The 285,762-nt window shown below is 40.1% G+C and overlaps 16 protein-coding genes and 3 long non-coding RNA genes across 61 annotated transcripts in view; 6 read left to right on the top strand and 13 right to left on the bottom strand.

Annotated features, from left to right (window-relative positions):
* Positions 1–12,477: 12,477 nt before the first annotated feature.
* On the bottom strand, positions 12,478–77,205 carry tmem104 (transmembrane protein 104). Of its 2 annotated transcripts, none has more exons than XM_051388597.1 (10): positions 76,921–77,205; positions 76,160–76,223; positions 75,343–75,464; positions 73,711–73,792; positions 69,082–69,175; positions 68,328–68,411; positions 60,442–60,541; positions 58,293–58,389; positions 28,969–29,062; positions 12,478–17,145 (listed from the first exon to the last, which is right to left on the bottom strand). In XM_051388597.1, the coding sequence occupies exons 2-10, from the start codon at positions 76,202–76,204 to the stop codon at positions 16,382–16,384; spliced, it is 1,482 nt and encodes a 493-aa protein (XP_051244557.1). In that variant the 5' UTR covers positions 76,205–76,223; positions 76,921–77,205; the 3' UTR covers positions 12,478–16,381. The 2 variants fall into 2 exon arrangements, with proteins under 2 accessions (XP_051244557.1, XP_051244558.1); XM_051388598.1 differs by lacking the exon at positions 76,921–77,205 and adding an exon at positions 76,823–76,846.
* A 739-nt stretch (positions 77,206–77,944) lies between these two features.
* On the bottom strand, positions 77,945–111,170 carry LOC127356633 (nuclear factor 7, brain-like). 16 transcript variants are annotated; one of them, XM_051388574.1, is made up of 4 exons: positions 97,877–97,998; positions 97,449–97,666; positions 89,109–89,878; positions 77,945–79,616 (listed from the first exon to the last, which is right to left on the bottom strand). In XM_051388574.1, the coding sequence occupies exons 1-4, from the start codon at positions 97,980–97,982 to the stop codon at positions 79,193–79,195; spliced, it is 1,518 nt and encodes a 505-aa protein (XP_051244534.1). In that variant the 5' UTR covers positions 97,983–97,998; the 3' UTR covers positions 77,945–79,192. The 16 variants fall into 16 exon arrangements, 13 of the variants coding, with proteins under 13 accessions (XP_051244534.1, XP_051244533.1, XP_051244535.1 ...); XM_051388573.1 differs by having other exon boundaries at positions 77,945–79,446; positions 88,939–89,878; XM_051388575.1 differs by lacking the exon at positions 89,109–89,878 and adding an exon at positions 88,715–89,108 and having other exon boundaries at positions 77,945–79,222; positions 96,679–97,666; positions 97,877–97,997.
* On the top strand, positions 79,633–89,454 carry LOC127356704 (uncharacterized). Its single transcript, XR_007882040.1, has 2 exons — positions 79,633–79,766; positions 89,259–89,454. It is a non-coding gene; the product is annotated as an uncharacterized LOC127356704 (long non-coding RNA).
* Positions 85,543–117,709, bottom strand: LOC127356639 (nuclear factor 7, brain-like). Of its 4 annotated transcripts, none has more exons than XR_007882024.1 (3): positions 117,590–117,709; positions 115,834–117,389; positions 85,543–88,540 (listed from the first exon to the last, which is right to left on the bottom strand). XR_007882024.1 is itself a non-coding variant. In XM_051388593.1 (2 exons), the coding sequence occupies exons 1-2, from the start codon at positions 117,672–117,674 to the stop codon at positions 115,978–115,980; spliced, it is 1,497 nt and encodes a 498-aa protein (XP_051244553.1). In that variant the 5' UTR covers positions 117,675–117,709; the 3' UTR covers positions 114,907–115,977. The 4 variants fall into 4 exon arrangements, 1 of the variants encoding a protein (XP_051244553.1); XR_007882025.1 differs by having other exon boundaries at positions 85,543–86,113; positions 115,051–117,389; XR_007882026.1 differs by lacking the exon at positions 85,543–88,540 and adding an exon at positions 109,018–109,694.
* A 909-nt stretch (positions 117,710–118,618) lies between these two features.
* LOC127356657 (5-hydroxytryptamine receptor 3A) lies at positions 118,619–124,458 on the bottom strand. Of its 2 annotated transcripts, none has more exons than XM_051388621.1 (9): positions 124,427–124,458; positions 124,168–124,331; positions 123,574–123,618; positions 123,350–123,459; positions 121,320–121,489; positions 121,079–121,239; positions 120,786–120,996; positions 120,539–120,697; positions 118,619–119,942 (listed from the first exon to the last, which is right to left on the bottom strand). In XM_051388621.1, exons 2-9 carry the CDS (start codon positions 124,240–124,242, stop codon positions 119,644–119,646), a joined length of 1,230 nt encoding a protein of 409 aa, XP_051244581.1. In that variant the 5' UTR covers positions 124,243–124,331; positions 124,427–124,458; the 3' UTR covers positions 118,619–119,643. The 2 variants fall into 2 exon arrangements, with proteins under 2 accessions (XP_051244581.1, XP_051244582.1); XM_051388622.1 differs by having other exon boundaries at positions 124,168–124,334; positions 124,427–124,456.
* Positions 124,459–125,479: 1,021 nt separating this feature from the next.
* On the bottom strand, positions 125,480–133,713 carry tsen54 (TSEN54 tRNA splicing endonuclease subunit). The gene is made up of 12 exons (XM_051388587.1): positions 133,628–133,713; positions 132,373–132,531; positions 131,364–131,427; positions 130,385–130,468; positions 130,194–130,292; positions 130,054–130,106; positions 129,838–129,948; positions 128,820–129,231; positions 128,604–128,739; positions 128,379–128,439; positions 127,517–127,630; positions 125,480–126,571 (listed from the first exon to the last, which is right to left on the bottom strand). The coding sequence occupies exons 1-12, from the start codon at positions 133,681–133,683 to the stop codon at positions 126,421–126,423; spliced, it is 1,500 nt and encodes a 499-aa protein (XP_051244547.1). The 5' UTR covers positions 133,684–133,713; the 3' UTR covers positions 125,480–126,420.
* Positions 133,714–134,500: 787 nt separating this feature from the next.
* LOC127356680 (pentraxin fusion protein-like) lies at positions 134,501–136,425 on the top strand. Its single transcript, XM_051388672.1, has 4 exons — positions 134,501–134,650; positions 134,752–134,817; positions 135,247–135,442; positions 135,873–136,425. Exons 2-4 carry the CDS (start codon positions 134,766–134,768, stop codon positions 136,276–136,278), a joined length of 654 nt encoding a protein of 217 aa, XP_051244632.1. The 5' UTR covers positions 134,501–134,650; positions 134,752–134,765; the 3' UTR covers positions 136,279–136,425.
* A 3,356-nt stretch (positions 136,426–139,781) lies between these two features.
* Positions 139,782–141,674, top strand: LOC127356681 (pentraxin fusion protein-like). The gene is made up of 4 exons (XM_051388673.1): positions 139,782–139,909; positions 140,008–140,074; positions 140,399–140,594; positions 141,027–141,674. Exons 2-4 carry the CDS (start codon positions 140,023–140,025, stop codon positions 141,430–141,432), a joined length of 654 nt encoding a protein of 217 aa, XP_051244633.1. The 5' UTR covers positions 139,782–139,909; positions 140,008–140,022; the 3' UTR covers positions 141,433–141,674.
* Positions 141,675–148,060: 6,386 nt separating this feature from the next.
* On the bottom strand, positions 148,061–165,230 carry LOC127356615 (calpain-15-like). Of its 2 annotated transcripts, XM_051388528.1 has the most exons (14): positions 165,142–165,230; positions 163,764–163,893; positions 162,053–162,237; positions 156,850–157,936; positions 155,697–155,905; positions 155,426–155,609; positions 154,025–154,248; positions 153,808–153,933; positions 153,309–153,461; positions 153,001–153,162; positions 152,336–152,556; positions 151,384–151,529; positions 151,123–151,301; positions 148,061–150,313 (listed from the first exon to the last, which is right to left on the bottom strand). In XM_051388528.1, the coding sequence occupies exons 3-14, from the start codon at positions 162,208–162,210 to the stop codon at positions 150,136–150,138; spliced, it is 3,027 nt and encodes a 1,008-aa protein (XP_051244488.1). In that variant the 5' UTR covers positions 162,211–162,237; positions 163,764–163,893; positions 165,142–165,230; the 3' UTR covers positions 148,061–150,135. The 2 variants fall into 2 exon arrangements, 1 of the variants encoding a protein (XP_051244488.1); XR_007882010.1 differs by lacking the exons at positions 148,061–150,313; positions 151,123–151,301 and having other exon boundaries at positions 151,406–151,529; positions 153,001–153,124.
* Positions 165,231–166,772: 1,542 nt separating this feature from the next.
* Positions 166,773–176,592, bottom strand: amdhd2 (amidohydrolase domain containing 2). Of its 2 annotated transcripts, none has more exons than XM_051388624.1 (13): positions 176,406–176,592; positions 175,553–176,187; positions 174,026–174,158; positions 173,782–173,918; positions 173,153–173,292; positions 171,661–171,715; positions 171,295–171,507; positions 170,124–170,212; positions 169,781–169,925; positions 168,147–168,254; positions 167,953–168,021; positions 167,300–167,401; positions 166,773–167,217 (listed from the first exon to the last, which is right to left on the bottom strand). In XM_051388624.1, the coding sequence occupies exons 3-13, from the start codon at positions 174,106–174,108 to the stop codon at positions 167,138–167,140; spliced, it is 1,221 nt and encodes a 406-aa protein (XP_051244584.1). In that variant the 5' UTR covers positions 174,109–174,158; positions 175,553–176,187; positions 176,406–176,592; the 3' UTR covers positions 166,773–167,137. The 2 variants fall into 2 exon arrangements, with proteins under 2 accessions (XP_051244584.1, XP_051244583.1); XM_051388623.1 differs by having other exon boundaries at positions 175,254–176,187.
* Positions 176,593–176,745: 153 nt separating this feature from the next.
* si:ch211-214b16.3 (NACHT, LRR and PYD domains-containing protein 3) lies at positions 176,746–189,311 on the bottom strand. 15 transcript variants are annotated; one of them, XM_051388510.1, is made up of 15 exons: positions 189,199–189,311; positions 188,587–188,741; positions 187,097–187,216; positions 186,289–186,408; positions 185,218–185,337; positions 184,407–184,526; positions 184,012–184,109; positions 181,807–183,595; positions 180,519–180,695; positions 180,054–180,230; positions 179,286–179,456; positions 178,890–179,063; positions 178,208–178,381; positions 177,941–178,114; positions 176,746–177,341 (listed from the first exon to the last, which is right to left on the bottom strand). In XM_051388510.1, exons 1-15 carry the CDS (start codon positions 189,274–189,276, stop codon positions 177,326–177,328), a joined length of 3,663 nt encoding a protein of 1,220 aa, XP_051244470.1. In that variant the 5' UTR covers positions 189,277–189,311; the 3' UTR covers positions 176,746–177,325. The 15 variants fall into 15 exon arrangements, with proteins under 15 accessions (XP_051244470.1, XP_051244471.1, XP_051244472.1 ...); XM_051388511.1 differs by lacking the exon at positions 189,199–189,311 and adding an exon at positions 189,005–189,123; XM_051388512.1 differs by lacking the exon at positions 187,097–187,216.
* Positions 189,312–189,987: 676 nt separating this feature from the next.
* Positions 189,988–200,260, bottom strand: LOC127356712 (uncharacterized). Of its 2 annotated transcripts, none has more exons than XR_007882050.1 (2): positions 199,992–200,260; positions 189,988–192,337 (listed from the first exon to the last, which is right to left on the bottom strand). It is a non-coding gene; the product is annotated as an uncharacterized LOC127356712 (long non-coding RNA). The 2 variants fall into 2 exon arrangements; XR_007882049.1 differs by lacking the exon at positions 199,992–200,260 and adding an exon at positions 193,395–195,139.
* Positions 195,412–197,592, bottom strand: LOC127356705 (uncharacterized). Its single transcript, XR_007882041.1, has 2 exons — positions 197,000–197,592; positions 195,412–196,885 (listed from the first exon to the last, which is right to left on the bottom strand). It is a non-coding gene; the product is annotated as an uncharacterized LOC127356705 (long non-coding RNA).
* Positions 200,261–205,317: 5,057 nt separating the features above from the next.
* foxj1a (forkhead box J1a) lies at positions 205,318–212,093 on the bottom strand. Its single transcript, XM_051388601.1, has 3 exons — positions 211,870–212,093; positions 210,576–211,188; positions 205,318–207,980 (listed from the first exon to the last, which is right to left on the bottom strand). The coding sequence occupies exons 2-3, from the start codon at positions 211,128–211,130 to the stop codon at positions 207,129–207,131; spliced, it is 1,407 nt and encodes a 468-aa protein (XP_051244561.1). The 5' UTR covers positions 211,131–211,188; positions 211,870–212,093; the 3' UTR covers positions 205,318–207,128.
* Positions 212,094–217,928: 5,835 nt separating this feature from the next.
* ubald2 (UBA-like domain containing 2) lies at positions 217,929–227,630 on the top strand. Its single transcript, XM_051388683.1, has 3 exons — positions 217,929–218,225; positions 224,212–224,268; positions 227,115–227,630. The coding sequence occupies exons 1-3, from the start codon at positions 218,106–218,108 to the stop codon at positions 227,469–227,471; spliced, it is 534 nt and encodes a 177-aa protein (XP_051244643.1). The 5' UTR covers positions 217,929–218,105; the 3' UTR covers positions 227,472–227,630.
* A 5,610-nt stretch (positions 227,631–233,240) lies between these two features.
* Positions 233,241–246,248, bottom strand: LOC127356620 (glutamine-rich protein 2). 3 transcript variants are annotated; one of them, XM_051388536.1, is made up of 16 exons: positions 245,959–246,248; positions 241,707–241,787; positions 241,451–241,528; positions 240,791–241,358; positions 240,396–240,481; positions 238,421–238,678; positions 237,888–238,010; positions 237,555–237,623; positions 237,088–237,252; positions 236,901–237,019; positions 236,392–236,457; positions 236,092–236,193; positions 235,227–235,380; positions 234,519–234,630; positions 233,759–233,875; positions 233,241–233,611 (listed from the first exon to the last, which is right to left on the bottom strand). In XM_051388536.1, the coding sequence occupies exons 1-16, from the start codon at positions 246,163–246,165 to the stop codon at positions 233,481–233,483; spliced, it is 2,436 nt and encodes an 811-aa protein (XP_051244496.1). In that variant the 5' UTR covers positions 246,166–246,248; the 3' UTR covers positions 233,241–233,480. The 3 variants fall into 3 exon arrangements, with proteins under 3 accessions (XP_051244496.1, XP_051244494.1, XP_051244497.1); XM_051388534.1 differs by having other exon boundaries at positions 236,092–236,199; XM_051388537.1 differs by lacking the exon at positions 238,421–238,678 and having other exon boundaries at positions 236,092–236,199.
* Positions 246,249–247,569: 1,321 nt separating this feature from the next.
* mfsd11 (major facilitator superfamily domain containing 11) lies at positions 247,570–257,155 on the bottom strand. Its single transcript, XM_051388615.1, has 14 exons — positions 256,876–257,155; positions 256,152–256,313; positions 255,991–256,046; positions 255,556–255,663; positions 255,393–255,472; positions 255,212–255,308; positions 255,073–255,131; positions 254,825–254,978; positions 253,379–253,422; positions 253,216–253,281; positions 252,831–252,956; positions 252,561–252,735; positions 251,626–251,761; positions 247,570–250,697 (listed from the first exon to the last, which is right to left on the bottom strand). The coding sequence occupies exons 2-14, from the start codon at positions 256,245–256,247 to the stop codon at positions 250,536–250,538; spliced, it is 1,359 nt and encodes a 452-aa protein (XP_051244575.1). The 5' UTR covers positions 256,248–256,313; positions 256,876–257,155; the 3' UTR covers positions 247,570–250,535.
* Positions 257,156–259,542: 2,387 nt separating this feature from the next.
* Positions 259,543–265,082, top strand: srsf2b (serine and arginine rich splicing factor 2b). Of its 4 annotated transcripts, none has more exons than XR_007882034.1 (4): positions 259,543–260,197; positions 260,836–261,148; positions 261,365–262,121; positions 262,166–262,462. XR_007882034.1 is itself a non-coding variant. In XM_051388668.1 (3 exons), exons 1-2 carry the CDS (start codon positions 259,803–259,805, stop codon positions 261,125–261,127), a joined length of 687 nt encoding a protein of 228 aa, XP_051244628.1. In that variant the 5' UTR covers positions 259,544–259,802; the 3' UTR covers positions 261,128–261,148; positions 263,140–265,082. The 4 variants fall into 4 exon arrangements, 2 of the variants coding, with proteins under 2 accessions (XP_051244628.1, XP_051244629.1); XR_007882033.1 differs by lacking the exons at positions 261,365–262,121; positions 262,166–262,462 and adding exons at positions 263,140–263,210; positions 264,839–265,082 and having other exon boundaries at positions 259,544–260,197; XM_051388668.1 differs by lacking the exons at positions 261,365–262,121; positions 262,166–262,462 and adding an exon at positions 263,140–265,082 and having other exon boundaries at positions 259,544–260,197.
* Positions 265,083–272,507: 7,425 nt separating this feature from the next.
* The window catches only part of LOC127356782 (transmembrane protease serine 9-like), a 30,539-nt gene continuing 17,284 nt past the window's right edge, over positions 272,508–285,762 (top strand). The window contains exons 1-14 of the mRNA XM_051388805.1: positions 272,508–272,642; positions 273,797–273,817; positions 274,597–274,756; positions 275,349–275,617; positions 275,889–276,037; positions 276,116–276,362; positions 276,871–277,042; positions 277,269–277,522; positions 277,616–277,713; positions 277,848–278,153; positions 281,723–281,876; positions 284,304–284,324; positions 285,085–285,244; positions 285,588–285,762. The exon at positions 285,588–285,762 is cut by the window's right edge and continues 94 nt beyond it. Coding sequence (XP_051244765.1) covers positions 272,552–272,642; positions 273,797–273,817; positions 274,597–274,756; positions 275,349–275,617; positions 275,889–276,037; positions 276,116–276,362; positions 276,871–277,042; positions 277,269–277,522; positions 277,616–277,713; positions 277,848–278,153; positions 281,723–281,876; positions 284,304–284,324; positions 285,085–285,244; positions 285,588–285,762 — 2,277 coding nt within the window. The 5' untranslated portion in view covers positions 272,508–272,551. The remainder of the gene's footprint in view (positions 272,643–273,796; positions 273,818–274,596; positions 274,757–275,348; positions 275,618–275,888; positions 276,038–276,115; positions 276,363–276,870; positions 277,043–277,268; positions 277,523–277,615; positions 277,714–277,847; positions 278,154–281,722; positions 281,877–284,303; positions 284,325–285,084; positions 285,245–285,587) is intronic.

Consider the following 285,762-nt stretch of genomic DNA (forward strand, 5'->3'; position numbering starts at 1 on the left):
TATTATTATTATTGAAATCTGCCAAATATCCCTTAAATAGATGTTCTTGGGGTGGATAAAGTTTGTCATAGAAGGAAAAACACACCTGAAAGTAACACTGTTAGTGGTCCATAATTAATGTGATGAGTTACACCTGAGGGTGAGAAGTCAACACATCCACTTTGAGAGAGAGATCTATTTATATATTTCAACTCTTAATAATTTAGGTCTTTTATGGATTAGATGTAGTTATGTTAAAGTTACTTTCCTCAGCTTAATATAATAGTTTAAGGAGGTTTAATTTGGGGATTTTCTTATTTCACACACATCATCACATTTTGTTTTTGATATAAAATTACGAAGAAATTGAGTTTTTGTACATTGTTTTTGCATACATTGTTAAATAGAGGTACAATATAACTGAGGATGTGATCTTAAAGGGTTAAAATGACATTTTGCTGCAGACTTGCTGCTGTTTAAAATTCTAAGATATTTATCTTTATGTTGAGACAGCAGCTGTGGAGTTCTACCAAGTAATAGTCAGAATACACAAAGATTAAGTCAAAATCGTTACGTGTGTTTCTGACTTCCTGGAGATATACAGTATATACAGCGAGCAGTGTGTGTGTGTGTGTGTGTGTGTGTGTGTGTGTGTGTGTGTGTGTGTGTGTGTGTGTGTGTGTGTGTGTGTGTGTGTGTGTGTGTGTGTGTGTGAGTGATTGGGGAGTCTGGCGTGTGACACACATCCCAGCATCTGCTGATGGATTAGAAGGCTTCAGACAGCTTCGAGGGAGGAAAGAGAGTCTTATCCCTCAGATCAGATCCACAGCCTCTCTGATACCAACAACCAACCTCCCTCAGCTCACACAGACAGCTGGATCATGTTTTTGATTTTGATTTCTGTCATACAAAGTGGTTCAGTGTGCAAGGAGGATCCTCTGACAATGAGTCCCAACCAGAAACACACAGAGTATCTGAAGGGATAAGTCCTTCAGGCGTTTATACTGACCATTAGGATGAAGCAGACTTTAATCATTTGCTTTCAAGGTTGTTCAGGTTTATTGTTGTTGTGAATATTGAAGGTTATGTAAGGATTGTGTGTCACTGTATTATTTATTGTCTTATTGTCCTGAGATCTTATGTCCTGGTTTTCATCATATCAAACCCCATTATTGATTTGGTTTGTTACCATTTTCTAAATTACAATTCAATGTATTTCCTATTTTTTTCCTAGGTTTTAAACTCCAAGGAAAACAACAGAAAGTTTATACATTACCAGACACGAAGACAAAAGCCAGTGCATGCAAGTGTTTCATCATTGGTCATCATAATGTCATGAGAGGTCACCAGGGCAGGTCAGGGCGGGACAGTGCAACAAAATAAAGGAAAAAACAGGCAAAATAGAAGATTCAAAAGAAGATTAAGTTTCATTCTTCCCTCAGCAAGTTAATCTCTTCAACCACAAACAAAAGTGTTCTTTTAACTTAAAAATAGTCTAATAAAATGTCCTTTACTTTAAACGGGTGCATTAATATACTTTCTGCCCCTGTCCTTCTGCCTTCAGCCCAAACAAAACATACCAAAACATTTATTTAAAATGGTGGTGCATTGAGCGCAATTGCACTCAAAGTTTTTATATAAACGTTACTGCTGACAACCCCTCAGACACACCCACCAAAGGAAGGAAAACATACCTCAAAGCCTGTTGCAAACCACTGCACACTGTTCCAAGGAAACATGTTGTTCGTGCCCCAGTTTCTCTTCTTCTTTTGTATTTCTTTTGTAGCTCAAGATTAGGTATTTACTGCCCCCAGTGGTCTATACATGTCATTTCAAATGCAACTCTGGGATCTTTATTATTATAAAAGACCCTTGCTGTTGCCACCATTAAATGTCACCCACTCAACCATCCTAAAGATTATAACTTTAAATCTCACTCGGGTCCAAGTCTCAGGTCTACAGTCCTGGATTGTGGTTTTATATACAGTATTTGAGGATTTCCATTGGATGTAAATAAGTCTTTATATATATAAACACTTGCACAACCATATATCAGGTATCTGTGGCAGCTATGACAGATATTTCTTCAGCAGGTGATTCTGGCATTCAAAACTCACTTTCTGGTTAATTCTCCACAACCCCCCCCTTAAATCTTTCAAACACATGAATAGGTTTGTGAAGGTAGAAAATAATTCACTTTGTTCTTTAATCTGACCTTCTTCAATCCAAAGATTTCCATAAAATTACTGCTGTTTGCTGTTTCCCCCCCAGGGATGTTATTTTAGCCACAGTGGGAGAAAACCTGGCCCTGGCATTGAGACCGCAGCACACTTAAACTCCACAGAGAAACCAGGAGGAGAAAATAAAAATAAATTGTAACAGCCAACGGCGACCTTCAGTGAGGGCCGGGACTGTGAACGATTCGGCAGCAGGAATAAGAATCATTTCCACAAGAGTTTGGGGATTATGACTCACTTTCAATTCATTTTTATTCATGGAAACATCCTGTCAGATATCCCTGGATGAGATATTCATACAGAGGTATCACAACCTTTAGATGTTACTATATTTGGCTTTTTATTGACAAATCCCATGAAAAGACCCAAACCGACAATGTGTTAGTCCGTCTGTGGCTCTCAGCTCCGAGCCCATTGGTTCCAAGATGTAAATCTTTAAAAAGGGCTCACAAAATGTCCTAATACAGCTGCTCAATGTACTTTTTAGCAACTTTAACCGGAGGTATTTGTAGGGGACTATTTTCACTGACGGATAAATCTACATTTAGTGCTCTACTGAGTATTTGGGGCAGCAGGACGGTGTCTGTGGGACTGAGTCAAAATAAACTACAGTTTGTGTGTTCATTGTAATGAAGGAACATCACAGATGTGTTTTTAATTGATTTTGGACAACAATGGAGCTCGACGGCACAGAGGAAGGAGATATATCAGGCTCACACACACACAACACTTACACACAGTTTATTGTTGGTTTTGGATTTTTACTGTTAACTAACCAGAGGTGGTAGAAGTACAGATACTATAGGAAGTGTCCTGAGTTAACTTATGTTTTGATTTGGTGCTATACAAATAAAACTGAAATTAATTTAACTGAATTACAAAAAGACTCCGGTAAAAGTAGAAATACTAATTGTTTACTCAAGTAAAAAGTGAATAACTACTCTCTTTGTTTCCCTGATGAAAATTTTGACTGGCTGTTTCTGTGCAAAACTAATTGGTCGAGTCTCCCTCTTGTCTGTTTTTTTTTTTTTCATGTCTGTCATCTGTGATATGCACTGGCAATGATGCCAACAATAATAATAATAACCGGAGTAAAAACCAATAATTCCCCTCAAATGCATTAAAAAAAAAGTAAAAAGCTGGTTTTGAAAATGTACAAGAATTTGTTACAAAAATATAAAGAAAAGAAAAGAAATACTCAAGTATAGCACAAATACCTAAAAAAAACTACTTATAAGTCCAGTGTGTAGGATTTAGTGGCATTTAGTGGTGCAGATCGTAGCTTCAACCTCCCACTCCAAGCACAAAGGGGAAACTACAGTGGACGTGAAATGCTAAAAAAATCGCCCCTATCCAGAGTCAGTGTTTGGTATGTTCCTTTTGGGTAACTGTAGGAACTATGGATGTTGAACATGGTGGACTCTGTGGAAGGCGACCCGTGGCATGTGTGGAAAAAACAGTTCATTCAACATACCTATGAATATTATACTCCATTCCTGCCAATAGATTCCTCCTAAATGTTACACACTGGGCCTTTAATTTGAACACTGATTTAGTAACAATTGTTTTCTTCAACCCGCTCTGTCTCAGTGTCTGCATTTGGGTCCTTTGTTTGTTACTTCCATCCTCTGCCATTAACATGTTAACCCAATGGGAGTTGCTGTGTATGAACACTGTACTGCCAAACCAAAATACTTGCTGAAACCTTTAAAATGAAGTACAGCTGGCAGCAGAACAACTCTTAAAGGTTAAAAATCATTAAAAAAAGCAGCAGACTCTGTCACATTGTCGGGAGGATCATCCTCCAGACAAACGCAAACAGAGAGAGAATACCAGCAGCGGGTCCGATGACGGCCGCTCTGTCTCGGAGTGTTTGCTCTTCCTGATCTTGTTACCGCAGACGCTCCTTTGATTTCTGGGGACATCCGGGCAGACGGACAGAGACACTGTTCACATGGAGCTCTGCAAACAGTCAAATGCTGAGGAGATGAAGGCTGCCAGCACCTCAGAGGGAAAGCACTGGGTTCCCCACCCAATTCATGTGTTTGTACTGGAGTTACCTGAAGAACTGAGACAAATGGTTCATTTTGTTTTCTGTTAAACGTACTACAAGGAGTTATGTAACTGTCTCAATTTAACGCGGATGCCTCTATTTGACCTACATTAACAAAGAAGACCATCATCAGAAGATTGGCTATTTCTATGTAGTTATTCTTAACTGCTGCCACTATGTCAGATTCTCCTTGAAATCAATGAAACAAGGTGATAGAAACACTACCGCTTTGTCCACAGTGGCTGCCAGAATCAACAAAAAAATTCCTTGTTGTGGCTTTAATTATTAAAGTACACAAAAAAAAAATTCAGCAATACTCGTAATAAACTGAATGCAAACAAATTGAAACTTTACTAAATCCAATAAGGAGGCTATGCGCATCACACTCCAACATTGTGGGTGGCTGACCCTTTACATTGCACAGAATGTACATTTAATTGAAACAGTCACCATTTTAGGGGTCAATGTTATGAACACTGTGTATCGCTTTGATGCAGATGGAGATTTTTGGATAACACGTGACCAAATTACACTATACTGGTGAGTCTTAACAAATAGGTAAATCACCATTATGTTGCCTGTAACGTAAATTCTACAAGGCAATAGGAGGGCTTTAGACTTTTAATCAGATTTTGGAAAAAGTTGATTATCAGAACATATATTTAAAAAGTAGAGGCAGTTGATTTAGTCAGTTATAGAACATACCGGTATGTACTTTAAAGCTGCAGTCATCAATTCTTTAATATAAACAATTAGTTAAATGACTTTGCCTATATGTAATGTGACAGGGTTTTCTCTGGTTTCTCTGATAGTGACGAACCCACAGAGAATAATCTCTCCACTCTGCAGTTCCTTTCAGCTGTATGACGCATTTAAGCACCTATGACCTCTTTGTTGTGAAAAATAAAAAAAAAATTGGAAGAAAAAAAAGCTAAAATAAAATTAACAATTGGGGTAATTGAGTTTTCTTTCCTTAACTGTTAGACTCCTTTGTCTTTGTCCGTAATCGCTTCAGAGGTGTAGTGACCTATTATTGATTATTTATTGGCAGAACACCCAGCCAAAGTTCATTTGGAGAGATGCATTTGTTTTTCTTTAATGATTATTCATTAAGAATTAAGTTAACTTCTTAGTCCACTTTTATTCTGACTCAAATAAGATCATCGATATTAAATCAGACTTCTTTTGTTGTCTAGAGCGCCCATGATTCTTTCCCCAACGGTCTTGTTGTGCACCACAAACAGTTTGGGAATGAAATCAGAGTTTGGCTGCAGCTATCGATTGCTCAAGTAATCGAGTATTCTATTGATTATACTATCATCCTCCAGCCACAGCCTAACTGCACCTCTGTGTTACCAATTGAGCCTTCCCCTTTCTCGGTGTGTGAGGGTGAGGGCTACTAACTAGCAGAAAACTACAAAACTACGTCAAGAATATAAAGAAAACCCAAACAGAATTTTCCTGTTGGTGCTCCTTGCTTCCTTCACCCCCCAATTCCTAATATCTCTTTTTAAAAAGAAATGCCTTCTTTTTTTAAAAAGAAATGCCTTCTTTTTACTTGGGATATTTTTTAAAGTACTGTTTAAATATGGCTTCAGTGTCTGTGTTGGCTCTGAAAACACAATCTAAGACTCCAGCCATCTGCTTCAAGAGTAAATCTACATGCAGGAGATCCACCCTCTGGACTGGAGGTCCTACTGTACAAGAAGTGTGAGCAGAGAGTGTTATGAATGGCAGGGAGCCTCGAGTCCTCGCTGTACGTTGTGTGTCATGGACGGAGTCTGTTAACCAGACAGGTGTCAGAGGCTCCAGTTCCAGTAAAAGGTTTCTCAGTGAAGCAGTGAGCCGGCAGCAGACAGCAGTCAGACGCTTGTTGACCCAGCAGCTGTAATCGAGAGCTGAGCTGCACCAGACGCCGTCCTGCAGACTGTCAGTGCGCCGGAGATTGAGAGTCGCAGAATGACAATCTCTCTTTCTATCTGCTGAAAACTCAAAACTCCTATCGGCCCAAAGAGAAATATCTCACTTAAAGAACAGGAGGAAAAGAAAGGAGCTGTATACGTTTCTCTAAGGCAGGTTTCCCAGCATTATTATATATTGTTGGACATTTCTTGTGCTCATTTAGTATCTGAGCTCAAATGACTCCTAAAGTCAGACCGAGTGGATTAGGATTAAACTAATATGGGTTTTTGGAAGCTGATACTGATGCTAAAGTTAAAGTATTTACCATTAACATGCCTCCCCATCCAACAATCCTTCCCAAATGTACAAGGATCCAGAGATTAGTGTTTCCCTCAGGATGGAAAAGCCTCTAAAGCAGCATTTAGACCATCACATGACAGTGAAACTCTCAGACACAAAAGAGGTTTTTGTTTATTTTGGGGGAATGGGTGTCTCCATAAGGGATAAAACTAACTCCTAATAAGTAGAAAAAAAAAAAAATTAAATAAATGACAAAATAATAAAAAGCCAGTATCTGCAGACATGGAAAGTGATGAACGACTGCTGGGTTGAGCGGGTCAAAGACGGACGTGTACGCCTCCTGAATGTAAACAACATGTTAGGGGCTGCTTGTGTTCATCTGCATGTTTAGTGTAATGGTTATAAATCATGCACTGACACTCTCACCAGACACGACACTGGCAGAATATTCAACTACAGCCTCTGTCAATACATAAGAGAGGAAGAAGGGAGAATAACAGAACGAGGAAAAAGCACAAGTAGAATGTGAGAGATGGTGGAAGAGAACAAGACAACTATTTCTAAGGTCAAAATAAAAACAATAGTTGTAGAAAGGTGAAACAGCAAAGTTATACAGATCATTCAAGTATGAGTTGACCTCAGCATTTACTATATTAATCCCAACATTCAATTACAGCCCAGTATCCCCAGGTTTTACATCCATATTGGATGATTCTGCACCTCAAGTTTTGCGTCTAATGCCAACTGCCAAGTATGTGTGTACTAGGTGATAGGAGAGAGGACCCAAATGCAGATGCTGAGCCAGAACAAGACGAAGAAACAGGAACCGCATCCTGCAGTCAGGGGTGTTTCCAGACTTTTTTGACTAGGGAAGTACAAGTGGGGCATTGACTTATGCAGGGGTGGCACAAAGTATGTCTCAGCTTTCCAGTTATTCCCAATTTATACAATTCCAACATTGTTTAGGGACCACAATATACAGAGATATTCATATACACTAGGCAAAAATACCAAATGCATAAAACTGCATGGGTTTCTGTAAAGGGAAGACTTGTGGGTGCCCATAGAACCCATTTTATTCAGATATCTTTAGGTCAGAGATCCCTTATATAAATAGCCATTCCAGCTTTTTCATCGGCAAGATTTTGCCTGAGTTTGTAGCGTTATTTGTTCTTATTTCAGATATGCAATGACAGGGTTGGTACCAATGCATCAGGTCATCTAGTTTCATTTGATACCAGTGTTTTCACATCAGCTTTATTATGGAGCCCACTACAGCCTCTGAAAGACAGTGTGGGGTGGAAGAGGTAAGGATAACGGAAATACCCCTGCATGCATGCCTCAGCAAAAATTATGACGAATGCATAAAAATAATAACTAACAAACAAAAGTTGTACTAAAACAAAACATCAATCTCTTTTCCCTTTTTCCCCCAGAGGACCCAAATTCAGACACTGAGACAGAAAAGGTTTTAAAGAAGGATGTTATTTAAATCAGTGTTTAAATTAAAGCTCCAGTGTGTAACATTTTGGAGGACTTATTGGCAGAAATGGAGTATAATATTCATAGTTGTGTTTTCATTAGTGTATAATCACCTGATATGGAGTCCACCATGTTGAACCACCATGTTTCTACAGTAGCCCAATATTCCCAAATTCCTCCACAGTAGACATGGATGGAGTTAATAAATAGATAAATTCTAAGTGCTGGGACAGTTATGGAAATGTTCTTTTGGAGTTTTTCTCCAATGAACAGGGACAGACCACCACCTCTGTCCTGCATGATGATCATGCTGTCAGAGCGGCTCAGTCAGGGCTTGGCTACCATCCCTAAAATACTGTGACCCTAATCTCTCCCCAAGACTTCTACTAAGCCCTGTTTGTGCTAATGAACCTCACAGCGGCGAGACATGAGGGAGAAAAAAAAAAGAGGTCATTAAAAAAAGGGAAGCATCTGTCTGGAATTAAAAGAAAGCCATCTGTCAGTACAAGATGAGACCACACCTGGCTGCTAATGAGATCCAAATGTGCTACAAACCTCAGGCAGGAAAATATTAAATGTGAATGATGTCGGAAACGAACAAAGGGAGCTGGCAGATGAGGAAGATTACTACTTTTAATGCCTCTTTTCGATCCCGCTCTTTCTTTCGAGTACTCAGTTATAGTGCCTGTAAACAAGCCCCTGGCTTTGCTTTAATGCATTCATGTCTTATCTTGTAGCCACTGTGTTTACTGTCACTGCCTGAAATGACTCCCATTAGTGAGGCAGAGCCAAGGTGAACACAACCTTTCAGCCATGATGGTTGTACAGCACGACAGCGGACAGAGGGAACATGCGACCTGCTAACGAGCGGTGAGCGGCCTGAAACGGGACGCTCTGTCCGATTTCCCTCCATGCCGCCTGTGACTCAGGACTGCAGCGGGCCACAGTGTCCTGCTGCTGCTGACACTTAATAAGGCCAGTTGATAGAGTCATAATCGCCTCCACGGCCAGGGCTCACCTGGGGGGGCGAGCAGGTCTCACAGAAGCACCTGAAGCAGCCAGAGTAAATAAATCGAGTAATAAAGCTGTGGACTAGAATGGATTCGACTGCAGATGGTACAGTGTGTGTGTGTCTCCTCCCAAGGACAAACTTGGGAGTAGTTCTCTGACCATCCAACCGCCTCTACCGACTTTCTGTAAACGGACGGCAGCTGGAATTAAACTTTTATTATTAACTTATTTTGGGGCTAATCAATTATTTGGTTTTGGATCGGTGCACATACTCGCTGACACCTTGTCGACCTTTTAGGCAGTAAGTATTTTAGTCCTACCTGAAAACCACACTTTTGAAATGCTCGTTATAGTTTGAGAAAGAGCTTCAGATTTGAGGGTCGAGGGATGGAAGTGGTGTTGAATGTAGGAAATAATGAACAGCAGGAATTAAATAAATAAATATAAATGCATTAAATATATGGAGATTAATAGAGAGTACAGGTGGAGGCAGTAACAGTTGGCAAACTCAACATATCCTTAGTTTGCAGATATTTTAGTCTCAAAACACTTTACAACTCCAATTCACTTAAGCAGCATCAGTATCAGGGTCGCCTTATGCCTCACCTGTCCTGGCCTGGAGTCAGAGTCTTGGTCGGAGCCACTGTAAATATCCTTGTTACTGTATTCTGTTGTCAAACTGATCAAAATAAACTCTTAATTTACAGTTAGATGTGAAAATATTCTGGCTTAACTGCAGTTTTTTGTCTCATTCTTTTTTCGGACTTTGACTCTGCTTTTTATTTAGAGGCAGACGATTAAAATGACAAAAAATTCCCTAAAAAAGAAACAACTGGCAATAGACTCGGCTAATCACCAACAGTATATTAGCCCAACCCTGAAGTGGCCCAAATCAGAACAGAGAGTCCATGTGATCTGTGCTGTTCACACTCAAAAAAACGACGAGTCACATTTGAGCCAAAACAAAATCTGATTTGGTGCCTGCAGTGTGAACGTAGCCGACACACAACACAACACACTGCACAAACTCATCAATATCAGCTTAATGAGAGAGTTTAATTCTGCAGATAATCTGATCTAGTTACTGCTTCACTGGCTGCATTTTTATTATAAAAAAAAAAAAATCCTAAATTTCACCTCCGGAGAAGAAATATCTGCAAACAAGCAGCAGCCAGTACCTGCTCTCTCTCCCAGCCTGCATAAACCATGCAGCAATTAAACACACTGTGAATTAATTAAACCGTGCCAAGTTTGCATTTCCAATTATAGCTCTGCCCCCAAACATGCAGACACACCCCACATACATAAAAGGGCAGAGGGTAAATTAAATTACAGCGGAGCGGCCGTGCTGAGATTGAAATTCAGAGGGGGAGGTTTGGTTTGATAATAAAAACAGGAATCTCGTCTGTCAATAAAAAACTACTGAGGTGCTTCAGGGAAGATTGAGGTGAATGGAGGTGTAGAAAAAAAAAAGATGCCAATTACCTGGAGAGCAGATACAAATACTGCCAACCATGAGTCTGTGAAATTGTGTAGGAGTACGACTGAATACAAGAATGTGATATGACTAAAGTAACAGCAAAAGCCGCACTGATTCATGCATTCAATTCCCTGGAGAGAGTCTTAGTTTTATTGGCACCTGGAAAAGAACTGGATTTGTTTCTCAAAAACAAGCAGTTTGGAAACAGGCCAGATTGTGATTTGTCATTTAAGAGGTGAAACCATTCAAACACTCTTGTTGTTCTGCTGTGATTACAGAACGCCGCTCAACAAGGACTCTTTGACACATTTCATTCGATTTATTGAATCTTAAAGAAAGATGAGGTTTTTTTTGCGACCTGGGTCATATTTCTGTAGTTATTGCCGTCCATCCTGCTGGTTATGGAACTGTTATTCAGCAGCTTTACTGGGTTTCGCATATGGATTACAGTTGCTCAGCCAAACAGGTGAATGCTTTCAGACCTTGTTGTCCGTTTGTTTGTCTCTAAGTTTGCAGGATATTTCAAAAACTAGTCAAATGTTTAATAAAATGCGGATAATGAAACCACAGGAAGGGCAACCAATCACCAGCTTCTGATGGTCTGAAGGTTTTTTAACATTTCATATACTACTATACCTTACTTGCATGAAAAGAAACAAATAAATCAAGTGCTAAAAAAGCTCTTAACAATAATAACCATATTCTTTCTATTTTGGAAGTAAAATCAATGAAACTTATAACTTATTAAACAATACTGCATTTATATAATAATGCTCAGTTGCATTGCAAAACTACACTGCCTTTCACCAGGGCTGTGTATTGGCAAGAATCTGGCGATACGATACGTATTACAATACAGGCTTTACAATTCAATATATTGTGATATATTCCGATTTTAAAAAAAAACTAATTTTAGGAAACACAGAATGAATAAAATACAACAGAGCAGTGGGATCTGTTTTTGGATTTATCACAGTTTAAGCATAAAATAGTGTTTTTGAGAATTAATACGATATCACAAAACTAATAATCGGGATCCGATATATTTTTTACAAGCGCCACACATGGATTAGTTCTCAGCACATTTTTATTATGTGGCTCCACTTTACATAATGATGTCTACTAAAATCCAGTTATGTAAGCTCTTATTATTCACTGCATTATAATGCTCGTAGTCTAAAAAGTGACACATTAACTGGACCACTATATACGCAAAAATACGATGAGTTTTCATTCCTGCAGGTTGAACCATAAAGTACTCTATATGGCCAAAAGTATGTGGACATCTGCACATTTGGACATTACAGCCACCATGAAAAAAACCCTACTTCTATAACACCCTCCACTCTCAGGTCTGGATCACAGTCGGCGTTCAAGTTCATCCAATAACTGTTGGATGAGGTTGCACTGAACAAAAAAGATATATACAAGTTATACAAGTTTATGGATCTGCATTGAGATCTGTAAATCATATCATATATAAAAATAAAATCTGTTAAAGTTTGCAATCTAGTCCGTAAATAAACATACCACATTTATTCCTGTCGAGGTCCTGAACAGACAATAAACTACCAAACTTTGGGGACTTGGATTTGTGCATGTTAAAACAGGAAAGGAGCCTTCCCCAAACTGCTGCTACATATTAGAAAACACTATTGTCTAAAATATTGTTGTGTTCCCTTCATTGGATTTAAGGGGCCCTAATCCAAAGCAGGAAAAATAGACCCACACCCTGTAGTACACTACAGTACATGAGCAGGGGCATCCAGATACATTTGGCTTTATAGTATGATTATGTAATGTAATTAGATATTATAAAGGAAATATTAAGTTTATAAATAACTAAAGCTGAGATATATTTTTAGCTTTCACTTCCACAGAAGTACTTCTGATAGCAGCTGGACTTGTTTAGTTGATTTTAAACGTCTTTTCAGTAATTGTAATAAATGACAGGCACGAGGGCACAAACTAGAAAAGAAGACCCAGGTTGTAAGAAACCCCAATCTCCCTTTAAGTAATCGAGGTTCATGAAGTTCATGATGAACACAAAGCTTTTATTTTCTTTATGAATCATAAAAATCCAACAGAACATCAATTAAAGCAGTAAACATCTGTATAAATGATTGAATCAGAGGGTGGCCAAATCATTGTAAACAAATACCAGAAACACGGAGGAAAGAAATACAGTCAACTTAGGAGAAACTGAAAACAAGAACAGAAATGAAAAGACAAGAAAAAAGGATTATAAAGCATTTCTGGGGGACATGCTGATTGTCAGTTAAATGAAATGGCTTACATGCAGATGTTGTCAGGCTAGCTGCTTTTCAAAGGACGAGGAAAAACAGCAGAGTCGATAAGTTCGGGTAAGAAAATGACCCCATAAAAAAAGGCACATTTCATAACTCCAAACAAGAGTCAGAACCACATTAACATATTTAATATCTAATCATTCTCACACACACACACACACACACACACCACACACACACACACACACACACACACACACACACACACACACACACACACACACACACACACACAGTTACATCGTCTCCAGATTGAATTATAAATATCTATCCAAGGTTAAAGTGTTTGTTCTTCATTCAAATGTTACACTTCAGGTGACGAAGAAGACGACCTGTAGCTGGACGAAAACCAACCGGCACAAAAGCGGGAAAGTAAACATTTAAAGCTGCAGTAGGTAACGTTTTGTCATATTTGCTTGGTTCCTGTTCCTGTTACAAGAGCCAATCAGAGGCGAGAAAGATCAAAAGATGCTTTGGTTTGGAGGACTGAAGATAGTTGATTGACGAGTCTCATTCCCAAACGTCTGTATTTCCAGCCCTGGGAATGAGACTCAACTATCTTTCTCGTCTCTGATTGGTTGTTTTCATTCGGGCCCTGGTGGATTCTTGCAGATGCCAATAGGAGCACAAGGAGGAGCCACAGGAACCTGATTATTTCACAGATTATCAGTCTCATGTTCTACTGTCAGGATAAAGAGAAAATTTCAGCAAACAGGATACATTTATTTGAATGAAAATGACCTACTGCAGCTTTAAATGACATATAGTAATTATGTTTTTATGTGTTTGTGCATGCAAGGACTGATTCCCTTTCCACTCGAATTAGACAAAAACTAGACAGAAAGACAGAGTGCAGGACTGATATGATACTGTGTCCTGTGAGAACCCATCTAGTCCATATTTGGTCCAGTTAAACACTCAGATGCAAATTCTCGCTGCAGTTTATTGAAGCCCGAGAACGACAATAAAGCCGACCAGGCTACAAATCAGAGGCACCCTCTTCCACCTTCAACGGTACAACAACGCTACGACGACGCACAAGAAGAAATCTCACAGTTGCAGTTCCTTAAAAACACTCGAGTCACAGCACATTACCTTTCAATTTAAACTGCATTACAGCAGTTGATGAAAGAGCTGCACAGCGTCTCTAACCGCTCCACAACCCACTGAACTACAGTACACCCTGATACTGGGCTTGCATTTTAATTGACCACAGCTGTAGTGGCACTTGAATACGTAACGTGTGAACATATCATGACACCGCTATTGTGTGTGGACACAAAGTGGAGGTCAAAAAGCTTTGCAGAGTCAATTATTTTCTGTATCCAGACAGCCTGTGTTATAGTGCAATTTAAAACCCATACACACTTTAAAGTGTGTTTTTAGTGAGTTTACCTCAGTCTGAGTTAACTGGTAACACAACATAAAGCAGAAGTACTGTTTCTATGGTTACCTGCTGTTTAATGTACATTAACTTAACTTGACCTGCCAGTCACTCATCCACCTTTCCCTGCATAATAAACCCTCTACAGTCTACCTTGCAGGTACAGTTGTGAAGGTGCACGGTTACCGCAGCAGACAGGAAGTTATAGTGGACACAACATTTGATGAAACTAAGTTATCTGCCAGTCAGAAATGAGTATTTTCTGTGGCCATGGTATGGAATCGATCAGCTCTGGTCTCCGGTCTACACCGCTGAAGTCCTTCAACAACCTACAACACGAAAGCCTCATTTCATCCACAAAAAATAAACAAAACCAAATTCTCGTGGTCTAGTTAGCATTAGCAATGAGATGATGTACGGGGTTATTGTGATAAAATTATATTTATTATCATGGTCAATTTCCATTATGGTGATAATCATGATTATCCTCAAATGACTTAAAAAAGCTGTCTAGCTCGCCACATACAGTCCTTTATTGATTTCCTGTTTTATTTTGAAGGGGGAACCTGCATCTTTCCTGTTATTCTAACGCCGTCACCATAGCTAAAAGAAAAAAGATAAACCAGATGTATGGAAATAGTGTAGATAACAAAGTAAAGAACTGTAAGAAAGACTGTCCAATGTCCAGGTGATGAGTCGTCTATATGTGATACAATAAATGTGTTTCTTAACAGAATATAGTCATGACATTAAATTTGTCCCATAGCCTAATCCACATACCACAAAATGAATAGTTTCTGGGTTATTGTAAGAGTTGTTGCTACTGAATTTTAGACACACAATTCGTCAAGGTTATACACGTCACAAAAAAAGTTCCACTCACCATTAAGGACCCAACCCTTTAAAAATGACACAGTTAAAAGATTAAGGAGTCAGGGCAACAACGGAGTCCATCAACGGAGGCACAACTCACAGAAGAAGCTGCCAAGTGTCAGTGAAATCAGCATTACTACAGTACAGTGTGCAGATAGTGTATGAACTCTGTAGTCACAGCTTTGGCTCTCTACTCTTCACTTTTGGCCACTGATGCCTTCTCCATATCCAGAGCTGAAGCCCTGTAGATCACCATTATGCTGTCAGGTGTTGGGCTGTGTGATAGATACAGTATGAGGCTGACAGAGTCATGAATGGGTGCTGAGCAGTAAAAAGACGGGGAGACATGCCCTGTGTCTGAACTACAGGCGCGAGTGCCTGGTGATAAACAGAGACGGAGCTCTTCCTGGAGGCCTATCTGTCAGTGGCTCTGTCACGGAGGGAGCTTCATTGTTCATGAGGGGAATGGATACACGTCAGCCATGAAAGACTGATCGTCCCTGATTCGTTCCTGTTGGTTTCTGTTCCAATTTAATTATTAAGCCAAGCAGTTTAGCAACAGAGCAAGTCTGGATGTGACAGGCTCTTCTTCTTGTTGCTACTCTGCTCCTTCAAACGTGCTTTAATGTATTTTTATTGGAATATTCTGCCCTGAAGGTCCCATGGATCTCTCAGCATCTGAACACCCTACCTTTTCCATAGTTTGGGATTTGATTGAGACACACTAAAACAAAGAACTACAGGATGGACGACCTGCAGAACTCTTAAGTTAGTCTGCTTCAAACAAACTGTCGGATCATCGAACAGCATCTGACAACCCCACCCCCGTTCCAACGCTGGAATTGGGGGTCGAGTTACACAATTTTAGGGCCAATTCAACAAATTCCAGTGAATTCTGCGCGACCTTGCAATTTTGTCCAATCACATCAATCAAAGCAGTCCCCTGCACCAAAAGTTGAGTCATCCGTCACCAAACTGCTAGTGACAAAAAGTTGCCTTCTATTATTTTCTGAATTACACTAAAAAATCTATGTCTCATCGCAATTTTTTAGACAAACAAATCCTTGTGAAAACCTCACACTATGTTTGTTGACAAAACATCCGTTTAATAAATGACCCTTTTCAGTTCCCTTTCATTGTTGTCATGCACTGTTCCAGCTTTTTGATGGAACAAAAACATATGACATTTGGTCCCTTTTAACAAATTTGATAAATTACTCTTAGTTACATTTAATAGATGCAACAAATGTCCCATAAAAAGGCACACTGTCCAACCAGCAGCAAGTAAGGCCTCGTGTACAGGAACAAAGAGACTGGCCAAACAGATTATTATTTTTTTTTTTTAAAGAAAGTTCTTACAGCAGTGAGTTCTCATTTCTTGGTGTCCGTCAGGATGATGTTGGCTGTGACAAATATGAGGCAGGAGGCGGCCCACAACCAAACAAACCACACCCAGAAGGCGTGGCGGAAGGGAGACTGGTGCTTGTTGATGGCATCCCTGCCCATCACGGGCTCCAGATGGCGTCTAGAGTAAAACACAAGACAGGCTGGGATAATGTACTGGATCCCTGTGCCAGCATAGGATCCTGTAATGCCCACCAAGGACTCCAAGTTGTGGGTGCAGAAGGCCACCACGATCGGGGGCACCAGGGTAATGAGGGGAAACACGACACGGTCCACCACCCATGGGTAGGTGCCTCCGTCCCGGTGGAACAGGGTCTTCCAGTTGTTGCGCAGTGTGACAGCGATGATGGGGAAGTTGGTGCTGATGGTGAAAACTGGGAACAGGCCGAGGAAGTAGCGCAGGAACGGAATATCTAACACGTTGCAGTTGTCTGTGAAGTTCAGGGTGTACATGTCGTGCAGCAGCGAGCTGTCGAAGCAGAAGATGGCGGTGAATGAGAGAAGGAGGTAGAAGCCCAGGATCAGGACGTAGTCTGCCAACACCAGGGTGCCGACACGCTTCTTGTCAGAGATGGGCGTCACCAGGGAGGGCAGGGAGTGTTGACACATGAAGGAGTAGACGCACACCCCGAACAGGTTGGGCACTCCAGAGAAGGAGGCGACCGGTGGGCGGCCCTCGCCAGTGCCTTTACCGATGCGGATAAGAGCCAAGATGATCATCATGGTGAACGCTGTGAAAAGACAACAGAGGAATTAGGAACAAACTGTGACAGTAAATTATCCACTAAGATGACAACAGGACATAAACTTACAACATAAAAAGACAAATTTAGTACATATAAGGTGTGCCTCTGTGTAAATCTGCCACACCGTATTTATACTAACTTCTACTGCTTTAAAATGGAAGGTTATACACCACATGTATAAAGTTCATTCTCTTAGTGTTCAACTGCCTTCCAGCTGTTTGTCCCAGAAACATCAGGTGTGGAAAAAAACAACAACTAGGCAAGATTTCATGGCCCGACATAAAGTCAGTGGAGTCAGGTGAAGATAGAGTCTCCACCTCCTGCTGTTCACATCGCATCTCCAATCGATTTCTGGAGGTGCCTCTCTGTGCGCGTCTAAAGGAGACCTCTGAGCGTGGCATGAAGTCCTGTTATGGGCTGACAGTCATGTGGGCCCAGTAAGCCGTCTCACCTCCACACACACTCAATCAGCCCGTGACACCAGGAGTTAGTCATAGCCCCGCGATGGCCAGCAGCCAGCTCCTCAACTTTCATCATCAAGCTGTCCTTTAAACCCAGGGTGACATCTAGGAAGTACCAGGAGGGTCACAATTTGCCACACATATGCAGAAAGTGATTTTATGTCGTATGCTTCCATTCACTCTGTGAGACTGGCTCCCCTGCTGCCTCTAATGGAAATACCTAAGAGGTTAAGTACAGCAGAATAGTTTCTGTTTCCAGCACAGGTTGTAGTGCTTGAACAGGGTGCAGGGGAGGTGTGAAGTTTCAAACAAGCTCTATTAATCAGCCACTGTGTGCTCCTGCAGTGGCACTTTAATGTATGTCAGGAGGATAAAATTAATTCAGATTATCAGGGACGCACCGTACGAAGGGAAGGAAAAACCATCAGCAACAAAGGCGTTCAGGACAGAGGTGAGTGTCTGGAAAAATTAACAATGAGAATAGTGCTACTACTTTTATTTTATAATATTATTAGGAGAAGTACATAGATACAGTATCTAGATTGAAAGATATTGAGTCCAAAACAAAGAAGCAGCATCAAGTTGAATAAGAATAGGCATGAATAAGAAATACAACAAGGAAAACGAGGACTAAACCCAACAAAATAGCTAAAACAACCAGCACGTCATAGCTGCAAACCACTGCAAATTCACAGTAAACCATAGTATGGTAACTGTAAGAGCCCTTTACTGGTGTGGCTACAGGTTTCCACAAATATTAGCATGTTTCAATTAGTCAAAGAGGACAAAAACGAAGATTTTTTGTTGTTTTACCGTTATTGTGGTGTTTCAGTGTCGTCGGAGAAAACAAACTGAAAATGCTGACTTGTCCAAAATGAAAAAGAAAGATGGGATGTAGAATGAAAGGAAATATACAGTATGTAAGTTGCCTACTTCCATCATAGGTTGTCTACGGGACATAAATCTAGGAGAGGAGATCTTGGGGGCACTAAAAAAGGAAGCATGAGCGACTGATTTTAAGCACACAGCTACATTTCTCACCCTTGTTTCACACTTTCCTACACTTTTATCAGAGGAGATGTAAGCACGCACACACACACACACACACACACACACACACACACACACACACACACACACACACACACACACACACATCAGTGGTGAGAGTATGTAAACCTGTTGCACAAGTGTCCAATATTGAATGCATCTTTGGCTTTCATCCAATGTAATCTCTGACTCCGGGGAAAGCTCTGCGAGCTGCAATCCTTCCCACTCCACCTCAACCCTCCTTTGCAGAGGTCAGATGGCTGGGCATCAGACCAACCTTCAAGGACACGGTGACATGCATGTAGGGCTGCAAATAACTATTATTTCCATTATCTGTTATTCAGCCATTTACTTCCCAGATTAATTGATGCATTTAAGTGGCCATAAAATGTCAAAAATCTGTTTAAATTATGTTGTTTGCTTGTTTTTTGGGGGGAAAACAGAGCAAAATCTAAAAATATTAAACTTACTATCATATATGACAAAGAAAAACAGCAAATTTGAGAGGCTGAAACCAGAGAAAATGTTGCATTACTTTCATGAAAATGACTAATACATTATAAAAAATGCTGTTAATTTCTTGTTGATAGCTCTATAAAAGAGAAAAGTCCCACAAGATATCATTATTTCATTATATCTGTCTCCAACTGTCTGCCCTGTCAGAGAAACAAACCTTTCTGTTTTACTGTCTCCCAAAAAACATCTTTAATATGTGACAGAGCCATCACTACAACCCATCTGTCTCCTCCCTTTGCTCCTTCTGTCTTCTTTCTCCTTCAAACTCTCATCTTCTTCCCACCTTCCTGTCTGTTATGTGTGCTGTACGTGTGAACCAGCGAGCAGCCACCTGTCTGCCCACTGAACACGAGGGAGGAAGAGATGCAGGACAGGAGAGTGGGAGCTTTTCTCCTTGCTGACATCAACACGTGCAGGAAGGAAACAAGCATGGGGCTTTTAATTAAGAGTGCCTCAGGGTGTTTGGGCACTAATACACTACTTAAAACACCTTTTACACAAGTCCGGCCAAGATTAAGATGATGCAAGAAAGCCTGTGAGAAAGGACAGTATGGCTGGTTTTACTGGTATGCTCCCAGTTAAATGAAAATGAGGGTTAATAACTAAATAATATTCCAAATTGCAAAATCTAAAGCATAACACCTCCTTTTTGTCTGCCCCCAATTCACAAAAGGTTTATGCTAATTTGAGGCAGAGAACTCATTTATCTTACTTAAGACGCAGGAACTAACCCCTTATTTTTCAAAGAAATTGAAAGTCAATCAGATGGTAGAGAGGAGATGAACACCAGGAACAAAGCCACCAGAATGAAGCTTTTCATAATGTGCTCATTTGTCACCGACTCTCAGCTGCATCATGCTACACGAGGTGGGCAAATCACGCCTGCCCGTGACAATTTTATCGCACTCCGTGCACCTATAGCGATGAATCTCAATGCTGAAGCACTATGCAGCCATGAAATAAGGGCACATTAGCTTTGATCACCTTGACAGCTTTGAAGGACCAAGGAAACAAGTCTAGTGCTTTATTTACGTAGTAAATTCACTACGGCCTCACAGGTCACTGGAGTGATGTAAAAGAGGGGTGTAAGTCACATTCAAACACATTATTCAATGACTATCACAAAGTATACTGAAATCAGTAACACATACTGTGTATCTGCAATACGAGATTGTGTGTGATCAGACGAGCTGCTGTTGTTTCCTTATATGGACGAGACGAAACCTTGCAGCCAATGAGAGCAGCTCAACTCGCAGTACGTCACCTCCTCTGGCTCTGACAAACTGTCATGGCGACGACCATAACGCCAAACTTGAGGCTACTCCACAAACTAATTGGTGACATCACGATAGGTTTACACTTGGTATTGATGGGATGATAAAGCCCCCTTTAAAAGACGCCACTGACTCCCTGATGAAGACTCATCTCTTAAATTTCTATGTCACCCACTAGAATCCAGTATCAACACCCGTCTTTCCAAAGACCCCCCACAAAACTCATTCCTATGGGATGAGCCATTTACCTCTGCAGATATCTGTCAGGAAATGTTGATTACACGCACTTTCAAACTGACACACCGGGCCCCACCAGTACTCTCCAGTACATGTGACACGCAACAACAGGAACCGAGTAAATTGAGCAGGTGTCACACAGCCACATATCACGTCCACATAACTAATGCCCATCCATCTTGTAGCCTGTGATTTATATTACCTAGATGGGGATGGCAATGACCTTGTGAGGAATGCTTCAACTTAACAACCCCCCATAGGAGGCTCTTACAGCTGTATTCTCACTGGAAGCAAACAAAGCTGTTGCTGTTAAGCCAAGGCTGGCACACACTCTCAAAGCTCCAAGGAGCCATTGACTCTCGTACGGAGGAGAATTCTTCGGCGGCTATCTCAGAAGAGATGGGATTCCTGGACTCAATTAACGAGTAGAAAATGGTAGAAGGTGAGGGGTGATCAATCTTGTGTGTGATGAAGCACGAGAAAGCTGCAAGCTGGGGGGTCCCGCTCCTGGGAGAGAATGACTTGGACACTTAAACGTGAGCGATTCATTGATGATAGTGAGAAGGTCAAGGACTTCTGAGCTGTGCTTTAATGTTCGAGAGTGGCACTGGTGTAACAGCATTTCAAGCACTGAGGAAACTCTAATGCAACGTACGGTTCTGGTGCTGCTGCACTACTGTTTTCTCATCTCGTTTGCCAATTTAAACATCTCCCCCTCTAGTGGGTTTAGAGCACTGCAATCATCCCATCATTAATTAAGAGAGACACTCCTTGAGCGCTCTTGGATAATCTCTTAGGCAATTAGTAGCCCTGGCCCTTTGCCCAGCTCCCACCAAGGTCTCAGGATTTCTTGCTGCGGTAGAGCTTGATCTCTTCAAACCCACCAGGACCGGAGCTAGCGGGTTGCTGCTGCAGCGTTCGGTGGGCGACTGGGTGATAAGTGGTTGCCTTGCCTTTTAACAAGTTATGTGTTCTGAGATAGGGCTATCAGTACACACAACACAGAGTAGCACAGCAGTTGGCCCACTGTTTAGCACCCCATACTGCAGCTCGGATTCACAGGGATGAGCCAGCCAAACTCCATGACACTGTCTAACAGCTTCATGAACACATCAATTAGTCCACTCACTCAGCCACAGCTCAAAATATTTGTATACAGATAAGAAGTTAATGCGCCCGTCTCAACAACCTGCAAGACAATCCGATCACATCTTTAAAAAAGGGTTATAACCAATTATCTGCTTGTGCTTGCTGATATGTTACATCACACACCCTGTACTCTATTGAGATGTCCTGAATCAGTGTGGTTGGTAGGAAAATGTCAAAATAAGTTTAACTTTAAAGCAATGTCTTCTATTCTAGGGAGGGGGTAGGAAACCTGCGGCTGTTTAGACCCATCCCTGTAGCTCTCTTTGGCTTTGACCAAAGAGTATTGTTTTTTAACATTTTCATTTATCACTGTTGGTTGCCTAAAGTGATTCTTACATTCTCCAATTGTAAAGATATTTGGCCAATACACCAAATAAAAAAACACAAAAATATGCATCATACGTTACGTCCTGACGTCTTTTTCTCAATATTTTTGCTGACCTTCAATAGTCGTGGCTACTAATCTTGAGTCTCCCTAGCTAAGCTAGTTTTGGATTCAAAATCCAAGAAAAGAAAAGTCTGTTCAAATAGAGAATTTAATAAAGCGTGGACGGATTTGTTTGCTCTTAACACCAACGCCGCTGGTTTACTGGTATACTTGATCTGCATCTAGCATTATTATAGAGTCTATCAAAGAAAATACACCTGGAGAGAGCAAATATACATGGAACTTTTAGCTGAGAAAGAGTTTGATCTACATTTGTACAGGATTAAAACCAAGTCAGAGGTTCAGGATTTTAAGCAATAGATGACGACTATGAATCAGCTTATTTTTAAAATAAATTATTAAAAGGGAGAGCTTTAATTCCTCCCATCAAATCTTTCTTGCCATTGAATGAAGGCCGCTCTGAGGTAAACAAGACCCAGAGGTCATTGACCATAATTAAAAGCTTAGTTACTGGGTATAGATCCAATTGATCATGTTGTCCAACCAAAGCAGACATTCACCAAACATTCCCCTAATCACCCTGGGACTCATCTCAGCAGGAAGTCAAACCTCTCATTACGCAAAGAAACATCAATACCAAGCAGGGATGGAGGACAGGGGCAGAAAGTGGCTGTGATCATGTCCCTATTTAGTTACACTCAACCTAAGTCTAATGGTTTAGACCTTGGTTGACAACAGGAGCGTCACAGAAAGACTGAACAGGAATGAATGTAATTTTTCAGGACCTCTGAATTGTGCTTCTGCCGTACAGTTAATTACGACCTGCTCATATTTCACTGTTCCCCTGTGAGCTGCCTGCTCTGGACAAACTGAACTTTCCACTCAACCAGCCACCAGAGTCCACCTGACCTTCAAAAACAATATCCCCCCACCTCTCACCCATTTAAAATGGCACTGGGCAGCTGTGAACACCCCTGAGGGCACTTTCTTAGCTCCACATACTATGTTGTAGTAAACTAAGAGCATTAGATGGATGTGGAGGCCCATGGATCACTGAAGATATAATCCTTCAACTTACACTTGTTTTTTTCTTGGTGCAGAGGAGGAAAATGGAGCCGTTTACTATATTTCACATAAACATTCAGTTTATCACTTGATAAAAAAAAAAACATTTGACCACTACATTTTTGTGTGTTCTCAAATATAATCTTTAAGAGTTTATATTATGGGAAAACAACCCTTTTTGTTTTTTTATAAACTACACATGAAAATACAAGCACAACGTTAGTAAGTTAAGTGCCTATAAAAACGATTCACCTACCTTGGAAGTTTCTATGTTTTATAAAATGCATTTAATGGAAGAAAAAAAAGACCTAAGAGGAAGTGTCAAAAACTCACATTAAATTGTAAGATGATAAAAAAAAGGGGGATGAGTACTTTTTATGTCTACTCTATTTTATATAGTAAATGGACTGTACTTGTATATCACCTTTCTAGTCTTTGACCACTCAAAGCACTTTAACACTACATCCCAGCCTTCTGATAAGTGGACGACCCGCTATACTGTCGGTATATGTACTGTATTTACATTAAAGTTCTGTGAAACACTCAGTCAGTTTGGGCCTATTTGTTTTACAGACCAGGCTCATGTCGGACCCGGGATCATTTAACTTTCATTGTGTCATTGTTTTCAAGTTGTCAAAGTGTCTCTGGAAGGTCAGTCATATTCACTTTTTCAGCACAGCAGGGAGGATGTTGGAGGAGGGGAGGACGTCTCTAAAACCTTCAATGACATTCCTTTTCTTTAACACTCGCCAATAAACAGTGAATGATGACCAGCTTAACATCAAAGAAAGGCAGGCCGTAAAACTTGATTTACTTATTTGCTGCTGGATATATTTTATACATATTCTCTACTGAATGCTTAATCTTTTCTGTAATGGACAGTAGTTATTAATATTTGTGGGCATGATTGTCGGCACCAGTAGTTCTGTTTAGTGTGTGTTTTTGAGAGAGCGCTTGTGTCATGAAAGTCAAATTGCCGACTAGTTGGGGCCAAGCTAGGGTTTGAGCGTTTGGCCTGTGCTGGGCTCTAATTTACAGACATACTATGTAAAACTGTAAGCTGTTAGCTCTTGTAAATAAACTCAGAAGGAAAATGAAGAAACACGTCAACAAACCTGTGGTAGGATGACAGTTTCATCAAGAAACACCAGATTAAAATCTTTTGCTTTCCTCTGAAATAAATGTGACAGCACAGGATCCATATGTCACACATTCAACAGTTCATATAGACAGTAACCCCACTGAGGCTCCAAACAGCCATCCATCCACCCCAGGAGAGATGGACAGAAGTGATTAATACTCGTTTACTGAGCAAAGAGGCTGTTAACTTATTCCCTTCCTCTCATACCACTCAATATCAATTAGAGGAGCTCTCTACTCCTCTCAGCGTTAAGGAGGTGGCCTTCTGGAGAGCTGTTAATGATCGTCCTGCTTTCAGTGGGCAGGAAATGAAGTGACTGACTGCAACAGGTTGCAACAGTATTTACCTTTCTTTACACATCGACCTATGTGCATGGAAATTGTATGGTGACGACACTATGCTATACTCAATAACTCTATTCCACATCTCATTTGTCTGTTTTAGTGTCGATGTGGTTTAACTTTTCACATATGTGGCTTGTTTTTCAGTGCATAAAAGATACTAGTTACAGGCTGTGACAAGTATAATGTATTTGAAATATACTATAAATGACCAATTAACTGCTCATATACTACTATCAATACTAATTTTGTCTGGCTGTAAATTTAAGGAGAAACAGAGTGGTTACGACGTCCTAAAGCGGTGTTACATGGGGTTTGTTTAAAATCACAAATGCCAATTGGTAATAATGCTTTATCCAAAAGGTTAACATTAATGTGCTACAGTGAGTAATGATGTATGTTATATGCAGCTCCATTCACATCTCCGGTGTACAAGATTTTGGCTCGTTATTACTCGACGCTGAAAAGATAAACGCAAAGGTTAACAAGCTCCTGAAATTTCAAAAGGAGATGAATAATGACTGGTTGGAGTGGACAGTGTTTGAGTCTTTCAGTATCTGTGGCCCACATTTATAGTGGGGAGAAGAAGGAAGAACCAGTGGTGGAGGGCTTATTAAAGGTACTTGTTCTAGAGAGATGATAGGAAACGAGTAGGGGATAGATGCAACAAAAGGTTATTATGAGTCACATAAAGACTTCACATGCTGTTAAATTCTTATTGTATTGTTTTCTGTGTTTTTTCATTTTTAAATTAAATAAAACTTAACATAAAAATATGAACACATGGCACATCTCTTTGTAGGCCAGTCAGTAACAACTCTGTCAATATGACTCATACCCAGGAGATTTTCATTGCCCTCTCCTGATTTCCTCCCGAGGTCACAATTCTCCTGTATCTCTCCCGATTTATGACAAATTTTCACACCTTTAATTCCTTTTTGCTTCTGGCACTGGACAGCCCTATGACTCTAAAAGTGTACTGTTTTCACCTGAACAACAATACAGCTTAGCTTTTTTTATTTAACCTATATTTAAAAGTAGGCAAAATGTTAAATTTAAAATCTAAATTTAATCTAAATGGGAAATGTTGGGAGATACAGTCTGTAAATGTGAAAAGAAAGGTCATATTTTGGAAAAAAAATCATCAAATTGTGTTATTTTAGCCTAGATACACAGAATATAGCAATTGATTGATTTTCCAAAACATTTATATGTGTGTGCCCATTTAAGGGTTGCATATATAAATTTAGTCCAACCAAATTGCATGCAGATGGCCTGAGCCAAAACGCTGCCCTTTGCACCACTTTCCATCTTACTTTAGTGGCACAAAGACTTGACTAAATTACTGCAGTCAGGAGTCTCTAGGTTGTAAAAACAGTGTCACACCGACCCAAGCTAATGGCTACTCCACTGAAAATCACAGCATGCTACAGGCAGCACAGCAGCAGGCGGTCACATCATCACTCATGTTTGGGGTAAAAAAAACTGGGCTCACTGGACGAGAAGGTGACTACAGTTGAGTGGCAACGATCGTGACAAGGCCAGAGCCGAGGGCAGGAGGCAGAGCCCCAACACACCAGCCAGCTGCTAACCCTGACATCCAACACACCACGTTCCCTCACAGGGCAGCACAGGTGACCTCAGGTGTGTCCAGGGAGTGGTGAGTAATGGTCAGGAGGGGTGGTGGGGTCCTACTTCCACAGAGTGTTCAGTGTCAAATAAAATAGAGAGTGAGAGACACAGGGACTCAAAAATAACCAAACTAAAGTAAAGTAGTGTGGTACATTTTAAGTGATACTCCATCCAGAGTTAGCATTTAGAGAACAGCGACTGTGATCAGCTTGAATTCATCAATCGTGTCAAAACTGGCTCTTTTAGTCAAACTATAAATCTTTTACAGCCACATCTCAAGCCTGCAGGGGAGTGTTTGACTTAAAGCTATATCTAGAGCGGAGTTGGTATTTCTGAAATGGATCAGATGTTTCCATGCTTGAGGCCGCAATAAAACACCTGTGAACACACCTATGACTTTCACATTTGATTTAAAGGCACAGTTTGGGAGCAGCATATAAATGGGGGAGTACTGTAGGATACTGCAGCCACTTGCTGCAGTGCGTTACAGTGCTTTTGATCACACCAAACACCTTGTAGTTGTCCAAAACAAACCACACTGACATATATCTGAAAATAGAGAATGTCTTGACAGCGTAATATTTTCTTAGCAGCTCCAACAAATAATCTATAACTCAAACTCTCTTTATACACTAGGAAATGTACAGTACTCGGTTCTCTGCACTCAAAATAAAGATGCAAAGCTAGGCAGAAAACATTAAGGGAACACAGCCCATGGTCAAGATTAATGACCTAACAGAAAACCTTATGTACAAAGTTGGACCAGACATCTAAGGATTGATTCCTAATGCTACACAAGGTTATTACCCCTGTTCTTGAAGGTTAATTCTGGTCTTATTTTCTTAATAATTTCTATCCCCCATGATTACATTATACGAATGCATCGCCACAACAGAGCCTGACAGGTCAAGGAACACGAGCAGTCACATTAATCTAATCAACTAATCGGAACAACTTTAAATGGAGATTAACCACAAAGTGACATATTGGTAATAATCCCACTTTGCACAAGAGAACTACGTGCACACAACTGCAGTGAGTACAGTAGGTTAAAGTCTGTCTGTAAACCTCATAAATTTATATTTTGCCTTTGGTTGCCTGACAAACTTCATGATGTGACCTCTTTTTACCTGATCATCAATTACCTTGGTGAACACAATATCATCGTCGTCATTATTATTAACAGGAATCATGGCAAGTTGTAATAAAAAGAAATAATGCTTTAACTAATGATATACAGTACCAATATAAACCTCGTCCTGTGTTCACAGCACGTTTCACACAGTATAATGACAAAAGGAAAGTGTTGATGTCGACTAAATTTCTTTTGGGATCTCTTGCTAAATAAAGTGTCACAGGGGTGTGTGTGGTGCATGTCTTTTTATTTTACTAACGTCTAGCAATGAGCGAGTACACCATTAACAGTATCTGTTCAACAATAAATTATCTGTATTCGTACTCGAACTGGACGGAAGCTGAAACGTGATATGAGTGGTGCTTAGACCAGAAGTGGGTGGACTAACCAGACGTTGTTAATTTACTGAAATGAAATTTAATATGGGTTGATCAGAAGTTGCTACATTTATAGAAAACTATTTACAGAACTGAACTTCAGTGCTCACAAGAGTATTTACAGAACAAGTATTTTAATTTTTATAAAAGTTGAGTACGGATATTGACACAATTAACTGGTATGATACTCGTATCTGTATCGATACTTGCTTCAGCCGAGCCTTTGCTAAATCCTACAAACTTTTTCCATCATTAGCATGTCACGTCTAAGATCAACCAAACATGATTTTCTTTGGCTTTAGTCAAATTTATTGACAGTGATTTTGTGATTTTTCTAGATGATTCTAAAATTAAAATAAAATTTTACTGGATCTGTTGGATCTCTGGGTGTCCTTTCCCTCGTGTTATTGCTCCAATACACGGTGCAAACACACAGCTTGGACTTGAGCCATTTTGAATCATTAGCCACTGTTGTAAAAAGCCCTACCGAAGCGACAACACCAATCAAATACACAAGCTGCCAGTGGAGGGTGAAGACAGATGAAGAACCGCCCGTGTTATTTAGCCAGACAGACAGTGGACAGTGTGTGGATGCTGCTGTGTCTGTGTGTTGTTTATGCGAGCTAGCACCGGCGGCTGTGCGGGGGTGGCGGGAGCGCCATGATTCAGTGGTGTTGTGATTTTAACAGCGGACCCAGGACGGGCGGTTTATTTTCGCCCGTCGCCCTGTGAGTGACGGTCCAATCAAGCTTGGGACGGGCTGTCAAGCCTGTCAGGCTGAGGAATGAGAGGAGATGGGAATCAAAGACACGGAGCAGGACCGAACCATGATGGACGGACCTGAGCACGGCAGCCACACAGGCGAGGGTAGGAGGAGGGGGAGGGATGAAAGAAATGGGGGGAGACGCAGAGAAAATGGAAATATATGTTAGTAGAAAAAGAGAGGGCTGGAAGAAACCAAACGGGAAAAACTGAGAAAGGTGAAAAAGTCAAAATCTTCATTATACCAAAACACTGAATCTTAGAAATAGTTTATTCTTACCAATCCAGCGCATGAGCGAGGTGAGAATCTGAAGATATTTGGTCTTCTGGGCACTGAAGAAGGTGAAAGGACCCAACAGAAGAGTGAACATGCTCTGCAAGGAAGGGACAGAAAGGAAGAGTTGATTACTCCAACTGCCGTATAAAAAATAAGTATTCCTACCTGCTCAAGGTCAGGCAAACAAACAAACCTCTTAAAATAATCAATGTTTAATTAACGGGGTGACAGGAACCAAACTCATGGTCACAATCCAGAGCAGGCGAATACTGAGAAACAAACATCCACCAAAAACTGTCAGAGCTTGTTAGTGAGTAGGTTTGATTCACAGGAGATACACATGATGATGAACATCTCTGAGATACTTAGTACTGTAATTTGTAATCAACTGTTTCTGTGTACAACATGTATTTATTCAAGGTTACAGTAATTCTTAAGGCTGTATTTTGGTTTATTACATGACTTTAATCAGTGCAGAAACGACTCGTTGGGCTCGTTTATTGACAGAAAATGACACGACAAAAACTTTATTGATCACTAATTAATCATGTATGTTGTCAAAAACATTTGTTGGTTTCAGCTTATTAAATGTTGCTGCTTTTCTCTGTTTTAAATTAATATGAACTGAGAATCTTTAGATTTTAGACTGTTGATCGCAAAAAAACAATATATTTAAAGACTTCACCTCAGGCTCTGGCAAATTGTGATGGACATTTTCTACTATTTTTTAATCCTTTAAAGGATGTGTAGGATTTAGTGGCATCAAGTGGCAACTAAATGAACACAACTCACATCTGTGTTTGACAACCTGGAAATGAGAACGGGCTGTGAAGTGTGTAGGAGAAACCACGTTTGGCAACCTCCATGGAAGGCAACCCGATTACTATTTTCAGATGATTATACACTAATAAAACCATACCTATGAATATCATATTACAGGACCTTCAAAAGGTTAAACAATGATTGATTAACTGGAGCGACTCTCTTTGCCTTCAACATTGTGGCATTCTCCCATGCGTGCGTTTGCTTTACTCCTGTTAATTTTAGCTTGCAGCTCTGTTTTAGACTGTGATATTACACATCCTGACGTGTTATTATGAAACGCCAGTGGAGACGTATCATTCTCCTCAGTGCTGTCAAAATCCCATCAGCCCCTCTCAAAGATAGGCGAGCAGATAAACAGGTGGACCAATCCATAGCCCACCAAAAATTTCAAATCCTCTCAGGCCACAACTCTGATTGCCTATCTGATACTTTTCTTTATCAAGAGCTGCAATCAGAGGCAGTGGCTCACCTACTGTAGCTGCAATTCCATCAGTTCCCCTCACTCCTCCTCCTCCTCCTCAGTCCTCCTCGCCTGCAAACTTATTCCCTTCATCCATTTCTTCCCTCTCTCCCCATTCCCTGACTGCACAGTTTGACTGGCATGTGATCTCAGAGGCAGTCACTTGTGTGCCGTTTCATGTGAAGAGCAGCGTGCAGGGTTTCAAACAGGGATCTCACCCTCACATCCAGACACACACACCTCTGAGGAAGCAGAGTAAGACTTCAGTTCACTGTTGGACATGTACAAAACAAAAAAAACAAGACTGGGCGTAAACACTTTTGGGTTTTTGGGTTTCCAGAGTGAACAAGCTTAAAATGTGTAATATAAAAATAGAGCTGCACAATAAATCGAAATATTATCAAAATCCCAAGAGGCAACTTTTTAAATAAAGGTAAAATGTGTGACAAAACAGCATTATAATGAAGTATTGTAGTTCTGAATAATGTCCTGGCCTTACAAATCACCAGATAAATAAATCACAATATGCTGTTTTTACCATATTGTGCAGACCCAGATAAAAATCAGTCATATTTTTGTCATAAGCTTCAGCAACTTGACACTTAAAGAAGCCTTTTAATAATCAATCCAACCCTTAATATCAGCATCACAAGAACAGATATCACTTTAAAGACAACAGGGCTCCTTTATTATTAACCTTTATTTTGAAGTTATGGGTTTGTTTCTGCTTCTTTCCCTTTCAGCTCATCCTCTGCCATGTTTCTGCCTTGCCGCACTGACTGTATATAAAGATAGTTACCGGTGAAGCAGTCACAAAGTCACTGACAATTTAAATTGTGACATTATGGCTATAAGGTTCCCATATATAATGTATTTAAGTTCCCACTCACACTTATTGGAGTATGATAAAACCATACTAATACTACAAGCACATAAACTTTGAATAAACATTAATATAATTTGTTTTTACATAAGCGAACATGATTCTGAGTTCAGGTCCAGAGAGCAGAGTATGTGGGAGCAATTTTGGACACTTACTAATTTATGCGCTAAAGTAGAGTAGTGGTGCATAACGGTGATTTAAATCTGAAAGTACCCCACTGAGTGTTTCCTGTGTTTGAACTAATGAATGAGGGAACAGGGGAGCGATTCTGGACACAGCTAGAGTCAGCTATTACTTCCACATGTACAGATGGACAGCTGGGGTATCTGTGGGTGTGAGAGGAAAAAAAATAATAGCTTTTAATTCTGCTGAATAATGATGATGCCTGCACGTCTATATATTAAAATATTACCAGCTGTCTTCTTGGCAAAGTGCAGCCTAAGCTCAAGCTGAGCCAAAGCATAAATCTGCAACACCTATTGGAGGTAATGAATGAACCATTATGAAGAGAGATGTGTCTGAAGAAGAAAGTGAAATTAATGGCAGCTGGCTGACAGACAGCAGTATTTTAGCCCTGAATGTTTCAAAGATGTTGGCTATTTCCCAGAACCTTTGGTTTCTGTCTAAAGATCACCTTGTAAGCTACAGCAGGACATAAACCTGGAATTAAGTTTAGATATATTGAAGTATGAAACATTTGTGTCATTCTGAATGAAACTGGCTTATTGTGTATCTGATATTATGACTGAATACATGATTTAACAACTTCAATTAATAACCAACTGAAGAAGTTGAAGCTCTTAATACAAACTTTTGTGCACAGTAATAGGCACTACTGTCAGCTGTGGTTGCCAGAACTTCACCATAAAAAAACACGGGGACGATGTAGAAGACATTACGGTATGCTTTTTTTGGCAGTTTGTTTACAGTAAATTATTATTAAAAAAACAGTAAATCTGTAAATCTGTTTACGGTAATTTGCTTTAACAATAACAGCTAAAATTATATATACCTGTAAACTATTTTCTAAACAGATATACTGTAAACCCAATTACAGTCTAATCCAGTGACAACAAATGTATAAAATATTACAGCATTATATTGTAAAGTTAAGCTTTATAGTAAATTACCATAAACTGAGGTCGCCAGAATTTCACTGGAAAAAATACTGAACACATAAAGCAGTCAGCAACTAGTAAACTTCCCCAGTGTGAGATCAATACTATCTTATCTTAACTGCTGCTCAATTACAAAGGAAATAAATAAAGCTCATGAGCTCCAATATTATATATTGTAAAGAACTGTGAATGTTTTTAGCAAAAGGGTACATCCTCTGTTTAATGTGTTCTGACAAAAGCGAGTTGTATTTTAGAGGCGGCAGTATCGAAATCACGTCTGCACCAGTTCAAAAAACGTTGCAGCTGAGAGAAAATTTGGTGCTTTGTGAATGTGCTTCATAAACATACAGAGACAAGAAGACAAAGAAAGGAGACTGGATGAAAAACATTACATTACATATGAGAATGAACATGTTTGCTTCATGTTTCACAGAAACCTATCCCAGAATGCATTTTCTCCACTACAACACGCACTACAGTACATATTCAGTGGATCTGTTTCTAGCTAGTTTACAGCTACAGTCTGTGAATTGACTGTTTGGGACAAACCAACCACCCAGTGGTCAAATTTGCAAGACGAAAATTTGCTTCCCTCTTTTGTTTGAATAGAGAATATGATACATTTTTTCAGAGTAAAATATCTTGTGCAGTCAATCAGTCAGAGGCAGATAAGGGGAGATTTTAAGTGGATAAACACACCATTTGTATCCTTTATAAGGGCAAAATAAGTTAACAACGCCGGGCAGGCAACACACTCTGAAGACACCAGTTCTGAAACGCTCTCGGCGGGATTTTAAGATGCACGGATCCCAGAGCCAAACAGAGTAGTGACCCAGTGGAACCTCAGGGTGAGTGTCAAACACAGACGGATCTTACTACCAGGTCAAAATCCTCCTCTTCCTCCTCTGTGTGGCAGAGATAGTATCAACCCTGGGGGCTAATAGCACTGAGCCTGTTTGTATGTGGGCACATGCCTGATGAATTTCTCTACAGGTTCTGGACCACTCATGAATCAAGACTGAACCTCCAAGAGCTGACAACCTTCCATAAAACCCCATAGCACCCAGTGTCCTGAGGATACTGGACTGCTCAACTGTATCTCAACAACAAGAGCAACACACCTTGAAAATAAATAACTGCTACACCTTCTTTATAGAGATAGCTACACAAACACCAATTAGATCACCAACAAAGACAATAATGTGGCTACTGGGCATGTGCTTTGTATTTCTAGTCACATTTTTGGTGATGTATTTCTATTATTTTGGTAGATAAGCAGCCAAATACTTCACATCATGCCCAGCTCTTTTTAACATCACCAGGAAGGGTCTCTCACAATCAAAGAGCAAGTGCTGCTTTGCACAGACAACAACACAGGAAGGAAATCAATCACAGAAAAGCTAACGGAGAGAGATTTATTTCTCTGCAGCAGCCTCAATAGATTAATCTGCATGGCGCCACAAGTCAAGGTGTGTTTGAAGAAACAGCAACCCAAATAGGAGTAGATGTAACAGGTTTTATCACACAAAAAGTCTTAAAAACCCACAGATGATTGCTGGTTAATGATGGATGAAACACCAACTATCCAGGATTCCACAACTGTTTGACCACCATTCTTAAAGCATATCTTCATTTTCATGTTGCTTTCTAAAACCTTGGTGTACTTGGGACAATTGCTGGCACTAATGCAATGTGTAAAAGACTTGAAGTTAATGGGCTAAAAACATGTAAAACCACCAAGACAGTCCATTAACTAGACATTGAGAACAATAACTAAATGCAGGAAGAAAGTGTGTACTCTCACATCAGAGGCCGGAAAGGCTTGGTGCTCTGAAAAAGGGTCCTTGAGTTTGGTAGAAATTAGACCACAAAGACATTAGAGCTTCGCAGGAAAGAGCACAGGAAATGGCTTTTAGAGCGGGATCATGGGGAAGAAGTAGAGGAAATGTGAGTGGGCGAGTGTAAAGGCATTAGATGCCATGTGCTGTAGGGTGACTCAGACCCAGAGAGTTGGCATGACCATACCAGAGAAGAGAAACAGACTGGTAGGGTCACAAGAGGGATGCCCAGCAGGAGATCACACTTCATCATTCCACCAAAACAGTGTTACTGTGCACTTTCAGTATAATCTGCCAGTGAGGGACGGAGCAGGAAACATGCAAGAGGTCCTGTCCAGATCTGACCAGTTTTAGAAGTAAGATTTTTCTTGTTTTAAGATCTGCTCCTGTTTAGGTGATAAAACCATCGACACTACAACAGTCAGTTCTCTCACTGCAGTTTTTTTAGCTTGCACATCAAGGTACTCCCCCATCTCCTTTTGCAAAGCATCGTTTGAGCTAACGTTACCGGTAAGGAAAGTGGATCATTTGGAAAAGAGGTAAAAAGAAATAGAAATGGAACCGAAGGGCACGAAGGCAACTGTTGCCTCTCTGCCTCTGCTGTCTGTGTCGCTGCCTGCACTGACATTCTCAGTCGGTAGGGACTTGGCTTGGGAAACAGAGGGTTGCCGGTTCAAGTCCAGCACGGACTACAGTATGGAGTATGGACCGGTAGCTGGAGAGGTGCCAGTTCAACCTCCTGGGCACTGTCAAGGTGCCCTTGAGCAAGGCAGCTAAGGCATAACTGCTCCCATAGTGCTGCTACGTGGCAGCCCATCACTCCACCATCTCTCCACATTTGCATGTCTATAAGCCGTGTGTATGCATGGTTGTATTTTGTATGTGTGTAAAACACTGAATATTAAAAAAAAATCCCCATTGGGGGTAATAAAGTAAATCTTCTTCTACGTCTGTAATTTCAGCGCAGAGCTCACAGCGGAGGGAGTGAAACAGAGTTTTACTGGAGTCAACGATGACAGAGCTCATTATCCAAAAGTGCAAAAAAGGACAGAGAACAATCAATTTATCATAAACCTGCTGAAGACGTAGAACACAAACCCAGAAACGTGATGTCTTCGGTCACTCTGCCCGCAGTAACTGGCTGCCTCGTCTTAATCCACATTCAGTTTGTTTTACACAACCATAAAGAGATTGTTATGTTAAAGTGCTGACAGTGAACTCAGTTGAGCAAACTGTTGACAAAAAAGGTAACAGGACGTCAATTAGATAGAGGTAGTTTGGATAGCTCAAAAGCGACGAAGACGACGGACGGCAAAATAGTGCAGAAGTGTACACTTTCAGTCTTGATCATTATGTGAAAACCAGGTTTTTATCGGAGAACGTTTATCACCAAAAACTGGTGTAGTTTGCTGTTGAAGATAGATATTAAGCATAAGCACCCAGTCAGCTATAAATATCTAGTGTTTTCTGGTCTTTTCTTGCTACCATAATAGATGAGAAAGTGACCCTCGCTTCAGCAACTGAGGGCTCAAACAGTGAGCAACACTAACACGATTTCTTCTTCTGAACAGAATATGGGTGACTACAATGTGCCCATTTCGTCTGTCCCAGACTGTGTGCTTCTGTTGACGTGCAGCAAAGTGGCACATAATGTGGGTGCTGAGAGCTTTACATGATTGCTGTTACACATGCTGCTGGGATACAGACGCAATGTGTTTTCCACTTCAGACTTCCTGATGGGTGAAATGATTGAACACATTCACAGATCTTCATATGCTAAATAAAAATGAAGCTGAAGACAGATATATGCAAACCCACAGAAAGAAACGCTTTTGCTAGTGAAAAACAATAACTATCATTGACGTTAACGACAGCTAACTTCTATGATCGATGGTGCCATATTTAACAGTTGTAATTAAATTAACATGACACGGTATGAGGCTACAAGCAGTATCCATGGTCTTCCTCAGCTGGGAATGTGCAGCAGTGTCAGCCAGAGAAATAAAAGTGCCAGACAACAGGAGAACAAGCGATGAATATAACTAGGATTTCATAACGTAGACAGATTGAATGACACTTGGTTCCAATGCATTTATTCATTTAATACTTTGTTCAGGCTGTTCTAGCAATTTCATCTTACTCTTGCTCGCAAGGCCGACATACAGATTTTTGTCTGCATTTTTTCTTCCTCGCCACAGAAACTGCTTACGTTTCATGCTCAGTTTAATAAATGTCTCAATAAACAAAAACAAATTCTGTCAGGAGAAAAGTGGCATGAATCAATTTTGGCTAGACCCCTCCTCCACTCCCTCCACTTCGGCAAGCTGATGGGATTTGCAGCACACTCATCAACTTTGAGCATTTCACTTTTGACAACAAAGACATTCTTAAAAATCGTCCATTTCTCCTCCTCAGTGTGAGACAACACTTTCAGCAACAGCCACCTGGCCGGCTGCAATCACACACTTCAGTGAAACACAATGAACGGTGAGTCTGAGATGAGAAACGGCAAAGGTGACCAAGGCAGTGATGGATACAAACAGTGAGATTTGTCCTATTACCAATCTTTAGAGGGCACAGACTAAAAAAATAACCCATAACCTGCTCAGCATGTAAGGTCATAGTCAATCAGTACTTTGCAGAAAGTATGAGAGGTTTATCATATTAAGGCAGCAACAAACAATTATTTTCTTCATGAATCAATTGGTCCATAAAATGTCAGAAAGTATCATTGTTTCCTAAAGCCCAAGGTGACGTCCTCAAATGTCTTGTTTTGTCCACAACCTAACAATATTCAGTTTACTGTCATAGATGACTTAAGAGACTAGAAAATATTCAAATTTGAGACGCTGAAATCAGCGAATTCTCACTTTTTTTTCTTAAAAATGACTCAAAATTAAAAATAAAATAAAAAGTTGACTATAATAATAATAATAATCTTTTAATTGACAAACTGTTACAACTCTATATCATATTAACAATAAATTATCCATGTACTTTAATAAGGGTGGAGCACTCCAATTAGTAATTTTTGGGTGTATTTAACTGCAATTTCAGGACCTCCATTTTATTCCATTTAATTTTTTTAAGGATTCCTGCATTGGTCTTTAAAACTGTGAGCCAGGTTGTGAGCCAGAGAAAACATGCCACAAATCATTAATTAAACTAAAATTAAACTGTAATAAGTGTAAAATCTATCCACCAATACTAAAGTAATAAATACAAAGGTTGTAGGTGATCTGGAAGATTGTCCTTTATTGTATTTTTCATGATTGTTTGCTAAAATGAGCAGTTCAGGTAGCAAATCTTTTCAGTTATCACAACATGTGTTATTTCTTCATTCAAACACAACTTTGATTCTTCTTCTGCTCATTGCTGTACCGAGGTCTCATTACAGACTATGACCCAAATCATGACGAGGCTCACAGGACAATATCATTTTATCATTATGTCAGAGCCAGAGGGCCTCATAACCTGCTGCCTCCTGTTCTCTAAACCTAATTTTCCATTTTCCATCTCTCCAAACGGCAGCAAACATCTTTAAGCAGGCAGGATTCCTGCACATGGTCAGTTTAGGACCCAGACCTACTACTGAGTGTGGAAGACAGATTGAACTAGTGATAGACCAATAGGCCAATTATCTGGCATTTTGGGACAGTTAGTATTGGCTGATGTCTGTGCTCACAAGGCCGATAAAAAATGGCTTTAAACACATCTACAGGCAGCCTTGTTAGTGCGGCTGTTGTGGAACGATGTTAGCCCTACTTGTGAGTTTTGGAAAGGTGGTGAAAAAGCTGGATTCGAGCAAGTCTTTTCTTTGTAATATCAGCATTATATATCGGCCATCTGCAAATCTAATCTCTGAATGTTGGCACTGGCATCGACTGATGTTGAATTCAGCAGCTTCCAGGTGTCAATAAGTGTGTTTAGAGAAAGAGTATCCCTTTTTAGCCAAAGTACAAAAAGACAATAATTCACAGGTGCCTTGGTGACCACGTAATCACAACAACTATAGTTTGAGTCCGGCTGTGGACCTTTATTGCTGGTCATCCTTAAAATCTCCTCTTAATTCCTGTCAGTTCTCTACTATCTAAAAAAAAAAAAACAAACCAGAAAAAGTACTTTATGAAAAGTATCAAAACAACATAACTTTTCAGCAACTTTTCAAGCGCTCTATGTGACGCCGCAAAGTCATAATTTGGGAGTAAGAGATTAACGGGGCTTAGATATGGTGAATGATCTCAATAATGGTGAAAACCGCCACCAACAGGCAACCCTGGCTGTCAATCACTTTCAAAGTCTATAAAGACCAGCGTTTTGGATGTGTGCGGATCAGAGAGTATGGAAAGACATTTAATTGCGTCACTCACAAGCCAATCCACTGGTCTTATTAATCACTACATATGTGAGCACTTCTCCTGAGCCACGTGTTCTGTAGGCTCTTCATCCCATCACAGTTGGGCCACATAAGTCAACCACTGACCACCCACGCCATTTAAGTAATTAATCAACATATTTTCTGTTCTTTTCTGCAGGGTCAGCCAAATACTGGTGGCACAGATGTCCTCAAGCTCTTGGACGTCACAGTGGTGGAATTTATATCCAAGAGAGCCATATGAGCCGCTTTGTTCGCGACTGCCAAGCTGTCAGGCATTGCACTGTTGAGAAATCACTGTTAAGTTAAATGATTTTGGCTGGATGCAAAGAGGGTTAACGTTAAAAGACCCAGAGGACGAGCGGAGATCACGCAAGGGAGAAGGTCCAGCAATGAAAATCATAAGTGCCCCGGTGGCTCCATGCGGTGGTCCAGCCGGGACACTGATAATCCCCACCACAATCAAATGGAGAAAGAAGGATTATGATTCCCAATCCCCACAGTCCCAAGATCCCAAGCCATTTGTTTCTGATGTTAATCTTTATTCCAAACAGATTTCAAACAAAAACTAGTGGTACTGCATCATTCGTTCACATCTTCTTTATTATTGGAGATTAATGAATTTACATCATTACCACTGTCACAGCTTTGAAAAAATATATATATAAATATAAAACTTTTAGGTGATTATTCTGCTGATTAAGGCAAGCAAAGGGAAGTCGGATGTGATTAACAGGGTAAAGTTTATATTGATACATCAGCGTTTCTCCCAAGTCAAATTAACTGGATGCAGATCATGCTGGATTGGGACCGTGTGTCCAGCTGCTGTTTATCAAACTAACTTCAACCTGCAGCACTGCTGTCAGTTTTTTCTCAAACATCCCGTGTGTGACTTATTGAGTTGTTTCCTATGTATTTCCAAGCTGCAGTGATGAATCTATTAATTGATTAGTCGATCGAAAGAAGATAATTTTTCATTTCAGTTATTTTCAAGCAAAAATGTCAAACATTTGTTGATTCCAGCTTCTTAAATGGAAGAATTTGATGCCTTGCCATTTATGATAGTACATGAAGAATCTTTGGATTTCTGACTGTGGAAAGAAGAATAAGTTGAAGGTTACTTTGGGCTTACTTTGGATTTTTTTTGACATTTTATAGACTAAACGATTTAATCAATTAATTGTGAAAATAATTGGCAGATTAATTGACAATACAAAAAATTGTTATTTGCAGCCCTAATCCCAACTGAACTCAGATGGTTTTCTTTCTTCTCACATATTTCTAATGAATGCAAAATGAATAAATGCAGTGTTATCCATCAGTTATTGGTCCCTGTTGAGCTAAATCAGACAGATGCATCTCATCTTATTATCATGGAAAGATGGCGATTACGATCATAAATAGTAGGAGTGTAAGAAAATATAGAACAATGCAGGTCGTTTTACTAGATTTTATCCATATGGTAGTATGGTAGTATGTTCTTTATACTATGACAGTTTTCCTACAATATATCAGCTTGCTTACAGTATTGTGTATACGATATATATGTATGATATGTATAGTAATATATTGCTATATTGAATCGTAACCCCTAATTGCCAGATGTTTGCCAATACACAGCCCTAATAAATACATGTCTTTTTCTCAACTAATTTTCCCTGAAGCTTAATACTATATTTAATATACTCTGTTGTTAGTGGAGGTGCTCTTTATTTCTTTATTTCAGGTGAGGCAGCACGCCTCCACTACGATACACTGGAGGAAATCCTGTATGTTTCCATTTTAGTCAACTTCACGACTGTAATAAATAAGATACCTCAAATACAGAAAGAGACCTCATGACAATGATTTCAGTTACATGAACATTTAGCATGATATACTGTAACACTGCCTCTTTTCGGTAAGCTATAAAACCTACATAAATACCGGCTGTAATTATTTACAAGATGCATTTCACAATGCAGAAAACCAACAGAATTACAAGACTGAATTGTTTCTTCATCAGCAGAGCAGCTGCAAAAACGACAATAATTCAAGACCTCTAAAACTGCATGCATCATTTAATTTTAATTAACACTTTGAGTTGAGACCTTGAATCCATAAAGTCAAGCAATCTGATACTTTTTCCAACCTACAGACAGTTTGACAGGAATTAAGAAACATCCCCAGTGCGAATGATGCACAATTAGCTTTTCTTTTCATTAGGACTGATTGAAATTAATCCCCAGTAAGAAATGAAATGAGTATTCAATACACGTTTAAATGGCTCACAGCCCTACAATAGTGTCTGTATGTGTGTGTTCATGACAAAGCAGGAAATCAAAGCCTAAAAAAGACAGATTATTTCGATTTCCAGACAATATTTCATCTTAATGATGCAAAATGCTCTGTGACTGCATGATGCTGAGAAAAACACTTCAACTAGATCATATACACAATGCAATTGAAAATATTGGATATAATGGGGCAATTCATTGCCTTGGTTGTGACATGTATGATGAAAGACTTGAGGGTAGCCTGACCATGGTGGTATGGAATAGAAATGGCATAAAATAGGCCATAAAAGCCCAGGAGATACGTACAAACCCTTATGATAGCAATAACAAGTCAACTGATTCACTGAACGCACAGACAGCAGGGAAGAAAGGGAAGTAAGACATATATGAACATGATTATGGGGGGAGGAAGGGGTTGAGTAGTGGCAAATAATACAGGAGGGAGCAGAGACAGTGCCTGGGAGCAACACTACGCAGTTGAAACCATATAGGAACTATATGTTTGTCGGGATGAAAGAGAGTCTACCCCCCAGAGTCATTAATCACCAGCAAACATCTCCATCGAGCAGACATAATTAACATAAATAAATAATTAAAGACAAGAATGGATGAATAAAATGATTTGACTGGTCATATTTCAAGAACGAATTAATGACACCAATTAAGATATATGGTTGCATCTTGCTTTAGATTTCGTTTATCAGGACAAAATGAACTGTGGGTAGTTCACCTTGTGTACGAATGCCAACATTAATAAGTTATTATGTTTGCAAAGTGACAGTACACCATAATTAATAACAATTAATAACAAGATGAGCGCAATTTGAAATAGAGCATAGAGAAAAAATGATTCCTTAATGAAGCGGTAAGTCAACTGATAATACATTTTAAATTATTTAACATTTTAATTATAATCAAATAACTCATTATGAAAAATAAGGGACGCACCAATACTTATATCAGTACTCAATACTAGTATCAGGAATAAGGTTCGATACTGTGCTCGCTTTCTCGTAATTGTTATCATAAAAATATTCCAATACTGCATCCTATACTACTTTATGGCAGTGTGACGTTAAATCACTGCTCATTATCTGACATGGTTTCAAAGTTATTGTTACTGTTAACAGTTTTTTTTTTCTATTTTCTGACATTCATAGTCAAACATGTCCAAAAACAAACAGGACTTGACAGTAATTAAAGGTCCAGTGTGAAGGATTTAGTGGCATCTAGTGGTGAAAATTGTGACTGCAGCACGCCTTGAAGTGTGCAAAGTGCACGGGCCCATTTATCGCTTCTTGCAGCTTTAATTGTAAATGTTTTGGAATGATATTTAATTTGAATATGGCTTGATTCTGGGTTATTACAAGCCACAGTGCAAAAAAGTCAAAGTCAACAGCAAAACTGGAGAGCAGAGAGCAGAAGAAAAGGGCAGTTAACCTAATTTATTTGCAAGCATCTTAAAAAAAAACAGCCTCCGTCTAGGTGCCATTTCAGATCGTTGACAGTGCATCAAAATGAATGACAAGTGTCGGCTGGACTACACTTTATGCTGACTCAGAATGTAGAACAAAAACTGTAGATCTAAATCAGTTCAACCTCTGCAGCACACCGTACATCCCTAAAGCTGACAAACAGAAGACACTTGTTTTTAAAAGAATTTAGTACCAATTATTATTAAAAACTGACAGAGAAATTAACATAATATTGACCCTAAACCTGAGTGTGTGTGCATATTTTTGTGTTTTATGAGACAGGCATAAAGACTATAACTGAGGGCTTATCTGCTGCCAGCAGAAGCCTCTCCATCCGTCTCTTATGTGACCGTCTCTGTCAGCTCTGGACGCTGCTCCCGCCCCTCTGGGTCTTTGGGTCGCAATTGAGCTATAGAAATTCAACTTACAGACACACACATATAGAGAATAAATAATGCAGTCTGTCCCTGAATATGCCTTGAATCCAAAAGACAACTGAAGCAGACTTCAGGAAACTAGTGAACCAGGCTGTGGACGCACTGTCAAGCCGAGAGGAAGACAATTCAATTCACTGGAGGTCCTTCAGTTTGTTCAAGTCTCAGTCTGACAATATGTTGTACAATTACAAAAGACATGAAATATAAAGTTCTTATATGATAATTGATCAAATAAGCGGTACAGTGATGGATGCTACTGTTAAATTAAATGAAGCCTTGATTCTTGTAAAATGAGACACTTATATGACAATTTATAATTTGTTTAGAAGCATAGAAACACACAGGTTTTACAGATCATTTCACGTGTCGCACATGTAGAGGTCGGTATCAAATCTCAGTTCTTCTTTATTACTGAACGAATTCCAACATTTAAAAGTGAATTCAAAAAGTATTTTTCTCAAAGTGAAATACAAAAGGGACACAAAACCTTGTAAGTTATTATTGGAAACTATTTGGAACAGGGCAGGTACTTTCAAAAAATACTATATTGGATATATTGGAGAACGAACCAAAGAGCGAAGCAAAACTCTTACCGAAGCCAGTCGGGAAAAGACAGAAAATATCTTCTCCATTGACAAAAGACTGAGCCGTTCTTTGCTCTTCATTCAGTAAAAAAATACTCTCCAGTTCTGATATAACTGATACTAACAGCATTTACACTAACCTTTTTAGCAGACTGGAAGCCTGGAAAAATGGATTCTTGAATAATCTTGCGATCTTGAAAGTTAAGCTCCCTACCGAGGATATAGTCTTGGAATTAGAATTTAAATTCCAGTATTGTATCGGCACTAGTATTCAACAAATGCAATCAATACCCAGCCTCGGGCATATAATAACATAATTAAACACACAACATTTAATTCACAGTAAATTTAATTCAGACTTTATTTCTGATTCACAACACATAAGACACCACCTCAACCGGACTCAACAGCATAATATGAAGTTAGAGTTTTTGTGGTTATGTTACATGACTCAACACCTCAAGAGCAAATATCTCCTGCTTCTCCTCCTCAGGAAATGTCTTTTTAATGTTATGTTTACCCTGCTGAGACTCACAGAGGTCTAGATACTGTTATATAATAATAAGTGCTGCTTTTTCAGGTTGTGTCGATGATGGAAAACAGCAGAACTGCTGTTGCAGAACGCCTCGTCCATCCATGCTGCTGCATGTCTCGCTGGCACTGCTGCGTGGGCTTACATAGATAATAATAGTCTGTTTAGACATACACTGCCAGTGTGTTTTGGCCTTGAGTGTGAGTAAATATAAGGAAATGTAAGTGAGCCAGTGAGGGAGTTACACATTCACTTACTCACAGTTGGTGTTTCTCCTCACAGAAGCCAGTAAGAGGCCAGACAATGTCTCATTTATTTAGGGTTCAGTATCATTCACTCACTTTGTCAGTAATACAGCTGTTAAACTCTCTGCATTCAGCACGGCACTGTGTGTCGCTGTTAGATAACCTGATCACACCTGGACTTGTTACGAGCTGCTAAGTGTAGATTCAATAAATTACATCACTATGATTATTATTATTAGAACCTGACTGATATAGGATTTATGAGACCTCAGATACCAATTTTAGTGAGGGAAAATTCATCGATTACCAATACTTTTTAAGCTGGCATGAAAATAGACCTTTTATATGTGGATCGTGCACTGATGTGACTGAACAAAGGTGCTCAGAAAGCTGCTCTTTTAAACAAATGACTTTATTAATGAATATTTAAGTTAAATATTCTTTATCATGTTTTTTTTAACGTATACATTGTCAACCAACCAATTCTGGTTGACATTACTGAGAGCTGCTGCTTCTCTCTTACTCTGTGCTGCTTGCCACTGTATTATACCGCAACCATTTTTGTCTGTATTATAATTATAGTTTTATATTGGTTGGGCTCTAAATATTGTCAAGATCTGTGTCAAACTTTTCATTGTGCATACTGATTGTTATTGCCATTTTTCCTGTTTTCCAACAAAACAAGTAGAGCTATACAACAGGACATGTTTGAACACCAACAATGCTCCTCACATGAAAACATTTGACTGCAAGTCTACAAACCCAAGACGCGATCCATCCACATTTAATCTAATACTCAAAGTGCAGATGAAAAATAAGTAATGGAAACTGACTATAGCAAATGGAAAGGGTAGACACGGTATGGGAATAAACTCTTATCTCAAGAAATACTAATATCTACGTGACCAGATTTGAAAAATCAAACAAGAACATCTATAAACAAACCCTCAAAGCACCTTTCATCTCATTTGCAGTTGGTGAAAGCGAAACACATCCAGCCAACGCAGTAGTCTATACTGTTAATTAGGTATGTGGCCCTGGAGACCGCCGTGTCTCCACACGATTAAAGATAGGACTCTAATGAGGGGAAGGAAGACAACTCAGACAAAAGGAGAGGTGGAAGAGGGATAAAGTGAGGGCGGAGATGCAAGGAGAATGTATCATCGTGTTTCCTGAGACCAAGTCCAGGTCAGTATATTTTAAACTGTGAAAAAAGATGCATCACTGACTAAAGTTGAGACTAAAACAAAGGCTGCCAGGTGTTCAATTCTGACTGGGGCCTCTATTCTAAAAATGTACGCAAACCAGGGGCTAAAATGAACTTTATGACATTCAACTTTAGACTGACGGAGAAAATATAGTGCATATACACCTTTATTTCACTGCAGAGTCCCACCAATCTCTTAACTGTCAACCATAGACTGTTGCAATATGCAGAATTAATGACTGGAGTGTTTGTGGCAGTGTGTGTTAAAGTTAATCACACATTGGTCATTGGTGTGATTTAGCAGGCGATTAGGATGTTCCACTTCCATGACTTTAATAACAACAGAGTGCTCTCACCTTTCAGCAACAAGGACACATTTGTCTTTGATCTTGTTTACAAACTCAAAGAAAATTCGGAAGATCATACAGAAAAACTAAGAAAAAGAAAAGAAGACCCATGTTCTATTAACATGGAGCATCTTTACGGGACTTAGAGGACCAGTATGTAGGATTTAGTGGCATCTAGTGGTGATTTTGCTGATTGTAATTAACTTGCCTCTCCCTCCCCTTCCAAGTGTGTAGGAGAAGTAGTTCCACATAGCTCCCTCTGTAGAGAATAACGGATCATTTTTAAGGTAACAATAACAAAAATTCTTATTTTCAAGTCATTCTACACAAATCAAAACATACCTATGAATATTATATTCCATTTCTGCCAATAAATCTTCCTAAATGTTACACACTGGACCTTTAAATTCAAGTTAAAAAACGAATTTGTACGATGTGTCGTCGAACCATGTCAGAAGGTATGAACAGTCTCAAGATAGTCAAGCAATATGTGGTAGTAAGTATAGTAACTTCCTATCACATGCATGGCTGCCAAAACACATCTCATTGACAATGGCAGAAGCACTGTTTTTCTTCTGTATAGGTCTTTCTCATTTGGACTCAGTCATGACTTGGGCACAAAACTCTTTAGACTCGAGTCTTAACTAAAGCATTTGGTAATTGACAAATGGTTCATTCTAACACCTGCCCTTTTCTAAACTGTTTCCAACGTCCCAGATGGTTCTGTATTTGGTACTGCGAATGCAAGGGCTTTCATTAGGGGCCATAGGCTCAATCACCATTTGGTTACCTCATTTGACCTGCAAAAACCTGTTGCAGCTGTATTTAAAACCTGTATTCAAAGGCATTCATTCCTTCTGAAAGGGAAGAACAGTCACTTGTCAAAGTAAACACTGATGAGCATCCATTTGCTGCAGACGTTATGACTTTGAACAAGCTGCTGTTTCCAAGACATTCACCTAATTAAAGCTCCTAATGCGCAGTTCTGCTCCTCAAAGAAGAAACCATTACACACCTACCTGGGTAAAAATAACGAGCAACAGCACACGGTGAAGATTTATGACGGGCTTGGGACATATCTGGGGAGGAAATGAGAAACGATAATTTGCCTGTGGTTTAATAGGACGATGGTTATTTCACTCCGCCCATCATCCCAAGTATTGTAGAAGGGAGACAGAGAAGGAGGAAGAGGAGGTAGAAGAATTATAGTACAGGACACCTTCCTCCCAAATTAAATTGATGATGGATTCTCTGAAAAAATAAATCAACAAAGAGGACGTTTTGTGAATATACAGTACGTCAAGGCGTAATTGAAAAAGACAATGATAGGATATTTTATTTTCCACTTTGGGGAAGGGCACAACGGGTCAGTGGACAGCACTTAAGCAGCTGCTCCCTAAGGAGTGACTACCGAGCACCATGACCTAACTACCACATCAATTCAGAAAGACACTTGAGGTGGACCGCTGTGGCAACCCACGACATAGAAATCCACAAACACGTAGTCCGACACGTAACGAGCTAAAGGTTACACTGAGTCCGCTATTGTTCACCTGTCTGCATTTTAAACGTGACCATCAACTGCTGTGCATTTCATGGAAATTACTTTCATTTGCTTTCAGCGAGTGAGACAATTACATCACTCTGAAACGTCCTTGTACCAGAGAACCAGCGTCACACTTCTTGCATTCGGCATGTAGATTTGTCTCCCCCCTGTGCTCTCACCCATTCAAAAAAAAAAAGGAAAAATAACACCGCAATGAAAAGACCTTGTTAAAGCACTACAGGGACAAATGAAGTGCATTAACTTCATTTTAGCCTTGGGGAGAGGAGTTCATACACAACATGTTACATGAAAAAATAGTCAACAAATACATGTGTTTAACCGGTGGAAACAGAAAGCACAATTATTATCACACAGAGAGGTGTTTCCATTATTTAGCCTACTCCCATTCATGATAAAATAACACCTGTCCAAATCGGACAAATAAACTATTATATACTGTTTATAATCACAGAAGCCTCAGATAAACTTTTGAATACATTTGTGGATCACTTATGTTGAAAGTGCATTAGTAATCTCTTAACAGCCTGAGGAGGAGGAATGATTACAGCAAGCCAAACCTCTTTCAATGTTCAAATGAGCAGCTGACTATTGTTTTCAGGCAGACTTGAACCTTTCATTTAAATGACAAAATATGTCCTTTGTTAACTGCCCTCCAGAAAGACACATAAAACAATATGACGTCTCCATTGGCAGGGCAACATCATTTGTCTGTGTCTTTCAAAACTACAAATTGCCACTGCAAAAGCAAAATAATTTTCGCCGTGGTTAAGGTTTGGTTATGGTTTAGGCTCAATACAATATCATATAACTTTCATTTCCCAAAATGGAACTCTAGAGCACTTTTCCTGGTAAATTCCCATTTCTTTCAAACTTTTGTTTCTGTCCACTTTGAATGAAGTTCTAGCAGCAGTGAATTTCAGATATGTAGCCTTTATGGATAGGAAACAATCATGGTTAAGCTTAATAGATTATTTCTAGAGGTTTTTTTCACTTGAGCGTAAACACTTGTCAGTTTTGGGCATTTGCTGAAACAACTGATGCTGTTCCTCTTGGGAGAACAGTCTCATCAGGGCCACACACACACACACACACACACACACACACACACACAGACACACAGACACACAGACACACAGACACACACACACACACACACACACACACACACACACACACACACACACACACACACACACACACACACACACACACACAATGCCCTTGAACATGCCGCAGCAAAAGACGTATCAGATAAGACTTTAGTGTGAAAAGGGCTACTACTGTTAAATAAAAGCATGATGCATGGGTACATATGTTATCTAGTACAAACAAGCCCATATAATGAATCATTCAGTTTATCCGGCTGTGGCAAAATGAGCTGAATAACTAAATGTAAAGAAGAGAAAACCACAGGGTCCATCAGTTATTGCTATGTGACCTCTGCGTCTCCTTGACAACTGCTCCCTCATCACCAGTCCCCACCAGTCATTCCAGTGCCAGCAGAATCGTGTGTCTCCTCCCTGTCCTGATCCGCTGCTCTGATGCAGCTTCCTGCTGTTGTGTGGAGTGGACTCCCCTCGTGTGGATCGCAGCTCAAACACTTCTTCCTGCTGCGATAATCTCTATTAAACCATCTGCACTGTCATCTCCCCACAGCTCCGGCCCTGACTGGGGGAAGTCGCTGCCACTCGACTACAGTATATACCTCCTTACTGTACACATCTAACATGAGCCCTTCGTCCATGTGTAGATCAGTAGGATGGAAACTGAGGCTGATTCTGTACCTCTGCTCAGACCACTTAAGTTATTCCAAGATTGGTACTTTAATGGTCTGAGAAACCAGTTGACAAACGTCTGACATATGTACTGTTAAGGTCAACTTGGACCTTGCATCATTCTTATCAGTAATAATAATAATACTGTTTTCAGCAAGGTAATCACAGTGTTCTGAAAACGCAATCAAAATCACAAAAAATAGAACAGATAGAAACAGGCAGACAATCAGACAGGTTTTAAACTTATTTAGAAGAGAAATACAAAGCCAAAAGGTAAAATTATTACCCAAACTCTCCGTTGTACAGAATTTACCGTACTTGCTGTAGTTGTTCTCAGTTGTTCTGTGAAATGAGGGATTATTGCCACCATTTCAGGTGCATTATTACAAATAAAGTGGTCATGTAGAGCCATGTATTGGATTTGTGTAATGTTTCCGGGGGTGTATTGTATTGTTAAAGATGCGGCTGGCATTCATGTTACAGTTGGTGCTAATTCGGAAAAGGGAGCAAACTGTTTTTAACTGTGCTCGGATTATGTGGCTGTATCATATATTTTATTATTCTTGTGTTAAAACTCATTGAAAACGCATTCTGGAGGATACATGTAAGAAGATTAAAGTCCTATTTTGCAAACGTATTGGTAAAGACTGAATATCATTTTTCTGAGTACAAGTTTAAACAATTAGCCCAATAAACAGCCAGTAGCAGATTAGGTATAGAATTTAGTCACTACAAGTGGGTTAAATAATCTGGATAAACCTTCTGCCTGTTTACAACTGACTGTCTGGCAAATCGTCTTTCTTACCCGGTCAGCCATTTCGCCATGTACCCAGATCTCTGCAATTAATTTAACACTTAGATATTCTATTCAATTCTGGTTTTGCTTTGCTACCCAGGTCTTACGTTAACTAACTATATATAAAAACTACAATGCTACCTCTCCAGTAGCTCCCATTGGTGACTTTATTCAATGTCTGACAAGTAAACTGGCGAAAATGGTCCATGTCACCAATATAAAGCAGTGCAATTTACTCATTTTAACACTTTTTATAGAGCTTACAATATGTAATCATGTAGGAGCATTATCTACATGACGACAAACCTTACTAATACAAGTTTGCTGGCACAAATTACTTCTTTTACACTGATACCCCCAGAGTTGCCCCAGAAAACTGTAAGAAATGGTGGATGTCAACATAACATAAAGCAGTGCACTTTACTCATTTTAATACTTTTTATAGAGCTTACAATATATAATTAGCCTTATTCACGTGTGATGACAAACTTTTTACAACTATAATAGAATAGAGTTTCCTGGCATGAATTTGCTCTTTTCCTGTGTTAAATTGGGGAAACTACACTTGAAGTGAAGAGAGATCTTCTATAAATGAAAGTTTGCTGAGTTTTGTGTGTGTTATTATTAACCCAAAACAAGCCTTGCAGGTAACTCAAATTACTCACCCAACCTGCTACTAGTTTTCATTAACTTACTTTAATACCCTATATACTAAAGTCAGACAATGCTTTTGATTCTTCAATCACAAAGGATGAAAGAACTCCCATGAAGTCGGCATAGCCCTTTAATGCATTAAAACTGAGTTTATACCAGCCTTTTGTCATTATTGTTTGACTTGTGGTTTTCCTCCGTTACAAAAAAACTAGTAGGCATATGTGTGCTATCAACAGGCTAAAACACTGCAGTAAAAAGATAGCAAGCGGCCTCCAGAGGGGACGGGCATCAAGGTCACTATAATTCCTCTTGGAATAAATCTTTATTAGTCAGTTAATTAATCAATAAGCTCAGTATTGAGGAAAGTGGCAGGGTGGGTCATTTCTGAACTCTTAGGGGACGGGCAACAACTTTGCCTGCACTTCAAATTAACTTTATTTCAATACATGAGACAGTGTATGACTTAATAGAAACACAGTATAATTGAAACATCTGCATGAAGATAAGGAGTGAACAATGCAGCGTAAGCATAAACTGTCTTTGAGCTTATATACTGCATTGATTTTCCATCACTTCCCACATAGTGGGAGAACAATAAATCAGCCATTTAAATTGTACTGGCTGTCCAGCAGGGTGGAGTACACCAACCACTGCTTGGCTAGCCACTGTGACAAAGCCCCTGCAGTGCAATTCAAAAAGAAAACTTAGCGGGGGACAATCAAGGACAGAGAAGTTTAATTGAGGTCTCAGGAATCTCTGCTGGAGCTGAACAAAAGCCCAGTAAGACCCCACTGTTGCACGGCCGCTTAATCTTTTCAATCAAAGCTGCATAGAGGCCCAGGATCAACACTGAGTGGTCGGTTATGCAATGGCAACCATCATCTCCCTTTCACACCCCCAAAGCCAACAAATATTGTAGATATGGGAAGAAAAGCCCTCAGTCGTCCACTCGGGCAACAAACAAGAATCAATCAGCAGCAGAGCAAATCACGGTCAATTGATCTTCTTAAGAGCTTTCTGAAGCTACGATGGCTGTTGTGACATGTCCACAGCTGATAGTGCTCAAGTGTGAAGTCAATACTGATTAAGTCAAAGTTGTGACCTGATGAAATATCAACCGGGCTGCTTCAGGCCTTATTATTGTGAAGTAATTAGTCTATCTCTTTGTGAACTCACTGAGGTCTTTATAATGAGTGTGATGCATTACAACCACTGACAGTATATTATGAGTGGACAACGCTTCTGGGTCTGTGACGTCAACACCAAAGTGTCTTAAAACTGCATTAGTTCTAATGGCCAGCAAGGGGCAGCTCCATGGACTGCAAAAAAGCCCGATAAGTAGTCTTATGGAGAAATTAGTCGACTTCTCAGTTGATTTATGAGCTCTGGAAACAGTTTGCTAACGAGTTTATGGTCTCAATCTCTAGTTTCAGTCTTCTTCCATACAGCATGATGTTCATTTAGTAACTGATGATCCCATTTAGAGTAAAATAGACCATAAAGCAGGGTATGCTTTAGGGCGGGGCTACCTTGTATTCACAAGTTATTCTCAGTGAGTCCATCCAGCTCAAGGCTCAATGCCTACTTCTCGCCTAAAATCTTTTCAGAAACATATTTTGGTGTACTGACCGCAGTCAATGATACCTTTCTGTGGTGGCTTGTGGCTAGGGATGGGAATCGAAAAACTGGTTCCAGCTGAGAACCATATGCCTCACAGATTATCCATTCCTTTTATCAATGCCGGCATGTTTGTCTGACAGTTGCACATTGCAAAACAACATCAAACTCATGCGTCTACGCTGCTGGAAACTTGCAACCAATAGTGATAACACCAGCAGTATGCTGAAACATCTTTCTACGCAACATGGGCTCAAATTCCAGGAATGCCATATATTTTAAATTCTATGTGCCGCTTCCCAACCAAGCAGCACAGCTCTCTGGTAGTTTCTACTCTGTTTTCCTACACAGTGTTCAGACAATAAAGCAGTTGCGATGAAGCTGAAAACCTGTATAGTCCTACTGTCCACAAAGAAATCAATCAGGAATCTATTGGTGATAATAATCTAATAGTATTAGTATCAATAAAATCTTCAGAGTAAAACTGACATAATAATAATGCGTGGTTCATGCAGAATTCAGCTAATTTAACTCTGTGGAAACCCCACATATACCCTCAGTTTCCCTATAGGCTGAGTGTCAGTGTCAAGACTGACACTCAGTTGATGTGACTGACACATGATGAAGGAAGGGGCCGGAGGTGTGGAGCTAAAAAGAAAATGCGATGGCTGAAAACACACCAAATTCAAACATGCCCTCCAAGTGCTAAAGTGAGAACACGGGTCAGGCAATCTGTAGAAAACAACACACAATTCAAAAAACTTCCAGCAACAGGTTGAATAAAAACACTGGCCTGTTGAACAGAGGATAACAAATAGTATCTGCACTGAAAAGAGGAACCAAACCAGGTTTCATCCCTCCTCATTTCCTTATTATCTATCAGGAGTGCTGTTGGTAAAGGTCTAGTCATCTGTACGGGGACAGCTGTTCTCAAACCTAAAAATAACCCACAATCTGTTGTCCACTGCGAACAAAGCACCCCAATTGCTGCAGAGCGGCCATCTGTGGGAAACCTGCCAAAACTGTTGAATATATTCACACATAAGATCTAAGAACCTCAACTGCAGACAGAAGGTACGGCAACGAATAAGGTCAATGACAAAAAAGCTATTTTAGCTACCTTTAGTGCTGCAATCATCTTATTAACAGACATACATATGCTGCTTTCTCTGTTTTAAATCTGTAAACTGGATCTGCAATTGACATTTTTCACTTTTTTTGTTTTCTAGACAAAAGATTTATCACTTATTTAGAAAAATAATCAACACATTAACTGATAACTGTGAAATAATCCACGGTTGAAGCCTGTATTTTTACCATTGGGATTTGTTTGGCTGATGAGGCAGACCGACTGATACCTAAAAACATCCACAGGTTGTCAGGAGTCAGTGAAAGCTTCTCAACTCGTGTGGACAACAATTGATCCTGCAGGACTCCGTTCATCAATACAGCAACTCGTTCTGTCCAAATCCCCTCTGACATCAACGTCCCTTACTGTCTCTCTCTGCACCAATCACCCACACAGGGATTAAAGCTCTTTAGAGCAACACCATAATCAGGCTGCTCTTTAATCTCCCGTCATTTTCTAAACTCTAAAAATGTTATGTTTGCAGTAAAGTCTGTAGCATCGCCCCGATGATTCCCCTGGACACAACCAAGCAGCTCCTTTATCACACTCTAGGAAAAAAAGACAACACTGGTGAAAGCCACCGCTGGTCCAATAATCCACTCTAAATATACGACCCTGTAACTACAGTACAATTAGAAAACAGGAGTTGAATAAAGGATTTTGAAATTCAGACTCAGTGCCTGTGAAATATTTTTCACAGGGACGAATTGCTAAAAACAAAGTCATGTAATGTCAAAGTCTGTTCAGCTCTCACTGTATATATTTTGTACAAGATATACATTTACATCATATATAATACAAAATATCAAGTATAATTATTATGTGAGAAAGAATATGAAGGAAAAACAAAAACAAATACAACAAACGGAACTCTAACATCAGAACATAAAAATGACTACGAGGTGTAAAAGAGAAACTTCTCCAGTAGCGGCACACAGTATGAAAACTTTTTTACTACTCTGGAGTACTGCAGGGGGTGATAGATGTTTTTATAAAATCACAATATACATACAATACAATACATTATTGCAATGTATCACAATATATTGAATAGTAACCCCTGTGACGTGATATGTATTGTCATATTCTTGCCAATACATAGCCCTACTATCTGATATCTTGTAATGAAAAATGGAGATTCTGGAAAAATATAAATGGTAAATTGACTGCACTTGTATAGCACCCCCTTAAGAGCGTTTTACACAACATGTCACATTTACCCATTCTCACACTGATGGCAGAGGCTGCCATGCAAGGTGCCAACTGCTCATCAGAAATGAACTAATCCCATTCACACGCTCACACACTGATGGCACAGCAACGGGAGCAATTTGGGGTTCAGTGTCTTGCCCAAGGACACTTAAACATGCGAATGGTCCATCTTCTGATTACCTCTAAGCCACAGCTGTTGTTTGTTGGCTTGTTTATGTTGGGTTTCTCATCATTGTGTAACACGCTGATTGCTGTCATATATCACCTCTCCAAATATATACTCATGCGTTATGCACATTTATATGTTCTTTATTAAGTCAGGGATAGTTTGGTGTGATACCCTGCTTTGAAATTATGGTCTATTCCAGTGGTTCCCAACCTTTTTTCTTAAGGGACCCCATTTCCATCATCGAGTGCCCCTGACTAATCATGACAATGAACCCAAATAGTGAACTCAATAAGTGCAGGAAGTTACAATAACAGTGTTTATGATATAAATTTGACCTTTGACTTTATATCTTAAATAATAACCAAAACTTAAAAATTACAATTTCATTTAATTTAATTTTCAACGAAATGCTGTGTATATGTTTCTTTTCTTATCCTATTTTCTTACACCCCTTAAAATCAAGAAGGCCCTGCGACCCCCATGAAGCTTTGGCGACCCCTAGTGGGGGTCCTGAACCCCAGATTGGGGTTGTTCCTTCATGTCTATCTTTCGGCAAGCAATTTTGAGCATGGCTTCACTGATTGACCCCTCTCAAACTTTGTAGGCGTGGAAGACCTGAGTGAAAATGGTCCATTACAAAAACACTCAGTTCAGCACTGTGGAAGAAGGGCACTTTGTCCTTCCAGCTCAGCTCACAATATAACACTGAGCATACAAAAGGAGCCCAGGTGGGTCCAGGGTGGGCCAGGTTCTTATAGCTCTATCCACAGGGTAGAGCCCAGCTGATGAGAAATAGTCAATTATTTAGACTTATCATTCAGAGTCTGTGCAGTGTCTTCAGGCCAGAGCCTCTGACCCGGCGAAGGCACAGACAGAGTGGAGAGACAGTCCACCCGCTGTACGGTATCCTAACAGGGGCTGCTGAATGTTTCATCACAGCTCAATGATTTTTGATTTATTTAAGGAAAGGTCGACCAGGACAAAAAAGACGTTTTTCAGGATGAAAATATGCCGGAAAAAACGTCTATGAGCAGATCATTCTTTAGTCAAACGACTAAACCAAATCATCCAAGGATTAAAGGTATTCCTCTGCTGCAGCTCAGCATTTAAATCACCACGCAGTTTACACAGTGTTTCTGACTTATAACTTCAGCTTTTTTGTTTAACTGCTACATCATCACTGTAAAATACTGGCTATAAACAGACACTACTGCAATGCATACACACGTACAGAATGAGCTCAGATTAAGATTTACTAATTAGAAAACAAGTTAAACCTAAAAAGCTACCTTGTTGGTTTTACTGGCTTCTGATTTGCTGAGACAAAGACTGGTTACTGGTTAATTAAAATAAAGAGCTGTCAAAACTCTGATGTCATAATAAGGAGTTATCATTTCTGTAGAAAATATTACTGTGACATTAAAAGCTCATCTGTGGGGATGCATCAGATCCGATCCGTCGATACTGACCTTATTAAGTTGATTGGAGATAAGCCAGAAGCGACTGATCCACGTTAAACGGTTCTCTGTTCAGGTCCATTCATTTTCTCCTGCTGACACTTTACAATAAACGCATTTCAGTGTGAAGGTGGTAAGGCTTCACTGTGACCAGGACATTTTTGATTTGCTAACATTAACATATAGTTTTTCTAAAAGTAGATTAATGCAGTTTCTGCACTTTTTACATTTTATGTATGAAATAGCTTTCATTACATTGCGTATTGACTCTCATGGATGCATAGCAGTGTTGAAAGATTAGTCTGTTTGCACAATTAAAGGCCACTCCAGTCCTTTTTTGACTGACGTTAAATCTTTCAGCATGAAAGCTTTGTGAGTAATAACAGCCACGTGACAGCTGACATAAAACAAAAGATTGGATCTGGTCAATAAGGCTCGATACAGCCCAATAAAGCAAATACTGATCAGTTAAACAATGAGATCGGATCCTTAAGTGCATGTATTAGACAAGCTAATGTAATGATGTAGGCCTTTCAAAATAACTACTTTTTCTGGACATTATATTGTCCCAGAAATAACTGCGATAAACACGGCAAGTAGATTCCGGATCGAATTTCATGCTACATCAACACCGTGGCACCAGACCAGAAGTCAAACAGCCAGAGGCAGGTTAGAGGAGATTTGAAGTGAGGGAAACACATTAGAAACCTTCGAAACAATTCAAATACAATTTGAACTAAGAGTCTAAGAGGGATGTTCGTGTCCGCAGTTAAAAACCTGTATGGCCAAATTCCCCAGAGTAGCAGCATAGTTGGATAAAAAGGTCAGATCAGTGCATTCCTACTTGTCAGTTTTCAGTGGTAAAAACATTCTTAGTGTTAACATATTTATTTCCCTGAGCGGTCATGATGAAACTGGGAAATGAGTCTGCAAAACTGCAAGTCTAAACAAATTGACTACAGATTACAAATCAGCATTATTTGAGTTTGCTTACATACAGTAAGAGGCTTATCCCGGAGGAGATAAAGAGGAAAAAGCTAATTTATTGGCAAATTATTTGGGGTCTGCTCATTTTATTAAAATATAAGCGAGGGTAGGAAACAGAGAGGGAGCGGGAAGGAGGGAGGCTGAGAAATTATACAGGAGGAGATCAGCACATCTATCACTGTCGCTGTGCAAAGTTAAAGCTCGAGTGGAAATCACAGAGTTTGGCTCGCTTAAGACTTCAAGGACACGCGCGCACACTTCCTGTGGGCTGCAGAGGTGGGGTGTCTGAGGATGTTAAAGTGGGGGAAGGATTCAGGGGACAGAAAATGTTGTCAGAGCTACATCTGAACGAAACGCAGGCACATTACACCTTGTTCACGCAGGAGATAAAAACTTTTACAAAAGGATGTGTGCAGACAAGACAGTTTAGGCCGAAAGCATACTTTCACGTACTGTCAAGAAGCTTCATCGTGTGTAGGATAAGACCAGAAATCCACTGAGAGTTCAACCATGTCTTTGTAGAAAACAGTTCAGTGTAGGGCTGCAGCTATCAAGTATTCTCCTAATTAATCCATTAATGCATTTGTGTTATTTAAGAGCAATAGTAAATCAAATAAGAAATCAAAAAACAATGACTAGTAGCTGCTAACTAGCTAGCATTGACGTCGTGCTATGCACACTGTGCAGTGTTTTTGTTTTTATTCAGCTTGAAATGATCCCAAACTTTGGACACTGTGTAGGTCACTAAGAAGCTTCCCTATCATCCCGTAACTCTGTATTTTTAACATTATTTCCACAACAAATGTTATTTTTTATTCAGTGGATCTGTAAATGAAATGTCAGAGATCTTAGAGATATCCATGCAGAACCGAGATACATAGCACACGGTTCTGCATCAGGGCATCAGACTGATGTGCTGCCAGAACACGTGCAATATTTATTTACAGCCACTGATTATGTGCAATATTTCTACACCACACACACACACACACACACACATCATTCAACACCCCAATACACCATCACTTCATATCTGTCACACAGGTTGCAGATGATGCACCACTGTTGGTTGTATTTCATTGTTAATTTGATACTTCTTTATATTCTACTTACATGTGTTCTTTTTATCTTTGTATATATGTGTGAATGTAAATGCATCATTTGAGGCTGACACAGCTGTTTCGTTGTGCTTGAATCTTGAACTGACCGAGGTCTTTGACTACAGTCCGGGACTAAGTTCCAGTTCCCAGGACTAAAAAGGAGGAAGCTGATCATTTACAGTCTTTTACAAACTACTTGGCAAGAAACACATAGGTCAGCAGAGGTACGCGCGTGCTGTTACAAGGAGGAATTGACACTTACCAGAAACACTCGGTAAGCATCTTTCCTGGTGACAGAGCCCCAGCATGGGTCTGTATCGTTGTACTTCACACTTCCAGCGCTGCAGGAGTGGTTTCCACTGCACAGGACAGAACACAAACAAACCGAGCTTAATGTGTAACCCCAACCTGGTGAGATGAAACTGAACGCACACTACAGACCGAAGCGTGTCCCAAATGCCGTCAAAGTGATAATGAAAGTAGGATCTAGTAGACAAGGATACAGAGTGCTGCTACTCACTCTGCTGCCGTTTTCATTGCTGAGTTGTATATTTATGAATGTTTTTATGTTTTTTTATGACGTGTCTTATGGTGACACCGAAGACAAATTTCCACATTGTTGACAATAAAGTTTTCATTAGGCGAATTTGTGGCGGGCGATGCGAGTGGCGCAAAATTCAGCCCAGTGATGATTTCATGGGAGTTGAAAATATTGAACACCCAAGAACAAAATCTTGGGTGTTTGCAGTGTTGTGTGTAAAGGAGGGGAGAGACAGAGCTGCTGCTGGCCCACAGACAGCTGCAGGAGCCCGGGGAGCTCTGCAGAAGAGAGACGGAGCTTCTGGAGGAATAACCACCGGATTCTGGAGACGTTTACCGGCAAGAGGAGAGCTCAGAGTTTATTTTTAAACTTTTGGGATTAAAAGTGGATTTATCTCCACTCTCTCCTCTCAAACTGTCTGCTGCAAGCCATGTAGGTGCCACCCCCACTTGTATCCATGTGTGTGCACCCAGAGCTCTATGATACTACTTCATATTTATACAGAGACCGGACAGAAAAGAAGATTGCTCTGAGAAAAGTAAGAGACGAAAGAGGACTACCTGGCGAGCGTTGAAAATATGTGTCTGTTACTTGATTCCAGCTATCGGATTTACTTTACTACGAACTAAATTTAGCGTAGCCCAACCAAACTCTGTTCACAAAACAAGCATTTTGAAAGTTGCTCGCTCGTCATCTTGCTCACAAATCGGACAAAGTATAAATTCAGACTTTTTACAAATCGCCATCATGATGCAGCTATTTGATCTGTTTATTGACATTAAATCACAGCAAAATCTGTTTATTTTAGGCTCAAACCACCGCTGTAAACCAGATAAAAGGGCACACATTTGCTTTGCTTTTGGTGGGAACACACCATTAAAAGTAATCACAAACCCCTGTCATTGTTGCGTGACAGACCGAGCTCTAGTATAATCATCTGACTCTGCCCCATGCTAGTAAGAAGTCTGCAGTTCGTGCCTTCGGGCAAAGCAAACTGCTTTTTGAAGTCTCAGTTACATCTCACATTTATTCTGGCTGGAAGGTTGGTGAGGTTTGGACCACAGTGGAGGAGAATTTAATACGATAAGACAGCATCAGTGTGCTGTGCCTGAGGACAGAAGGAGAGAGGGCTGCTTTGTCACAACAACAATTAAAACAGACTTTTTCAACTTCAACTGTTGTGATTGTATTATTGTTAATTTATTAATTTGATACTGGTGTTCACACACAGGTAAACTGTGTTTTCAAAGTCACCTGGCTCAGCATGAATACATTTATTCTGGTTATCTCAAAGCACTAAAGTCAGACAAATCAGCTGAGATAAAATAGTGGCATTTTGTAAAAGATCATGTATTAAACTTCCTTTAAAACTTTTAGAAAACTGCCTGAAACTATCTTAAACATAACTGTCAGAAACTTTAACTGTCACCATCCTGAAATCATCACTACACTGAAGAGGGTACGGCTATTTCTGTGGTCCAGGATCTGAGAGGGCAGAGTCCCTAACTATATTAAATACCTTATTCTCACCCAGTCTGGCCAACAGAGCTGCAATAAAAGTCTGTCTGGAAGCGGGTCAACATGACTCAGACGCCAGCAGCACCGGTAAGAGGTCGCCAGGCCTAAAGGCTTATGTCAGCAAAGCTTTATTGTCTTATTCTCGAGTTCAGAAGGTGACAATAGGACCAACGTGTGGGGGCAGAGGAGCCAATGAGATGAAGTCTGGAGGTGCTCCGTCTTGCCAAAACGGAAAGTAGCAAATGTTCCAAAGGTTCTTCAAGGAGAACATCCATAAAATCGATCTATATTTAAGTTTTATTCCACAATAAACCTGAGAATGAATGTGATAAAGTAAGTATATTGGTCTTACCAGGCAACTTCCATTAGCGATATAGGCACAGCTGCTGCGTAGATGGCCAAGTCTCCGTACAGGTAGACTATGATGCAGATGTAGAACATATTGACGCCAACTGAAAGACAAAAATTTAAGTATTAAAATATGAATGACTCAAGAGATGTGAGCAAAGTTTGCCTGGCAGCAAACATTACCATCAAAGAAATTATACACATACATATATATGTAAGGGCCATGGAGAGAGCTGCGGTGGTGCTGCTTTCTTTTTCATTTTCACAACTGAATATTTGTTTTGTTTTGCAATACGATTATAAAATCAAAGTTAGAATATCCGTTGTCAGCCCCGCAAGATGCACATATTAGTTGACAAGAAAATAAGGGCCACAGGTTGCCTACCCCTGGTCTATGTGAAGAAAAACATCCGATTCTTAAAGTAGCACGAGGTCAGGAGGTGACAAGTAAACACATTTTTCATCTTTATCAGCTGTCTGAACACTTCATAATGAAATATAGTTGATGGATGTGTGTCAAACGTGACCACTATGGTGCCATCTCTATTAAAATGCACTCTCAACCAGACCTCCGCTCATTTCATCCCTCCATCCCTTTTCTGGGACAGCAGAGCCACATCTTATTGGTCCAATAAAAAAAATATTAATAGCATTAATTAAAAAAACTAATCACACCATGAAGGAAATTCTCCCCCTCAGCCTTTACTCTCCACAGCGACCACCTCTTAACCATCTGCCCTTTTCTTTTCATCCACACAACCGACTGGCAGGCCCGACCCCGCTGCCTTTGCCAACACAAGATCGAGAGCTTTAACCAGCAGACAGACCCTCTCAGCGTGCCCCACATCCATCACGCTCTTGAATTCTCAGAAGGGGGTTCAACCGTCCAACTGGACCCCTTAGCTAATTCGTTACTGACAAGGAAATTAGAGCACAGAGTCCATTAAAAAGAAATAAAAAGTGACAGATTTACAGCATCACGGGCTACACTGATTCTTTTATGAATTAAAGGCTGAGGGCACCGATCAATGCTGTGATAGAAGTTGAAAACAGACGGAACTGACAGCCTGATAAACAACCATTTATCCAGTTGTAAAAAGCAGTTAAATGATTCAGAACACTGTCAGAAACTAAGAGATTAGAGACTGGACAGAGTCATATCAAAAATGCATTGTATTCATTTGGTCTAAAAATATGAGACATTAATACATTTTTAAAAACCTGCCCTTTATAGAGCCTAATGTTATGTCTTCAGACCGACTAACAGTCCAAAAACCAAAGAAGGTTCACGTTACAAAAGCAGGAAATGCTCATGTTTAAGTAGTTGGAATTGGAGAGTTTTAGGTTTTAAAATGACTTAAAGGATCAAGATCTGGGATTTAGTGGCATCTGTGTAGTTGCAGACTGCAACCATTGCAGACTCTTTCTCCCACAAATATATCTGTAACCAGAGAGGTTCAGAAAGTTAACGTTGTTAGCATCGTCGGTGTAACGTAAACAGACGGGTAGTTTGGTTCCTTCACTCAGCCATAAGGTGTGTAGATAAGCTCCGGTTGCAGTATAATGGTCAGTGTTTTACTATTACACATGTTTTTGGATTAATATTATTGCTGCATTAATATTGCATTTTACCGCTATATTAAGGTTGAGATATTTTTATATACTATATATATATAGCTTCGGTAATTTTGCTTTTGGTGCCCTACATTTTGGTCACGATGCCCCAATAAATGACTTAATTCCAGGCCACGCCTACTGTAGAAACATGGCGGGTCAACATAGTGGCCTCCGTAGAAGAGTTCCCTCTCCCTCCGTAGATTCTCATTCTAAGGTAACGAAACACAACAATCCTTATTTTCAGGTGATTATACACTAATGAAAACATACCTGTGAATATTATATCCCATTTCTGCCAATAGATCCACCTAAATGTTACACACTGGATCTTTAGTCTGTCCTTTAGTTATCAAAAGTATGGTTTTGGTACATTATAAGCAGCTCTGTAGTGAAGCAACGGATGAAATACAGGTCAGACTCAAGCCGCCAGAAATATTAAAATATAGTCCAGGTTCAAATTGGACATGCAAATGTTTTAGGGTTAATTAATTCTTTCTCAGTCTTATTTCTCATATTATCCGCTGAAGAAACAAGTCCTTCTCTGCGCTGCGTAATGTCTCCTGTGGCACCACGTCGGACGAGGCATATTAGTGTCCCGGCGGCAGATAGCAGAAACAGGACGTACTGTACTCTGCTGCCGCTGTCAGTAAGCGATAGCAAGGCGAGAGCGCTGCATGACCAGGGGGATGCAGGCCTTCACGGCACTGTAACTAATATTTCCCAATTACCCAGAGCCACAGGAAAAAAAATGCTGCAAAATGGGTCTTCACGTAGGAGCCCGGTCTTTCATGTAGCTGTAAAACGCATCACTATCCATCATCACTGTGCTTCTGATTGACAGCAGAGCCTGACAACCTCTGTGAGCAGCAACACAACAAAAAAAGCAGCCGCTATTTAGTTATGTGCATAATATGGGAAGGCACTTTTAATACCTTATACAGGTTTAACAGTGGGGATTTTAATACTGTACCTTGCGTAACAGGAATGGGAAATATGTTATTTTAATATCCTATTATAAAAAGTCTGTTTCGACCTCTCCTGTAAAGTGAGTTTTATGGTCAAAAATAAGTCATCAGAACACGCCGCTGTCACACTGAAGAACACGAAAAGTGAACTTTAACTTTGAATTTTACCTCATTAATCGTTCTCTCCTTATATTCAAATTTAACTTCTTGTGTGTGAAACTGAGATGACAGACTTTCACAAATCAAATCTAAATTGAGCCGGCCCCCGGAGGCAACACCACACCATTAACAAACTGTCTCTAAAAATAAGTAAATAGGACAGCACAGAGTAATAAAAGGACCAATTTAGGTCTACTTTGTCAACACAACTTCTATGTCAGAACAGAATTTCTCTGTCAGTACACAGTAACAATAAAACTAATAATCTGTCTGAATGACAATTTATCAAACGGGCAGCAATCTTATCGTGAATGCTCACAACATTACTTCGAGAGTGGGAAATTCAAATCATACAAGTGCACATCTGTCAGTAGAAAAAGGGAAAATACGCAGCAATAACTCTGATGACAGATTATGGCATAAATCTTGTGTTTTCCATTTTTTTATTTCATGTAGCAAAGGATTTAAGCAGTCATGATTTAGCAATACCTTATCACTGTGCTTCTTCTAGCTAGAGTTGTTCAAATATCAATACCAGTATCGGAAATTCCTCCTATACTGCCTGAAATGTGGTATCAGGTATCAGCGAGGGTAGCAAAGTCATGACCCGTCCCACTTTGAAGAAGGGTTTCGGTCAGTGCTTCAACTGGAACAAGAAAGGTGTCAGTAACCTTTTTTAATCCTTTAAAACAGGGACATTTTTAGTGCTGTTTTCTTAGCAGTAAGCTAGCTTTTAGTTTACACAGAAACGCAGTTACGCAGGCGTTTAGGAGTACCTCACCAGTATTACTGTATGCAGGGTTTTAGATATGCCAAAGTCCAAAAACTGAACTTGTTAGGGCGGGTTTGGGGCATCAACGCACCAAAGTAGTGTTTTTTAAGACAATTATTTCCATTATTTTCCCAAAATCTGAGCTACTTCTATTACTGTCTCCCCCAGAGCGCCACATATGCCTTTAACCAACAGTAAACAGAGTCGAGGTCTGAACAGACTCTAAGTTACAATATTACAGGCCTCACTTGGTCTCATTTTGAAAAACAAATCAAGCTTTCGTGGAGTGAGCTTTGTTCCCGGGACTCAACTTGCAATATCTATCTGTTGGGTTGATCACACTTAGCCATTATAACAAACTCCCTGAAATTAAAGTGCATCTCTTACCGAGCTGACACAGGAAACTACTGTAGCGGTGCCTTATGGAAAATTATTGGTCTGCAAGCTGAAGCAAACACGTTCATTTATCTTCCCACTGGCTCGGGCACTTTTCATTTTGCCGGTGCTCTCAATGCTCAAGTATGACATTTAAGTAAAAGTCACTGAAGTATTAAAAATCGAGGTGCCCATGTTTGGCTCTCATTAAAGACAGAAGCCCGGGTTACAGCGGAGTAAATTAGTATTCGCCGCCATGGTCCTCCGTATGTCAGGGGAAGGGCGGCTCGCGTTGAAGAAACAATCCTGCTGTTTGCACAGCCACCATGTAAACCTCCACATCACATCACAGAGGTAAGAAAGGCTGAGACGAGATGCTGATGCAAGGACAGCCCTCCGTTAGTCTCTCTCTCTCTCTTTGTGACTTTAGCCAAAGTCGTCTTCTAATCAACTTTCAAATCATCAATGTGAAGGTTATAGTAACACCTTTCCACAGTGGAGCAGATAAACCAGCCGCCCATCAACATTCCTGTCAGTGGCTGCAGGTCAGGCTGATACGATACCCGTGGCCTTATTCCAAGCCTGCCTTACTGCTGCTGCCACGTCAATTTCAGTCCAGGAGGAAGTCAATGCCCTCCAAGAGTGCCTCTACGACAGCAAGAGAGATGCTTTTTAATTGCCTGCAAAAGGTGCAGGACAGACAGACAGTGTGCAATCACACCAACAATTTATTATCTGTGAAGAGAGGGGCAGTGGTTTTAAAACTATCGTCCTGTAACGTGATGGACTCGTTTACACTCTTTTTTTTGTTGCTATTTAGCTCCTTGAATGTATGAAGAAAGAGCCATTAGTTCAAACTGTTTGCCCTCGGTTGATTTTGTTTTTTGCTCCGCTTTCCAAGGAAGAGTAACTACTGGTTATCAGACGTCAACATCTGTCCCCTCACACCCATAATCCCCTACAATTTAGGGTTTGTTTTCTGCAGTTGGTTTGAATTAAGTTGTCACTTCTAACAAACTACATAGCCATTTGCTTGGAAGAGGACTGAGATATACAATTTCAGGCATTTTGGGATAATTGCAAACACTCTAAATGCAAATAAATAGTTCCTAATAGCCTGATTGTGTTTAGACTTATTTAATATAATCTGAACACACACTGACCAAAAAGCAGTGCTAGAATCAAGAATATGGCTAGGGCTCCAACTAACCGTTATTTTCATTAATCTGCTGATTATTATCTTAATTAATCCATTAAAAGGTCCAATGTGTAACATTTAGCAGGATCTATTAGGCAGGAATGGAATATAATATACATGACTATGTTTTCATGAGTGTATAATGACCTGAGAATAAGAATCAATAATCCTTAATAATAATCAATCCTTAAAGGCAGGCATGTTGAACTTCTAGATAGGGTTGTTCATGTTTTTTGTGTGTTTCACGGCCACTGTAGAAGGGGAGGGTGAAGCGAGGGAGTATTAATTTGCAACTACACCACTAGATGCCACTAAATCCTACACACTGAGCCCAGGTTGATGTACTGAAGTTACTTGCTTTGTCTGATAAACAACCCAAAACCCAGAGATATTCAATTTATAAACATAGAAAACGAAGAAAACTTAAATAAAATACTCAATTGTCAACAAATGTATCTATTTATTACCCCAAATAAATCGTACCAAACAAGCCTAATGTAATGGTGCCATTAGATAAAACATCCACGTCCATTCTTAGTATTGACAAAGGGCGCAACATAAACTCACGCAGGCACAATAAGGAGTTCAGATGTTTAGCATGGCACCTACATTCAGGCCTCCAGTGACCTGTAAGTTTCGGTTGTACCAGTCATCAGCATGTTTTTACATAAATTATCATTAGTCTGAGCATGCAGAGGTCATCCAGAGTTAAGTGGCCAGCTACAGAACATAGTCTGTCCTTTCTTTTACTGCTGTCACCTGCCACAGAGTTTTTCTAACATTAATTAAGTCCAACGACAAAATTATCAGTGAAGAACATCTCTAGAAGAGTGGAATCATTCTGGACTTAGACTTAAATAGATTTGAGATTTGATTAACTGATTGTTTGATCTATTCAGAGACCGACAGTCCAAAAATATTGAATTTAATATTGCAAAGAAAAACTGCAAATGAGCCATCTAATTGCTTCAGCTTTGAGCTCTCAGTATCAGCTGCAGCATCAGATGTTCAAATAGCATCTTTTAGGATTAGGAGTAGCTGTGCCCGACCATTTCTGTAACTTTCTGAAACTGAAGTCCGACAATAAGACCGACTTTATACAGATTCATCAGCTACGCGGAGGTGAGACAAGGACCTTCATTTTCATTTGATCTGTTACTTTTAACATGAACAACTGAGTGAAAGTCTATGAATGCATTCCAGGAGAGACAATATATAATATAGATATCTTCATATCTATCTTTAAATGATATTAGGGCAGCTTTGATGCTTTGACCGATGGAATCAGCATTAAGATGCTTTGTTCTTTGTTTTTTTTTAAAGGACATGACACAATCTTTATCCTCAGCGTTTCTCCACATAGACTTTATTTGGGTGGGTATATTAACAGTCATCGACCCATTTCAGCATTTTACAGAGAAACTTTTTGTGTCTTTTTTTCCCTGTCTGCAGACTTCGGACAGTCAACAGTATTTCTGCCCTAAAAAAGTCACGATTTCAGCCACAACTCTTTTTTCACAACAGCCTTCGAGTGTGGCCGTCCGATCAGGCATGATCTGAAAAATGACCCAATCCATGACTAAAAACCTTGATCCAATCCGAACCACAACTTTTGTGATCCGTTGCCCCCCTAATTAGTACAAAACTCCTATCACACTGGTACCAATATCTAAAAATTGTACATGACACCTTGCTTGGTCTGCTACATTTATTGATTTATACACAAAAAGTAAGCTCACACACATACACAGGTATGAAAACTCTGGGAAGCCGGTATAAAGTGAGCAGGTCGGTGCTGTCAGGATAGACAAAAGAGCTGCGTTTCCTCTTCCCTCGTTCAGCATGTGCTGGGACTCGTGCCTATCTAATTCATTTCTGATTAGAGTCACTGGGCAGCTTTCCCACAGCGTGCGGAGGGAGAGAGAAGAGGAGAGAAAACTAATTTCCTTATAACCAATCGATACCGCCACGTGCCACACCTGCACACGGTCTGCTTCATGGTGGGAAAGGTCATCAGCAAAGACTTGTATTTTCAGTTCCTCACCTTTAACAGACAGGACAGTCGAGCTGAGTGACAACAGGCTGAATGGATGGAAGCACACTGCAGCTTTAACAGCATGAGCTGCACGACGGCACGCATGAGTGCATTCACACGTGTGGGTGTGAACATGAGCCGAGCGGGTGTGTGTCAGACTGTGTGTGCGCACCGAGTGCTCCACCTAGTGTCGAAACACTGAAGGACAGCACATGTCAGCACAGATGATGTTGTCAGAGCTTTGACCTTTTGTTGTTCCTTTATTCCTGCGACAACAGGGACGCCGCAGACTGTTGAGTCACTTGCAGCTGCTTAAGAACAGCCGGTCGGCGTAATGCGGGCAGGCGAGGGAGGAGGAAGAGGAGGAGGAGACGCCGGGCCAGGACAATGTACTGATGTGTTTGAGGAATGTAAAGCCGCAAGGTTGTTCTGTGAGGTTCAAGGTGAACGTGATTAAGGCCTTGGTGTCTTTGCCATAAGTACAGGTTGTACCGCCTCCCACACACATGCACAGTAGAGAGATTAACAGCCTTGATGGAGTCTCAAACAGGTAATTACAACCAAAGGCAATTTATCCATATATAATTACATCCAATTAAAGAGCTCCTTTGCAAATGTGAAGATTGGACAGAAAAGGTGTAAAATCATCCCACACAACCTTCACCACACCTCCATAAATGTTACACGTGGCTAATGATGGCGGTGTCTGCGGTTAATTGAATAACGGGGGCAGTGATATTAGAAGCTTGAGGCTTGAGAAGAATATTACCTTTGTTGAAGAACATGGAGGCCATTTGACCCATCTCAACCCGCTCCACAATGTCGAAATGATCGACGGGCCCTCCTGATCTCTCTGTGAAAACAGAAGACGACTACAGTCAATAACGCGCACAGTGGAGGTAGATAAATGTCAAAGAAAGTGCACACCTTGCATCAGCGGGTGTACTTTCACAACATTCAGCCGGACAGCAAAACAAACACAACAGATATATATATCACGTCAGACAATAAGAGTGTAAACACTTTTATTGCTTCTCTCATATCTTGCAGAGACTACACCAGACTGCACAGGATCCAGTGTCTACTGAGACCACATTGTGAATGCTCCACTGTTAGTAGTAAGCAGTTTCTGTGCCTAACCAAAACGTAAAGTGATGGCAGATCAAAAAAAGGGTCCAGTCCAGTTTAAAATGATCAAATCTAAGCATATATATTACACAAACACCATCTCATTTAAAATCCTACAACATAAAAATCAACCAAAACTATTCATTTAGACAATCTGTTTAATTTCATAGCTTATTCAGTAAACCTCTTATGTCTGTATTTTGTTTCTCGTTATGTATATTTGTCACGGAGCTATCGTTTCTAACTTGCTGTCTATTATAAAGTGACGACCTGGACCCAACGTAGTGTCCAAAAAATATTCTTTAAAAGCACAAAAGCATAAAATATATGGTTCAACCTCGTGTTTGTTGTCGACGACAGTGATAAAAACCTCTGTGAGCACTCATTATACTCACGAACAGACAGGATGGGCTTCGTCTCCGGCTCCGATCGGCCTCGGCCCATAACATCATCATCCGAATACTCAGAGGTGGAGTCGCTGTCGTCGACCTGCGGAGATAATACGAGTGTGTAAAGCTCTGTTTTGGTTGCCTGTTTTCTTAATTTTGCAACATAAACAACAGTCAGTTTACAAGCGATTAACACAGCGTTTATTTGCTCTATATGTGACGCAGGGGGGAAGGCAACATCTGGAAATTACAAGCAACAGCTGGGAAGCACTTTGGAGAGTGGAGGACTTCACAGCGCACCCACACATTGCTTTTCATCATTTCACAGATTCTCTGCAGATTAATGTCAATTAGCCGTCAATGATAGCCAACTTTGTGAGCGTCATCAGCTGAATGAATAAGTGACACGTTGGCTGGGACTGAGGGAGGAGGAGGAGATGAGGAGTGACAGGAGCTAATGGCTCAGTGACAAACAACAAACAAGCAACAGCAAACATAAGCAACCCGACAAAATAACAGATTAACAGCAGCTACGGATGAGAGTCAGATGACTGTTAATGCCTGGAGGCAGCGATAAAGAAACAAAGTCAAACTAACTTTCTCAAACACCAGGCTGCATGTAAATCTGTGAATCCTTGTTGTGGCTGTGACTGCAGGAAGGTTGTCAGATGGGTTTAAAACGATAGGATATCCATTCACTTCACATTTGATAGTGTCAAAGGTACAGAAAAGAACAGATCTACAGTCAGGTAGTCGACCTAAAGCTGCACAGATGAAACAACAGGGAAGGAAATCAGCTGATCCTCAACCTTAATATTTAACATGATTATAAATTATATGTTGTCTTTTTTTGTCCTTTTGCCATGATAACAAAAGAGATAGAGTTTTTTTTATACTAGTATTGTAGTTTATAATTCTGGTATTGTGACAACCTTAAAACAATGTAACATCTACATGCACAGCTGCAGGTGATTTTCCCTTTTTATTTTATCTGAACAACTCTTTTAGGGTGAAAAGGTAAAACTTTAAAATAAAATAAGATAAGATTAGAGAAAAGTCAGACCAGTATAGTTTTGTCCCAGGTTGGGAGCCACTGGCCTAAAGAGAGTCTTTATGTTGCTGCACAGCAAGCCTGGTTAAAATGCAAAATGTGAAATTTGCCTACAGGCGAGTAAACGATTAAGCAGCCTGCAAGAAGCCTATTAAGGATGTATGATGGTTACAATCAATAATACAGAGAACTGTTTCAAAATTCATCAAAAAAGTTTCAGTTCAGTGTTCAGCTGTTCTCTGCTGTTATTGTTATACATTGAATATAATATGAAATATCCATAAAAAATGATGGGAAACACTCACATAGGAGGATACAGGTTCTAATTATAAATGAATAATAAACTATTATGAATTAAGATCATCTACTAAACTGAACACAACTAACTCAACTTTTACATCGGTGTCTCTGGTTTCTCTGGAATCAACAGTTCTTTACTGGAATATTATGAGGAAACTAACTAAAGGGCTGCCATTGTTTCTTTGTGGTCTTTTTAACATTTGCAGAGAGAATCTCTCTGACCGCGTTGGAGCTTTATGAAGAGAGAGGACATTAAAACAATGTGGTCGCACTCCATTTAATATTCCAGCAGAGGGCAGCCACGTCTCCCCGTTCAATGAACCTTAAATGCAACACAACAAGTGCTGTGATATGTTAGGCCAATTATAGTGAGTCGCACAGTCGGAGGGTGGTTCTGGTCCAGAACCTTTTTCATTAGGGTAAACTGATGACCCCCGACTGATGAGCTGCACAATGAACCCAAACAGTGGAGACAATAACTGCAGGAGGTTTGTGTGAAATGATTTTATTATTTTTGTACAATTTTCTGTCTTTATTATGTATTTTCTTTCATCATACATAGTTAACAGGCTTCTTTTTTGGGGGCAAATTCAGTGTTTCCTTCTCCCTGACACTGTTGTATTAACAAGGCTGTTTATCAGAGAGTGGGAGCTCTGTGGATACAGCTTGTGTTCAGGTCTTCACAGTTCAGATCTTAAATAACAATCTAAAAATCTTCACAGAAATTAACTAAATGCTGAGATACAGGCCTACTGTGTATGTTTGTTACATTTTTGTTTCACCCCTTAAAGTCAAGAAGGCCTTGTGACCCCCTCTGAAGCTTTGTCGACCCCTAGCAGGGGTCCTGACCCCCTAGGTTGGACACCACTGCTCTAAAAAGCTCACACAAGGTCAGTATTTGACACTGTGCTTTTTCTTTCCCTTCAAATTTCTCTACGGATCGGCTTAAAATGATTTCTACAGCAAGCAGTGCAGAAAGACCATTCTCAGAGTCACAGTCTGGAGTTCCCGACTAATGAACTTATACGAGAAAACATATATGATGCATCGCTGTAAAAAAAATATATTTTCGTTAATATGCTTCACTCATGCAGAGAAAAATAAAAAGCCTTCCGCAGCAAACATTTCCAGTTCTCTCCTCTCTCTTGTTTTCCATTACGTGGGAGTAAAAGGCAGAGCCATGAATCAAGGCAGAGTGTTTGGAGCTCAGTTAGAGTCGGGCTATTGTCCTCAGGCTCGTAATTCCTCGACTGGAAACCCACAGGCATTAAGCAAGATGACTTCTGTACCAGGGGAGGAACAAAAAGCAAAAGGCCGAGCCATTTAAAGTCTTTTTCTTAGTCAAAGTAAAAATGATTGAGGACCGGGTTGTTTCCCTTGGTAATGGAGTACAGTCCTACACTGACGGCTTCATCCAAATTGGGTTTCTTATAGACGGGCGGCAAGAGACACATTTCACTTGTGCTGGGATTGGACAATAAAACAACAACAGCCGTCTAAATAAAAAAAATACAGCCGCCTATTATTCTCCTCAGGCTTTAAACGTGAAGTATTCCACAGTCTAGTTATTTTACTGGGCTGCACTCATCGTTCCTCTCATCAGAAGTTCCAGTGTGAAAGAGGAGACGTCCGTATGGTCGTAAACTTCAGCTCTAATAAGATAATCATTGATAAGAGAGGTACACTTTAAAGCTTTAAAATGCCTAGAGATAAACCCAAAGTGTCTTTAATGTCTAATGTGTTTCATATCTGAACGATCTCAGAGCAGTGACCCTCACTTCAGTTATAATGAAGCCGTTGGAATGTTTTTAAGTCTCACTAAGCCGTGCAGTCGGGGGGACATCAACTGAACACCAACCTCTTGTACCCTCATGCTGCCTTTAAATACCACTGTGGGGTTCCCAGTCTTTTTAGGAAGTCATACACAACAGCATGTGTTCACAAATGGTCATTTAATTTACCTGTAGGTCTATGTATTGACACATTTAACTCCAGTTTTATTCCTCCTTTTCTTACTGATGCAGGGTTCATAATGAAGTGTCATTGCAGGTAGGTGGTCAGCGTTTATCGGACACGCGCCTCAGCTCACCTTCGTGGCGCGCTTTGATTCTTCTCACCACAGGCGATTTTTCTGCTGCGGACTCAGCAAATCTGTTTTAAATCCATAGCTATCCGATCGGCCTTACTTTTATTTTGTTCGCAGTTATAATAATCTTATTCATAAGAATCAGCAGCACTCAGGTTCTTATTACAGCAATGTGCTCTGACTGCAAGGGATGAAAATGTGTCTAGATCTGTTTTAAAAGATGTAGAAAGTGTTTGCAGGTACAAATAACATCACTGTGCATGTTATTTATCAACCACAACATCAAATATAAATGTGATCATTCGTAGGCTGTATGACTCTAACACTGGGTTTCTCTGAGAATGAGTTATTTCCAGGAGTTTCCATGACTGGAAAACTAGTCTCTATATATACCTTTCAGGACGTGTGAGAACCCAGCAACACTCACACACAAAAATAATGAGAGAAGTCAATGTGAGGGATGTGGTTGAATAACGCTGAGCTACACTGTAGGTATCTATTATCAGCCATTAACTCTTTGTTTTAAGTATGAATCCGCCATACACAGACTGCTACGGACAGAAAGTAACAGAAGTTATTAGAAATCCACAACAGCTAAATTCTGTTATAAAAACACAAACCCATTGTAAGAAAGTATTACCCTGTGCTGAGTGCACTACTGAACGCTCCCATATTAGCCAGTATTTGCGTTTCAGCTGGATTTGCATAAGTCTGTTTTTGAGAATCAATGAAACAAACGAGATCCGGCGTGCTCCGGAGGAAGAGAGGATGGCTCTCATTAATCTGTCCTGCAGTGAGGTTTCCACAGGAGCACCACCATCACTCCCGCTGACAGAAATCACTCTGCATTTGTGTTTATTCTGACGCGGATCATTTCACTGCTTTATCTCTGCAAAAGAAGACGGACTTCCTTCTGTTATTAGCTGCGTAAGCGTGCTTCAACGTGTCAGAACGAGGACCTGAAAGCACATTAACCGCAGCTAAGCACTGGAAATGTCCCTGCACAGCATTTATACTGAAATTAGTTCCACTTTTTTGCCTTTGGGGTGTAAAGAGTGTTTGGCTTAATGTCTTATTAGACCTCTTTAATATTTGGTTTATCTGACACATCCTTACAGCAAAGAGAGAACCAACATCCTATTAAAGACATTTACATACAGAGTAAGACTCTGCTCCCGCACACGGTTTCAGATCTCACCTCTTCCTGCTCTCTCCTCTTCCAGCGCAGCTGAGCATTGGCCGCCGCCATCGCCTCGATCACGAACGTGGTGGTCATGTAGCTGGTGAGAGAAGAGCGAGGAATGAAAGATAGGACGACCAAAAGGGTCGCTATTAATATATTAATGTGTTCTTACATTATCCCAAATGTTTCCAACAATGTTCAAACTCAGAGAAATCTGTCATTTTATTCAGGTAACGGTGCGTTTCACCGGTCGCCTGTCGATGGCGTCATATCCCCTTTGTGCCTGCGTCAGCGTTGTGGTTGTCTGCCAGAAGCTGTCATACATTGACTGTTTATCCAGTCTGAAGCCACATTGTTACCATCCACTGTTTAGATCTTGGTGCTTTTTAACTCTAGATTTGAACCAGATGAAGGATTTTAGTCATCGGACGTCTGGATCTTAAGTTATCAGAGAAACAAGCTGAGCTAACGTTAGCAGCAGCTCGGCTCGCAGCCCCTCCGGGACGTCCTCTGTCTGTCCAACAGCGTGGGAGAAGCAGTGATTGTTAAGGTGGAACTGCTTTATTCAGTGTTTTTAGTGGTTTTAATCAGCGGGTCTGTTTGTTTTGGAGAGGAGGAGACCTCTGTGGACAACTGTCATACAACAACAGAGAGACATCATGTGCAGCTTTCTGTTTGAGCCCAGCACAACATGGAGGAGGAGGAATGTTGGGAATGTGAACTCACCACATTGTGCACAATCTTCTTAGCAAATGTTATCGTAAAGGACCCTGCTTTAATCAGAGATACTGCAAATATAGCTCACAGCCACCAATTCACATGGTTTGTATTGACTTTATAGAAGAGAGCTCTCTGTTAGAGTAAATTATGTTTACTTTGTATCTGTATCTGTAGTCCACAACCCAAAGATATTCAGTTTACGGCCACAGAGGACTTAAGAACTCAGGAAATATTCTCATTAAAGAAGCTGAAATCCGAGGATCTTAGCTCTTAAAATCAAGAAGAGATGTTGTGCAGTTTTACTACTGAAACAGAAAATAAACTGTGAACAGAGAGCAGATATCGGTCGAGATTGGGTCTCATGCAGGAACCACTCGTACGAACAGAGTCGTTATTAAGCGGCTCGTACGACTGATTCAGGAGAACTTGCGGCATTCACCAATTTTTATTTTATTTTGAACTTTCTTTGAACCCAACTGACGAGGTCCAGAGCACCCGCAGGAGTCTACTGATGAGGTTCTCTCCACATTAAGGTTTAAAAGCAGGTCGCTGTTCAGGGGAACAATGACAGTTCTTTCCTCTCTCTCTGTGAAGACTTCCACTCAACCCTCCCCTGTTGCGGTTATCAACCACTTCTTCTTGATTTCTTTAGAAGTACGACCCTCAGGTGACACTGCGTTAACAGCGCTCTCCGCTTTAGCGGGTCCTTTAACTCCACTGCTGACGCCGTTAAAATGATCTGGGAGAGCAGGACTTTAATCTCTGAGCTCGTAAAGTTCTTCTTTTTCATGAATGAACTTCCTCACACAGAAACCTTAAGTCAGGGTTTGAATCTGACATGGCACACTTCTCTACTCGTACAAGAGAAGATATCAGGTCCAATGTCTCTCTGTTGTTGTGTTCTGCTGTGGGAAGAACAAGACTCACCTCATGAACCCTAAGAAGGTGAGGAGTGACAAGCTGACCACCCAACCGGCTGTAGCGAAGGCTTTGGGCATCGTCAGAGCTCCTGTTCCCACGATCAGATTGAACATGTACACCAGCCCCACCTGGAGAAGACACGAGCAACATTATTTCAACATTTATTTTATCCTTAAACACCATTTTCCCCACACGATCAATCCAGTTTCACCCAATATTAATGGTTTCTCGGGCACTACAGTATCAGGTGTTCCTTTAAGATCAGACTACTAGGTGGAGGATTCAAGCATTGTGAAGGAACTGGGCTAACTGGGAAGCCCTAACCCAGATCAGATAGCAGAGTGCTTTAATGATTCAAAGCTTTAGCTTCCTGGAAAAACAGTTGACCAGCAGAATTTAATCTTTGTGGCAAAGTCATGCCGATGTAAGCAAAGTGTGGACTGAAAAGAGTTGTCAAAAGTGAGTGCAGACCATAAAGAGCCCTGGTGTGTGAAAAAAAGAAGAAGACGTGTAAGCATTTCAGCTTCCTCTTTATTTCTGACTGCACTTTCATATACACCAGCCCCACTCACAAAGACATTTGAGAGAACGGCATGTAGTTCAATACAACCCACTACATAAAAGTTAAATCAGCTGCAGGTCAGCAGAGCAGAATACAACCTCTCAACCTGAGCAGCGTTTAAAGATTTATCTGCCCCATTCAGGTGGACTTTGCATTCAGAGCTGCAGCCTAATGGCAACCTGTAGCTTTTAAAAAGGAGGCTGAACATGTGCCTGGCGTTAAATGATCAATAAGTGATCAGGAATCAACCACGTTACTCACAAATGCGGAGTAGGGTTCCCCGGTCTCGTTGATTCCCCCCGCCATGGTTGCTGCAGACGCTCACCTGAAGGAAAAACAAACAAAACAGCTATAACCTTTCCTATTATATAAACTCATGAATATGATCAGAATTAATCAGATTATTGCCAAAACCGGTTGTACAAAGTCTGTACTGTAAGAATAAGAATTCATAATATAAGTAAAGAAGGAAATAAGTGGTTGACAGTTTCCATCTTGTACAGAAAAGGAACTCCAGTTGCATATCTTACAATTATTACTTACTTTAACGTAACAAAATAAAGCCCAGAAGTTAATAACCCGGTTGAGGACATTTCTTTAATCTACTTTTTAATTCGGCACACACATAATTCACTTATCAGGACACATTTCAATACAGATGTGTCTAATTATTACAGATAAGTATAGTGTTATAATATAATGAGAGGGATTAGGGAAGTAACAGCTACTCCTCTTATTTCATTCACAGCCAGTTGTGCAAAGTCTATAATGTGAGAATAAGAATTCATAATATAAGAAAATAAGGAAATAAGTTCCATCTTGCACAGAAAACGAACTCCACTTACATAACCTGCAATTATTACTTATTTCACCAAAACCAAAAAAGACTTACAAATTAAACATTTAATTCAAACCCTTTCTTACACTTTAAGGTGTACTCTTTAATTCGGCACACACAGGATTCACTCATATGCCTGTGTGAGTGTCTGTCACCGGTGAACACAAACGGAAACACCTCTCACCTCTTCCCGGAGCTCCGTGCTAATGTAGCTGCTAGGCTAGCAGGACGCTCCGAGCTGTCAGCGGGACGGCTAACGCTAGCTAGCTGGATGACCGCGGTCTCTCGCTAACATGGGCCGTTCCTCCGTTAGATAGCTGGAGGAGAGTCCGTCTAAAGCCCGGAGGAACACACGTTCCCATGGGCTGTTACACTCATCAGCTAACTGAAGCTGTAAACTGAAGCAAACAGCTGATCTGCTCCCGCATGAACGGACGGCAAGCGAGCTAATGCTAACACTCACTTCCGGTAATGGCCTTCAAAGTAAAACCTCAGATTTGTTTCAAGATATTCTCAGATATTTTAAGATGTTTTATTTATCAGTTCTATGTTGCCCATATTGTATGACATTATGCAGATAATGTGATAATTATATAGTATACAAGACAACAAAGTTATAATAATAATAATAATAATAATAATAATAATAACCTTGGGACTCTAACATCCTCTGTACCTGTAAACCATATATAGATATATATATATATTCCCTACCTCATGTACTTAAAGAAACCTGCATGTAAATATTTATTTCAGCATCCATCCATCAATATTCACATGAAATAATCTGCTCAAAATTCATCCGCTCGTTTGACACAAGCTTCCTGTAATTACTGCGTTCATTATTTGTTATCGTCGTACAGTTTATCAGTGGTTCTGTACTGTTATTGTTATGCTTTGAATATAAAATGAAATAAACTCATAAAATATGTCTTTTAGGGTCAGTTTTTCGTCAGTTTACTCAATAATAGAAGAAAGTTCTTTAAAATGTAATTTAAAATTGAGTTAATTGAAATGAAATGCTATTTTAAGTATGCTGTAAAAGTAAGAAATGCACCTTAGTTGTTGATTGTTTGTATTTTGTTTGATTTTATTCAGGTTTTTTACACTTTTAAAATCAATACAAAACATACAAAGAAAAAAAAGAAAGGAAATAAAACAATAAAACATCACAACCAGTAATAACAACAACAAAAACAATAAATACATGATTTTAATTAAGATGTAAGAGATAAGCTCTTCCTTTATTGGTCAAATTGGCACAGAGAGTAAAGAAAGAGAACAAAATATAATTAAATTATTAGTAGAATATAGTAAATGATGTAAAAAGGCACAAACATTTCTGTCTCTGGTGTTTCCATCAGTGGTTGTCGTATGTGTGAAGCTTTTATTGTGAAGGCAGGGTGCAGCCCTCTTCCTGGTTATTTCCTTCGGGTTGATTCTCATCAGCTGTTTACTCTGTTGGTTGTTGATGAGGGAAACGAGTCACGAGCTCCAATCAAATTAAAGCATGAGAGGGTGTTTTTGTCCTCGTGCAGCACTGCCGCCATTACAGCCTCAGAGCCACGCGACGTGTGTGTGTGTGTGTGTGTGTGTGTGTGTGTGTGTGTATGTGTGTGTGTGTGTGTGTGTGTGTGTGTGTGTGTGTGATTACACTTTGATTAAAATATTTAAATCACGCTGTTCTGATTCAGTTTGTACCCTCAACCTCCAACCAGTCCTTTAACCAGCGCATGTGCAGTCATATGACACCTGGACACGTCATATGACTGCACACCTGTGTGTCTGCTTTCACTGTCACACTCACTTACAGCAGCTTATATTATATAAATATAGTTTTACTTAATATAACTAATAATAAACATTTTTTTTATCAAGTAAACATTTTCACTAAAAGTTGATTTTAAAAAAGGATGTAAATTCAATATATCAGATACTGAGAGGAGGAGGAGGATGTGCAGGTCAATCTGCTGAGGAAGATTAAACAGAAAGAACCAGAACAACCAACTGATGGACTTTATGATGAGATTGTTTCACCAACTGCAGAATTAACTTGTTACAAATGTTTTATTTTCACTTTATTTTTACAAATACTTTACACATTGTGAAAAATAAAAACCTAATTCTATTTTCTTTTCTTTATATCTTGTATTTTTCTATTTTATTTTGTTATTTAATTAGTTCCTTCATTTAAGACAAAGTCACTATTTTTATTGTGTTTGAAGGAATTGTGTCTTATTGTAAGATTTGTTTTGCTAATTAGGGCACAAATTCTTGAATTCAGCTCAATTGGCTAAATATTTCCTCAATACCAGAACATTTGATTATATTTAATAATATGTGTCTGTTCCTGCAGTGTTGGAATAATGAGGAGCAGGTTTCAGTTTAACAGGATCAATTCAGAGACTTTTCTCTTTAAGAAATAAACATCATGAATATAATCATCCTCTTTATCTCTAACTGCTCTGTTCCACTGTCACACTGACCTTCACTGGTAATATCTTCAGTGGGACTTCATCCACAGTGTTAATGTATGGAAACATCCTCTCAGTGAAAGTGTGTGTGAAGGTGTGTATGTGTGTCTTAGTATCAGGATCAGAGAACGACAGCTTTCCTCTGTTCCAGTCCAGATTCACTCTGATCCTCTGGACCTTCTTCTGAACTACAAGATCAGTTGATGGAGCTGGTAGTGACCGTGCTGAGTATTTACCTTCATAGAACCCTATTCTCCATAATCCAGACTGTATGAGTCCCTTCCTCTGGACAGACTCTACTGATACACCCAGTAACCACAATGTACTGTCTCCAACCTCAACCTCCCAGCTGTGAGTCCCTGAGTTAAAGCCCTCAGAGCCCAGAACAGAGCAGAACCGATCAAACCTCTCTGGATTATAAGGAAGCTGCTGTTTCTCTCCTACTCTCACACTGGTCAGATCTTCAGACAGGATGAGTTTTGGATGAGCAGTGTTTGGATCCAGAATCACAGGACTGTAGGAGACCATGTCCTTCATCTTGTTCCAGATGTTGAAGGTCAGGTTGCCCAGGTGTTTGGCCTTGTCTATCAGAGCTCCTGAGGGCAGCTGTGGATCCTCCAGCAGGGGGCGCTGCTGGACTCTTTCCACTGCAGCCTTGTAGTTGTTCAGGAATGAGACGTCTTCAGCTCTCAGCTCCTCCTCTGTGGCTCTGACTGTGTCTGAAAGAGCTGCTATCTCTCTGCTCAGAGTCTCCATCTTCTCCTTCATCATCTGACTCTTCTGCTCCTCTTCCTCCCTCAGTGCAGCCAGCCTGGCCTCCTCTTCCTCTTCTAGAAACTGGTGAAGCTTCTTAAACTGCTCCTTAATCTTCCTCTCTGTGCGTCGGGCCTGGACCTTCATGTGTTCTGCTGTTTGATCAAACTTTACTTTAACTCCTTCACAAACCTTTAACTTCTCCTTTAAGGGCTCCAGAGTTTCCTCAAGTTCCTTCTTGTGTTGTCGAGCAGCTTCATCAATGGGTCTGAATCTGTGGTTGGAGTGTTTTTGTGAATCTCTGCAGACAACACACACTGGCTGCTGATGGTCCAGACAGAAGAGTTTGAGTTTCTCAGAGTGCAGACTGCAGAGAGCCTCTGAAGATCTCTGATCTCTCTCCTGTAAGAACCTCTCACACAGGTTCTTTAAAGCCAGACTTATAGGTGGATTGTCCATTGAAGATCTTCTCTTACAAACTGGACACTCACGTGTTTGTTTCTCTGTCCACCAGCTCTTCAGACAGTCTTTACAGAAGCTGTGGCTGCATAACAGAAGAACAGGATCTCTAAAGACATCATGACAGACCGGACAGCAGAAATCCTCCTCTAATCTGGAAGCCATTTTGTCTCTGAGTGCAGCTGGAAACAGGAAACAGCACGTTAAACAGGAAGTCAGTTGTGTTTCCTCACCCTGCTGTAAAATGTTGCATCAGTTACTTTCACTTTGAGTCTTTGAGTGTTTATTTCAGTCAGCAGCAGGTTGAACTACTTCAGTTTACTTCAGTACTTCGTCCTGTAGCTGTTCTCCCTCAGTTAAAGTCACAGATTTGTAATGAAGGTAAATCTTACCGTCTGTCTCTCCGTCTGTGTGTCTCTCCTCAGTGAGAACTGAACAGGAACAATCTGTTTCCTGGTTGGTCTCAGGTGATGTCATTAAGCGGCGGAGCTTTGTCGTCACACTGCTCTGAGATCAGTCACAAAGAAAAAACGACCACAACAAATTCATTCTCACTGATATTTCTGTTTTACTTTGTTTTAATTATTTGTATTAACATCAAATATATTTTGGAAGTTCTTCTCATACATACCTGGACACAATAATTTAACTTAACTGCTAATTTCTGCTAATGTCATTTATCCACTGTATAATAACACAATGCCATATACTGTCCTATATATTTATCTTTATTTATCTATATTCATCCTCTATATAGTTCTTTACATTTATCTTATTTGATTTTATTTTCCGTGAATTTTATTTTACTTTTATTCTTATCTCTACTTCATAAATTTAGCTAAGAGTTTATTGTTTACTGTTTATTGTTTACTTTCTATATTTAGCTAAGAGTTTATTGTTTATCTTATACTGTATTTTTTATACGTCTTTATTTTCTATTCAAGTGTTTTGTAAGCTGCTGGAAATCCAATTTCCTCGCGGGAGTCATGCCAAAGGGATCAATAAAGAGAAGTCTAAGTCTAACTCTAGTAAGATCATTTACTGGTTTAATAATAATTAAATTCATTATATTTCAGTTATTTTAAAAATATTTAAAAACAGTTTCATATTTTGGGGTATTTTTAAAAAAGAAATCCTCATTTCCTATTGATATTAAAGTATAAAACACAGAAACACAGAGTCCACTGGAGCTTTAACAGTCAGTAGAAGAACATTTTCAGCTTTCTGTAAAAGTATCTTGTGTTATAAAGTCAGCTTAGCTAGCAACACGCTAACAGAGCTAACCAGCCATGAGCAACTCTTGTCAGACTCTAAGTTGGTCTGATATAATCAGGAGTTGGTTCACTCTAAAAAAAATCCTAAATTACATTTTTTTATAAAAAGTGTAAAAAAAGACAAAATTACAGACATTATCTGTAAATTAACAACCCGCCTGTTATTTTATCTGTTATGCCAACAATGACAAACTACAGTTATTTCCCATTTTTTTTTACAGAAAATTACTATAATTACGATATTTGATCATTATTAAATGTTTTGTTCGTTATATAAAGGTTTATTTCCATACTGACAACTAAGATTTTTTTCTGCTATTTTAAGGTTAATCTCATTAGTTATGGTTTAACATTCAAGAGAGAAAGAGGGAGAGACAGAGAGACAGACAGAAAGAGAGGGAGAGACAGCGAGAGACATCAAAGCTCTGTGCGCAGTTTTACAATGAATTAAGATTTTACCCACTGTAATTTGTAAATTAAAAAAAAAAAAGTCCAACATCAAGAAAGCAGTGCAGCAGAAACTTTTTGCTCTATGTGATTTAGTGTGGACTTAACTGTTAAGTGATGCTGCTATTATTTTTTTTTTTATTATTATGAATAATACAAAGGTATTTCCCAATTTTGGGGTCACTAAAATATTTGATTTATGATTTTGATTCTGAAGTCATATTTCTGTGAGTTATCCCGTTGAAATAATTGCTATTGGCTGTCTCACCATGTTGCTTTGAATATGATTGGTCAATGTGGCTGTCATCCAGGAAACCAATGAGCACTGAGCGCGCCTTCATTTGAAAGTACGTCTGTTTGAATGCTGCAGGACTTCAGCGCTACTCTGTCGCTCCACTATAATGAATTACGTGGATCATTATCTGGATTATTTTACATCTGCACGCCAAATTATTATTTGAGTGAATCTGAGTTGTGGGATTTCAACGGAGAACAAAATAACAAAACAAAAACGGGAATATGGACTTCACGTTATAACTGTTAACCTGGGATATCAGGTAAGAAAACATTTCCCTGTTATTTTTCTAAGTTAATAACCTGAGGTAATGTTTGTGTTCAAATCCATAATTTAGACTGGAACGTTGTCATACTGTTGGGTTTGCTAACTGCTGAGTAATTAACTGATGTAACAGTACTAGACAATACTAGAAAAGCATTATATATGCAAGAATAATCCATTTACCATATTCTTCCCTGTGTCCATCTGTACTTCACACAGAACCTATACCTATAGGTGTGCATCACCTGTATAATCATGCGACGGCTGAAGAGCCAGGAGTGACAAGATATCACCGGCTGCTGGGGTGCAGCATTAAACCCAGGGACAGAAGAAGAAGGAGATATACTTTATTGATCCCCTAGGGGAAATTGTTCTTTTCACTCTTTTTTTTTAATACACACACAAACAGGCTGAAATGCACACTTCATGCACTTGTGGTCATGCAAGGGGGAGAGAGATGGTGGAGTGATGGGGCTTCAAACATTACTGGCGCCCCATGAGCAGGTTTTTGGGCTTGCTCAAAGGCACCTCGGCAGTGCACAGGAGGTGAAGCTGACACCTCTCTGGCTACCAGTCCACACTCCATATTTGTGGTCTGTGGGACTTGAACTGGTGACCCTCCAAGCCAGGTCCCTACACACTGAGCTACTGCCGCCCCCCCTAAGTAGGCAAGCAGAGGCAAAACATACAGAGAATGAAACCAAGTTCACATCAGTCATAATAAGAATATTATGTTAGAATGATTGTATGTGTGAGACTGTTGACTCATATTTTGCATGTCTATGTCTCCAACAGTAAACTGGCTAATATTGTTTGTTTGTCTGTGTGTTTTCCCCTCATGATCCAGACATTTTGGAAATGAAAAGTCTCCTGCCACAAGATCTTCAGAGCCAGTGAGTATTCATGTTATCCTGATAAGGACTGTGAATGGATAATGTGCATACTAGTGGCCATATTACTGCCAGTTTGTCAGCACAAAGACAAACAATATTGTACTCATCTATGCTGTGTATGAATCCAGTGGTGCCGAATGGTTAACAATGCTTAAACAACTTCTTTCAAATATGAAAATGTACATAGTGGCTCAAACATGAATCCCATTCCACACATAAACATGAATCCCTGTTTTCTATGACTTTTCCATCATGCTGGCCAGTAGGATTTGTAACACAGTAATGTAAGTTGGCTAGTCATTCCCCAAAGTTATCCAGGAAATAGCTCTGCAGTCCAATGGCCCCTTTAACATCCTTTCTGAGTAAAAGCCTTTAACTATAACGTCTCATCAATTTAAATGAAGTTTGTTTAAAAGAGTAGTTCACTTTAAATTAAAAATCAGTCATTACCTAACCCTTATGCTGAAAGAAGGTCAGGTTATTTTTTTCAATTCACAAAACACTCCTGGAGTTTTATAAAAAGGCCTTCATACTGCTTGTCTATCGTAATCCAAGTGTTCAAAAGTCCAGACATGCCAAATTGACCTGAAAAGTCGTCATTTACACCATGTGTTTAGCAGAAATCTTCACTGTAGCTTCTTAGCTGGGAGCTGTGTTGTTGTACACACTGTTTGATCTGTGGGTGTGGGTTTGCTTCACCACCGTGCAGAGCTCAGAACCTGAGGATTGTTCCCTTGTTTTTTGCATTTAAAACGTAGTCACTATTTTCTGAAGTTGTTTGGGAAAATGTGCTACAACACTGATTTCCTGTGAAACTCCAGCAGTGTTTATTTAAAATGCACTATAAATAAAATCCTACTTTTTACAGTAAAGACCTTTCAGTAATAGTTTCTCTCTCTCTGTGTGTCCCCTCCAGGAGCATCAAAGATCCAGACGATTTCTGGCAATTTGGAGGAGGATTCTGATTTTTCTGCTTTTTCTGCTGTGTTGCACCTCTGTTACAGATTCATTGACCTTTTGTGGTATGTTTTAGTTTTACTTAATAATACACTGTATAGTTAGGATTCTTAATTAAAAGACTGTAATGCTTCTCCACAAATGTTATCAGAACTACCTTATACAGAGCCCCCAAGGGTTAGGAGAATGAAGAGGAAGAAGACCACAACTCCCTCAGCTCAACAGCACAATTTGTTGCTTCCTCCATCCATTTCAAAGGTGAAATCTTGACCTCATTTTGATAGAAATGCTAACAGACACACATGTTACACACATTTAGTTTTTCAGTTCCTCCTGGGGGGCTCTAAAGAACTGTTTGTGAATAATTGGTTGATATTGTAAACTTACATCTGAATACAATAAATAAAAGGACTTTAGAATCAATAGTGGTGATTACTTTATTTGTTGTTAATTTCCCACAACATTTTAATTGAAACAGTGAAAATCTTTAGCTGTATCTATTATGTATTGCTTAAGTATGTTTTCAGTTGAGGATATTTCACAGTAATTTTGAAGATCATATTTTGGTGTCTGATCGTAATAATTTAGCAAAAATCTGTAAAATAATCATATTTTCCTGCAGAACTTTTAGCATTGTCCCTTTATTGAGGTATTTGATCATAATTATTTGGGAAACATCTGTAAAATAACGGTATTTTTCTGTAAACATTTTAATGTAATTTTTGTAAATTTTGCACATTATTTGAATTAGGATATTTTACTGTAATTAATTAGCCGTAGCTGCCAAACATTGACCGTTTTTTTACAGGTTTTTTTCTTACAGTGTTGGTGATAAAAGCTGCCACCACATATGTCACCTTCCTCCTGATCAGCCAGCAATAAAATAAACTGCAATATCCAGTTTCAACCAGTAGAGGGCGGTCACTATGCAGAGAGTCAAATCTGGACCTGAATCAATCAACAACACTAGTAAATACCCAAATACAGAGGTTTTCAGCAGGAAGCGGTTTAATTACACTTTCATATTTTCCAATATTTGCCTCGATATGGAGCCATCAGGATCAATGAATGACATCTCTTAGTCTGTAAGGAACCACCTTCATGAGTTGCACAACCACGTAGCAGAGCTTCAGCCAATCACAGTCCAGTTTGTGGCACAGATATTTAATATATTGTCAGCAGTGTAGGTGGATTATGAAGGGCCTCCATACCCTCCTACACCGGAGCAAGACCCCCCTGAAAGAGGCCCAACTCGACTACAAACAACACGATCATTTTGAACCAGAGCTCTCAGGTGTTGGAGCACGACAACAGTTCATGGGATTATAACAAAGTTTACAAGCATCATGCTGTATTCTGGGATTAGGGGTGGACAACAAAATCTGGCATTTTACCAATTTTTTATGTTTGCTTTGTTCAAGTCTCTTTGTAGGTAACATTACTGTTTAATATGATAGGAAAAGAATAACGTGACTGTTATGTACATTCAGCATTAATGTTAATTAATATTCTGAAATCAGCTACATTACATACAGTCTGAACCCAAACTGAGACGTTCCACCTTAAACATGAGACGTCCACCTTAAATAGAAGAACTTGTCCTCTGACTGACTAAATAACCAAAAGAAAACAAAAACAATCAGAATAATAAACCAGATAGAAAATATCAGATGAGAAAAAAGAAATAAGATTAAATGACACAATAAAATAGAAATATACAAGATATAAAGAAAATAAAATAGAATTAGGTTTTTATTGTTGTCCCAGTGTTGGAAATGAAGCAGCTGTTTAGTTTTTCATTGTTTTAATAAAACACATTATATATTATATATCGGCCGATATATATTTAAAAAAAGAAATTCCAGAAACGCGTAACAAAACATAAACAGATTTCCCTAACATTAATTATTTGTAGTTATTTATGAGTCCTCACTAAAATAATAATTAAAACAAGTGAAGATCTAGAAATTATTTTAAATTTACATACATTTTCACATCTGTGCATCAGCAAAAGTGTCTGAAGCAGCATTTTACATGAAGTAGGTTTACTCACTGTTTAGTTTGCTAAGTTTAGTCTCTTTCTTGGCAAAGTCATTTTGACTAATGAATGTTATAAGGAGGAATAGAGCGGGAGAGAGAGAGAGCGCATAAGCGAGCGCGGCGGTGAACGGCAGCAGAGCAGAGAAGTAAGTTATCAGGTCTAGCAGTAAATGTACAGTGTGAGTTACAGTTGTCGGTGGATAAAGTTAAATACAGCATTGTGCTAGGTTCAATACTCTGTCTTCTCTGTAATTGCAACTAACTAACGTACTAGCTAAATCCGTTTCACTCTCGGCTTACACATAACAGCAGCAAAACTGGACATGGTAGTCATGAATTTTGTCATGCTTATTGAGTTTAGAGAAGTGATGGGGATGTTCTTTTAATTGTTATTCAAGCAATGTATGTCTCGTGACAGTTGCCAACATACCATGAACACACTTCACCGATGATCTCAGTCATGGATAACTCGTTCGCTCTGCCCAACTCTGGCTGGATCAGCAGGTTGTAAGGTTTGTTGCGTTCTAAACACGAGTGTTGCCAACAGGGATGTTGTGCCCTCTGGTGGACAAACTATGCAACACCAACACTCATAACATGGTTGAAGGGTGTTTCGTCCGTTTTTATTTTATTTTTTAAAATATAAATTTATCGGCCATTATAAATGCAGATACCGATAGTTTGGAAAATGCCTAATATCGTCCCGCTGATAAATCGGTTGGGCTCTAATTGCTAATTATTCATCTTAAACATACAAATTCTTAAATTTTGCTCAATTGGCAGATGTTTTGCTCAATACCTGAATATTTGATTATATTATACGTTAAAATAAAACAATAAAACATCACAACCAGTAATAACAACAACAAAAACAATAAATACATGATTTTAATTAAGATGTAAGAGATAAGCTCTTCCTTTATTGGTCAAATTGGCACAGAGAGTAAAGAAAGAGAACAAAATCTAATTAAATTATTAGTAGAATATAGTAAATGATGTAAAAAGGCACAAACATTTCTGTCTCTGGTGTTTCCATCAGTGGTTGTCGTATGTGTGAAGCTTTTATTGTGAAGGCAGGGTGCAGCCCTCTTCCTGGTTATTTCCTTCGGGTTGATTCTCATCAGCTGTTTACTCTGTTGGTTGTTGATGAGGGAAACGAGTCACGAGCTCCAATCAAATTAAAGCATGAGAGGGTGTTTTTGTCCTCGTGCAGCACTGCCGCCATTACAGCCTCAGAGCCACGCGACGTGTGTGTGTGTGTGTGTGTGTGTGTGTGTGTGTGTGTTTTCACTTTGATTAAAATATTTAAATCACGCTGTTCTGATTCAGTTTGTACCCTCAACCTCCAACCAGTCCTTTAACCAGCGCATGTGCAGTTATATGACACCTGGACACGTCATATGACTGCACACCTGTGTGTCTGCTTTCACTGTCACACTCACTTACAGCAGCTTATATTATATAAATATATATATTTATTTAATATAACTTATAATAAACTCTTTATCAAATAAACATTTTCACTAAAAATCCGATAAAAAAAAGGATGTAAATTCAATATATCAGATACTGAGAGGAGGAGGAGGAGGATGTGCAGGTGAATCTGCTGAGGAAGATTAAACAGAAAGAACCAGAACAACCAACTGATGGACTTTATGATGAGATTGTTTCACCAACTGCAGAATTAACTTGTTACAAATGTTTTATTTTCACTTTATTTTTACAAATACTTTACACATTGTGAAAAATAAAAACCTAATTCTATTTTCTTTTCTTTATATCTTGTATTTTTCTATTTTATTTTGTTATTTAATTAGTTCCTTCATTTAAGACAAAGTCACTATTTTTATTGTGTTTGAAGGAATTGTGTCTTATTGTAAGATTTGTTTTGCTAATTAGGGCACAAATTCTTGAATTCAGCTCAATTGCCTAATAATTTGCTTAATACCTGAACATTTGATTATATTTAATAATATGTGTCTGTTCCTGCAGTGTTGGAATAATGAGGAGCAGGTTTCAGTTTAACAGGTTCAATTCAGAGACTTTTATCTTTAAGAAATAAACATCATGAATATAATCATCCTCTTTATCTCTAACTGCTCTGTTACACTGTCACACTGACCTTCACTGGTAATATCTTCACTGGGACTTTATCCCCAGTGTAAATGTATGGAAACATCCTCTCAGTGAAAGTGTGTGTGAAGGTGTGTATGTGTGTGTTAGTATCAGGATCAGAGAACGACAGCTTTCCTCTGTTCCAGTCCAGATTCACTCTGATCCTCTGGACCTTCTTCTGAACTACAAGATCAGTTGATGGAGCTGGTAGTGAGCGCACTGAGTATTTACCTTCATAGAACCGTATTCTCCATAATCCAGACAGTATGTTTCCCTTCCTCTGGACAGACTCTGCTAACACACCCAGAAACCAGTGTGTACTGTCTCCAACCTCGACATCCCAGCTGTGAGTCCCTGAGTTAAAGCCCTCAGAGCCCAGAACAGAGCAGTACTGATCAAACCTCTCTGGATTATCAGGAAGCTGCTGTTTCTCTCCTCCTCTCACACTGGTCAGATCTTCAGACAGGATGAGTTTTGGATGAGCAGTGTTTGGATCCAGAATCACAGGGCTGTAGGAGACCATGTCCTTCATCTTGTTCCAGATGTTGAAGGTCAGGTTGCCCAGGTGTTTGGCCTCGTCTATCAGAGCTCCTGAGGGCAGCTGTGGATCCTCCAGCAGGGGGCGCTGCTGGACTCTTTCCACTGCAGCCTTGTAGTTGTTCAGGAATGAGACGTCTTCAGCTCTCAGCTCCTCCTCTGTGGCTCTGACTGTGTCTGAAAGAGCTGCTATCTCTCTGCTCAGAGCCTCCATCTTCTCCTTCATCATCTGACTCTTCTGCTCCTCTTCCTCCCTCAGTGCAGCCAGCCTGGCCTCCTCTTCCTCTTCTAGAAACTGGTGAATCTTCTTAAACTGCTCCTTAATCTTCCTCTCTGTGCGTCGGGCCTGGACCTTCATGTGTTCTGCTGTTTGATCAAACTTCACTTTAACTCCTTCACAAACCTTTAACTTCTCCTTTAAGGGCTCCAGAGTTTCCTGAAGTTTCTTCTTGTGTTGTCGTGCAACTTCATCGATGGGTCTGAATCTGTGGTTGGAGTGTTTTTCTGAATCTCTGCAGACGAGACACACTGGCTGCTGATGGTCCAGACAGAAGAGTTTGAGTTTCTCAGAGTGCAGACTGCAGAGAGCCTCTGAAGATCTCTGATCTCTCTCCTGTAAGAACCTCTCACACAGGTTCTTTAAAGTCAGACTTATAGGTGGTTCTTCCCTCGAAGATCTTCTTTTACAAACTGGACACTCACGTGTTTGTTTCTCTGTCCACCAGCTCTTCAGACAGTCTTTACAGAAGCTGTGGCTGCATAACAGAACAACAGGATCTCTAAAGACATCATGACAGACCGGACAGTAGAGATCCTCCTCTAATCTGGAAGCCATTTTGTCTCAGAGTGCAGCTGGAAACAACAAACAGCACGTTAAACATGAACTCAGTTGTGTTTCCTCACCCTGCTGTAAAATGTTGCATCAGTTACTTTCACTTTGAGTCTTTGAGTGTTTATTTCAGTCAGCAGCAGGTTGAACTACTTCAGTTTACTTCAGTACTTCGTCCTGTAACTGTTCTCCCTCAGTTAAAGTCACAGATTTGTAATGAAGGTAAATCTTACCGTCTGTCTCTCCGTCTGTGTGTCTCTCCTCAGTGACAACTGAACAGGAACAATCTGTTTCCTGGTTGGTCTCAGGTGATGTCATTAAGGGGCGGAGCTTTGTCAACTCACTGCTCTGAGATCAGTCACAAAGAAAAAACGACCACAACAAATTCATTCTCACTGATATTTCTGTTTTACTTTGTTTTAAATTATGTTAAAGAGAAAATATTAGAAAATCAAAAACAATCAGTCCATTTATATATAGTCCAGTTATATTTCACTAATATATTTTGGAAGTTCTTCTCATACATACCTGGACACTCTACTCCTTTTTTGTGCAATAACTTAATCCACTGAGTGCAATAATTTAACTTAACTGCTAAGTTCTGCTAATGTCATTTATCCACTGTATAATAACACAATGCCATATACTGTCCTATATATTTATCTTTATTTATCTATATTCATCCTCTATATAGTTCTTTACATTTATCTTATTTGATTTTATTTTCCTTGAATTTTATTTTACTTTTATTCTTATCTCTACTTCATAAATTTAGCTAAGAGTTTATTGTTTACTGTTTATTGTTTACTTTCTATATTTAGCTAAGAGTTTATTGTTTATCTTATACTGTATTTTTTATATGTCTTTATTTTCTATACAAGTGTTTTGTAAGCTGATGGAAATCCAGTTTCCTCGCGGGAGTCATGCCAAAGGGATCAATAAAGAGAAGTCTAAGTCTAAGTCTAGTAAGATCATTTACTGGTTTAATAATAATTAAATTCATTATATTTCAGTTATTTTAAAAATATTTAAAAACAGTTTCATATTTTGGGGTATTTAAAAAAAAGAAATCCTCATTTCCTATTGATATTAAAGTATAAAACACAGAAACACAGAGTCCACTGGAGCTTTAACAGTCAGTAGAAGAACATTTTCAGCTTTCTGTAAAAGTTTCTTGTGTTATAAAGTCAGCTAAGCTAGCAACACGCTAACAGAGCTAACCAGCCATGAGCAACTCTTGTCAGACTCTAAGTTGGTCTGATATAATCAGGAGTTGGTTCACTATAAAAAAAAATTCCTAATTTTACAGTAAATTACTCTAAATGTTTACAGTAGTTTTTCCGTTTTTTTTAAAAAAAGTGTAAAAAAAACAGTAAAATTACAGACATTATCTGTAAATTAACAACCCGCCTGTTATTTTATCTGTTATGCCAACAATGACAAACTACAGTTATTTCCCATTTTTTTTTACAGAAAAGTACTATAATTACGATATTTGACCATTATTAAATGTTTTGTTCGTTATATAAAGGTTTATTTCCATACTGACAACTAAGATTTTTTTCTGCAATTTTAAGGTTAATCTCATTAGTTGTGGTTTAACATTCAAGAGAGAAAGAGGGAGAGACAGAGAGACAGACAGAAAGAGATGGAGAGACAGAGAGAGACATCAAAGCTCTGTGCGCAGTTTTACAATGAATTAAGATTTTACCCACTGTAATTTGTATATTAAAAATATATAAAAATCCAACATCAAGAAAGCAGTGCAGCAGAAACTTTTTGCTCTATGTGATTTAGTGTGGACTTAACTGTTAAGTGATGCTGCTATTATTATTTTTTTAATTTATTATTATTATTATTATGAATAATACAAAGGTATTTCCCAATTTTGGGGTCACTAAAATATTTGATTTATGATTTTGATTCTGAAGTCATATTTCTGTGAGTTATCCCGTTGAAACAATTGCTATTGGCTGTCTCACCATGTTGCTTTGAATATGATTGGTCAATGTGGCTGTCATCCAGGAAACCAATGAGCACTGAGCGCGCCTTCATTTGAAAGTACGTCTGTTTGAATGCTGCAGGACTTCAGCGCTACTCTGTCGCTCCACTATAATGAATTACGTGGATCATTATCTGGATTATTTTACATCTGCACGCCAAATTATTATTTGAGTGAATCTGAGTTGTGGGATTTCAACGGAGAACAAAACAACAAAACAAAAACGGGAATATGGACTTCACGTTATAACTGTTATCCTGGGATATCAGGTACGAAAACATTTCCCTGTTATTTTTCTAAGTTAATAACCTGAGGTAATGTTTGTGTTCAAATCCATAATTTAGACTGGAACGTTGTCATACTGTTGGGTTTGCTAACTGCTGAGTAATTAACTGATGTAACAGTACTAGACAATACTAGAAAAGCATTATATATGCAAGAATAATCCATTTACCATATTCTTCCCTGTGTCCATCTGTACTTCACACAGAACCTATACCTATAGGTGTGCATCACCTGTATGATCATGCGACGGCTGAAGAACCAGGAGTGACAAGATATCAAGATATCACCGGCTGCTGGGGTGCAGCATTAAACCCAGGGACAGAAGAAGAAGGAGATATACTTTATTGATCCCCTAGGGGAAATTGTTCTTTTCACTCTTTTTTTTATACACACACACACAGGCTGAAATGCACACTTCATGCAAGGGGGAGAGAGATGGTGGAGTGATGGGGCTTCAAACATTACTGGCACCCCATGAGCAGGTTTTTGGGCTTGCTCAAACGCACCTCGGCAGTGCACAGGAGGTGAAGCTGACACCTCTCTGGCTACCAGTCCAAACTCCATATTTGTGGTCTGTGGGACTTGAACTGGTGACCCTCCAGTTCCCAAGCCAGGTCCCTACACACTGAGCTACTGCCGCCCCCCCTAAGTAGGCAAGCAGAGGCAAAACATACAGAGAATGAAACCAAGTTCACATCAGTCATAACAAGAATATTATGTTAGAATGATTGTATGTGTGAGACTGTTGACTCATATTTTGCATGTCTATGTCTCCAACAGTAAACTGGCTAATATTGTTTGTTTGTGTGTTTTCCCCTCATGATCCAGACATTTTGGAAATGAAAAGTCTCCTGCCACAAGATCTTCAGAGCCAGTGAGTATTCATGTTATCCTGATAAGGACTGTGAATGGATAATGTGCATACTAGTGGCCATATTACTGCCAGTTTGTCAGCACAAAGACAAACAATATTGTACTCATCTATGCTGTGTATGAATCCAGTGGTGCCGAATGGTTAACAATGGTTAAACAACTTCTTTCAAATATGAAAATGTACATAGTGGCTCAAACATGAATCCCATTCCACACATAAACATGAATCCCTGTTTTCTATGACTTTTCCATCATGCTGGCCAGTAGTCTTTGTAACACAGTAATGTAAGTTGGCTAGTCATTCCCCAAAGTTATCCAGGAAATAGCTCTGCAGTCCAATGGCCACTTTAACATCCTTTCTGAGTAAAAGCCTTTAACTATAACATCTCATCAATTTAAATGAAGTTTGTTTAAAAGAGTAGTTCACTTTAAATTAAAAATCAGTCATTACCTAACCCTTATGCTGAAAGAAGGTCAGGTTATTTTTTTCAATTCACAAAACACTCCTGGAGTTTTATAAAAAGGCCTTCATACTGCTTGTCTATCATAATCCAAGTGTTCAAAAGTCCAGACATGCCAAATTGACCTGAAAAGTCGTCATTTACACCATGTGTTTAGCAGAAATCTTCACTGTAGCTTCTTAGCTGGGAGCTGCGTTGTTGTACACACTGTTTGATCTGTGGGTGTGGGTTTGCTTCACCACCGTGCAGAGCTCAGAACCTGAGGATTCTTCAGTTGTTTTTTGCATTTAAAACGTAGTCACTATTTTCTGCAGTTGTTTGGGAAAATGTGCTACAACACTGATTTCCTGTGAAACTCCAGCAGTGTTTATTTAAAATGCACTATAAATAAAATCCTACTTTTTACAGTAAAGACCTTTCAGTAATAGTTTCTCTCTCTCTCTGTGTGTCCCCTCCAGGAGCATCAAAGATCCAGACGATTTCTGGCAATTTGGAGGAGGATTCTGATTTTTCTGCTTTTTCTGCTGTGTTGCACCTCTGTTACAGATTCATTGACCTTTTGTGGTATGTTTTAGTTTTACTTAATAATACACTGTATAGTTAGGATTCTTAATTAAAAGACTGTAATGCTTCTCCACAAATGTTATCAGAACTACCTTATACAGAGCCCCCAAGGGTTAGGAGAATGAAGAGGAAGAAGACCACAACTCCCTCAGCTCAACAGCACAATTTGTTGCTTCCTCCATCCATTTCAAAGGTGAAATCTTGACCTCATTTTGATAGAAATGCATACAGACACACATGTTACACACATTCAGTTTTTCAGTTCCTCCTGGGGGGCTCTAAAGAACTGTTTGTGAATAATTGGTTGATATTGTAAACTGACATCTGAATACAATAAATAAAAGGACTTTAGAACCAATAGTGGTGATTACTTTATTTGTTGTTCATTTCCCACAACATTTTAATTGAAACAGTGAAAATCTTTAGCTGTATCTATTATGTATTGCTTAAGTATGTTTTCAGTTGAGGATATTTCACAGTAATTTTGAAGATCAAATTTTGGTGTCTGATCGTAATAATTTAGCAAAAATCTGTAAAATAATCATATTTTCCTGCAGAACTTTTAGCATTGTCCCTTTATTGAGGTATTTGATCATAATTATTTGGGAAACATCTGTAAAATAACGGTATTTTTCTGTAAACATTTTAATGTAATTTTTTGTAAATTTTGCACATTATTTGAATTAGGATATTTTACGGTAATTAATTAGCCGTAGCTGCCAAACATTGACCGTTTTTTTACAGGTTTTTTTCTTACAGTGTTGGTGATAAAAGCTGCCACCACATATGTCACCTTCCTCCTGATCAGCCAGCAATAAAATAAACTGCAATATCCAGTTTCAACCAGTAGAGGGCGGTCACTATGCAGAGAGTCAAATCTGGACCTGAATCAATCAACAACACTAGTAAATACCCAAAATACAGAGGTTTTCAGCAGGAAGCGGTTAAATTACACTTTCTTATTTTCCAATATTTGCCTCGATATGGAGCCATCAGGATCAATGAATGACATCTCTTAGTCTGTAAGGAACCACCTTCATGAGTTGCACAACCACGTAGCAGAGCTTCAGCCAATCACAGTCCAGTTTGTGGCACAGATATTTAATATATTGTCAGCAGTGTAGGTGGATTATGAAGGGCCTCCATACCCTCCTACACCGGAGCAAGACCCCCTGAAAGAGGCCCAACTCGACTACAAACAACACGATCATTTTGAACCAGAGCTCTCAGGTGTTGGAGCACGACAACAGTTCATGGGATTATAACAAAGTTTACAAGCATCATGCTGTATTCTGGGATTAGGGGTGGACAACAAAATCTGGCATTTTACCAATTTTTTATGTTTGCTTTGTTCAAGTCTCTTTGTAGGTAACATTACTGTTTAATATGATAGGAAAAGAATAACATGACTGTTATGTACATTCAGCATTAATGTTAATTAATATTCTGAAATCAGCTACATTACATACATTTTGAACCCAAACGGAGACGTTCCACCTTAAACATGAGACGTCCACCTTAAATAGAAGAACTTCTCCTCTGACTGAATGACTAACAGCAGAATTCAACTGATGGAAACTGAATGAAAACACTGTTACAGACTGAATCATCTCCACTTCATCACATCAAACAGAACATTGTTCATATATTTTAGATCATTTAAACTTATATTTTACACATTGTGAACATTTCATATGTGGAATTAAACAATCTGGAAACTTTGCTGCTCAAACATGCAGTTATTGATTCATTTGTATCAATTATTTGGATCCATTGGCTTCCACAAGCTGGTTGCTGGTCTTCAAGTCGAAATAATAAAAAAGGAATTTAAAATGACACAGTATCGATTAAAAGAAAACCAAACATAAAGATCAGAAACTAAATGAAACAATTTTACATCTGAAAATGGTTGGGCAGGTTTCAGTTTAACAGGTTCAATTCAGAGACTTTTCTCTTTAAGAAATAAACATCATGAATATAATCATCCTCTTTATCTCTAACTGCTCTGTTCCACTGTCAGACTGACCTTCACTGGTAATATCTTCAGTGGGACTTCATCCATAGTGTCAATGTATGGAAACATCCTCTCAGTGAAAGTGTGTGTGAAGGTGTGTATGTGTGTGTTAGTATCAGGATCAGAGAACGACAGCTTTCCTCTGTTCCAGTCCAGATTCACTCTGATCCTCTGGACCTTCTTCTGAACTACAAGATCAGTTGATGGAGCTGATGGTGACCATGCTGAGTATTTACCTTCATACAACCATATTCTCCATAATCCAGACAGTATGTTTCCCTTCCTCTGGACAGACTCTGCTAACACACCCAGTAACCAGTATGTACTGTCTCCAACCTCGACATCCCAGCTGTGAGTCCCTGAGTTAAAGCCCTCAGAGCCCAGAACAGACCAGTACTGATCAAACCTCTCTGGATTATCAGGAAGCTGCTGTTCCTCTCCTCGTCTCACACTGGTCAGATCTTCAGACAGGATGAGTTCTGGATGAGCAGTGTTTGGATCCAGAATCACAGGACTGTAGGAGACCATGTCCTTCATCTTGTTCCAGATGTTGAAGGTCAGGTTGCCCAGGTGTTTGGCCTCGTCTATCAGAGCTCCTGAGGGCAGCTGTGGATCCTCCAGCAGGGGGCGCTGCTGGACTCTTTCCACTGCAGCCTTGTAGTTGTTCAGGAATGAGACGTCTTCAGCTCTCAGCTCCTCCTCTGTGGCTCTGACTGTGTCTGAAAGAGCTGCTATCTCTCTGCTCAGAGCCTCCATCTTCTCCTTCATCATCTGACTCTTCTGCTCCTCTTCCTCCCTCAGTGCAGCCAGCCTGGCCTCCTCTTCCTCTTCTAGAAACTGGTGAAGCTTCTTAAACTGCTCCTTAATCTTCCTCTCTGTGCGTCGGGCCTGGACCTTCATGTGTTCTGCTGTTTGATCAAACTTCACTTTAACTCCTTCACAAACCTTTAACTTCTCCTTTAAGGGCTCCAGAGTTTCCTCAAGTTCCTTCTTGTGTTGTCGTGCAGCTTCATCGATGGGTCTGAATCTGTGGTTGGAGTGTTTTTCTGAATCTCTGCAGACGACACACACTGGCTGCTGATGGTCCAGACAGAAGAGTTTGAGTTTCTCAGAGTGCAGACTGCAGAGAGCCTCTGAAGATCTCTGATCTCTCTCCTGTAAGAAACTCTCACACAGGTTCTTTAAAGCCAGACTTAAAGGTGGTTCACCCTTTGAAGATCGTCTCTTACAAACTGGACACTCACGTGTTTGTTTCTCTGTCCACCAGCTCTTCAGACAGTCTTTACAGAAGCTGTGGCTGCATGACAGAACAACAGGATCTCTAAAGACATCATGACAGACCGGACAGCAGAGATCCTCCTCTAATCTGGAAGCCATTTTGTCTCTGAGTGCAGCTGGAAACAGGAAACAGCACGTTAAACATGAACTCAGTTGTGTTTCCTCACCCTGCTGTAAAATGTTGCATCAGTTACTTTCACTTTGAGTCTTTGAGTGTTTATTTCAGTCAGCAGCAGGTTGAACTACTTCAGTTTACTTCAGTACTTCGTCCTGTAACTGTTCTCCCTCAGTTAAAGTCACAGATTTGTAATGAAGGTAAATCTTACCGTCTGTCTCTCCGTCTGTGTGTCTCTCCTCAGTGAGAACTGAACAGGAACAACCTGTTTCATGGTTGGTCTCAGGTGATGTCATTAAGGGGCGGAGCTTTGTCATCACACTGCTCTGAGATCAGTCACAAAGAAAAAACGACCACAACAAATTCATTCTCACTGATATTTCTGTTTTACTTTTTTTTAAATTATCTTAAAGAGAAAATATTAGAAAATCAAAAACAATCAGTCCATTTATATATAGTCCAGTTATATTCCACTAATATCTATTGGAAGTTCTTCTCATACATACCTGACACTCTACTTCTTCTTTTTAAAACATAAATAACACTAATTTTTCTAATTCATTTATCCACTTATAATAAAACAAAACAAAACTATATATTTATTTTTTTTTTTTATATTATCCCTATATATTTTTTTTATTTTATTTTATTTTTTTTAATTTATTTTTTTTTTTTTTTTAAATTAAATTTTTTTTTTTTAGATAAATATATTTTTTTATTTTTTTTTATAAAATTTTTTTTTTATTTTTTTTATTTTTTTTTTTTAAAAATTTTTTTTTATACATCTAGTAAGATAATTTACTGGTTTAATAATAATTAAATTCATTATATTTCAGTTATTTTAACAATATTTAAAAACATTTTCATATTTTGGGGTATTTTTAAAAAATAAATCCTCATTTCATATTGATATTAAAGTATAAAACACAGAAACACAGAGTCCACTGGAGCTTTAACAGTCAGTAGAAGAACATTTTCAGCTTTCTGTAAAAGTTTCTTGTGTTATAAAGTCAGCTAAGCTAGCAACACGCTAACAGAGCTAACCAGCCATGAGCAACTCTTGTCAGTCTCTAAGTTGGTCTGATATAATCAGGAGTTGGTTCACTATAAAAAAAATTCCTAATTTTACAGTTAATTACTCTCATGTTTACAGTAGTTTTTTTTTTTTTAAGTTTAAAAAAAACAGTAAAATTACAGACATTATCTGTAAATTAACAACCCGCCTGTTATTTTATCTGTTATGCCAATAATGACAAACTACAGTTATTTCCCATTTTTTTTTACAGAAAATTACTATAATTACGATATTTGACCGTTATTAAATGTTTTGTTCGTTATATAAAGGTTTATTTCCATACTGACAACTAAGATTTTTTTCTGCAATTTTAAGGTTAATCTCATTAGTTATGGTTTAACATTCAAGAGAGAAAGAGGGAGAGACAGACAGACAGACAGACAGACAGACAGACAGAAAGAGAGGGAGAGACAGCGAGAGACATCAAAGCTCTGTGCGCAGTTTTACAATGAATTAAGATTTTACCCACTGTAATTTGTAAATTAAAAATAAAAAAAATCCAACATCAAGAAAGCAGTGCAGCAGAAACTTTTTGCTATATGTGATTTAGTGTGGACTTAACTGTTAAGTGATGCTGCTATTATTATTATTATTATTTTATTATTATTATTATTATGAATAATACAAAGGTATTTCCCAATTTTGGGGTCACTAAAATATTTGATTTATGATTTTGATTCTGAAGTCATATTTCTGTGAGTTATCCCGCTGAAATAATTGCTATTGGCTGTCTCACCATGTTGCTTTGAATATGATTGGTCAATGTGGCTGTCATCCAGGAAACTGGCCAATGAGCACTGAGTGCGCCTTCATTTGAAAGTACGTCTGTTTGAATGCTGCAGGACTTCAGCGCTACTCTGTCGCTCCACTATAATGAATTACGTGGATCATTATCTGGATTATTTTACATCTGCACGCCAAATTATTATTTGAGTGAATCTGAGTTGTGGGATTTCAACAGAGAACAAAACAACAAAACAAAAACGGGAATATGGACTTCACGTTATAACTGTTATCCTGGGATATCAGGTACGAAAACATTTCCCTGTTATTTTTCTAAGTTAATAACCTGAGGTAATGTTTGTGTTCAAATCCATAATTTAGACTGGAACGTTGTCATACTGTTGGGTTTGCTAACTGCTGAGTAATTAACTGATGTAACAGTACTAGACAATACTAGAAAAGCATTATATATGCAAGAATAATCCATTTACCATATTCTTCCCTGTGTCCATCTGCACTTCACACAGAACCTATACCTATAGGTGTGCATCACCTGTATAATCATGCGACGGCTGAAGAACCAGGAGTGACAAGATATCACCGGCTGCTGGGGTGCAGCATTAAACCCAGGGACAGAAGAAGAAGGAGATATACTTTATTGATCCCCTAGGGGAAATTGTTCTTTCCACTCTTTTTTTTAATACACACACACACACAGGCCGAAATGCACACTTCATGCCAGGGGGAGAGAGATGGTGGAGTGATGGGGCTTCAAACATTACTGGCGCCCCATGAGCAGGTTTTTGGGCTTGCTCAAAGGCACCTCGGCAGTGCACAGGAGGTGAAGCTGACACCTCTCTGGCTACCAGTCCAAACTCCATGTTTGTGGTCTGTGGGACTTGAACTGGTGACCCTCCAGTTCCCAAGCCAGGTCCCTACACACTGAGCTACTGCCGCCCTCCCTAAGTAGGCAAGCAGAGGCAAAACATACAGAGAATGAAACCAAGGTCACATCAGTCATAATAAGAATATTATGTTAGAATGATTGTATGTGTGAGACTGTTGACTCATATTTTGCATGTCTATGTCTCCAACAGTAAACTGGCTAATATTGTTTGTTTGTCTGTGTGTTTTCCCCTCATGATCCAGACATTTTGGAAATGAAAAGTCTCCTGCCACAAGATCTTTGGAGCCAGTGAGTATTCATGTTATCCTGATAAGGACTGTGAATGGATAATGTGCATACTAGTGGCCATATTACTGCCAGTTTGTCAGCACAAAGACAAACAATATTGTACTCATCTATGCTGTGTATGAATCCAGTGGTGCCGAATGGTTAACAATGGTTAAACAACTTCTTTCAAATATGAAAATGTACATAGTGGCTCAAACATGAATCCCATTCCACACATAAACATGAATCCCTGTTTTCTATGACTTTTCCATCATGCTGGCCAGTAGGATTTGTAACACAGTAATGTAAGTTGGCTAGTCATTCCCCAAAGTTATCCAGGAAATAGCTCTGCAGTCCAATGGCCACTTTAACATCCTTTCTAAAAACCTTTAACTATAATGTCTCATCAATTTAAATGAAGTTTGTTTAAAAGAGTAGTTCACTTTAAATTAAAAATCAGTCATTACCTAACCCTTATGCTGAAAGAAGGTCAGGTTATTTTTTTCAATTCACAAAACACTCCTGGAGTTTTATAAAAAGGCCTTCATACTGCTTGTCTATCATAATCCAAGTGTTCAAAAGTCCAGACATGCCAAATTGACCTGAAAAGTCGTCATTTACACCATGTGTTTAGCAGAAATCTTCACTGTAGCTTCTTAGCTGGGAGCTGCGTTGTTGTACACACTGTTTGATCTGTGGGTGTGGGTTTGCTTCACCACCGTGCAGAGCTCAGAACCTGAGGATTGTTCCCTTGTTTTTTGCATTTAAAACGTAGTCGCTATTTTCTGCAGTTGTTTGGGAAAATGTGCTAGTGATTTCCTGTGAAACTCCAGCAGTGTTTATTTAAAATGCACTATAAATAAAATCCTACTTTTTACAGTAAAGACCTTTCAGTAATAGTTTCTCTCTCTCTGTGTGTGTCCCCTCCAGGAGCATCAAAGATCCAGACGATTTCTGGCAATTTGGAGGAGGATTCTGATTTTTCTGCTTTTTCTGCTGTGTTGCACCTCTGTTACAGATTCATTGACATTTTGTGGTATGTTTTAGTTTTACTTAATAATACACTGTATAGTTAGGATTCTTAATTAAAAGACTGTAATGCTTCTCCACAAATGTTCATTAAAAGCCAATTTAAAAAAAAGGATGTAAATTCAATATATCAGATACTGAGAGGAGGAGGAGGATGTACAGGTCAATCTGCTGAGGAAGATAAAACAGAAAGAACCAGAACAACCAACTGATGGACTTTATGATGAGATTGTTTCACCAAGTGCAGAAATAACTTGTTAAGTAAAATGTTTTATTTTCACTTTACTTCCACAAATTCAATCTCAGCTCAAGTTCCTCTGACTGACTCGTTATTTATCAGCACAAACTCCAAAACAGGAATCTCAAGAAAGAGCAAAGTGTATTTTAATGGGTGACCTATCAGCAGTGTGCCTGAACGCATCGTGTTCAGAAAGTGACAGAGGGGTTAAATATCAGGAATTAATGGATGAAGAATTATGACAACAAAGTAAAGATAATATTTTATTATAGTGATGAAAAACAGGAGTAATTGTACATTCAGCTTTAATGTTAATTACTGTTCTGAAATCAGCAACATTACATACAGTCTGATCCCAAACTGAGATGTTCCACCTTGTAGAACTTTCCAGCAGGTGTAATTATTGCTTTATATATATATATATATATATATTAAAAGTGATAGATGTTATGATTATGTTCTGGGGTATTTGAGGAAATAAGTGTGTACATTTACCACCTTATTCCGAATGCATATTTTATGTTATATTTTATATATGTTATAATCATACCAGGTTACAGGTTTGTTTTATTATCATTCCTGGTCTCCAGACTGTGTGTCTGTGTATGCATACTTAGTCACAGTGCGCAGGTGGCCACGCCTTTAGGTTGCATTTTCATTTAATTGATGGTCAGGACTGGTACGCCTTGCCGGTGAGTGACTATAAACTAGCATTGCTAGTAATTCAAATCAAGAATTATTATCACATGAATGATTGTATAATTTCATTAGTTAATTCTGGGTTTTGTGTTTGTGTTTCCGTTGCAGGTTTACAACCTAACTAGCTAACTAACTAACTTACCAACTAACTAGCTAATTGTCAAGCTGACAGGCTAGCGTAGAGGTAGCAGTCAAGCTAGTGTGTGGATGCTTATTGTGTATGTGTGCGCAATAAAAGTTCATAAAGTGACTCGAGTTGTATCCGCCGTACTTGTCCTGAAACCCTTCCAGTGGGGAGTTTATTGAGCTATAGCAGGTAGCTTAGTAAAAGACTGGACAGTTGTCGGAGCCGTGCCAGAGAGTACACGGACCGCGAGCGGAGGATAGCCATCGTTGATGACCAGCGCCGGGAGCGGAGACCCGGAGTCTGGGAAGGAAGCGGCCGTCAATAACGCCACTACAACGGAGGAGCCGAAGCCAAGAGCTAACGGGGCCGTTAAAGGGCTGAATAACTTCCACAACCGTGAGTAAGGCTGTGTGGATAATATTAAAGCTGCAGAGCTAATAAAGTGACTTTGTAAACAACGCCGCTTCCAGCCATAGCAGCCGGCAAAAGACGTCTGTGTCGTTCGCGGACGAGTCGTTTGTTTCGAACGAATCTTTTGGGCGAGCCGTTCATTTTGAACAAATCTTTTGAACAAGTCCTTTTTGCTAAAAGGTGATTCTAGTGATTCTGTTCACCTAGAGAAGACAAAATGGCAGATGACAAGCCAGATCTAGAGAGCTTAAAGCGGAGGCGCTCAAATGCGCAACAAAACTTTACAACACGAATAAACCGCCTTGATGTTAGTGCTGGCCGTTTACGTGAAGTTGAGTTGTCAGAAGAGTTAGCGAGATTGAAGGATGATTATGACAAACTCCTCGATGTCAGTAATGAATATATCGACACACAGAGCCAGATAGACCCTACAGGTGACGACAGTGAGTCGCGGGACGCCCTGGTGAGGAAGCAAAGGTTCCTTGAAACTGAGAGCAAGATCATGGAAATGCTGTGGTCCAAGTATGCAGCGCCGGACATAGACGCTCTTGTAACACAGTTCAAGTCTGCTTTTGATCGGGCTGAGGCGCTCGGGAAAAGTAAAGTAGTGCCATGGACGCAGCAAGGGGTCGAAAGTGGTAAACTGGATAGGAAACTCCATGAACTCAGAGAGGCTGCGTACACTTGGAGAGACTATCGGCTGCATGGAAAGGACAAATGGATGCTCCTTTTATCATTAAGAGAAGACAAGGAGCAACTGATGGATGAGTGGACCTGCCGACGTGATAATGAGGTTATGAAGAGGAACAGTACAGAACAAAATGACGATGGCGACGGTGACAGAGGTGAGAAGGAAGAGGATGAAGATGTGGGAGGCGATGACGCGGTCGGTGGGCATGTCACAACAGCTAGCGACAGCCTTACAGCTGCAGATAACATCACTTTTACCCAACCAGTAACCCTTGCTATTGCTACTCCACCTGTTAACACCCAGCCTGCTGTTGTCAATCCACCCGTTGATGGGCAGGGAACTGTATAGGTTACGAGCTCTCCTACATTCATGTCCACTGACAGAGCAAGCATCACTAGTTGACCTCAGAGCAGGTATGTAGCAGCTACCACACACAGTACCCCGCAACAGATATTACAGCCCACCCTGCAGTCACGACGGTCTGATGGTGGACTTCATGTCAGTTTCACCCTACCTCCAACCCTTGCCAGCACGCCACAACTGTTGAGTGTTTGTGCCAATCCACCCGTCGATCTCAGCATGGGGCAAAGTAGTAGCATACCATATAGCAGCCCTGGTGCGTACGCCGGTGGGGATATCAGCTCTCAATGGGCCCGACCAAAAATAAGGCTCACACCCATAAGTTTGCCTAAGTTCTCTGGGGACAGGAGGGACTATTGGCGCTGGAAGGCTGAATGGGAGAGTATCCAGGCGCAAGCGGAGCCTACGGGGTCAAGGGAATGCAAGAAACTTCACTTGCTAGACAGTATAGGTGAGACTGTGAAAAGTGAACTCAGACTATTGCGTTGCAGAGATGCAAATGATACCTTCAGGGAATTAGAGAACCGTTATGGTGATAAAGCACAAACGGCAGAAGAGATCATGTTGGAGCTACAATCACGACCTGCAGTAAAGAACCACCAGCCACGAGAGACGTTAGAGTTGATCCTAGCAGTGGAGAGGGCAGCATTGGACCTCACAGACCTGGGGTGCACAGACGCTATACAGAATCAGCTGGTGATTCGGTCTTTAGAGAGCAAACTCCCTGATTTCATGAAAAGAGAGTGGCTCATGTGTGTGAGAAACCCTGTTAACAACGTCCTCCCAGGAAACCGTTTCGACAGGCTCTTGATGTTCCTGGAAGACCAAAAGTCGTTGCTCGTGAGGTTGGAACAGTTGCTGCCCAGCAAGCCATGGCCTGCTAATGCTCCTGAGAGACCAAGCTACCGGGAGAAACCAGGTGACAGATGGAGAGGAAAGAAGTCGTTCACTAAGACTACAGCAAGTGAAGTCAAAAGAGACTCCAAGCAGTTCCTATGTGCTGTGTGTGGCGATGAAGAACATGGAGGTAAACTGTTTCGCTGTAAAACTTTCAGGAAGGCCAGTCTGTCGGAGAAGAAAGCTCAGGTGAAAAAGGCAAAAGCATGTACAAAGTGCCTGGATGTTCACGGGGTCGACGGTGCCTGCACTCCAAAGTTCCTCTGCCGTAAGGAGGAGTGTAAGAAAGGTGACACTCCAGTGGACCACCACTATTTCCTCTGCCCTAAGGCACCAACAATGAAGGATGCTGCTAAGAGGGAAAACAAAGCAGAGGAAAAGAGGGGACCTGGTGGTCCGACAGAGGAGCAAGAGGCTGTGTTCGCCGAGCTGGGACTGACTCCCCACCAGTTGGAGGCCGTCAAAGTTGAAGAACACTTCGTGGGAAGGCTAGGAAGCCATTTGGAAGAAGAGAGCAGTGTGGAAGTTCGAACGACAGCAGCATGCAATAAAGAGGTCCTTGAGTGGCTAAAATAGGATAGCATCGGTGCTGCCTGTGACCCTACCTGTGGAGGGTGTCGCTGTGGAAAGTGCCCACCGGGAGGAGAGGAGATGTCCCTGGCTGACGAGAAAGAGAGAGAGAGTGACACCCACAGCGACCAGCCACACTGGGATGCGAAGTACCCCTGGAAGGAAAACCCAGCTTCTCTTCCCAACAACCAAAAGGCTGTGGAAGCAACGTTCCTGAGGGCTGAGAAGCAGCTCATGAAAGACCCCATGTGGAAAGAAGCTTACATGAGGCAAGTGCACGAGATGGTGGGGAGGGGAGCTGCTGTTAAGCTCACTAAGGACGTGATCGACAGCTGGAATGGTGCCGTGTGGTGGGTGAGCCACCTAACCGCACCAAACCCCCACTCAGTGACTACGCCGTTGCGCCTCGTCTGGAATAGCAGCCAGGAGTTCAGAGGGGTGAGCATGAATAGCATTTTGCTCAAAGGCCCAGACGTCCTAAATCCTATCAGAGCGGTGCTCCTCAGATTCCGGGAAGGAGAACATGCAGCCATCGGAGACATCACCAAGATGTATAATTCGGTATGGCTGGAGGAACAAGAGGTCCATGTGCATCCTACGTCGATGACCTCCTCATGTCCCACAATGACCCACACTGTCTAGACAAGATCCTAGAGGGAGTGGAGAAGATACTGAAAGCAGGAGGCTTCTACCTCAAGCCCTGGGTCCGGTCTGGTCAAAGTGGGAGGCGGGACGGGACAGGGTCCAAGCCAGTGACACTGATGTTGCCCAACCAGCTAAGGGAGGAAGATAACAAAGCCCTGGGGGTTGGTTACCTAGTGCAAGAGGACACACTCTTTGTGATGGTCAACTTCTCCAGAAGGAAGAAGAAGATGAGAACTGAGATTGACCTCACTGAAGAAGAAGTGAAAGTAAAGACACCAAACCCACTGACTCATCGTGTTCTACTGAGCCAGATCGCCGGGTTGTATGACCCGATCTGTCTAGCAACACCTGTGAAACAGAATGGAGTGATCCTTGTGAGAAGAGCCTTCCAGGAATCTGGCAAGCTTACTAAAGACACCTGGGATGAACCTCTGTCTGACGAGCTCAGAGGAAAGGCAATTGAACTGTTCAAGGAGTACGCTCGTCTGAGTAGCATCAAGTTCCACAGAAGCCTCACGCCCCCGACTGGAGGGGTAAACCCTGGGGAATCACATTTTCTGACGGGAGCTGTGAGTCCTGTAGGACCTTGTCCTCGTCTTCCTCTACAAGAGACGCTTTATCCGTCTCTTAATTCAACAATCATCATATTATTTTGATTATGTTCCACCAGGAGAGTTTTCAAGGCCTCCTCTTTCCCTTTGACCTTTTTGACCCAGGAGGGGAGGTGAGACTGTAGCGCCGACAGTCTCCTGCACAGAGAGCCTGGTTCTTTTCAGATTCTCAGATGGGATCTCTAAGGTGTCAATTTGTTTTATCCTCTTTAACAGAACACTGACTTCTCCACAGATCAGAACGACACCCTACACCTAAAGTGGATCGTGTGTGATAATTAAGTGCCTTTTTGATTGTAAAACAGGGTTAGATATCCCTGAAATGTGTTTACATCTCTTTTAGTCTGACAGGTCCACCTCCAGAGAGAAACTCCTCTGGAATCCACATCTGGCATTCTGACACCCCTTCCTCTAAAGTGTAAATTACGATGTTTTCTTTTGATAGTGGACATTCCAATCTAGGAAGCAGTAACAACAGTTGCACGGATAAGGATTTAGTTCTTACTTTAAAACACGATAGAAGTAAGTTAATAAAGTTACGAATATCAAAATATCGCTAAAGGAAGTGACGCGATTAGCCTTTCTGGAGACGCCTCCAGAATAAAACATATATAATATAGACTCCGGTCACTCCCTCTCTCTCTTGCTCTTCTGATCCTGTCTTCCTTCTAAGAGTGTTGGATCCACTCGTTATTTATTCTCGCTCTTACTTTAAATTTCCGTACTTTATTTTACTTCGTTTGCGACACCTGTTGAATTTTTCTTCAAGTTATAAATTGCTGTGCTGAAGTACTTTCCTAAGTACTTTTATTTTGAAAGCTCAAGACACAAACTAATTTCTTCTTTTATATTTTTGTAGTCTTATCGTCAAGTATTGTCGCCTGATTCACAGAAAGTGAATTTAATCTAATTCTTGGACTTAGTTACGACGGAGAATTCGCCAGGCCAGCGTTTCATCCTCCAGTTATTTTCAAACAAGAAGCTGAATTAGTTTACAATCAAAGCTGAAGACCAACCACTCTAAGACATTCATCATCAGCCAGAAGGACGTCGCAGTAGTTGACTGCTCAAGAAGACGTATAAACGTTTCCAGCCGGACAAAGACATTATTCTCCAGCCACGTTGCCCCCAACGCTCACTAGCGCACACGCCGCGCTGGGCCTTTTGGAGAGATTGCCACTGGTACCAGGGACGAGACGCAACTCCCTTCGGCCTGTTGGATCAGTGATGTAAAGCCGCAGTTGAGTTAAAAGCCAAGGACCGGGAATCCTTCCAAGTTCCATCTACAAACAAAGTAGGCTGACTCTCCGGAACACGGCCAGATTCACACACATGAAAAAGAGCTGGTGTCTGTCTGTAAGCTTTGAATCCCATCTTTTAAGTTTAAGAGAATTTTCGATTAGGGCCTCGTAGTTCTAAAATTTGCTCTCATAATATTTTAAACTTACTGCTGCATCGCAAAATCCACCATCGCTCCTGAATCACCTAATAGTAATAATTCATATATTATCCACCTATTCTGTTACTTGTTGTTGTTTGTTTGCCTTATCATTTCATGCTATTTACTCTGCATTAGTTTAGTTAATAAACATATATAACCGTATGTCCTTGTCGGTGCCGGTTTGATTTGATGCGGGGAAATCAATGAATCGTGTAAAAGAAATCACTACTTCAGAAATATGAGATTAAATATAGATTTTGAAATTTAATAAATTGATTTGAAATTGATTTGATTAGATCTGTGGAATAATTTCCTCCGGATTACTCCAGTAGGTAAGCAACGGAGGTGGTGCCCCATTTACGAGTGTATTATTAATCTTCAGTGATTAATTACCTTTCTAATTACATAGTAGTGTAACCCCTACAGTCCTATGGCGCTGTACTGTACTTGCGATGGGAGACGTCATATGGTGTGGTCACCCAGCTGGTAGAGTCAAAGGCCAAGTTAACCCCCCTCGACCAGAAAGGTGACGCGGTCAAGGATGAGGTTTGTGGGGCTGCCACACGTCCAAAGGGATACGTATTGAAGCATGGACGATTGGACGTGGAGAAGTGTTACCACAACTGAATGAAAACACTGTTACAGACTGAATCATCTCCACTTCAGAGACAGAACATTGTTCATATATTTTAGATCATTTAAACTTATATTTTACACATTGTGAACATTTCATATGTGGAATTAAACAATCTGGAAACTTTGCTGCTCAAACATGCAGTTATTGATTAATTTGTATCAATGATTTGGATCCATCAGCTTCCACAAACTGGTTGCTGGTCTTCAAGTCAAAATAATAAAAAAGGAATTTAGAATGAAACAGAATCGGTTAAAAGAAAACCAAACACAAAGATCAGAAAATAAATGAAACAATTTTACATCTGAAAAAGGTCGTCAATAGAAACAAAAAGTTGTTTTCGAACTAAATAAGAACAAAAATAAAATAAAAACAATCAAAATAATAAAACCAGATAGAAATATCAGATGAGAAAAAAGAAATACAATTAAATAACAAAATAAAATAGAGAAATCCAAGATATAAAGAAGAGAAAATAGAATTAGGTTTTTATTGTTGTCCCAGTGTTGGAAATGAAGCAGCTGTTTAGTTTTTCATTGTTTTAATAGAAAAAATATATAAATAAGATTATTTCTGGTTCCTTCATTTTAGACAAAGTCACTATTTTTATTATGAAGGAATTGGGTCTTATTGTAAGATTTGTTTTGCTAATTAGGGCACAAATTCTTAAATTCAGATCAATTGGCTAATAATTTGCTTAATACCTGAACATTTGATTATATTTAATAATATGTGTCTGTTCCTGCAGTGTATAATCATCCTCTTTATCTCTAACTGCTCTGTTACACTGTCATACTAACCTTCATTGGTAGTATCTTCAGTGGGACTTTACCCCCAGTGTTAATTAATGGAAACATCCTCTTAGTGAAAGTGTGTGTGAAGGTGTGTATGCGTGTGTTAGTATCAGGATCAGAGAACGACAGCTTTCCTATGTTCCAGTCCAGATTCACTCTGATCCTCTGGACCTTCTTCTGAAATACAAGATCAGTTGATGGAGCTGATGGTGACCATGCTGAGTATTTACCTTCATCCAACAATATTACCCATAATCCAGACAGTCTGTCTCCCTTCCTCTGGACAGACTCTACTGATACACCCAGTAACCACAATGTACTGTCTCCAACCTCAACCTCCCAGCTGTGAGTCCCTGAGTTAAAGCCCTCAGAGCCCAGAACAGAGCAGTACCGATCAAACCTCTCTGGATTATAAGGAAGCTGCTGTTTCTCTCCTACTCTCACACTGGTCAGATCTTCAGACAGGATGAGTTTTGGGTGAGCAGTGTTTGGATCCAGAATCACAGGACTGTAGGAGACCATGTCCTTCATCTTGTTCCAGATGTTGAAGGTCAGGTTGCCCAGGTGTTTGGCCTCGTCTATCAGAGCTCCTGAGGGCAGCTGTGGATCCTCCAGCAGGGGGCGCTGCTGGACTCTTTCCACTGCAGCCTTGTAGTTGTTCAGGAATGAGACGTCTTCAGCTCTCAGCTCCTCCTCTGTGGCTCTGACTGTGTCTGAAAGAGCTGCTATCTCTCTGCTCAGAGCCTCCATCTTCTCCTTCATCATCTGACTCTTCTGCTCCTCTTCCTCCCTCAGTGCAGCCAGCCTGGCCTCCTCTTCCTCTTCAAGAAACTGGTGAAGCTTCTTAAACTGCTCCTTAATCTTCCTCTCTGTGCATCGGGCCTGGACCTTCATGTGTTCTGCTGTTTGATCAAACTTCACTTTAACTCCTTCACAAACCTTTAACTTCTCCTTTAAGGGCTCCAGAGTTTCTTTAAGTTCCTTCTTGTGTTGTCGTGCAGCTTCATCGATGGGTCTGAATCTGTGGTTGGAGTGTTTTTCTGAATCTCTGCAGATGTGACACACTGGCTGCTGATGGTCCAGACAGAAGAGTTTGAGTTTCTCAGAGTGCAGACTGCAGAGAGCCTCTGAAGATCTCTGATCTCTCTCCTGTAAGAACCTCTCACACAGGTTCTTTAAAGCCAGACTTATAGGTGGATTGTCCATTGAAGATCTCCTCTTACAAACTGGACACTCACGTGTCAGTTTCTCTGTCCACCAGCTCTTCAGACAGTCTTTACAGAAGCTGTGGCTGCATGACAGAACAACAGGATCTCTAAAGACATCATGACAGACCGGACAGCAGAAATCCTCCTCTAATCTGGAAGCCATTTGGTCTCTGAGTGCAGCTGGAAACAGCAAACAGCACGTTAAACATTAACTCATGTGTGTTTCCTCACCCTGCTGTAAAATGTTGCATCAGTTATTTTCACTTTGAGTCTTTGAGTGTTTATTTCAGTCAGCAGCAGGTTGAACTACTTCAGTTTACTTCAGTACTCCGTCCTGTAACTGTTCTCCCTCAGTTAAAGTCACAGATTTGTAATGAAGGTAAATCTTACCGTCTGTCTCTCCGTCTGTGTGTCTCTCCTCAGTGAGAACTGAACAGGAACAACCTGTTTCCTGGTTGGTCTCAGGTGATATAATTAAGGGGCGGAGCTTCGTCATCACACTGCTCTGAGATCACCGCTGCGTTTCATTAGTAGTTCCACTTCCCCTCGTTCACTTACCCTCAGCCCTTGGTATGACGTAACAGCATACATTGCATGAAGGCCACTTGGACCGTGGAGGGAAAGTGGGCGGGGGAGGAGCGGGGGATTTAAATGAAACGCACTTGCCCTTGGAGTCAGTAGTCACAATGGACCGTTGGCCAGTTGTGACTGTGGCGCTTTATTCGGTCTCTTCTTCTGACCCTTTAATCACATAAACAATCACTATTGTGTCACCCACTAACAATGCTATAATGTGAGATTTTGTGCAAAACAGCATAATTCAGTTACATACGTAGTTCTGAATGCAAGTAATAGAGAATTACAACATTCTCATAAAGTATATTGCATAAAGCAAATTCCACAGCATGACAAAAATTTAATTTATAAAAAATAATTTCGACATTATTACTCAGAATATTAAGATATTGTTACTTACACTTGTAAATTGTTTGGTCCGACACGTTTTCTTCGTTTCTGTTTTTTTCAATCACAAACATCTGTTTCAAATAGGCCTACTCATTGGCAGCCGTCGGCGTTATAGTGGCAATGACGTAAACTGCAATGCATTGTGGGTGATATCCACCTCGGAGTGACCACTGTTGTTCACTCGCTCCCTCAGCCCTCCGAGGGTCCATCTCACCAAGTTCACTTCAGTTTTCCAGACAATTGGAAGGACACTTATTATGGCGGCGGGGATTCCCCCGAGGGCAAGTGAATGACTAATGAAACGCAGCGAAAGTCACAAAGACAAAACGACCACAACAAATTCATTCTCACTGATATTGCTGTTTTACTTGTTTTAAATTATGTTAAAGAAAAAATATTAGAAAATCAAAAACAATCAGTCCATTTATATATAGTCCAGTTATATTTCACAAATATCTTTTGGAAGTTCTAGTAAGATCATTTACTGGTTTAATAATAATTAAATTCATTATATTTCAGTTATTTTAAAATATTTAAAAACATTTTCATATTTTGGGGTATTTAGAAAAAAGAAATCCTCATTTCATATTGATATCAAAGTATAAAACACAGAAACACAGAGTCCACTGGAGCTTTAACAGTCAGTAGAAGAACATTTTCAGCTTTCTGTAAAAGTTTCTTGTGTTATAAAGTCAGCTAAGCTAGCAACACGCTAACAGAGCTAACCAGCCATGAGCAACTCTTGTCAGACTCTAAGTTGGTCTGATATAATCGGGTTGGTTGGTGATAAAAGCTGCCACCACCAGGACCGTTTCTAGCTGTTTGGGGGCCCTATGCGAGATACTATTTGGGGCCCCTTTTTTTTCAAACTCTGAGGTAGAGATAACTTTTTCATATATTCTGTGATGATGCAGCAGTCTGTTACAAGAGGAAAGCAGGCTAGAGTACATTAATAAATGCAACAGATACAGTATGTTCTTGAAAAATGTTTAATGTAAACTTTGAGGTGGCATAACATAAAAAAGCTTTAACCCACCATTCCAAAACAGTAAAAAATAAATAACTAAACTTACTTAAATAAATAAGTATAATGGACCAGCATCCATGTTATTGCACAATCAATAAAAAATAAATTTAAAAAAACAGTTATGTAGTATATATTGTAGTTGTAGTTTAAAATGAACCATATATAACTGTACAACATCACTACTTTGTGATCAGGATCTGTATGATCACAGTCTTACGTTCTCCTCCTCAAAACTTCTGCTTCCTTGCTTCAGTTGCTGATGGTCCTGCTGCTTCCTGGTCAGAAGCTGATGAAGGTCCCCCTGGCTCTCCTTGAACTGGACCTCCAAACTATTTCAAAATTGCTCCTGCAAAGACAAAGCTCCTTAGGTTACCAAGCAATCAGAAGCAAATATTCATATCATATAACTGCAGCTGTGTTGAACTATGCAAAAAATTCTGAATCTGTTTTTATATTAAACATTACAATATACAGTGTCCCTGTTTAAGCATCTACCAGTTTTTTCTGTGTTTATCTCCATATTATACTAGTTAATTAATACAAATGAAGGTAAATGAGTGATGAGCACCAAATGATATAAAGGGAATATGTTTGCATATATCTTGCAGTGCATTACAAAGTGGACAACTTGCAGTCCTATGCAGTACAGGACACTTTAAATATACAGGTTTGTTCAAATTAGTAAACTACATTGTCACAATATATATTCTAATACATTTGGCAAGGGGAATTCAACTAAGTCAGCAGATTTGTCCAGTAACCAAACCACAGTAAATAAAAATACAATAGAGCAAATAATTGGAAAATATTTCATAGCACAGTGATCATTTAAAATTCATAGTGATTTATGAATAATCTACTGCTATACTGCTACTACTACTATCTATCTATCTGTCTGTCTGTCTGTCTGTCTGTCTGTCTGACTGTCTGTCTGTCTGTCTGTCTGTCTATCTATCTATCTATCTATCTATCTATCTATCTATCTATCTATCTATCTGTCTGTCTGTCTGTCTATCTATCTATCTATCTGTCTGTCTGTCTGTCTGTCTGTCTGTCTGTCTGTCTGTCTGTCTGTCTGTCTATCTATCTATCTATCTATCTTATTTTACTGCTACTACTAAAAGTAACAATAATCAGTCTGATAATAATTGGTTTTATTTATAAAATAGTAGCACAGGTCTATGCTTGAGAAACATTTATTTGAGCCTTTTTGTAAAGCAAATTCTGGATAAAGCTGACTTTATTTACAAACAAACAAACAAACAATCATAGCCCGTTAGCTGAGGTAGCTCACATTTATCTGAGGATAGCTGAACTAGCCAGCATGACAACAGTAACAAACTAACTTGTTCAGAAGTTGGCATTATGTGTCCCCCTCCCCCCCACATCAAATGCCTTACCTTTATCCTGTGGTTGTTTCTCTGCGCCAGACGCATAAGTACGTTTCGATGACGTTGTAATCAGTGTCATCCGTTATTCTCGTCACTTCAGTGGAAGGTGGGCGGCTGTCACTTACCATGTGACAGCCCAGCCCAAAGGTGATTTTGACCTGATTACCCCACGAACACTTACATGCTTTGCAAATAAATGCATAATGAATGCATGCAATACATACAAATAAAGACAGGTACTTTTAATTCTCCAAAATATAATAAAATATGAGGCTGAACTTGCAGTTTGGGGGCCCCCTGGTGGCTGCGGGGCCCTATGCAGCCGCATAGTCCGCATATAGCAAGAAACGGCTCTGCCTCTGACTGACTCGTTCTTTATCAGCACAAACTCGAAAAAATGAATCTCAAGAAAGAGCAAAGTGTATTTTAATGGGTGACCTATCAGCAGTGTGTCTGAACGCATCGTGTTCATAAAGTGACGGAGGGGTTAATTATCAGGAATTAATGGATGAAGAAATATGACACCAAAGTAAAGATAATATTTTATTATACTGATGAAAAACAGGAGTAATTGTACATTCAGCATTAATGTTAATTAATGTTCTGAAATCAGCAACATTACATACAGTCTGAACCCAAACTGAGACGTTCCACCTTAAACATGAGACGTCCACCTTAAATAGAAGAACTTGTCCTCTGACTGAATGAGTAACAGCAGAATTCAACTGATGGAAACTGAATGAAAACACTGTTACAGACTGAATCATCTCCACTTCATCACATCAAACAGAACATTGTTCATATATTTTAGATCATTTAAACTTATATTTTACACATTGTGAACATTTCATATGTGGAATTAAACAATCTGGAATCTTTGCTGCTCAAACATGCAGTTATTGATTCATTTGTATCAATTATTTGGATCCATCAGCTTCCACAAACTGGTCGCTGGTCTTCAAGTTAAAATAATAAAAAAGGAATTTAAAATATCACAGTATCGATTAAAAGAAAACCAAACACAAAGATCAGAAAATAAATGAAACAATTTTACATCTGAAAAAGGTCGACAATAGGAACAAAAAACTGATTTCGAACTAAATAAGAACAAAAAGAAAATAAAAACAATCAGAATTATAAAACCAGATAGAAAATATCAGATGAGAAAAAAGAAATACAATTAAATAACAAAATAAAATAGAAATATACAAGATATAAAGAAGGGAAAATAGAATTAGGTTTTTATTGTTGTCCCAGTGTTGGAAATGAAGCAGCTGTTTAGTTTTTCATTGTTTTAATATAAAAAATGTATAAATAAGAATGTTTCTGGTTCCTTCATTTAAGACAAAGTCACTATTTTTATTATGAAAGAATTGTGTCTTATTGTAAGATTTGTTTTGCTAATTAGGGCACACATTCTTGAATTCAGATCAATTGCCTAATAATTTGCTTAATACCTGAACATTTGATTATATTTAATAATATGTGTCTGTTCCTGCAGTGCTGGAATAATGAGGAGCAGGTTTCAGTTTAACAGGTTCAATTCAGAGACTTTTCTCTTTAAGAAATAAACATCATGAATATAATCATCCTCTTTATCTCTAACTGCTCTGTTCCACTGTCACACTGACCTTCACTGGTAATATCTTCACTGGGACTTTATCCCCAGTGTAAATTAATGGAAACATCCTCTCAGTGAAAGTGTGTGTGAAGGTGTGTATGTGTGTGTTAGTATCAGGATCAGAGAACGACAGCTTTCCTATGTTCCAGTCCAGATTCACTCTGATCCTCTGGACCTTCTTCTGAAATACAAGATCAGTTGGTGGAGCTGATGGTGACCATGCTGAGTATTTACCTTTATTCAACCATATTATCCATAATCCAGACAGTTTGCGTCCCTTCCTCTTGACAGACTCTACTGACACACCCAGTAACCACAATGTACTGTCTCCAACCTCGACATCCCAGCTGTGAGTCCCTGAGTTAAAGCCCTCAGAGCCCAGAACAGAGCAGTACCGATCAAACCTCTCTGGATTATCAGGAAGCTGCTGTTTCTCTCCTTCTCTCACACTGGTCAGATCTTCAGACAGGATGAGTTTTGGATGAGCAGTGTTTGGATCCAGAATCACAGGACTGTAGGAGACCATGTCCTTTATCTTGTTCCAGATGTTGAAGGTCAGGTTGCCCAGGTGTTTGGCCTCGTCTATCAGAGCTCCTGAGGGCAGCTGTGAATCCTCCAGCTGGGGGCGCTGCTGGACTCTTTCCACTGCAGCCTTGTAGTTGTTCAGGAATGAGACGTCTTCATCTCTCAGCTCCTCCTCTGTGGCTCTGACTGTGTCTGAAAGAGCTGCTATCTCTCTGCTCAGAGCCTCCATCTTCTCCTTCATCATCTGACTCTTCTGCTCCTCTTCCTCCCTCAGTGCAGCCAGCCTGGCCTCCTCTTCCTCTTCTAGAAACTGGTGAATCTTCTTAAACTGCTCCTTAATCTTCCTCTCTGTGCGTTGGGCCTGGACCTTCATGTGTTCTGCTGTTTGATCAAACTTCACTTTAACTCCTTCACAAACCTTTAACTGCTCCTTTAAGGGCTCCAGAGTTTCCTGAAGTTCCTTCTTGTGTTGTCGTGCAGCTTCATCAATGGGTCTGAATCTGTGGTTGGAGTGTTTTTCTGAATCTCTGCAGATGTGACACACTGGCTGCTGATGGTCCAGACAGAAGAGTTTGAGTTTCTCAGAGTGCAGACTGCAGAGAGCCTCTGAAGATCTCTGATCTCTCTCCTGTAAGAAACTCTCACACAGGTTCTTTAAAGTCAGATTACAGGGTGGTTCTTCCCTCGAAGATCTTCTTTTACAAACTCGACACTCACGTGTTTGTTTCTCTGTCCACCAGCTCTTCAGACAGTCTTTACAGAAGCTGTGGCTGCATGACAGAAGAACAGGATCTCTAAAGACATCATGACAGACCGGACAGCAGAAATCCTCCTCTAATCTGGAAGCCATTTTGTCTCTGAGTGCAGCTGGAAACAGCAAACAGCACGTTAAACAGGAAGTCAGTTGTGTTTCCTCACCCTGCTGTAAAATGTTGCATCAGTTACTTTCACTTTGAGTTTATTTCAGTCAGCAGCAGGTTGAACTACTTCAGTTTACTTCAGTACTTCGTCCTGTAACTGTTGTCCCTCAGTTAAAGTCACAGATTTGTAATGAAGGTAAATCTTACCGTCTGTCTCTCCGTCTGTGTGTCTCTCCTCAGTGAGAACTGAACAGGAACAATCTGTTTCCTGTTTGGTCTCAGGTGCTGTCATTAAGCGGCGGAGCTTTGTCGTCACACTGCTCTGAGATCAGTCACAAAGACAAAACGACCACAACAAATTCATTCTCACTGATATTTCTGTTTTACTTTGTTTTAAATTATCTTAAAGAGAAAATATTGGAAAATCAATCAGTCCATTTATATATAGTCCAGTTATATTTCACTAATATCTTTTGGAAGTTCTTCTCATACATACCTGGACACTCTACTTCTTCTTTTTTTGTGCATTTTATTTTACTTTTATTCTTATCTCTACTTCATAAATTTAGCTAAGAGTATATTGTTTACTGTTTATTGTTTACTTTCTATATTTAGCTAAGAGTTCATTGTTTATCTTATACTGTATTTTTTATATGTCTTTATTTTCTATACAAGTGTTTTGTAAGCTGCTGGAAATCCAATTTCCTCGCGGGAGTCATGCCAAAGGGATCAATAAAGAGAAGTCTAAGTCTAACTCTAGTAAGACTATTTACTGGTTTAATAATAATTAAATTCATTATATTTCAGTTATTTTAAAAATATTTAAAAACAGTTTCATATTTTGGGGTATTTAAAAAAAGAAATCCTCATTTCATATTGATATCAAAGTATAAAACACAGAAACACAGAGTCCACTGGAGCTTTAACAGTCACTAGAAGAACATTTTCAGCTTTCTGTAAAAGTTTCTTGTGTTATAAAGTCAGCTAAGCTAGCAACACGCTAACAGAGCTAACCAGCCATGAGCAACTCTTGTCAGACTCTAAGTTGGTCTGATATAATCAGGAGTTGGTTGGTGATAAAAGCTGCCACCACATATGTCACCTTCCTCCTGATCAGCCAACAATAAAATTAAACTGCAATATCCAGTTTCAACCAGTAGAGGGCGGTCACTATGCAGAGAGTCAAATCTGGACCTGAATCAATCAACAACACTAGTAAATACCCAAATACAGAGGTTTTCAGCAGGAAGCGGTTTAATTACACTTTCATATTTTCCAATATTTGCCTCGATATGGAGCCATCAGGATCAATGAATGACATCTCTTAGTCTGTAAGGAACCACCTTCATGAGTTGCACAACCACGTAGCAGAGCTTCAGCCAATCACAGTCCAGTTTGTGGCACAGATATTTAATATATTGTCAGCAGTGTAGGTGGATTATGAAGGGCCTCCATACCCTCCTACACCGGAGCAAGACCCCCCTGAAAGAGAACCAACTCGACTATAAACAACACGATCATTTTGAACCAGAGCTCTCAGGTTCAAAAGACAAAAGAAAGTTTTCGGGATATTTTTTCCACCCGTAACATCAACGACTGGTTATATTTGTATTATGCAGATTCTCCTGGTCCTGGATACATGTTGGTACAGAGAGGTCTTAATAAAAAGTTTTATTTATATTCAGATTTTTTCAGATATAATGAAACTGTTTTTCAGGGATCGCAGGAAAAGGCTTTAAAGCTGTGAAACTTCAGCTTTATTTTATGCTGCATTTTCTTCGTACTCTATACTCATTTACTGAGACGCAGCCTCCGTCGGACTGGTCTCCAAACTACATCAGGAGTCATTAATAACAGCATTAATAAGTAGTTTTAAAGGGCATCTATTTAGTGCAATAAGATGAGAATTAGCCTGATCAGCCAGCGTCAGTAATCAATAGACACATTATTGAAGCATTAATCAAACTAACAGCAGTCAATGTCAGATAATATTATCAAACTTTAGCAGTTAGCTTGTGTTTCTGTAAGGGCAACAAAACTATACATATTAGCAGTTTGAATTCAACTAAAAGCTCCCTGCACCAAACTCCCTTTAAGAAATATCACATTTTAACAACGTGCGTAAAAACATGCAACATGAACTAAAGACGGCCATATGTATTTATATCTGTAAGGGTCACACAAACAGAAGGGGAACAGCGAGATTAGTTTCTTTGTCGTTTGTTGAGGCTCAAAATGGGAATTTGAATTTGAGTCCAGTTTTAGTCCGGTTTCATTGCTATATTTTCAGCATATCGACTAATCCACACCACATATATGTACGTCAGAAAACCGGCGACAGTTAGAAAGTAGAGGACAAAGAACACAGAGTCTATGATTTCTGCCACTCGTCTGTAGCGTCGAGACTTTCTCTGGTCTGTTTCTCGTCCTTCAGCTTCCTGCCGAGCGGCCTTCACTTCCTCCAGGATCAGTTTGAGCGCATCGCGACCGGCAGGCCCTTCCAGCGTGAGGGGGCTTTTCTCTGGTTTCACCTGGCCTTCCTCTGCAGCGCCGGGGGTCTCTGTGTGGGAAAGATAATTCAGCAGAATGAGCTGGTGTGCACACAGAGGAAGGATGAGTTCAATGTTTATATGTACGTGTAGGATTATTGACGCATGTTAAATGTTTTTATACTACCAATGTCTGGATTGACAATGTGAATGAGAATTATCATGTGAATCTGCAGCTCCCCCTTTAAATATATGGATTTAAAGCAACGTTATTTAACTTTTCTACCATAAAATAACAACTTCACTATCATTTGGATGCTACACTGAGTTACAATAGAGTGAACGCTGCCTCTGTGGGGAGTGTAAGAGCTTTGGAGCGCCAGGAGAAGGAGGTTTTTTAGGCCTGGGACGGAGGTGGGGTGATGCTGAGGAGAGTAGGGCTGAGTGGGCGTGCAACGTAACCGGGCTCAGTTTTCATCATCTACGAAGGTGAATTAGAGATTTCTTTCCACCAAATCAGAGTTGTTGATTGTTGGAAAGACCAACAAAGACGGTTTAAGTGAGTTTTATTTAGTTTCCGTCCTGTTGTTCTGCTCTGAGATGCTCGTGTATAAAACCTTTAACAAACACAGAAACATAAGAAATCTTTAGTGTGTAGAAACTTTACCTTTGTCAAAGTCTGCTTCCAGCTGAATCTCCTCTTGGACGTTAACAGAGCTTCGAGTCTTCTGACCACAATAACCATCGAGGTCGAATAGGAAGCTCACCAGCATGGCCTCCAGAAGGCTGATCCCCACCAGGGCGAAGGTCACAACACAGTAGACGGCTGGAATAAAGGTGCAGGGACATTAAACTGGTGAGTGTATCAGTACGGAGGACTCTCTGTGATCTCTGGTGTGAGGTCGGCGGCTCACCCATCATTGGCAGGTTGTCTTCAGTGGAAGGCAACATGTCCTGAAGGATCAGCAGTAAGACAGAGATGGAAAGGAGGACGGTCACTTTGAAGCTCAGCTTTTCTCCTCTGGCCTCGCTGATGAAGAAGGAGGCCAGATCCAGGATCATTAAATAGAACAGGGGCACGATTAAAATCACCACATAAAGCATCGGCTTCCTCATCATTATGATCTGAAAACAGAAAAAGAGTCAGATTAATTAGAGACTTTAAAGAACAAACTGTTGTCAGATTTCATTACAAATATTTTCTTACCGTGTAAATAAGTTTGCTTTCAGTTCTTCCGCCTTTAGTTGTATTAGAAGCAGAAATTTTCATTGTAACAAGGTCCCATTCTCCCTGTGTGACCATGAACGTCTCAGAGATTATTGTGAGAGTTGTGTCATTCTGGACTGTTCCTAGGTGGATGACTCCTGCTGTATTGGTGATTAAAAGTATTACATAATCACATATTCTGAAGACGTTCTGAACGTGAAACAAATGAGGCGCAATTTACCATCAGAGGTCATGGATGAAAATGTGATTGTACAATTCTGTGTATCAAAGGGGAAGTCTCTGAGATTCATCTGACAGGTGAAGGTCAGCCGCTGGCGCATGCTCGTGTACACCAAACCGCTGGACACTTGGCCAAGTGGACTTTTGTGAATACTCCCAGTATCAGAGGCACTGAAGACAAAGAGGGAATTATAAGGTAAAAAAAATATGAGTGGGATAAAAGAGTGGGCGGGCAACGTAACCGGGCTCAGTTTTTATCATCTACATCAGTGAATTAAGGATTTATTTCCACCAAACCAGAGTTGGTGATTGTTGGAAACACTAACAGAGACGCTTTTAATGAGTTTTATTCTGTTTCTGTCCACTTTGAATGAAGTTACGATGATCTAAAGGTAAAATGAGTGTTTCTGTCTCTGGAGTCTGGTGGAGAGTGATAGTGATATTACGGCTGTTTGTGGTTAAACTAAAGGTCTATCTCTGTAGGGATCCTTTCCATAATGCTGTCAGACACTGACAATAACAACCTGAGTCTGTCAGTGGCAGAAACAACTACTGTTAGTGGAACAAACAACAACTACTGTTAGTGGAACAAACAACAACTACTGTTAGTGGAACAAACAACTACTGTTAGTGGAATAAACAACAACTACTGTTAGTGGAACAAACAACTAATGTTAGTGGAACAAACAACAACTACTGTTAGTGGAACAAACAACTACTACTGTTAGTGGAACAAACAACTACTACTGTTAGTGGAACAAACAACAACAACTGTTAGTGGAACAAACAACAACTACTGTTAGTGGAACAAACAACTAATGTTAGTGGAACAAACAACAACTACTGTTAGTGGAACAAACAACTACTACTGTTAGTGGAACAAACAACTACTACTGTTAGTGGAACAAACAACTACTACTGTTAGTGGAACAAACAACAACTACTGTTAGTGGAACAAACAACTAATGTTAGTGGAACAAACAACTACTACTGTTAGTGGAACAAACAACTACTACTGTTAGTGGAACAAACAACAACTACTGTTAGTGGAACAAACAACAACAACTGTTAGTGGAACAAACAACAACTACTGTCAGTGGAACAAACAACAACAACTGTTAGTGGAACAAACAACAACAACTGTTAGTGGAACAAACAACTACTACTGTTAGTGGAACAAACAACTACTACTGTTAGTGGAACAAACAACAACTACTGTTAGTGGAACAAACAACAACAACAACTGTTAGTGGAACAAACAACAACAACAACTGTTAGTGGAACAAACAACAACAACAACTGTTAGTGGAACAAACAACAACAACTGTTAGTGGAATAAACAACAACAACTACTGTTAGTGGAACAAACAACAACTACTGTTAGTGGAACAAACAACTACTGTTAGTGGAACTAACAACAACAACTGTTAGAGGAACAAACAACAACAACTGTTAGTGGAAAAAACAACAACTACTGTTAGTGGAACAAACAACAACAACAACTGTTAGTGGAACAAACAACAACAACTGTTAGTGGATAGACTTTGACGGTGCATTTGTCACCAAGGATTAGCGTTGCCGCCATTGCCGCTCGTTTTTATAATATTTAAGGATTTATTTCCTCCAAACAAGAGATGGCGATGGTTGGAAGGACTAATAAAAATTAGTTTGAGTCAAGTTTGAAGTGTTTTTTACGATTATCTGCAAGATTAAATCAATGGTTTTGGTCCATGGAGTCTGGTCACATATAGCAGCCATTGTTTTGGTTGGAGGAGAGAAATGTTTTCCACATGTTTGTAAGAACTCAAGGATACAGAAACACTGATTGTACTGTCTTTATTTTTCTTACCTGGACTTTAAAAGTCACTTTGAATGGTATAAACTCTGAGTAGATCCCGTCTGCTACAGGCTCAGGTTTGTTTACATTGAGCTTTACCTTTATAAATCACCTCTGAATAAGATCAAAACCATAAACTGCAATTATGTTATTAATAATTATTATTATAACACAATAATAGTAATAATACATACTCCTCTTGGATGGATACATCTGGGGTCCACAGGCTCGACATCGGAACGGTAAACTTCTCTATCCCACAAAAGTCTGAAGAATTCCAAGTCAGGAATTCATTCATCCAACTCTGGGAAAAGAAAACGTTTTAAAACTGTTTATGACAGTAAACTTACAGCTGATGTTTTGTTTGAAAATGCACTTCAGTTCTTTGGCTCTTGAACTAAACATGATCATTTCTTACCATCTGAACCCAGATGTGACTCGTGACAGTCTGAAACATCTCATCCTGCAAAACAAAAACAGGATAAATCTGAGCGGTTTCTATCCATGCAGACAGGTTTGGGAGCATTTTCTCAGGGTTTTTAGACGGATGCTGATAAAACTATTAAGTTAAATGTACTAAAAGGAGTTTTAACTGGTTATAAAACAGTTTGAGTCTATAAAGAGATCAGAACATCATGCTGTATGGAAGACGACTGAAACTAGAGATTGAGACCATAAACTCATCAGGAAACTGTTTACTGAGCTCATAAATCAACTGAGAAGTCGGATTATTTCCCCATAAGACTGAATGGTAATGGAGCTGCCCCCTGCTGGTCATTATAGAGAATGCAGGTTTCACAGACCCCGAAGCTCTGTCTGTTATATTTACTGTGCATGGTTGTTTCTTTAAGTAAAAGTAGAAGTTCAACCGTGTATAAAATGATCTCTCAAGATATAAAAATAAATAAGTTTTTGTTTCCAGTTAAAAAGAATGTAATAAATCGTCCCTTCAACAGGGTTTTGAGGCGTTATATGATGATTTTGGGTGAGCTGACCCATAAACAACACGTACCACTTGTAAAATACCGTACAGCAACATGTCCACCTGTACGAGGGTGGATGTCATCCAGTTCTTCACGGGCCGCATGATCTGTAGAACATCATTCGTCGGCGTCAGGTTCAAATGTTTCAGAAGACCCAAATAGGAGCAGTCTGAAGTCTGACTGCTGGAAATACCTGCTAGGGGAAGAGACCAGGATCTGAACCTGCAGGAACTGATACAAACAGTTGCAACGTTTTATGTGTTAATAAAGTTAAATTTAACAACTCACAGATGAGAGCAATAAAAGCTGCAACCTTCAGAGCTGACATGGTTGTTTGCCTTCATCTCAGTCTGAACAAACCCTTTTAAACTGCCTCACAAAGAACAGGTGAACAATACAACAGGTAAGTGCGGAAGAAGGCATCAATAGATCTAATTAAAGGTGCCGTTCTGCGGTCTGTCGTTGGAGGACGTTTCTATTGTCGCCCTGCAGCTGAAGCGAAAAGTCAACACGAGGAGTTCTGTGTGACATCAGAGTGCACGCTGGAGATTTTAATTAGAGGATGTAAATTCAATATATAAGATACTCAGAGGAGGAGGATGTACAGGTCAATCTGCTGAGGAAGATAAAACAGAAAAAAAACAGAACAACCAACTGAGGGACTGTTTTATTTTAACTTCACTTCCACAAATTCAATCTCAGCTCAAGTTCCTCTGACTGACTCGTTCTTTATCAGCACACACAAAAGTCTCACCTGTTTTGGAATTTAATTTTTTTTTTAAAAAACAAAAAAGGAATCTCAAGCCCTGTTTTAATAAATATTAACTGGGTCTTAATAAGATTTATAATTCTTTTTAAATGGTTTTAATATCCCAGCAGAGGAAATAATCATGTTTTCTCTTTAACAATCATGTCATAATTCATTGTTTAAATAAAAAATTATAAAAATAAGAATGTTTCTTGTGCCTTTATTTACAACAAAATCAGTTATTGTTATTATGTTTGAACAGATTGTGTCTCATTGTAAGATTGATGATTATTAATCTTAATTAAAGATTAAAGGTACAAATTCTTAAATTCAGCTTAATAAAGTAAACAAAATACTTATTTTAAGAACCTTATGTAACTTAGTTTTCATTGTTTGTAATTAACACAATACTTACAATTTTGGCATTAAATTCCCCTTTACACATAGTTTGATGAATTCTAGCCAAGTAAAATTATAATACAAGAAAATCGATTATATTTATGAATATCTGGTTTGTTTCTAAAAGGCTGTTTTTGCAGTTTTCATCTAATCGTAACATCAATTTGGCTTCAGACCATAAATAACAATTCAAATCAAGGAGAATGTATTTTATTTTACAGAAATAATAGAAAGAGAAACATTTACACATACAAACATCATCAGTGTGTATTAATTAATCAACCAGAAACACTAAAGTAGATGTAACCGTCTGCTTTTACAAAACAGATTTGAAGCCCAAAGTTTGCTGCACGTTGAGTGAAGTGTCAGTTTATCCTACCAATAATCCAATATTTCAAATAAAATAATACCCAGGTTTAAATAATCTGAGTGAGGGGCTGAAACACACTTTGTATTTTCCAGGACAACATAGATTATTTCCTGATAACTGATAATGTCACAACTTTTTTATCTATTTAATATTAATATTCCAGAACTCTGATTTAACCAAATTATTGTTAACAACAACAAACAAACAGTTCTGACTCTCAGATTGTTTTTCCATCAACTGGTCGGCTGTAATTTAATAATCCAGATTGGTAATAATATTAATTTTTCCACCATCAGCCGATAATTTAACTAATTTCCAGGCGTTTCACTGGAAACAAGTCTAATTTGACAGTTTTCTAAGGTTTTCCAGGACGTTATGAACATTAGATTTCTTGTATCATAGGTGTTGTTGCAAACATTTATTTCCCACTGGGAATAAATAAACCTATAAATAAACATATCTTCTTGTTGTTGCTGTAGAAAATAAACAATAACCAGTCTTTAAAGTCGGTTGAATAGTTGGAATACGTCACTGTGATCGGTCTGTTTGTTAAATAGAGAAAATATCTCGTCTCTCTAAAAGCTCCGCAGCCTGAAAACCACAGATCTGAATCAGGAGTTGAATCTTTGGCACACAAAAGAACTTTTTCAGGATTTTTTATTCCATCTGTAACATCAACGACTGCTTATATATTTTATTTTTCTACGTCCCGCCAACCCAACAGATTCTTTTAAAGGTCCTGGATACGCGTTGGTACAGAGAGGTTTAGGGGAACACATCAGTGGGCAGCTGGAAGTCTTTGAAGGTGTAGAAGGAGATGTCTCCGTAGTCCACGACGGCGAAGACCACCGGGACGTCTCCGCTCTGGAAGGTCAGCAGCTTCATAGCTCGCAGGTCGGGAACAGGGCCGTCGAAACTGAGACACAACAGGGAGGAAATCAACATTTAAGGCCTTTAATTAATTATTGGTTTAGACTTTGTACTTCAGCCACAATCTGTCAGCAATTAACAATTAGTACATACATACATACATACATACATACATACATACATACATACATACATACATTAGTAAACTGACTATATTTTACGGATATCTCATATTATATTGAATGCATAACACTAACACTAGTAGAGAACAACTGATAAACTGTACAATGAACACAAACACAGTAACTGCAGGAAGTTTGGGCTAAAATAAATATTGGAACTTTCTTTACAATTATCTGTCTGTATTATGTATTTATTTATTTTTTAAGGCTTTAAAAGCTGAGATATCGGCCTACTGTGTATATTTCTTAAGTTTTCTTACACTCCTTAAAATCAAGGCCCCAGATTGGGAACCACAGAATTCATCAATCAACAGATTACTGAACAACTAATTTTGGTAATCAGTTGTTTCCAGGCTGCTTTTCTCTGTTCTACATTATTGTAAATTGAATTTTTTGAGGTGTTGGTCTGAACAAAAGACTGAAGAAGTCACATTGGGTTTAACATTTATCATAAAAGATAAAAGATGATAATCTTCATTGATCCCACACCAGGCGGAAAATCGCTCCAGATAACAACAAAAGAAAGTTATAGATTAAAAAATACAAATAAAGTAGAAACTCAAAGTGAAATACAGCTTTCATTTACACAGATATGTGTGACGGATCATTACACAGACATCTGATTGCTCAGGATTCAGCAGTGTGCACAAATATAAAATATAATGGACCAAATAATTATATTTAAATAATCAAGAGATATTAGTTAATCCATCAAACTCACTGAAAGGAAGATGAGACAGAACATTGACCTCCATCCACTGTGTGATATTATATTTCAGCCACAGGCCGCACTTTGTTTGAGCGCCTACCTGCACACACACATGCGGGCGTAAGGTTTCCCCGGGTTGCTCTTCCTGAAGTCAGCCACTGAATCCGGTTGGTAAACATTGAAACAAATCCTCCACTCGTCTGAGCCGTTTAACCTGAGCGGAGACAAAAGCACAACGTCATCCGCTGAATGACGGGTCGCTCCATCACAGTACAATGTACCGGGCTGTACGGAGCGTGGCCGGGCGGCGGCAAACGCCAGCGCCGCTGCACTTCTCTTTGTCTCTCAGTCTTTATGGGTTTGTAAATTAAACATCATGTATTGTGATAGAAGAGAGACGAGCTGGGTTCAACTCTGATTTATTTTCATTCATTCAGACTCGTTAACGTTTTCTAAAGACATTTTTACCTTTCTTACTTACTTAATCTGCAGTGTACAACTAAATAAAGACCTTTTTAAATACCACAAAGAATGCAATTTAATACCTTTCTTACTAAGAAAATGTGAATGATGAAATGTCCTGCTAACACCGACATAAAGGCCTGTTTGGGAACCGGTATGATCCCGTAACAGTTAACTGAATGTGAGGCTTTGAGGCTTTTTGAAACCTATATTCGTTATGTTTTGTCACACTGGCGCCACTGAGCATGCTGAATCTTCTACAGACAGCAATCACTGGATTCCTCTGATACTGAATAATCATTGTGAGGGAAGTTCTGAAGAGTCTTTTTGCCGATGCTGTCATAAACAAGCCATTTATTGCTATTTATATTATATGTTTCTCAGTTCCTGCTGTAAGTGGAAGCAAACAATGTCAAACAGTTACAGTCCGAGGTCTTGGACTAATAAAATCCTGTCAGACTGTAGGATCTTTAGGTTATAGGAAATAAAACGAGTGATACCTGGACGCTCCCTCCAGCAGATGTGTAGATTTAATCACACTGATTTTGTCCAACAGTTCCCCTGGAATAAAGAGCAAATGTCACTGAATCAGGTGAGTTAGATACAACTAAAGCTGAGCAAACACTCAACGATTTATCAATAAAATGATTCGCTTCAGTAGATTACGTAAGTCAACACAAAGACTCAAACAGACTTTAAATAGCATGTTAACTCTGGATCCTCACCAGTGGGGATCGGTCGTGTTGGGTCATGTAAAGGCGTGACTTCCCTTTTCCACAAGTGTGCCGGTCGGCCTTTACGCTTCTCCTGCCGCCTCGCCAGGAGCTCGTGGTACTCGGCCCAGTTTCTGCACCGACGAACCTTCAGAGGAAACAGACGGAGGGGCGGTTCGGATCTTTCTTCCTGAATTCGTGTGGAACTTTTTTCAGATGTTACGTTACCTCTCTGTCTTTGTTGACGTCCCACCGGTGCCGCCGCTCGTCCTCTTCCCTCTTCTGCTCCTTCGGGGACATCTTCACCTTCCGCAGGTTTATCCTCTGCCTCCAGGGGGCGACGTCGCAGACCCCCACAGTCAGACCCTCAGGGAGCAGAGAGGGGTCCGGAGGGAACAGGCAGCCGGAGAGGCCCTCGCTGGAGCCCAGGTCGGGGAACGAGATGGAGCTGAATTGCCAGCGCGAGCGACCGGAGGCGGGTCGGTGATCCGATCGGCCCCAGACAGGGTCCGTCATCCACCAGGTCCTGCCCCCGCCTCCGTCTGCTGAACCTGCAGCGACGGTCCCTGAAGTCCCCGGAGACGACGTCAGTTGTTTTTTATCCTCCTCCGTTCTGTCAGCCGGGGAAACGTCAGAGTGACTACAGAACAAAGAATATTCACAGTCAGATATCGACACTGATCACCAGAGGAGCTGCAATAAAACACTAAGTATTTAATAATAGTAAGATTTGATAAAGTACATTGGTGGATTCTGTAATTTACTTTGTAAATAGTTTAATCTAAAGACTGATCACAGGCAACAATTGTGATAATCAATCACTGTCACTTATTATTGTCAATTAAATATATTTATTATGCGAGTCTTCGACTCTGAAACTGAGTTATTTCACTCTTTTGTGACGCTTTATAAACAATTACTGATTTTTACACATCAAATTTGAGTTTTAAAGACGTTCTACAGCACTTAGCTGGGACAGTGCTGGGATGGAAAGATATATTCATATGATTGCTCCAACCCTAAATAACACCATTACTGTTCTAACAATAACTTTGAAAACATGTTTTATCTTCATCAGATGTTCCATATTGGTCCCGATATCAGTGCATCCCTAAAATAATCAATAATTTGTTCTATAATGAAAGTAATAGTCCTACTTTTTATTTCTTCGTGTTTCTTTAAAGGGCAGTAGTTGCATAATAAAATCAGAATTTGTGTACAGTGAAGAGGGCGGGATCCTGTTTACCTGGATGTGGCGGTGGGGCTGGCGCTGCGCTTCCTCTTCACCTGTCTCCCTGCTCTGTCTCTCTGTGACTGCGGGAGGTTGAGCTGCCTCGAGTAGGACGACGGCTCCGTACTGTAAGACACAACAACCACGTTCAGGGTCCAGAGTTAACAAACCACTGCCGTCCCCGCGGCTCCACCGATACTCTGTCTGAACGGGGCGTTAAGATTCTGTCACCTGGGATCGAACCTGTGCACCACGTAGCCGAGCCTCTTCAAATGTGCAAACACCTTTGTGATGAAAGAAAGAAAGAAAGAGTTGTTAGAGCGGTTCAGCAGTGCAGTCCTCCGTCAGCGTGTGTGGGCTTCTATCTGTACCTGATACTGCTGCAGGCTGACGCTGCTGGAGGACAGAAACCGCTCATAGCCGTCCTGGATGGACAGCGGCAGGTCCCGGTAAAACACCTGCAGGTTGCCCTGGAAACGCAGAGCATCAGTGTGTCACACAGCGAGGGTTAAATATGAAATATAATATAACAGAAAGTAAAGAGCTGTTATCTGCCACTCACACACTCCAGCAGGTACAGAGCCTCTTCAGGGAGGAGATGCTGCTTGCCGTCAGCAGAAAAGCCCATCGTCTGCCAGAACTTTCCCTACGCACACACGTTACCATGACAACAATCTGACTCACATCTTATTACCACAAAGTTTATTATTGTGTTTACAGTTTGTGTCACTTACACCTGGTGTTACAATCTGTTTCACACATCGTCCAGATAAAGAGAAACTCACGTTAATGATCATCTGCAGGTAGTGTGCACGGTGGTTCGGATCTTTCAGATACATTAAATATACTGTAGGTGGTTGTTTATATTTAGAGACGCGCCTCTGATTAGTGCTGGATCGATTTGGGCTTTTAAATGGACGATTTAGAGAGCAGAGCGACCGGTTGCCGATATATAATGCTGATAATAGAACAAAGAAAAGCCAGGTATAACTCTATTATTCAATGTACATTACAGTCTCATATACATTGTTATTTTAGCCAGTAATAAGTTGTTTTAGATGCAATTTCTATTAATGAATAAAACAGACAAATACACTGAGTTATGTTGTAGAATTCAGGTATATAAGGTCATTCACTGCATTATTATTACACTATATATATCTAACATCAGCCTGTAATGGTTTTATAATCAGATTATCTGTCAGTTAGGACGAGAGAGAAGTGTAAACATTTAGAAAAGACGATGGTGAGGACATTGATCGTTTACAGCAGGATGAATGAGAGTCCCTGCACCACGCACGCCCAAACGACGCGTCCTACGGGTGGAAATGATAAACAGTAAGAAATAACAGTGTGTTCTTACATTTGCCGAATTTACAAAAGGAGACACGTAGTTAAGAATGTGTCTCAGGCAGCGTTTCACAACCTTTCTAAAGTTTCCTTCCTGATTTGCCACTCGCAGGTTTAAACACAAAGGACAGATCAGATCATTGATCATCAGGATGTCTGGATACAGTGTAAGTCAGTGATAAAGTACTCACAGCTGGAGACTGGAGCTCCACTATCTGCTCACTGGGAACCCAAACGGCCTTCACCAAGTTTCCCCTACAGAGGAAGAAAACACAGCATCAACTGTACTGACCTCAGATCAGTGCAACACAGCATGGACACATTATCTCCTTATAAAGTAATACTGACACACACACTGCTCACACACACACTCTCCTCACACACACACACACACACACACACACACACACACACACACACACACACACACACACACACACCCCTCACACACACACACACACACACACCCCTCACACACACCCCCCACACCCCCCACACACACACCCCTCCACACACACACACACACACACACACACACACACACACACACACACACACACTCTCCCCCCACACACACACACACACACACACACACACACACACACACACACACACACACTCAGATGTTGCTGCCTGTTGAACCGAAATGTGACGGAAATCCAAACTGAAGGAGCTTTAAATATTTCCTAACTTTCAGCTACTGTCCACTTATTGTTCTGGACTATATTCGCCTGTAATCCATCACTGTTCCATTTACCTTTATCTTAATATTAGAGTGCAGCTGCTTTAAACTCTCCTCTTCCTTTATTTGACCTTTATTCAACCAGATAAGTCAACTGAGAACCAATTCTACATTAACAATGACGACCTGAACGAGAGACGGGAGGAAAGTGGATACGAGACATTAAAACATAAAACACAGAAAAACAATATTAAAGTTCAAATATGACAATAAAGACACAACAACAGAGATCTATGGACAGAAGTAATCTGATACTGGAGGAGTGGGAGGAGAGTTACTGACTGCAGAACACAGGTTACAATGATGATGCATTCAAGGACAATCAGAAACAACCAGTCTTGGGAGAAAACATCCTTGAGTGCATCAGTAAGGAGTGATGTTAGGAGCTGAGCGTGCGGATCATACATCAGTAATTATCCCTGAGGACAGACAGACAGACGGACGCTACGTCTACTCACAGCTTCTCCACTCTCTCCTCTGAGACGAGGCTCCAGTGCTCCTTCAGACTCTGCTCGAGTCGCCGTCTCTGCTCGTCCGAGTCGTCGGGGAAGAAATCCTTCTGTCCTCTGACTGGGATCTTGTGGCTCCGGGATCGGGCCGCGAACAGCTCCGACGGACTGAGATTGATAAAAGGAAGACGACAGCATTCAGCTTCAGACAGTCGATGCTTCTTATCACCAGATAAAGACTGAAACTGGAAAATAAACTGATCAATTATTGTTTTAAATTGACCTTTCTACCAATATCTTATGGATATTTCATATTATATTCAGTGTATAACAGTAACAGCTGATGAACAATGAACCCAGATTATTTCCTGTTACTGGATGAAACACAGCTGCATGTGACAGTTTATTTCCAGCTCATTATGAGTCATGAAGTTGTGACTGACTGTCACAGGACGACGCCCAGACAGGTTTTATTCCTTTAAAGATCAGTCAGCTGCATTAAATCATAAAAACATCAATACGATGAATATTACAATTATAATATTTCATTAACATTTCCAACCGCTCCAGTAACAGACCGGAGGATGATTCATGTTTATAATACTTTCTGTAATGTTTTTAACATATTAAAGTCATTAAAGTGTATCTCTGTTTATAACATATTGATTTTAGAAGTGCTATATCTAGAAATTAAAGGTTTTGAATAAGAAACCAAACCTACAATCCTATAGACTATATCTAAGATTATAACACTTTATAGTAAATCCTATAAGATTATAACTGATCACCACTGGAACTACAGCTCCTTTTAGAAGACTTTATGAGGGTTTAGAGGCAGTAGTCGTATAGAAATCCTACAGGATAAAGTGCTGTTGGACTTTATCTTATAGGACTAAAAGTAGAATTCCTTTTATTAATCATTATAATGAGAATAATGATTAAACAACTTTAATTATTGACTTATTATCTCAAAAGAATGAGAAACTTTATCAATATTTTGACTTAAAGAATCTTTTTTTGGTGGAAATGTGCTTCCATACTTTATGATTATGGTCCTTTTCACACACAGAGAGATAAAAGTAGAATATCGATCACAATAATTATTGATTAGCAGCTGAATATCTGGACTGATGTTCACTTTACTAACCGACAGTTAAATGAACTGTGAGCTGTTTAATAAACAACCACAGAGCGACTCAGTGTGAAACTGATTGATCCCTATCGATAACTGTATTGATGACTGCCAATAGAGAGAAGAAAGCACCTTAATATTTCACTGAAGAACTTCTCTGCGCTGTCTGTCTTGTTGTGGTCCGCCATGTTTCCCCGGCCCTCCCCGCTGCAGGTCTCCTCTGGGTCCTAACGCCCGCCCTGTTCAGGATGTAGTAACAAACATGGCCGCCAGAGGGAGCTAAAGCACAAACAGCTGTTTGGATTTTTGTCCTATAAGGTTGTTTTTATAGTCTAAAAGGGTTTTTATCCAGTTGTCTTAAGGTTTGAACATTCTGTGTTTTGCATAAAAACACCAAAGTTAACATTAACAAACTGCATTCGTCATTTTTTTCTGGACTATTAAATTATATTTATAACTTTAATGTCCAAAAACGTTTTATTTGACTTTTCGTTCTAGTTTGCCATTATTTGAATAAATGTAATCACTTCTCAAAACCTATTTTCCAAAAAGCCTTTTATTTACGCTGTTTTAGTTTTCATGTTAGTTATAATACACATTTTACTCCACACCCTGTTACATTTTAATATTTCACACTCAACAAAAGAAGAATTAGCATCATTTGAGTCTTTAGAAGGCCGTGGAAGACCAAAAATACTGTCTCTTGCAGTTGCAGTAATGAAGCTGAGAGTAAATAAAAGCGTCAGGAAAAGATAGAAAGGACGTAACTTTAGAGATCTTTAGCTGGAAGAAACATTTCTGACTTGTGAGCAAAAATGATCCCAAGAATACACATCAAGCTTTGAATAGACAGTACTAATCAATAACTTGTGATCATGGTTGGTCTTTACAAAGGTCTTTAAAGGCAACCCTGTCTCACATTCCTCCCCTCGGGTGTTTGCTGTCCTCAACCTTTTGTTGGGAAGTTGCCTTGTTCAATATACCTGGACTTTGTGATGTGATCCAATCTAGTCTAAACAGCCACAAACTGGTTGTCTGAATATTACATAAGTACGACTGCAGGATGCTGTATGTTAATGGGGAGGAGTTTGGGGGAATGACTTTATAAAAACCTCCAGTTCAGACTGTCTGTAACAGGACCTTCGCAGCGGTACAGTATGTATACAGCTTCATTGAACTACCTTTAAATAACCTTTCCTACATGTAAAACTACTATTGGATGATTCATATTATTAATAATAATAAATCTTCTGAAGGTTGCTGAGACAAAATGAAACTTTCAGCCGTCCTTTTTCTCAGTGCCGTCTCCACGGTGCTGGCAGGTAATTATATATCAAACCTCTCCTTTGTGTCTTTATGTGCATGTCTGAAAGTATTGTTTTGTTATTAAGTCTGTCTTTGCAGTGTAGATCCCTGTATATGACTTTCAGTAATTTAAATGTGTAAAATGCAACATGAACATAGATTAAACATCTTTACAGAAACTATAAGAGTAAAAGGGAAATAATTGTAGGTAATTATGTAGAAGCATTACATTTAGGGCAGCAGATTGACAGGTTTCCTTTCAATGTGTGCACCTTTAACTAACCACAATCTAATTATAATATATGAACATATATATAATGGGAAATTAGATGATTGGGTTGGAAACAAAATAGGTGGAAAATGTGCGCTCATCACCTATGACCCCAACAGGCTATTCTTAAATACAGATGTTTTTGTAACTAACTGTACATTTTCTTGCCTCTCAGGGCGGACCCTGGTGTTCCCCACTCAGACCAGTACCAGTTATGTTGAGATGACCCCTCTGAAACCGCTCAGTCTGAGGGCCTTCACCCTGTGCATGCGTGTGGCCACAGAGCTCAGCGGTGAGCGTGAGATCATCCTCTTTGCGTACCGGACTCAACACTATGATGAGCTCAATGTGTGGCGCGAGCTGGACGGCAGGTAGACACTTTTCTGATCTCATAACCAACTTTTTATCTTGTAATTTGTACTTTTTATGTCAGAATTTTGACATGACATTACGCTTTTGTATGATCAGGGACACGTTTTAATCATATTCTTTTGAATTTTGTTGTAATTTGACAAAAATATTCTATTGGCAGAAATTTAATATAATATTCACATATATATACAATAATAATAATAAACAACAAATAATAGCACCAGGCCTACTGCTGAATACTTCTGTTATTACAAGTGCAAAAACTAATACTAACAATACTGCTGCTGCTATTACTACGACAAACAAGTCCAATGCTCTATATTTCCTTTGTGTTAAAACCTTGATGTATTTTTATTTTGCATTGTTTAAACCTTCTGAAACTCTGTTTTAAAAGATGCATACTAATTAATTTTATATATGTGTGTTTAGGTTGTCCTTCTACTTGAGTGGAGATGGTGTTTTATTCAAAACTCCTGAGCTTGGTCCCATGGAGACCCACCTGTGTTTCACCTGGGACTCCAGTTCAGGTGCAGCTGCTGTCTTCGTGGACGGGAGGAAAAGCTTGACCAAAGTTTACAGGAAGGGTCACACTATCCGCTCCGGAGGCAAAGTTATCCTTGGACAGGATCCGGACGCTTACTTTGGTGACTTTGAGGCCAAACAGAGTTTTGTTGGGGAGATCAGTGATGTCAATATGTGGGACACTGTCCTCTCAGACAGCACGATCCGAGACATGTTCAATGGGAAGAAAGTAGAGAGAGGAAATGTTTTTGACTGGGAAAGCACAGAGCTTGAAATCAATGGGGAAGTGGAAGTTGTTAACCGTGAGCTGTAGCTGTACACGACATGCTGGAGTATAATGTTGAACAAGTTAATATAAAGCTCTGCAGCCAATGGAAATCAGTGCAGCCACATTACATGTACATTGTCATTTAAAATACATCTGTGCACCAATATCTAATAAAAACCTATGGTGACAATGTCTGTTGTGATGGAATGTATTACATATTAAAGTCAACTAAGACTGCATCATATTATTTTGTAGGGGAAAGAAACAGAAAAAGCTGTGTGTGGGTGCATGTGGAGCCTTTGCTTTATTATTTTACACTCTTACATCAGTAGGCACCCAACCTAACTCATTCTTGGTGTTTTTGTTAATCGGGTGGTGGTGGCCAAGGATGGTATCAAACTCCCGGCCTGAATTATTGTCCCAGTCCGCTCCACTGAAGAAGTACATCTCTTTTCCGGAACCCGCTGTCCGCTCTGAAGCCTCTGGCATTTTAAAAAAAGTTTTAAAGTCACCGTTCTGGCTCCATAGCATCAGTACTCACCTAACATATACAAAAGACTGGAAGATTAACCAGGGAAAGTGCAACTGCTCTGATGCTCCAGTCTAACTGAGAGTTAACCGATTTGTGCTCATTTAAAAAAAAATTAAAATTGTGCAAAACTGCTACAGACTGCAACAAAACTGCTACAGACTGGGCATAAACTATTTTAGGGGTCTTGGCATGGAAACGTTTGGGAACCCATACACTACATAACGATAACTGACCTGATTCGTCTTGAAGAACCATCAAAATATAATTTTAAGACATACTATTACATCAGCTTTGTGTTTGCATCCTCATGGACTGAAAGTTGTAACAGACAATTTACTCAGTGCAAACATCTCTAAAAGTAGCCTAATATTAAAGTAATCATTTTTAAAGCATTAGGTTAATAAATTATAAATAAATTAGTTATTTACTGTCATGTGCACAAAAATTACAGTGAAGTATTCATTAGCAATGAAAATCTTTGTTCTCTCACAAATATAAACGTATAAATTGAAATGCCTATAAAATATTGAGTATATTCTGTTCTGTTGTTTTAGTGTCCTCTTGTGGACTTTAAAGATACTTTCTCCAACAGAAGCTGAATTCAGTCACAACAGCTTATTTAATAAGATATTTTATGTGTCATATTTAAAGCTGAAAAGTGTGAATAACACATTCATTACACTTGTTTTTATGCACCTTTCATGTATAACTTTACACAAGCTTACTGGCTTAGTTGGAAAAAGTCCAAAGGGAAGTAACACAGACGATTCCACGGAAGGCAGATAGAAATCTCAAATCAAATAGGTTTCAGGGAGTAGCAGAGGCAACAGAGCAAAACATGTGACAAAGAAAGAAACTAGAGACAAAGCAACTAGGATGTCAGCCTGTGGCTTTGACAAACAATTATATGGAAAAGGATATTAGTTATTTTTAGTTATATAATTTATAAAATGGATAGCTCCAATTGAGGGATATCATTGATTTCTTAACAGTATTATAAAATAATAACTGTATATTACGGCTATGGCTAATCTAATTATCTAATTGTCAATTTGGTTTTAGTCTGCTTGAGAAAAAAAAAAAGTCTAACAAACTGCTACAAACTGTTACAAAACTGCTATAAAATTGAATTCAATTACATTTTATTTTTATAGTACCAATTCATAACAAATGTCATCTCAGGACACTTTTACTAAATGCATTAAGGGTAATACACTATATTATTATATTATATCATCTAATGGCAATTTGAAGATAAATAATGTAAAATCTTCATTAAAACTACCTAAAACTTCCACCTCATCACGCACGGAACAAACTTCAGGATGGACAACTGCACTGTTTTTAAGAATCCGGCTTCTACAACACCAGCGTCGTCGTCGTCTCCTCATCAGGAGATGGAGTAGGGTGACCATTCGTCTGGCTTTTAAATGTCCTGTCCGGCTGCAGGTGCAGCCTTTAGCCGGACACTCATTTGTCCTCCTTGAGAAAACAACGCAAAAGGTCGCCTTTTGACACATTACTAGTTTAATACTTATTGGCTAAAAAGGTGTGTCAAAATAAGTAATTTCATTGGTTATATTTTCGTGTGGTGACCTATCAACACATGGCTAATTTCAAAATTCAAATGAGCCATGTGTTGATTGCCACAATGCGCTCATGCACAGTTGCTACCACCAGGCTGTCAATCAAGCTCTCAGACAGAGAACATAATGTGAGCTAACGTCGGTTGTTGGACTGAAATTCTGAAATTGCTCATACTCATATGTAGATAGGCAAAGCCTATACATCTGAAACAGAAGGTGCTGTATTTGTTTACCCTTTATCTATCCAGATAAAAACATCAAGAACAGTTTCTGTATGATGTTTATTAGACCTATGTAACCTGAATTGGAAGGGCACGTTGTCATGAGCTGTATCTTGTATATTTATTATTAGCTATGTGGTATGTGTATGCACCTTTATGTAATCTGCTGGAAAAACATTAAAATTTAAAACTGGATCATACCAAACAAATATCTGCATGTGTGTCCCCGTGTATGCAAAGTGTCCTCCTTTTTGATGTGAAGGAAATGGCCACCCTAACAAGGAGCAACCGTCGATAACTTCAGGTAATATATTTATTATAATTCTTCGTTGTACATGTTTGTACAGTTATTAAATATTTGAGCACTTTCAAAATGTATTTGTGTAAAAATCTTTTGAATGGGGAGGAGTGGTGACATTTAAGCAACCGATTGCTTTTTTTTTTTTTTTTTGAAGTTGAAAAAAAGTATGGAATGAGGTACTCAATTGGTATCGGTATCGTGTTGCGAGAACTGGTATCGAACATTTTTAAACGATACCCAGCCCTCACCACTAACATTTCACAATGAAATGTGATTAGAATCCTTCAGAAATCTTTTGTTTTATATTATTGTGTTGCTCTCTTTAATTTAGACATAACACATTTTCTCATTAGGAATTTAGAATTTGCATAATTTGGGCCATTGGAAGACTAAAAATAACTTGTCACTCTATTGTCTCTATTTGTGATCAGATTATGACCAAGAATGTCAATCTCAAAGTGAGTCCTCTTACAGAAAGGCAAATCTTCCATTTAAGAACCTTGTAAATAGATGAAATGGTCTGAGACTGACAATCACACATGTTGAATAGTTCAACATGTGTGATAACTGTACACAAGCTTACTGGCTTAGTTATTTTCAGTTATATAACCTATGATCATTTGTAAAATTGATTTTTTTTAAAATGAGGGATCTCACTGGTTCTTAACAGTATTATAATAACTGTATATAACGGCTATGATGTCTAATTACTTTTTCAGTATCAAATAAAAAATGGTCTAACAAACTACCACAAAACTGTTACAAAACTGTTGTAGGCCTAAAGTGATTGTAAAAATGTTTAGCCGTTCACACAGAATTAAAAAAAAAAGTTGTAATGTTCCTCCCCTTCAAATGTTGTTGCCCTGTTCAATATACTTGGGCTTTGTACACTTTGTTAGTTCACTGGAAAACGACTGCCGGATTAAGGATGCTGTTGTTTGCATTTCAGTATTATTTAATGGGGAGGAGTTTTTACAATCACTTTATAAAAACCTCCAGTTCAGACTGTCTGTAACAGGACCTTCGCAGCGGTACAGTATGTATACAGCTTCATTGAACTACCTTCCAATAACCTTTCCTACATGTAAAACTACTATTGGATGATTCATGAAATTAATAATAAATCTTTTGCAGGTTTGCTGAGACAAAATGAAACTTTCAGCCGTCCTTTTTCTCAGTGCCGTCTCCACGGTGCTGGCAGGTAATTATATATCAAACCTCTCCTTTGTGTCTTTATGTGCATGTCTGAAAGTATTGTTTTGTTTTTAAGTCTGTCTTTGCAGTGTAGATCCCTGTATATGACTTTTAGTAATTTAAATGTGTAAAATGCAACATGAACATAGATTAAACATCTGTACAGAAACTATAAGAGTAAAAGGGAAATAATTGTAGGTAATTATGTAGATGCATTACATTTAGGGCAGCAGATTGACAGGTTTCCTTTCAACGTGTGCACCTTTAACTAACCACAATCTAATTATAATATATAAATAAATAACTAACTGTACATTTTCTTGCCTCTCAGGGCAGACCCTGGTGTTCCCCACTCAGACCAGTACCAGTTATGTTGAGATGACCCCTCTGAAACCGCTCAATCTGAGTGCCTTCACCCTGTGCATGCGTGTGGCCACAGAGCTCAGCGGTGAACGTGAGATCATCCTCTTTGCGTACCGGACTCAACACTATGATGAGCTCAATGTGTGGCGCGAGCTGGACGGCAGGTAGACACTTTTCTGATCTCATAACCAACTTTTTATCTTGTAATTTGTACTTTTTATGTCAAATTTTGACATGACATTACGCTTTTGTATGATCAAGGACACGTTTTAATCATATTCTTTTGAATTTTGTTGTAATTGTAATGACAAAAATATTCTATTGGCAGAAATTTAATATAATATTCACATATATATACAATAATAATAATAAACAACAAATAATAGCACCAGGCCTACTGCTGAATACTTCTGTTATTACAAGTGCAAAAACTAATACTAACAATACTGCTGCTGCTATTACTACGACAAACAAGTCCAATGCTCTATATTTCCTTTGTGTAAAAACCTTGATGTATTTTTATTTTGCATTGTTAAACCTTCTGAAACTCTGTTTTAAAAGATGCATACTAATTAATTTTATATATGTGTGTTTAGGTTGTCCTTCTACTTGAGTGGACATTGTGTTTTATTTAAAACTCCTGAGCTCGGTCCCATGGAGACCCACCTGTGTTTCACCTGGGACTCCAGTTCAGGTGCAGCTGCTGTCTTTGTGGACGGGAGGAAAAGCTTGACCAAAATTTACAGGAAGGGTCACGTTATCCGCTCCGGAGGCAAAGTTATCCTTGGACAGGATCCAGACGCTTACTTGGGTAACTTTGAGGCCAAACAGAGTTTTGTTGGGGAGATCGGTGATGTCAATATGTGGGACACTGTCCTCTCAGACAGCACGATCCGAGACATGTTCAATGGGAAGAAAGTAGAGAGAGGAAATGTTTTTGACTGGGAAAGCACACAGCTCAGAACTAATGGGGACGTGGTAGTTGTTAACCGTGAGCTGTAGCTGTACACGACATGCTGGAGTAATGTCAGTAATGTCATAATGTCAAACAAGGCAATATAAAGCTCTGCAGCCAATGGAAATCAGTGTAGCCACATTACATGTATGTATGTATACATTATGTGAAGTAGATGATTTATTGATTAAAATGCGTCTGTGCACCAATATCTAATAAAAACTTATGGTGACAATGTCTGTTGTGATGGAATGTATTACATAATAATAATCAGTACTCACCTAACATATACAAAAGACTGGACCATTAACCAGGGAAAGTGCAACTGCTCTGATGCTCCTGAAGCTCCAGTCTTACTGAGAATTAACTGATTTGTGCTCATTTAATAGAAATTGTGTTTGGGAATATGCACAATGGAAGTGTGTTTCTAAGTGGGGCCCCCAGATGAGGGGAAATGCTAAATAACAAAAATAAAACTACGAACCCCCTGACTATTGCTATTATTATGTGTATTAATTTGTAAAATGGATAGCTCAAATTGAGGGATCTCAATGGTTCTTAAAAGTATTATAATAACTGTATATAACGGCTATGACGTCTAACTACTTGTCACAATTCGGTATCACTCTGCTTGAGAAAAAATTGTCTAACAACCTGCTACAAACTATTACAAACTGTTACAAGCTGTTACGAAACTGCTACAAACTAACAAAACTGCAACAAACTGCTACAAAATGCAAACAAAATGCAAAAAAAAACTGCTACAAACTGCAACAAAATTCAATTCAATTGTATTTGTATGACACAAGTAGCCCAGCATTCAGAGAACGCAGTGTTCTGGAGGAGAAATAGGGTACTATGAGCTCTTCAAGATATGAAGGGGCCTGACCCTGAAGAGCTTTGTAGGTGAGGAGGAGGATTTTGAATCAGTCACTCGTGCTGCAGCATTCTGAATCAACTGTAGCTTCTTTATGGTGAATGATGGGAATTTTATGCAAATAGGCGTTACGTCAGGCAGTAAGGATCGGTGCACGCTGCTCATTAGACACACACAAATATACAGTTTATTATATTTGCTGATATCAACGTGTCTGTATAAATATACAGTCTATGATTTATTATTATTATTATGATTAGGGATTGTAGACAACAATATTATGATCTTTACTATCAAATTACAGCTTACTCAAACTGTACAACTCTACACAGTCAACATGATTTTATATTCAAGTGATAAAAATGTGCTTTATTTTCACATTTGTTTGAGTTTTCTTCCTATTTTCTGCATTTATTTTCACTCCAACTGTCAGCTGCAGTTCAATAAAGTCACCAGCACGTGTCAGCCTATGAGCAGTGTATGGGAGGAGTCTGAACATTGACCGTATATTAGAGTCTGATTAATAAACATTATTTATAGCGCCTGCTGTAGGTGCATTTATATTCCTTCATGTCAGCTGTTGTATTCTTTAACAATAAATCAGACATAAAACTCTGTATTAAACCTTTCTTCAGTATCACGTTTTTTCATCCTGGGACTCTTTAGTTGACAGCAGATATGTTATTATTGATCGACACTGTGGTGGCATCAGCAATCCTCTATGCAGTAGTCTGGGGGACAGAAAGAGACTGAACAAACTGGTCAGGAGGGCTAGTTCTGCCCTAGACTGCCCTCTAGACTCCATGGAGGAGGTGGGTGAAAGGAGGATGCTGGACCGCTACCACAGGTCCTTCATCCCACCATGCCACTAGTTCCTGCTGTGACCTGTGCAATATTCTATTTCAACTTAAATCACATCTTTATATAAAACTGTATATAGTGTACATACGACCCTAATGCTATTTTTTTCTTTATAACTTATTATTTTTCTACTTTATTGTGTTATTTAAGGTGTATCTTTTTCATTCTTGCTGTAACAAGTCTATCGTATCTTGTGCAAAATGTAGGAAAAGTTGTGCTGTTTCTACACAATGAAGTCTGCGATCACTTAAACTTTTGACGCTCTGAGCTCCGGAACAACACAAGTTCCAACCACCTGCTCCATAAGCTCCAATGTTAATTTACAGCACAAATCTCTGTAGAAAAGCAGACGTGCCCGTTTTTTAAATCCCTGTAATGGTCACATTTTTAACTTTATCCACATGTATATGTACGTTCAGCAAAGCCTTGGGATGCTGACGGTCACATCGTGTCAACAGTACGACCGACAGTTGTTGAATTACGGCGTATTGTTCGAGTGGTAGTTTCAGGGTTTGGTGGTTGCTGGGCTGAAATTAATGCAGCTGACTCTGATTGGCTCAATTAAAATGTGTCTAATTTTATTTTTTAACCACAGGAACTTTAGTCTCTGATACACATCTACAACCATGCAGCAAATAATAAGAAATTAGATATTTTAAAAACAGAAATATGATTAATATTTTTTTTATTTGATTTTGATGTTTTATTTGATTATATTATTATTTTTTTTAATTTAAGAATGTGGGAGGAAACCGAAGCACTCGGAGTAAACCCATGCCAACACAGTGAGCACTTTGTACTCCTCACAGTAATGGTGTTAAGGCCCAAAACTGAACCCTCACCTTATTGCTGTAAGGCTACAGTGTTTAACACTGAGGCACCTGTGTGGCCCTGTAAGACCTGGTCCTAGTTCTAGTCCAGGTTGGACACTGTGTGCTACCAGCTTGATTTTAGCCGGTAGCACACTGTGTCCAACCTGGACCTTTTTTTTTTCATTATTGTCAAATGTAGGAGAAACCGAAGCACTCGGAGTAAACCTCATGTCAACCCAGTGAGCACTCTGTACTCCTCACAGTAATGGTGTCAAGGCCCAGAATTGAACCCTCACACCTTATTGCTGCAAGGCCACAGTGATTAACACTGAGGCACCTGTGTGGCCCTGTAAAACCTGGTCCTAGTTCTAGTCCAGGTTGGACACTGTGTGCTACCAGCCTTAGTTTAGCCGGTAGCACACTGTGTCCAACCTGGAAATTTGTTTTTCATTATTATGTCAAATGTAGGAGAAACCGAAGCACTCGGAGTAAACCTCATGTCAACCCAGTGAGCACTCTGTACTCCTCACAGTAATGGTGTCAAGGCCCAGAATTGAACCCTCACACCTTATTGCTGCGAGGCCACAGTGTTTAACACTGAGGCACCTATGTGGCCCTGTAAGACCTGGTCCTAGTTCAAGTCCAGGTTGAACACTGTGCTACCAGCTGAATGGAGGCTGGTAGCACAGTGTTCTGCTGGACAATTTTTTTTCATTATAATTTAAAATGCAGGAGAAACCGAAGCACTCGGAGTAAACCTCATGTCACCTTTGATTTCTTCTTATCTAAAATATGGGAGGAAACTGATGACTTACAAACTAAATGGAAATGTTGTTTGTCTTCTATGACAAAGTGAAGCCTGTCCCTCCCATCGCGCCCCAAGACTGCAAATGATTATTATTTGCAGCCACATCTACAGCAGGCATTGAATGGTGAGGCCATGGTCTTGAAAAGACCTGTGAAGAACCTCTTAACCCCGGTCTTTTGTGGTGTCATCAGATGACTTTTTAGAGTATCAATTATAATTTCATAAAGAAATTCATCATCTAACATTAGGCTCAGTCGCACTCCGTCTGCGTCACCCATCATCTGGCACAGGTCCTTATACACCGCCTTCGCTATCTTATTAATATTTTTAATCTTTGGCTTTATAGGCACAGCAGAATCCGCAAGATCTGCCCAGAGCCTCTGTTTTAGTGAGTTGAAGGCAGTTTTGGCAACAGGCACATTAATCTGCTTGCCTTTCGTAATCTGGTTAAGCATCCCAAACACCAAAAGCCCAGAGGACGTTTCGTCCCACTGGTGGAGACCATGTGCGATTGCCTTTCCTGCAGGTTTACTGACCTTCTCACTGGAAGCCTTTCCTGCAGGTTTACTGACCTTCTCACTGGAAGCTGGCTCATCAGTGATGGAAGGAGGTGCTGCTTCAAACACTGATGTCAAAGTTTCACCAGCTTCTTTGCTGATAGCTGGCTCAGTGACAGAAACTGGTGCTGAATCTAACACAGGTGTCACCAAGGGGCCCTCGGCAAGTGTCGGCATACTAACTACTAGTCCCTTAATCTTGGTCAGAGCAATGCTCATGTGGTCCCTTTTGCTTTTGCGCAGCTGCACTTGTTGGTTAAGCCAATTCCACATTTGCTTCATAAATGTATCGACTTCAGCTTTAATCTCGACCCGAAACTTCAACTTGCGCCCTTGTCTTAAATGAAAAAATACCAACTTTGTCAGCTGCATAGTGGCCATTTCCAATTGGCCAGTGGAAATGCCCCTAGCAAGTCTTTCATAAATGCACTCTATGTACCGTTGCATATCCATTTCTTGATGTTGGATCATATCCGCCACCACCTGACCCACCCCATCAAATAGCACCTCCACTGATTCTTTTTCTGCCGGTGGGAAGCAGCTACAGTTCCTCCTTAGTTTCTCTACCAAGTCGAGGATTGACGCCTTGGCAAATCTGTTGACGAAAAAAGTCTTAAGTTTCTGTTCCATCCTTCTCCAGCAGGGCTTTCTGATTGACTTAGCCTCCGGGGCAGGCGTTGTGCAGTCTGTCTCCAGTCTCAGCTGCTCCACTATATCGCTGACGATCTCAGAGGCTGTTGTGTCTGCATCCTGGCGGGCGCTTGGCACGAGCAGGTCGTGTTTTTCCTGTGAACTTCTACTATAATAGTCAATGGGACTGACAGCATCTGCCTCGTCCTGCAGGATCTTCTTCACGGCTTCGGTTGTATAATGCATCCTTTCCAGGCAGGTTTCTGGCTCATCTTCAATGGTAAGTATGGGGGTCTGCAACGAATCCCCAGTCAGCTTAGTGTCCTGGTCAGCTGATTTTTCCAGGATTTCTGTAGTTTCATCAGCTTCCATTTCATCACTTTTCGTGTCATTATGCAGGCTTGAAGTGCACGTCATCTCAGAAAGACTGTTTTCTGGTTTGTCTTCTTCATAGGGAAGAACGGTGATTTGCAGTGACCGTACTTCCTTCAACTGAAAGTCTTGGTCCGCGGATTTATCCAGCATTTCTTTGGTTTTGTCAGATTCCAGTTTAGGAGTTTTCTGACTTTTCTTGTCACGCGAGCTACATTTCACCTTAGCTGCGCATTTCTTCAATATCTTTGCCACGTGTTTGACAATTGTCCTTAGTCTGCGGCGGAAGGATCTGGAGACTTGCGGTTCATTGCCTTCACTGCTTCCTCCGCTGCTTCCACTCCTGCAGATCTCAGAGTTAATGCGCTCTGTCACTTCTTTCGACACAATTTGTGTCACCTTCTCGGTGCTCGGGCAACTGATTCCGTCGGACACACCCGTCACCTCTGCAAATGTAAGTTCAATAATGTCACCTAAACACTCACGGACCTGGTCTTCAGTTATTAAGCTCTTCTGAGATCCCTCAGACCCAGAAGAGTCCTCCTGTGATCCATCAGCTCCAACAGTCTGGGTCAAACACAAGTCACTCTTTACTTGTCTTTGTTTAAATAGATCATAAATATGTGTAGATATAACTTTGACAATATCCACACACATGCTTGTTATGATTTCTGCTATCTCGGTATCAACAGACCCGGATTCCAGCATGGACCACTGGACTGTGGTGAGCTGGTCCAGGAAATGTCGCACGAGTGGACGAAGAGTCTCCATTTTGACCGTTTGCAGGTTCCAATCCATCTTTCCTCTGTTTGTTGAATTTGTTGTATGTTGTGAATAAAGTACACAATTTGTCTGCTTGTCTCCTTGGAATGAAGTGAGCGTCCTGATGTGGTTCCTATATATAGACTCACAGAGAGAATGTCAGCGTCGTATCAAAGGAACATCCAACTGACTTTGATCTTTGAACGATATCATCGCATGACATCATCACATTCCAGATTTCAAAGCAAAAAAAAAAAAAAAAAAAAAATACAAAAATTTAAAAAATGCAATTTCATTGTTTGCGTTTAAAAATACACAAGAACACACACCACACACACACACACACATAAATATGAGAATTATATTAGGCCTACTTCTATATAATACTTTTGAAATACAAAATAGGGAAACATAAAAACAAAAACATTTCTCTTCGTAGAATATCATTGAAAACAAATCCAAATCCAATTATTGAGAAATGATTTAGTTATTAATAATAATAATAATAATCATAATCTGAGCACAGCTGGTAGAGTGACACTTTGTGTAGGAAGTCAGTCAATTAAGGGAAGCATCATTTAGCATCTTAACAATACAACCCAACAAATTTTTTTCATTTATTTTGTTTGACTAATTTACTTAATATTCTTTTTTTTTAATTGACAAAGCATCAAAACAGCTTTAAAACATTTGCCAGTTGGCTCGCCATCAGATTCGATTTGCCCTGCAAAGAAAAAAACGGTTAAACATTTTTTTAAATATTAATACCAGTTTATGGTCTTGTAGACAGGTTCACAAGAGAGAACTTATACCCAATTTTTACCTGATGAAGGTCTAAAGACTGAAACGTTGTGACTTGGTTTCACATAAAATTTTAGCTGGAATCAGTTTCTTTAGTTAAATTAACTTATCTGGTTTTACAGTGTAAAATAAGGTATACCCTGCACTACTCCACTGATCCTAATGCCACATATATATAACAGATAGGCCAAAGATAAACAGCTTCACGTTTTAATTCACAAAGCATCATAACAGCTTTCAAACATTTGCATAGTTTATATGTTGTCTCTAACAATAAGATGGTGGTTTTCGATTAATAAGCACAAAATGTTTTTTCTCCACTGTGCAATTTTAAAACACCAGAGTCCAGCATAGTTTAAAGTTCATAAAGTGCTAATGCTTCCACACAGCGAGCCTCCACTCTAACACTACTAGACTTTATTCAAGGTCAGTGTCTACTCTGCAGCCATCAGATTTTTACTCTGAAATGAGAAAAACTACATTTAGAAAACAGCTTGTTTCCTGATTTTGTTTTTCTCATTTCAGAATAAAAATCCATTGGCTGCAAAATACACACTGACCCTTTAAACATCCTACATGTTGCACTGTACTAAGTATTAAAACTGCAGTACGACTGAATAACACTGAAGAGAATAAACACCATGTTTGTGTTGTCACTGTGAATATTCTTGGCAGCCGGTTCAGACACAACTAACTAAACTTCTATCGATTGATCAACAGTGCAATTAAGACAGTTTGGACCTGAAGACCAGCCTGTGATCTGAAATGTGTTTGTAAAATATAAAGTGCATCATGTGTTCACTCATCTAAATGTGTTTGTGGAGGTCTGTGGATCGGTTGGAGGCAGAGCTGCTCCTGAGACAGAAATAAATAATCTCACTTTTTGACTTACAGTCAGTTCACACAAGTCACAAAAATATATTTTCTCACTTACCTGAGATACAGGACGTTTTACAGACTATAAGCATCAATAAATATCATGTATCTATATTGATTAAGTCTCTTTTACCGGATCTGTGAGCCAGCACATGTTTAGTGTTTCTTACATAAAATATGAGAAGCTAAAGAAAACATCCAGGTCTGTGATGTGGAACACGACACAGATGAATAAAAAATAAGATGTTTATGGAATGTAACAGAGGCATGCTCTTTGATAACTGCAGATCAATATATTATATATATAAGCTAATAACTGGTGTTCACCTGCAGTATTGTTGAGTTCAATTTGCTGATTATACAGTACAGTGCTTGTTTCTCAAACGGGAGTATGTGTCCGCCTGGGTTTCTTTTGGAGTACTGCAGGGGGAACGTGACATTATTCTAAAATGAATAAGTCCTATAATAATTATATTACAATAAGTTCAATAAAACCCATTTTATAGTTAATATTCCTGTTTTCAAATTGTCAACTGCCTCACAGAAGAAGAATAAGAAAGCAACAAACGCAATCATGTTCACGATGTTTGATAGTGGCCAAAACTGATATTCTCAAATTGCCATTTGGGAGAAAAAAAGCATAACAGCCAAATGCAATTCATGTAATTTCTTTAAATTTCCATTTGAATGTTTGAATGGTGCTCATGAATAAAAGCTTAAATAAATAGCAGCTGCAGCATCGTCACTGAGTCACGTTATGGGTTCTGCACTTCCTCCTTCGTGGCAGTAGAGTATTTGTATCACAGTTTGAAACTCAACAGCGTAGTTGTTTATGAGAGGGAAAAAGACAGTATTGGATTGATATCGGCAGATACTGAAGATTATGGCATCGGTATCGGACATGGAAAAGTGATATCCAGCCATCCCTAAATTTTTCGCTGGTCAGGAGGTGGTGAAAAAAATATTTTATAAAGGTGGAACATTAATGAGAAAAGTTTAAGAATCGCTGCTTGAGAGGAAAACGTTGCCAAATATCCAAAATATCTATTTTAATTACTTAAACTAACTGATGCCTGAATTGCTTCCAACTATGTTGATGAAATAAAGTGGAAATATAATTTTTAATGAATTAAATATAATCCCTCTGAAAGGAGTTGGCACATTGATACACCTCTCTGTCAGTCCACTGTGTGATCAGACTCAACCAGTGAGATTATTTCTGTCTCCAGAGAGTCTGCTCAATCAATATGATCGTCTCTTTGCAAATATATTTCAGTCAAATGAGACAGACGGGTATTTCCTAAAGTGTTGGACTGTTCTTTTAGAGAAGCTGCCTCCATGATGAGGTCTCGTGTATGAATCGGGTCTGTTATCTGGTTCCTCCCGGTCTGCGGTCAGAGGGGTCGGGGCTGATGCAGACCGGCGGTCTCCGGGCACAGAGCGGGACTGTGTGTCGCCTTCGAGGGACTCCAGTTTCCCAGAGAGGCCTGGACGGCCTTCCGATGAGCCAGCCTGTGTGTGATGGAGAATCCAGCGTTTCCTTCCAGCTGAGACAAAACCACGAGTACCTGTCTGAGATAGAAATACAGCCTAATTCACGTCCATCTACCCATCGACTGTTTCTGTTTTATCTCTTCAAAGTACAAGACACTCTATGTTTTCCTTCATGTTCAGACTCAGCAGTGTGTGTATCACAGCCTGGTGTATCTTAGAGCTCCACTGTTGTCCAAAAACTGTTCAATAATCCACTGTTCCTTCACTACCATGACCACACACACTGTAGTTTTCTTTATACACCCCAAATACTCACTAAATCACCAAATGTGGATTCATCCGCCACTGAAAATAGTCCACCTGTTTGCTTGATTAAAAACTACAGTGAGCAGCTGTTTTATGGAAAGTACTGAACCTTTTTTAAACATGAAACTATTTGTGAGATACTTTTAAAGATTTGCAGTCAGAACCAGTGAGCTCAGAGGTAAGAGACGTAGATAGGGCCGTGCAGAAGAAAGTGCAGTAAAAAACGGTGCATTCAGACCAACGTTAGCATGTAGCTGCAGTACCGGAGGCTGCACTTTCATCACCGCGATCCTACAACCTACATTTATAGGTTCAACATTAAAAACTGGTCTATAGTTTACCTCACCTGTGTACAGTGTGAATGCACGCTGAAGGATGGACCTATAGTGACCTGAAACCTTTTTTTTCTGTCAGAGAATATGAATAATTTCATTTCAAACATCAAAAGAATGATCAGTCTGATAATGTCTGATCATTTTAGTTTGTAATAACCTGAAACAGACAAACATAATCTCTGCCATCAGTAGTTGTCTGTCAGTGTGAGTGATGAATGCACTGTTCAGCGGCGGCGTGTGTTGAACCTGTGCAGAGGGGGGATGCTGTCGATGGCTTTGAGGCTGCTGCGCGTCGACACCACGTTGAAGCTGTCGCTGCAGTCACACGACACGTGGAGGTGATGCCTCGGGTGTCTGTTTTCCACCATGACGATGAGCCCCGCCCAGCCGTGGGTCAGGTAGTAACACGTCATCCCCTCTCGACCCTGACGCCAGCGGAGGGAGAAGTGTTCAGATCCTTTACTGCAGTAAAAGTACAGATAACACACTGTGGAAATACTCCGTTACCTCGTGTCTCTCTCCTTTAGTTTCCGTCAGCTGGATGATGGCGTCGGCGATGGTGGTGTTTGAGGCCGTCACCTGCTCCACCATCACCAGTCTGGAGCTGTAGACCGCCAGCATGTAACCGGGCACCTCTGATCTGCTGCAGCTCGCTGAAAACACACAGCAGCGGCTTATTAATGTGCTGCAAATCCTTTTTTGGGGGGTTTTGAGAATAAATAAAAATTTTAAAATTCTGTTTGTTTGACAATTAAAAAAACACCAAACAAAACACAACATTTATTTATTTGTTCTCCTATTTATAATTGGTAGTATTTTTTTGTTTTCTCACTCATCAACCTGCTGAAATTGACTTTTTTCCTGTTGTGTCTTTATTTTTTAAGCTTTTTATGCCAGATTTTATATTAGATGTCCCGTGGTAAGAAACTTTATATGTAAAAAAAAAAAAAAAAAAAATTTAAAAAAGTAATTTCTCTTTGCTCGCTACAAAACCAGCAACTATCAAACTAAAATAAAATTTAATAATTTATTCAATTAAATATATTTGTGCATCTTGAAAGATGAAAATAGATATATAAAAACAGCAAAAAGGATTTAAAAGAGACAAATTAAAGAGAAAACTAATAAATCAAGCTAATTAAATTAATGGTAAACAAATGATGATGAAGTTTTTAGGTAAACACAAGTTTGAAAAGATGAGTTTTTAAATGTTCTTTCTATCTGAGTCTGGCCGTGGTGAACTAAATGCACAATGGTTAGAAAGAGTTAAACAGGTAAATTTATATTGATTAACTCATCTTCGATTGAATTAAATCTCACCAGAAAGAAAATCTCAGTATTTAACCAGCAAACCCACTGGTTGTAGAAGAATTCACTCTTGGAGCGATGGATGGAAAGCTTCGTTGTCAGGGAATGTGTATTTTTCAATTAAGTTCTGAATAAGAAATAAAGCTCTTACATGTCCCCTCTGCGACAGCGGTGTGCCAGTGGTTAAAGGCGCAGCAGAGCACGGCATATTCACCCGGCTCCAGCATGATGTCGCAGCCCACGAACCTCCTCACCGAGCGCCGGCTGTGAGCCAGCAGGCGACCCAGCGACAGGGTACCTGAGCTGTCGTAGGAGACCCGAAACACCAACACACACAAATCCAACAGGTGGCTCTCTGCTGTGTCCCATCGCCTGAGGACAGAGGGGGAAAAGTTTATACAAGGATCAGTCGACAATCATATCGATCTCATTCATTTACTGGGTCAAATATTTTAGAATGAAATACTCAGAGAAGACTTCTGCTTTTAGGTCTGACAGTAAAAAACTGTTTGTATTAAAACTATTAAAACGGGGGGGGGGTCTCCCATGATGATATATCAAAAGTTTAAAATAATTGTGGCAGCTTGTTCCTCAATATCTATGAATGATGTCTCTTTTATTTATTATGAATTACCATTTCAGTATATATGCATGTATAAGTACCTGTACGCAGTATATATAGCATATATATCTATTTATTTTTTCATTTTGATGTTGAAGAAATAATAATAAATACCAAAAATAATAATAATAATAATAACTTAAAATGTTGCTCAGCGTTTGTAAAATAAAGATTTATACTGAGAGTTGCCCTACCTGCTGCCCTGCTGGAATAAAGCCAGCTCCACAGCCGTTCTCTCCAGCACCGTGATGGACGCCACCGTCACCGGGATGTTGGCTCCTCGGGGGAAGACACCCGGTACTCGAACCTCCTGCCAGTCTGAATGAATCTTACAGATATCCACTGAGTCAAAGTACCTGCCAGGGTCAAACACACACTCACAGACGTGTGTGGACGCATAAACACACACACAAATGCAAAGATCTTCCTTTTCTCATGGATGAATTTATACTGACTAAGCAATCGCAAATTATAAAAGCTTATTTATTAACTCCCAATCTACCTGATGAAATCCCAGAAGTCCATCCAGAAGAGGCCGTCCTCAGCTCGCTGGGCGCAGAGCTCCCTCTTCAGGTGCGGAGGCCAGTTTGGCCAGTCGTCCGCCCAAGGTCCAGTCCAGGAGAAACGGCCCCACGGGTTCCTCAGCTGCAGCAACCTGAAACAGACGTTAGATACTGCCAGAGGTGTGGGCTCCAGTCACAAAGCAGATGACTTTCATAACTGTGATGACTTGAAAACATTTGATACCTTCGCCCAAACCCCGTTAAGGGTTAAAAAATATGTTATATAAAAAGTGTGCCACAAATCAATTAATTCCCTTCATTTCCTAAAACAACCACTAATTATATATTGTCAATAGTTATCACTCAGAGGTCCAGTTTGTAGGCTTTAGTGACATCTAGTGGTGTAGTTGTAGATCACAACTCACTTGAGTCACCCTCCCTTTCAAACCATGAGGGTGAAACTACAGTGGCCATGAAACGACCCTATAGATTCCTCACCTGTGACTGTCGACATCTTTCACATCGAGGACAGAGTAGGCGTGACGTGGACGTAAACCCAGGGACTCGTACTCCGAGTCATCCACCTTCATGTTCCCACCTCCACAAGATGCCCCCATCAGGAAACTGGCAGCACAAAAAAAAAAAAAGTTAATATTTTAAACCAGATTTAATTTAAAAACCACCCTCCCCCCTCACAGCGTGTCCTGACACTCACCCTGCTTCTTTAGAGCTCAGCATTTTGGCCCAGATGAGGTCTGTGTCGATGGGTTCTTCCTTCGGGTTAGTGGCGCTGACCTGGAGGGCCAGTGACTCGCAGGGGGCCCCGGTCAGCGTGGACAGGCCCTCGATAGCGCGGCCCGCCTGCAAAGCGAAGTAGGAACCGTGGAGCTTGGCGAGCGCTTTTTCAATCAGAGCCACCCAGAGCTGCTTCCGCTGCGCCTGGAGAGGGGAAGGGAGGAAGAAAAAGGATTAGGAAAGAATTTATAGTTAAGTAATTAAGTCCTGAAGCACAGCTTAAAAACCATATCTGGTGATGGGCAGCTGAGCTTATTAAGAGATAAGACACCTGGTACAACACAACCTCAGCACAGCAAAAATACAGTTTCTCATTACTAAGAAGAAGAACGCAGATCACATATATACGACATCAGGGACACCAAATGATTAAGACAACAAATCAATCTTATAATGATAATGTCTGTAGGTGTTTATGTTAGTTTGTCATTAATCAGAGAGGAGAGGAGGAAGACATTTTAGGTTTGTTACCAGTGAGATATTATTGAGTTTATACAGTAAATTTTGTGTTGTAAACTTTACTTTTGCTGCTCTGGAAACAATATTTTGTTATATTTAATATATAAATCAATTCTAACCCTGTTCAGGACAGTTGTTCCTAATGTCTGAGTGTAATGAGAAGATAAAAACTACAACCTGTGTGGGGTTTTTGAATAAATATTGTAATAATAATAGTCTAAAACTACCTTTTTAAGGTGTAAAGAGGGAGGAGGCGGGCACCACACTGAGAAATGAGAAAATGTTGTGGTTTTGTGCTGATAGTGTTGATAATGATACTAGGTTATGAAATACACAACCTGAAACAGGAAAATATACAACGTGGGGACAGAAATCTTGTTAGAGTTCTATTAGCGGCAACCGAGAAGGCAATCACGAGGAAAATGGTGCCAAGTGGACCCACCTACCCTCAGGCACACACACATTGTGAGTTTAATGAAAAAACGAGAGACGCTTATAAAACCCATCACGAGGACACAGCAAAAAAAACATTGTGTAAAAATGTGAAAACTGTGGGACAGATTTATTATGAAATGTGCTGTCAGTGAATTTGAGAGAAAGAGGGGCCAGATGCATCCTGAGTGCCGTACAGTGCAGTCATTGTTGAGTTTAAATTCAAGTTTAATGAACAAAAGTCCCCTCATCTCTGCTCTTTTTTACGTTGTTGCAACACAAACCTTTTCCCTCACAGGAAGTCTCTTACTGCTGCTCTGCTGCTGTACTAGCTGCTGTTAGCTAGTTAGGGGTCCTATTAGCTGACTGTACCCGGAACGGAAGGACAGGAGGAGTTTATACAGGGAGTGTTTAGAGTTGAGTCTGTCACCTGAGAGAAGAGGAGGTGACCGTTCTCGTCACACGGCAGCATGTCGTCCACGAGCACCGTGGTCCACGAGCCGTCTTTGCACAGGCGCACCTGATAGGCTCCTTCTGTGCACAGCTGGCGGGTCACCATCACTTTCTCCACCAGCTCGGGACGTTCGGCCAGAACAGCCAAGGCACTCAGGAACCTGAAAGTTACCAGTGAAATGCATTTAAAGTGTGTTGTAATTGTAAGGCGGAGCTAGTTTTACGGCGTAGGCGTCGGGTCGGCTCACCAGCAGTTACCCAGCAGTCCCTGCAGGATGTCAGAAGGGCGAGGCGTGCGGAAAATGGACCACTTTACGACGCGCTCTCTCAAGTTGCAGCAGTTGATTTCTTGAGGACGAAGCCACTTTCTGATCCGATGTTGGACGCTGTCGTCCGCCGGGAAGCCGACGGACTTCGGACCGGGAGGGAAGCTGTCGTCCACAAACGTCACTGCGTTCTGGGAGAGAGCGAATCGAGAACCTCAAGGGCGTTGTAGAAATTCAGACGCTTGTTAAAAAGGGTAGAAAATCACAATCACATTTTCATGTAGAGCTTCATGTGGCTGCTGTTGTGGCATTTTGATGTGTTAGTTTAATTATTATCACTGTGTTTGACTGTGTTTTAGACACATCTGGGGTTGTTTTATGTTGCCATTTAGGTTGTTTTCAGGATGAATAATGTTATGATTGTATTAAAAATGCTATTTATAAGTTTAATCCAAATTAAAAACCAGCTGGAAAGCAGTTGATCAGACTATATCTGAGATTGTTGGAGTGAGTATATATGTGTACTGGGTATGTATCTTTAGTGTTAGCTCCTGCAGGCCGGGAGAATAATAGCTTTATCTTGGAAATGGATGTACCCTCGATACATGTGCGGATATAGGAGATGGTGTCCTGTATTATATTGGAGAGACTGACTTACACAACCAGAGGCAAGAGAATCTGAAACCATCAATGGAGTTTCTTAGACGTCAAGGTGCTCATTCATTTAGAAATTGCTGTATGTTGCTGAGTGGTTCTATGTTGTTGTCATTTTATTGTTTGTTTTTGTTTGTTGGAGTTTTTTATGTCTTACTATTATTATATGTTGTTGAATTATTACCACTGTCTATTTGTATGTGAGCAATATAGGAAAAATTCAATAAAAATACTGTTTAAAATCCTTAAATGCAGATGAAAATATTGTTTGTTTCATAAGTTTTACAATTAGCTGGCTCCAACCTAGTTAGGATGTGATGTCTGCAGTCCAGATGAGATCAGGTGATAAGGTGAGCAATGAGACACTTTCTTCCTTTAGCAGATTAGAGTGAAAACAAAAAGAAAACGTAATGTCTGAGTGGAGGGGGGCTTTAAATTGGAGCATATTCTAGCTATCTTAAAGGTTATAACTGACACAAACCTCTCTGCAGAAGCTGACGATGTTCTCCCACAGCTCTTTGGCCTCTCCCTCGTCGCTCTGCCGCAGCGCCTCCACCAGCATGCTCTCCTTCCTCTTCGGGGACGGAGCAGGTTTGAGCTGTGTCACGTGTTGCTGAGGAGTGTGGCAGGCCAGGCAGTGTTTGGCTTTGACCCTGTTAATGAGAGTGCACGCCGGACACGACCACTCCTCTGACCCGGGAACCACCACGACGCACGCTGGGAACGACCCCGAGGCGTCTGGTGCGGGTGACAGCGGGGACATTTCCTCCTTGAGGATGCTGAGGCGTCTGCCGGGCAGTTGCTCAGGTTGGGCGGAGAGATGTGACACGGCGAGCGTTGACGGAGAGGGACTTAAGTTGTGTGTTTGGCTGAGGCAGACATCTGGAGGGGGCACCTCTCTACGACTGCAGGGAAGAGGATTATTGTGAGCCGAAGACGCTGCACCGAGTGACGAGGAGCTTGTGTGTGGATATGAAGCTTCCACCGGTAAACACTCTCCTCGTGTGGATATGGAAAGGGAAAGCGCCCCCGCTGCGGGATCTGGTTGTTGCTGTACTCCTGTTTGATCGCACACTTCAGGCACGAGCAGGGAGTCGGCAGGGATTTGGGGCAGAGACAGTTTGCGTGGTCCGCCACAAGCGGAGCAGGACATGGAGGTTGGGGTGTTCTGCAGAGTGCACCTTAAACAATCCCAGGTCAGGCTGTTTTTATCTGCGTCTTCCGGCTTTTTTTTATCTTGAGATGTCGATGGCGGCCTCAGGGGGCCGGAGCAGCTGCTGGAGCGCTGGGGCCGGGGCTGGTCTTCCGATGACCCCTGGGGTCGGTCCATCGGTCCGGTGTAGCCACACAGAGAGCAGGCAAGACTGTCGCGGGAGTTGGCCAGCGTGCAGCGTGGGCAGGACCAGCGACCGTCCTCCCTGCTGGTCCCGTGCCACATCCAGCGAGTGTCGGATCTCCGCCGGGGGGCCTCACAGATGGAGCAGCGGGGGGCACCGGCTGCATTTAGAAAGGTACAACAGCCACAGGCCCACTGGCTCCTCTGCATGGGCATCGAACCAGAAGAGAAACTGGAGATGAAACACAAGAATCAGTTTAGATTACTAGAAGCAGTGTATGTTCACTATCAGCCAATTACTGACAATCTAAATAAAGAATGATAGAAAATAAAATCAAGAGCTAAACATAAGTAATTTGTTGTATTATTGCTGAGTTTTGGATAACATATGTGCCGATACTGATACGATGTTGATAAATCTGCAATATGGCAGCTTTAATAATCCTCCACAAACATCTGCTAACAGCGAGTGTAATGTGAAACACATCCAAACTGTTTTCAGCTGAACTCAACTGCTTTTATATAACTGTAAACTCCCACAGGGAGAAAGGGGAAGAAAAAGCTGTGAAGATGAGGGGGGAAATGGGTGCATTAGCAGTTTTCTACACCCTGTGGTGGCTGGGAGGAGAACATTAAAATGCATGAATATGGAAATGACACAAGAAGCTTCAGTACAGAAAGAGCATAAAGTGTTCTTCAACTGGTGCCTCAGACACTGATAGATTATTCAATATTTATGATTTATTACAGTCCTCGCAAGAGATCAGTAAAGAGTGTGTGCAAAGTGTTCAGTCTGAATTTGGTACAAAAAACACAGTTTCACATCTGAGATTCCTGTTCCTCGCCGTGCTCCGAGGCCGTGGCTGTAAAGCAGACCCAGATTATCTGCGCTGTGGCATCCAGCGGGAAATTTTAGACCGGAGGAGCCAGTGGGACGTCTGTGTGGAGGCTGGCCCACATTTTCTAGCGCTCTAAGTAGCTTTGGCATCAGGCCGGAAGCTTCCAGCACAGGACGGGTTACTGCAGGACAAACGGAGATACAGGTGTTTCTGAGACCGAGAGCTCGGTGGTAATTAATGAAGCAGAAATATTTTGCTGCTGCACGACCTTCATCACTTCCTGAAGACATCCCTTCAAAGTCCGAGACCGTGGGCCTCCAGACAAAGCTTGGACTAGGATAGTTTTATTTTTCCATTTTAAATATGTTTCATCTGTTAATTTAAATCTTATTTTATTGTTGGGTGTTTTATTATATTTTATTCTCCGTGCTTTTTATTTGCCAGATTTTATTGTTTTATTCTTGGGTTCTGAATAAATCAAATCAAGTTATTATTATGATCATTCACTATAAAAGAAATATGTAAGTTTATAGGGTTTTCCTGTTTATTTTACAGTTTTTCTCAGTTTTTAATAAAATAATTAAAATACAGTTTTTAGCTTTAATTTTACATAAACTTTTTGTTTAATTAAAGATATTTACACTGTAAAAACAATGAAATGACCTATAAATACAGGCGAAACACTGCTATAATACAAATAATCAGGCTTAAATTTAAAGAGTTCTGTTATTATTTGATTTTTCTTATTTTAATCTGAATTTGAAAAGTTATAGAACTGTAATAAAAGTCATTATCTGTGAAATTACAGTAATTATTGCTGTTTTCACTGATAAAAACTGTATTGGGACAGTTCACCAATGCTTATACGCTGATAAACAACATTTATTCAACGTTTTTGTTCCATAATTAAACAAAATATCTGTCAATTAACAAACAAATCCACGTAAAATTACAGAAGAAATACACTTTTAACTGTTAATGTCACTAATTTGACATAATTTAAGTAATGTATAAACAGTATTAAACTTGACTTTAACAGTTTAATCTATTAAATGAATTATTTAATTAAATATTATGTGACTTTTTTTCTTTAAATGAGCAGTAATTTTATGATAATTTACATTACACATGTAAATTCATAGGCTATTAAAAATCTGTAAAATAAACAAGAAAAACCCTGTAAATGTACAGATTTTTTTTTTTTACAGTGTAAGCTTTATAAAACTTCATCGCGATCAAGGTTTTTATCACTTTTTGATCGTTATGCATCCGACAAAACCTGCAGTGATCTGTGGAGCCTGACTCCCTCTAGAAAGCTTGTGTGTGTGTTTCCAGACTACCGTCTACGGTTCAATCTTCAGGGATTTCCCCGGTAGCGTTACACTTCCTGTCAGAGAGTAACCCGACTCCTGGTAGGACCGAGTCAGACGGCGGCTGGGACAATGTGGCAGCAGAGGAGACTTACACCAAACAGAATAGACTCAGTGCATTAGACAGAGATACAGTAATTATTAATAAGTGGAGATTTGTAGAATAGGCTGGGATTTATATCGACCAATTCATGAAACATTCATGACCACACATACTTGAGCTTCGGACGTCCACACAAGTGTATATTATAAATTAAGCAGCCGTCACATTTATGGTGCAATGTGTAATAACATTAATAAATCATCTTTACAGGTAGCATTAACAAACAAACAACACTGTCTCAGAGACTGACTGAACTCAATTCAGGAGGATGGCTCTGGCTGAAATGGACGATGACCTCCAGGGTGCCGGTTTGTCCTGTGTGTAGCAGCTATGATGAGTGTTTGCAGGAAGAAAACCTCCAGAAATGGCGGGGAACGATGGCTGGGAGCAGGTTTCTGTCCCAAATGAAGGAGCTGAAGTATCTCGGGGTCTTGTTTATGAGATGCGGCGAGAGATAAACAGGCCAATTAGTGTTGGCAGTGAAGAGAGAGCTGAGCCTGAAGGGAAAAAGCTCTGAATTTAAACAGAAACTCAGCCCGAGTGCAGGAAGATGAGTCCTGATTATGTGCACACAAAGTTTTAAACCAAAAGATTTTCCAGAAACGTTTTAAAACTTATATGAAATATGACTGTGTGTGTGTTTAGAGGAATATAAAGTCAACGAAAAGACTAAATTAGATGCCAATTCGCCAGATGTAAAGTTTGTATCTGTGTTAGTCAGTTTTATGAATCTGCCTCAGAGGAAAAGGGAGAGTGACAGGGTTCCTGCTTTTTTAAGAAATCATTTTCCAGGAGTTTTTCTTGACAATACAGGACTTAAAAATGCGGTTTTGGGGAAACTGACTTCATTAATTTGTCCACAGACCATCAGCAACAGTTCAAATCAAGTAGAATTAAATTTATTTTACATGAGGGGCTAAAATATAATTAAATTTTCAAGGACAACATAGATGATTTCCAAGATATTTGGTCATTTTAATCCAGGTTTTCCAGGAATGCGTGGGAACCCTGGTGGAGCTGAACAAACACGCAGACACATTAAAACCGTCTGTTGCTAACTCGCTTACAAGTAATGACTGTACAGTTGGTATAACGGCTGTTTGAATGGACACAAACGGTGCAGAGGTCTTTATTTTAAATCATAAGACACCTTTAGATGTGAAAGCATTTTATAGTGGGAGCACCACGGCAGATATAAGGAGTAGGGGTGGGTAAAAATATCGATACGGCAATATATCGCGATACTTTGCCGCTCAATATAATATCAATTTTTCAACTCCAAAGATAGATGGCGCCGAAGAGCGACTCTGCTCAGTTCATCTCTATTTATATCACAATATCGTGATATCGTGATACGTATCGTATCGTGAGGCTCTTGCCAATACTCACCCCTAATAAGGAGTATCTTTAATAACATCAGATAATATATATATAGATGTTTTTCAAGTCAAAATCTTTCTGTGCAACCTCACAGCAAATTAGTAAATGATGTAGTTTCCAAAGTGTGACCCACCAGACCCTTCAACGTGATAGCTGCTAGTCTGGTGCCAATATCTTGTGTAACAGGGACCAAATCTTATAGAAAATATGTTTTAATTTTAATGAAATATAATATTAGGCTTATTAAGCTTCAGGAAAAACTCCATCACACTGCAAAGGTCACACACAGGAGATCGTTTAAGCTCCATCTGGTAACATCACTGATGAGATCAGATTAAACTCAGCAGGTGAGTAACTGATTGAACTGATTGATCACTTAGTAATAATTAATGAGAGCAGCACATCTGATCCTATCCATCCTCTACAGATCTTGTTCTTCACGTGTTTGTTTGCTGCAGACTCCAGCAGATGTCACATCATCATGATTTTAATAATTCTTTTATGTAAAGATGAAGATTCTGATGCAAAAATTATAATTTCCTCTCATTTTGAATCACATACAATCATAATATCTCATAAAATACCATCATGGTCTGTTAAACTGCAGTTCTTTGACTCCGCTGGTACTGCCGACTGTCGGCGAGCTCGTCTCTTACCTGCGCTCTCTGTGCCGGCCGGGTCGGGGAAGCTGCCGGGGGATGGAGGTGCTCTGGCTGCTCCTCAGACATCCCATGATGGGGGATGGAGGCAGTGCAGCCCCCCGGGGTGCGTCGCCCTCGGCCTCCTCAACAAGGGAGGAGGTGGAGCCTCCCATGATGCAGCTGGCTCAGGCAGAAGGGACCTGAAGGAGGAGGGAAATACTGAAACTGATTGACCAGTTTTTGACTCTTTTGATAACTGATTCATTTTAGTCATTTTTCCAACAAATTCAAAGTATTTTCCAATTCTAGGACACTTTTTAATAAGAGCAGGTAGACGTTACTCCTTCTAAAATCACCTCGGCCTCTGAGAAATTATTATTTTCTGACATTTTCAGCCAATGCTGATCAGATATGGATCGAGGTTCTGTTACTGCGTTGACTATTTATCTCTCACAAACATATCTTAGTGTTTATCTGGAATACAAGATCGTGTGTGAGCAGGCATTGTGTCCTGATACAGACGAGTTGAAACTGAAAAAAACAAAACAAAAGGATTTATTTCTAGGAAATTAGTCTAATTTTTAGTCAAAATAATGTTGTTAAGCATGTTCTGCTTTAGAAAAGTAATCTGGTTTTAATAAAACATATCTAACTTTGTCTTAACAAGATATTACAGCTAATATTGAGCTCAATTTAACCAGTAACAACAATGGTTGCATAATATCCCAGCAGAGGAACAAGATTATTGTCCTTATTTTCAGAGTAAGAGCACTCGAACAACTTCTCAGTTTAAGAGAAAGTCGTCTTGTTTCAGTGTTGGAAATCAAGCAGCTGTTTAGTTTTTTATTGTTTTAGTAAAATGATAAAAATAAGAACGTTTCTGGAGCCTTTATTTAAGACCAAGTCACAGATTGTTAGTATGCTGTCGCCTATATTTATAGGGAATTTCATTGTTTTTACATGTATAAATGATCTTTAATTAAACATTAAAAAGCCAAATAAAAAAAGATTTTATGTAAAGTTAAAGCTAGAAACTGTATAAGTCAGTCATTTTCTGTTGTTTTACAGTATTCTTTGACGGGCTCCAGCTGCTGGATTATTACCAGTTGGTTTTTTTTTTACAATTATTTTCTACAGTGCACTTCAGGATTCATTTAGGTAACAGTAAATAATCAGCATACAGTAAGAAGACACTGATGCACCAACTGGAAGACCCCTTAATGTGAAGACTTCTTATCACAGATGTCATATTGCTTGTTTCGGTATGTGGTTGCTTCAGCTCCCTCCCGGCTCGCTCCACTCCAGCTGTGTCCTTGAACAAGGACTTAAAGTCTGTCTGATAACATCAAGAGCTCGGATACAGACGCTGATCAGAAGACACATTACCAAAAAATCTACTACTTGTATCCTTATAAAATCTAAATTATATCTCAAAGCGTTCGTCTCCCTCGCTGTCTGGGTTGTGTGGGTGTCTCTGAATGATAAAATCACATTATAAATCCACATTTGAAGAACTAAAACTGACTCTCTGTGTGGTTTGCATGCGAGTGAATTCCTCTGTACCTCAATGCAGATGCATCCCTGCTGATGCTGAAGTTCAACATAGACTTCAGGTATCCTGGTGCACCTGCAGTACAGCCGGTGGCTGGCTGAGAGACTGCAGAGCGGCGAGAGAGAGAGAGAGGACACTAAAAGACACAGCAGCGCCGTGAACATCTGGACTCACCCGACTGCAGAGCGGACGCGTCACGCACGAAGAGGATGGACGTTCCTGCCAGCTGTCTGAGACCTCCATGCATCCTCTTTCACTGAAGCCCCGACGTGCACAGTCACCACCACCGCTCTCCTCTCACCACCTCCGACAAGCCACAGGGAAGAAATGACACTTCCTGTCACAGAATTCAAAATAAAACTCCCACTGGACATTGTCAAGTAACTTCCAAAACCCCCAAAAACCCACAAAGAATACAAGATTAAATCACAAACTGCATGACTGTGTACTGAAATAATGTCAAAATATAAAAAAAAAAAAAAAAATTTTTTTTTAAAATTTTAAAACAATTTAAATAAATTTTTTTTTTTTTATTAATTTAAAAAAAAAAAAAAATAAGAGAATGACGTTTTTAGTCATTTTTTAAGCAAAAATATCAAATATTTTCACTTTACAGCTTCTCAAGTGTGAGGATTTGCAGCTTTTCTTTGTCGTAAAGGACAGTAAATTTAATATATTTTAGTTTTGGACAGCTGGTTGGATAAAACAAGCAGACTGAAGCCATCACCGTGGCAGTTGAGAAATTCAAAATGTCATTTTTTTCCACTGTTTTTTTAAATTTCATAGACTAAACAATAAAATAATCTGGATATTAATTCAAAGCTAAATTAATCTTTAGCTGCAGCCTTAAAGCACATATAGTGTCATATTTCAAAACCTGTTTAATATGATTTTTATTAAGAAATAAATTCAATAAATAAAGTACAAACAAGGGTTTCAAAATAAAATAAAGGAAGATGTAGTTTTAGCTTGTTGGACCCAAATTTGTTGGACTTCTCAGGAGTTACAGGTTATGTAGTACAATGACTAATAGTTATTCATAGATTCATTTGTTTTTTTATTGTAAGTAAAGTAAGAGCCCAAAACGTCTTATTCCAGTTGCTTCTTTTTTTACAAACCAACAGTCCAAAAATAAATACAATAATAAATATTAACTTCTCCAACAAGAGGGGGGAAATCATTTTATTTTACTATCGTCATTATCATTATTTATTTATTTATCTTTTGTAATTGTTTTTCTATTTAGATAGTCTTTTAATTCTGTTTTTTCATTTTATTTTACCATCATCATCATTATATTTTTTATATATTTATTTGTTATCTAAAATAACAAGCAAAATTGATTTAATTTTCTCTTAACTGACCAATCAACTAATTGAGCACTAATTATCACTCCCATCAGAAAGGCAGTAACCTGTTTTATTGCTCATATTAGCTAAATAATCAATTTAATTCGACTTTAATTGATTGAAAGAAACTCTCAACCTCTTAATACTTTACCCAAACTGTTTAAAAGTAAACTGGGTTTGGTTGGCCCTGTTATAATCCTTACCTTCCCACATTGCTGTGCTTTTATTCTGAAGGTCACTTCCTCCTAATGCCGGGCTAGCTGTGGCTAACTGTTGCGAGCTTGGCGCGCTTCTCCTTCAGCTCTCCGCCGTGGAGGGTTCCCTTCCTCCGGGGACATTTTCAGGACAGGACACCGGGCATCAGCCGGGACGTATCGACCTCTTATCCGGTCAAGATGAATATCTTCTTTCCTCCATTACGGTCCGGGAGGATGAAAGATACCAAACTCCATTATAAATCGACAGTAATTCCCTGGTTTACAGCCGCGTGTGCATATTATAAAACATGAATTTAAGTTGCTCTTATGAATCATTGCTGCTTTAATACACCAAGCGCCACTTTACATACAAATCTCAGAACTTTAAAACAAATCACTGGATATTCGGCGTTAAATCAGCATAAATGATTCACAAACGTTGCTTAAAGTCTCTTACACTATTTAAGTTACTTATAAATGTATCTATAGTATCTATGAGGGTTTTTATTTGTGGATTTTTTTTTAATAGTCTTATTAAATATTTGATTCTAACAGTTTATACAGATAACTCTTAGTACTTTAAGATATTATAACCTACCTTTATCCTGTTGTGTGGCGGTTATAAACTTTAATTTCATTTTACGTTGTTTGTTTTTTTTGCCGCCGTTTTTGAAATAACGGTTTTCTGATTAAGGAGCACGAGCTTTTATACTGTCAATGAGCACGAGCCGTGGATGAGAGTTGGCACACGTCACTTTCAGAACGACCACGCCCCCTTTTGGGAGAAACCATAAACCGTTAAACCATTGTTAAACTATTAAACACAAAAAAAAAAAAGTTTATGATTTTATTTACTTCCCAAAAGAGTGAAGGGCAGTAAAAGAAGACAACTGTGGTTTTAGGTCGTCATTACACACGACAAGACATTATTTTGAGTTTCTATAATCCACATTGAGCATAAAAATGGTAAACTGTGGGACTGATTACTGTACAAAAACAACTTTATCAGTGATTTGGGTGAAACTGGATCATAATGTATAGAGAAAATATTGTCTGGTTGCCTTCCCGTCCTCAGGCTGCTCTGCCTTAACAGCTAACGTAGCTGCTGTTAGCTAACTGCTAATGTAGCTGCCGTTAGCGTGCAACCAAACGGGCCTCAGCAGCCTCCCAGTGACAACACAACCTCTGAGGTACAGAGGTGATTTACCACTTGCTAAAAGAAGGTAACTCTCACCAACAGTAATGTTAGACGTTAGAAGAAAAGCAGCAGGGATTGTCAGTGAATATCATCAAATATTGTACTTCAGCAGACGTTTGTTACTTTAGTAGGCTATTTCCATTATATGTAAGTTCATAGGGAAATAGTGCTTTTTATTCAGATTAAGATGTTGTATATATAAAAAAAAAAAAACCAAGGTATTAAACCATTTCCAACCTTCTAGTTGTTGGCTGTTGCACATGCCAGTGATTTCCCCTCATTTATGACTTATATATTACATTTAAACTGTAATAAAAACACTGGTTTGATACTTTAAATACATACAGCACAGACAGCGTAGACACAAAGCCACCGAAACAGATAATACAACAAGAGTAAATGTTATTGCTCAGAAGAGAAACAATCATGTCTCTGAAAGTTGATTTATCCAGTTTAATAGCAAAACATCAATATAAATGTGATTACAGTAAACTGTAAAGCATCTGAACGCAGCCTAATAACAACCTGTTTACAGTAATCATTCATAAATCCATTAATATGTCATCTATGAAACATCAAGACACCCAGAATAAACCTCAAATCCAACACTCAGATAAGAGTCAATAAGAGACTCAGATTGCTGATACTTGATGTAATTTAAAAAAATACTGATTTTTAAAGAGGAATCAAAGCACTGGCTGTTAACACTGTTCTGATGAATTAAAACATTCACCAGATTCGTGATTCTGTGATGAACAGCGTCCCCTGAAGGCACCGCAGGTCCCAGCTGTCTGATTTCTTCTTCTATGGTCCTCTGCGCCAAACCTCGTCTCCAGAGATATACGTGGCGCTGACGTTGAGGCCGTCATCGAGCAACACAAGGTCTGCGGCAGACACATAATTAATATAATTAATGTTAGCTGTGTGTGTGCGCTGCAGGAGTGATGATTCTGAGTAAACCCTGACCTGCGTCTGAGCCGTAGTCCAGGTTTCCCTTCTTGTGGCTGATACCCAGGAGCTGAGCTGGATGCAGCGAGGCAGCTTCCAGAGCTTCCTCCACACTGCAGCCTGTTTACAAACACATTAAAAAGGACATCGAGAATAAGTGGCGGCGCTGTTGTGGAAGCGAGATCCTGATAATTTTCGCCAAAATCTGTTACCGCTTCCTGTTAAAGAACCTGCAGGATTCTGGGATTTTAAACATGTTTTGGAAGAAAGACGGCTTCTCCAAACCCCATCTTTAATATCGAGATCCAGATTACCATACCTCTCAAACTGTGATTGAAAGTAGTCTATTTTTGACAGCAAAGATATGAAAATATGTTGCTATGGTGATGTTATTGTTCACAAAGAATACAATATATTAAATACAATTATTGCATGGATATTATTTTATTATTAGCTTTTAGTTGTCCAGATAAACCAGGTTTTCTCCCTGTGTGAAGTAACTACCTAACATTCATCGCAGAGGACTTTAACTTTGGAGGGCGAGGCTATCTACAGTCATTCTCTGCCAGCTTCATCCTAATTTTACTAAAACTCTTAACCGGTTTTACCGTGGATGGCCGGCTGTTAGAAGACCCACCATCTTTATATAAAGTGTTGGTCAAGAATCTCACCTGAAGCCTGTTTAAAGTGCCGTATACACATATCCAGTGTGGCTATGCTGCCGCAGAGGGTCGTAGTGCCTTAAAGACAGTGGAGATTAATCAATTAAAACTCAGTTAGACAGGGCAACGCATTTAAAGATCTAGATTAACTGGTTTCATTGCTAATAGATAATGTATTTATAAAGTTAAAATAAACTTGAGACCTGCTACGTAAGCGTTGAGACCCTGGATCTCGATCACCTGCTGACCCAGAGTGTGACGACCCGGAGGAAGACCCATCGCTGTGATCGCATCGGTCACCAACACCAGACCTGAAAGAACAAAGAGTAGCATCTATTCTACATATTTTACTATAAAAATACACCGGGAACGCCCCCTACTGGTTTAAACGAGCTACTGCAATTGAATTTCACTATTAGCTGATCTGGAGGCAGCTTTCATCAACAGCCAACTCCTGCTGCTATAAAACCAACGTTAGCGTTAGCCGCTACGTAGCTGTTAGCCACAGACACCGGAGAGTAACCCTCTCTGAGCTGCTAGCTTAATTAGCTAACGTTACAACACAGGTAGCACTTCCATGCAGCGTGAATGTGCTTCTAGTGACTGTAAAAGCACACGGTTGTGCAGAATTCACAAAGATTGGTTGAATTTGTGTTAATTGTTGCAAATGCAACATCATGGACTGGTATTTTAGGTGTTCATGTGCGATTGATTTCAAAAGTAGAGTCAGCTTTAATTAAATATAAATTTTTAAGGATTATTCTTCTTCATCAGTAAAGTATCACCAAAATGATCAATATTCATCCTCCAGGGAACATAAATGTCTGAACAAATCCATCTGGATGGTGGACCGACACAGAGACGTCACAACAATCAAAAAAACCTCCTAAACTAATATACGGATGATTGTAATTATCTCTAACGGGTTTCAGGTGATTTGGAAGTTGAACAAAATCACTTTAATCTTTCCAACAGCGTGTTAAATGTAAGACGACGGTGAGAAACTGGACTTACAGAGTGTTTTACATTCTGCTTCACTGTGTATTACAGTGGGGGGGGAGAGAGATGGTGATAGACATCCTGTTCTATTTTTACGGCCTCCCTAAACACCCTGAGAAAAGCCCAAAAGCCTAAACAAAGAAAATAGCAGCTGTTACAGTCTCTGAGAACGGCTCATTGGGTGTAGCGGCCTGTAAGAAGTGCTCGTCTTCAGCTGGGAACACCAACTGTACACGCAACAGACAATGCAGCCACTGCAGCTAATGATGTGTCCGTAGTGGGTAATTAATTCAACACAGCCCACTTACTGAAACAATTAACATTTTTGGGTGCTACAATGGCAGCCTAAAGGGAAACAAAACTGATGTACATTTTTAACAATTTACAGGAAATACCTCAATAAACCTGCTTCCATGTAAACATTACAGAAATAATAAGCATATTCCTAAAAACACAAGGTAGTGTTACTAAGCTTCATCAAGCTGATTCATTTCTTTTACACACTTTTAAAAAGCTTTACCTGCTGCTTTTCAATAATAACGCGTTGGTCACATACTGTTTGTTTCTTAAAGTCCCAGTGAAATTAAAAATATCCTTTTAACCCTTTAAGCTCACATCATCAGTTGTACTGTTCCCCTATTTAACCATGTGTGCAGAAAAACTCAATTTCTTTGTATTTTTGTATCAAAATCCAATAATTTTGTCTTCCTTTAAAACAAAATGTGACGCGTGCTTACGTCAGCATGAACTAATTTCAACCAATAATATCCTGACATTCACTCGTCAATCAATAATAATAATAATAACTACTAATGATAGAAAAAGCACCTTCACTGACCTGAAGGGTGAGCTCTGTGAGCGATACGCAGGGCTGCGGGGTTGGTGTGGATCCCGTCTGCTATCATGCCATAGTAGACCGTCCTGCCTGCAGGAACCTGATCACTGGTCAGCAGACCCACAATACCAGGGTCCCGATGGTGGAACTGGATCACGACACAGGAGAGGACAGAAGAAGATGCTATAAATAACGATTATGATTTAACAAGAGCTACAAAGAGCCTGGATATGGATATAGAAGAGAGCGGCCCCAAAAATGTGATGCAGCAGCTTCCAGACATTGTACCACTGGACACGTTTACAGATGTTAAGAGCCTGCAGTGGAAGGATGAGGAGGGACTCACAGGCAGCATGGCGTTGAAGAGGTGAGTGATGAAGGAGGCTCCGTGCTTAACAGCCTCCTCAGCTTGGGCCAGGTTGGCCACAGAGTGACCTACAGGAGGGAAACGGTAACAAACAGAGTGTTCAGTTAGCTTAATCCACACTCCCACGGCTGATCTGGCTGTAACGTTATTCTAAATATGATTGTCAGTTATTTTACAGCGTTCAGTCGAGTGTTTGTCACTGTTGGCCGATGCAACAGGATGCTGACTGAGGTTCATTCAACGGCCAATAGTGATGTTAACGGTTTTACATATACAGTGCATCCGGAAAGAATTCACAGCGCTTCACTGACAGTCCTTCAGGTGCCTTTTGGCAAACTCCAGGCGGGCTGTCGTGCCTTTTACTGAGGAGTGTCTTCTGTCTGTCCACTCTACCATACAGGCCTGATTGGTGTTGTGCTGCAGAGATGGTTGTCCTTCTGGAAGGTTCTCCTCTCTCCACAGAGCAACGCTGGAGCTCCGTCAGAGTGACCATCAGGATCTTGGTCACCTCCATGACTAAGGCCCTTGTTCCCCAATCGCCCAGTTTGGCCGGGCGGCTCTAGGAAGAGTCCTGGTGGTTCCAAACTTCTTCCATTTCCACACTGTGCTCATTGGGTCCTTCAACGCTGCAGACATTTTTCCGTACCCTTCACCAGATCTGTGCCTCAATACAATCCTGTCTCAGAGGTCTACAGACAATTCCTTAGACTTGGTTTGTGCTCTGACATGCACTGTCAACTGTGGGACCTTATATAAACAGGTGTGTGCCTTTCCAAATCATGTCCAATCAACTGAACTTACCACAGGTGGACCCCAATCAAGTTGTAGAAACATTTAGAGGATGATCAGTGGAAACAGGATGCACCTCAGCTCAATTTTGAGTATCGTGACAAAGGCTGTCAATACTTATGTACAATAGATTTCAGATTTCATTTTTTATTTTTTATTGATTTGCAAAACTTTATGGGATATTATGTGTAGAATTTAGAAGGGAAAACATTAATTTAACGCATTTTGGAATAAGGCTGTAACATAACAAAATGTAGAAAAGTGAAGCGCTGTGAATATGCACTGATGCACTGTAGGTCCTTTAAATTTTAGTTGCAAAACAATCAGACTCATCACCATAGAGCGAGTAAACGATGCTCACCTAAGGACACGGTGATGCCTCTCTTGGAGAGCTCCCTCACCACCGATTGGCTGCTGGCCAGCTCCGGAGCCAGCGTCACCATGGCGACGTTGTCCAGGCTGCCGTAGGCCTCCATCACGTCCTCGATGCCTCCAGACCGGAAGGTTCGGAGGAACTGCTCCGGGTGAGCTCCTTTCTTCTCCAGGCTGATGAACGGACCCTCCAGATGAAAACCTGCAGAGAGAGAAACAGCAAATAATCACATTTGTATATTTTTTTGTTTTGAATGTATCTGCTAACAGGTATTGTGTGTGTGTGTGTTAGTACCTCATACAAACCCACGTCAAAATACCCAAACAGAGCGACCTCCACTGAAAGAAACCTTACCAAGAACTCCAGCTCCATGAGCTCCTCCATTGTGAACTTTGACCTGAGGCAGAACCTGGAACGCAATCCAAAAAATACATTTTAAAAGTCAATAATTTTGTCAAAAATACTCTCAAAAGCACACGTGGAAGGTCTGTAACTGGACTGGACAAACAGTCAGTGAGTCAAGGTTATTCATGCTTTGATTTTATCCCATCTAGACTACTGCAACTCTTCCTACACCTGCCTCAGTCAAAAATCAATCTCACGTCTCCAACTTGACCTGTTCTGAACTTGCTCTTAACAAACAACCCCCACATTATAAAAAACTAAACTAAAACTAACACTGAGACAAATAAAAACTAAACTAAAATGAGAAAAGACACTCTGGAAACAAACCAAAACTAAACTAGACTGAAAACAAAAATGAAAACATAAAGGAAAATACAAAACTACAATAACTCTGGAGACACATGAGAGTAATGGACCGACTAGTTAAACGACTCTAAAAACTGATAATTTGTCTAGAAGCGTTGTTCAAAAACAATGAAAGCAATACAGGTGGAAATGATATGATATACAGTGAGAAATAACTGTGTGCGACTCATCTGACAGAGTAGCCAAACTGCAACACAGCGGGACAAACTGACACAATATTTTTTTATACAAATAAATAAATAACTTATTACGTTGGCCGAATTCACAAGAGGGGACAAGTAGTGAAGAATGTTATAGATAATGTTTCACAAAGTTTATAAAGCTTCCTTTGACTCAGCATCTCACAGAAATATGATTTTTTTTAAAGGGAGCTGATTTGCAGCCAGTTAAATTCCTCACGTGGGGGTTTCACTCAGTAACTGTTTAACTGACTTAATTCTGACATTATTGAGATCAAGAATTGTTTGAATGTTAATATTTTGAACTTCATTATGATTATTCAGTGTTATTTGTTACTCTGTGCAGCTGCTGATTTAACCTGGTTGAATAACGAGTACTTTATTTAGTCATAAGAATCCTATTTTATACCAATATTTGGTTAATTCTTATGTATTGAAATAAAAGGTTCATACAGTTTAGTTCATGGTCTCCTGCTGTTGTGTTTATATAAAAAACATCATATTCATACTCTAAACCAGTGGTTCCCAACCTGGGGGTCGAGGGGGAGTCGCAAGGTTGTTTAAAGTTTAGATTATTATTTAAGATTTAAACTCTGAAATTCTTCCTGCATTAGAAAAGTATGCAGTTAAAACAACAAAGAGCAGGGAGCAGAAAGTCTGTGTGATTGTTAAATAAATAACAAAATACATTAACACAGACAGAGAATTGTATAAAAATATCAGGAAAACTCATCTCTGATTAATATTCAGAGGAATTAATCTGCTCAAAATTCATCCAAATCTTTGTTTGTGTTCATTGTTTATCAGCTGTTCTCTGCTGTTACTGTTATTGTTGAATATGAAATATCCATCCATTATCTTTCCTCAGGATCACGAGGCTCCAGTGTCGGTGGTACCTTGTGGTAGACGGCCGGGGGAGAGGTGACCAGAGTGGGACAGAAGGACGTCACTCCGTGTTCCAGGATCTTCTTCGCCACAAAAGAAATTCCAGCGACGACGTCCTCGGAGGCCTGAGAGAAGTCGATGCCGTACCCTCCTGCAGGGAGAGGAAACACTAGCTTTCTGTCTCTGGAGTCTGGTGGAGAGTGATAGTGATATTACGGCTGTTTGTGGTTAAACTAAAGGTCTATCTCTGTAGGGATCCTTTCCATAATGCTGTCAGACACTGACAATAACGACATGAAACATAACAATTTAGCGGAAGTACTTTGATGGTGTGATTCTTGGAAAATATTCAGATTTTAGAGGCTGAAATTATTTGAAATTAATGAATTTTAAGTATTTTTCTGTTAAAAAGTCACCTAAATGATCAACTGATTAGGTAGTTAATGGATATTTGAGCTGCTGATTGAACCAAAACGAGACATTTGAAAGCTCCACTCTGAGCACTGGGAACTTTTGTTTGGGAACTTTTTCAGGGAGCAGATGAACTGAAATTAGAGTTATAGATAAAGTACTGATCAACGTGTGTGTGTGTGTGTGTGTGTGTGTGTGTGTGTGTGTGTGTGTGTGTGTGTGTGTGTACCATTGATCTGAACGTCTATGAAGCCGGGGGCGATGATGCTGCCTTCACAGTCCACACGCTTGTCGGCGTAACCCTGCTCATCGAAGAACAGCTTCTCCGGATCTAAAATCCTCCCATCACGCACCCACAGGTCCTCTCTGCACACACACACACACACACACACACACAGGTGAGGTGTGTGTGAGCAGGTGAGGTGTGTGTGTGTGTGTGTGTGTGTGTGTGTGTGTGTGTGTGTGCGTGGTACCTCTGCAGCTGGTGGTCTCTCAGTATCCTGCAGTTGATGAACTGGGTGATGGGAGCATCAGACACTGATTTGTTGGACGGCATGTTTTCCTCTCTCAGCAGACGAGTGGAGACAGTCCGCTCTTCCCGCTCGGCTTCAGATGAACGGGAGACACAGTAGAATAAATCAAACGCTCCACAGGAACGTCACAGGTGAGTGTTGGAAGATTGAGCATTCAAACTGTGACTTAAACGGACTTCAAGGAGTTTCTAACTGGGGGTTCAGTGAAGGCGGTGTTCAACCAGTCTCTTTCAGGCTATTTTTTATATAGTTATTTTTAATGGCTGCCTCTGGATTCCTCTTGAAATCAATGAAACACTACCGCTTTTGTCCAAATGGGGCACCAGAATCAACACAACATGAAAGTGTTCTTATAGCTGCTTAAAAACGAGGGTAGGTAGCATAAAAGTATAATTTCCAAATAAAAATCCTTAAAAGTAAACACCCACTAATTTAATTTATTTAGTTATTTGTTGTGTTTATTTTCTTTTGATATTTATTTATCTATTTCTAATTTCTAATCTATTAAATATGCTAATTTTGTTTAATTTCTAAAGTTTTCCAGCAACACAAGATGTCTCCTCCTTCACTGTAAAGTCCATCCTCAGTGTCTGATCTCACTGTAGAAGCATTAAGCCATAGTTAGTTTTTATTTACTGCTCTCACTGAGTATGCAGCGGGATTAAATGATATCTGATATCTTATCACTGTAGGTGCAGCCGCTGACTTTGACCTCTGATCTTCTTTATGATCTCATGGCGGCTTTATATTATGTTGCAATAAGCAAATTACTGTCAAACTGTGCACAGGTGTGTACTATTATTACCTGGCTGTCTTTGGGGAAACTCTGTGCTCTGCCTGAAAACACACAATGCCAAACTCCATCTAGAAATTAATCAATTTAAGTCTTCCTTTGCTCTGACCTTCTCTACACACCTGAAGAGAGAAAGCATACACTAAATAACTCTGTCTGCAGTTTACTGTATGAACACTGTATACAGGCCAGAGGTGGAAGAAGTGTTCAGGTATTTTACTTAATGTACAAAACCATTCATGTAAAGTTAATACAGAAGCTATGAGTAAAGACCCTGAATTTAAAATCCTACTCCAGTAAAAGTATAATCTGCCAGACTCCATTCAGAAAAGAACCCATTTAAGACTTCCTTAGCTCCTGACTTTTTCTACATACCTTAAGGGAGAAATATGTATGATGTCTGCGACTCGGTGCAATCCAGTTGTCAATTCGGTGCACACTAAATGCGCAATACAATCCCAATTCCTGTCCGATTTAAACTTGTCCAACCGTCACCACGTCGCTCTTCTTCCACAAAAACACCGGAGCGAGGCGCGGGAGGCTAACGTCAAACTACCGTATTTTGAACCGAGTTCGGCGACGGTACATTCCGCATTTCCCTTCACCTATTTTGCCAAAAAACAGGCAAAAAAAACACACAATAACCAAACTATTGTTTTACAGTGTTAGTTTACTTATCTGGTGTTGTTCAGTTCAGCTGAGTCTGACGGATAGAAACAGGGGGAAACGGATGTCATGTGACGAGCCGGAGCTGCAGGTCAGCTGATCACAACAGAAAATAACTGTCTCTGCAGTTTACTGAATAAATAATGTGTACTTTTACTCAATGTACAAATAATAATAATAATAATAATAATAATAATAATACTGCATTAGCTGTAAGTAAAATCCTTCTATTTAAGTTTCATCAGTTAAATGTAAAAACTCTCCTGTGACATTTTTAGATTGTTTAATGATGATTATTAATGATTTTGGAAGAAAAGTTTTGTTAAATTACATTAAGAGGTTGTTAGGTATTCACATAGTCTGACAGTTATCTCTATAATGAGAGCGTCTGACCAACTACGGAAGCCCTGAGAGGCAAGTGACTAAAATCAATCCGGTGATCCATTTTTCAAAGTCTGATCTAAATAGTTTTCTCTCCTGTGTTTATACAAAGAACACGTTAAATAACAGCCTTACTGTTTTGGTAAGATGGGTTGGATGAGGAGGAGGATTTTCATTTTACAGAGAGCCACTGCAGAGAAGCTAATACAGGAGAAATATGATCTATTTTCCTAGTTCCTGTCAGTGGACTTATTGGGGCAACCTGATAATGAGGAGTTGCAGTAATCCAGCCTAGAAGTAACAAATGCATGGATTAGTTTTTCTGCTTTATGTGGGAGTTAAAGGACAAACCCTGATCAAAGATTCCTGCCATGGTGCTGGAGGCCAAGGTAAAACCATCTAGAGTAACTATATCTTTGGATAAAGATGTTTCCTGTGCCACAGGATAGATCCACCGCCATGAAGAGGAGAGAGGGAAACCTGATAATGAGGAGTTGCAGTAATCCAGCCTAGAAGTAACAAATGCATGGATTAGTTTTTCTGCTTTATGTGGGAGTTAAAGGACAAACCCTGAACAAAGATTCCTGCCATGGTGCTGGAGGCCAAGGTAAAACCATCTAGAGTAACTATATCTTTGGATAAAGATGTTTCCTGTGCCACAGGATAGATCCACCGCCATGTAGATGATCTTAACATGAATTTCTGCTCCTTTTTCCCTTTGCTGATTGTGGCCAAAGAGTCCTGTTTTAACCATTTTGTTTATGTTTCTACATTCAGAATTCTTTTTTTTAATGTTAATACAATTTGCTGAGAAAACAGGTCCAATTGAATAAAAAGTGTATTGGTTTTTACATATATTGTACAATAGTAACAATAACCATAACAGTAGTTCTCAGTATCTTAAAAGTAAAATAGCGACAGGAGAGGAATGAAACAGAGGAAGAGGAGCCAGTTTGTATCCAGTTAATTAGTCAGTAAATGCTAACGTTATCTATCATCCATCGTATCGAACAGTCAGACTACTAAATAGATAGAAACATCCACCCAAATGACGCACATAGACTGACCGCGTATAAAGTATAGGGTATAGGTAACAGTATCCCACAATACAAATATCAATATGAGAATGTTAAAACCAGTGAAAATAAATGTAACCAGACTACCTGTCAACAAGTTCAGTAAGTAAACAAAGGAACTGCAACAATATTAATAATATTACAAAATCTTAAATGTTCAAAAAACGTTCAGTTCAAATAAATAGAACAAAAAATTAATAAAATGCAAATAAAGCCGCCCTCTTTTACAGTGAATGTCCAACCCAGGCGATGACTGTGATGTTGGTGGAGATGAAGGTGAGACGGCAGACAGACGACGGCTCCAGAAGATCCAACGGAGGAGCTCTATAGAAAAGTCAGCCTACACACAGGTGGAGGAAAATTACTCATCACAGGTCCATAAATGTCTATTGAGATCCTTGAGGTATTCTGTGAGGACATAGTAACTCACAGCACACCTCGAGGTACATCAATTCAACATAAAACATAACAATAAATGTGGATTGATATAATTTATAATATATATGTTATGTATATATGTTATGGAGAGAATTACATTCAAACTAAGGAACCAAACTGATATTTTTGAAGAGAACAGGTCAAAATGGCTCAGCTATGTGTCAACTGTAAGACCTGATTTCATATAGGTTGCAACGATAAGGTTGAATCTAATGACAGTCGAATTTAATAAGAAATGTTTTTTCCCTATTTTTAAGCAGCATCTTTATATTTTTATGTATGATGTGCTTATGTTGACTGCTGTTTTACTTAATGCACAGATCCTCCCCTCGTTATGTTATGTTATGTTATGTTGTATGTTTTGTGCCCAGCTGGCACATATGTGTTTGTTACTAAAAGAAAACAAATGAAAAGTAAATTAAAAAGTGATTAGCAGGATTCAGTCAGACTGATCTTAAAGCTGTGACAAAGATGACCAACCCTCCACTAACCCTCACTGACCTCACAGTCTCCAGTCGATATTTTGGACTCTCCACAAGTTCAGATAGTGGCCTCACGCCTGAATCCTCCAATTTGTTTCCCCACAGCTCCAACTCTCTCAGATGCAAGGGGTTGGACTTCAGCGCTGAGGCCAGATAATCACAGCTGGTCGGTGACAAACTGCAGATACGCAATCTGAATAAAGAATAAATATCAGCCTTATGTCTGCAGGTTAGTGCTCATCACATCAGATTGATCTCAGCACGGATGTAAAACATGGTGCCTGACCTCAGAGTCTCCAGTCCACATTGTGGATTCTCCAGAGAACCACACAGCAGCTTCACTCCTGAATCCTGCAGGTTGTTGTCACTCAGCTCCAGCTCTCTCAGATGGGAGGGGTTGGACTTGAGAGCAGAGGCCAGATAATCACAGCTGATCTCTGACAAACTGCAGTCAGTTAATCTGAATAAAGGATAAATTATGTCGATTTAGAAGACAATTTTACTGCTTGAAATCTGTGTTTTATAAGGTTTATTATGTAGAAGTTTACAAACACCTGAACCCAGCAGGAAGCAGGTTGAAAACTGTAAAATACATCCATCCAACTCATTTCCACCTGTTTCTACAGATGTTCTTAAGTCATAAACACGAGAAAAAAAACAACTAAGATCAGATTTATAAAGTGGATCACCACAATTGGATTTTTCTAACTTGTCTTTATTATCATTTATTTTTTAAGGGAACATAAGGTGAAAACCAAATGTTTAATTGGCTCAGAGTGAATTTTCCAGTGAAGAGTTTTCTTGTTATATTCAGGTTTTAAGTATATAGCTCTGCCTCAGTCAACGCACCAAACCACTGAGGAAGAAAACAGACGTTTAGCATGAAGATACTCAGATTGGATCAGTATAATATCAGCCTTATGTCTGCAGGTTACTGTGAGCACAACGTTTCAAACATGGTTTCTGACCTCAGAATCTCCAGACCACATTGTGGATTCTCCAGAAAACCACACAGCAGCTTCACTCCTGAATCCTGCAGCTTGTTGTAATCCAACTCGAGCACTCTCAGATGGGAGGGGTTGGACTTCAGAGCCAAGGCCAGAGACACAAAACTAACCTCTGACAAACTGCACTCGCTCAATCTGAATAAAGGATAAATTATGTCGATTTAGAAGACAGTGTTCCTGTTTGAAATCAGTGTTTAAATAAGGTTTATAATGTAGAAGTTTACAAACACCTGAACTCAGCAGGAAGCAGGTTGAAAACTGTAAAATACATCCTCTATAAACTATCTGTAGGCACAATATCAAAATTAAGTGTCTGCACTTAACTGTTATCACAAAGTTACAAACATGGTGTCTGACCTCAGAGTCTCCAGTCCACATTGTGGATTGTCCAGAGAACCACACAGCAGCTTCAGTCCTGAATCCAGCTTGTTTTTATTCAGATCCAGCTCTTTCAGATGGGAGGGGTTGGACTTCAGAGCTGAGGCCAGATACCCGCAGCTGACCTCTGACAAACTGCAGGTCCTCAATCTGAATAAAGAATAAACTATGTAACTTAAGATCACAATGTGTTACCTGAAATTACTCAGTGTTTAATAATTTAGGGTGTAGAGTTTAGAAAATGGAAACTGGAATAAACTGCAAAACAATTTTCAGAGACACTATAATAATGTCTAATATAGATAATGTTAGAGAACTATCTTGTTGTGATGTTTTTGTCCATAATCTGATCTCTGTCTGTCTCTTTTGTAAAATATCTTTACAATAAGTAGAATAACTAAAGCTGAACTATCTCACTAAATTAACCTGCTAACTTTTAGGTTGAAACAAATGATGAAATCCTATTTTATAGTTTTAAATCTGACACTTTCAACCATTTAAATCTTATTATAACAGATACAATATGTCCCATCTCTGCATTAAACTGTCTATAAACACTAGAGCTATGTTCTATATGTAATTGAGTTTATTCAGGTAACGCTGCGTTTCACCGGTCGCCTGTCGATGGCGTCATATCCCCTTTGTGCCTGCGTCAGCGTTGTGGTTGTCTGCCAGAAGATGTCATACATTGACTGTTTATCCAGTCTGAAGCCTCATTGTTACCATAAAAAAAAAACAGTGTCTGACCTCAGAGTCTCCAGTCTACAGTGTGGACTCTCCAGAAAATCACACAGCAGCTTCACTCCTGAATCCTGCAGCTTGTTGTTGTCGCTCAGGTCCAGCTCTCTCAGATGGGAGGGGTTGGACTTTAGAGCCGAGGCCAGATAACCACAGCTGACCTCTGACATATTGCTGTAAGTCAAGCTGAATAAAGAATAGAAAAACTGATAAAAATCAATTTATATTTGCTATGATCAAATCTAATATAGTGTTGCTTTAAATGTCACAAAAATCATAAATATCAATTCAATTCTGCAGCACGTTGAAGGATAAATCCGTTTTCTTACGAACACGAATACAATTTGAGTAGCCTACAGAGTAAATTCAGAGATTGTGTTATCAGACAAACCTAGAAAACAAATCAAACTGAGGAGATTTTAAAAATAGATTTAAATTAGGAAGATTTACACAAAACAAAACACATAAACTGACCTCAGAGTCTCCAGTCTACAGTGTTGACTCTCCAGTCCAGCAGACAGCAGCTTCACTCCTGAATCCTTCAGTTCCCTGTTCCCAGTCAGGTCCAGCTCTCTCAGATGGGAGGGGTTGGACTTCATAACAGAGACCAAAACTTCACAGTGAGCATCTGAGAGTTTACAATGAGTAAGCCTGTGGATACAGATGAAATAAAACTATTAAACTATTAAAATATAATAAATCAGACACAGTAAAAATACTAGGGATGTCCCCTTATAGTTGATCATTGAGTGAGTGAGTTAAGTAACTGTTAAGATTATACATCATCCATCGTATTGCTATGTCCGTATTTGTTTTTTGTGAAGTTATTTATTCTAGGCCACCCCCTCATAGTCGACTTAACCGTTGATGAGAAGAGAAGTATATAGTTGATGAGGAGAGTCTTGGTCGCTGCACTTTTCATTAGTCGCGTAGACGCAGAAAAACAAAACTTAAACTCTGTTCAGGAGCTGGACCTTGTCACCGGGATAAAACTATTGCAATTGTTGCAACACAGACCTTTTCTCTAGTAACACAGTTACTTGCACTGCTGCTGCTACTAGCTAGTCAGTGATGCTACCTGGACTGGAAGCTCAAAGGACAGGGGGAGTTTAAACACTATTCCTGTGGAAGCTGGGGACCTTGCGGGGAATGCTGCCTGGGATTGGGGCCGGTATGAGTGACAGAACCAGAGCAGGGCAAGCACGCAACTGAACCAGGCTCACAGCCTCGAAGACCAACTGAGGCCGGCTGATGTCCAGCTTCTCCGACCAGGACTCTGACTCTGGGGTTGAAGACACGACGGGTTCAGGCAGCAACGGGAGAGGAATGAAACGGAGGAAGAGGAGCCAGTTGTAGCAACTTAAGTAGCTTAACCTTATCCATTATCCAGGTTAATCGATAAGTCCACCAGGATTTGTGTTTCCGTTTGCTTTGTTTTGTGGGAGTTATTTTACCACAGTTATTGTTCCGCCTTGCCGTGAGGAGGGGAAGGCTGAAGGGACAAATAGCTGATAAATGTTTGTATGTTTGTATATTGATGTTAAAATGACTCATGATTAGATAGATAGATAGATAGATAGATAGATAGATAGATAGATAGATAGATAGATAGATAGATAGATAGATAGATAGATACTTTATTTATCCCGAGGGAAATTCAAGTATTAGTAATTTCAAGATTAGTAGACTATCATGTAAAGGCTTTCCTCGTGCATTTAGCTTAACGTTGCTTTATAATGTTGATAATTAAATCAGGACTTACAGAGCCTTTCTGCAGTTCCTCACAGCTGGAAGCAGCCTCAGTCGTCCCTCGTCTGTTGTTTTGTACTCCTTCAGGTTGAACTCATCCAGAACCTCCTCTGACATCTGCAGCATGTAGGCCAGAGCTGAGCAGTGGATCTCAGAGAGTTTCTTCTCCGATCTGTCCTCTGACTTCAGGAACTCTTGGATCTCCTGATGGACTGAGTGGTCGTTCATCTCCATCAGACAGTGGAAGATGTTGATGCTTCTGTCAGGAGAGATTTTTGTCTTCTTCTTTTTTAGGTTGCTGATGGCTCTCTGGATGATTTCTGGTCTGTTGTCTGTCTGACCCAGCAGGCCTCCAAAGAGTCTCTGGTTGGACTCCAGATAGAGACCATGAAGGAAGCGGACAAAGAGGTCCAGGTGGCCATTTTTACTATTCAGGGATTTTGTCATTACTCCCATCAGGAAGACATCCATAGTTGAATCCACATGTTTTTTTCCCAGGAAAGCTTCTAGTACCTCTTTGTTCCTGTTGGTGTGACAGTGGAACATGTAGACTGCAGCCAGAAACTCCTGAATGCTCAGATGAACGAAGCAGTAGACTGTTTTCTGGAAGATCACACACTCTCTTTTGAAGATCTCTGTACAAACTCCTGAGTACACCGAGGCCTCTGTGACATCAAGACCACACTGCTCCAGGTCTTCTTGGTAGAACATGATGTTTCCTTTCTCCAGCTGTTCAAACGCCAGCCTCCCCAGCTTCAGAAGAACATCCCTGTCAGCCTCCATCAGCTCCTGTGGACTCGTCTCATGTCCATCATCATACTTCTGCTTCTTCCTCTTTGTCTGAACCAGCAGGAAGTGTAAGTACATGTCAGTCAGGGTCTTGGGCAGCTCCCCTGTCTGGTTTGTAGTCAACATGTGCTCCAGAACTGTAGCAGTGATCAAGCAGAAGACTGGGATTAGACACATGATGTGGAGGCTCCTGGAGGTCTTGATGTGTGAGATGATTCTGCTGGACAGCTCTTCATCAGTGATCCTCTTTCTGAAGTACTCCTCCTTCTGGGCATCAGTGAAACCTCGTACTTCTGTTACCCTGTCAACACATTCAGGAGGGATCTGATTGGCTGCTGCAGGTCTGGAAGTTATCCAGACGAGAGCCGAGGGAAGCAGATTCCCCTTGATGAGGTTTGTCAACAGCACGTTGACTGAAGACTTCTGTGTGAAGTCAGACACAACCACTTTGTTATTGAAATCCAGGGAAAGTCTGCTTTCATCCAGGCCATCAAAGATGAACAAAGGTTTACAGACAGCGAGCTGCTCTGCTGTGACCTTCTGTAATGTTGTATGGAAGACATGGAGCAGCCTGAGAAGACTGTACTGCTCATCTTTGATCAAGTTCAGCTCCCTGAACGAAAGCAGAACCACCAGACTGACATTTTGGTTTTCCAAACCCTCTGCCCAGTCCAGAGTGAACTTCTGCACTGAGAAGGTTTTTCCAACGCCAGCAACGCCGTTCGTCAGAACCACTCTGATGTGTCTCTGTTGGTCAGGTAAGGCTTTAAAGATCTCGTGGCACTTGATTGGAGTCTCATGGAGGGTCTCCATCTTGGAAGCTGTCTCAAGCTGCATCACCTCATGTTGGGTATTGACCTCTTCACTCTGTCCCTCTGTGATGTAGAGCTCAGTGTAGATCCTGTTGAGGAGGGTTCCACTTCCTGCTTTATCAGTTCCTTCAGTCACACATTCACATCTCGTCCTCAGACTGATCTTGTGTTCATCTAAAACCTCCTGCAGACCATTGCTCTCTAAAAAAGAGAACAAGTGTGAGATAAAACAACATAACATCCGCAAATTATTTTCATTGCTGATATAAAAACAGTCAATACAGGAATAGATGAAGAAGTACAGATTATGAAGTCCACCAGAAATTAAAGTGGTCATACTTTCTTGAAGTAAAAAATAACATCAGTGATTTTTATTTTTATAATTAAGATTCTGAAGCAATTTATGTATTATTTTTTATTTATGAAACCCTTTTAACCGCCAATAAGTGAACAGGTTGTAACGTAATTTAAAAGATGAGACCTTACTTCTGACTTCCTCTGCTGTCTGTGGACTGATTTCTGTGTTTCTATGTAGGGATGAGGGTCAAAGGATGCAACGTTTATGCTCCCGAGTGGAACAAATATAGTAGTGTAGTCAGACAGATGTACGGTCTTACTTTGTAGAGTGTTGGTCTGAATGGCTGTCTGCAGTCCAGGTCTTGTGGTGGATTTCTCTCCAAGATGGGAAAAGGAGGAGTTTCCGGATGTACCAAAGCTGGTAGAAAAATAAGTGATTAATAAAGTGATTTGTTGATTGCTGAAAAGTATCAGTATTTGATCGACACAGTCTAGAAGCTCAGATGCTCACAGAGATTTAAACTCTCCTCCTTCTATGTACCCTAATTAACTGCTTGTCCTATCTGACTGTCTTATTAAACATTGCTGATCCGCCTGTAGTTTGTTGATTAATTGAAACAGCACTTTTAATTCTCATCGCATCATGACACTTTTTGTCTTGATCCTCAATGTATCATCTTCATCAGGTCGGTTTAAAGTAAAAGCTGCCTCTTACTTTGTGTCTGTGGGTCGAAGTTCATTACTGAAGAATGGAGGTTCATCTTTGGAAAAGTCACTCTTCATAGACAGACAGCTGGACACTGGAGACTCTGCTCTCTGTCTGCTGAACTGAACTCTGCAAACAACAACATGTAATTATGTGAATGTTTGATCAATTCTCTGATAACAAAGTCATTCAGGAATTTCTAAATACTCAATCATTTGGATGTTTTACAAGTTTGTAATTGTCATCTTTGATTAGATCACAGCTTTATTAGTTGATAACCAGATGGGACCAAGTCAGTGTTTTGCAAGTCACAAGTTTCAAGTAATAGCACTCAAGTCTCAGGTTCTAAACATTCAGTTTCAAGTCCTAAACAAGTCAATCTGTTTTCCACCAAATCTAATGACATTTGAACAACAGAACAAACCAAGCAAATTGATCTTTGGAATAATTATTTCCAACTTGCGCTCAGTAACGTAATGTTGGTTCTTCATGGTTCTCCCCTGCAACCTGATTGGATGCTGTCGGATCGGTTACTAAATGGATCAGAGGAATCAAGTGTCGACTTGCTGGGAATTAATAATGTTATAGTTGTTAGTAAATAAGGGGAAATAATTAGATTCTTGGCACACTTTTTAAAAGCAAACTTTTTAATATTTGGGTTTCGGGGAATGTGTCAAGTATTTCCTTAAGTCAAAAAGTCAGAGTGAAGTCATAAATCATTGGTATACTGGCCAAAATCAGTGGATGGGATCAAATCAACAAAACAAACATGGTCTCAGCACAATGAGTCATATAAATGAGTTAGTATCAAGTATCTTACTGTTTGTCTGAGGGTCGAGGTTCATTACTGAAGAATGGAGGTTCATCTTTGGAAAAGTCACTCTTCATAGACAGACAGCTGGACACTGGAGACTCTGCTCTCTGTCTGCTGAACTGAACTCTGTAAACAACAACATGTTATAACGTAAATGTTTGATCAATTCTCTGATAATAATAATAATAATAATACATTTTATTTAAAGGCGCCTCTCTGGGCACTCGAGGACACCATACAACACGTAAAAAAAATAAATAAATACAATTAAAATGAATACTCAATCATTTGGATGTTTTACAAGTCTGTAGTTGTCATCTTTGATTAGATCACAGCTTTATTAGTTGATAACCAGATGGGACCAAGTCAGTGTTTTGCAAATCACAAGTTTCAAGTAATAGCACTTAAGCTACCAGTCCTAAACGTTCAGTTTCGAGTCCTAAACAAGTCAATGCCTTCTCCACCAAATATAATGTTATTTTAACAACAGAAAAAAACAAACAAAATTATTTTGGTTATTATTTTTTCTAACTGGTGCTCAGTAACGTAATGTTGGTCCTTTATGGTTCTCTCCTGCAACCTGATTGGATGTTGTCTGATCGGTTCAAACTAAGTGGATCTGAGGAATCCAGTGTCGACTTGGTGGGAAATAATATAATTAATGTTAGTTGTTTTTGAAAATGGAAGGAAATCAACTGATTCTTGGCACACTTTTTAGATAACATATTTATAATCTTTGGGTTTCAGAGAAGGTATCAAGTATTTTGAAGTCAAAAGGCTCAAGTCAAAGTGAAGTCATGAATCATTGGTGTTAAAGTCCAAATCTTTTTTTTGATTTTCTGTCTAAAGTCATCAAATTTATGACTCGAGTCTGACTTGAGTCCACACCTCTGCTGACAGCTGTCACAGATACTGAGAGGAAGAAGAGACAAATCTCTTTGTCATGAGTAGGAATGTGCTGATCCGATACTCAGTATGGGTCCGATACTGGCCAAAATTAGTGGATGGGATCAAGTCAACAAAACAAACATGGCGTCAGCACGAGTCATATAGATGAGTTAGTATCAGTTCTCTTACTGTGTGTCAGAGGGTCGAGGCTCATTACTGAAGAATGGAGGTTCATCTTTGGAAAAGTCACTCTTCATAGACAGACAGCTGGACACTGGAGACTCTGCTCTCTGTCTGCTGAACTGAACTCTGCAAACAACAACATGTAATTATGTGAATGTTTGAGTATTTAGAAATTCCTGAATGACTTTGTTATCAGAGAATTGATCAATCATTTGGATGTTTTACAAGTTTGTACTTGTCATCTTTGATTAGATCACAGCTCTATTAGTTGATAACCAGATGGGACCAAGTCAGTGTTTTGCAAGTCACAAGTTTCAAGTAATAGCACTCAAGTCTCAGATTCTAAACATTCAGTTTCAAGTCCCAAACAAGTCAATCTGTTTTCCACCAAATCTAATGCCATTTGAACAACAGAACAAACCAAGCAAATTGATCTTTGGAATAATTATTTCCAACTGGCACTCAGTAACGTAATGTTGGTTCTTCATGGTTCTCTCCTGCAACCTGATTGGATGCTGTCGGATCGGTTACTAAATGGATCAGAGGAATCAAGTGTCGACTTGCTGGGAATTAATAATGTTATAGTTGTTAGTAAATAAGGGGAAATAATTAGATTCTTGGCACACTTTTTAAAAGCAAACTTTTTAATATTTGGGTTTCGGGGAATGTATCAAATATTTCTTTAAGTCAAAAAGTCAGAGTGAAGTCATAAATCATTGGCATACTGGCCAAAATCAGTGGATGGGATCAAATCAACAAAATAAACATGGCGTCAGCACGAGTCATATAGATGAGTTAGTATCAGTTCTCTTACTGTGTGTCAGAGTGTCGAGGCTCATTACTGAAGAATGGAGGTTCATCTTTGGAAAAGTCACTCTTCATAGACAGACAGCTGGACACTGGAGACTCTGCTCTCTGTCTGATGAACTGAACTCTGCAAACAACAACATGTTATAACGTGAATGTTTGATCAATTCTCTGATAACAAAGTCATTTAGGAAGTTCTAAATGCTCAATCATTTGGATGTTTCACAAGTTCATTGCCAGTCAAAAGGCTCAAGTCCGAGGGAAGTCACAAGTCATTGGTGTTAAAGTCCAAGTCTTTTCTTGATTTTGTCAACTTGAGTCTGAAGTCATTTAATTTGTGACTTGAGTCTGACTTGAGTCCACACCTCTGCTGACAGCTGTCACAGATACTAAGAGGAAGACTCTCTTTGTCATGAGTCATGAAAAGTTTTAAATATAGGTGGCAAATACATTTTAGTAGAGATTTGAATATGCAAAAAAAATGAAAAGAAAATCAACTCAACAAACATGGCGTCAGCAGAATGAATCATATAAATTACTTAGTATCAATTATCTTTCTTTGTGTCTGAGGGTCGAGGTTCATTACTAAAGAATGGAGGTTCATCTTTGGAAAAGTCACTCCTCATAGACAGACAGCTGGACACTGGAGACTCTGCTCTCTGACTGCTGAACTGAACTCTGCAAAGAACATGTTATGTGATTGTTTGATCAATTATCTGATAACAAAATAATTTAGGAAGTTCTAAATACTCCATCATTTTAATGTTTTACAACTTTTTATCTGTCCTCTTTGATTAGATCACAGCTTTATTAGTTGACAACCAGGTGGGACCAAGTCAATATTTTGCAAGTCACAAGTAGGTTTCAAGTCATTGCACTCAAGTCTCAGATCCTAAACTTTAAATTTTGAGTCCTAAACAAGTCCATGCGTTCTCCACCAAATATAATGCCATTTAACAACAGAACGAAAGTTGGTTCTTCATAGTTCTCACCTGCAACCTGATTGGATGCTGTTGGATCAGTTCAAACAAAGTGGATCTGGGGAATCAAGTGTTAACTTTGCTGGGAATTAGTAGAATTACTATTAGTTGTTTTCGAAAATGGAAGGAAATTAGCTGATTCTTGCCACACTTTTTAGATGACATACTTTTTAATCTTTGGGTTTCAGAGAAGGTATCAAGTATTTTTAAGTTAAAAGGCTCAAGTCAAAGTGAAGTCATGAAACATTGGTGTTAAAGTCCAAATCTTTTTTTGATATTCTGTCTAAAGTCATCAAATTTATGACTCGAGTCTGACTCTAGTCCACACCTCTGCTGACAGCTGTCACAGATACTGAGAGGAAGACGGGGCAAATCTCTTTGTCATGAGTAGGAATGTGCCGATCCGATACTCAGTATGGGTCCGATACTGGCCAAAATTAGTGGATGGGATCAAATCAACAAAACAAACATGGCGTCAGCACGAGTCATATAGATGAGTTAGTATCAGTTATCTTACTGTGTGTCTGAGGGTCGAGGCTCATTACTGAAGAATGGAGGTTCATCTTTGGAGAAGTCACTCTTCATAGACAGACAGCTGGACACTGGAGACTCTGCTCTGTCCTCGTCTTCCTCCACACAAACGCTCATCTTCTGGTCTGCAGTCAGTCTGAGCTGCAAAACAGGAACACAGACGAGTTTGTTTGAGGGGTCAAGCGCAGGACAGCAATAACAGGAATGTATTATGTAATACCCCCCACGCTCTCTGTCTCTCTCTCTCACACACTTTCTCTCTCTCACACATGCACACAGAGTCACTCAAAGTCCAAAGTCCAGATGTTTCTTTATAGCAGATTTAATGTCCACTTTGTGTCCACAGATTAATTAAACTTCAGTCCACAGAGATAAGATAATAAAAATGTTGTATTAACACACACTTGGCCGCAGCTCTCTTCCTCTTGCGGGACTCAAGATTCTGAGTCTGAACTAAGTGAATGTGTTTCAGTGTTGCTCCTCCTCTCTTCATTTACAGGAAATCCGTTTTTAATGTGTGTGTGTGTGTGTGTGTGTGTGTGTGTGTGTGTGGGCGGTGGGCGGTAGAGGGGTGTTTAAACCCATTTCAACATCTAACCTTTGATATCAGCAGAGGAGGCCCGTCAAGATTACGTCCTCTCCCCCGGACTCCTCCTCCCTCGCAACAGTTGTACATCCCGTCCCAGTTTAGTCAGTTGGCGTCTGTACATCTAAAACGGAAGTGTGCTGTAGTTGTGATAGAAACACTCCTTCTGCAGTGCATTTGTCAAACAAGAAGCCTATTAAGTGTGTATGATTGTTTAAAAACGACGTAGGCAGAGAATGGACCAAACACAACAGACCCTTCTTTTAGGAAATGTACGAAAGCACTCACACAAAAAAGAGACAGTTGATATTTCATTAATTGTATTAAAGCAATAAAAGAGCCTCCATGCAGATTAAATGAGGTTTTGCGATCACTACTTGGTGGAGAAGTTAAAGTTAGGACAGCTTATCCTAAAGTTAGGAGAGTTTATTTAAGATTGTATGAAGTTAGGATGCTTGTGTAATACACTTTTCCTATCTTGAGGTCAGGATAGGAACATTGATTGAGCAGCTGCTCATCTGTAATCGCTTTTAATGGCAGGATCTGCACGTTAGGAGGTTTCTGTAACACGTTCCCAAAGAATATGGGTTCAGGAAGTTCTTCAAAGAGATTCCAACACAAGACAGAGGACATCATTAAGGACTTCAGAGAGGTTTCCCCAGGTTTGTGTCCACCCAATGCGCCCTCATTATCAAACACCTATCATTCATCAGTAATTAATGCTTGATCCTTTGTTGAGGAATCTCTGTATTTCAAAAACTCATTCCTCGCGCGTTCGTTTAATGAAGCAATAGGAGAAGATTTAGTTTACTCAATAATCAGCTTTATTCTTAACACCAGTAGAATGTGCAAAGTTTACAAAGCTCTGGGTTCAACAACGATTAACCTGACATGCACAAGGTCTGCCAGTTCACGAAGTCTGAGCAACCTCTTGTTCCTAACATCAGTTCTTATATTATTGCAGATAACACACATAGCACCAGATGGTAGAATCTCCACCCTTCGTCCACTTGGTATCTCGACTCCAAGGATGGTGTTGTTGGGGTAGCCACAACCTGGAACTGGAAGGAGTCCGTCTGGCTCCATCATTGTTTTGTCTGATACTGACCTCGGAGTCGTGTTTATCGCTATCTCTCCAAAAGAATGTCATGTTATATCTGCAACTACCCACACTCTTCTCCCTTATACTGTGTCTGCTATTCATATTCATTAATAAGTTATAATTCTATAACACATCATACAAACATCTAATATTCCCTTAACAGCCCTTTATCAATGTAAGCATAATCAATGTAAGTACGAGTAAACATATTTCTATTCTAGTTAATAATCATACAGGTAAAAATATATAGAGTATAAATCACAGAATATCGCAACACCTTCCAGTAGTCATATTTCACCCTTATGGACACTTTTATTACTGATAATCCATCATTACTTCATTATTAGCTTCACCATCATGTTTAATTTGAACTTTAATTTCATTTTATTTGTTTGTTTTTGCTGCGACAAAGAGAGAATCCCTGGGCAGGTAGACATAAAAGTCCATCAGATAATAAATAGAATCAATATGATAATAAATACAAGTCAATCAGATTGTATTACACAGGTTATTTTATTATATTAAATTATTCATTGTTAATTTTTGACCTTTAACCTGAGTTAAAGTTAAGTTATCAGAAGAGAATGAGGAAAAATCAACTGGTGCCTGATGCTCTTAAAATTATTCTACCCCTGAAGTTAGTTAGTGTGTGTGTGTGTGTGTGTGTGTGTGTGTGTGTGTGTGTGTGTGTGTTCTGTCATTAAAGGTAAATCTCCACTAGAGGGAGCTAAAGTACAACATTTGACATTCCTCCTGCTCTGATGAGCTGTTTGGGTTTTTGTACCAGAAAACTTATCTCTGATCAATATTCAGAGAATCTTTCTTTATCAGCTGTTCTCTACTGTTATTGTTATACATCAAATATAATATTAAATATCCATAAAACAACTTCAGTCAGGGGTCGTCCCTGTGCTTATATAGCAGCTTGGTGTATGTTTATGAATCTACTGCTATAATTAATGTCTTTAGTTAACGTCTGAGAGGCTTTCTATCAGATGACCTTTCATTATTTTATGCATGTTTGTAGGTTTTTGTACTTTTACTTCAGTAAAGTATCCAAATACACCTGATTACATCTTCCACCACTGTTATATATATATACACTGGGAAAAAATCACCAGGTTTTCACAATAAAAATAAGTATTTTTACAGTGATTTTCACCTAGATTACTGTAAAATAATTTAATTTAAAATTGTATTTATTTATTATTATTATTTATTATTAGCCTTATTTATTGTAAAAGTCCAGTAATATATTTTACAGTGCAAGTGTGAGCATGCACTACCACCACGTGCAGGTTGAGGGCCTGACCTGACCTGGACGATGGAGTTAAAACCCCGCTGAGACGATATTCCCACTACCAGGAAGTGCTGCCCCCAAACTCCGTCTCCAACCCGCACCCCCGCCTTCCCGCTCCGGCACAGAGCAGCAGCCCCCCTCCCCATTCCTGAAAGTCAACAATAAACCACGTTTCCAGTAAGCCGGATACCTCTCCAAGTCCTGCTCATCCCCATGGAGACCACTACGAGAGTCCACAGCCCTGTGTCCTCTGGCCAAACCAGGCCACCCATGAGGGGAGAGAGAGGCTATATTTTACCCAATATGGATCAAAATGTGGAACTCCTCTGGGAAACGCTGCGAATGCTCCTCTGTTTTCTCTGTGTGGACACAAAGAACAGAGTTGGCAGCAGCTCCGGTGCATATTTGAGGCGAGCAGCAGTGGCGGTGTACGATATTTTACGGCCTCAGTGTCCCCTCTTTTGTGAGACGTGACGTCAGCATTCCCCTCGGTGCTGCGTGAGTGACACAGTAGCTTTGTTTTGGAGTCGCCACATCTCATTCACGGCCGCTTAACTCCTGAGTCCGGGGGCTGCGCGGTGGCCTTTCAGGATCCCTGATTCCTTAATCCGCTGGTTTTTTAAGGCACTGAATAAGCGGCCGTTTGTATGCTCAGTCCAGGGGCGGCGGGGTGCTTCTGCTTTATGTGAATTGTTGACTTGCAAAACACGCCCTTAAGGCACCGAGTGACTGATACAACGAGGGGACGACTGCCAGGAAGGTCATGGTGGAAGGTCAGTCACATGTGGATGGTGCAGAGAAACAAGATCCAAAGAAATAAAAGATGGCAAAGAGTTAAAGATTCAAGTCAATTAATTTGTTTTAATACAGCCAAATATCCAAAATTCAACATGATGGTTTTTCAGAGCATCCAAATGGCGGCTCGCCTGCTCACACAGGATCTGATATTCCAGATAAACAGTAAAATGTGTTTGTGAACAGATTTGGGGAGAGAAATAGTCAACAACAGAATGTGGATCCATATCTGATCAGCACTGTTTGACAGTTTGATCTGAGTTTGGTGTGTTGAGCTGGACGGACTCACTGAGAATGAGCTGTCAATCACAAGGTAGCCCCGCCCTAAAGCATACCCTGCTTTATGGTCTGTTTTACTCTAAATGGGACCATCAGTTACTAAATGAACATCATGCTGTATGGAAGAAGACTGAAACTAGAGACTGAGACCAGAAACTCATCAGGAAACTGTTTACTAAGCTCATAAATCAACTGAGAAATCAGATCATTTCTCCATAAGACTGAACGGTATCTGTTTATATTGCAACCAGTGTAGCTGCCCCCTGCTGGTCATTACAGACAATGCAGGTTTGAGAACCTACTCGAAAGCTTTGTCCATTTATTTTGAACTCACGCCTGTAAACATTATTTGGGGGGTTCTTGATGAAAATGTTTGCAGATAAATAACACAACATTATTCTTCTGTGGTAAAATATTTAAATTACAAATCTGAATTTAAAATACAGTTTTTAAAAATACATTATGGAACATGGAACCAATCTTCTTTCCATCTTCTGGAAAAAAATAATTACAAAATAGAAAAACAATATAAGAAATTGGAAAACATTAACTCAAGTAAAAACTATATATAGTTTTAAATATATTCAACCTGTCATATGTTCTATCACATTTCAGTACGTCACATTAATTGCTTCATTTACACTTATACTCAACTACATTTATCTTTTTATTTTCAGATTAAGATTAAGAAGAACAAGTACTTTAATTGTGATAATCCTTCTCTTCTTTTACCTGATTAAGGTTTGTTGTTTTTTACATTGTTGTATTGCTACTGAAGGATCTGAATACTCATCCTACTGCGACACCCTCGTATCCTCTGACATCTGAGAGGTCTGGATCGTTCGCAAACAGATCTCAAGCGTTGGGGAAAAGTCAAATCCATTAGCAAACAAAGCCACAGTGGGAGCACCAACACCTGACATCCTCAGCACATTATCTGCCCCCCTCATTCCTCCACTCGTCCTCACTGACGACGGCCCTCTCTCCTCCACAGCCTCTTTCACTTGTTTACATGTGGATTAAAGACCAAACTGTTGATCTGTGGATCCATAAAGGCTGATTTTATCCTTTTAAAAAAAACACGGTAATCAATGTTCAAGCAAACAAACAAAAATCAAGATTGAAAAGAAACTAAATTTATGTGTGCCGTGAACAACAGTGGTTCCTAATCTGGGGGTCGGGTCCTCCACTAACTTCACGGAGGGTCGCGAGGGCTTCTTTATTTTAAGGGGTGTAAGAAAACTTTAACAGATATACACAGTGGTCCTAATATCTCATCATTTAGTTACTTTTTGTAAAGAAATCTAACTGAAATTGTTAGTATATATTATATTATTATATACTTTAAGATCTAAACTGACTCCAGCTATATTCTCAGATCCTTCAAACAACCAAAGAGCTGAAGGAACAATGAGAAGAAAACACTGAATCTGTTAGTCTGTCTGATTGTTAAAATACATCATAGAGACAAAGAAGTGCATTAAAGTTCATACAAATATCAGGAAAACTCATCTGCTCAACATTCATCCAAATCTCTGGTTTTACACAAACTTCCTGCAGTTATTGTGTTCACTGTTTGGGTTCATTGTACAGTTGATCAGCTGTTCTCTGCTGTTATTGTTAACAGTTAGGGCTCCTTTAAAGCGGCGTCACAGAACAAACCACGCCGACTACAGCAAGCGGCCAACTAGCGCTATGTTTGGTGACTGCGTGAGAGGTTGTAACTCTCCACACCGGCAGGCGGCGGTACTCTACATTCAACACCGGAAGACCTTTGGATAGAAGCAAAAGCAGCCCTTTGGATGTTCATTTGGTTTGATTCAATTTTGGCCAGACGAGGGCCGAAAAGTGCTAAAAACTGGAGCTACAGACGCTCACCAACCGCACGACGACATTAAATCCTACCAACAGTCGAGATTCAAACAAAATGTTTCAGGACAACGTCGATAATTTCAGTTTATTTGTTCATTTGAATCCTTTTCCAGGTGTTTCCACGACTGTAAAACTAGCCTCTAAATCTCTGTGTTTTTCAGTATAAGTGCATAAAGAGAAATAAACAGGGAACTGAATCTGAACTAAATCCCAAAGTGACGTCTTCAAATGTTTGTGGATCAATAAATGCTGATCTTATCGATATAAAAAAACGAGGTAATCAATGTTTAAGCAAACAAACATAAATAAACAGACTGAAATGAAACTTTATGTGTGTCAGCGTCCGTCTGCAGCCCATCAGGTCGCCGCCTCCTCTGCTGCAGGAGCTGCATTGTTCTCCAAAACTCTCTGGGTTTACAAGGAGTAAAAAAAGGAAGAGGAGGAGGAGGAGGAGGAGGTGTCTTCTCCGTTTGCTGCTTTCCCTTTCCCCCCCACACACATCCTCCCCCTGCCTCCCACCCTGACCTCCCACCCTCCACCCTCCAAGCCTGTCCTGCGTCTCTGCAGCTCCGACCTGTTTGCATTCCTCTCAGTTAATAAGTGTTTGTCTGATCCCTGGCGGGGGGTGTAAAGATTCTCCCCCCCCCCCCCCCAACCCCCCACACACACAAACACAGTGCCCCCCCCCCCTCCGGCTCACCCAGCTGTAAAGACGACAGGAGCGATGCTGCGAGGAACAGAGGAGGAGATGTCATAAATTTCATAGACACGCTGCTCAGCTATTAACTTATAATAACCAGCAGGCTGCGACGCACTTGTTGTGGGTCCATACAGGATAAACACACACACACACACACACACACACACACACACAGGATTTAAAGGGGAAGTTTTAATTTAAAGCTGAATCCACAAACACACAGTATGGATAAATAATAACTGCCGTTTCCTGATCTGCAGGTAAAATGTTGAACATTTTGGAAGCTGGTTTCTCCTCCCTGCCGTGAAGTCAATCATTCCCCGACTAAAGAGCTTATTAGATCACATATTAAACCCAAACCTGGAGCTCCAGCGTTGCTTTCCATCCTTGTTTTTGGGAAGATTGGAAGAGAAGTGGAAAGAAACGAGACCAAGAGTCACTGTGCTCCAGTGCGACAAATGCTAACATCAGCAGGCTAACAGGCTATAAATAGCCATTTCTTTATCAGTGCCAAACAGTTGTGGAGCCTCCACTGAGACCTAAACAGGGCCGATTCCAGAGGGGGACCTGGGGTGGCACTGTAATCTGATTGGCCACCCCATTATCCTTCTCATACTGTAAGATACTGGTATCATATGAAACCAGATGTATGCCTCCATTGGTACCAATCATATTGGTATAACCACACTGGCGTCCATAAACAGTGTTGGAATTGTCTAAATTGGGAATCGCTGGAAAGATGAGACACATCCGTCATGCCAGCCCTGCATAACACCTCACGAACACAGAGTCAGTCGGCCCTATACGGGCTGCACAGGGTCGCCCCCCCTTGATGAGAGGATGAACACCAGAGTGTATATAAGGAAATCTGTGGATCCAGTTTAAATGGACCTGATGCAGATATTTTGAGACTTAAAGCTTCAGTCAGAGTCTGTAGACTTCTGTTTACATTGTATAATATATATTGTGAGGACTGGACTATTTTCTACAATATAAACTTCATTCTGTTCTGTGTAGATCTAATTCTTAGACAGCAGACTGTTTTAAAAGAGGGAGGATTGTGGCTGTGTGGTTTACGTGGCTCATGGGTCAGGTTGGCATTTTGCTTCGGGCCCCATAAAATGACGTAATGTAACATCAACCCACAACGTACAGAACAAGACAAACTGAAGTTGGGCCCGATGTGATAGGACTGACTGTGGTGATAAAACACGAGCTGCTGCATCACAAATCAGCCGGCTGCCGTTAAACGGTCCCACTGCAGCGGACTGATAAAGCGCAGTGCCAGAAACATCCCGACTGTGAGCTGTTTGGGAACCGTCCTGGAGGCTCGCTCTCCCGCTCTATCCCACGTCCACTCTCATCACGTCATTCTGTGGACGCCCTAAACGCAAACACAACAGAGGAGCTGTGCGGCTCTTTGCTGGGGGTGCAGCAGTGAATGGGGGCAGGGTTTCAGACCGGCGGAGGGCTGCTTGGGAGAAATCCCTGGCTGTGCCGAGCAGCGAGGGGGTCTGAGGCTTGGACCAGGCCTGACCGGGTGTGTGTGCGGCGGCGGAGGCCTTTGTCGCTGTCGTCGCCACGGCAGCTCACCTATTGAGGGTAGAGTCTAAGATATGTAAAGCAGCAGCGTTTCAAAGCTTTCCCTCCGCTGTGGAACAAACAAAGACATAAAGAAATCAAATTAAAGTTTGGAAAGGGGTGAGTAAAGAGCGGGAATAAGAGACGGAGAAGAGAGAAAGTATCCTCTGTGGTAAATGCTTACGCGCCGCGCCAAGCCGTGTGTTGGAATCCGATGAGTGTTGAGAAATGGAAAAAGAAAGGAATCATTAAAAAGACGGAGCGAGGTGGAGGGAGACCACTATGCCCTTGTTTGCCCGGTCTGGTATTTTCTTTTCTCATTGAGCCGGTCCAAGTCCTGCAGGCGGCTTGGTGAGTCTCCCACCCAGCATTGAGAGGCAGGCCTGGGCATGCCCGGCCAAGGTCAAACTGTGGCCGCCAAGAACGTGCACGCGGCTCAGCCTGCCCCCCCACACAGCTGCCACGGCTCTGTTTATGTTTGTTTTGTCGGCCGTTTCCCTCCCTCTGCCTCCACAAGGGATCGCCTCGGCAGCTCAGCCTCTCCAGAGGCTTCGGCGGCACACGCAGGTATCAGGTGACTCTTCCTCCAGTGCGACGTGCTGCTGCTGCAACACCTTCCCCTCACTATCAGTATCACGCTGTATGTAGGGCATCAGCACACCATCCCAAAGCTGCTGACTCACCTGCACGTTCAGCACCTTTCTGCAGAAAACTGTGACGGTTATTTCAAGTGAGATTTTTTCTTGTTTTTCGTCGTCACATGAGAAGAGAAATTTCGCAGAAAAACAATGCACATAGTTGGTGTGAAGTGTCGTAGACGGGAGCGTAAGCTGAGAATATGTTTGGTAACCGACTCTGGTATTTAGAGACCATTGTTCTGTCACTGCAGTGAGTCACTAACCTTTACGTTACCTGGACAGCATAACACTGCCGAACCCTCGAGGACAACAAAGAGGAAAAACATCTGAAAGCACAGGCTGCTGAAACTTTTAATAAATATATTTCCTCCTACTAAAGAATACACAGAATGCAGTTTTAATTAAAAACCTGTTTTAGAGGCCGTTTGCATTATATAACAGTTGAAATGTGACTATATTGTGTTTCATTGGTAATAAATGAACCTTTTCACAGAACCAAACAAGTGCGTTTTGAATTTATTTAACTGCACTGTGTGGAAATTGTTTATAAAGTCTACTTAAAATGATCAACGGCAAAGTAAAATAGTGAAGTGAAACAAAATCCAGTAGTAGACGCACTTATTTAAGTCAGTTAACTTGGAACTACAAAGTATAGTTTAGTTGGTTGTAATAAATGAAGTTGAGTAACACGTACATAAATGAGTTAAGTCAGTGAAATTATCTTTATGTTGCCATTAATCAACAGAAATTAAATAGTTTTAAATGCCATTTAAATAATATTATTAAAATATAATATAAGGTGCTGGAGGAAGAAAATGTAACAAATTATTTTTTTAAATGACTACTAATATATTTTATATCAGTTTTTTCATCAGCAAAATCAAGGAAATGTTTAATGAACACGTCTGTTAATCACATATTAGCAACTTGCTTATTGACCGCATGTTAAGGAAAGATGGCGGTCATGGTTAAAAAGTCAAAAGTGGCTTAAATATTGGACTTAAATATTCGTTTTAACCCCAGGCAACATTTTATCCCTCAAATACAAATACACACAAAATCAGTGCCTGAACTGGACCAATTCACCTCAACCATAAACACAACTTAACCCTAATTCTTTTGGAGTTTTTAATCCATTTTAACCTTATATTCACAATTGTTAAATGTTCTTACAGTCACCTTTAAAGGGATCTGCATAACATAATATACGTATGTGTTTTATATTAAACTGTGCAGAAAGACTTCAGCTATCTGCACACTGAAACACAACTTTACTCATGAGTTGTTTTGGTGCTTGAAATTGGTTCATGAAAGTCTTGTCATGTGAATAAAATAGTATATAAACGTATAATAAAGTTAGTTTCACACAAAATGTTCGCGGATACACCACCAACGAGGCTCTCTGCTCCCCCCCCCGCTGCTAGTTACGTCCCTTTCGTAAGGATTTAGAGTGCATAAAACACTCTTTGCAACCTGTTTCTGGATTAAAGATTATAAAAACATAATTTGTTCCTTTAAGGTTTGTGTGTTGAATCACAAACATCTCGCCAGGATTAAATCTAAATTAGTGGGGAAGTGGTATCGGACCAATCAGCGCCCTTTGAGGAAGTTCGAAGTTCGTTTGTGATAGACGCCGATAAATCGATGCTTCATCCAATCACCTGTCAAGTATTTTTTTAACGTACCGGCCCTTTTACAAACAGTTTCCAACAACGACTTCCTAGATGGCGCAGTCGGGTTAACTTCTCGCTACGTTTATTTGTATAGCGCCAAACTATAACAAAAGTTACCTCAAGACACTTTTCAAATAGAGCAGGTCTAGACCCAACAGTTCCCACCATGAGCACGCACTTGGTGACAGCAGCAAGGAAAAAAACTTCCTTTTAAGAGGCAGTAACCTCTTGCTGACCACGGCTCTGGGCATCGACCGGTTGGGGTTAGTTACTGACAGTAGTTCATCAATGGACGCTGATCAATGTACACTGATTGGTGGAACCACTTTGGAAAGATGGATTTCTCGTGTGATTTTGTGATCTTACGCAACCTTCCCAACATTTTTCCTTGAGGGACGTTGACAACCCCTGAATATATTTTATGTATATTATATTAAATGTATAACAATAACAGGAGAGAATTTTTTTTTATTATTTCCTGTCAAAATTGATCAGAGATGAGTTTTACTGATATTTTTAGTAACTTTTTATACAATCTGTCTGTATTATGTATATTAATATTTTTTTAACAATCATATATAATTAACAGGAGTCTCTTTTAAGGAAAATTATGAGTTTCTTCTCCTGCCGATTGTTCTACTAATGTGTGTGTAAAGGCTCTTTGCCTTCAGTTTAGGTCTTAAAAATAACAATTTAATTTAGTTTAAATTAGCTAGTCTTCACAGAAATGAACAAAATGCTGAGATAGGGGCTTATTGCACTTTATATTTTAAGGCCTTCTCACCCTCCGTGGAAGCTTTTACCAGGCTGGGAACCACTGATCTTATGAATCCAGCTGCCTCAGGTGAGTAGCATCGCTGTGTACCTGTAACTGCACAGCTTCTCTGGTGAACCCCCAGTTCGCAGTGTTTTTCCACAACAGTTTCCCAGCTCGCTGTGAAGGTTTACTGGTCACTCCAGAATTGGCTTTGTCATGCTGGTCTTCTGCTGCCTCATTCAGTCCTGTGAAACACCTACAAAAGAGCGTCCCCCAGCCTTGTGTAATGAATAAAGAGGCCCTCCCACTGTTTCCCTGGGTATTGTTTCCTTGTTGTTACACAGAGTGTGTATTGCTCACTAAGCCTCTGATGGATGTCGGATTACCCCTCCGCCTGTGTCCTCCTCACAAAGAGTCGGCACTGCAACACACACGCAGAGGCAAACATGCAAACACACACTCATGCACTCCCCAAACATACACCCACCATCATCCTTAACATCCTGCATACAATGATCTACAAATCTTTGTGTCCTGACCCCGACAACCCAAACACATCAGCATCCATATGGCTCTGACAGGACAGTTTATGTTGTAGTGCGTTTTGATGAGATATTGGTACAAAGGGACCCAATAATAGGAAGTCTACAGTCATATAGTCCTGATGCAGGAGGGGAAATTAATCAAAACTCTCCACCAAACCAGTTTATTGCTCGTATCAGAGGTTAATTCAGAGCACTGTGTTTTATGGTGATGATTTTTAATGTGCTGCTGTAACAGTAAGAAGTGTTTTCACTTCAGGAGCAACACAAACTGTTGAGGAACAACAACTTGTTACCAGCTCCTGAACACTGACCAGTACTGAGTACTTCTTATTGAGTACCGCCGCCTCCAGTGAGCGTGGCTTTACCCACCACAGAGGTCACAAAGGGGTAAACAATTAAAGTTGTGAAATAATTGCCTTAAAGTGTCTTTACTTTGATGCTTTGATCCCCAAAACCCTCCTAACAAGTTCAGTTTTTTGGACCTCAGCAGTGCATCTCTATGTAAATACAAAGCTAGCTTATATCTTATATCTCTCTCTGTTCAACTGGATTAATGGACTGCTAAAGGGTTGTGCTGAATATGGATACTAGCACCAGGTCTGTTTTCCTCTCTTTCCAGTGGACCATCACATGTACAGTATACAGATCCCGTCTGACTTGTGCCATGAATTACACATAATAATGTTCAGATATCGCAGTTTGTCCTAAAACGCCTCTGGTCGTCGCTTTATGACGTCACATAACGCGTCTTCAAACCCCACGAGAGCTACATTGTTGACTTGTGTATTTTGGGTAGGCTATGCGATTAAATGTTTTCTTTTTGGCCTGTTTGAATTGTGTTTATTGTTATTTTATAGTTTTTTGTTGTAGCATGAAATTTGTTCTGAATCTGGAGTCCGCATGGGGTATTTTATTTTGAAAACTGACCACATTCTCTATACTGTTTCTGACTTCCTGCCAGTGCGATCTGCTCTGTGCTGCTTCTGCAATCCGTTTCTGTCAAAAATACATAAATTGATGTAATCGCGTGAGAAACGTGATACGGTACTACGACAAACTGCAATTATTATAAATTATCTTTTAAACTGAAAACCACAAACATAATTTGTCTCTTGCCCATTAATTAACCACCGTTGAGTCTTCGCTTCTCTAATTCTGAAGCAATGAAGTTCATATTTTTCCAACAGATCCTCGTTCCAACTGGCAACTCATCGTCATCCTCAGCTTTGATCTTCTGTGGAGTCCCCCAGGGTTCTGTACTGGGTCCGATTGTATTCTCCTGTTAGGTCACATTACCCAAAAAGCGGTTTGTACTGTTGGTTGGACTAAACAAGCTTCCTGAAGGACTCATTTTGAACTTGTGACGGCATTTCTCACATTTTTACGAAGCAATCAATCAATGGATTAATGGAGATAATAATCATTAGTTGCAGTCTGATAGAAAATAGTTAAAAATTTGCTCCAAATCCACAAACTACACATCAGTTTAATACTTTTAACTACATTTTACTGATTATACTCACATACTTTTACTGTAGAAAGGACTTTTAGTTGTTTAAGTGCTTAAATAAAGGATCTGAATACTTCATCCACCACTGGTGTAAACTGTATAAATAAAGTTGAGTTTAGGATTAGAGATCCTGGTTTCTTCAGTCAGTGGAGCCTCACTTTGGTAAAACAGCACTGTAATAAATCTGGGGCTCCATCCAGCCTCTCTTTCTGTTACACCGTCCCTCCACAGTCCTCATCAACCCCAGAGCCTCGCTAGCACCAGTGAGAGACCCTCACCCATTCCCGCCCCCCACCCAGCCCTACATGACAATGGTACCAGCCGTTACCCAGGAAACAGGCCTTTCATTAGCTGTGTGATAAAAAAGATGTATTCCCAGTCTCTTCTCCGTCCACTTTTTCACATCTTTGTTATTTTGGGGGAACCTGTAGATAAGCTTCAGCTCGCGAAGGCCGCCGATCGCTCACCGGCCGTCGTTCTCCGGTGGAATACCAGCGGAGTCGTGGGGCAACGGACTCGTTCTGACCACCGCTCCTGAGAACTGATATTTCCATCAGTTTGAGACCTCCCAGAGTCTCTTCCTCTGAATTATCAGTCTGAACTTTAACACGTTTCCAGTAGAGTTGTAAAACTGACATTTCAGCCCCTCGGCTCTCAAATCAAGCCTTTGGTTAAATATCACACAGCAGACGTTTGTTTTTTAGTATTTTCCTTTTTATTTATTCATCTAATTCATGATTTTTCAGCAGGAGTTTCTTTAATGAAACTCTAAAGCACCTCACTGCAGATAGAAATTAGATGGGATTGGACTAAAAAATCATACGCAGCCAAACTTATCGATTCCTTTGATCGATGCTAGCGTGTTCTTCTCACAGTTGATGTCAAACTTGCGTCCAGGCAGCTGGAAACAACAACAAGGAGCTGGAATAACGCAGCAGACTGTGTTTAAACGCCTCACTGATTAACTTACTGTACAAAAGAAACTGGATCAGATTTTATGGAGAAAATGTTTTCTTTTACCTCCCTTTTCTGTGTGCTGTTAGCTAAGTTAGCCATGCAGTTAGTGCTAGTCCTATTAGCCATGCCGAGCTCCGGTAATTTGCGACCAATAGGAATTCATTTTGAAGTAAACTAAAATCATTTTGTTTTCTGAGAACAATAATAATGGTATTTGGGGAAACAGCTTATTTCCCAGTTTTGGTTTTCTCATTTCAAATTGAAAGTCAATCGACTGCATCGAACCCGGTTCTGGTGCCCATTCCGGCTAATTCGGGTCCCGGTAACGACAGAACACTTAAGGAATCCTAACCAGGAGAAGTCGACTGTAATGATGGGAAGAAAACTCCCATGATCCCACGCTGCCTCACCAAACTTCATCTTTTGTTATTGTTTAGATGTTAGAAACAGAAACTTTAAAGTGGTCAGAAAAATACATAGACTTCACGATAGACGATGTTTTGTCAGCATTTATACCACAAATTAAGTGCAACATGTGCAACGTAAGATTCCCTCAATCTTTAGATCTTTAAGTGGCAGCGAATGTAAAAAACACATCAAACAGCTGGCGTCTGTAAATGGCTGCATCACCATCCCGGCCACATCGGGTGTTGGCGTTTAGCACTTTCAGTTTGCAGCGTTCCTGGGTTGGAACAAGCAGTCGGGGGTTAACGTTTCACCTGGAGGCTCCTCTTACCTGCAGCCGTCAGCAGGGTTCAGGGAATAATACCTGCATCGGGTTACCGCGGGCCTCTCATCTAACCGGCCTGCCACATTATAATCATGAGCCCTGCAATCCAGCTGGAGAGCCAGTAGAGTCCAGCAGGTAATAGCTGTCCAGGGGGGGCTTTGCTGGGAGCTTCAGGCTTGCAGGGGGGGAGGCGGAGGAGGCGGAGGGGAAACGTCGGCTCTCCTTTCCAGGAAAAAAGCAGTCCGGCTGGGCATGAAGCTGCAGGATCCTGCCCTTCCAGAGGAGTGTTGGGTGTCCATCATACAGAGGTGTAACATTACAGCACTCTATCTTTGCCCTTCATCTCTCAGCCATCGTTACCTCATCAGTGACCACAGACGGACACGCTCGCTGACAGAGAAGCTCGTCTGTTCGCGACCCCGGGAGGGCAGTTGGGGGGGGGTGGGGGGTTGGACACAGGCTTCTTAAATTCTATGTATTTGCATTTGATTACTGCGGCTATTCATCTGACTCTCTGAACGCGAGCCACCTTGCTAATCTTGCCGCCGGGTCAGAGGGAGAGACGGTGTGGTCTACAGCGGGGGCAGACAGGCGGTGATATATGGGGCCGTGGGACACTTGTCCCCGTTAGACCCCACACCGACCCAATGAAGGACCACAGATCCAAGCGCCATGGGGAACAAGAGTCTGAGTGAGCGCAGACAAAGCCCTGAAAGAGAAACCCAGCCACCCCCTGCTACTATTACCCATCCACTGCCTGATCACAGCAAGAGTCCCCAAAGAGATGAGCAGGAAAAGACCAACGTAAATCTCACGTACAGGCGCACTAAAGCAACGGGGGGAGGGAGTGTAACAGCAAGCAGAGGAAAACAAGTCTGCAGCCAAGTTAACAGCAGAGCGTTGCTTTGAGCTAAATGCTAACATCGTATGCTAATGTTTAATTAATTCAGTCTTTAGATTTAACGATGAAAAACTGTGAAACCGTGAGAGTAAAACACTGATATCTCACAGAAAAACCTTTATTTATGCGGCAAATTACACAGAAAACCTGCGGTGTAGCATCATATGGTGTTTTAAATTGTTTCTTTTGATTGTAAAAACATTTTTACAGTATTTATACTGTAAAAATATATATATAATATATATATAACATCCTTTTACAGTAATAGCAGGAATAAAGCTACTAAAACTACAGGTGGATTGATTTTAAAGGCGCTGTATTTTATTCCAGGAATCAGGTGAACATACTTGCAATAACTAAAAGTTATTAATATAACCAATGTTCACTGAGGGAGTATTGATCGCACAGTCTGAACCTCTTCTGTCTAATGCTTATTTCGTAATGATCCTGCAGCAGAAGTTAAATAACTATTAGCAGTTACTACTGACTCAATATTTAAGAGTAGACTTTACATGTCACTGTGTTTAACAAAAGATCTGGGGCTTAAATTAAGAGTATACTAACTTCTCCAGGTACCACTACACATTTTTACCATCCACTGTTTAGATCTTGGTGCTTTTTAACTCTTTCATCACGTCATCGGATGTCTGGATCTGAACTTGTCAGAGCCACAAGCTGAGCTAACGTTGCAGCTCGGCTCAGTCCGCTAGCATTATATTGTAACCTGGGACCTGTTAGCTTTTGCATAAATAAGTGAAATAATAATAAATGTATAATTTAGACAAGCAAGATGCAGTACAACTTATTTGTCTTTATTTGTCAAAGCAGAAAATAAAATAAGAACAGTAAAGTAAAAGAATGAATACAGCGTCTCTGACTTTACAGAACCAATCATGAGGTAAGATGCCTTTATTATGTTTTGTTATGGATCAAGAAGAAGCTAATACACAAACGTTTCATGGTTGCTTTGAGTGTATTCGCACCTCGTAACACACAAACCTGTGAAAACTAAAGTAAACTGCATGAACTCCTACAGCTGAAATCTAACAAGCATCACTGTACATTGATTGCACTTTCACACATTTTAAAACAGGAGTTTATAAGGAAGTGATTTGGTTTTAGTTAGTCCAGGCTGCGTCCAGATGTTCACGTCCTCTCCGTCTGCATCGCCGCTACGAATAAAAAGACATCTAGTCTTTGTAATAAAAAACACTGCCACCCTGTCGAGTCCCAAGTGTTGTTCTTGGCACATAGAAGGTCGGGTATTCATTTACGAGACTTTAAAAACCGACCGTTTCAAGTTCGCCTCGAGCTGTTTCGTGAAGCTCAGGTGTGTCCTCGACCGCTGCAGTCAGGTTCCCTTCCTCTTGTAAAAACAAAGTTATGCTGAGTAATTATTATCATTAATCTAGTTAAACTGCTCCTAAGTATTTTTTGAAAAATGCATACAGAGAATAGTTAGTACCAAAAAAACCCAAAAACAAAAAACAACTAGTAAAGTAAAATCACTCCTAACACCAAACGTCATTTGGCAAATAATCTGATAATTCATCATCATAGTGCTGCTGTCAGTATTTACAGATTCCTGTCAGACAAAACGCATCTGAGTCGGTCAGACAACGGATCCTGTTGATAAAAGTGAAAACGAAAATCAGGATAGGAGCTGTTTCCAGACTACCGTTAATGGATAAAGGAAGAAATAAACGGAAAACGACAAAAAGTTTTCTTTTTTTTTATGTTTTGAAAGAAAAAATTCTTAGTTTTTCATTTTTGTTTTTAATTTTTTAATTTTTTTTAATAAAAAACTGAAAATAAAAGACCCATTTCCGTTGAACTAAAAAAAAAACTGGGGAAAAAAGACCGAAAAACAAAAAAGCAACTAGTTTTCAGTTTTTTGTTTTTAAAATAAAAAAAAGTGAACAAAGACCCATTTTCAGTTTTTTTGTTTTAAAAATTTGGAAATATGGGGGGAAAAAACACTAAATATTACGTGTTGTCCATTTTTTGTTTTGAAAATGGAAAAAACAAACGTCCCATTTCCATTATTTTGAAATTAAAAAGGAAATTGTTTTTCCTTTTTTGAGAAAAGAAAAATGAAAAAAATGGAAAACAAAAGGTTCTCACTCATTGTCAGGAAACAGCTCGTTTTCCAGTTTTGGTTTTCTCATATTCAAATCGAGGATCCGTTACACTGACCGCCGTCCTGTATAGTGTCAGCCGTTTCTTTCTGATGCCTCGTGTACATGAAAACACACTTTTTACGATGTAAACAGAGACCATGATGTGTCATCCGAAAGGGTCTGTTCACACCTGCATTTAAAACGTCAACATATTTTTTGTGATCTCAAGTCATTTCCTGGTTTCGCCATAAAGGGACGTTTTCTCCACCGTGACGATGTGAGCTGCTGCTGTACATTGTGGCATCTTTGCTCTGTAGGCGTTTGGGAATGTACTTCCTGTATGAATCGGCATCAAAATGTAATTCTAAAAATACTTTAAACATCTTGAAAAGGACAATAAATGTTGTAAAAAAACAAAAACAAAGAGTCTGTTATTCCTCGGTAGCCAAGAGTTTACAGCGTGAACGACGACCAGCTATTCCTCAAAGCAGGGAGTCAATCCGGGTGCTCGGGTCTCCGCCTAGCGAGTCTCCGAGGTCAAACAGCTGGTCGAGGTTGACGGTGGAGCTACAGAGGAAATCATTGCGGCCCTGCTCCTCCTCCTCCGGCCAGGGGCTCTCCAGGAAGGCCGTGGCGAGGAAGGTCTCCTCGTCAAAGTCCGACACGTCATTATTCCTTTGGGTCTCCGCCAACACGTGGATGTCTTCCGTCCCCGCGGGGGCTTCCACGGGGGAGATGTGGGTCCCCCGCACTGTCAGGTCCTCCTCCTTCATGATGGGGCTCAGAGGTTCTTCTCCTTCCAGGCTGAGCTCCCCGCTGAGGGCGGAGTCCAGCAGGGCATCCCAGTCAAAGTCCCCCTTCAGAGGTCCAATCTCCTTCTGTTCGTCCACGGTGAGCAGTGGGGAGCTGGAGCGGCGTGGATATTTGGCGCCACCAATTCTGGAGCCCAGTTTCCTCTTTTGCCCCCCTCTTCCGCTGACCACAGGCCAAGACCCCAGCATGGTACCTTCAGCCAGATGAGGGTCCCAGTTCTGGTCGGCGCCGGTCGCTTCTTCGAACTCCCGGAGGAGGCGTTGGGACTCCGGGTTGATGCACAACCCGCTCTGACCTCCCGCGGGGCCTCTGGACTGCGGCTGGAGGTTGATCCTGAGCCTGTTCTGCAGGGCCGGGTTGATCTGGACCGGCGGCATCCGCCTCTTCTTGTACGCACCGCTCAGGAGACGCTCAGCGTACTGCGGGTCGATCTTCCAGAAACCGCCCTTCCCTGGCTCGTCCTTCTGCCGCGGCACCTTGATGAAGCACTTGTTGAGCGACAGGTTGTGTCGGATGGAGTTCTGGAAACAGAGACAGAATATTTTTACATGATTGCTTCAAAAAACACTTATTTTAGACGCCACATTGAAGGAAACTGTTTTCGTGGGCTTTTTTGGCCGATTGTTGTTGCTTAAAATATCTGATTCCACAGCAGCTTTTCCAAGACATTGCAATGTTTTTGGCAACTTGTTCCAGTGAGAATAAAAGCTCAGGGCTCAACGTTTTGCTGATATGGAGACTGATATGATCGGTGAAACTCACAACGATTGATACAATTTGCGGAAAGGTTTCATTGATTGGACAAAAATGGAAATTTGCTTTCTTGCTGAGCACCAGCCAGAATTTCAACATTGATTTATAGAACAGAAACTGGGTGATATTCGGTCTTTTTGCCTCTTTTTCAACATCAACATGTCATAAAACACAACATTTTTGAACTTATTGATTAGTGCGAAGGTGTTTCTCCAGAGTGTTTGTGAGAAATCGTTTTCCAGGAGCTTTTCTTGACAATACAGGACAGCACTTGCTCACAAAAAGCTCCAACTTCGACTCCAACTTTCCTCCTAAACGTAACATTAATCAGTCCACAGCTAAACGGCTAAATTACAGTAAAACTTATTCAGGATATTTGGTCATTTGAATCAATTTCCAGGTGTTTCTATTGTAGGGATTAAACAAACAGGAAGTTTTGTGTTAATCAGTTTTAAAGGTGCTGGTAGGTGGATGTTGTTACCTTTGCACACAGCCAGGCTAGCTGTTTCCCCCTGTTTCCAGTCTTTGTGCTAAGCTAAGCTACACCAGCTGCTGGCTGTAGCATCATGTTTACCGTACAGACAAGAGAGTCGAGTAAATCTTCCAATGCTGAACTTAAAAACAGAAGTTTATAATGAAAGTCACCTTTAAACTGACTGTGCATCAGCAGGAAGTAGAGATGGGATCACTTTAATGTACTGTGCACCCTTGCATTCATCCAACTGCCCCCCCTCCTTCCACTGAAGTCTAAACAGAGCTGTGACCTGCTGACCTTTGTTAAATATTATCTGCCCCATGTACTGCCTTACAATAACAAAACGCTCTGAAATGTCTGAGCCAGACGCTGAAACACGGGAGTACAGCTAACGGCTTCATCAATCATTTATCCGGCAAAATTAAACTTTGTTTGAAACCTTTTTTTTTCGGAGGGGGAATCTGCTGCCCCCCACACACACACACACACACACACACACACACATCACTTGTTTTTGCTCAAGCAGAACAACCAGTGAACAGAATACGTAAAAATAAGTGTTTTTCCTGCAGGTTTAGTGCAGCTGAGCGAAGTGTCGTTGGCTTCTGGAGTTTATTAATTAGCCACACAGCGAAGTCACTAATACCTGAGAGTGTGGCAGCAGGCCTCGCAGTGTGCTCCTCTCAGATTCAGGTTTTCTTTACTAATCTTTAAATAGAAGCAAAGCCCAGCTGTGAGCCAAAGGACGCTGGAAGTCAGTCCGAGTTGAGGGGGAGAAAGTTTATATCAGTGGTTCCTTAAGGGAGCCATTTTCTATCATTTAGTAAACTGACTCAGTGGCACATTTTATGGATATTTAATATTATATTAAAAACTGTAAACAGTGAAGTTTGTGTAAAGCCAGTGATTTGAATTAAGTTTGAGCAGATCATTTCCTGTTTAGGGAACTTTCTATACAATTATCATTTATTATGTATATTTTATAATTTTTAACAATCAAACAGACTTAATAAGATTCATTTTGGACAAATTCAGTGTTTTCTTGTCATTCTTCGATTACTTTACATTTACTTTTTTTTTCTTTACAGTAGTGAACCAAACACTGAGATATCGGTTCTCTTAAATTCCTTAAAATCAAGAAGGTCACACAACCATACATGAAGCTTTGGTGACCTCTAGTGGGGGTCCCAGACCCTCGGATTGGGAACCACTGGTCTATAAAATTACCTCATACATCCTAAACGCATCACATTGAGGTTTTTGCTTTAATTCGAATGGCGAAGATCATTTATAGCCTATTTAATATTTACTAACAACATTTTAAAACTTTTTAGGGGATAAAATAAATTAAAATAAAACTCTTTCCTGCCTTAAATGCCAGTAAACATTGTAACTCCAAACCGTTTAAGTTTATTAACGCAAACATATTAAGGATGAAAAAATATTCGAGGATTTATTGTGAAGGTAAATTGGGTAAATTAAGTTAATTGTACCAATTCCATTAAAAGTAATAAGTATTTTACACTCAATGCAGGATTTCTCCAAACTTATTTAAAATGTGTGAACAGAATTTATCAGAATAAATTCACTTAAATCCATTTTCTTTAACCAAATGTTTCCACTAAAGCAAATTATACATTACGTGTTAAAAACAGCTGATGTAGGATAAAAACTATTAATAATTAATTGATTATCCAAATAAAGCTGCAGAGCCATTTTAAGTTTTTATGAATTAAAGGTTTTTATTATGTCCGATGTTAGAGGGTCCTGCAGACAATAAACAGTCTGTTGGAAAAGATGCATCCTTTAAAGAGTCTATTGTTTACTCTGTGGGGTCATCTGTCTGTGTGTGTGTGTGTGTGTGTGTGTGTGTGTGTGTGTCCTTTACCTGCCAGGTGGGATCAGCGTGTCTGTAGTAGCAGAAGTTGTCGGTGATCCACTTGTAGATGCAGGACAGAGTGATCTTGCTCTTCTTGCTCGCCTGCATCGCCATGCAGATGAGGGTCGCGTACGAGTACGGGGGCTTGATGTGCGCGTTGGTCTTGTAGTCCACCTCATCGGGGCAGTGACCGTGAGCCACGATGCCGGGCAGGGACTGCATCCTGCTGTAGGCCGCCGCTGTGGGCTTCCCCGGGGTCAGAGGCATGCCGATGGAGGCGGGGTCCCCGGCCAGAGGGGAGGCCGGGGCGTCGGAGCCCAGCGGCTGGTGGCCGAACAGGTGCGGCTGGTGGTGGGCCTGCTGCGGCACGTTGGCACCGAGGATGGAGAACTCCTGCAGCCACTGCAGGCTGGTCAGGCTGTCGTCCAGGTTGATGGAGCTGCAGCTGCTGCTGTTGTTACTGACGCTGTCCCGCTCCTCAGCCTGCGCGGCGGCGGTCACCACCTCCTCCTCCAGCCCCACCGAGCCTTCGGGCCAGGGGTCGGCACAGCTCAGAGACAGCATGGCTCTCTCCAACACCTCTCTGTCACCCAGCTCCTGCTCCTCCTCCCCCTGCCACCGCCTGACAGGACCGAAAATATACACCCGACTTCAACAAGTGCGAAAGGGCAAACAATGATGGCCCCATTTGAAAACAGAGCCTCTGTGTGCGTAAAGATCTCCAATCCCCATTTCAACCTGCCGTCTGTCACCTGGCTGTCTGCGCGAGGAGAACATGTGCTAAAGCTAAAGACTCTGAAATAAATAAAATAAAACCTCTGGTCCTGATGAGCAGGAGCCTTTTTCTTTAGCGCCAATGTCGCAGAACTTTCCAGAGAAACTCTGTTGCGCACTTGACGCTGAGCTGCGCGCACAAAGAGCGCACGGCGTTACTAACAACACCTGAAGGCATTTAACCCTCAGAACTGAATTAAAGTGTTAGAAACTGTGGAAACATCTCTTTAAAACTGTGTTGTTATAATTCAGATGCAATGTTTGCTGTATTTCTGAGGATATTTGCGCATTTGGGCTTTTTTACGCGTAAAATCAGGAAATGTTTTTATTTAATTAAAAGTTATTTTACAGTCAATATTATATAAAACAATATGCTTGTAAGTAATTATTTATTATGCTTTTATTTGTTAAGAGCTGATACAGTTGACCCGGATAGTTCAGGCCTTCAGATCCGTTTCCAGGTGCAGATTCAGGAGAATGGGGGGGGGGATAAATTCTGTTCTTATAAATAAATAAAGTTTAAACTCACCTTCTGTCTGCTCCTCTGCTGAGTGGAGACCTTTTAAATCCCAAAACGAGCCGCTCTTCTAGGCCTCAGCCTGCTCTCGGTGCACCTGTTGTCAGCTTGTGTGCGAAAGAAAAGAAAAAAGAGGAATTCCTGCGGACTGTTTGGCGCTTCTGCTCCTCTGCGGAGGTCTTTATTGCGGGTGTCAGCGGGCTGCGGGATCTGTCGGGGAGGCAGTTTAATACCTGGTGCAGGAGGTTTGTCCAGCAACCATAGAAACGGTACACCCCCCCCTTGTAAACAGCTTCCCGCTCCTCCATTGGCCCGCTGGTTTCTATAGCGCTTCATTTTTAATCACTCTCGAGTCAACTGTGGCCGCTGCAGCGCCGGTTCTCAAACTGAGGCCCGGGGACGCACCAGGGGACCTCTGAGGACTTTTAAATGAAACCGACGGATTACTTTAATTCTACAGTAATTAAAACTCTAAAAATGTGACTCATTTGAGAACATAAAGGAGAGATTGTGGCCTAAACAGGGGCGGATCTAGAGGAGCATGGTGGCCAGGTGGGGGGGGGGACTTTAAAAGGAGAAATATATAAATTATTATTAATATTTGTTTAGAAAAAGCCCCCAAATGGAGATATTTTAACTTAAAAACATGATTGTAGCACATTATGAAAGCATATAGAAACATATAAAGGTGGCATTGGAAATCAATACATTGTTTTTATTGCCAAAGACATTTTTCACTAAATGGAAGTGAGTCTGAACTGTAACAGATCAATACGTTGATTTTTTAACATTTTATATTACAAATTAACAAAATAGAAGTACTGTAACGCTGCTGTAAGATGAGATTTAAGTTAATTAATTAATTAATTAATTGTTAACTACTATAAACACACTTTATATTCTGTTTGTATTCTAGATTAAGGTGTCTGTGATGTTATTGATGGTTTAAATTGGCAGTGTGATACGATTAGTGAGGTAGTGAGGTGATACCTTATTGTTGTCAGCATTCAGTTGTCAGATAAAGACAAACTGGTTTAAACTTTAACAATGTGCTGCACTTTATAAGGTTATTGTATGTTTTATAGCTGTCAGATGAATGTAGTGGAAATAAAAAGTAAAATATATCCCTCTGAAATGTGTTTGAGTTGAAGTAGAAATACTCAAGTAAACTTGAGTAAAAATAAGTAATATTTATATATATATATTTAAGTCCAGGATTGGATACAGAGCTGCCAATTTAATACTTTATAATGTGTAAAATCAAAGTTTTGTAGATTTTACGGTAAAAGACCGTAAACTCTAAATAGGTTAAAGTTGTTTTAAATTTAACAGAAAACCACCGTCAGCATCATATTTTTATTCTGTAAAACTGTTTAATTTGATGGTAAAAACTTGTATTTATACAGTAAAATATGGATTAAAGCTCAACAGCACCGTAATAATAGAAAAGTTCTACCGTATTAATTACGGTAAAGTTCTGTAAAACAACAGCTGGCGGTTTCTTTACCATAAGTATGTATTGATCTGTTATGGGCACATTTTAGACTTAGAACAATGTATTGATTTCTAATGTGCCACAAAAGAGTTCCCATCAATATCTCTCTGTTGACACGTGAATCTTCAGGGTCAAGATGATTTTTTTTTACAAATTAAAGTCATAACCTTCAGAAGATCCAACTTTAAACACAATTTGTCTCATTCCTTGAGAGTTTGTAGCCAGAAAATATGTTTACACGTGTAGAAATGATAGTTAAAGCGTCGTTTAACTGCTGAATAGACAGAATGTAAATATTTTCTGCATCACTTTAATACTTCAACTCAAGTTAAAGAGGCCGCCCGTTGTTCGGTGGCGTTCTCTGCTCACCGTCCAGCTCTGAGGAGACGTCAGGACTCGAGAGATGAGGAAGCCTTTTTATTGCTTTACAGTTGCCTTTGTGAGGCGCCTCAGGAAACCACTCAGCCACACTAATAGAACGTTCAAGGGGCCAAAACCTTTTTGTTTCGCCTTTCTCTTTCTTTCTGTCGTATGAACAAAAGTACATTCCTTCACACACACACACACACACACACACACACACACACACACACACACTCCCCAAGTCCAAACGCTGGGTCCAACTTTTAGGTGGTTGCTGATTAAATATATTCAGAAACAGAATTTGGACACTTACACAGCGTCCTTTATTTAAGTTAAAGTACAAATATGACAGTACAAGAGTCCAGGTGACATCAAACATGTAATTTTAACCCTTTAAGATCACATCTTAAGTTATATTGTTCCTCTGTTTAACAATTTACGCCCCAAAAAATCATAAAAACTCAATTTATTTGTGTTAACGTAGCTGCCGTTAGCTAACTGAACAACACTTAATAATCAATTGTAAATTAATTTTACATGAAATCTTTTTTATTTTAGTCTTTTTAATGTTTAATTAAAGATATTTACACTGTAAAACCAATGAAATGATCTATAAATCCAGGTGAACTCTGCTATAATACAAATAATCAGACTTACATTTACAGCAGAGTGCTGTTATTATTGGATTGTTATTATTTTAAATCTGAATTTTAAAAGTTATAGAACTGTAATAAAAGTTATTATCTGTGAAATTACAGTAATTATTGCTGTTTACACTGATAACAACTGTATTTTGACAGTTTACTAACTCTTATACACTGATAAACAACATTTATTCAACGTTTCTGTTGTGAAAACTTCCAGAATTATACAAAATATCTGTCAGTTAACAAACAAATCCTTGTAAAATTACAGAAAATATATGTTTTTTACTGTTAATTGTCAGAATTAAATTACTTTAGAAATGTATTAACAGTATTACACTTAAATTTAACAGTTTATTCTATTTAATAAACACTAAATATCTGTATCTGTTATAGATTTGTAGATTTTTTTATATGTATTTTAACTGTTTTATGTGAAAAAAGCAGTAATAAGCAGTAATTTTACGATTATTTACATATTTGTTCTCATTATTTTACATAAGACGTGTAAATTCACAGGATATGTTTGTAATGTTTAGTAATATGAGACCTTGTGAGGAGTTTAAAGGAGCTGACAACTCAAAGTTTGTGAATCGCTGCTTTAATCTTTAAAACTGTGTTTATATTTTACGTTTTTTATGTAAAATCTTATAACAAAAGCTGTCAGATAAGTTCAGTATTTCCCCATAAAGTATTAAAGTGAAACATTCAAGCAGATAAATGTACTTAAGTAAATGTATTTAGTTACTTTTTCAGCACTAAAACATCCACTGACTGAAAAAAAGAAAGTTCAAGATTAGAAGACGAGTCGCAGACTGGATCAATCAAACCAGTGAAACCAGACAGCTTGACGGGACCGGGACCAGGTCTCATTGTTCGGACCCTGTAGGCTCAACAAAACCCTTCATGTCAGAGTCTTCATATCACCAGAGGTCAGAGGTCAGAGGTCAGAGCGGGAGCAGCCGACCACAGTAACCTCGCAGACGGGAGGGTCAGAGGGATTAAAGGGGGTCTGATGGTGGACTTGACTGACAGACTGATGCAGATCAATGTGATACAGACCAGCAGACATTATTAAATATGATTCATTGATTAGTGGCAGCTGTTTTAATAATCAATTAAATCACCTTTTAAGTTGTTTATGTGAATATTTTCTGCTTTTCTTTGTAACATACGACAGTAAACTGAATATCTGATGTATACGATTCACTTTATTCATAGATTTTAAGATCATTTATCAATAATGATCATTTAAAATAAGATTATATAGGATTATAATTGGCAGGTTAATCAATAATAATAATGGTCTCCTGTTTCCTGCCTGTGTAGAAGTAATGGCTGCTGGTGGACAGACGAGGGCGCCAGATATCTTTCTGTGCTCTGAGTCAGTGGATGTTTGAGTTTATTATGAGGAAATGTAAAAATGTTGGTTATACGACTGTATTTGGAAGAAAAAGTGCACAATAACCACATTATAAGTCCAAAAATACAAATTTTTCACAAGATAGCAGATGAAATATTGTATAAAACAGCTTTATTATTATTGATATGATGTTAAAATGAACATTTTTAATGATTGAGGGTTTATTTTGTGGGAGTTTAATCATCTAAAAAAGGTTTTATCAGTTTAAATGTTCAGATGTGTCCTTTAGTGCAGATTATCAATATAAAATATTATCAACAAATTATTTATTTTATAGATTAAGCTACCGGCAGCATAGTTAAAATGAGCTCCACTTGAAGTGATGAACACATGAATGCATCAATAATGTGATGTCTTACACTGAAACTGGCCATTTATATATATAAACTGTTGAAACTGATAAAATGAAATAAAAACTGCTTCATCAGGAATGTTTCTTTAACATTATTCTTTAACAAATATTAATACTTTTACGTAACGATTAAAAAAAAAACGTAAATGAAAAAGTGGTCTGCTTATTCTACCTCGTTAAAAATCCCAGAATCTATTAAATATGTAGTTTTTGTTAATTTCTAAAGTTTGTCTGATGTTTCCTCCTTCAGTGTAAAGTCCATTCTCAGTTTCAGCTCTTCAGAGATCTTAAATAATAATCTAAACTTTAAAAATAACAACTTCATTTAGTTCATTTCTGTGAGGGAACTAAATTATGTTATTATTCTTAAAGTTTAGCAGCATTAGAAATATATATTAGAAATATACACAGTTAAAACAACCAAAGAGACAACAGAACAATGACCTCAGTAAGAAGAAAACAGACAGAAAATTATATAAAAAGCTCCTAAAAATAGAATTCATCCAAATCTCTGGTTTCACACAAACTCCCTGCAGTTATTTTTATTATTAAATATAATATGAAAGATCAATAAAATATGCTTTAACCAACCAGAGAGCTGATTTACAGACTACAGAGTGTGTGTGAATTAACATACAGGTGAAGAACATAAATTGGGGTTGTTAAGTTTCTCTTTGTTGTCGGTGCCTTCAGGTAACGACGGCCTCCAACTATACATAATGGATGCTGTCGGTCACGTGTGCTTTAACCTCCAGCAGCTGAATTATTCAGACAGAAAGTCGACTGCAGGAAGAATCATCTCAACCTCGATGGATCGTTTTTATTGTTGTACACTAAATGTTTCATCAGTATTTAATGTTTTACCTGATAAAAACTGTTATTAGAGGCTGTATTATATTTGTAGCACAGTCACATAAATAATATGATGTTAAATTGATCAGTTGCTGTTTGTTCCTTTCATTTGTTTTGAGCATATTTATTATGTTGTGCATATTTTATATCTTTTATTAATATTTGATCAGGAATAGTACATAAAAATCAGCCTTCACTTACAACTCTTACATACATACAGTATATAGATCAACATCTCTCATAAGAACATAAACTTATAAATTAAATATAAATTAAGAATAATATTAATAACAGTAAAATGATAAATTATATAATGACACTAAATCACTTTAGCCATATATAGATATAAAGATATTAAATTAAGTGCATCACAACAACATATATTAGAAATACATGCAAGCCTACATAAATATATGTGTATAAAATAAAGGTTTGTTGGATATTAGCACATGTAGTTGTTATAAAAACAGATATATGTGTCCATATTTATTGAATATAATAATATATATATTAATATTTGGCCATTAATCATTTCTAAATAATAAATAAAATACAATAAACGTTGAATAGTTCTTTCTTACAACGTTCATATCGATCAGAATTAATAAATATATCATAACAACATAAGTAAATATAAATATAATGTACTGTTTACTATGTGTGTGTTTGTTTTCTACCTGTCAGACAAACAGCCAATCAATTCATCTGAATAGCCAATCAATCACATTACGTCAGTGTAACGGACACGAATAAAGGCGCGTGTACCAACGTGCGGGGTGACCGCAGAGGGCGGGGAGGTTCTCCCGCACTGCTACTCCGCTAGACTCCACCCACCGGCAGTGTCTCCGAGAGTTAAAACAAGCGCTCCGGTGAATTTAAACGCTTCTCCGGCGACAGCCAATCAGCGCCTCTGTAGTAGCGCGTCACCGCGGAGCCGTCCAATCAGCGGCCGCCTCCTCTTTGTTGTTGGTGATGACATATTGAAAATATTGTTGTTGCTGCTGGAGGCTCGCGGAGACTCGGCGGAGGGAGACAGCGGCAGGGTGGACGGGCTGTGAGGCTTCAGTGCGGTCGAGTCCCGGCTCTTCTCTTTACTGTGTTCGCCTGTAAACAGCAGCGATGTCGGTGAACGTGGACGAACTCAGACACCAAATCATGATCAACCAGTTTGTTCTGACGGCCGGTTGCGCCGCGGATCAGGCGAAGCAGCTCCTCCAGGCGGCCCACTGGCAGTTCGAGGTGAGCGGGGAGATTCATCCGAGCCCCGGTGCGCGTGTGTGTGCGTGCGCGTGCGTGTGTGTGTGTGTGCGTGTGTGTGTGTGTGCGTGTGTGTGTGTGTGTGTGTGTCTCTCTCTGTGTGTGTGTCCAGCGGAGCGGGAAACCGTCCTCAACCCTCTGGTTCTACTTCCTGGGTTTATTTTAATGTTAAAGTGTTTAAAGTCTCTCCGCCTCGCGACCACGCGCTCGTGACGCCAGCTAGCTTCGGAGCTAACGCTAGCTCGCGCTGAGGACGTGGTGCGCGCGACCCTCAATGGCCGCCGTTGTTTACATTCTGCTCAGGAAACCACCGCGTCATCGCACAGCTAGCTGTTGTTAGCCTAGCCTCAAGAATGTAATCTATTACTAGTTGCTCAAAAGTAAAGTTATTACTTTACAGATTACTTCCTGCCAACAGTAATTAGTTACTCTGCTAGTTACGTTACTTTTCTGCTACTCCCAATAAAACTGGTAATAGAGTAATATTATTATTTATATTTATTATTTATTATTATTATTTATATTTATTATTATTATTTAAATTTATTATTTATATTTATTATTATTATTATTTATTGTTATTATTTATATTTATTATTATTTATATTTATTATTATTTATATTTATTATTATTATTTATATTTATTATTATTTATATTTATTATTATTATTATTTTAATTTATTATTTATATTTATTATTATTAATATTTATTATTTATATTTATTATTATTATTTATATTTATTATTATTTATATTTATTATTATTTATTATTATTATTTATATGTATTATTATTTATATTTTTATTATTTATATTTATTATTAATTATTTAAATGTATTATTTATATTTATTATTTTTATTATTATTTATATTTATTATTATTTATTATTATGTATTATTTATTATTTATATTTTATTACTATTTATATTTGTTATTATTTATATTTTTTTTTATTATTTATATTTAGTATTATTTATATTTGTTATGTATTATTTATATTTGTTATTATTATTTATATTTATTATTATTTACTGCCTGACACTGCTCCCAATAAAACAACATGGCGGCTCATTGTTTCAGAGTTTAAAGCTGCAGTTGGTAACTTTTATAAAAATAACTTTCTGTAACTTTCACTGCATCCTGACAGAGAATCTGTGAACGATTGTTTATAAAAGTTACCTACTGCAGCTTTAATGCAGCGTCCTGGAAAACACCTGGAAATTGATTTAAATAATCAAATATCCTGAACGTTTTTGTATTTTAGCTCCTCGCTCGGGTCGCCTGCTGATATCTTGTTGCTGTGGATGATAAACACTCAGTGACCACGAACACTTTCGATCTGTTACTGATGAGCTGTGGTCAGATTAATGTAGTGATACGTTGTCTTCATTAACGCTGGTCCATCTGACAACAACCTCGTCCACGTTATAAACTACAGGTTTGTCTCGTTTGTTCAGCTCAGATCTGTAAACGCACACAGGATGATAAACGACCTGCCAGCCCGGCTCCAAACAATCCCTTAATCACATTTCCTGCTCCAATGTTGAGTTGTAAAGTTTATTTAAAGCGGTCAGCGAGAGAGAGCTTGTACAGTTTAAGATTGTGTGTTTTTGAACTGCTGAAACCACGGGGGTTATTTTTGTTTCTGGTAACTTTACAGGAGGATTTAAGGAGGTCAGACTCGCTGTACTCGGAGCTAAGTGGTCTGACATTGATCCTAGTCTTGTTCAGTTATATATAGACTGATTAAGATGCATTATCCGTCCAGCTGTTCTCGTATAAACGAGCCTTTCCTGTGCTATTAACGGGCATCTACAGCTGAAATGATTCATTTAAACTTCTGCTTCCTCCAGTGTGAGAAAATACTGCTTTTTTAATATGTTTTATTGAGCCCACAGACACAGGAACAGTAAATAAATATAAATATCAACACTAGAAAAGATAAATGTCTATCAAAAGAAAATAAACACAGTGAATATTAAAAATGAATTAAATTAGCTCTTCCAAAAAGATCTAAACCTGTAGAATATCTATAAAATACACTTAAAATATAATAAAACAGAGAATATAAGCAGGGTTAAATGCTGTATAGAGAATAGAGTGTGGAGAAGGAATATGATTGTAAACTGAATATCTTTTTATCTTTAAACTGTTAAATAAGACATTTGAACGCATCACGTTGGACACCTGAAGGTTCTCCTCAGACCTCCGCCCGCTCTAATGACCGATCTGTTGGGGCTGCAGGTGCTTCACCGGTCGGGAGGAGGCGGCTTGTTGTGATCCACTCCGTCATCTTAACTCGCTCAGGGAGCTGCAGAGGAGTCGGACTTAACTCGTTGGGCGTTAGTGAGTCAGGGAGCCGGTTTATTTTAGTTCTCATAATGACTTTTTTAGGTGTAAAGTGGAGCTGAAACCAGGGCGGCTGAACGCAGCGTGTAGAAAGCTGAATCTGATGAAGATAAAATGTAAATAAGCTTTATAATGAAGTGTTGTAGGCCGGTGAATCCTCTGTGCTCACAGGGGTTGATATCGGTACTGGGGATGTTCCTGGAGACTAATTTCACTGTCAGTTGAACAGAAACGCTCTCGGTCGGAGTAAACAAGCTGTTGTTTGCTTGTTGTTTTTCTTTCTCAGTGAGACGGGAAGGCGTCTTCTGTCCTCAGCTGTCCCCCCCCGTCAGTCCACAGCGTTAACGTCTCATTTTAGATGCAGTTTGTTGACTCTTAACGCAGTTCAGGAGGTCGAGGAGGGTTGTTTGAGTTGGACTTTGATTCCTTTGACTTCCTCAAACGGGACATCACGAGGAATGATTGAACCGCAGAGATTACAGGATGAATTGATTTCAAGGTTTAAAAAAATGTTGTTTTTGTGAATTTGTTTTACGAAGAGAACAAAAGAGGCTCTGCTGTAGCTAAATGCTGTAAAATTTTGAGTTGTTGTGACATTGAATGCAGCTTAATACTCACAACAGACGTCGATTTGATTAATTATTTACAAAGTGATATTAGAAAATCAGTTAAAAATAAATAAATGTGTTGAGATGAAACAATTAATGTTTGTGAAGTTTGAAGCAGCGAATCATCGTCGTCCCTTCGAGGCTTCGCTGTTTATCTGAAAATGTAATAATAAATAGTAACTATTATTATTCTGTGCACATTTATTTATTGTTGAACCATTATTCTGTGGTAGTAACAGTCGCCTTTGTTATTATAACAAACGCTACGTTCTTAGTAAAGCTTTGATCGGGGCCAAAAACATTCTGTGCGAGCCCGAACTACAGGAACAGTTTTGAGCCGGAGCCAAACACGAATTTCCTCTTTAAATAAATAAATAACTTAAATAGTTTATCACAAGCGAAACTCATTATTTCCAGCTGCGTGCGTTATTGATAAAGTATTAAATTAACATGTTTGAATTCAGCAAACCAACAAGGAAACGACACTAAAGTTAACGTTTGCTGATATAAGGTATATATTGAACTTAAAGGTACAGTATGTAATGTCTGCCTCTAGGGGGTCTCTCACGTCAAAACAATAAACGTTTGACGATGCCGTGAAGTAGCGTGGGATCATGGGAGTTGTGGTCTTCGTTGATAAACAACCATCGCTAATTAAAATGTATCTGACGGGATTCAAACAGACGAGTTAACGTGTTGAAGTTTATTCACGTTTTCCTTCTACGCAGCGAACGCACCGTTAGCTGAGTGAAATTGTGGATTTAATTTATAATTAAACACAGGTAAAGTGTTTATACACATATTACTGCAGTAGTGTTACAGATTACTGCTTCTCTGTTTTCTTTATTGCTTTAGGAAGAACATCCTGGTACATTTTGTTCCCTTTAATGTGAATCAAATGTAGAACCAGTCACTAAAAATACCCTCCGACGTTACATAAACCATCTTTTTCTTCAGCGTTTCCGGACGCTGTCTTTGTCACTGCTGAGGGAAACGGAGTGAAGGAACAGCGCTGGCGGTCAGCTGTGTTTGTGTTTACGGCAGCAGGAAATGTGAACTGACCGTGTGACATTAGTGAGTGACGCTCAACCAAAAACCGGGTCCTGAAAAATAAACCCGCCAGGAGACAAAGAACGGCCTCCAGTGCTCACAATGGCAGCACGGCACTTCCACGCTTTGATATGTGTGTCACGTTGTACGGCAGACATTCCTGCGCCGCCGCTGCTGTTGTCAAACAACCCGAGCGTGGGGGTGAGGGGCTGCGGGGGCGGGGGTGAAACCACTGCATTCATTGAAGTGTTGTTGGCAAGAAAGAGGCCTCCAGTGAAGGGGAAATGGAGGCTAACGCCAGGCAGTAAAACAAGCTCACACTCCCCGTCTGAGGCTTTCTGTCCTGGTGAAAACACGGCGTGGTTTCTCACCGTTTACTGCCGCTCATTGTGTCTCATTCACACAGCTCTAGTTCCTAAAGAAAAAGGTTTAACAACAACAACTCACTGCTGTTCTGCCTCGGGACAGACGAGACTGAGACTGGGTGTTAAAACCAAGTAGCTGTAAATGACGTGTGTTTGCTCACGGGGGGAGGAGGGGGGGGGTTAATATATGTACATCAGAGGAGTGTTTGAGGAGTCTGGAAACAACAATAATATTAATAATAAACTTTATTTTGAAAGCACATTTCAGAACAGAACAGGAAGAACAACTGAAAACAACAAACATTAGAAGGTCAAACAGTAAACAACAATATGAAACTCAACTGACTCTGTTAGAGGAGGACGGAAACACCCTCAGAACAATAGTTATTAATAACATTAATGTAAAGATAAATATGTTGCAGAGCTGATAATTGAAGTAGGTAACCAGTTAGCCTTCCCGTTTCCTTCTCATCTCTGTCGCACGCGCTCAGTACTGACGATGACCGGCTAAAAATAACATAATAAATATCTGCTACACGGTTGTAGACTGAAGTGAACGTCTGCTCTGTGCTCTGAAGGCTCTCTGTTGTTTGTCAGTGGTTCCCACATGAGTTAGTTTGTGCCTGAAGGGAGTTGACGTCAGCCTCAGCCCTTCACAGGAATGCCTCTTGTTATCGGTTCTCTGGTTGTTTGTGTTCACAACAAAAGAGGAACGACACAAGAAGCCAACGCACTTCCTTGTTTGTGCAGGGAGGAGGCCGCGCTGTCCACAGCTCACACGTTGTTTTTATGAGTCAAAAGGCTGATTATTTTCCTGCTGATCAATTAAACAACGAATTGTTTCAGCTTTAATTTAGTGAACTGTCGTAGAAAAGTTCATTTCAGGAGCTCAAACCAGTGATTAAAAAGGTACATAAACAATTGTGCAAATATTAAAGTGGCTGCCAGTTCGCCATCAGTTCAATAAACTACTTTTTATTTATTTAGTTTTACTTTGGTGTAAAATGTGTAAATTAATGCTCTAATGAATTTCTTCCAGCATCTTAAATGTGAATAATTGCTGGTTTTCTTTGTCTCCTGTTTTATTAAACCGACGATCTTGGAACAAAATCATTTTGAATAAGTCGGCTTGAGGTTGTTTTTTTTGTATTTTCTGTACTTTTTCTAACATTTTATGAACCTGTGAGCTCATCAAACAATCAGTTCTGCTGTATTTGTATTTGTATTTCCTTCAGTTTCATTATTATCACAGTTTCTTTCTCAGACTGAAACTTTTGCTGTGAAACGTATTCAGTCAGTCTTCCTGTCAGTGTCTCCCTCAGGATCTGGTCTCTCTGGTCTCTGAGGTTTAAGAGCCCAGCATGGAGGTAATAGTTTTAACCCTGAGCTCAGTGGGCTGATAGTGGCGAGGAGGAGGAGGGAGGGTTGTGAGTTCTTCCTCTCTGGTGGTCGGGGAGGAAAATAAGACATGTTTGATTCATGTGTAGCGTGTTTCTAATCTTAAATAAATCATAACACACGTCTCTCTGTCTCTCTCTCTCTGTCTCTCTCTCTCTATCTCTCTCTCTGTCTGTCTGTCTCTCTCTCTGCAGACGGCCTTAAGCTCCTTCTTCCAGGAGGCCAACATCCCCAGTCACCACCACCAGATGGTAAGTCCATTTAGTCCCCTTTAAAAAAATAAAAAGACTTAAGGCGTGTGTTGATTCCTTTGCAGTGGACGGTGGGACGGACCCACTGACCTGCTGGTCTGACTGGGACAGTTTCAGACACACAGCTGCAGTCAGGATCTGAACACTGGGGCTATAAAACACACAATCAATACCCCTTTATTTAAATTAAATAGCGTTTATAGTGTTTTATTTCAGGGCTTTTATCTGGTAGAAACTTCATATTTTGACAGATTCGTGTGGGGATGATTTAATTAACTATTAAAATAAAGATGATGTGACGTGTTTTCTTAAATCTGGAGAACTAGATTTGTAGACCAGGACATCAGAATCGGCTCTCTGTAAAGTTCAGGTGTCAAGATGCATCTGTGATTAATTTTACCGGCAATCAGATGGAGAAATAATGATAGTGATTAAAGGAAACCGCTGAATATCAGATCCAATAATCGTCTGTATGGTTTTTGGTCGGTGAGTTTCTGAGCAGGAAACAGCTCGTCTCTCTTCATGTGAAACCTGGTTGCAGAGGGAGTGTCATAATAATTATAATAATTATAAAAATCAACGGCTTATGAGGAGGGTTGAGTCTACAGGAGTCTGAATGAATGAGACGACGATTGTGGGAGACGTCTGTTCTTACGCAACCCCCCCTGTTTCTCAACCCGTCTGCGCTGCGTCCAGGGGAACAGCGTGCCGACATCTGCAGCCGTGTTTTGTTTTCATTCTTAAGAAAGCTGTTGTTTCCTCCTCCCGCTGCTCTCGTGGTGGTGTACGTGCTCGTCCATTGCTCTGGGAGGAGCGTGGTGCAGCTGGAGAGAGTGAAGGAAGTGTGGGTGTGTTTGTTATTATTTTGGGTGCAGTGAGGTGACATCATCTCGCCCGGGGCTGCGAGGCACTCGGGGTGAGCGTCAGCTGCAGGGACTTTTTGCCTTAGTACACCCCCCCACCCCCGTTCACCTCCTCCTACACTCAAGCTGGCCCGACAGGCTCCAAGATGGCCTCCGAGGGCGAGGAGCGTGGAGGAGAAAGAAGTCAGTGTTGCAGCAATAACGAACCTGTAATCAAATATTAACTCTCTGTCGACAACAAGTTATTTTGCGGTTCTTTCTGAGCTACAACAGCTCTTATTGTGAAAAGTCTCTCTGTAAGAAAAAGAGACAGACGTGTAAATATCAAACTAATGGACCCTAATTGATCATTGATCATTGATCAGGCAGCTGATCGAGTGAATGAATGAAAATAGAGCTTTTCTTTTTGGATTCAGTGCCCTGAGTTTACAGCAGGACTATTAAAGGCCCTCAAACAGCTGCTTCCTTAAACAAAAGACTTTATTGAACATGTTAAATAATTTAACAGATGTGTTGTCAATCAATACTGGCTGCATGCCTCAGTATTGATCCTCAGTTGGATCAAACCAGAAAATATATCGATGGTTTCTACAGTAATTATCTTTAGTTCAATCAGTTTTAATAAGAAACACTCAGAGTGTGTGTGTGTGTGTGTGTGTGTGTGTGTGTGTGTGTGTGTGTGTGTGTGTGTGTGTGTGTCCCGTCGTTCCTCCCCCGTGGCGTGACAGCGAGTCATCAGAGGCATTATTGTTTGTAACATACATAGAGATCCGGCCCTGAACACCAGCGCTCCCCGAGGAGCCGAGCAGGAACAGTCGGCTCTGTTTTGAGCTCGAGGACCATTCATAGTCCAAACTCAGAGTGCAGAATGTAAACAGCTGATTGAGGGGTGTGTGTGTGTGTGTGTGTGTGTGTGTGTGTGTGTGTGTGTGTGTGTGTGTGTGTGTGTGTGTGTGTGTGTGTGTGTGTGTGTGTGTTTGTATGTTCTAAATATACCGACCTCCCTCCAGACTCCTGCTGCACAGCTGAGAGGACCCCTCCTCTATTTTTGACTGCCACCTGATCTGTGTGTGTGTTGTGTGTTTGTGTGTGTCTGTGTGTTTGTTTGTGTGTGTGTTTGTGTGTGTGTGTGTGTGTGTTCCAGCTCCACTTTAACCACTTTTCAAATTACACTTTAATTGATGTTCTCCCTGAAGACTTTTGGCATTTAGCAGCGTCTGTAGTTGGAGCCAGAGGACGTCTGTGAGTCTCATTAGAAAGCATATTTTAAACATTAGTGTGTAATCACTTGAAATAAGAGTCACTGTGTTTTTGTTACCTTAGAGTGACTTTAATGTTGTAGATTGTAAAACCGAACCGATGTGGAACCAGCACCGACCCTCCGTATGTTTATTTTCCAGTATGGATGTGATACGATGAGTCTTCAACCTGTCGCTTTGTGCTCCGACGGTACGAAGAGGAAACACTCTTTAGACTCTGGAAGTAAAAACAGATTCACAGTTAACTGGATAAATGAAGCAGGACAAGTATTTTAGGGGACTTGAACTCGCGACCTCCAGTGTTTCTAAAATCCAGACTGACGGATTGTTCTGTTGTTACAAACTGAGGCGAGTTCCTGGCCTGTGTGTGAACTCTGAGTGTGTGTGTGTGTGTGTGTGTGTGTGTCTGTGTAAATCATTTTTATGAGCGTACCACCCTCCGGTCATGTGACAGCTGAGGTTAAAAATGGCGTCCATCACAGTAATGACAGTTTTCTGTTTTTATTACATCGAGCAGAAAGTTTAAAGCTCCAGTGTCAAACATTTATCTATTGTCAGACATATAATAATGATACGTCGTTTCTCACACACACACACACACACACAGTTATATATCTACATATCTTCCATCCAGCAGCGATCACTCGGATCAATAAGTTCTCAATCATTCCGAATCCTTTTTTAAAGAAGTTAAAAACGACTTCCTGTTCTCTTCGTCCTACAGATGTGCACCCCGAGAAACACTCCCGCCACGCCGCCCAACTTCCCCGACGCCATCACCATGTTCTCCAAGCTGCGGACGTCAGACTGCGGCTCCGGCGGCGGCGGCCCCTCCCAGGCGTCCATGGCCTGCTCCCCGCCGCCGCCCTCCTCCTCCACGTCGGGCTTCGGCTCCTTCTGGGCCTCCTCGCCGCCCAGCCACCAGCCGGCCTGGCTGCCGCCGTCGTCACCCACCGGCCACCACATGCACCACCACCACTACCACCACCACATGCAACAGACTCCCATGTGGCCCCCCGTCTCTCAGCCCAGCGGCTCCCAGCAGCCCCCCGTCGTATCGGCGCTCCACGGCCAGAGATGAGACTGAGCGGCGGGCTGCGGGGGCGGGGCTGGTTCGGGTGTAGCCAAATGAGAGAGGGGGGAGGGAGGTTGTCGGGGATGGGGGGGGGGGGGGGGGGGGGGAGGGTTCATGTGTGGAATGAGAGGAAATGGAAAAAGACAAAGAAACTGCTGTTTTCTTTTCCTCTCCGTCTTCATCACAAGTCATCCAAGCCGAGGAAGAACCTGGAGGGTCGCTGAGGAAACTTATCACCGATGCAAACAACAAGTCCAGGACCCGAACAGAGCAACCCACTGAGGATCGGAGCCATGACACCTGTCCAAGTGCTTTGTCTTTTTATTTTTGTTCTTAGAAACTCTTCTTTGATCGGGTTCAGGAGCCGAAGGAAGTCGACAATAACCAGCAGATAAACGACGAGACCGGCGCTCGGACCGCAGCGAGGTTGTGGACCGCAGCAAGGTTGTGGACCACAGAGGATCATATAGACGTGTGTTGGCGCTGTAGCCATAAAGAGTTTCGTTTACAGCCATAAAAATGCTTCGCGCAGTGAAACCTGGACTCCGGCTGGTTTCTCAGGTGTTTCAGGAACATCCGAGACCTGGTGGGAGGTGGTTTTAAGAGCACTTCCTGCTGGTCTGAAGGGGGTTTCTGTCTGCTGCTCATTAACAAAGATAGTTTCTGTACGTTGGTGCTCAGCTTGTACGACGTTTTTTGTTTGATAAAGAGCCGAAGTGACTTCCTGTTTATCCTCCGTCACTCAGCGCCGCCTCCAATTCAGCAGTTCTTTAAAAATAAACAGAAATCCTGATTAAAGCTCCTTCAGGGACGTGTTGTTGACCCAGTTTTATGATAAAGCTGCATTTTTAGTTAATATTATGATTATTATTATTACAGACGGCAGATTGTAGTTCTGGTTTCACCTCGGCTCTCTGGTTGAATATATTGACATTATCTTGTGTTTTTAGTTAGTTTGGATGTTTTCTCGTGTCGTACAAACGGAGCACAGACGCACACGGAGGCAGGCGGACAGTTTTGGATCAAACGCTGCAGACGTTATTTCAGGATTATCTTCTTTGGCTTCTGTTAACAAATTAAACAGACTATCTAGAGAGAAAAGTTTAAAATCTTTGTCATGTTGCAGCAGCAGAATATCTTTGTGAGGATTGTGGACCTTCAGCACGGCGGGATGTGTTTGTTCTGTGACTCACAAACTGGCGTTCGGTTGGACGAGGCGTCGAGGAAACGGCGTGCACGAGTGAAGAGAGACGAACTGTAAAGATACGACGGCAGAGTTTGCAATAATTTGACAGTTTTGAGGACAGAGCGCTGCCACGTTTCTAACGTAGTTTCCTTTTGTTACGACATTTCACCCCACAGTACAGACGCTCGGCGACGCCTTTTAATTTTCCCGACTGAGGAGCTGGGGCACTTCCTGTTTGGGCGGATAACGAGAGGCAGTTTTGTAAATAAAACCTCCACCAAAAGATTTCAGTCACGCAGACGAACTCACAAAAGAAAATGCACATTAATCTGATTTAAGGATATTTTTTGATGGGCTGCCGGTACCTCCGCCATGTCTCTGCCTGCCTGCCTGTCTGTCTGTCTGTCTGTCTGCCTGTCTGTCTGTGGGGGGTTTAGAGGCCAACTCAGTGATTTTCCACACAACCTTTCAGACGCTCAACCACTCCTACCTCTGTCTGTGTGGATGAGAGAGGCCCCTCGTGCTCTGAATGTATTCTCTGCCGCAGACACAGACAGGATCAGACCACATTCAGTCTTAAACGATTGTTCGGATCCACAAAAACTTTCATTTCTGTCTTTTTGTTTTTTATGAAGCTGTCCTCTGCACACAGGGTTACGTCACACACACGCAGAACAACTCACCAGTAGCTCAGTCTCAAGTTTTAAGAGTCAAAGAGTCACGAGGAAGTCGTTACCGTCGACCGCGACGGGACGCAGAAAGAAAGGTTATTTTGTTCTTTGCAGCTTCACACCGACAATCAGCTGTTTCCTGTTTCTGTAGGATTTTCCTGTTTTGTCGTCCTACAGTTTCTTTTCACTCGCTGTTGGTGCAGGTCTGACCTGTCTGTCTGTCTGTCTGACCGGCTCCAGTATCAGCGCTGTTATTCTCCTCCATTAAAACTGTAACTGTGCTAAGATTGAAAAGCCTCAGATTCTCTGTGACATAAAGGAAAAATCCATCCAGAAACACTCAGAATAAACTGCTGTTATGAGTTTACTCGCCTCCTCTCCGAGCAGATGACGACCTTTAAAGGACCAGAGCTGTTCAGTAACGTTTACTCTGAATGTGAGACAGGTTTTAGTCGGTCCCTCCAGGATTTAGCGTTGCTTTGGGGGGGGGTTGTTTGGGCCTAAAATGTCGGATTTCACAGCAACTTTTTCTAAACAACTTCCTGGAGGGACAGTTTAGATTCTGCTCCGTCGGTTTTGGGGTTTTTTGGTTAGTTTGCGAACTGTTGAAGCCGTCTTTAGTCGTGTAATCCATCATGGTGAACGTAACGCTGCAGTATTGTAGACAGCCTCTCCTCCAGGCTGCAGTTCTCATCTGAAACCCCCAAAATATCGTCATTTAAGACAAGTAACAGCAGCAAATTGTCACATTTTAAAGCTGAAACCATCAAATGTTTCACCACTTTTATCATCTTTTTAAAAATGACTTCACATTGTCGAGTAATGACTTCTTAAAACATCTGATGATTCATTTTCAGTGGATTAGTTGATCTTAGTTAAAAGTAAATTTACTCAAGTGCTTCAGTTTGAGCTACTTTATACTTTTTATAATCTGCTGATAAAACACATTATAGTTGATTAAAAACTAACAATATTTAAAGTTTAAATAAGATACAACATAAACTGTTATGTTGACTGTGATGGATTTCACTGTTAAAGGTTACAGTAAACGGGCTGAAGCGAGCAGAAACGACAGCGCGCTCCTTTAAATCCGATGGAGGCGTTTTTGGCTCGAGGGCGGATTTTTCCTTTTAAACCAAACTCTGCAGCGGTTTGTGGACAAGTCGAGACAAATGTTAAGTGTGTGTGAAATGTTTTTTTGGTGACGAGCTGCAGGTTCTGGCTCCGTTACGGATCCAGGCAGGCGGCGGCGGGCGGCGGTGGAGGGTGACTATTTGACCTCGCCTCACTTACAGACAGTAACATCCAGCTGATGTGTCCCAACCAGTCTGGAGATTTTATAAACTGGGTGACGTTTTACTTTGCTCTTACCAAGTGGATGATGGTATATATTTTTTTCTCACTCTGTTCTAATCCACGGCTCTTTTCTAGAGATTTCTCTCGAGTACTTTGTGTTCAATTTCCTCTGTTGAAATTTGTATTTATATGTTTAATAAAACAAGGTATGATCTGCTACTGTTTCGTCACATTGGTGTTTACTGTAAGTGAGAACGCCCGAGGAAGCACACAGAGTAAGAAAGAGAGCGAGAGTTGCATAAGTGAAGCTGCAGATTGAGGAAGGATGTGGTTGCACTGAGCTGGTGTTTCTCGTCAGTTGATTTGTGAGAGACTGCGTGTACGCTAATGTTGCTGCTGCAGAGAGAAAGTGAAGAGTTCAATGAGCTAACGCTAATAAGGTCATAAAAACAAACCACAGTTTGTAGCTTTAAAGAACCACAGACTTCACTGAAGTTAATCTTCACATATTTTACTAGAAGCAGCTTCAGGGAATTTTCTTTGTGTTGATTCTGATTTAAAAACCCTGGTAGAAAGTATTTTCATCCAAATATACCCAATGACCTGACAACAGTAACATTCATGTACTTTAACAGGAGAAGACAGAAGAAAAAACAAAGATCTGATACAGAAATCTGACTTTTATCTAAACTATGGTGTTTTTTTGGTAAAATATTGATGATTTGAACAGTTTCAGTTTATTACTGAAGCCTTTATTTGACCTACAAGTACAAACATCTGACACATCACTGCTTTTGTCCACAGGGGGCGCCAGAATCAACACAATGAAAGTTCCTTGTAGTTGCTTTAAGCAGGATTTTTACTTCTTATAGACTATGTTTTGGGGTTTTATTTCTTTATTGCTTTGTTTTAACTACCCAAAGGGTCCAGTGTGTCAGAAATGTAAAATAATATTCACAGGTGTGTTTTCATTAGTGTTTAATCACCTGAAATAAGGAACTGTTGTGTTTTTGTTACCTCAGAATGAGACATTTTCTCCTTCACACTGGGAAGGGGAGGGTGAAGCGAGGGAGCTGCAACTAAACTGCTTGATGCCACTAAATCTTACTTAAAATTTAAATAAAGCTACGCCTGCGACACACATCTGAAACGTACGGAAGCCCATTTCTGCCAATGTGACAAAAATCAACAGGATTCTGTCATAATGTGAAAACTTTCCCTAAAATAATGACTCAGTATCTCAAACTCTTAGTGTGAATTAGATTATTTTTAGATACTAAGTCAGTTTCTTTCCTGTCACATTGGTGGAAATGGATGTTTGTTTTAAAAGCTTAACGTGTATTTTTTTATTAGAAATCTTATTCTGAAAGGTAAGCTGTAACTAAAGCTGTCAGATAATAAAGTATAAAGAGTAAAACACCAGTACTTGAACAGGTGACTGTGCACAGGAGGTAATCTGCTCACAGCCTTCAACAGTCACCTGACACAAAACTTCAGTTCCTCAAAGACAGGAAAGGACTTGGAGCCGGTTCAGCGTGAGTTCAACCTGCTTTCATCTTTACTCATCAGCGTGTCCTTCCTGCTCTCGGCCTGACGTTTCTGTGAACAGGATGTACACTCTGCTCATAGTGGTGATGCAACACCCCAGTTCCTGGCCTCCTGCCACACATGCTGACAGTTGAAGGGAACAACACATGGGAGGAGAGTTGTATTACTCTGGCTGCTCTATTTATACACACACACACACACATATATATATATATATACGTATGTTGTTCAACAGGAGCAGCGTGGCTTTACAGTGTGGCTTTAAAGCAGGGCTTTACAGTGTGGCTTTACAGTGTGGCTCTACAGCAGGGCTTTACAGCAGGGCTTTACAGTGTGGCTCTACAGTGTGGCTCTACAGTGTGGCTCTACAGCAGGGCTTTACAGTGTGGCTCTACAGTGTGGCTCTACAGCAGGGCTTTACAGTGTGGCTCTACAGCAGGGCTTTACAGCGTGGTACAGAAACATTTTAATGATGCGTGTGAATAAGAACTTGAGTTTTCAACTAGAGCTTCATACAGAACAGAAGAGCCCTCCGGTGTCTTTAAAGCTGCAGTCGGTAACTTTTATAAAAACAACTTTTTGTCGTAGTTGCTGAAACTTTCACCGACAGTAGAACATAAAACAAATAATCTGTGAAAATATCAGGTTCCTCTGGTTCCTCTGGCTCCTCCTGGTGCTCCTGATTGGACTTATAAGAATCCATCAACAAAAACAACCAATCAGAGCAGAGAAACTATCTTCAAGCCTCCAGCTCAAAGTCTGTCTCTAAAACATGATGAAGTGCCCTCCAGGGTGATAATAGTAACCCTGACCATGAACGCATCACAACTCTCTCTGCACTAGTGCCCTTTAAATTTAATAAAGACCTTATTTACAACGTATGAATCCTTTATTAAGTACTTTAAGCTCCCGTGTGTAGGAAGCACGTACGACACACTACGGTCGGACTCCGCCAACAGAAGAGGACCCGCTTCGATTATAATGAAAACATATTAATATTATATTCCATCTCTGACAACAGATCTTAAACACAAACATGTTTGAGTGAAAGAAATCCTCCGGAGCAACAGGAAGTGATGAAATGTACACTAAAAGTTTATTAATTATTATTAATAATAACAATATTTAAAGCGGCTGATCACAGAAAACCCAAAGTAAAAAAAAACAAACCAGTACTGGACTCAGAGTTTGACAGGTGATTTATGGGACACGTAGTGAGTTAAAGGTTAAAATAAACCGATGGAAGCAGGTTACCTTCTCTCTGCAGGAGTTAATTAACAGATTTAAAAACAGTAGCGGGCGCAGTGTCGCCCCCTACAGGCTGACCGGCTCGTCAGCCCGAGGCTCCGCGGTGCTCTCTGCTGCGGCTGAAGCCGGAGTGAGGGAGCTCTGAGACGTACAGCCCAGAGCCGACACGGGCCAGTCCCGACCCGAGCTGCTGGAGGCTGGACACAGAGGACAGGAGAGGGGTATTATGGGCAATGACCACATCAAGTCTTAATATTTGTTTATTTTTCAGCCGTAGCTGTAGGTCCACCACTTTGGTCCAGACTGAAATATCTTCATCAAACCTTCACCTGTGTGTGACTCACCTGAGCGGCTGCACTGGGCGCTCTTGGCACTGTGGGGGAGATGAAGCGGAGCGCCGTGTCCCGCCTCCGGAGAAACAGCGGGTTTGTGGGAGCACTTGGCTTTGTCTTTAGTTTTGCCTGCGGCCGTCAGAGCACAGGAGCAGACACGAAGGTTAACAACCACCATAAACCCGACCGGCCTCGACGTTTTCGGGCCCTCAGCCAAAATACACCGAGTGACATTTGTTCTCGTGGATGGTGTTCGACAGCAGACGGAGACTCTGAGAGCTTCAGCGGGTGTAAAATCACTTCCTCGTGTTTCACATAAAGCTTCCAGCTGTAACAGTCACACAGTTACAGCTGAGCAACACACACTATGTGCTAGTCCACGTTGAAAAGACAACCACATGTTGAAGATGGTTTAAAAGATAAAAGCCACGTCTATATCGTTAAATCTTAAGTTAAAGGTCCAGTGTGTAATATAATATTAATAAGTATGTTTTCATTAATTTTCGTGACCTTAAATGAGACGTTTTTTATAAAATACATACAATTTTGACATTAGCTAACTTAAGATGTGACAATCTCTTTTATCTTTTAACCATCTTCAAAATGTGGTTGTCTTTTCAACATAGATTAGCCTAGCACGTAGCATATCTAAGTACAGGAGAGGAGGAAGTTGACGGAGGCTTGCTCAACTGTGATTGGAGCACAGAGTGAAAAGGGGGCGGGGCTTAACTCATTACAGACATGTATGGACGTTCAGAGAGAATCAATTTACCGTCTTTGGTAGCGATTGTAGGTAGTTTAGTTTCTGTACTTCTGTTGGCAGGTGCGTTCAGGCGACCTTTGTAAATATGCCCGTCCATCCCGACGATATCGATCTCCTGCGACTAACCAGCCAACACACGCACACACACACACACACACACACACACACACACACACACAGGGAGGAGGCCGGTAACATCTCATTGACACAGTTTATTCTTTTCAAACTGAGAGAAATATTTTTTTAAACTAAAATATCCCATTACAAGTAAAAGTTCTGCATTTACAATCTTAAGTACAGAAGTATTATTATACAACAATATTAATATTATATAAGTGAAAGTCCAGCTCTGGATTATTATTGTTGATACACAAACAGTCAGTTTAGTGTTGAATGTGGAGCTTTATAAGACCAAGCATCATATATACTAACATGATCACATGGTATGTTAAATCTTAAGATTTATGGTACTTTTACTTCTAAACTCTGTCTCGTCTTTAAACAGCTAAAACATCAGGACAGCTTTTGGATAACTTTTGCCATTTCCCATGACTTTCCCCCTTTTTCCAGGTCTGGGGAGCTTAAAGGATGCCAGGTTTTCCAGGACTGTGGGGATCCTGTATGACCTCAAACAAAGGTCCTAAAACAGGAACCTGCGCAGGAGGATTCAGGACCCATCAGTGGGTGTCGGAGGTTAGAAATGATGTACAGATGTACCTGAATCACAGCGTCCACCTCAGTCTGGGGGGGGTGGTGCTTCGTGGACTGCAGGCCGGTGCGTCGCTGGTTGGCCGAGGTGACCGTGTGACTCCCGCCGCAGCTCCGCAACACGGTCAGGTGACTGTAGTCGGTCAGCTCAGAGATACGCTCGCTGCTCGGTCGGAGAGAGAAACACCAGAGAGGCCGTGAGATGATGTCGATGTTCAACAGGAGGAAGAGGATCGACACAGACCTTCAGTCTCTGCACACTGCGGCCACATTTTATTTTATTTTGAAAATAATCTGTTGACCTGTTTCACATTCCTGCGATTAATATGTAAATGTATGTTTTCTTTATCTAAATCTATTGTTTCTTGTGCTCTTCTAATTCACCCAGTCTAATATTTTTTACATCTTAACTCATTTTCTGTCCAAATGGGACTTAAACATCCAACAGAGTGAACTCTCCCTGTCCTCCCTCTCTCCTCTCCCTCTCTCCTCTGGCCTGTCCTGACTCACTGGTTCTGGCTCTGGCTGTCGCTCGCGGCCTCGCTGTGTCTCAGTGTCCTCTGGACGCTCTCTATCTGCCTGCACATCACGGCGTGGCTCCTCTGAAGCAGCTGCCGTCTCCTGACACAGTTAGCTACATCAAAGTTGTAGCGGTTGGTTCCTGGTTTCAGGCTGAGACGGCAAGACCAGCTTACAGTGGATCAGATACTGAGAAACTAACACATGCTCTGTTTGAAGGCTCAGACTTTACAGATTATAGATTATAGATTACCACTGCCATAGAAAGTATGTTTATGGTCCTGTCAGTGAGTTCCTGTTCCCCTAGCGCCACCTGCTGGTGGATAAAGAGAGTGAAGGGAACTGCTGATCTCACCTCCTGTAGTGCTGTCGAAACTGCTCCAGAGCGTAAACAGTGAACGGCCTGATGGACTTGTGTGCGGGGAACCCAGGAGTGGAAGGAAGCCTCACCAAATTACTGTTACTGCCCAAAGAGAAACACACACACACACACACACACACACACACACAGGAGAGATAAGTCATATTTTTGGGGGTTTTTGATCTGAGGAATTATTTAAAGAATACAAGACACTGCAAATATCTTTGAATCTGAATCTGTAAATCTAACAATATCAGTGATGATGGGAGGTAAATGTTATTGGTGCTGACTCACGGTCCGGGCGTGTACTTGACGACAGGTCGGTCGCAGGAGAGGCAGTGAAATCTGTCCACGAGTTGTCTGGAAATAAACAAAGAAACACACTGACGAGGAGGAACGACTACTTAAAATATGGTGTAATGGCAAACAACTGCCATCATTATCGTCTTTTCAAAATGTTAACATGTTTCTCATAAATGACACCAAATCTAATCTAAAATCATCCCTGGTTGGTGTTAAATACATATTAAGTTATAACGTACAGGATAATACAGTAGAAGCCCTCCTTTAAATACCACTCACAGACTGAAACCTACAGCATAAAGTCTTCTTTAACTTAAAAAATACACACAGTCGGCCGATATCTCATCATCCTACATTAGGAAACAACCAAAGAGCTAATAGAACAAACATCTGGCAGAAAAGAAGCTAAATAAGTCTGTCTGCTTGTTAAGAAAAGGGTTAGGGTTAGTTCTCTCTACATATGGCCAGTGAGAGTCAGTGAGTGTGATGTGAACACGTACTTCCTCAACCCAGCAGCGTCGTCGTGCTCCGGAGGTCCCTGGGCCTGCAGCTTCTCGTGGATATTCTTCCAGCGACCTTCCAGCTGCTTCTTCACAGAGTCCAACTCGATCCTGTTCAACTACGGCGAGATCGGAGGTCAGATACAGCGTCACAGAGAACCGCAGATCACCCCCGGGTGATATTTACCTTACACTCCATCTCCGTGGACAGTCTGTCGATGACCTTCTGCCAGTCTTGCTCCTGGCCCGTCACCTTGTTGAGCAGCTCGTGGAACATGGCGTTGAGCTGCTCCGTCACAGAGTCGAACTGCAGACGGCTCACTTTGCTGTCCAGAGCGGATTTATCTGCTTTCTTCGGGGGGGTTGGAGAGACAACAGGAAGTTCAGGAGATAAAGAGACAGGCCTTTCATACCTGCCCAACAACTTTATACTAATGAATACAGTCTGTAAGCCATCAGTCCGCTCACTGTTTAAGACTTCAGAAATATAGATGGTTATCCAGATTTTCCAGGATGGGTGGGAACCCTGTACTCTCTCTCTTACGCACCAGGCGAGTGAAATATCAGTGCTCTTCAATTCTTAAATGAAGTAAGACTAATAAACAAACCCTCCTCTGGTACCCACAGTCTTTATCCTACAGTAAGTTCACTCACTATTTCACTCTCAACCATCTGCTTGTCGGCCTTCTTCTCCTCCAGCTCCTCTGTCGTCTTGTACAGTTCCTGTAGAGGAGTTCAACAGCGATATTAAACACAATCATTAACAGCAGAAAAAGGCAAGTTAAGTTTATTTTTCAGACTTTCCTTTAGTCTTTGTTTCTTGTAAATCACTAGTTAATTCTAACTTCTTCAGGACTCAAACAAGCCGACATTGCGTCCTTTTAACGGGTGAAAAGAAAACTGGTATTCTGTACTAAATAATGCAATAATTAGTTACTACATCTTCAAGAATACACAACGAAGGATCCACGCTGTGTGTCTGTCTACCTCTATGTGGCTCTGTTTCTGCCTGTTGTCCTCGTGCAGACACTGGGTGGTTTCATGCAGTCTTTCACACTCTGCTTGAAGCTGCAGGATCGCCTTCTGCACGTCGTCCACCAGCTCCACGCTCTGAGACACACACACACACACACACACACACACACACACACACACACACACACACACTCGTGTTGAAACATATAACACTGACTTTAACTGCAGTCTTAAGGTTCTTGAAAGAAAAGATCTCTGAGTCCGTTCCACTCCGCGTCTGTTGTGAGCAGCTACACTGACTGACGGGGCCGAAATGGAGCGTTTAAAACACTTTTCCGTTCTACTTCACGTCTGGTTAACCCACTTTGAAGTGTTGTACTGCACAGCTACTAGATGTCTTATTTTTAATCATTTTCCAGGTGTTTCTATGACTAGAAAACTAGTCTCTAAATTTTCAGGTATTCCAGGACGCGTTGGAAACCCGGACTTTAACAGAGTACTGATTTCTGGAACGAATAAAGTGTCTCTCTGTTTCTTTGTCTTGCCTCTACGTCCTTCAGCGGCCCTGCTCTGCCTGCAGTCTGCTGCTGGAGCAGGCTGTTCACGGCTTCCTGCAGCAGCTCGTAGTGCTGGAACAGACGGCTGAGCTTCCTGCCAACGTTCACTGTGCTGCTGGTGAAAGTGGATTTCTCTGTACTCTGACCGAGCTCCTGGCCGTCGCTCTCATCGTCCTCGAGGCTGCAGGACAGCTCAGAGGTCAAGGACAGCATCATTTCCTCCAACGTGCCCCGCAGGTCGTCCAGCTGAGCTCGGGGGGGCAGGAAGAGGGTAAAGGACTGAGGTTAGACTGATGTTGGACTGAAAGTAATTCCGGTTTAGCAGATTGGAGCCTGTTTGGTGATTTTCAGAGCAGTTTTACTAAAGCTCTGCCACCACATAGAGAACAAGGACAGCAGCAGTTCAGAGCTGCAGATGAAGACGTGTGGATGTTGCCGTCTGCAGACAATTAGTGAGGTTGAGGTTTTACATTTTTGTACTTTTTCAGCTTGTTAATTAAAATGGAAGATAAATACAATTCAGTTTGTGACTTCTCAAGCATCAAAGTATATATTTTGTAAATCAATTTGATTGAACTGATTCAGATTTTCTTTTATTTCCTATTATAAAGATATTTTAAAGTGTTTTTAAAGTGTCTCAGAATTAAAATCTGGACTCTATCTGAATCTAATTCACTCTCTTTTAATCTGTTTTATCTGTGTTTTTGGTCTCTACCGACTCCTGAGGGAATATCTGGCTGTATATATATATACATAAATGTTCCACTGTGTTCAACGTCTGTGAGAAGATACTGGAAACTATCGTATCACAACATTTTGTTATGTGATATTCTATCAACTGATGTGGGATGTTACAGCGACTGTGATGAATAATCCCACTTTTCTGGTTGCATAAAAAGTTAGTGTGTTCTTTATCCTATAACAGTTTTCCTTAATGTAGTTTTAAATCTCAAAATATCACCTTGCTTACAGTATCGCAATTTATTGAACCGTAACCTCGGTATTATGATACGTATCGTATCGACAGATTATACAGACAGATGTATCTGTGTGTTGTTTGCAGCAGTTAGTGTACAGAGAGTTTTTCACAGCTTTGACCACAAACAACGCTAAGAGAGCTGAGAGAGTGAATCGAAGCTGTGGGCCGGACAGATAAACAGTGAGTTGGAACTTGATAAATATACTGATTATAACTGCTTTAAGTTTTTTCAGACACTTCACCATCAACTGGGTGAAGTGTTTATTCTCTGTAGACGCAGTAAAGGACGAAACTTCAGCCTACAGGTCTGAACCGCTGCTGTTCCTTCACATCCTCGTCCTGACTGTCCCTCACTAACACGTCTCCCTGTCTGACCTGATCTTGCAGGTGTCGGTCTGTCGCTTGCTTCTCAGTTAAAGCCTGTTTGGCCTTCAGCTGCTTCAAGTCCTCCTCCAGCTTCTGCACACACTTCCTGGATATGACGGTACCGACATGAAAGCACTGATCTACACACTCACAGAGGGCTGAAGCACAGTGTGACACACTTTCAAAGGGCAACATGAAGCTTCTCCACTGGAGGACAAAGTATGTTATTAGCTGGAAGTAAAACTAGAAAAACTGTCTGTAAATATGTTAAAATAATTGATTTCATTACTGCTGCATCTTCCCTGCATGCTCAACTTTCTACAGTGGACTGAGTTTTTAACTACGTGTGGCTCAGATGATTGACGCCTCTCCCTGTGTGTCCATCTGTCTTTACCTGAGGAAGGATATTTGCTGTCTGAACTCATGAGAGGCTTTGCTGTCTGAATCCAAACTCCCTGAAGTCGCCTCTGAGGTGCCTTCTCTGTCTTGGCTCGTTAGGTTCATAAACATGTCCTCCAAACTGTCCAGCTTTGGACAGACACATTACATCGTCAGAACCCGGAGTTTGTCTCGGTGCTGAAGTTTAAGAAAAGCAGGAGTTTCCTCCGTCTCACCCACCTTTTCTCTGTCACTCATTAGGCCGTCTATTAAAGCTCTCTGCTGGTTCAGTTGATCCATCAGGTTATTCGACGCGTCCTGTGAACCTAAATGTACAATGTGACAGCGAGGCATTAGTCAGGAAGTGATTCAGCCCAGAAAGGACAAACCAAACACTGGCTCTAGGGGCTTTCACGTTTTTCTCCAGTTTCTTTCTGTAGCAGCATTCAAATAGTTGCAATCTGCAACTTCACCACTAGACGCCACTAAATCCCACCCACTGGCCCTTTGAAGGAATGAGTAATAAGTATATATGAAGCTCTATCAGACCTAACAGCATTATGAAGTAATCTAGCTCAGGTCCTTTGAGTCAGTCGATATAACTGAAAGGTCACAGACAGGTGATATAAAGTTACCTTTGTTAGCGATGAGTTCTCTGAGGTGTGTCAGCTCTGACTTGTCCAGATTTTCTGTTTCCAGCGCCACAACGCGAGCTTCCAGCTTGTTGAACCTCTCCTTCAGTTTGCCGATGTTCCTCAGGGCCTCCACCGTCTCCTGGTAGCGCCCTGAGCCGCTGGCCTTCCGGGACACGCCAGCAGCCGGTCTTGTTTTAGGCTCTGATGGGACTGAAGAAGCCTCTGGGGCACCCGGCAGGGTGTCCGTCGCTTCCTGGGGAGGTGAGATCTGTCCAGAAACCGATGGAGAACCGGGAGCTGCTGTATCGCTGGTAACCTCGCCAGGGTCGGGGGGGGAGGAGGACGCGCTGGTATGAGAAGGTGCAGTTTTTACGGCAGTGATGTTGAGGTTCAAGGATGTGAGCGTGGGTTTGTCCACTGTGGCTGGATCAACAACGCCTGAATTCACGAGCTCCTTCTGAAGGTTTTCTCTCTCACTGAGCAGAGTCGACTGCATCACGTCCCAGCTCACACACTGACTCAGCTCCTCCGGGTCCGGATACTTCTGGAACGTGTCCCTCAGAGAGCTCTGCCACAGCGAGGACAAGGGACAAGAACTCATTATGGACCAATAGGCAGTTCAAACAGCAGAAAGGAAGAACAGGAGAGTGTAAAGCTCACCACAGCTTCCTCCAGGGCGTCCACACGGCGGCAGCACTGCTCCACATCTGTGACCGGCTCTGTTGGAGCGCCGACCATCTGGACACGGGAGAGAGGGAACGCCTTATAGCAGGATTTACACTGGGGTTGGAATATTAATTAATCTTCATATTAATGACATTAAAGTCTCTATTAACAGTTCTCTCTGACTGTCTAGCCGCCATAATCCGGGTAAATGTTAATAAACTCTGTTATTACCGTACGTTCAGAGCAATACCTTGTGTTGGTGGTGGAGCTCCTTCATCTCTTCCTTCAGATGGTCTCTTTGGTTGTGGAGCTCCTGGATGAGCTTCATGGCCTACAGAGACAGAAACAGAGACAGAGAGAGAGACTGCATCAATCACTGCACGTACAGTTTAACACTCAACCACCGGGGGGCGCTGTAGTCTCGCCTCAAATATTTAGTCACAGAGGTGTCTGGGTCTCGGGGAACAACTGTCTATAATCCTCTCACTCTGATGAGTCTACAGGCTACAATATAATATTAAATATTTATAGTTCAAAGATTATTTTGAAGATCCAAGACGAAACTGACCATCAGACTCTTCTTCACTCAACACATTAAGAAATGTCTGATTTGAATTCATAACTTTATCTCGTCCACACTGAAGGTGACGCAGCTCAATCACACACAGTCGCAGACAAAAGGTTTTTATAGCAACATAGAACACGTGAAGTCAACGACTGCGCTCTATATGGGGATCAATATTGACTTCTTTTTCCAATATAAAAAGCTCTGAGGACTCTGATTGACACACTGATACGTCCTCCTGACTCCCAGGACCCTCCGTCTGACCTTTGACCCCCAATGAAAGCAGACAGAACTTCAACCGACAAAGAGGGTGAAGCACAATCCAGCTGTTACACTTTCTCTGATAATCCCTCTTTACCCGGGTTATTTAAATTTCCTTAGAGACTGTCGGGTTTGTTGGCTGAGTAAACGATTGCAGGTAACATGTGTGTGTGTGTGTGTGTGTGTGTGTGTGTGTGTGTGTGTGTGTGTGTGTGTGTCACAGACTGAAACAAAGGGACATTCCTGAGCTGCATGTTTAACTTGTGTCGAATGTGCCCGGACATGAAATGATGCATAGCGACCCCACAGAGCTTCAGCAGCAGCCTGAATGACTAACAGCTGGTTAATGAGCGCAGACACACACACACACACACACACACACACACACACACACACACACACACACACTGCAGGAATAGGATAACCATTGGTTGAGTGTAACTAAGTACATTTACGTTAGAATTACACAAAAAGTTTAATTTTGAGGTATTTGTACATTTTCTGCCACTTTAAACTTTATACAGGCAAATAAAGTATTTTTACATTTTTATTTAATAACTTCTGTTACTTAGCAGATTCAAATTATGATTTATTATTATGGATTAAGCACCCAGCAGTAAATATATATAAAGTAATTAAAACTAGCTCCACCTTCAGCACACTGCAAAAAAGGAATCTCAAGAAAGTGAAGAAACGTATTTCTGAGAAATATCTTTTTCTGTTCGTCCAAAACTCAAAAGTATTCACTTTAATATTATCGGAGACGAAGAAAACCAGCAAATATTTACATTTGAAAGGCTAAAACCAGTAAATATTTGCTGTTTTTTATTGATTTTAACTAATCGATTGTTAAAATATCTGATCTGTAGATTGACTGACGGATTAATTGACGACTCGTTTGAGCTCCAAACAGCAGCTGAAACTATACTGACACTGGAAATACTAATGAAGTGACAGGAAACAGGCTGAAGTTAGAATAAAGAAAATACTTAAAGGGCCAGTCTGTAGGACGCAGACTGCAGCTAACTGAACACCCCTCGATCCAATGACCCTCGGCCCAACTTTCATCCAAATCCTGTTTACAAGTTGTATTCTGTAAGAAAATATCAGATATCATATTGAATAAGAGAGAGGAGACAGGTTGGACTTTTATTAAAATAATAACCTGTAACGTATCGTGATGCTTATTTAAACTGTTGCCAGCACACGGCTCTAGTTTCACTGTCCAACAAACCAACTGACGACCTCCAGGGCGGGATCATAACTCAACTGTTACTGTTTAAACTGTTGACTCATTTCAGTCGCACATTAACTGGAGCTGACTGAGGAGGGGGGGGGGGGTGTTCCTCTGACAGGTTAATGGGTGCATACGGTCCGGACCCCCCCTGACGTGTGGCACGCTGTGGTTTGGGCTGTGGCCTTCAGAGGGGAAGACGGCGGCGGACGAGAGGGCACGCCGGGTCAGCGGATACGAGTGATGCCCCGCGGAGGACATGAATGATTCAGAGGGGCTTCTGAAAGACGCAGCATCACCTGCCCGATGTCCCGCTGTTCACCTGAGGGCTATTCAACCCCTGACAACCAGACTCATCTCTGCAGGGGACTAATTACCCCCTATCACACAGAGGGAGGGAGGGAGGGAGGGAGGGAGGGAGGATGAGATCATGACTGAGACAGAAAGTTTTCAGAAAATGTCCCATAAAACAGCCGCTCCTTGAACACACCGTCCACTGCACTTTGTGTTTTTAAGGTAAAAGCTTCACGGTGTGTTTAAAGCTGAAGATCCTCGCCGTCTTCCTCTCTTTAGGAAGTGACCTGACAGAAACCTGAACGGAGACACGCAGAGGTCATTTGAGATGTCAGGGTGGCGCCCGTCTCCTATTGTCCTCCGCTCTGTCAGCAGCGGCTTAATGCCACGCTGAAACGCTCGTCGCAGCACGCCACGGAGGGAAGAGAAGAAGCTGAGCACACTGTCAGTCTCTGGCGGTCCCAAACGCATCCTGGAAAACCTGGAAAACCTGGACATTTAGAGCCTGGAAATTAATTAAAATGACCAAATATCCTGGAAATAATCTGTGTTCTCCTGGAAAATGTTTAAGTGTATCTCATACATTAAACCTACAGGTGCATATTTAGTTTGAACCCGAGCTGCTGGCCCATTGTGCTGTCCTGGAAACTCCTGGAAACTCCTGGAAAATGTCCTGGAAAATGGTATCTTAATGAGAGTGGGGAACGCAGGTGCTTTCAGGTACACCTGTTGTCGTAAATGTCCCAGCATGCAGCAGAAGTCAGTTATGCTTTAAAGAAAACGTAGTATTTATATTTATATTAACAACCAGCAGGATTAATTATAAATCTTTATAATTCAATATCTGAGGCTGATAGTGACGTCACAACAGGTGTTTTCATCATTTCACAAAAGTAAAAACACCTGTAGTGACATCACAGCGAGGGGGTGTGGCCTCCAGAGAACATACCTGAGCTCTCTACAGTGTCCGAATAATCTCATTGTAACAGGAGATAATCTGCTGATTAATTGTTTCGAGTAAGAAATTGTTGAAGTTTGATGGTTCCAGCTTCTTAAATTATAGTATTTGTAATTAAATATATTTGGGTTATAGACTAAAATGTATTACCTATAAAGTTTTTTTTATATATTTTAACCTGTTTCCTGATTAAATCTCTCTCTCTCTCTCTCTATATATATATATATATATATATATTTACATTATTGGACTATTATTAACACTGAAGCATTGAGTAGCATTTACAGTTGGAGCAGAAACATAAAGAAAAAACACTTTTGGCTATTTGATTTGAGAAATTTAGAAATTTGAGGAATATAATTTTGAGTTTTGGTTCAGTAAATATTAAAAATAAACCTTGTTTCACTGAATTAAAGTGTCTGATATGACTTTTATTAACGGTAACTGACTGTGTTTGCTCTCACCTCACTGTGTATAATAACACAATAATATATATCTGTCAGTTTATAAAAGTTTGCTTTACAATTTTTAGCCAATTTAAAAGAAATATAAGTTTAGTTTTTAATATAATTCAGATTTTTGTTGCAGTGAATGATTAAATTAAAGTTGTTATCTGACTTTTATTGACAATAACTGCTCTCACCTCGCTCCCACTGTGTAAAATAACACTGATAATATTAATAATAAGTTTGTTTTGAGATAAAAAGTCCAGTTTTTATGTGATAAAAACATTTGAAGAATATAATTATGACTTTTGGTTCAGTAAATATTAAAAATATACCTTGTTTCACTGAATTAAAGTTGTTATATGACTTTTATTGACAATAACTGCTCTCACCTCGCTGTGTATAATAATATTAATACGTTTGTATTGCAGATTTTTGCCATTTTAAAAGAAATAAAAGTCATTTTTTAAATATAAATATGACTTTTGCTGCAGTGAATATTGAAAATAAAACTTGTTTCATTGAATTAAAGTTGTTATATGACTTTTATTGACAATAACTGCTCTCACCTCAATCCCACTGTGTAAAAAAACACTGATAATATTAATAATAAGTTTGTTTTGAGATAAAAAGTCCAGTTTTTATGTGGTAAAAACATTTGAAGAATATAAATATAACTTTTGTTGCAGTGAATATTAAATAAAAACCTTGTTTAATTGGATTAAAGCTGTTATAAGCTCTCACCTTGGACACGTCGTCCTCGCAGCTCTGGATGCGGGAGCGGAGGCTCCACCTGCCGCCCGCCGCGGGGCCGGAGGAGGAGGAGGAGGAGGTCGGGGATGAGGAGGAAGGTATCCGCTCCTGCAGCTCCATACCGGGCTGAACCTCCCGCTCCAGCTGGCTCCTCCTCCTCCTCCTCCTCTTCCTCCTCTCTGACACACACCAGAGCATCGGGCCGGCCCTCCCCGGGAGCAGTGTCCCTCCAGCGGGTCTTCAGCTCCCGGATATCCAGCTGCCGGAGGATGGCGTGGAGGAGGGCGTGCAGGGCTCCGAAGTTCACGGCTCCCTTCTGGGGCGTCCCGATGGATAAGTTCAACAAGTCTTTCAGGCTGATGTTCTCCTCCGACATTTTTGTTTCCTTCTTTTCTACGCAGCCGTTAATAATTAAAAGTTAAGCTACCGTTAGCTACTTTATCAAACTTAAACTCCCGCCGCTGCGTCCATTTTTAAAGCGCACAAATTCCGCTTTTATTTCCCGACCAGTGGCTGAACTAACAGCGGAACTATATTCTTTAAAGTCTTTACAATAAGTGTTGGATTGTCTGTACCGTCAGTGGAGTCGCCCCGCTCCCCCCGGCAGCGTTACTCTCGGAGGTCGGCAGTTGAATGTGATAACGTTCAAGAGAAAACAGCAACCTCGGCTGGAGCCGCGTCAACCGCCCGGATTTACCGGAAACACAGCGAAGTTACCCTTCAAAGTAAAGGCGTGTAGGGAGAGAACAAACACATTCTGGAGAACGTGGGTGTTTAATTGATATCAAAACTTTATAATTGTTTATTTCGCAACATCATTTTGCGCATTTGTTCCACATTTTCGCACCAAACTGTTGTGAAACGTTCACATTGGCGCTCTCCGGCTTTTATTTTAAAGCTCGAGACCGGATGTAGTGTTCAGCATTAGCTCTCAGCTTGACGACACTTCTCTTCGCGGGTTCCCACGTTGGAATCAACTCGCGGCGTTAACGGTTGCTAGGCGACAAGCGGCGATCATGCTGCGTTCCAGGAACTGGAAAAATAATCGGATTTCCGACCGACCCTTAACATTACCTTCTACTTTTATGAATGCACAGCGACTTACATGTTTCATTATCAATATTATTATTTCATTGTGGCGATATTTTATTAATGAGACCAAATAGTAAGAAAGCAAACTGTAATTTAAAATAATACATTTAATACTAAGATGCCAGAATGAAAACTAAAACAGAAAATAGTATTAAAATCTCTAAAATATGATTTTTGTTCAGAAATACCATTTTTTTTTCATAGCTTGTGTATATATATATATTTATTGTGACTATATTTGTTTTTTATGTGTATGTAAGTCAAACATGAGTAAAAATGACCACCACTTGGACAATTTGTGACAAAAACTGTATTATTATTATTATTATTATTATTATTATTATTATTATTATTATTATATCAAGCACCCATAAGTGAGCAAAAAGAGGTGTGTCATCCAATTTAAAGTTCATTTAACCTCCAATACATTCCTGTTAACCACAGATTATATCCAATATATATGTATATCATTTATAAAAATAATTTTAAAAAAAAGGTAAACCACACAACTAATGTTCAAAATAATATTTTATTGATAATAAAAACAAGCAAGCAAAGGTTTGGGTGCCATTCTTAATTACTACATTCAAGTATAAAATCACCTTCATAGTACACATGCATTTCCCTTAATATCCGTGAGATCGATTGCATCCATTGCAACCCAACCCCGTAATGTTGCACGGAGCAATAAATTAACTACACTAATGCAACTGTAATTCAGAATTTGACACTTTAAACAAAAAGAAAACAAACACTACAGCATCTACAGTTCTCGGCTGTGTGGAGAAGACAACATGTCTTAAAGGCCCAATGTCTAGCACTGTGTTGGGTTGGCTTCAGTTTTAAAATGAGAGACGATTCGAGGGGAAACTTTTCTCAAATCATAAAAGGTGAAGGTCTTTGGTAACTTATGTGAGAAGGTTTTATTATGTTAGGAGCATTACAGTGATGAAGAGATGTGGGTGGCAGTATTACACCATGAACCCTCCCTAAGCCCCGCCCCCTTTTTGCTCTGTGCTCCAATCACAGTTGAGCAAGCCTCGGTCAATGTTTATTATCATTAGGGGACTTAAGACGTGACTATTTATACGTCTCTTTTATCTTTTCAACCATCTTCCACACAGACACACATCTAAAGTAGAGGACACCACATTTTTCTTCCACAGGATGGCGAAGTCACAACCCGCCCTGCTCTGCCTTTGATTGGCTGGTTCTCGGTGCCTTCGTCGGTTTGGTTGGTTAGCTTTAGGCATGAGGAGCGAGATAGGTTCGGGTCAGTGTAAGAATGTCAGAGGAAGAGCAGAGGAAGAGGAGGGCGAGTTGTGACTTCACCATCCTGGGAGAAAGAACACAGGAAAGGAGAGGCGGGACTTAAAAAGGGTACATTTTCTTTTTTGAAGATAAACAAAACGCACTGCGTGAGGTTTATCCCGTCACGCTGGAGCTTTCAGTGTTTGTGTGCATTATTTACATCCATGTTTATAATGCTACGTTGTGTTGCTCACACATAAACATTAAAAACATTCCTCTGCAGCACGACTAGCATCAAAAACCAGAAAGCTGCTGATTCAATAATGACCTTTTCTCCTCCTCGATTTACCATCTCGGGGTCCCGACACACATCAGGAGCCCAGAACAAGTAGCAAAGAAGAGAAAGTGACTGATTTCTTTCTTTCTGGCTCAAACCAAACAGCCTCTTATTAATTACATTTGAACTAAATACAGCCAGTCAGTTGTAAGAGTCACGGGGTCGTCCTCGAGACCATCTGGATCTTATTACAACCAATTATAGCACTTAGTGTGTGTGATGAAGGAAAACAGCAAAACAGAAGAAAAACACCCAAACAAAAATATAAAAAAAGAAGGAGTTCAGTTTCTGTTTCCCTTTAAACTGCCAGATACGTCTTTAAATGAAGGTAAATGTCTCGCAGAATATCGGTCGTAAAAGTTAATCGTACGATCGTGGGGAGTACAGCAGTGGATTGGCCGCTTCATGTGGCGTGATTCACAGTCTCTGTCCCCCCCCCACTTACACATTAGGGGACGTGTGGCGCCCACGAGGGGCCCGATGTCTTCAGGGATGCACGGTGATGGTTGTCCACACAGATAATAAAGATCATTGATTTTTGAATTCTTATTCTCACTGCACTTACAGGTCTTTACAGACGGGAAGCGATTGACGAGCCTCTTAATTCACTCTGATACTGTCCAGGGTTCCCGCTCTCTTGGAGAAATCCTTTTCCAGGACTTTTTCCAGGACCTTTTCCAGGTGTTTTTCTTGACAATAAAGGACAGCACTTGCTCTTGTTTAAGGGATTTTTTCCGCTTTCCAAATTTACTTCAGTTTTTCTCTGATGTTAATGAGATCAATGACAGATTAAATCAATTTCCAGGTGTTTCCATGACTGGGAGACTAAAATTTACAGGTTTTCCAGGATGCGTGGGAACCCTGACTGTCGTAGATGAGAGACTGATCCTTGTTGTTTGTGAGTTTCCTGAACATCAGTGTTAATTTAACTTTAGCTGTAAACAATAACAGTGACAGTAACTCTGGTTGGCGTCGAAGACAAGGATCGCCACACGTAGAGAAAAGACCCTTTTAGCCTTCATCACCCAGAAACTACAGGTTATAAACTGTTTAAGTACAAAAATGCGAATTTATCGGTATCGGCTGAAAGAAAATCCATCTGGTGCATCCCTAGTTTATAGAGTTAATAGAACAGAGTCAGTATTTCACTGTGTGCAAAGAATAAGGTTGACATTACTCTAATTTTCATCAGATCCCATAAAAAGACCAAAACCAAACCAATAATGTGTCTCTCAGCTCCGGGATCCCTGGTTCATAAACAGGTTCAGTAATTTCCTTAAAACACGGCTCACTGGAGCTTTTAATCAAAACAAACAGGAGGAAACAGTGCGTCTGTTGGGGACTATTTTCAGTGGAACAGATATATCAGGCTTTCACACACACACATGGTTTCATTGGTTTTGGTCTTTCGTGGGATTTTATTTTGACAAGAGGAACGATATATAATATCCCGACACTCGTCCTTTGAGTCAGTTCGTGCAGCCGGAGCAGTCGAATAAAAACACAATAAAGTCAGCATTGTTCGTACAGGCACTAACAGCGGGACTCTTTATATCATCACTGTTGGATCAAAAGTGCTTCTTATGTGGTTATCAAATCTTTATCCATCATCCCGCAGTGAAGTCTGCTTTCATAATTAGTTTTGATTCATTTGCAGAAAATAAACGGCGGGAGGAACCGAAGGTAAATCTCGTGTGCACAACCTCCTCGTAACTTCTGATTTAGCACAGATAAATGTTTAAATTGATTTTAATGTTGGGCTGTAATGTGCAGCCACTGTCAGGCTGAACCAAACATACCACAGTATCGGGCTGGGATCATCATCATCATCATCATCATCATCATCATCATCTCCTCTGGGTGATTCTTTCAGCTGCGTCCTCGTCACTCAGATGCTGTCGTAGTCCGATTCTCGCCTGCTGGACTCGGCCAACGTCTCGGCCAAGAAGAAGGTCGTGGAGCCAAGGAAGCCCGCCACGACCAGGATGAGCAGCTGCCAGTGCAGCAGCAGGTAGTTACTGTAGAAGAAGGCCACGGCGGCCATGATGGACTGGAGGGGAAAATACAACAGTCAGGGTTCCCGCTCTTCTGAAAGAGTAGTTTACCAGGACATTTTCCAGGTTTTATTGACTATACAGGACAGCATTTATAACGTTAACATTCATTAAAAGTTCCAGCATAACAGGGATTATTTTCCAGGATATTTGGTCAGTTTCCAGGTGTTTCCTTGACCGGAAAACTAGTCTCTAAATCTCCAGGTATGAAAGGAATAAAAAATATTTAACAATAACTGCAACCCCAGACCAGGCCCTGTTTCCAACTATCACTTTAACTTGTTAAACTGCCCTTAAACTTGAGTGTTTCACTCCTATTGGAGACTTTAAAGCCTCACTCTCTGAGGTTTTCAGTGATTCTTACTCCTGTTTCTATTAATTCTTTATCAACTGTGCGATTGTGTTTTCTAATTGTTCTCAGATCTCTCTTGGAAAAGAGATCTTAATCTCAATGAGACGTATTCCAGATAAACAGTAAAATGTGTTTGTGAACAGATTTGAGGAGAGAAACAGTCAACAACAGAATCTGGATCCATATCTGATCAGCACTGTTTGACAGTTTGATCTGAGTTTGGTGTGTTGAGCTGGACGGACTCACTGAGAATGAGCTGTCAATCACAAGGTAGCCCCGCCCTAAAGCATACCCTGCTTTATGGTCTGTTTTACTCTAAATGGGACCATCAGTTACTAAATGAACATCATGCTGTATGGAAGAAGACTGAAACTAGAGACTGAGACCAGAAACTCATCAGGAAACTGTTTACTGAGCTCATAAATCAACTGAGAAGTCGGATTATTTCTCCATAAGACTGAATGGTAGTGGAGCTGCCCCCTGCTGGCTGTTACACAGAATGCAGGTTTAAGACACTTCACAGACCCAGAAGCTATGTCCGTTATATAAACTGTCAACGTGTGAAAACTCACCTGTATGAACTTGAAGACGGCGAAGGCGGGGGCGCTGTTGTCGCGGAACATGAAGCCGATGATGCTGAGCAGCTGAGTGTTGAAGCAGCTGTCGCCCAAACCGAGCAAGAAGCTGCAGAGCAACGCCACCCCGACACTGAGCAACACACAGATTACAGTTAGAAAGAGATTACTGTAATCCAGACCTGTAAACTGGGTCTAGACCATCGACATGGAAAAAGATGGACGACATGACACCTCTCTCTCCTGCCCCCTGGTGGCCGACTGCAGTATAGCTCATAAAGCCTCCATGTTAGCAGATGGTTCATTTTTCTGATCAGGTTGGTTTTAATTAGTTATTTGAAGATATAAAAAGGGAGTTTCACATCATGATTGAGAGTGGAGACGTCCATCTTTATATGTTGAGGGTTCAGACACAGTCAGGACATCAGAGGGCTGTTTCAGAAGAGCAAACTAAACCAGGATTAAACTGTTTCAATGGTCCAATCAGAGCTAATGAGCTCGAGAAGTGCTGAGACATCAAACACAGGTCAACAATCAGTTTACTGATGTTCAGCAGCAGCGTTCAGTATATAACTACACAAACTAATATGTAATATGGAACAAAAACCACAGTGACAATCAAAGATAAAGACAAGCTCAGAGCTCTTCTGTAATCATGTCACTGTGGTTTAAAGTCTGGAGGGAGAATTTTCTTTGTATGACAAGTGTAGAAAATTAAATCAGTGGTTCCCAACTGTTTTCCTGAAGGGAGCCTTTTTTCTATCAATGAATAAAATATATCAATTGTTTTTTCTTTTTACACATTTTTCTGTCTGTATTATGCATTTTTTAACAATCATTCAGACATAATAAGTATAATATTCAGTGTTTCTTTCTCATGGTTCTATCAGCTGTTTATCAGACAGGCTCTGACTGAGTCCAGGTCTTCGTACCTGGGCGTGATGTAGGCCTGCAGGTCTGTTCCCGCCTCCGGGGCTATCGGAGCGTCGCTGGCAATGTTGAGGAAAATCAGGTAAAAGGCAACAAAGTGAGTGATGAGCCCCAGCAGCACCACCGGGTTCCTCCCAAACCGGTTGCACTTGTTCAACATCCCGAACACGCCCCCTCCTGGCCGGACGGAGCAGAGAGAGAGAGAGAGAGAATAAGCATCGTGACTTCTCTCAGGTTGTTTCCTCCTTTAAAAAGAAGCACTGAGGACTCACCTAAGATCTCGCCGATGCCGATGCAGATGCCGGAGATGCCGATCAGACCCTTTGCGTCCTGGCCGAACCGCGTCATCGCTCCGATACACGTCCCGTAAACCCCGCTGTAAAAAGTGAGCTCCAGGCCTGACAGAGCAGCCAGGAGAAGGAATTCAGACTCATCGGTTATATTACACACATACATTGTTAGTTTGACCTCCACGACACATCTCAAAGGGACAGTTTGGGTGTTTTGACGTTGGGCGTTGGCAGAAAAACTTTAAGCATCAGTTTAAGTGTAAGCTGTATTAAAAAGCCTTCCTTTGTCTCAACCTATAACTGCTGTACTCCTGCGCTTACGACCACAAACTGTCCCTTTAAAGCGACCCGTTGTGATTCCTCCCACCTGTGTATCCTATAGAGACGCTCAGCAGCAGCATCTCCTTGGTGACGAACATTTTACACGCTTTGACTGCAAATTAAAAAAAAAAAACAAGAAGTTAGATATTAACACGTGAGACAGACCCGAGAGCTCCTAAAGCAACAAAGTTATTTTAGTAAAAACTTACAGAAAGCGTCCAGAGCTTGTGAGCAGAGGCTCAGCTGCGGCGAGCTGTAAAAAAAAACACACCCCCCCCCCCACACACACACACACACACACACACACACACACACACACACACACACACACACACACACACACACACATATTACTGCGTGGATCTTTCTGTCTTAGAGCACTCTGTACCCCTCGACCTTTTCGCAGGCTCATAATTTCCTCGGGACATTTTCTCATCCCTAAGCTGCGCTCGGTTGCCGTGGCGACTGTATCACAGCAGTGTCAAAGAGAAATGTAGAAAAGGAACCACAAAAGGAGAGCGTTTGCAGTTAACAAAGGTCACCTGTCTCGTCCTGCGGGGGCTCCACTAAAAGGAAGATCACTCCTGCCCCGAGTGGGACGACCAGCTTTCTAAAATAGTATAAAATACAGCCGACTTTGGACAATCTATGGCGTTAATTTGTGGAAGTTTTGTTGAATAATTTTAAGGTTATTTGATGTAGACGATGAGATTATTCCAGAAAAAGAGGCTCAGCAGCAATTAGACAATAAATATCTGTAATCAGTGGCCAGTTCCAGGACCCCTGTGCAGTGAATTATTTAGGGTTCACCCCTCGCAGCTTCACTGGGCTCATCAGTAAAACTAAACAATTTATCGAACACGAACCATCAACAGAGAGAACGAACTGACGGCTTTTCGGCATCTTAAAATATGAATAGTGATCCTGAGTTAGTTGCTACAGCTGCATTTTATTTTATTTTACCCAGCAGGCTCACGTGATATCCTGTATACTGCACTTTGTTCATTAGGTGTGTCTTACCGGGAAACCTGAAGACATAATTACGAAACAACAACAATGTGAGGATCTTTCTACAGACACATCAGGATGCTGCCTGGTGACATTCCAGTGCAAAGTCTCTCTCTGGGTTCTTTAAGCAGTTAACTGTCTGTATTTGTGCTCATATTGAGCATTAACTTCTCACCTGTTTGCTCCCCTCATATTGTCTTTGCATCTTTTACTCAATATACATGTAGCTTACACTTCAAAGTCTGACTTGAACTCTGGATTTTGGGGTTTTCAGTCATTTTTAGCTGCTAAACAGATCTGATCTCCTGCGAAAGTTTATCCAGAAACTAATATTGTTGCACATTAAAGCTCCAGTATGAAACATTTATGAGGATCTATTGACAGAAATGTAATATAATATTCATAGGTATGTTTTCATTAGTGTATAATCACCTGAATATAGAAATCTTTGTGTTTTTGTTGCCTTAGAATGAGACGTTTTTATCTACAGAGGATCCTTTTCTAGCCCCTGCACACACATTTCAAACACAACTCATAATTTTTCCGAGTTCTGTCATTTTCCAGGACTTCTTTGTGACCCATAAGTGACACACACACACACACACACACACACACAGTAACAGAGCTCCAGGTTTCCCAGGACTCACCTCGCCGTGCTCTCCGTGGATTCGGCCTGCAGCAGTGACTCCGACGCCTCAGAGGAAGCGGGTTCGGGGTCAGGCTTCCGGATCAGAAAGAAGAGGAAGCACCCCACCAGACTGATCACCGTGAGCGAGATGAACACCGTCTGGCGGTCCTTGTCTGAGAGACACACAGCAATGAGTCACACGCTCAAAAGTGAGAAGTCAAGGATGGGAACTCTATGAATAGTCATCAAATACAGCTCGCTTCCTACCCGTTATGTGATCGTGTCCATGCCAGACGCAGTATATGTACAGATTTCCAAAGAATAAGCTGCAAACAGATGAGAAATGTTAAAAAAAAAGAGTCTGTATTCAAAACCACCAAACATTAATCTCTCCATGAAGACTCACCTGAACTGCAGCAGCGCCCAGAAGATGCCGCTGTTTCTCCCGATGGTGCTGTCAGTGGAGTTGATGGCGAGCACATTTCCCTGCGCCGTCCAGAGCACTGAAACACACAAAGCAGGACACATGAACAGGGAGAAGACGTATTTCTCTTGGTAGAAACTGATGTTAGAAAGCGTCTCTTTACCTGCTGCTCCTATTCCGACTAACACCGACGCCGTGTAGAAGCTCCACGTGTACGGGTAGATGAACATAGCGATGTAGCCGCTGCAGGGGGACAAACATTAAGAGACGTTAGAGGGGGTTTTGTATGGATGGGGCAGGTGTTGTGTTTCTCAGTGCTGGTTTACCTGTACAAAAGCCCACTAAAGAACATCGACAGCTGCGGCCCGATGACGGTCACCACCGACGGGGCGATCAGGTTGGAAGCAGAGAAGACGCCGTAGATGATGGCCATGCTGCAGGCGACAGAAGATGCTTTGTGATGAGATTTTGGAGGGGGGGTTTTTCCCGCCTTGTGCGTCCAAAGGTTTCACATTAAGACTGAGGTCATGTAGGATGCTTCCCAAAACTGAACTCACTTTGTTCCCTTAAAGTGGTTTAACTAAGATTGAATTATCCTTCAAGGATTACTGAGAGAGACAGATTCGATTATAGAAGCTGCCACCAGGTCGGTATGAATGCTGGGAAACATCTGCACAGATGTTGGGAACTGGAACGTCAGATAAAAACCAAAAACGTGAAACTAAATAATCAAAGTGTATTTGGTTTTAAGGACAGTTTACCTCGTGTATCCGCTCCCGTGGAACTCGGTGCTGTTGAAGCTCTTGATAACAGTTTGCTGTAAAGATGAAGAAAGACTGTTTAGGACTCAATACGGATGACGTCATATTATCTGAAGTTATGTGCCATTAATCTGGAATGTGCATCAGTAAATCCAACCTACCTCTATGTTGCCACATGTCTGAAAAGCGGTGAACATGAACATAAAGCCGAAGCCCAGAACAATGATGTTCAACAGCCTCTTCCCCTCTGGACTCATTTTGCAGTACAGTAGCAGGGAAGTGATTACACACACAAACAGTATCTACTGGAGAGAACAGCCCGTCTGAAAACAGGAGAGGAAAGTTCAAATCAGAAGCAACATAAAGGGGGAAAAAAAGCTTTCACCAAACTGCTTTTAAAAATCTGCTGATTTATCACACACACACGCGCCTTGAGACACAGTGACAAGTCCTAACCGCTTCCTGGTATTTATGATTTGACAGCGCACACTCATCACTTCGGCATACACTAAACATACACATCAGCAATGTATTTCGATAAAATATGAACTTTCAGGAGAGTTTCCCGCAGCGCGCCGCCATACCTGTGTGTTTTGGTGGATGACAGCCTGAAAGTGACTGTTTAAATTACCTTAAAATAAGAGTTGTTTGGTTAACGAACTACCAGCCGAACTATGAAGTGTATCTGTTGGATCACCATAAAAACTTAAAGTGTGTCCTAACATAATATTAAGTGAGGCTAAGAGCAAATAAAGGTTTAATTGACGGATTCTTAAAGGAGGGTCGGCGAGCATCGAGACACAGGCGGACACCAAGAGTCTTTTCTTTCGTCTAACCTTAAATAATAACCTCTAATGTTTGATCCAGTAAAGAAACACAACTTACCACCGACGCTGCAGCTGTTTGTGTAACCTCCTCTGTGTGTGTGTGTGTGTGTGTGTGTGTGTGTGTGTGTGTGTGTGGACTCAGTGTGTTATTAATAACATAGTTTGCTCTTTGTGTAAAGCTCCGGTGTTTCCTCAGATATTATATGAACGAACTTTAACATGACGGTGGACTCGAACCGGAACCACGAACACTTTCCCAGCGCCGGTAAACGGACTGAAACTGTCACGTGAATCAGTCAGCTGAGGGGACGAGCTAGCTACGCCTTTAGCATACAACCGCTGATCTGTAAGCAGTCAGCGCGGCGGAAGTGCGTCAGAGAGAGGCGGATTAACCCCATCCAGGTTTTAATAGATCTGTCCGTGGAAGGATGGTTCTACTTCCGGGTGTTTGTTCAGTGATTGCGCTTCAAACAAAGGAGGAAACTCATTTAGAGACACTTTTATTAGTTTGTCAATAACTTATATTAACTATACACATAATCAATGTTTTATTGTTTTAAAAACACGAGGAATATTTATCTGTTGACGCAACGCTTCAGCTAGCAAGCTAATAAAAAGTAAGCTCGCGCTACAAGTAAAACTACTTCCGGTAAACACCCGTTATTAATTAATGTATTTATTATTAATATATTATTATTATTATTATTATTATTATTATTATTATTATTATTATTATTATTATATTTTTATTATTATTATTATTAATATATTATTATTATTATTAATATATTATTATTATTAATATATTATTATTATTATTATTATTATTATTAATATATTATTATTATTATTATTATTATTATTGTTTATTATTATTATTGTTATTAATTAATGTATTTATTATTATTATTATTATTGTTATTAATTAATGTATTTATTATTAATATATTATTATTATTGTTATTACTATTATTATTATTATTAATATATTATTATTATTATTATTAATATATTATTATTATTAATATATTATTATTATTGTTATTAATTAATGTATTTATTATTAATATATTATTATTATTATTGTTATTAATTAATGTATTTATTATTAATATATTATTATTATTGTTATTATATTATTATTATTGTTATTAATTAATGTTTTTATTTTTATATTATTATTATTATTATTCATTATTTCTATTACTATTATTATTATTATTATTATTGTTTTTTTTATTATTTTATTTTGTTAAACACACAACTTTTATTAATTAATATTTATTAATGTTTTTTTAATATATTTATTTTTAATGTATTATTATTATTATTATTAATACTGTTGTTTTTATTAGTATTTTATTTTGTTAAACACAAATTTTATTAATTAATATTTATTAATGTTTTTATTTTTAATTTATTATTATTTTATTTTGTTAAACACAACTTTTATTAATTAATATTAATTAATATTTATGTTAATATATTTATATTTTTTAATGTTTTTATTTTTAATATATTATTTTATTTTATTTTGTTAAACACACAACTTTTATTAATTAATATTAATTAGTATTTATTTTTAATATATTTATTTTTAATGTATTATTATTATTACTGTTGTTTTTATTATTATTTTATTTTGTTAAACACAACTTTTATTAATTAATATTTATTAATGTTTTTATTTTTAATATATTAATATTATTATTATTATTATTGTTATTATTACTGTTTGTATTATTATTTTATTTTGTTAAACACAACTTTTATTAATTAATATTTATTAATGTTTTTATTTTTAATATATTAATATTAATATTATTATTATTATTGTTATTATTACTGTTTTTATTATTATTTTATTTTGTTAAACACACAATAACAAACATATAGGGAAATGCACGTGGGGAATACAAACATTTAATAAACAATAAAAGAACTGGGGGATTTATAGAAATAAAAACAACAGAAACATAAAAAATAGACTGTAAATATTAATCTTCATAAATAGAAAATAAAAACCACGAGGAGCAACAATTAAACAAACATACCCGTAAACTGTGCCAGGATATCTGCAGATTTACTGGAAAATGTGATTTTGTTTGTTTAAGAACCAATAATATGAAAAAGAGAATTTTCTAATCAGTCTTATAATATAATATTATTATATGATATTTTTTTTTTGCAAAGTTTTACATTCATTAATGCAAATTTACGAAAGTAAAACTTCACTTTCTTGTTTTCCAGAAGGAAATTAAGCTGTATTTTAACAATAACATCAAAAAAACAAAAGCTGTTAAAACTGTGAGACTTTGCTCTTTATTATTTTCACTTAAACCACTTTCTGTTATTTATTTATATATATATATTTACACAATATTCCCCTAACTCCTCCTGTAACCTGTGCAATATTATATTTTAACTTTATACCACATATGTATAGTAATACAACCCTAATTCTATTTTATTTTGTTATTTAAAGTGTATTTATTCTTTTATTATCTGCTGTGTTACACCTGGAGCTGCTGTAACAAGTGAATCTCATCTTATTTGGAGACATTAAGTGGAAATATTGATCAACTCTCTCATTATAATGACGTACAGACTCATTTTTTCCGGTCACATTGGCGGAAACGGGCTTCCGTACTTGTATAACGCGATAGTGTAAACCCGAGTGATTCCACCAGGGGGCGCTGCGGCGGTGAGTATAATACGGAAGCGCGCCTAATTTCCAAAGCAGAAGAAGAAGTTCGCCTCACTGGTTTGGGGCGGTTGAAGACGACGTGGACGGAGTTGTGCGGGGATTAAACGCGTACTTTGCGGTTGTTCGGTCCAAACTACTCCACAGACGAGACGATTTAATTTAACTGACACCCTCGCGCCTCGTTGTGCGGACTCGAACCGACGAACAGGCTCAACCGCGGCCCACATTGTAACGTGTTTTAGCGGAAGGCTACCAGGCCGCGCAGGCTAATCACCGCCATGAGTTACGGTAGAGCTCCGCCAGACGTCGACGGCATGACTTCCCTCAAAGTGGACAACTTAACGTACCGGACCTCGCCGGAGACCCTCCGACGGGTGTTCGAGAAGTACGGCCGGGTAGGGGACGTCTACATCCCGCGGGACCGCTACACCAAAGAGAGCCGCGGGTTCGCGTTCGTGCGGTTCCACGATAAGCGGGACGCGGAGGACGCGATGGACGCCATGGACGGCGCGCTCCTCGACGGACGGGAGTTGCGGGTTCAGATGGCCCGGTACGGCAGACCCCCTGATTCCCACTACGGTGGAGGTGGAGGAGGAGGAGGAGGAGGAGGCCGACGAGGAGGAGGAGGAGGACCGGCCAGGAGGCACGGCGGCCACGGGCGTCGAAGCAGGAGGTGAGAATGAGTGGAAGTTAGAGAGCACGCAGTCTGCCGCCAGACTCCATTAGAGAATTTGCATATTCCGGGTGGACGATGATCCGCGCACTTTCTCCAAACAACAAAGTAGTTTTTCTTTAAGCAAACCAACTGTTTAACAATTCGGCACAGGAAACTTATTTTTACCAAATAGTTAATCTTGTAACATTTGAGATCTCCCTGTAAGTTATAAACTTTCTTTTTGGCTCATGTGAATGTAAACTTTACCTGCTGATCCCCTTCTGCTCTGGTTCCCAACCTTTATCCTTTCTATCCATTTAAATCACTAAACTGACTATATCCCTTATTTAACATATACAAGTTAATTTAATCTAAAATTACTAGTAAAAGCTGCTTTAATCAATCTTTTAACTTACAAAATGTAGTTTGTTACTAGTTAAACTAACTTATCACATTACATTGTGTGTATATTAGTTTCCTAACACCCCGTAAACTCAAGAAGTCCTTACAACCCCCCCCAGTTGGGAACCACTGCTCTGTGTCTTTATGTGTAATCTGTATCAGTGTGGCCCCATTCAGGGGGGTCATTGCGGATCAGGTTTTCCTCAGTTCTTGTCACATGGTAGATGATAACTCAACCCACTGAATGTATCCAGCTCTTCTCCTAGCCCGAGACACAGGCGTCGCAGCCGGTCCCGCAGCCGCAGCCGCTCTCGCTCCCGAAGCCGATCCCGCTACAGCAAGTCCAGGTCCCGCTCCTACTCCCGCTCCAAGTCCCACTCCCCCAGGGAGAAGAAGGCCAAGGCCAAGTCCCCGTCCCGTTCCAGATCTCGATCCAGGTCCCGGTCCAGATCCAGAAGCCGCACCCCTTCCTCCAAAAGAGGGTCCCGCTCAAGATCCAAAAGCCCGCCCAAGGCTGCAGCAGAGAACGGAGGCGAGACCCCGTAGAGCGCAGCACGTCGGCAACAGGTGAGCAGACGAAACTTATTTTAATCCTCCAGTGTGTCTTAGCTGTCGGTTCCAGGGTGGGAGGCGGTCTAAGGTCCCCCCCCTCCTCCAGCAGGTACTGATTTCAGATCCAGACTAGTTGGCTCTTTAAAAATACATAAATGCTAAAGCGAAAGTGTGTTTTTAAGGACAGTTTTCTGACGGTGAACCAAACTCTGGAATTCTCTCCTTCCCAAGCTGCGGCATCCCGTTGTGCTAAAGCGGAGTTTGAGCTGAGCTGAGGCAGTATGAGCAGTTAGGAGGGGTGTGAAGGTGAGCTGCCCACAGGCCGCCTGCTGCTGGCGAGGTGTTGCAGCAGGGTGGAGGTGGAGGCAGGCAGTGTTCTGGGGGTTTGGTGTTGAGGTACGTCACTGGACATAAAACTGCCCACGCCGCCGTCCAGGCGCCGGTGCTCGAGGGGGCGCCGAGGTTTGTCCAACTCTCCTCCCATGTCAGTCCCACTCTGTTCGGCCGACGTCTATTATTTACATTTATTGAGGTAAACTGTAGGATGAGAGAAACTTAATGCTCTTACAGACCTTTTTCACAGCACATGACATTAAATAGTAGGGTACTAATTGAGGCCCCGTTCCATTTAGTATGTGTCCAGTGAGCAGCACTCTGACAGAATCTGTTTACCCGACTGTTTCATGTCAAATGGCTGCTGTGAAAAAGGTTATTCTTTGTGTAACATGTCAGTAAGAGTTCCTCAAACACACACCAGCACTCACTGTGGTCTTCAGTTATTTCTTCATCTAAACCTGAAACTTTTGTCTCTTTAACGTCAGAAAATACTGAAAATAACCATCACGTGTTCCCAGAGTCTCACAGGACGTCTTTAAAACATCCAAAAGATTCAGTTTACAATAAGAATGAGACAATATGACATATTATCATTAAAGAAATGAATTCCTAATATGATGAGAATTGTAAATATTCTCACGTGGTTTGACCTGTAAGAGCACACAGTCCTGTATATCCTGATTTATTTGGAACAAGGTGGAGTTCACGTCCCATTACTGTTAAACAGGATGTGTGGAAATAATGCAGACTCCACAACAGAGAACAGGAAGGTGGAGTTTCTATCTGAGGCAATAAATGTCATCACAGGCCCTATCGATTGATTAATGATTGAAACAGGCAGGTTATATGTGACCACGAGGAGCAGAGCGCCACCCAGTGGAAGAAAGGTTTAATGAGCAGACTGTGGCCTCACCTGTATCTCACACACCTCCGTTCTACAATCTCTCCACCTGTTGACTGTCTGAAGACATTAAACTCACATTAAATAACAAAGTGCTGATCCACAATCAGTAGTTTCAGTTCCCATTTCCACAAAGACACGTTATGTAAACACCTAAAATAACACTTAGTTAAAGAAAACGATCTTTTATACACTTTTAAATAAAGTTGAATAAACAAATAAAAAACAAGTAAATAAATTTAACAAATAAACAAAGGCTAAAATATTTATATTTTACAGTGTAAAACAAAATACAAGTAACAGGAATATTTGTCACTGTGTAAAAAGAGATGGAATAAATGTTTTATACACTTTTATTGAAGTAATTATATTTTAGACACTGAATAAACAACAAATTTTAGTAAAATAAAGTAAAATTATATCAAGTTCGAAAATAAAAAAACTAAAAAATACAAATATTGATAGAATTTGTGTAAAGAGTTCGTGTATAACAACCAGAGGATGAAATTGATGTTATAGATGATATACGGAGGCCATTAAAAGTCCAGATGATAAATGATTTCTATAGAACTAAATGTATTATTATTATTAAACTGCTCCCTGTATGCAGTCAATGTTTGAATATTCAAACAAACTAAACACTAAATGTTCTGAACTGATTGCTATCAGATTTATAAACAGGATCAATATCAGTCTGATTTAAAGTGTTTGTGAAGCTCTTTGACCAAACAAAAATAAAATATTCTAACTTCCTGTCTTTTTTTGACAGATTTCAGGTGACGTCAGAACTTCGAGCCCGAGACCGGATCCAACGCAAGCAACAGTGTCCCGCTGTGAAAGGTTATTATTGTGTCTTCCACGCTTTGGTTTCTTTTTATTCATTCAGCCACAAAAAGGGCTTTTTTTTTTTTTTTTTTTTTTTTTGGTTCATTTCATCGATGTGCTGTGATTTTATTTCTTCTTCATAACATGTTTTATGATTTTAATAATCCAGTTCAACGTGGAGAGGATTTTCTGTTCTGAGTTGTGGATAATGATATGATATGTTTGTACTCTTTAAGTTGTCCTTTTTTTACGGCCTGTATCAGAAAGCGAACGCGCAGTCCAGCTGGCTTTGACTCTTCCAGTTCGTTTTACAGGAAGCATCTTTTATCTTTTGGATTTATTACAGAAAGCAGATTATTCTAATGTGTGAACAGCTGTCCGTTACTGTCGTTCACCTAGCTCTCGCTTCACGATGAATTTAGTACTTTTTGTCCGTCGAGAACCCGTTGAATTGTAGAGTTTTCTTGGTGGAACTCTCCGTTAGCTGGCTGAATATCTCTTTCTGATACAGGCCCGTGGTGTCACAGTCAGGACGGGGTGGGCGATCTGTTTAACCTAAATTACGACCGTATGTTCTCACCTTTGAGCCACATTTCAAATAAACCTGAACTCCTCCAGTTGCCCCATTTGACCAGAATATTGCTTTAAAGCTGCAGTAGATTCATTTAATGAAACTCATAAAACAGCACTTTTCCACGTACTCAAAACTCGACCGCGTTGTTTACAACACGTCAGGTAATTCGTCCAATCGGCACAGCCGTTGAGTTTTTAAACATCTGGATGGTTTGTTCACGGAGAGCAGATCCACTGGTCGGCCCCTCCAGGAAGTTAAGATCATAATAATTAACACATATTCAACCAAATCCTTGTCAGTCGCCACAAATTCGACCAGTTTCACCATTCCAGTGCGAACAAATCTCCACTATTTTTGCAGAAACAAGGTTCCCGCACATTTCCCAGGCAGAGATTCACCTGGAATTTGATTTGAAAATGTTGTCCTGTGTGACTCTCCTCGCTCAGATCGCCTACGTAAACCTGGCTGCAGATTTAGTTTGAAACTTTACTGAATAAAAAGCCTAAAAACATCAAACTGTTTAAAATCTGACGTTTCTGTGCAGCGTCCTGGATGGATTACCTAATAATTAATGAGGTTACGTGGAGTTGGATAACAGGAGTAAAAGGACGGTAAATTCCACAATCTGTATAATTTGAGGACTCTTTTGATCTAAAACCAGCTCGCCACCCCCCCCCCACCCCCCCACTAAAGAAGCCATTTACTGCTGTTTTATTTCTAGTTCAATTTGAAAACCCAAAGTGACACACCGGCCTTTAAAGTCTGCTTCATGTGTTCATATCCGACATTAAACTGCTTCCTTACTATGTTTAATTCCCTCAGCTCGGGGGGGGGGGTCTTTTGTTAGACTGGCCGGCAGCTCGTTCAGTGTAATAGCATAAAGCTAATACAGTGAAATGACTGGTGACGTTTTTAAAGACGTCCAGTGAAACAGACTCCTCCTCCTCTTCCTCCTCCTCCTCCTTTTAAAACTGTTTAATTTTACAGGACGCAGTGTGTCTCCTTTTTTTCCCTATTTTTTTAATTTTTGATCCTAATCCTGCTTGTGTTTTTTTTTTTTGTGCACTAGGCGCAGTTGTGTAGCAGTTGATTATGCTGGTTAGCTGTTAAGGTGGCGTGTTGCTCTGCTGAGTGCTTGGATGTATCCAGTATTCTCCAGAGTGCTCCTGTGACTACCGGTGGTGCGGTTGCTACAGTCTCACCCTTTTTGTAAGAATGTTTTTCTTTCCCTCCCCAACCTCCCTCCCCCCTTTACACATGGTCATGGACGACAAATGTGACTTTCATTAAAGATTTTGGTGTTTTGTCTACAACTGGTCTCTTTTTTTTATTATTCACATGCAGCAACGACATGTTTCCAATTCACTGTAATAAGACTACAGAGATGGCTTATGGGTATGTGATCTGTTTGAGTCTGGTGGGGGGGGACAAGAGGCAGAAATATATATTTATATGCTTTATTTAATCACAAATTAAGATTTTTACTTTAATATTCTATTCTTTCTGAGTAAATCATTGAATATAAATGTCTAAATGTGGCATTAAAAGTCAACAAATTATCAGACATTTAAGTCTGTCACTTATGTCAGCAGTTCCCAACCCCCCGATAGAGGTCGCCAAAGCTTCATGTGGGGACACGAGGCCTTGGTTTTAAACTGACACACACACAGACACAGTTGGCCTATATCAGTGTTCGGTTCACTTCTGTGAAGAACTGTAAATTGTCTATTAGAACAAAGGACAAGAAAACACTGAATTTGTCCATAAAGAATCTTATTAAATCTGTGTGATTGTTAAAAATTATTTTATAAATTCATAATACAGACAGAACTGTATAAAAAGTTCCCTTAACAGGAAATAATCCGCTCAAAATGAATCCAAATCTCTTGTTTTACACAAACTTCCTGCAGTTGCTGAGTTCACTGTTTGGGTTCATTGTACAGTTTTATAATTTAATATTAAATATCCATAAAATGAGTCAGTTTAATAAATGATAAATGATAATTCCTTATGGAGCAAGGTTGGTAAAGCACTAACTTATATGATCATAAGAGATCATTAAATTAACAATAATTCACTTCCCACAGTCTGGTTCTCTGGAGTCAAACTGTCTCTGAAGTAATAATATAATCAATCACAAACACTCCACCTCCTGTCTGAGTCAACACAAAACTATTCAAGTTTATTTATATAGCACATTTAATAGGACAGTAGACAAAAACAGATAAGATATATATATAACGTAAGATGATACAAGTGTTACCTAAATCCTAAATTACACACACTGGAACCAATCAGAGCTTGTATTATGAAATTGAGTCCAGGGTGTATCATCTCCCATTCTAACTTTATTTTACACTTTTTTTATTCACAATATCTGTCAGTTAAACCAATCCATTCATATATGTGAGACCTTGGAGAATATAAAGAACATTGTTCTACCTCCGGTTGGGGAATCTCGGGGTTCAGGGTGCGTAAGGTAGATACATTTATATAATAATAATAATAAAATTGTATAAAAACCAGAGTTACAAGTTGCTGTGGAGTTAAAACAATATGGAAACAACAGAAGAGGACAAAGAACACATTACGGGATAAAGTGAGCTCCACTGACTCTGCGTTTAAGCTCAGATTGTGGGACTGTAACTGACCAACATCCGACCATAAACATCCAGATTGTGGTGTCGAAGGAGGCTGTCATGTTTTTGCTAAAATAACATTTTAAAATAAAAAGTACTCATTACCCAGAACCAGATGTGAGTGTGCTGTGAGCTCCTCCAACCACTGATGTTGATATTTTAGGTTATTTTGGTTGCTGTACAAGAGGAAGTGCTCGCTGTCTGAATGCTGTGAGACTGTAGATTAGATTCCTCTCCGATTACGAACGTCTGTCAATACCAACGCCGTTTGTTGTCTCTCTCATACGAGGACACCAAAGAGAGATGATCAATGATTGCTCAGAACTGATTATCATTCAGATCTTGTTTTTGCAATCCGTTCCCTGACAAACAGCACGCTGCCAATATGTGAAACCTTAAACAAAAACATATTATTATTATTATTATTATTATTAACATTTGACAACAGAGGTATAATTTAATTGTAATTTTACAATGCAGTGCCGTAGTTCCCGTCATAAAAACAACATATATGTATACAATTAAATTTTTTATGTACTATTCAATTTAAGCATGAAACATTAAATTTGAGTAACTCAAGTATTTATTGTTAAGGTAACTTGGCTAAATTAAGTTAATTGTACCAATTCCTTTAAAACTAGTAAGATTCTTAGACTCATATGCAGGAACTCTCCAAACACCTGACATACAATAAAAACAATTTATAATTAATTGATTGTCCAGATGGTCAAATCACAAAATGGAAAACTCTTTTTTAACTTTTCACGTATTCTTTAAGCTTTTAACTAAATTCAAATCCTCTAATATTAAAGATATTGACCACATTGTGACATTTAACCAACTGTTCAGTGACATTCACAGAAGTTTGATTCTTTGTACAATTTAAATTATATATTATATATTTCACATCCTTAATCCAAGTATTCAAAGTCATTTATACTCTTTGTCAACTTCTATCTAATCATTCAGTTAGAAACTATATGAAACAGTTTAACCTCATTCATACTTAATAAACTCGTTCCCACCCAACAATCCTTCTTTTGTTACTTCATACAAACTTTTACAGATTATTAACATTGTTTAACTTTTAGAGGCAGATATTCCGTTAGCATTTTTTTCATTACCGCGTAACTAGTCCCGCAGCTTTGCCAGCACATACACAAAAATTACATCAAAACGTACGGCTTGATCGGGAGAGGTGTGCTATGACTTTTGCTTGTGATTTACCAACCGTTTTATTGTGAAAAATTGCAAAAAACTGCGTAAACTTTTGGTCTAATTGTGCGCTTACGGACGGAAAGTTCGGAGCTAGAGTGTGTGACATCATCGTTAGAGTGTAGAGAAGCTGTAAAATCTAACAATAAAATGTATCTTTAAATTGCTCTCATTCCCACAAATTTACCTCTTCAGACATAATTCCTACATGAAAACGTAGGAAATGTTGTGCTGTTTCTACACAATGAACTCTGGAATCAAACAGATTTAAACTTTTTACGCTCTGAGCTCCGGACCGACAAGAGTTCCAACCAAATGCTCCATAAGCTCCAATGTTAATTTACAGCAGAAATCTCTGGAGGAAAGATGTGCCTGTTTTTTAAATACAGTTTTTGAATTACGGCGTCTTGTTTGAGTGGTAGTTTCAGGGTTTTTCTCAATGCTCCTCTGCTCTGATTGGTGAATTGATGATCAGCTATTTTTAGCAGTTGAGACAAGCTGGTTACTGGGCGAAAATTAACACAGCTGACTGTGATTGGCTCAATTAAAATCTTATTTTCATGACTTGTTACTCTAAGAGACCCACAGCTCTATTGAGCCACATATCCCCATAAACTTAAGTAGCAATGACTTCATGAGCTTCTTTTTTAATAAAATTATTACTATTAGAGAGAAAATTAATCACCAAATGCCCTCAACAGTTATCACTGGCTCTCCAAGTTCAGGAACTTTAACTAATGTAAACTCAGATATATATTTAGACTGTTTTTCTGGTATCAATCTTCATCAGTTAACTAAAATAATTTCTACATCGAAGCCATCAACCTGTCTGTTAGACCCGATCCCAACTAGGCTGCTTAAAGAAGTTGTTCCCTTAATTGGCACTTCTTTACTGGATATGATTAATCTTTCTTTATTATCAGGATATGTACCACAGTCCTTTAAAGTAGCTGTAATTAAACCCCTTCTTAAAAAGTCCACTCTTGACCCAGGGGTTTTAGCCAACTATAGACCGATCTCTAACCTCCCCTTCCTCTCTAAGATTCTGGAGAAAGTAGTCGCCAAAGAGTTGTGTGACTTTCTACATAACAATAGTTCATTTGAATTTTCAGTCAGGATTTAGAGTTCATCATAGCACAGAGACAGCTCTGGTTAAAGTTAATAATGACCTTCTGATTGCTTCTGACAATGGACTTGTCTCTGTACTTGTATTATTAGATCTTAGTGCTGCATTTGATACCATTGACCATAATATTCTTTTACAGAGACTTGAGCATCAAATTGGCATTAAAGGAACCACACTATGCTGGTTTAAGTCTATTTATCAGATCGCTCGCAGTTTGTACATGTTAACGATGAATCTTCAATAAAGGTTCTGTAGTTGGACCAATACTATTTACTTTATATATGCTCCCTTTAGGCAACATTATTAGGAATCACTCCATTAACTTTCACTGTTATGCAGATGACACGCAGTTATATCTATCGATCAAGCCCATGAAATTAATCAATTATCTAAATTACAAACATGTCTTAAGGACATAAAATCCTGGATGAGCTGCAATTTTCTGATGTTAAATTCTTGTACTTGGCCCCAAAAACCTTAGAGACTCACTGTCTAAAGATATAGTTACTCTAGATGGCATTAACTTGGCCTCTTGCACCACTGTCCGGAATCTTGGAGTTATCTTTGATCAGGATTTGTCATTTAACTCCCACATAAAGCAGACCTCTAGGACTGCCTTCTTTCATTTACGTAATATTAGAAAAATTAGACACATCCTATCACAGACAGATGCAGAAAAACTAATCCATACATTTGTTACTTCAAGGCTGGATTACTGCAACTCTTTATTATCAGGTTGCCCCAATAAGTCCATTCAAACGCTCCAATTAATTCAGAACGCTGCAGCACGAGTACTGACAGGAACTAGAAAAAGAGATCACATCTCTCCTGTACTAGCTACTCTGCATTGGCTCCCTGTAAAATGTAGAATTGAATTTAAAATCCTCCTCCTCACCTATAAAGCTCTTCATGGTCAGGCCCCTTCTTATCTTAAAGAGCTCATAGTACCCTATTACCCCACTAGAACACTACGTTCTCTGAATGCTGGGCTACTTGTGGTTCCTATAGTCTCTAAAAGTAGAACAGGAGCCAGAGCCTTCAGTTACCAAGCTCCTCTCCTGTGGAACCAGCTTCCAGTTGTGGTTCGGGAGGCAGACACCCTCACCACCTTCAAGAGTAGGCTTAAGACGTTCCTCTTTGATAAAGCTTATAGTTAGGGCTGGATCAGGTGAGTCCTGAACCCTCCCTTAGTTATGCTGCTATAGGCCTAGACTATCGGGGGATTTCCCATGGTGCACTAAGCTCCTCCCTTCCTCTCTCTTTCTGCACTCATTCATGTCCCATTAATGCATGTTACTAACTCCACTTCTTCCCCGGAGTTCTTGTGCTTTCTCGTCTCGCAGGTTCTCATGGACTCTCTCTCTCTCTCTCTCTCTCTCTCTCTCTCTCTCTCTCTCTCTCTCTCTCTCACCCCAACTGGTCGAGACAGACGACCACCCACCTAGAGCCGGAGGATCTGTCCTAGGTTTCTGCCTTTTAACAGGCAGTGTTTCCTTGCCCTTGTCTCCAAGGTCTTGCTCATGGTGGTACTGTTGGGTCTCTGTAAATAATGTTATAAAGAGTTCGGTCTAGACCTGCTCTATTTGGAAAGTGTCCTGAGATAACTTCCGTTATGAATTGGCGCTATACAAATAAAATTGAATTGATGAATTGTTCCACTTTTAATGTCAGCCATTTTGTCCTTCTTCTCTCTCACAAATATACACACACACACACACATATATAAATACATTATAAACATATAAAGATAGACGACAGGTCTCAACTTCCTCCAACTGCTAAAAAATAAAAACCCTACACAGCATCTGTATCTTAATGGTAACACAGAATGAGGCTGTTCTTTCAAAATAAAAGCCCCATAGACTATCAAAATAAAGCCCCCCGTAGTTTGTTAGCAGGATGCAAAGGATGCACCCATTTTTTCAAAATAAAATCCCCAGAAAGTAAATGTTAAGGTGAGGATGAGGCTGTTCTTATAAACCATCTTAACAGGAAACTACACAATAACTGTATCTTCTCTCTCTCAGGATACATGTCGTACCTATCATTCAGGCACGCTCAAAGGTCTTTGGAAGTGTTTTTGTTGTTGTTCTTATCACACAAATATGTGCTCTCTGCACTTCATACCTACAAACCACAGTCTCACCTGTTGTTTTATTCTCAGTGAAGCAGACTTCTTATGTTGTCTCATTGTTTAAAGTCTTTTAACCTGCAGAACCAGTTTGCAGTTGTGTGTTCCACATTATCTGTTAAATAGATTGTGGCCATATCTAATCCCAGTGTGAACAGGTCACAGTCCCGAACTGACTTGAACAACGAATGAAGATCTAGCATCTGATTTGGACCACATATGAAAGTGGTCTCAATCAGAATTGAAAAGATCAGATTCAATGTGATTTGTGCCGTTTACGCTGTCATTAAAAGATGTTATCTTGTGGGGAAATTCATGTATTTTGTCTTATAAATGTGTTCTCACTGTATAAATGTAATATTTCTATCGTTGGATGGTAGAATAATATTGTGTGTTGTATGTGAACCTGTTGGATTCTCCACTAATCAGCGCTGGATCATTTAAAGACACACCTGATGGTTAAATTGAACAGTCTCAATCATTGTGTGTGTGTGTGTGTGTGTGTGTGTGTGTGTGTGTTTGTGCTGGAATATTTTGGTCAGTTGAAGATGTTAGCGAACTCGATCTATAAGCTAAAGTTAGTGTTTCATTTCTAAAGTTACGTTACAATCATTTCACTAATTGGCAATAAAAAGTGTCTAATACAATAAAATAAGATGTAAAAGGCTTCAGAATCATACAAATTAAGCCTTTAAGAGTATTTTACTGATAATATTTATGTATTTAAATGCAGTCTTTGAACTCACTGTGATACTTCTACTTCACTTTGTGAATCTGACAAAAATGAAACCAAACAATGTTTTATGATTCAAGGTTTAGTTGATTTTTATGAGAAATAAACTGTAATCAAAGATTTTAGGGCAGTAATCAGGCTACAGAGTATTTCTAAAACAGTATTCATGAGTTGTGACAGGTCGGTAAAAAAACACCTGTAAGGATTAAAAAATGACGTCGGACAGGAAGTTGGACGGTACTTGCTCTGCGTGACTTCTGATTGTCAACTTGCAGGAATGTCGACAGATATGATCTGTTTCCTCATTTTAATGTCTTATCTTCATAAAGTCTGGGTGGGTCACTGTGAGTCCTGGTTCAAATCTAAATACTAACGTGCAGTTACTCAATCCCTAAAAACATTACTGTAGAAATAATACATTTATTATTATTATTTTAATTATTGGTGATATAATTCCAGTTTGTTCCTGTGACTCGTTTTCTTTAAGTTGACTTTATATCATTAATAGAAATGTAAGTGCCACTGTGTCATAAAGCTTCTGATTTTCAGTTTATTAATCATCATAAACCCAAATATGCATCCATACTTCATATACAGTTTAATCCAGTGGTTCCCAACCTAGGGCTTGGGGGCCTCCAAAGGGTCTGCAGATCAATCTGAGAGGAAAGTAGAAGAAACAAAGTTCTGATTCACAAATCTGTTCTGGACTTTTCTCCAATCTTTGATTTTTGGGCCTCAAACCAACTCAAAGAAATCTGAAATGTGACAAGAAGACACAACTACACAGTTTCATTACAATGTATTATATCATGTTTTTAAATGTTAAATCTTAATGGTAAGTGTTGTTGGACAGGTAATGTTTGTCCGTGAGGCGTAGAGAGGTGTGTTTGTGCTGGAGGTAGAGACAGAGAGAGAGGGAGGGCAGAAGGAGGATATTTATGTGGCTGCAGGTCCGATCATATGAACTTTCAGTTATGGCTTTCTTCAAAGTGATCTGTGTGGCGACTCTGCTGACTCTGCTCACACAAGGTAAGGAACCTCCTTGCTGTACGCACCTGAACCAATATAATGCCTTTCTTTAACTGTTGAGTGAACTAAAACTACTGATATTACTTTGTTAGATTAACTTAATTATCTTGGTAAACTTAATTTATTTTCACGTGATATTGAACCTAATTAAAAACGAGTACAGGTTACTTTCAGCAACCTATAAATAAGTTTGATGAACTTAATTTTACTAGTAAAATGAACCTAAACACACATCTGAATCTGAATTAACTCCATTAAACTGATGCTAGGCTACAACCTCCACTATAGGATCTTTGAATTATGTCACAGTAGAACATGTGAGTTTGTTCAAAATGTTCTTGTTTTTTTTTTACAAGATTGTAGAAACAAAACATATAAAACCTACTAAATAGTAAATATTCATGAAGAAAATGTATGTAAATGATAAAACAAATCTTAAGGAAAATGTTGAATAAAGTAAAGCCCTGTGTGCCAATAATAATTACTATCATTGTAATCATTCTTCATCATTGTAAAAACGTTTATGTTGACTCTACAGCTGCTGTCACCAAACCTTCTTATTTGTTCAATTAGCTGCACGTTTACATACATTGAATGGAACATGTTGATGTTCACATGGATTGATGGTGGAAGATAGTTGGATGGGGCTCTACTTGTATTTACATTTTTTCATGAAGTTACAATAGAACATATGAATATTAAAATGTTTTCAATTGAGCCAATCACGGTCAGCTTTGTTAATCTCTGCCCAGCAACAAGCTGCTAAAAATAGCTCATAATCAATCCACCAATCAGAGCAGAGGAACATCAGCTGTGTCACTGAGACTGAAACTACCACTCGAACAAGACACCGTAATTCAAAAACTGTTGGTCGTACTGTTAACATGATGTGACCGTCAGCATCCCAAGGCTTTGCTGAACGTACACATATGTCATTTGTGTGGATAAAGTTAAAAATGTTACTGTTGCAGCGATTTAAAAAAACAGGCACATTTCAGCTGTAGATGCTGATGGAGCAGTTGGTTATTTTCCTTCTCTGCTATCTGAGAAAATTAAAAATTTCCTCCCAGTCATATCACATATCAATATAACACGAGACACATGAGTACAAACACAGAATTGTTGTTGAAAGTGTTTTTTGTTCTGTTTTCCAGAGTCTCACTCACAACTAAGTGGTAAGTCAAAGTTTTTATGCAAATGTTTCTACTTCCTGTCTCCGTCATTTATGATATTTGAAACATGTTTTATTGTTGTTATTTGCTGTCAAACCCAGAATCACAGATTTAAAGCTGCAGTAGGTAATGTCAGTATATCCTGAATGTAGTAAACAAGAAAGATAAACTGTGAAAACATCAGGTTCCTCTGGCTCCTCCTGGGGTCTTAAATGGCATTTGCAAGAATCCACCAGCCCCCGAATGAAAGCAACCAATCAGAGCCGACAAAGATAGTTGATGAGTGAAATACCGACACTGGGAACGAGACTCAACAATCTTGAAGCCTCCAACCCAAAGGGTCTTTCCATCTTTGTCGGCTCTGATTGGTTGTTTTCATTCAGGCCCTGTGGAACAGTTTTTCACTAACAAATACCACGGCTATGAACATGTGGAATTTAAAAAGGTTTATTGCACATTATGAATAAAGGAAAACCATTGTGGTGTACTGTAGGAGGGTTGAATGGATCGGGAAAGGCTTGAGGGATGAAGGGATGAAAGGATGGGGTAGGGATCGAGGGTCGAGGGGTTAAGGGATGAAGGATGAAAGGAACAAGGGATGAGGGTAGGGGTCGAGGGATGGCGATAGAGGTAGAGGGATGTTGGACAATCCACACCTGAAAGCATCCTGACACACTCCCAGGATCATAATCCTCAATCAACAGTTCAGTGCTACCGCAGTGGTAATCCAGGGAAGGGAGAGGATTGCTCACTCAGTGTTTTTAATGTCTGTCTGTCCTCAGTGTGCGGTCAGCCTCCGCTCAACACCAGGATTGTTGGAGGACAGCCGGCCCCTGCAGGCAGCTGGCCCTGGCAGGTCAGTCTGCACAGAGGGTTTCACTTCTGTGGAGGATCCCTCATCAACAACGAATGGGTGCTGACTGCTGCTCACTGCTTCCCAAGGTGAGCACTGACGGTAGAGGGTTACAACAACATCAAACTCTGACTATACGTGGTCTTAAAGACATATAGATATGTTTACTAATATTCTTTAAACAAATATCCCGGATGAGCCCCCAAATTGTTACGACCTTAGTTGGGAGGTCCAGGGGAAGAGAGGCGCAACAATTAATAATTAACCGGGTGTTTAAAGAAGGAAAGGAAACAGAAAGATTTTTACAATTAAACTATCTATTTAAATGTAAATGAGTTCAATGTTAACACAAAACAACTTCCTAAAAAGAAAGGAAGTGAAAACCATTTAATTAATAACACTGTCCCTCCACTGAGGGAGTAATGATAACAACACGAGCAGCACACACCTCTGATTCACGACCAACAGCACCACAACACTATCTGGAGGCTTGGCCCACTGGCCTCGTCTGCTTCCATCGAGGCAGCTTTAAAGCAATCTGTATGATTGTTAAACTACTGCAGTTGTGCCTGACCAGTCGGAGTGGAGGGCCGCACCTGGAACAAGACACAGGACAGAGCAGAGACAAAACACACGTAACAATGTCATTGCACTGTTTCGTCTCTCTTCTGATCCCCTCAGCAACAGCACAACCAATCTGGTTGTGTATCTGGGTCGTCAGAGTCAAGAGGGATCCAACCCCAATGAGGTGAATCGGACAGTAACACAGATCATCAATCATCCCTCATACGACTCCAGTACCAGTGACAATGACATCTCCCTCCTGAAGCTCTCCTCACCGGTGACTTTCACCAACTACATTCGACCCGTCTGCCTGGCAGCCTCAGGCAGCACCTTCTACAACGGCACGGACTCCTGGGTCACTGGCTGGGGCACCATTGGATCTGGAGGTGGGTCACTTCTTTCTTTACCTGTGTGTAGGGGTACTTTTACTATAATCTGTCACATTAGCAAACACACAGTTTTGGAACACGGAACAATTTAACCATCATTCAAAGGTCCTTTAGGTTGTTGTTGATTCATAGAGAAAACAGGCCGTACTTGAGGTTTTACCACAGACCTACTTATATCTGTACCTAAACAGTCCATTCTGTGTGAAACCATTTTAAAGTATATTTCACAACTTGTGTTGTTAATTCAACTGAATTTGTGTCTCTCTAGTGCCACTTCCTTCCCCACAAGACCTGATGGAGGTGGAGGTGCCGGTAGTGGGGAACCGACAGTGTTTCTGTGACTATATCTCCGTAGTCCCAATCACAGACAACATGATCTGTGCCGGGTTGCGTGCTGGAGGAAAGGACTCATGTCAGGTGATAATTTTTACTGCCGTGATTGTGTCAGATTCAGATTGCAAAGATTCCTTCTCCTAAATGTTTCTCTCCTCAAAGGGCGATTCAGGCGGTCCGATGGTGAGCAAGCAGAACAGTCGCTGGATCCAGGAGGGAATCGTGAGCTTTGGATTAGGTTGTGCTTTGCCTAATACGCCAGGAGTTTACACCAGAGTGTCCCAGTATCAGTCCTGGATCAACAGCCAGATCACCAGCAACCAGCCGGGCTTTGTCACCTTCACGTCCACTGGGACTGACGGTGACCTCAGCGTCACCTGTCCTGGGCTGCCACCACCGCCAGCCAAACGTGAGTACCTGCCATGTCCAGACTTTGCAAACACGGATTTTAACCTTAAATTTCTCCTTAAAAAGTTTTAATATTAGATATTTTTCTACACAGTTTCATATGTATTCATATCAGCTTGTTCCAGCTCTTCATGGTTTACTCATGGAAATATTCAAACCAAAGACTACTTTTTTGAAAAAATACTTTTTTCACAGTATCCATTTTGACATGAAATTGTAGGAAAACATTCACACTAATTAAGGTTGCAGGTTAAGGGAACATGCACAATAGCAGCACCCTTAAGTATAAGTTTCTTAGCATCATTGGTAGCACTAGTGTTTACCCTACTGTTTCATGGCTGCTGTGAAAAGGATCCATTCAGCCTGACATGTTTAGTATTTTTGGAAACTTAAAATAAAGTTCTGTGAGTTTTAACAAAATTTGATAAAACAACAGGGCATTGTAACGATAGATCAACAGTATCTGGTCCGAGTTTAAAGACTTGTTGAAATGTTGATTTTCTCTCCAGCTGTGGTCTGCGGCCAAGCCCCAATGAATTCACGTATTTTGGGAGGAAGCTCGGTGGCGACAGCCAGTGTTTGGCCGTGGATGGCGAGCTTACAGAAGAATGGAAGTCATATGTGTGGCGGGACTCTGGTGTCCGAGGACTCAGTGTTGAGTGACGCCGACTGCTTCTCAAGGTGAGAAGTTGGGCTGCTGTGAAAAAGGTCTATTCAGAAAGAGGAACAAGTGGCTGTTGTGAGAACAGAACTTAACCTAACGCAGAGTGTCCCATAAACAAGTGCTGTCCTCCAAGAAAACGATTTCTTACAAAGAGGTTGAACAGTCTCAGAAGGTGAATCTGTGAAGGTCTTGTTGTTGTCGTCAAACCAAGTTTCCTGACTGAGTTGATTGTGTCTCCTGCAGTTCTCCCGTAGCGTCTGAATGGACCGTCGTTTTGGGTCGTCTGAAGCAGAATGGATCCAACCCCTTTGAGGTGACGCTGAATGTGACCAACATCACTCTGAGCAACCTGACCGGGTCTAATGTAGCAGTGCTGCGTCTGTCAACCCAACCCACCCTGTCCAACTACATCCAGCCCATCTGCCTGGACAACGGTCAAACCTTCAGCGAGGGCTCGACGTGCTGGGCTGCCGGCTGGAGCTCCGGGCGAGGAGGGGGTGAGTCCAGTTTAATGCTAACTCTCTTTTAGCTTCCTGCCATCTGGGTTTGAATCACACGTCTCATCATTTTCTTATTATTCCCAACTTTAGAGGAGGAAGTTCTGCAGGAGTTCCAGACCTCGGTGGTAAATTGTGGGAACAGTTCATCAAGAGACACCATTTGTACGAGCTCTTTCACACTGGAGCAGGTGAGTAGTGAGAGCAGATTATTAAACTTTTATGTCTTTTTCAATCTGCTGATTCACCAAAAGATGTGACTGACTTCCATAATCAGAGCGAGATTAAAATCGTTGGACTTGAACTTATCTGTTTGTTTGTTCAGGGCGATTATGGCGGTCCGATGATGTGCAAGAAGGACGGCTCTTGGTTCCAGGCGGTGGTGTTATCGATTCAAAACAACTCCACAAACACCTCCAGTAGTACGCGAGCAGATCCACCGATGGTCTTCACCAAACTGAGCACCTTTCAGTCCTTCCTGTTAGAGGTTCTGGGGACGTTCTTATCTCCAGCCACCGCCGCCACCCCAGCTCCCAGCAGCGAGACCATCTTTGACGGCGCTCCGGCTCACTCCTCCTTCTTCATCTTCTTCCATCTCCTCGTCTTGTCTGCGTGTCTCCACCTCTTCTTATAGAAACTCCAACTTTATCCGTAAATAGGGATTTACAGGATGTGACGAACACAAATGAAAGTAAACAACGTTGAATCTGAGAGACAATTCAGGCTTAAAGCTACATGAAGTAATCTATGACTTTATTCTGTTGGTGACCGCCAGGAACAGAGTAGTGAAGTAGGCTGGGTTATATTAGGCATTCTGGGTTGCTGTAACATTTTATCTAATTGGACAATATTAGCTGTCACTAGTGTCCATCAACAACACTCAAAAATCAAGTATTTTTAGCGTCAGCATATTGACTGAGTTTACTTTTCCAGTGTGACAAACTAGATTGCAATTGACCCTTCCTAAGCCCCGCCCGTTTTTGCTCTGTCCTCCAATAACAGTTGAGCAAGCCTCGGTCAACGTCCTCCTTTCCTGTACCTAGATATGCTATATGCTAAGCTAATCTATGTTATAAAGACAACAAAAACATTTTGAATATGGTTAAAGTTTGCTAATGTTAGCAAAATGTTAGCTAACTGGCTAACCAATTGACATCAATTGTTAGGTGGATAGTTACCTAACAGATCAACAGCAATCATTAGCTGGCTAGTTACATATGATAGTTGTGTTAAATGCTACCTATCTAGCTAACAGTTGATGTAGATTAGCTAGCTAGTTCGCTGGCATTTTTATATTAGCCAACTTAAAATGTGACTATATATATATATACATATATATATCTTTTATCTTTTAGCCATATTCAAAATGGGGTTTACGAGCCTAGCTCATAGCATATGCAGATACAGAAAAGGAGGAAGTTGACCCGGGCTTGCTCAACTGTTATTGGAGTCCAGAGCAAAAAGGGGCGGAGCTTAAGAAGGATTAACTGGGACACAGCTAATATTTATAGTACGGTCTCCTAAAGTAAGTTGGTAAAAAGGCAAACTGAGGACGGTGAACATAAGTGTATGTGATTTTTGGGGTTTCCAGCTAATTCCTGTGCTTCTTTGTTGACATGATACATTTTTTGTTAAATGTTCTATATATTAAATTCACTGTTGCACGAGAGCGAACTTTTGGTCTAATTGTGCGCTTACGGACGGAATGTTCGGGGCTAGAGTGTGTGACATCATCGTTAGAGTGTACAGAAGCTGTAAAATCTACCAATAAAATGTATCTTTAAATTGCTCTCATTCCCACAAATGTACCTTCTTTAGACATAATTTCTACATCAAAACGTAGGAAATGTTGTGCTGTTTCTACACAGTGAACTCTGGAATCAAACAGATTTAAACTTTTGATGCTCTGAGCTCCGGACCAACAAGAGTTGCAACCATCTGCTCCATAAGCTCCAATGTTAATTTACAGCAGAAATCTCTGGAGTAAGATCACATTTTTAACTTTATCCACACAAATGATGTATGTGTACCTTCAGCAAAGCCTTGGGATGCTGACAATCACATCATGTCAACAGTACGGCCGACCGTTTTTGAATTACGGCATCTTGTTTGAGTGGTAGTTTCAGGGTTTTCTCAGTGGTCCTCTGCTCTGATTGGTGGATTGATGATCAGAATCAGAACACACACACATATAAATACATTATAAACATATAAAGATAGACGATGTGTCTCCACTTCCTCCAACTGTTCAAAAATAAAAGCCCTATACAGCATCTGTATCTTAATGGTAACTCAGAAAGGGGCTTTCAAAATAAAAACCCCATAGACTATCAAAATAAAGCCCCCAGTGGCTTATAAGCAGGACGCAAAGGATGCAACCATTTTTTCAAAATAAAATCCCCAGAAAGTAAATGTTAACTGGAGGATGAGGCTGTTCTTTTAAACCATCTTAACAGGAAACTACACAATAACTGTATCTTCTCTCTCTCAGGATACATGTCGTACCTATCATTCAGGCACGCTCAAAGGTCTTTGGAAGTGTTTTTGTTGTTGTTCTTATCATACAAATATGTGCTCTCTGCACTTCATACCTACAAACCACAGTCTCACCTGTTGTTTTATTCTCAGCGAAGCAGACTTCTTATGTTGTCTCATTGTTTAAAGTCTTTTAACCTGCAGAACCAGTTTGCAGTTGTGTGTTCCACATTATCTGTTAAATAGATTGTGGCCATATCTAATCCCAGTGTGAACAGGTCACAGTCCCGAACTGACTTGAAAGACGAATGAAGATCTAGCATCTGATTTGGACCACATATAAAAGTGGTCTCAATCAGAATTGAAAAGATCAGATTCAATGTGATTTGTGTCTTTTGCTGTCATTAAACACATTCATCATGTGAGGAAATTCATGTATTTTGTCTTATAAAATGTGTTCTCACTGTATAAATGTAATATTTCTATCGTTGGATGGTAGAATAATATTGTGTGTTGTATGTGAACCTGTTGGATTCTCCACTAATCAGCTCTGGATCATTTAAAGACACACCTGATGGCAGTTTTAAATTGAACAATCTCAATCATTGTGTGTGTGTGTGTGTGTGTGTGTGTGTGTGTGCTGGAATATTTTGGTCAGTTGAAGACGTTAGCAAACTCGATCTATAAGCTAAAGTTAGTGTTTCATTTCTAAAGTTACGTTACAATCATTTCACTAATTGGCAATAAAAAGTGACTAATACAATAAAATAAGATGTAAAAGGCTTCAGAATCATACAAATTAAGCCTTTAAGAGTATTTTACTGATAATATTTATGTATTTAAATGCAGTCTTTGAACTCACTGTGATACTTCTACTTCACTTTGTGAATCTGACAAAAATGAAACCAAACAATGTTTCATGATTCAAGGTTTAGTTGATTTTTATAAGAAAGAAACTGTAATCAAAGACTTTAGGAGAGTAATCAGGCTACAGAGTATTTCTAAAACAGTATTCATGAGTTGTGACAGGTCGGTAAAAAAACACCTGTAAGGATTAAAAAACAATGTCTGACAGGAAGTTGGACGGTAGTTGCTCTGCGTGACTTCTGTGTGTCAACTTGCAGGAATGTCGACAGATATGATCTGTTTCCTCATTTTAATGTCTTATCTTCATAAAGTCTGGGTGGGTCACTGTGAGTCCTGGTTCAAATCTAAATACTAATGTGGAGTTACTCAATCCCTAAAAAAATTACTGTTGAAATAATACATTTATTATTATTATATTAATTATTGGTGATATAATTCCAGTTTGTTCCTGTGACTCGTTTTCTTTAAGTTGACTTTATATCATTAATAGAAATGTAAGTGCCACTGTGTCATAAAGCTTCTGATTTCAGTTTATTAATCATCATAAACCCAAATATGCATCCATACTTTATATACAGTTTAATCCAGTGGTTCCCAACCTAGGGCTCGGGGGCCTCCAAAGGGTCTGCAGATCAATCTGAGAGGAAAATAGAAGAAACAAAGTTCTGATTCACAAATCTGTTCTGGACTTTTCTCCAATCTTTGATTTTTGGGCCTCAAACCAACTCAAAGAAATCTGAAATGTGACAAGAAGACACAACTACACAGTTTCATTACAATGTATTATATCATGTTTTTAAATGTTAAATCTTAATGGTAAGTGTTGTTGGACAGGTAATGTTTGTCCGTGAGGCGTAGAGAGGTGTGTTTGTGCTGGAGGTAGAGACAGAGAGGGAGAGGGAGGGCAGAAGGAGGATATTTATGTGGCTGCAGGTCCGATCATATGAACTTTCAGTTATGGCTTTCTTCAAAGTGATCTGTGTGGCGACTCTGCTGACTCTGCTCACACAAGGTAAGGAACCTCCTCGCTGTACGCACCTGAACCAATATAACGCCTTCCTTTAACTGTTGAGTGAACTAAAACTACTGATATTACTTTGTTTGATTAACTTAATTATTCAATTCAATTCAATTCAATTTTATTTGTATAGCGCCAATTCATAACAGAAGTTATCTCAGGACACTTTTCAAATAGAGCAGGTCTAGACCGAACTCTTTAACATTAATTACAGAGACCCAACAGTACCACCATGAGCAAGACCTTGGCGACAAGGGCAAGGAAAAACTGCCTGTTAAAAGGCAGAAACCTAGGACAGACCCTCCGGCTCTAGGTGGGTGGTCGTCTGTCTCCACCAGTTGGGGTGAGAGAGAGAGAGAGAGAGAGAGAGAGAGGCAGAGAGAGAGAGAGAGACAGACAGACAGACAGGTGCACAGCAACAACAGTATTGGCAATGGCAGTCAAGCAGGACCATGGCAGGAGGCTCCACCAGGATCCATGAGAACCCTGCGAGACGAGAAAGCACAAGAACTCCGGGGAAGAAGTGGAGTTAGTAACATGCATTAATGGGACATGAATGAGTGCAGAAAGAGAGAGGAAGGAGAGGAGCTCAGTGCACCATGGGAAATCCCCCGATAGTCTAGGCCTATAGCAGCATAACTAAGGGATGGTTCAGGACTCACCTGATCCAGCCCTAACTATAAGCTTTATCAAAGAGGAATGTCTTAAGCCTACTCTTGAATGTGGAGAGGGTGTCTGCCTCCCGAACCACAACTGGAAGCTGGTTCCACAGGAGAGGAGCTTGGTAACTGAAGGCTCTGGCTCCTGTTCTACTTTTAAAGACTATAGGAACCACAAGTAGCCCAGCATTCAGAGAACGTAATGTTCTAGAGGGGTAATAGGGTACTATGAGCTCTTTAAGATATGAAGGGGCCTGACCATAAAGACCTTTATAGGTGAGGAGGAGGATTTTAAATTCAATTCTACATTTTATAGGGAGCCAATGCAGAGTAACTAGTACAGGAGAGATGTGATCTCTTTTTCTAGTTCCTGTCAGTACTCGTGCTGCAGCGTTCTGAATTAATTGGAGCGTTTTAATGGACTTATTGGGGCAACCTGATAATAAAGAGTTGCAGTAATCCAGCCTTGAAGTAACAAATGCATGGATTAGTTTTTCTGCATCTGTCTGTGATAGGATGTGTCTAATTTTTCTAATATTACGTAAATGAAAGAAGGCAGTCCTAGAGGTCTGCTTTATGTGGGAGTTAAATGACAAATCCTGATCAAAGATAACTCCAAGATTCCTGACAGTGGTGCTAGAGGCCAAGTTAATGCCATCTAGAGTGACTATATCTTTAGACAGTGAGTCTCTAAGGTTTTTGGGGCCAAGAACAAGAATTTTGGTTTTTTCTGAGTTTAACATCAGCATTATCTTGGTAAAGTTCATTTATTTTCACATGATATTGAACCTAATTAAAAACGAGTACAGGTTACTTTCAGCAACCTATAAATAAGTTTGATGAACTTAATTTTACAAGTAAAACGCACATCTGAATCTGAAATAACTCTTTTATAACTCTGAATTATGTCACAGTAGAACATGTGAGTTTGTTCAAAATGTTCTTGTTTTTTTTTTTACAAGATTGTAGAAACAAAACATATAAAACCTACTAAATAGTAAATATTCATGAAGAAAATGTATGTAAATGATAAAACAAATCTTAAGGAAAATGTTGAATAAAGTAAAGCACTGTGTGCCAATAATAATTACTATCATTGTAATCATTCTTCATCATTGTAAAAACATTTATGTTGACTCTACAGCTGCTGTCACCAAACCCTCTTATTTGTTCAATTAGCTGCACGTTTACATACATTGAATGGAACATGTTGATGTTCACATGGATTGATGGTGGAAGATGGTTGGATGGGGCTCTACTTGTATTTACATTTTTTTATAAAGTTACAATAGAACATATGAATATTAAAATGTTTTCAATTGAGCCAATCACAGTCAGCTTTGTTAATCTCCGCCCAGCAACAAGCTGCTAAAAATAGCTCATAATCAATCCACCAATCAGAGCAGAGGAACATCAGCTGTGTCACTGAGACTGAAACTACCACTCGAACAAGAGGCCGTAATTCAAAAACTGTCGGTCGTACTGTTAACATGATGTGACCATCAGCATCCCAAGGCTTTGCTGAACGTACACATATGTCATTTGTGTGGATAAAGTTAAAAATGTTACTGTTACAGCGATTTAAAAAAAAACAGGCACATTTCAGCTGTAGATGCTGATGGAGCAGTTGGTTATTTTCCTTCTCTGCTATCTGAGAAAATTAAAAATTTCCTCCCATTCATATCACATATCAATATAACACGAGACACATGAGCACAAACACAGAATTGTTGTTTAAAGTGTTTTTTGTTCTGTTTTCCAGAGTCTCACTCACAACTAAGTGGTAAGTCAAAGTTTTTATGCAAATGTTTCTACTTCCTGTCTCCGTCATTTATAATATTTGAAACATGTTTTATTGTTGTTATTTGCTGTCAAACCCAGAATCACAGATTTAAAGCTGCAGTAGGTAATGTCACTATATCCTGACCGTAGGAAACAAGAAAGATAAACTGTGAAAACATCAGGTTCCTCTGGCTCCTCCTGGGGCCCTAAATGGCATTTGCAAGAATCCACCGCGCCCAAATGAAAGCAACCAATCAGAGCCGACAAAGACAGTTGATGAGTGAAATACCAACACTGGGAACGAGACTAACTTGAACTAGGGCTTCCATCTTTGTAGGCTCTCATTGGTGTTTTCATTCAGGCCCGGTGGAACAGTTTTTCACTAACAAATACCACGACTATGAACGTGTGGGATTTAGAAAGGTTTATTGCACATAATTAATAAAGGAAAACCGTTGTAGTGTACTGTAGGAGGGATGAATGGATCAGGAAAGGGCTTGACGGATGAAGGGATGAAAGGATGGGGTAGGGGTTGAGGGTCGAAGGGTTAAGGGATGAAGGATGAAAGGGAACAAGGGATGAGGGTAGGGGTCGAGGGATGGCGATAGGGGTAGAGGGATGTTGGACAATCCACACCTGAAAGCATCCTGACACACTCCCAGGATCATAATCCTCAATCAACAGTTCAGTGCTACCACAGTGGTAATCCAGGGAAGGGAGAGGATTGCTCACTCAGTGTTTTAATGTCTGTCTGTCCTCAGAGTGCGGTCAGCCTCCGCTCAACACCAGGATTGTTGGAGGACAGCCGGCCCCTGCAGGAAGCTGGCCCTGGCAGGTCAGTCTGCACAAAGGGTTTCACTTCTGTGGAGGATCTCTCATCAACAATGAATGGGTGCTGACTGCTGCTCACTGCTTCCCAAGGTGAAGGTAGAGACAAACAAAAACAAACGGTACATGGTCTTAACAGGGATGATATTTAACAAAATGGAAGAACAATTGAGCATTCATTTTAAGAACGAAAGGAAAAAAAAAATTTTTTGTTAAACTAATTATTTAAATGTAAATGAGTTCTATGATGAACTTGTGGGAATACACTCCCTGTTGCAACATCAAACTCTGATCTTAAAGCAACGATCGTTAGTCTACTGCAGTTGTGCCTGACCAGTCGGAGGGGGGGGGGCCCCAAAAAAAAAAAAAGGAAAAGGAAAGAAAAAAACGCACTTAAAATGTCTTTGCTGTTTCGTCTCTCTTCTGATCCCCTCAGCACCAGCACAGACAATCTGGTTGTGTATCTGGGTCGCCAGAGTCAAGAGGGATCCAACCCCAATGAGGTGACTCGGACAGTAACACAGATCATCAATCATCCCTCATACGACTCCAGTACCAATGACAATGACATCTCCCTCCTGAAGCTCTCCTCACCGGTGACTTTCACCAAC

Source organism: Dicentrarchus labrax, unplaced genomic scaffold (genome assembly GCF_905237075.1).
Source record: "Dicentrarchus labrax unplaced genomic scaffold, dlabrax2021, whole genome shotgun sequence".
Taxonomy (NCBI): domain Eukaryota; kingdom Metazoa; phylum Chordata; class Actinopteri; family Moronidae; genus Dicentrarchus; species Dicentrarchus labrax.

Bases quoted from the DNA above. Each gene is read 5' to 3' on its own strand.
- tmem104 (XM_051388597.1), bottom strand. From the start codon at position 76,204: ATGGCGGGGGGAATCAACGAGACCGGGGAACCCTACTCCGCATTT. The intron at 69,176-73,710 runs GTGAGATCTGAA...TTATCTCCGCAG, and splicing joins AGAGGAGAGAGCAGGAAGAG to GTCGACGACAGCGACTCCAC. The intron at 17,146-28,968 runs GTAAGAATAAAC...GTCTTTTCACAG, and splicing joins CTCGCTCATGCGCTGGATTG to CGTTCACCATGATGATCATC.
- LOC127356633 (XM_051388574.1), bottom strand. From the start codon at position 97,982: ATGACAAAGCTCCGCCCCTTAATGACATCACCTGAGACCAACCATGAA. The intron at 97,667-97,876 runs GTAAGATTTACC...TCCTGTTTCCAG, and splicing joins CACAGACGGAGAGACAGACG to CTGCACTCAGAGACAAAATG. The intron at 89,879-97,448 runs CTGTGTGAGAGT...ACTTTAAAGAAC, and splicing joins TAAGTCTGGCTTTAAAGAAC to CTGTGTGAGAGGTTCTTACA.
- LOC127356639 (XM_051388593.1), bottom strand. From the start codon at position 117,674: ATGACAGCACCTGAGACCAAACAGGAAACAGATTGTTCCTGTTCAGTT. The intron at 117,390-117,589 runs GTAAGATTTACC...TGCTGTTTCCAG, and splicing joins CACAGACGGAGAGACAGACG to CTGCACTCAGAGACAAAATG.
- LOC127356657 (XM_051388621.1), bottom strand. From the start codon at position 124,242: ATGCGGCCCGTGAAGAACTGGATGACATCCACCCTCGTACAGGTGGAC. The intron at 121,490-123,349 runs GTATGTATTATT...CTTTGTCTTCAG, and splicing joins GATGTATCCATCCAAGAGGA to TGCCTCTGATACTGGGAGTA. The intron at 119,943-120,538 runs GTAAAGTTTCTA...TTTCCCACACAG, and splicing joins GGAAGCAGACTTTGACAAAG to AGACCCCCGGCGCTGCAGAG.
- tsen54 (XM_051388587.1), bottom strand. From the start codon at position 133,683: ATGGCGGACCACAACAAGACAGACAGCGCAGAGAAGTTCTTCAGTGAA. The intron at 130,107-130,193 runs GTACAGATAGAA...TTCATCACAAAG, and splicing joins TCAGCCTGCAGCAGTATCAG to GTGTTTGCACATTTGAAGAG. The intron at 128,440-128,603 runs GTGAGGATCCAG...TCTTTATTCCAG, and splicing joins AACACGACCGATCCCCACTG to GGGAACTGTTGGACAAAATC.
- LOC127356680 (XM_051388672.1), top strand. From the start codon at position 134,766: ATGAAACTTTCAGCCGTCCTTTTTCTCAGTGCCGTCTCCACGGTGCTG. The intron at 134,818-135,246 runs GTAATTATATAT...CTTGCCTCTCAG, and splicing joins CGTCTCCACGGTGCTGGCAG to GGCGGACCCTGGTGTTCCCC. The intron at 135,443-135,872 runs GTAGACACTTTT...ATGTGTGTTTAG, and splicing joins TGGCGCGAGCTGGACGGCAG to GTTGTCCTTCTACTTGAGTG.
- LOC127356681 (XM_051388673.1), top strand. From the start codon at position 140,023: ATGAAACTTTCAGCCGTCCTTTTTCTCAGTGCCGTCTCCACGGTGCTG. The intron at 140,075-140,398 runs GTAATTATATAT...CTTGCCTCTCAG, and splicing joins CGTCTCCACGGTGCTGGCAG to GGCAGACCCTGGTGTTCCCC. The intron at 140,595-141,026 runs GTAGACACTTTT...ATGTGTGTTTAG, and splicing joins TGGCGCGAGCTGGACGGCAG to GTTGTCCTTCTACTTGAGTG.
- LOC127356615 (XM_051388528.1), bottom strand. From the start codon at position 162,210: ATGGGAGGCTCCACCTCCTCCCTTGTTGAGGAGGCCGAGGGCGACGCA. The intron at 152,557-153,000 runs GTAGGGCAACTC...CTCTGTCCTCAG, and splicing joins TTATTCCAGCAGGGCAGCAG to GCGATGGGACACAGCAGAGA. The intron at 150,314-151,122 runs GTTCAACACACG...TTTCTATCTCAG, and splicing joins AGCATCCCCCCTCTGCACAG to ACAGGTACTCGTGGTTTTGT.
- amdhd2 (XM_051388624.1), bottom strand. From the start codon at position 174,108: ATGCCGTCCAACAAATCAGTGTCTGATGCTCCCATCACCCAGTTCATC. The intron at 173,293-173,781 runs GTACACACACAC...CTCTCCCTGCAG, and splicing joins CATAGACGTTCAGATCAATG to GAGGGTACGGCATCGACTTC. The intron at 171,508-171,660 runs GTAAGGTTTCTT...CTCTCTCTGCAG, and splicing joins TCATGGAGCTGGAGTTCTTG to GTTTTCATCTGGAGGGTCCG.
- si:ch211-214b16.3 (XM_051388510.1), bottom strand. From the start codon at position 189,276: ATGTACAACTGTTGCGAGGGAGGAGGAGTCCGGGGGAGAGGACGTAAT. The intron at 187,217-188,586 runs GTAAGATAACTG...TGTTGTTTGCAG, and splicing joins CCTCGACCCTCAGACACACA to AGTTCAGTTCATCAGACAGA. The intron at 183,596-184,011 runs GTAAGACCGTAC...TCTCTTTTTTAG, and splicing joins TCAGACCAACACTCTACAAA to AGAGCAATGGTCTGCAGGAG.
- foxj1a (XM_051388601.1), bottom strand. From the start codon at position 211,130: ATGCTGTCTCTGAGCTGTGCCGACCCCTGGCCCGAAGGCTCGGTGGGG. The intron at 207,981-210,575 runs GTAAAGGACACA...CTCTGTTTCCAG, and splicing joins ACGCTGATCCCACCTGGCAG to AACTCCATCCGACACAACCT.
- ubald2 (XM_051388683.1), top strand. From the start codon at position 218,106: ATGTCGGTGAACGTGGACGAACTCAGACACCAAATCATGATCAACCAG. The intron at 218,226-224,211 runs GTGAGCGGGGAG...CTCTCTCTGCAG, and splicing joins CGGCCCACTGGCAGTTCGAG to ACGGCCTTAAGCTCCTTCTT. The intron at 224,269-227,114 runs GTAAGTCCATTT...TTCGTCCTACAG, and splicing joins CCAGTCACCACCACCAGATG to ATGTGCACCCCGAGAAACAC.
- LOC127356620 (XM_051388534.1), bottom strand. From the start codon at position 246,165: ATGCTCTGGTGTGTGTCAGAGAGGAGGAAGAGGAGGAGGAGGAGGAGG. The intron at 238,011-238,420 runs GCAAGACAAAGA...TGTGTGTCTCAG, and splicing joins GGCCGCTGAAGGACGTAGAG to AGCGTGGAGCTGGTGGACGA. The intron at 234,631-235,226 runs GTACATCTGTAC...TTGGCTGGTTAG, and splicing joins AGGTGGACGCTGTGATTCAG to TCGCAGGAGATCGATATCGT.
- mfsd11 (XM_051388615.1), bottom strand. From the start codon at position 256,247: ATGAGTCCAGAGGGGAAGAGGCTGTTGAACATCATTGTTCTGGGCTTC. The intron at 255,664-255,990 runs GTAAACTGTCCT...TGTCGCCTGCAG, and splicing joins CACGGGAGCGGATACACGAG to CATGGCCATCATCTACGGCG. The intron at 254,979-255,072 runs GTAGGAAGCGAG...TGTGTCTCTCAG, and splicing joins TGGACACGATCACATAACGG to ACAAGGACCGCCAGACGGTG.
- srsf2b (XM_051388668.1), top strand. From the start codon at position 259,803: ATGAGTTACGGTAGAGCTCCGCCAGACGTCGACGGCATGACTTCCCTC. The intron at 260,198-260,835 runs GTGAGAATGAGT...GAATGTATCCAG, and splicing joins CACGGGCGTCGAAGCAGGAG to CTCTTCTCCTAGCCCGAGAC.